General features: G+C 43.9%; 2 protein-coding genes and 1 long non-coding RNA gene across 4 annotated transcripts in view; 2 read left to right on the top strand and 1 right to left on the bottom strand.

Annotated features, from left to right (window-relative positions):
- LOC121340593 (exocyst complex component 4-like) overlaps positions 1 to 41,769 on the bottom strand; it is a gene marked incomplete at its 3' end in the record, with an annotated part of 62,273 nt that extends 20,504 nt beyond the window's left edge. Inside the window, exons 1-5 of the mRNA XM_041413453.1 lie at positions 41,674 to 41,769; positions 22,975 to 23,164; positions 18,234 to 18,428; positions 2,216 to 2,400; positions 447 to 556 (exon numbers count right to left, since the gene is read on the bottom strand). Of these exons, the coding sequence (XP_041269387.1) occupies positions 447 to 556; positions 2,216 to 2,400; positions 18,234 to 18,428; positions 22,975 to 23,164; positions 41,674 to 41,759 (766 nt within the window). The remainder of the gene's footprint in view (positions 1 to 446; positions 557 to 2,215; positions 2,401 to 18,233; positions 18,429 to 22,974; positions 23,165 to 41,673) is intronic.
- A 50,176-nt stretch (positions 41,770 to 91,945) lies between these two features.
- CHCHD3 (coiled-coil-helix-coiled-coil-helix domain containing 3) lies at positions 91,946 to 213,213 on the top strand. 2 transcript variants are annotated; one of them, XM_041413430.1, is made up of 8 exons: positions 91,946 to 92,167; positions 93,610 to 93,679; positions 113,369 to 113,453; positions 127,414 to 127,558; positions 166,039 to 166,122; positions 187,828 to 187,898; positions 207,025 to 207,160; positions 212,513 to 213,213. In XM_041413430.1, exons 1-8 carry the CDS (start codon positions 92,087 to 92,089, stop codon positions 212,537 to 212,539), a joined length of 699 nt encoding a protein of 232 aa, XP_041269364.1. In that variant the 5' UTR covers positions 91,946 to 92,086; the 3' UTR covers positions 212,540 to 213,213. The 2 variants fall into 2 exon arrangements, with proteins under 2 accessions (XP_041269364.1, XP_041269363.1); XM_041413429.1 differs by having other exon boundaries at positions 93,610 to 93,685.
- A 4,085-nt stretch (positions 213,214 to 217,298) lies between these two features.
- Positions 217,299 to 219,661, top strand: LOC121340587. Its single transcript, XR_005953331.1, has 3 exons — positions 217,299 to 217,410; positions 219,330 to 219,408; positions 219,525 to 219,661. It is a non-coding gene; the product is annotated as an uncharacterized LOC121340587 (long non-coding RNA).
- The last annotated feature ends 68,697 nt before the right edge of the window (positions 219,662 to 288,358 follow it).

Raw genomic sequence — 288,358 nt, 5'->3', positions numbered from 1 at the left:
AGTCAAAGTTACAAAGCTCCCACAAGGAACAGATTTGACCTTTTGGCTCCCAGACAATAAAAAACTTCAGTAATATCTACACAAACCTGGCAGCCTGCAGTAAATAATGCTGAGGAAACCACACAGAATGAACCCACTGCAAATCTCTGCTGCTCAAGATATCAAGAACACCATCAAGGTGAGAACAGGCACAGGAAACTGAGTGTATTTAAGAAGCTGGTGAGGGTTAGGAGAGGGAAAAGATGATTTTCCATGAGGAAAAAAAGCCAAGTTCTGCCCCTGGACACAGCACCCACTCATTTTGTGACCCTGCAAAATCACCTCCCAGGTTTTTGTCTCCCCTGAGCCATGAGGGGATGATTTGCCTCTTCCTGCTCCAGCAAAATCAGCTGAAGATCTACAAATTTATATATATATATATTTATCTATCTGGCTTAAATACTCACTGCTGGAGCTTCCAGGAGTACTGAACTGGGAAGTCTCAAGGAATTTCCGAGGTGTAGATAAATTAGTGACATCCATCAGAGGCACAGGAGAGGAGTCTTTCACAAGAGACCTGTGGGAGGGGAAAGAAGTAAAGCAAACAGTTGATTATTATTTACAATATTTGTTCACAACAAATAATCCACTTGTTCCTTACATTTTAAGCCTATGAAACGGATTAAGCCTAATAGATGTTCCCATTTCCATGCCTGCTGTCAACTTCTAATCCTCCAAACTTCTTTGTTCCCTCTAGACACCTCCACCCTTTTCTCCTGCCCTTCACATTCCTGTTTTGAGCCCACCCATGCACATCACTTCCCAAATGAACCTCCTAACTCAAAAATTAAAACATTTAAAAAATTCACATCGTATTAGTTGCCAAAAATGTGTCACACTGCCCCAGCTGCTGGACATGGCAGGGGGACACAAGCAAGAAATCATTTTTTAGGAGAAAGAAATGTGGAAGGCTCCTACAATGGAGCTCAGGATGTTTGCTTAGAGGTCAAAATTCTCATGGAAATGTGAAAAAACAAGGGTTAGGCTTGGTATCCTGCAGAAGAACCAGCCAAAGCAACAAGGCAGCCTTGCTGCAAGAGCTCCTGTTATCAAATATCCACAATGTGCATCAGGGAAAGTGAAAAAAGAGAATCCAGAGTGAGAGGAAGGTCCCTGCAGCAGCCACAAAACTGCAATTAATTAACAGTTCCCCAGTCTGGGTACACCAAAGCTTTGTGGCTGTTTTTAATTAAGAGGATGAGTAAGGAAGAGACTGATGACTTGCTAGCAACCCTTCTTCCTAGAAATCTCAATTTCAACCAATCCTTTCTTCCATAAATTCATTTAATGCAACTGGATATCTTGCCTTGCATTTTTGGCAAGCGGATTTTTATTTATTCTCACAATAAAATGCTCATTTATCTGTTCTCTGCATCTCTATTAAGTGCTGGCTCCCCTTTTGCTCCCCACCTCTCCTACTCTGCAAAAATTCCCCACCTCTCCTACTCTGCAAAAATTATCTCCCAACACTGCCTCTCTCTTTTCCAGCCACTTTCTTCCTCAGAATTTGGAAAATCAGGAAAAAATAGCCTATATTAACTGAATTTCCACTGACCACAGGCAACAACCAGGTAAGAAGTTTCAACACCTTTAAAACCCCTTGGGAACACATCACAACCAACACATTTCAGCTCAGACACTGAAGTATTGTGGCCTCCATCTCGTCACCTTGTGGTTGGGCAGGAGGCTTTTAAAACTTGGATATTTCCTAGAAAATGAACAGCTTTTCTATGACCTGAGCCTCATGACCATGACATTTGTAGGAGAGGGATAAGATCAGGGAAGGGAGAGAATGCACAAAGGAGCTGTGGGAAGCAGCAAAACCCCAAGAGAAAAGAAAGAGAGCTGAGAAAAGCAAAAGAATGTGAATGGGCTTGGAGGTGCAGAAAATCTGAATTTTCTGCTCTCCAGAGCCACAATGCTGAGGGACTGGCACGTGTCTTGGCTTGGAAATGGGGGTGTGTGTTCTACTTGTTATTCCCATTCCCATATCTTTGCCTGAGAGCCCCTTAATTTCAAAACTACAATAATTCGCAAAGTGGAGGTTTGCATTCTCCATCTCAAGGGAGCCTCCTGCCTTCCTCAGCAGACACCAGGCTTTCCAAACCAAGACAGCATGCCAGAAATGCAGTTTGGGTGGCAGTTTGGTGGCTGTGGCTGGGGCAGGCTGTCCCACCCGAGGCGGGCTCTGTCCCTGCCGCGCTGCCCCACGCGGTTGGTGGATCTGATGTAGAGGTGCCGGTGCAGCTCGTCGATCAGCACCAGGTGCAGGTTCATCTTCTTGCTGTGCAGCTCCAGCCTCAGGTCGCTCAGCCCCTCCACCTGCAGGAGGGGACCCTCCAGGGAATCCACTGCTGACACCTGGGGGGGAAAACAAGGGACAGTTTTTACACATCCATTCGTTCGGCTCTCGCCGTCAATTCATTCAGTTTTGCAATTTTCTGTGGCAGTCATATTTTCTGGAAAAATCCCTTTGCCCAGGATTCTTGTCCTGGGAAGCTGAGAAGCCTCAGAGAAAAAGGAAAACAATTTTATCTCATTTGCTTCTCCTGTGTTTTGCTGCTTTGGAATGTGGTTGGAGATTGTTTACCCACAGGTGATTGCTTCATTGGTTTCATGTGAATTGTTTTGACTCTTTGGCCAATCAGTGCCAAGCTGTGTCAGGACTCTCTCCAGAGTCACAAGTTTTTAATTAGTATCTTTTTAGTCTTCTGTAAGTATCCTTTCTGTATTCTTTAGTATACTTTAGCATTCTTTAATACAATATAATATCATAAAATAATAAATTAGCCTTCTGAGAACACGGAGTCAGATTAATCATTCCTCCCTTCATCTGAGAACCCCACAAATACAGTAATTTTCCTCTTGGATTAGGGAAGTGTCTGAATCCCAGGATGATTCTAGTCTTAAAACCCTTCTAAAGCAGAAAATATTGAAGTAACATTTCTTTATTTCTATTTCCAAATAAATTATATAGAAGGGTCCAACATCCAAATTATTCAGATTTAATGGGCAGCCTTCAAATATTAAGTGTATGTATAAAACAAGTTAGTGAAAACACAGTTCTTAAATAAAAATCAAAGCACGGTTTATCCCCAAATAAGAGGATTATTAAGCAGAAAAGTGTTAGAAGAAGATAGTGACAATAGTGTTTGATGGTTGCTATTCTTTCCATTACAGAAACACCAAAAAGAACCATTATTCTAAATTCTGCAAATGGGGAGAAAATGGCTTAAATTTAACTTGTTTAAACTCATGACTGAAAAAGCTTAGGAGGCCTCATCTTTTAGGCTGCACAAGGGCTATGTCCTATGTCCTATGGCTACACCATTTGAATATCTGAAATAATGACCAGCTGACATCCCACGTGCACAGAAATTCCCTAATTTTCTTTTCTATCCTAAAAATAAACGTGGACAAAACCCAAACACAGACAAAACCCACCAGGAATGACAGATCAGTGCCTAAAAGCAATGCTCTCACCGTGCATCCCTCCCAGTTGGTTTTCTACTTAACAGAGATTTCCAGTCACTAATAAATAAATAAATGATGGCATCCCTCTGCAGCTTCCAAACTCTCAGTGCTGATGTTGTAAGAAACTGGAAAGAGCATGTTTGGCATGCAGAGGTTTAAAATAAAATTTAAAAACCCATTCCCTGCTAACTGAGGATGCTGTCAGTGAAATAAGACATTTGCTTGCACTTCAGGATCTCGCTTCAGAACAAACCTGTCAGCCAAACATTAAAAATTAAAAGCAAAGATACAGTGAGCAGCCAGCCCAGCCAAGGGTTGCTCCCTCAGTACCAGTAAATATTAACTCTGCTGAAAGAACATCCATCACCAGTGTGCTCCTTTGCTGGCCTCCAAGCCCAGGAAGAACTTGATATATCCATGGGACAGCCAAGCTTTTTATATTAATTTTTAAATCTCCTCACTTGGACTACACTGTCCATCCTCCTCTTTTTTTTTCCCTTATCCATCTGTGGGAACATCACACATCATGAAATCACCCCAAAAATGATGGGAAAACCCAAATTCCTTCTCGCCAGAGGAGGTGGCAGAGCTCACATGAGTGGAGGAGCTCAGCAGAGACCACGTGGGAAACTCAGGCAGAAGGGGAAATGTTAATTCCTCTCCTCTTCCTTTGGCAGGTGGAGTTTTTTCCTCAAATTTCCCCATTCCAAAGGCACTTGAATCCCCTCCAGCTTCTTCAGGGGAGCTGCAACTACCCTGGGAGCTGGGCCAAAAATCCCACCAGAACAAAGAGCAGGAGCAATATTTGAGAAACTGAGAGACAAAAAAAGCAGCCAGAAAAGAAGAGAAATCCAGAGCAAAGTGACACTAAAAAAGATTCCAACACATCCAGGAAAAGTTTTCTCTGAAACACAAAGAATTGGAATTTAAATTTTCCACCCAGCTCTGTTTTTGTCTTGCCAGTTCCTAAAGAGTTCACTGCTCACCAAAAGTATTAAGGCCAAAATACAGCTCTCAAGGACATATTTTAAAGAAAAAAAAATGGAATATTCAACCATTTATTGTACTCATGTTTATGGAAGTCAAAGGAAGGTCTCCAGTTGGTTTAGATGGCAATAGAAATATTATGCTAAAAACCAAACCGAACATTTTTCCTTTCTGCACTTTTGCTTACAGAAAGATGATTTAGGTCCTGGCAACAAAGCAGCACCCAAGATTATATTCCAGAATAAAAAATATGAGATTAAAACCTTTGTGTCCTGGGTAAGCCAGCCCAGAACAGCATAAGCAACCAAAAGGAAGCAAAAACATTAATAAAAAAATGCACAAAATTAAATATACACTAAAGGCACATCAACAGTGGAACTTTAGAAGGAACTTTTTTGACTTTATGGCCCCACTCAGCCCAGAACACACCAAAACTTGGATAATGCAAGAGATGCCAACCAGCTGTCCCTGGTTTTTAACAATCCCATCAGCTGCTGGCTGCATCCAAAAGCACTAAAAGGTGTGGAATTGGATAGAGAGAGGCAGAGTTATCCTGCAAGACTCCAGTTAATACTGATAAGGGAAAAGCAGCCCAAGAAAACCTGGAAATGAGATGAACAGAAGGATTACAAGTGGTTCCAGGCTCCAGAAAAAGCAGCTGATGATCCTTCTTGGCTCTTTTTTCTACACACAGAGCTCAGTTAAACAGAAATAAAGTGATTTTTGTTTGTTTTTCTGCAGGGGGATCATGGCATTGTGTTAGACTAGCTGGGCACAAAGGATAATTACAGGTAAAAGAGCTCCCCCACATTAATCTTTTGGCAGGGGTTGGGGTGCAGAGAGGAGCCACAGCAACACAGAGCAGCTGGAAAAGGAATCAACAATAAACAAGTCATTATTCTCGTGGAAAAAAAATGCTTTACAATGAGCAAATTGTACCAAAAGAATGGGCAGTGCCCACCAGTACCTCCTTTAATTCTGGAATTCAGCTCTCACTCCCATTGAAAGCTGCTCATGAACACCCAATAAGTGTAATTTAGTCAAAACACTAATTAAAATATTGGCTTGGATTAGCAGAGAATTTGGCTTAGATGATCTGATAGCAATTCCTGATGTTCAAATCTTCTTATCTCTCTCTACTTATTAGTACCTACAAAGAGCAAAGACCCTTTAGGAAACAGAGATGAAATAAGCCTGAAAAAAGAGCTGTGCTTTGTATAAGCTAAAAATTGCAAGTTTATAGAAAATAACCGTGGCACCAGCACCATTAGGCAGCTTGTTTAAAGGTCACAGGCAGTTTATAGCAGGGCTTAATTGCCTTAAAAAGAAAACACTGCTAAACACTTGCTTAGTGTAAGAGGGAATTTGGAAGTGTTTAATTCAGCATTTTACAACAAACGAGAACCTAAGTGCTAACAAGGTATTTGTCAAAATTCTTTCTTTACTGACTTCAGCCAAAGTTTCCCAATCTGCTTACACTGAAATCTATTTATTCCCTCAAGGGTTTTGCTGAACCCCACAGGCCTGGAAGTGAGCAGAGATAAAGAGAAAAGTCTCAAATATTTTTTTTCAGGGAGGGGGAAAAAAACCAAATAATGATAGAATCATAAAATCATGGAATGGTTTGGGTTGGAAGGGACATTAAAGATCACCCAGTCCCCATGGGCAGGGACACCTTCCATTATCCCAGGTTGCTCCAAGCCCTGTCCAACCTGGCCTTGGACACTTCAAGGGATCAGGAATCCACAGCTTCTCTAGGTGAGCTGTGCCAGGGCCTCACAACCCTCACAGGGAAGAATTCCTTCCTCAATTATTAATTATTTTACTAGAAAAATCAAATCCTTTCGAGGTGGGAAACCAGTCAGTTCTGAATTTGCACAACAGATATGAAAACATGAACACACAACTGAGAAAGGTTTAGAGGAAACAATGTAGTAGGTCATCATTCCAGATTTAAAAAAGTTATACACAAACACAATCTGACAAAAGGGAAAAAGCTGAGGCCTGAGAATAAAAGAGTAAATAAATAAGCAACAACCCAGAAGGTTCCAGCTGCCTCGCTGGTGAATACAACAATGCTGACATTTAAAAGGAGAATTGATCTGCTGCTTTTACAAGGGACTCACTTTCACAAGGTACAGGAAAGGAAAATGACTAAAAACCAGCTTAAATAAGTGTAGGCAGATCTAAACAAGCAGGTCACTGAATTCCATTTGCACCTGACGTGCAGGAGATAAGGATTGCTATGGAACAGGGAAGTCCTCACACTGCAGCTTTTGGGACTTGGCAGTGGGCAGAGACACAACACCCACAAATGCTGACCTCTCTTTTCCCTAGAACAGAATTCCCAGAACAGCCCCTGGGTCCCTGGAAAGTCCAAGGCCAGGCTGGACACTGGGGCTGGAGCAGCCTGGCACAGTGGGAGGTGTCCCTGCCATGGCAGGGTGGCACTGGGTGGGATTTAAGGTCCCTTCCAACCCAAAACTGTGAACCAAAGTGCTGTGATGTTGGATTAAGCCCTTTTGTGACCCAGAGATGGGGCAACTGAAATAACTTATTAAATAAACTGAGTTTAATGTTATAGTGACAATATTAGTGATAGTGCCTTGTGTGCTTCACTGTACACAACAATTGATAAACAAAGACATCAAGGAAGTTTTTTTCTATTCAGGAGAGAGGGGGAAATGTGGGAAGTGGATTTGTAGAGAATTCCCAAAGCCTGACAGATTTCTCACATCTGTATGCACACTTTGAGATGAGAAATGCTGACTTAGGAATGCCCTGGAACAGCACAGACATTGCTGAGAGAGAAATGGAACTGGAAACAAGTTTCAAAGGGTGGCCTTGCAAATAAGACTGGATGCTTTGGAGAAACAGAACTGTGAAAGAGGCATTGGAGTGGCACCCACGAGGGGTAATTTTAGGTGATTGGCTTTAAGGCATTTACAGCATGGTGTGGCTAGAGCTGACAGAGCAATAAACACTTATAATGTCCTGTAATTAGGAAATAGCTGGCTTCTGGTTATGATGGGGTGAATTCTAACATCTGTATTGTCTCACCCTTCAAATGAGACTAAAAATGGAATAAAAGCTTTTAAAACACCTCTCAGCTGCCCCATCTCTGGGTCAGAAAAGGGCTCAATCCAACACTCAAAGGGCTCGAGCAAGAAACACTCCCAGGTGCCACCCAATTTCTGTGCCACCCAATCCCTGTGCCACCCCATCCCCGTGGCACCCACTGCCTCGGCACAGGAGCTGTGACAGACTGAGCAAAAGTCATGGGAAAAGCAACTTGAGAAAAGGGAGGGGAATAAATAAAGCTGTTTGACATGAGTTGTACCTGGAGAGCAGAGGGAAAACGTTACTGCAGCAGGGTTTGGTTTGTGTTCTCTATTTTTACCCACCTCAAAATGACTCCTGAGTTTATTAGCAATAAAATAAGCAAGGAGCTCCTGAATTTAAGGCTGCAAAATTCCCACATTTTTGATGCACAGTGCAGGGAATCAGAGGATGGTTGGAATCGCAGAATTCCAAAAACCAAAAGCTTGTGAAGCACTTGCAGCCTCCACTGCTGGCAACACTTAACAAGTACCTGATTAAACCTGCTTTAAACTTCATTTATATATTTTAATTCCAACCTTGACACGTTTTATCAAGGCTGTGTTTTTAATTCCAGTATCTTTTCGATATAATGGTTTTTAATTCCAGTATCTTTTGGATGTATCTTTTGGATTTAATATATTTTAATTCCAACCTTGACACAAGTTTTATCAAGGCTATCAAGTTTTATCAAGGCTGTGTTTCATCTGTAGATTTGTTGCAGTATTTTGGTTGCAAGGTGAATCAGGATGAAGCTGAAAAGTGATGGCCTTTGAGGATGGGCCAGCCAAATAGTGGGGAAACAAGGAAAACTTAAGAAATAAGAAATCCAAGGGTTGGGAATTGTCTGCTACCAAATTGCCACAGCACAGTGTGAGGTGGCATCAAAACAAATCAGAATTATTAAGATCATCCTGAACTTAAAAACCACCCTGGTGATCCTAAAGCAGAGAGTCTTCAGGTAAAATCATGGAAAACAGGAAAAGCACAGAGATCAGTGATGATATTCCTGAAAATTCCTGATATTCCTAAAAGCAGGAAAAGGAACAAAGGAACCCAGGAGATGAGGATTAATGAGGAGATGAGGATTAATGAGTGCTAACATGATGGATATGCAGGTGAGGGAAGAAATTGCTCCCAATTTTGTTCACCTTTCAAAATCTTGTAAGATTCAACAAGCAAAAATCAAAGAAAGAGTTGTAAATTACGATTATGGTTCCTTTGCAGTATTTTGGGAAGAGCTGAACTGACTCCCCTTCATGGCATGAAAGGATTTGTGAGCAAATGATGCACAAAAAGGGGGGACTGACACACATGACTGAAGCTGAGAGGGTTGGAAAACCACTTTGAAAGATTCTGAGCTACACACACAAAAAAAAAGTGCTCAGTTTGCAGGAAAACAGCTCATCCTAGGACAAGCAAACTGGTCTGAGGGAGGAAGGAGAGTAAAAAATGTACAAACAAAAGTAAAAGGGTTATTTTGGACAAACCTGGTCTGAAACACCTTAACACAAAGGACAAACAGCTTTTCTTTTTCTGAAGTGTTCCAATGGCAATGACCAAACACTGTTTTCCCTCTGCCAACTTTTAAATATTTATAAAATTATGTTCCTCACTTGCTGTCCTTTCCTCCAGCTACAGAAATTTAATTATTTTGCATTTGCCTCAGTCACCCATCAATCATTCTCCTTCCTCCTCCACTCGCAGTAATTCATCAATGTCTTTCTAGCAACAAAGTGCTGGAACCAAAAGTGGTGCTCAAAGAAGAGAGGGGCTATAAACAAGAGGTTTATCCAACTGCTCACTTGGAGCTGAAGAGAAATTCTGCAATTTCTCCACCAGCATGGACAAATGACTTCCCTGAAATGGCAGAATTATCTACTGGCATGACAGAATTACCCAGGACTTTTTCCTTTCACTTCTCATTTCCATCTTCATCCCAAATGTTTCACATGCTTTAGTGAAAACCGAATTTATTACACCTTTCTGCCAGCTTTAAAGCTGCATTTTCAAAGGATTCAATCAGATTTATACCTGATTTATTTATCCAGATTTATTCAATTTGGATTATTTTATAGTGTTCCATAACCCTTCAATGATTTTTTCATGGTGTTGCTGCAATGTTTTACTGGGGATAAAATTCTCTCTTACACCCCAGAGTTTAAAAAAGAATTCCTGGACAGCCCAATGATTGCTGGAAAAGCACCCTCTCTATTCCAACTCTGCTCCACCTCCATCACAGCCTGATTTCTTATTTAATAAGCTTTTACCAGCTGAAATGAAGGGTTGTTATTAGCAGAGCCAAGAGCCCCCTGATGATGCTCTGGAGAGGCCCTGAGGAGAGCTGGGGTCAGGATGTGGCCATGTAAATGAGCTTTAGGTACTACAGCTTCATGCAAGAGACTGCCCTGATAATGCAAATTACAGCAGGAAAAGAGTGAGAGCAAGTCATTGATAACTATGTCCAGGGGAAATAAAAATGTTTCCAAGGGACAAAAATTCCTCATTCTAATGTGTTTAAAACTAGCCTTAAGTTTATTTTTAAAAACACCAAAGCAGTATTTAAATAAAAAATTAAATTAAAAAAATTAATTTCTTAAATATTAAAAAAAAAGTTATTACATTTAAGAAATTTAAGGAAAAAATAGGAAAAAATTACAGAAGAGAGGTGAAAAGTGATCTAAAAAGAAACACCCCCCCAAACCTTCTTCATAAAAAACTTATCAGTATTCTATCAAACTCAACCTGGACAAACCAAATACCCTTAGATCCTGCTTGTGTGGCCCCAGACCTTTCAGACACACAAAGCCCATGGTTCCCATGGTTTTTAGAACCACCAGAACATATCCCAAGTACACATGGAATTAATAAAATTAACAAAAAACAAGAGGCCTCTTCCTCACCATCAGAAATCAGATTTGCCAAACATTAACAATTAATAGAAACTTCACATGACAGATCTCACCTCTCAAAAGAGAATTTCAAGCAGAGCCAAAATTTTAATTTACCTATAAAAACATTTGTACAGAATCCCAAACAAAGCCAGCTCTCTTATTTCCACTTCCTTAATTCCAAAATATAAAACTCTTCCACGGCAGCACCTGAATCCCAGCGCTGCACTCACTAAGGAATGCAGAAACAAAATGAAAGTGTTTTTATTGATTTTCCTTGTTCCAGCTGAAAGGCAGGCAGTAAATAAAATGCAGGCTGAGAACTGCACTGTTATTTTTATTTATTTCATTATTTCAGGCTACTTAAGGTGTAAGAACTCTGCTCACAACAAGGCAATTTAATTGAAAGGCTTTCCTTGTGCCATCCTGAGGACAGCCACAGGTGGCAGCTGCAGTCAGGTAATAAAAATGATATTTTTACATCTCAGCCATGCCCAGGGCTACAAACAGCCAGTTTTCCATGGAGGTGTTGGCACTCCAAAGGCTTTTCCAGAGGATTAAGGTAGAGTGCACAGAAAAGTGAGGAGCACAGGAGGTTGTTGAGGAGGACACAGAATCAGAATTTGGGTTGAAGGAATCTTAAAGCCGATCCAGTGCCACCCCTGACACCTCCCACTGTCCCAGGCTGCTCCAGCCCCAGTGTCCAGCCTGGCCTTGGCCAGGCATCAGGGGCAGCCCCAGCTGCTCTGGAATGAGATGCTCATTATGGGATGAGTAAATATTTTGCACACAGAGCAAAAACCACCCTCAGCTCCTGAGAAAACATTTCAGTATTTTAAAGGCCTTGTCTGACTCCCTCTTCCCACAGCAAGTGAGGTTCATTGTCCTCACTGCTCTCCAGGATGTCACTGCCCTGCTTAATTTCTCCTCTATCTTCTTCTTCTGTGCCATCTTCAATTGTTTCCCAGAGCAGCTGGGGCTGCCCCTGGATCCCTGGAATGCCCAAGACCAGGCTGGACACTGGGGCTGGAGCAGCCTGGGACAGTGGGAGGTGTCCCTGCCATGGCAGGGGTGGCACTGGATGGGATTTAAGGCTCCTTCCAACCCAAACCATTCTGAAATTCCATGATTTCTGCACAGCATTTCCACTTATTATCAGCCCTTCCTCTTCTGCCCCTGCTGTCACCCAGTCACTCAGGTGTGTTGTAAAGTCCTGCCTTTAAAAAAAACAAACCCACTTTTTTTATAAAATGCCAAATGTGCAGTGAAAAAGTGATCAGCTCCAAAAAATCCTCCTGCTGTTACTCACATCATATTATTATTTTCCTGACATTAAAAACCTGAAGTTTAAGTCTTTAACACTGGGAAAGAAAGAAAAGCAGGTGTTGGAGCATTCCCTGCTTCTGGAGAAACAAAATACTGACAGCTTTATATTTCCTGGGAAAAATCCATAGGAGAATGATGTGCCCATGAGGAAAACACCAATTCCTCACTCTGCAACACAAGGGTAGGGGAGGTGAAGTGAAGAATAATCAAAGGGCTCCATCTTCCTTCTTCCCACCTTCATTCCCAGTCCTTCTTGTCTTCCTAATTAAAAAACAAAAAACAGGTGGAAATAGCATCTATACCATGGATAGATTTCTGCAGTCTCAATGTTTATTACCTGCCACATGGGCAAATCCAGACAGAAAACAATCTTCCTTCTTCCCACCTTCATTCCCAGTCCTTCCTGTCTAATAAAAAAAACAAAAAACAAAACAACAGGTGGAAATAGCATCTATCCCATGGATAGATTTCTGCAGTTTCAATGTTTATTACCTGCCACAAGGGCAAATCCAGACACAAAACCAAAGTAGCCTAAAGAGTCTTTATTTAATTATATGACATGACCTTAAATTACTGTATTCAACAATATTCCTTCACTGTTTTCAGCATTTCAGCTTTTAAATTATAGAAACAAATGGCAAATATGAATATTTCCCTATGGGGACCTCATGGGTCAACAGTGGAATCAGAATTAAAGTAACAGCACAGATCTCCATGATTTTCAGCTAATTAATTTATTAATGACTATGCAGAGTATAATCAGTGCACAGGCTTCACTGTTTTCAGCATTTCAGCTTTTAAATTATAGAAACAAATGGCAAATATGAATATTTCCCTATGGGGACCTCATGGGTCAACAGTGGAATCAGAATTAAAGTAACAGCACAGATCTCCATGATTTTCAGCTAATTAATTTATTAATTAATTACTATGCAGAGAATAATCAGTGCACAGCAAGGGTGAATCTCCAGTCCTGGCCACTGCTGCCTGTGCTGCTGCTGATCTCTGCTCTGGCTTCTGGTGCTGTGGAGCACTCCCAGAACCTCTCCTCTGGAAAAACTTGGATTCCTCATTCCAGCAGCCAAGCTCAGGCTTCCAGGGAAGTGACATCAGTGTCCTTGCTGTGACAGTGTCCCTGGGTCCTGCTCAGCTCCCCTCTCTGGACACTGTCCTTAGGAAGCTCCTTCTGGGTCAGAATTTTTCCTAATTAGCAGATCACAGAATTACGGAATTGTTTAGGTTGGAAAAGAGCTCTCAGATCATCCAGTCCAATCATTCCCAGCACATGTCCCCAGAACAGAATTACGGAATTGTTTAGGTTGGAAAAGAGCTCTCAGATCATCCAGTCCAATCATTCCCAGCACTGCCAAGGTCACCATTGGCCCATGTCCCCAAGTGCCACATGCATATGGCTTTAAATCCCTCCAGGGATGGGGACTCCACCAGCACAGCCCTTTCCAAGAAGAAATTCTCCCCAATATCCAACCTGAGGCTCCCCTGGCCCAGCCTAAGGCTGTTCCCTCTCCTCCTGTCCCTGTTCCCTCCTGTCCCATCCTGTCAGGGACTTGTGCAAAGCCAGGAGGTCCCCCTGAACCCTTTTCTTGTTTTACATTAAACAAAAACCAGCCACAAATGTCTGCCTGTGCACTCAAGTGCCCCATAGAAGTGAATATTGCTGTCAGTAATTCGGTGTGTGAAAAACCAGCTCCATTTCAGGCAAATGTACAAACTCACTCTATCAAAAAGGCACATAAAGAAATGGAAAATAACTAAAATGCATTCCAGCTCAAACAGGCATTTTATCTGTTCCAGACATTCCCAAATTCTCCAAAGCTTCACAATTCAAAGGATGCTGGGAATGGGTTCTTTTAGACACCCTGTAATGTGCAATTATAGGACAGCAAACCTGATCCTACTGCCTGTGCTCCTGGAATTATCAAGATGCTGGAGGAACACACAACAGGAACACCTGATATTTGTGTGCTGCTCTGGCTGGATACAGAATCAGAAAGAAAAAAAAGCTGTCACTTAAAAAAAAAAATTTAACTTCATACAAATGTAAGCTGTCACAAAGTACCTCTGCATTGTGTTTATCCAACTGGGAAAAGCTGCCAGTCTTTTATTAACAATCCTTGCCTGCATTACTCAGTCACTGCACATTAGAACCAGCAGCTGGAGAGTTTGGAGTGATAATGAAACCTGTAACAAGCCATCCTCAGCCGTCTTTTCCAAACAATAAGGGAATTAAAATTTCAATTTAAATGCAGAGGTTTGAAACACGCTTCAGTGGCAAAATTACTTCAATTAATGTGAGTGGAATACAAAGAGCAGGCTGCAGGGATGGGATGCAGCAGGCTGGAATGATGCCTTTGGAGGGGTTGCAAAGGGCTGCAAAGGTCTGATTCTGACTGTATGGATCACAGGGCTACAGGAACAGCATCAATCAGGGCTGCAAGTGCAGGGTGAGGGGACAAACTCCTTGTCAAAGCACTTTGGGGCTTCTCCTGAGCCACCAGCAGCTGTTTACCTTGAGGAATGAAACCAAAGGACAGGCAGATCTATGGACACTGTGCCTCCCTGACAGATCAGTAATGATTTTACATAATGTTCCTATCATATCAAAGGAGAAGGGAATTATCCCCAGCCAGTGAGTGATTACAACATCACAGCCTCGCAGAGCTGTGTTAACACAAGATGGCAAAAGCCAATGAGCCTGCAGTGATTTTTGGCCAGGGAAAAGCTCCAAATGCAGGTGAATTACTGTTTCTTTATACAGGCACATTTGTCTTCAAATGAGAATTGCAAGTGTCAATGAGTGGCTGAAATTGAGTGTTCAATTTCCACTTGAGGTTTCTCTGCATTCCTTGATATATATTCAAAAAAGCCCATGAACTAACAGCTGCTTTTTATATCATTACTATTTGATTTATTAGAAAATATTTGCTATGCTGAAAACAAAAAAACAACCAAACAGAGCAGCAGCAGAAATGCTGCGGAAGTCTATAAATCAGAGAGATCTAATGCTGTCTCTCCCTCATAGCCACAGGCAGCTTTACACATATTTAAATACACATAAGTGTTTATATTTAAAATAACCGTACACAAAATATTGCAAACCAGTAAATATCAAATACACAGGTTGAAAACCATTTCTAAAGCACAATGTATGAGAAATCTTAAGCAAGGTTATTTTTCTTCTTGCACTTCTTAACGCGGATTTCAAATAGGGAACAGATTACTTGTCTGGCATTTTGAAAAGAATTTTTTTTTAATTAAAAAGGAACCCACAAAAAACAAAACAAAACAAAAAACCCCAAAACAACAAACCAAAAAACAACTAAACCAAGCAAACTGGTGAAAAAAACACCAACGTTTCAACTCCTACTGATGGCAACTGTGAGTATCATATTTTGGTACCTACACTGGACATCCTTAATTTCCACCTCCTTTTTCACATCTGACAATTGAAAATATCAGGCAAACACCACACTTGGATTCTCCCATTTCTGGAGCTGTCCAAGGCCAGGCTGGAGCAGCTTGGGACAGTGGGAGGTGTCCCTGCCATGGCAGGGGTGGCACTGGGTGGGATTTCATGTCCCTTCTAACCCAAACCCTTCCATGATCCTTTCAATGCAGCAGGGCTGGCACAGGAGAGGAGGAGGAACAGAAAAACAAGAGGAAGGTGATGGCAGGGTGAAACCAGACACGAGGATGTGACAGCAACACCAAAAACCAGGTGGGTTCCACAGGCCATGGGAGGGTGGGATGGGAGTGGCATCCAGCTGGGGGAAATCCAGCACAGAGAACAAGGTAAGTTTTACAAAGTTATGTTTAAGGTGAAATAAGATAAAGCAAAAAGGAGGAAATTAAAGCTCAGGGTGAATTTCCAAACCTTTCTCCTGTTGGGTAATGACTTATTAAAAAGAAGTGAAGAGGCACAGCTAAGAGAAACAACAAAGGGCAGTGAAAGGGAAAAAACCAACAAAATAAGGCAATGAAAAGATGGCCTTAAAGGCACTGTCTATCCAAGAGGAGCAAGAAACAGAGGCAGCACTTTTGCCTCTGCTTTTTGTGGTTCAGGATGGAAAGGACCTGTGGAGAACATCAAATCCACCTCTCTGCCCAAGTACAGGCATCTAGAGCCATGTCCAGTCTGGATTTGGAAATTTTCCACAGAGGGAGACTCCAAAACCTCTCTGGATCTATAGAGCTTGAACTTAAATCCACCTCTCTGCCCAAGTACAGGCATCTAGAGCCATGTCCAGTCTGGATTTGGAAATTTTCCACAGAGGGAGACTCCAAAACCTCTCTGGGTCTATAGAGCTTGAACTTCAAGTGTTCAACCATCCCTACAGTAAAAAGGGGCTGGTTTATTGAACTTCTTCAAGTGTTCAACCATCCCTACAGTAAAAAAGGGCTGGTTTAGGATCAAACTATTCCCTGTGTTTCAGACTGTGCCCATTCCTCTTCCCCCATCCCTGGGCACCATAAAGGAGAGTCTGGCTCTGTTTCCTTTGCACCCTCCCATGAAACAATAATAACCATCAAGAACATCTCCCTGGGGATCCTCTCAGCCTCTCTCCATGTGTGAGATGCTCCTTAACCATCCCTGTAATCCCCCACTGGCCTGGACCCAGTAACTCCATCTGTCTCTACTGGAGAGCCCAGGACTGGACTGAGCACTCCACATGTCAGGACTGAGAGGAGAAAAATCACCTCTCTTGTTTTTAATTCCTAAAGACAGTTCCAGGAAAGGAAGGACTGGAGCCTGGTCAGGAAATGTGCTTGTTAAGTTTACAAAAAGAAAGATTGTTATTAGAGAAGTCCAGGAAACTCCTGGACTGTGGCATACACATTCTCTGAACAGAGACATAATTCTCTCTCTCAAAGTGTTTTTTTTTTTTTTTTTCCTGGAGAAGCACAGAGAGAAGAAGAGAAAAACAATTCTTATCTCTAGTCTCTGCTCCTGTTGTTTTGCAGATGTGGAACGTGTTAGGAAGATTGTTCATCTGAAGTGATTTGTCAATTAGAGTCTGCTGAGAATTGTTTTGTTTCCTTGGCCAATTGGAAAAAGCTGTGTCCTGAATGTTGGGAGACAGTATTCTTTAGTATTCTTTGTATATATTTCTTTAGTATTCTTTGTAGTAAAGCATTTCTTTAATATAGTGTAGTATAATGTAATATAATATAGTTTAATAAAGCAATTGTTTAATAAATCAATGGAGTCAGATGCCAATCATTCCTTCGTCAGGGGCATCCTGATTTTACTGTGCTGGACAAGACTGGAACTGTAAGGCAAGCTAATAAAAGAAATGGAACTGAAGACAAAAAACACTTGAAGGAATGGAGAAAAAGAGATTAACCAGGAGCTGGAAGTAAGAAGAAAGAATCAAGAACCCTGAGAAAAGAATCACAGAGTCACAAAACCAATTAAGTTGGAAAAGATGTCTGAGATGATCAAGTCCAACCTACCACATCCAGGAATTCCATGGACACCTCCAGGAGTGGGAACTCCAAACCCTTCATAGCAGTTCATTGCCACGTCTGACCACCTTTTCTGTGAAGAGAATCCTCCTAATAACCAACTTAAACCTTAAGCCTTTGTTCTCTCATGCAGACAAAGAGGCAAAGCCACCTAAATAGTGCAAGAAACTCCCCTGTGAATAATGGCCAAAGTTGTGAGTGCATTCTGGGCATGAAAGAGGAGGGACACAGGACAGTTCCTTCTATTATAAAAAAGGGTTTGAAATAATAGGTAAGATTTTAAGAAATGATGATCCAGGCAGGTGTCTGGAAAATTAATTTTGGAATAAAGCATGAGACTGCAAAAGGAGGAGATGGGAGGGAAAGGGGACAGAAGGGGGCAAAAAGGGGATGGAAAGGGGACAAAAAAGGGGGACAAAAAAAGGGGAGACAAAAAAGGAGGAACAAAAAGGGGGCCAGAAAAAAGAGGCCAGAAAAAAGGGGTGTGGTTGTGTTTGAGGGTCCCTGGATGAGGGAAGAGATGAAAATCTTGACTCCATGTTTCAGAAGGCTGATTTATTATATTATGATATTATACTATATTAAAATGCTATACTAAAACTATACTAAAAAGAATAGAGAGAAAGGATCTATTAGAAAGCTAGAAAGGAATAGAAAGGAATGAATAACAAAAGCTCATGATTCTCAGAGTCCAACACAGCTGGATCTTTCATTGGTTATTAAGCAGAAACAACTGACATGGACCAACCAAAGATGCACCTGCTGGTAAACAATGTCCAGACCACATTCCACAGCCATCAGATAGTTAATTTTCTGCATTTCTTCTCTGAGGCTTCTCAGCTCCTCGGGAGAAAATCCTAGCAGAGGGATTTTCATAAAATATCACGGTGACAGCTAAAGGGGGCACAAAAAGGGGGCACAAAAAGGGGGTACCAGCATGTCGGTGGCGTTGAGGTAGCGCTTGCTGGCCATGCACTGCTCCAGCTTCTGAGGGACCTGCTTGATGTTCTCGATCTCGTCCAGGAGGTTCAGGACGTGCTTGTGCTCGATGCCCTCGATCCACAGCTTGCGCAGCTCGTCCCGTTTGCAGTGCAGCAGCATCTTGCAGGACAGCAGGTTCTCCTTCACCTGCAGCAGCACAGCAAGGGTTAATGACATCTGCAGCTGAGAGCAGCCCTTCCCCACGTTTGCTTTATTAGGGATTCCAAAAATATCATCGGGGTAAAAGCAAGTTTGATTTCCTTTGTGCTGCCTTGGCTGAGGAGAACTTTACAGACCTTAAAAACTGAACTTTTCTCGTAGTGAAATGTTCTTTAATGCAAGTTTTATACCACTAGTGAAAATGTAACTGAAGTAGCACAGTGCAAGGAAACCCAGATCCTGTTAACCACAACCAAAGCCATTTCCCAAGAACCAATTCAGTATTTTGGCAAACAGCAAGAATTTAATTTTCTGTGGAAGCAAATAAGCCACCACTAATTTTCCTGCTGCAAACATTTTCCATCTGCCTATTAAATCTTTTGGCAGTCTCCTCCTTTCTTCAGGTTTGGTGCTTTTTCTCTGAAACCAGTCCAGACCACAGTAAAACTATTTTCCCAATAACTTGAGCAATACCATTTTTTTTAAGAGAAGATTTATGAGTTCAAATGAGCATTTCCATTATTTATCAAGCCATTACAAACTAAGAGTAAAACTATTTTCCCAATAACTTGAGCAATACCATTTTTTTTTTAAGAGAAGATTTAATCAGAACATTTATGAGTTCAAATGAGCATTTTCATTATTTATCAAGCCATTACAAGCCCTTTAGTGGTACCATGCAGTTTGGTTCTGAGCCTGATGCCATCATCCAAGTGGCAAAATCTCTAATTTTTCCCCATTTAGGCAAGTGGCAAAATCTCTAATTTTTCTCCATTTAGGCAACACAAGAGTTTTCCTTCTCCACTCTCTCCACTCACAGCATTCCCTGCTTTCAGATTCTCCCTGGTAAGGTCAGAGTAACCTAGCTTTCCCTGCTTAATGCAAATCAACAATCCATACTAAAATGTGGAAGCAATTAGCAGCACAGCTTCACACATTGCCTTCACACCACTCTTGTTTTGTGATAAGTTATGAATACTTGGGGCCCAACCTTTTCTCAGGCTGAACTCTCACTGAATTACACATGAAGAGAGACACTCAGAAGGAGCCCTTCAATTTATTTTTAAATAATGAGCCTTTAAAGCACTCCACAAATCCCACTTCAGCTGCACTTTCTCCTACCTTGTTCACCTGAAGGCAGTTAAAAAAAAATGTGAGAAACACATCAGTGGACCAATACTGGACACTTGTAAATAAAAACAGCTCCATAAGACAGCCTCTGTCCAGAGGCAGGAGAGTTTGAGATTTCAAAAGTGCACTCCAAAATGTCCTTCTGAAAAGAGAAGCATGGAAAAATCCTCAGCCAACAAAAAAAACCTCATCTGAGGGTGTCCTAAAAAGCAGAGGCAAACTAAAGCACACGCAGAGATCATTTCACATCTAATCCCTGTTCAATACATTAATTGGAAATGTTTCACTGGCCTGGCACAGCTTCATCAGTGGACTGCAGCTACAGAGAGCCAAATTAGGTCAGCAAAACAATCATGGGGCCAGGAGGAATCTCACCAGACATTCCTGCTCCTGTCCTTGCAAGAAAGATCATCAACTCCATCCACATCTGGGAGCAGGGCAAGGAATGAACAGCAGATCTTAAAACAAAAAACCTCCCTTTGGGAGCTCAAATTGATTCTGCTTCCTAATTCAGTTTTACAGAGGCAACACCTCTGTAGCTAAACCCAAAACTAAACCATTCCCACCAGGAATCCACACAAGAATTGACTACAAAAGGCAGATCCACAGAAGGCTCTGGAATATCTGTCACCTGTACAACTCCCACCTTGCACAGAGGGGAACACGAAGAGCAAGCCTGGGACTGTAACACAGATTGATGACAAAGCAGACCTGGGGCCTCCTGTGAGATTAGGTCAAAACCACTTCAATACATATTGACCAAAACCAATAAGCAAACTTAAATACCAAAAGGTCCCTCACTCTTACAGTCATTCTTCTAGGTGGGACCCAAAGGTCACACCACTCTCTGCTTGTGTTGACCTCTGCAAAGCTTTGCACACTGTGTGAAACCAGGCCACTGCCTACAGTTGATTTCAAATTTAGTGGAATTGATCTCTGCTTTCAGAGTGCTGAGCTTTGTCCATAAATCCTGGAATGAACTCTTACCCTTGGAAAGCAGCAGAATGCTCTCATTTTCTTTGAAAATGTTAAATGAATTTTCAAAGCCAGAAGGGTCAGTATGTAACGAACCAAGGGTAAAAATTTGCTGCTCCTAAAGCACTCCTGGGAAAGGTTTTAAGCTGAGAGCCAGGAAACAAACTTAAGTGAGAAAAATTTGGTGCCTGTTTTGCAAAGTTTAGACACAGCAAACTGTACAGGAAGTGCAAGATAGGAGCCCAAAAAACTCATGTGCTGCTGCAGGGACAGAGCAGCTCAAACAAGTCCCCTGCCACGAGTGCCAGAGTTATTTACTGGCACTATACCCTCAAGTGTGAGCACTCAAAATGCAGAAAGATTTGGGGGCACAGAGTTCATGGGCGTTCACACAACACAGCTGAGCTTGGAAATAGCATCAAAATTCATATTCTGTGAGCAAAAAGCGAGATGATGCATCACCCAGACTATTCAGGAGGTGGTTGAAGGCCAAGATAGCAAAACATGAAAGGATGAGATGGAAAGGTGTGAGCTCAGCAGCCCTGGAGACTTCAAAAACCTGAGAGCAGCATGCCCAGACAATAAATGAACAGGGGCACTGCAGAGCTTTGTGCTTCACATCCACCTCTCAGTTTGACTTTTAACAACTTCTCTCCTCAGGGAGATCCTACAGAAAATGCTGTCAGTAAGACACAGCTTGGGACAGTGGTGGGACTGGAGGGTCCTGTAGGGACAGAGTCACTGGTATTCAGGCCTAGCTTAGAATTAGAGTCATGCCAAGATGTGAGGTTGAAGGGAACTTAAAAATCATCTTTAAACCCCTGCCATGGCAGGGACACTCCCACTGTGCCAGGCTGCTCCAGCCCCAGTGTCCAGCCTGGCCTTGGACACTGCAGGGATGCAGGGGCAGCCCCAGCTGCTCTGGCAATTCCAGCCCAGCCAGGAATTCCTCATGGCCAAGATCCCATCCATGGCTGCCCTCTGGCACTGGGAGCCATTCCCTGTGTCCTGTCCCTGCAGGCCTTGTCCCCAGTCCCTCTGCAGCTCTCCTGGAGCCCCTTCAGGCCCTGGAATGTGCTGGAAGCTCTCCCTGGAGCATTCTCTTCTCCAGGTGAGCACCCCCAGCTCTCCCAGCCTGGCTCCAGAGTACAGGAGACTCCAGCCCTGTGTTCCAACAGTGTTGGAATTAGTACTCCAGGTGGGAATTCAGCAGGAATTTAGTGGTAATAGCACTTTCTCCACTCAATTTTTATTCAATTCAAAATGAAGTTGAGAAGCTGGAAAAACAGAGAGAGAAACAAAAGCTTAAAACAGGACTTTAGAGCTTCCATCACTGGTGGTTACTGGTAGCAAAACCACGAATAAAACAACAGGAGCCAGGAAAAAAGGAGATTTGCAGCTAGAGCACAGCCTGTGGAGCTGACACATGTTGGATTATGCTCTTTTGTGACCCACAGATGGGGCAGCTGAGAGGTGTTTTATCCAACTTTGATTCCATTTTCAGTCTCATGTGAAGGGTGAGACAATATAGATGTTAGAATTCACCCCATCATAACCAGAAGCCAGCTATTTCCTAATTACAAGACATTATAAGTGTTTATTGCTCTGTCAGCTCTAGCCACACCATGCTGTAAATGCCCTAAAGCCAATCACCTAAAATTACCCCTCGTGGGTGCCACTCCAATGCCTCTTTCACAGTTCTATTTCTCCAAAGCATCCAGTCTTTTTAGCAAGGCCACCCTTTGAAACTTGTTTCCAGTTCCATTTCTCTCTCAGCAATGTCTGTGCTGTTCCAGGGCATTCCTAAGTCAGCATTTCTCATCTCAAAGTGTGCATACAGATGTGAGAAATCTGTCAGGCTTTGGGAATTCTCTACAAATCCACCATTCCTACCTGGATACAATCTGAGCCCGGAACAGCACAGCAGCCTTTGCCCACTGCATTCCCAGAGGAGCAGCTTTCTCCTGCCCTGCATTCCCAGAGGGAGAGCAGGCCCATCTCCAGCAGCCCTGGAGCTCCAGAGGAAAACTGCAGCCTTGTGCAGGATCCCTGCTCCAGCAGAAGCACAGCTGGCCCTGCAGGAGGGCTGAGCCCCCATGGGATGGGACTGTGCCACCACCCTGACCCACACAGTGTCAGGGCAGATTCTGACTCTGCCTGTGGTTTTTTTGTTGTTTGTACTATTGCATTTGTATTTTTAATTTCCCTAGTAAGGAACCGTTATTCCTATTCCCATATCTTTGCCTGAGAGCCCCTTAATTTCAAAATTATAACATTTGCAGGGAGAGGGTTTACATTTTCCATTTCAGGGGAGCCTCCTGCCTTCCCTAGCAAACACCCATCTGTTCAACCCAAGCCACAATGTATACGAACTCCACAAATCCAGGTCCCCATTCACGAAGTCAGAGCCCTGAGGGCGGGGTGGCACCTGCTTGATCTTGTTGCGGGAGTTGGTGATGCGCTCGGTGATGCTCTGGTAGGTGCGGATGGCCGTGGTCAGCTCCGTGTAGTGCTGCACGATCAGCTCGTCCAGGTCGCGGTCGCACTTCTCGTACGCCTCCTCCAGCCGCCCCTTCTCGTTCTCCCGGTCCTCCACGTCATCGCTGGTGGATAAAGTCCTGAGGATACCACGATGGCAAAAGTTATTTGGAGGTTTTTTTTTTTGGTAGAGATCAATGTACTCCGAGAAAATCAAACCCATCAATACTGTGGTTTATTACTCCGCCAGGTTTCAAACCCTCCATATTATTATCGTTGCCACTTGTAATGAAGGGATGGTATTACTGCACAGGCAACCCCCGATGAAGGGGAGAGAATGATGCATCTGACTCCATCATCAGAAGGCTAAATAATTACTTTATTATTCTAAATTATATACACGATATCTAAACTGCCTTGCACTCTTGCTCACAACTGCACTCATCTCGATTCTCTCTCATGACTCTCCCGTGACAGTCCAACACACACACAACTCTTGGCCCTGATACGCCAAGAGAACAAGACATCCTCACTTTGGGTAAACAATCTCCATTTTGCATTCCACCTTAGCACAGCAAACGAGATAAGGATTATGTTTTCCTTCTTCTCTGCTTGTGTCACAGCTTCTCTCTGTTCAGAGGGCATGTGAATACCACAGGATGGGACTATTTTCGGGCTGAGAACGATTTATTGCTCAGATAAACACCTGTCTCAGAGGCTGTGAGATTTTAAAGGAGCAAGCAGTCGGCCATAGCTTAAGAGCAGTCACAAGTTTCTTTGTTACAAGGCAATACAGAACTTTCTAAACCAATGTACAGTTGCTACAGGGTTTATTTTGCTTTTCTAACCTATCACCTGTGACCACTTTTCTCTTCACAGAGAAAAGCAAGGCACAACTTCCCAAGGATATTTTCTGGGAATCGCAGCGAGGAACCTTGGAGAAAGAAAAACCAATTTTTATCTCAATTACTGCTCCTCTTGTTGTGCCAAAGTAGAATGCAATATGGAGATTGTCTACCCAAAGTGATGGTGTTTTGTTTCCTTAGCCTATCAGGGCCAAGCACATGTCCAGACTGTCAGTCAGCAGACAACCACAAGATTTTGTGCAGCTGAGTGCTTGTGCAGTTTCAGTTTGGATGTGGTGTAGGATAGTGTAATACAGTACAGAACAATGTGGTATAATAAAGTAATTGATTTGCCTTCTGATGTCAGTGGAGTCCTCCTCGTCATTTCTCCCTGCCATGGGGGTCGCTCTGAATCCTATAATCACCTTTACTAACTTCTGCTGTACTGCAGATACTTTTGTCCAATAGGCTTCTGTCTCACATGCACATATATGCTTCTATTACAACTTCTAAACTCTCAGCTTATTCTGTACAACCACACCCCTGCATTATAAACCCTTCACTGCCTTATCAATACAGTTTCTCACTTGTTTAAGGCATATTCTTTCTTACAACGACAGAAACATAAGTTTATGGTTTTTCTGCTTAATGTCTGTGCATTGTATTTTTACATCAACTCAAGCTTGTCCCAAGGCTGCAAATCAAACCCTTCTGTGTCTATGGAAGTTTCTATTTTTCTGATTCCCACACCTTCAGAGCTTTTCTTTTCCCTTTTCAGGGAAAGTTCTCTCCTGGTTATCACATTGCCAGACAGTCATTAATACAGGCACAACATAATATCTGAAATATTTCCTGATTTATTATTTATGAAGAGGTATAAGGAAAAAAAATCCTAACTTTAATAATGGAAATTAGTTCAACTTGTGCAGCGTTGTAGTTCCTGTAACTTACCTGCCAAAGGTAAGGGATGTCACAGGGACACAGAGAAATCCATCACAAATCTATCCAGGTCTTCCACCAGTCAGTGTTCAAAGATATACCAATAAAACAAGAAAAGGCCCTATGACCCTATTTCCCCCCTCAATTATTTTAACCTCTAACATCATGTAGTAAGATTCTTTTTACTGAAATCAATTTAGTTTGAGATTGCAACAAAACTGCTGAAAACTTTGTGAAACTGAACGTAGCTCAACGCTTCTTGATGTCACTCCAGATTTCTATTCAAGAATCAATGCAATCTTCTCCCTTTGAGAGGATAAAAATCCCAGAAAGAGCAGCAAAAACCTCTTCCTGATATCCAACCTCAACCTCCCCTGACACAGCCGTAGATAACTCCACAGTACCTGCACATAAGTGAAATAAAGTCCCACAGGACCTGTCCCTGTCACAGAGAGCCGAGATCGGAGCTGCCCCTCCTGAAGAAACTGCAGCCCCCCACAAGTCTCCCCTCAAAGCAGCTTCTTTCAAAGCATAAAACTGATTGCATTTCTTGTTCCATGCTGCATGGTAGCTACAGAAACAGGAATCATTTCTCATGCTATTACATTAATATTCTACTCCCAAAGCTTTTGTGTCTTAAATCGGCTTTTTAAAAAAAATTAAATTATATTTTAGCCAAAGCTCTTCAAAAAGGCTCTGAGAAGTAGGAACACTAGACAAGGTTGCTCAGGGCCCAGAAAATATAAATTTTAGTGAAAGGCTCCCTGCCCATGACCATCTTCAAGTCCCTTCCAATCCAAACCATTCCACGACTCTAAAATGAAAATCACGTGCAAGGCTGGCAGAAAGTCATCCTCTGTTAAGAGCCCTTGCAGATAAATCCATTCTCTTCGTGAAGAACTGCTTATTTCTGCTGGAAGACTGTTCTTCAGCATGGCTACACGGGACACAAGGAATATCCAACTCAGGAATTGACATTTTGTTTGAGTTTGGAGCTGCCTGTCCCAGCAGTTAATGAAAACATCCATCCTCTGTGACCCGCGGCACAGACCGCAGGAGAATCCTGCATGGAGACAGACAAGGGAGCAGCAGAACCAAACTGGCCCAGAGCACAGACTAGGAAAGTTGGTAGTTTTAATCAAACCAAATTCAATTTCACAATTCTGGATTTGCCACAGAATCCATCTGCAGTGTCAGCAGTTGGTTACAAAGGCTGAAGATCTCTCTCCAAAGCTAAGATTACATTGCTCATGTCAGAGGATGCCATGAGGATTCCACTGCTCCAGAAAATTCCCATCCAACCCAGGCTTCCTAACAAATCCCAGCCATAGTTTGGAAGCAGATTTATATTGTGTTGCCCAGTCTTTTTGTCCTTGCATTTGAATTTAGCTTGTCCTCTCTATAGGAAAAATACATTTTGCTAAAAACATCTGCCCAGCAAAGCAGAGCTGTTGGTGAAGCCTGAGAGGTCCCAGCAGTTCCTATCTCAGAAACCCCAAAAGTTTTTGTACTATTGCATTTGTATTTTTAATTTTCCTAGTAAAGAACTGTTATTTCTATTCCCATATCTTTGCCTGAGAGCCCCTTAATTTCAGAAAGACAAAGCCAGGACAGCTTGAAAGCAGAAACCTTGGAGATCCCACCTGATTATTCCTACTGAGATCATAAATGAGCATGCACAGTTCTGGTCTCCTCTCACCCTCAAAAGGGCAGCTAAACCAAGATGAACCAAAGTTTCAGGCTCAGTCAATTGTCACAATCCAGGATTTCCATCTGCCCTTGTTGGATGCAGAATAAGCACCTGTATTGAGAACATCCTGCTTTTGTTTTAATTCTTATTACTCTTTATTTTAGTTCCTATTAATAAATTTTTCTTTATACCTTTTTAAAATGTAAAAAATCCTATCTCAAAACAAAAATGAAAACATTACTAATTAACCAACACCAAACCCAGCACACTAACTAGCACATGAACTAAGAAATGTAAAAAGTAATGAAATCTCAAATTAACAAACCAAAACCACTACACATAATTACCTGGTTTAGGAATATACTGCGGGAACAACCACCACTAAAAATATCACATTCATACTTTGACCAGAAAGCTTGTATTTATTTACAGTCCTTTAATCTGTTCTATTTCAAACCATCACAGAATTATTAAGGTTGGAAAAGACCTCTAAGATCATGGAGTCCAACCATTAACCGAGCAATGCCAAGGTCACTAAATAACGGTCCCAGGCACCACATCCTACATCAAAAAGAATAAAAAATTCCACACAACAACAAATTTTCCTCAACAGGTTTTTTCTTAGCCCTCCACTCACTTGAATTTCCTTTAAACACCTGTAGATTATTTCCTGTATGGGTAAGAATTTAAACCAAAACCCAAGACCCAAACGGAAAAAAGTAACAGAGGTTTTTTTTCCCCTTCATTTTACTGAAAAACACGGTGAGTTTTAGAAATGTAAGGTTTTGGGGTTTAGGATCTGGTTATTTCCAGTGATAATTAGTCTGGATTAATAATTTGGAATTTGAAACTCCATACACCTGAATTTCCCATTTAAGTCTCATGGTACAGGAACCATTTCTTCTTCTTGCTCTCCACAAAAACAGAAGAGAAAAGCAAGGAATACTTAATATTCTTGAGATTATCCATGCTCCTGCTAACACTGCAGAAAAGTAAGCCAAGGGCATCTCTGCTTATTTTAGTCCTATTAAAATGTGTTGCAAGGAAGAAGAAAAGTCAACACAGTGTTTGTCAAACAGAAAGGATCCAAATTGTTTGGGAAAGGAACTTTGCAGGAAGAACTTTGAAGGGGGAATCACAAAACAGGACAGGATTATGAAACAATGATAAATATACATCAGCATTTCAGAACTCCCTGAAAAATATTCCAAACAGAGGACAAACAGAAGGAAAATCAGTTTAGATCCCAAGTAGCAGATGATGAACTCAGTGGGGGTTTCCAGGAGGAATTCCTGAGCAGTTCACTCTTTTTTTTTATTTTGATTTTTTCCAAGTAAGAATCCTCCTCCTCTGTAAGCTACCTGGAATTTGTACTTGGCAGCTGGATGGCTGCAGATGTCTGTCTCATTAGCAAGAGCTCACCAGGATTACAATAATTCCAACTGGCTGTGAGTCTGCTGAGAGACATTTTTATGCTACGGTGAAACAGAAATTCATTGAGCCAAATCTCCCAGACTTCTGATTTTACATAGTTAAAAATACAGATGACACAAAAGCAAAATGTTTCATTCACTGGAGTCACTCCCACAGATGGAAGACAGGATAGAGGAGAAGATGATCAGACACAATCCTGAAATGTTTTTATCATGGGGTGTACAGCACTTTCCTCAGGAGAAAATAAATGAACCTTGTTATTTCCCTGAGGTCACTGAATTTACACTGGAATTAGATTAATAAAAAAAGTCCTTTGGGACTATTCATTTCAGTAGAAGTTGATCTGTAGGTCACAAGCATTTTTCATCTCCTATTCCCAGTATCCAACCCAATGAGCAAAGGGAGGAGATGGAAAGATTTTTTCAGGAGTCCTGAAGCCTTGTCATTGTGCAAACACCCAAAGCCTTCAACTGCTTCCTCCAACAGCTCACATGAAAGCCAGGAATAGCTCATTTCCAACTGTAAATACACAGGAAAAAGTGCTCACATTCATATATATTTTTATATATAACTCCCAGCCATACCACTTCTGCACAAGACTACACCTCTCTAAAAAACTGAATCAACTCCAAACTCACCAAGAATCTTCCTGCCTCAGCAGCTCAGGTGAAGGGACAGAGTGGCACAACCCAGAAGAAGTTAGAATTTACTCTGACCTGTCCTCTTGAAGCAGCTGCACAGACTGTAGTCATCAAAAGCTAAAGGATAATTCACTTATTAGTGAAGAGAAAGGCAAGATTTTTGATTTACATACTTATTATAAACGCTCAACTAAGTACTCAGAAGCAGTTGAAAAACCCAGTTGTGGTATTAAAGCTTCCCCCCCTACCTCAGAGTCTCAGAATTTTCTTCTGAGGAGCAAAACGAAATGGTTCTCTCAGTAAAATTCTCCGTTTTGAGAAGACAGGCTGGCAGAGCTGGGAATGTTCCCCTGGAGAAGGGAAGGATCCAGGGAGAGCTTCCAGCACATTCCAGGGCCCAAAGGGGCTCCAGGAGAGCTGCAGAGGGACTGGGGACAAGGGATGGACAGGACCCAGGGAATGGCTCCCACTGCCAGAGGGCAGCCATGGATGGGATCTTGGCCATGAGGAATTCCTGGCTGGGCTGGAATTGCCAGAGCAGCTGGGGCTGCCCCTGCATCCCTGCAGTGTCCAAGGCCAGGCTGGACACTGGGGCTGGAGCAGCCTGGGACAGTGGCAGGTGTCCCTGCCCATTGAACTGGATGGGTTTTAAGGTCCCTTTCAATCCCAGCTGTTCTGTGCCTCTTGAAGGAAGTCACACCGTGTCTCATTTTTATAAGGTATAAAATTGTGGTGTGGATTTACCACAGAAATACAGAGAGAGCTTCAAAAATGCCATACTTTCTGCAGGGATAAAAGAAATTTTTCTCTACAAACCAGTGTAATTTATCTGGTCCCAGCAACATCTAACACCAGCACACTCCATACACTCTGCAGGAAGTTATTTCACACTACAGGTAGTGTTGGATATCTCTTTGTGCTTTGACAAATCAATGCTCTCCACAGATCTGGCCCAGATGTGCATGTGCCCAATGAACAAGTACCACCCAGTCTCATCTTCTGTCCAAAATGACTCCCACGCTGTGATACACTAATTTGGAAAGGAAAGGAAGAAAAAGGAACCTCTCCAGCATTCAAACAACACAAGAGAACAACAGGCAGATGCTGTAAAAGGACAGAAAATAAGTTATCATATCTCCACAAGCTAATACACTTCTGTTATTGTTGGGAGCTGAGAGAACACGATGTTTACTGAGCTAGTCAGCAGCAAAAGAAAACAAACACCATTGTACCACTCATCATGTGGCACAACAGATAACTCCAGGGGCACAGCAATGCTAGAGGGATGATCAGCTGCAGAACTACGAAACCACTCACCTCCCTCTGTAAAAATGCTATTTTCCAGCTCCAAAAGCATCCCAGCCTCAAACCAGCATTTAACACTGTCAATCCCACCACAGAACACACATCACGCACAGGTTAATCTTTATTCTGTGTATCACTCCTTTTCCCACAAATGTGGGCAGCTTATCTGCACCAAACTCCTACAAAAAGAGCTTTGATGTGGATGAAATGCACACCAGATTTGTCTGCTCGGTCCCCAGACCAAGAAGCTCAGCACAAACTGAGAATAACCACAGGAAACGGAAAGAAAGGCTGAGGGCTTGGGCTGGGCTGGACTCCATGGGCTGCAAGGTCTCTCCCAACCCAGCCATTCTGGGAATTCTCTGAAATGCTTTTCCTGGCACCATGGCAGGTCCTACAGGCAGTCACAGGCCCAAAGAGCTCAGCTGGCGTTGCCAAACCACAAAGCTTCCAGAGGATGGAGTATTTTGTTCACATACATGTCCAGAGCAAATGTGGGAAAAAACAGGTTTCTAAACAAACCTGAAGTTTCCTCCACCTCTATTTGCAAGTCTGTTTGATGGGGAACATTCAGTTTTAGCACACAGCACCCTGTGAATGTACCTCAGATTGAAGCACTGGAGAAACAGCTCTCCATGGAATCAGAATTTGGGTCGGAAGGGACTTTAAAGCCCATCCAGTGCCACCCCATCCATGGCAGGGACACCTCCCACTGTCCCAGGCTGCTCCAACTCCAATGTCAAACCTGACCTTGGCCACTGCCAGGGATCCAGGAGAAGCCCCAGCTGCTCTGGGAATTCCATTCCATCCCCTCCCCACCCTCTCAGCCAAGAATTTCTTCTTTAATTCTCATATAAATCCAACCTCCTTTACTGTAAAGCCATTCCCCTTTGTCCCATTTTCCCCTCTCTTTCATTCTACAAGGGTCAACAACAAAAATAGCTCAGGTAGAGGCAAATCCATGAATTTTCAAGCCCCAAATGCCCACAACCCATCCCCATTTAGGTTGGGAAGGTGCTGATACCTTTGGAGCACACACAAACTCAGTGCTGTGAACCTGAGTTTGCGGTGCCATCCACACCCCCCCTACTTCATCTCATCCCCTGTCACTGCATTCCCTTCACAGGAGTATTTTTTCCACCAAATCCTGCATTTTGCTGCCCCCCACCCCCTTATATTTTGCACTGTGGCAAAAAAAATTCAGCTATAACCTTTAAGATGATCCATTTACAGGCATCAACTTCACAATTACACTTTGAACAGGAATCAGATTTGAGATTCAGCAAGAATTTCTCTTTACACTGAGGAATAATTTTCCCCCACACAGTTTGTATTACATTTTTTCTGTTTTCTAGTGCAGATGAGCAATTCCTTTTGCCAGCCCGCTGTCAGCTTTCTACCTGCCCAATAAAACACCAAGAAAATTAGATTATGTCAATTTTTAAGAGAAAACTGTTAACATTAATGAATAATAAATGTTTCATTTCTGTAAATTTGCTTTTCCTGATGCCTCCAGCCAGGATGGGTGGATAACTGCCTGCCTATTTTCCCTGCCCTAGGGCCAGCCCTGTTAAGTGTGATTACTGCTAAGCTAGGGATGGCAAACTGAGGCTTAATTATCCATTTCCTGACTAGAAAATTTGTTTCACAGGAAGAACATTGCAGTAACAGTATGTGGGCATTATGCTTCTGCAGTTTCTTTTTTATCAAGAAAAACTGAAGGAACAGATAATGCAAATACAAGTTTTAGGATATTAATGCTCAGTTAGGACCAGATAATTCTTACAGGAAAGGAGGGTTGAAGACTCTGCTGGTTTTGACCACAGCTGTGGGTGTTCAGCATCTTTGTGTCCCTCTAAAAGCCTTTTTCCTTCTGCTCCCCAACATCACAGCAGACTTATGTAAATATTTGTGGTTAAAGGCAGAAAAGTGTAATACAGGATGCACAGGTGCAGCTTGGAAATCCAGGAATAATCCTCTTTTCCTTCTAGATCAGGTTTCTTTGAGCAATTCACTTTTCTTCACTCAGCATCGCTCATTCAAATGAAAATACTCATTAAAGACAGTGGGAAACACCACAAAAAAAAAAAAAAAAAAAAAAAAAAAGGCAAGTTGATAACATTTAAATAGTTCTCATCTGATCAGGAAAAAGAACATTTTAGTGAAGTGAAATTGAACCAAGTTCTGAATCACTGGGGGGGGAACCAAAGAATCAAACAAAGCTCCCATTTTCACAGGAATCCACAGTAAACTTCCCACCACCTGTTCCAAGTGCTCTGTGCTGTATCACACACCTTGTTGAGGCTCCCAGTTCCTCACTTTAGAACACCTTTGAAGCTCCAAACACACAGTTTGTGGTACCAGCTGCTCAAAGCAGCATGGCTGAAAGCTTGTCCTGCTCAAAGCTCCAGCTGCATTTCATGTATGGCCAAGGCAGGACTCACTGATGTACTGACCTGTTCCTCCAGCAAAAACACCAAAAATCTGTTTTAACAGCAGCAGACCCGGGCAAAATCCAGAATTTCTGAGATACACAAGATCTGTTCCTCCCAAAGAAACTGGGTGAGGTTTTCACTGTTTTATGGTTTGGGTGAGAGTTAAAGGATAACTCTTTTACTGCTCACTCAGAAATCTGCAGATAAAAAATGCTGGGTACCACACAGAAGTATTGTAAAAACTCTGCTGAATATGTTTCACAATTTATCACATTAAGGCTGGAAAAGACCCATAAATTAATCAATTCATCAGTGCTGTTCCTCCAGCACTGCCAAGGCCACCACTGACCCACATCACCAAGTGCCACAACCATATGGTTATTTAATCCCTCCAGAAACTGAGGGATTTAATGTCCTCCTGGTCAGCCCTTCATAGGAGGAATTTTTGTGTTATCAAAATCTAAAATCCCCTGGCCCAGGCTGAGGCTGTTCCCTCTCCTCCTGTCCCTGTTCCCTGGAGCACAGCCCGACCCCCCCGGCTGTCCCCTCCTGGCAGGGACTTGTGCAGAGCCACAAGGGCCCTCCTGAGCCTCCTTTGCTCCAGGCTCAGCTCCTTCCCAGCTCCCTCAGCCCCTCCTGGGGCTCCAGACCCTTCCCAGCTCCCTCAGCCCCTCCTGGGGCTCCAGACCCTTCCCAGCTCCCTCAGCCCCTCCTGGGGCTCCAGACCCTTCCCAGCTCCCTCAGCCCTCCTGCTTCTCCAGACCCTTCCCAGCTCCCTCAGCCCCTCCTGCTTCTCCAGACCCTTCCCAGCTCCCTTCTGGATCCTCTCCAGCCCCTCAATGTCCTCCTTATCATGGAGGGCCCAAAACTGCCCTCAGGATTTGAGATGGGACCTCAGCAGTGCCCAGCACAGGGGGATTCATGTTATAAGTATCACATAATTATCATTCATGTTTGCACCAGTCCAGATAATAAATACACAGTACAGTATTAAAACTATCAAAATCACCCCTCAGGAAAGAAAATTAAGGGGATTATTTTGTCTTGTTATTCTCAGTGTTACACCACACCAAAGGACCTAAAATACAAACCAGAGTACAACAAGGTACAGAATAGTACAGCCTTCGCCAAAAGACAATTGTGAACAACAAAGGATTTGTGCAGTTAAACAAAGGAAGCAGTTGCTAGAAGCAACAAATAATAATTTCAGCAGAGTATTGTGGATGTCTAGAAAGCTCAGTCTCCTCTCTGCAGGAAACAGCTGCAATGTGACAAGGAAACTTCAGCATTAAAAAGTAAGAGGGAAAAAAAAAGCAGAGTAAAAAGAAACATATTAGAGTGCAGTTACTCCTATTGCTGATGGCCGTGGCCACCCAGCAATTCCAGCATTTGCTTTCGAGCCCTTGCGAGTAAAAAGAAACATATTAGAGTGCAGTTTCTCCTATTGCTGATGGCCGTGGCCACCCAGCAATTCTAGCATTTGCTTTCTCATTTGGGTTCGAGCCATTGAGATCGCTGTAGCATTTGTGGTGCTCCGACAGCCGAGGCCGAGCACAGCCACAGGAGAGAGCGGCACCGAGCCCGAGGGCAGCGGCTCCGCCAGGCGGGAACGCCGAGAGCCGGGAACAGCACCGGGGAAGGGAGGGGAGGTCAGCGTGTGAGGGGGGGAACAGGGTATCCGAGAAGGAGGAGAGGTCAGCCTGTGGGGGATTAAGGTACCCGAGAAGGGAACAAGGTGAGGGAGGGGAACAAGGTACCCGAGAAGAGAGGTCAGCCTCTGAGGAGGGAGAAACAAGGTACCCCGAGAAGGCAGGAAAGGTCAGTATGTGAGGGGAACAAGGTACCCGAGAAGGGAGGTCAGTGTATGTGGGGGGAACAAAATACCCGAGATGCGAGGGATCATCTCCCACATTCACTGGCCAGGGAACAAGGTACCCGAGAAGGGAGGTCAGTGTATGTGGGGGGGGAACAAAATACCCGAGATGTGAGGGATCATCTCCCACGTTCACTGGCCAGCACACGCTGTCGTGAGCCGAGAGCTCCTCAGGCACTGTCAAGCTGAAAATGATCCCAGGAATTGCTGCAGTGAGGGAGTTTGAAGTGCGAGTTGTTGGGAGGATCGAGTGTTGACTTCCCAGAGGTGTGGAAGATGCGTTTAAGTGCTCTGCAAGCTATAACCCATGACAAATGCAGTCATTTGTTACTGCCTTCCCCCCTCAAAGCTGGAAACACAACATCACACGGTGGCTTTGACACTGATCATTTCAAGGACTGGGCCTTGCCGTGAGAATGTCAAGCAACACCTGAGATCAAAGACACATTTTGAACACGTTTACTGTATTAGTATTTAAGTCCCTGTGTTAATCAAGATAAAATCGGATCCTTTCTGAAATTCAGGGCTTTACTCATATTTCCCCCCTGCTTCCAACCTCACTTTTATGGGTGTAAAAACATCCTCTCTGGGGAAAAGAGCCTGTCCAGAGCAGTTCAGCACAAATTCCTCCTCCTCACTTACACCCCACGAGACATCACAAGCAGCTCCATTTCAAGAGATTGCATTGAAAATGTTTTATAAAGCTCCCTGGGACAAGAACAACTCTACTTCAACCCACTGTGTCTCCACTGAGCTACAAATTTCCACAGGTTCATTAAACTAAATGGACTTATTTGAATTTTATAATTGAAAACTGTTGTCTTAAAGACAAGTCCCAAATGGGGTGATCTACAGCTTCCAGCACTATTTAACCTCAAAGTGTATAATCTGATAATTCATGTTTTGAAACCTCTCCAGAGACTCATGGAAACCACTGTAAAAGTTGGGTCCTTATAAAACAAAGCAAGACAGAAGGAAAAAAAAAATAAGACTCCAAAAGGTATTCACAATTTAACTTGGCAGCAACATATTGAATGTTTTCTCATTATTTTAATAGGTTAATGGATTGTTCCTGTGAAATTCTGCATTTGAGGAAATGAATTAAAGCATTCAGGAAAGATATTTCTTCACAGAGACCATGGGGTGCTGGAAAGCAGGTAAGCAAAAATTGTAGTGTCCAAGTCAATGGGCACGGGAAATGAGGTATTCTGAGAAGTGATTGAACAATTATAAATAATAAATTAAAAAGTAAGTGAAATCCTGAGGCCAGAACCTTCCACCCTCACCAAGGGGAACAAAGGTACTGCAGGGAACTCCCTCTCCCTTGTGCAAAGAAATAACTCACCACAAAAACCAGCAGCACCAAGTCTGTTCACAATCCTGTTAAGCACCCAGAGCAAACAGAGCATTTTAAAACATTTTCCTCCTCTACTTACATTCCATTAATCTTTCATGCTGTTTACACAGTTGGTTAGAGCATTTTCAACAGAAGCTGGTGATCTTTTTATCATTGAGGACTTGCAGATGGGTACAGGAGAGATGCAGCAAAAAGGCTGAGCAGCCTCCAGCCTAAATAAATACCAGCAGGGAATTCTTTACTTTGCTAAATTAACCAACCTTTAATCAAATTTCCTCACCCCAATACAAATGATGCCAGGGGAGTGAGTGATCAGCTGGTTTCCGAAACAAAGACTGGACTGCAGTGGCTTCAACAGAATTCCCCTCCTTCAGATGGCTCCAACAGCAGCACAGGAAGAGTTTCAATCCCACACACAGGAAAACCCCAGGGACACCAAGCAGCTGCACATTTTCCAGGTAGGAACAGGGATGGAGGCAGCAAACAGCCCCAGGAGATGCCACTTACACCTCCAGGCACAAGCAGAGGGACTCAGCTGCCACTCCACTGGGTGAGACCCTGTCCAGGACTGTCTCCAGGAAACCACAGGGACCAACTCTTCCTTTAGCAATTAATTTTAGATCCAAAGCTTAAATCAGCCATTCCATGTATTACCATGTTCCCAGGAGAAAGTCAAAGCCCTAAGGATCAGTATTTCCAGATCTGCATGAGCAGAGGCTGGACAGTGCTACTCAGACCTGTCACCTGGATCATTAAAGCATAAAGAATATTTTGGGAGCCACTCTCCACGCTGCACCATGAACCCATCCTTGGTATCACACCTGCAGCAGGAGGCTTGGAGAATTTCATCATTTCATCTTCAACCTGAAGGTTTCAAAACACCAGAACCAAGAAGTGCTGTTGACAGCAACACCTCTGAAAGAGTTAAAAGCACAATCATTTCCTAACAAAACCCAGTATTTCCATTTCCTAGTTTTGCCAGGGTGGGTTAAACTCCAGCTCTGCACGGGCTAAAGCTAAAATAAGAGCTGGAAAATAAAGTACTTTGAGCTTTTAACTTGGCACAGTCACACCTCTTGTCCTTTTCTATGTGGCTGTGTATTCACATGTGCTCCTTTACTCATTTTTAAATACAACTAAGGGTCTGTATCAATCCACAGCCCAACATCTGCAAAATACCTAAACATTTTATACAAGTGTCTGGAGATCATTTCAAAAATTTATAGTTTACAACCACATTCTGCCATATACAATTTATTTTCAGGGAATTTCTGAAGTACTTTTCTCGTGGAAGAACTGCTACCTTTATAACACTGGAAAACACCATTTGCAATAAAAGTGGTTTTAAGAGACCATTACAGATCAGAATAACTCGAGTTTATTCCTTGTAGCAGCTATTTCTCAAATGCTTCAGCTCCACATTGCTGTTCCTCATTCTCCTTCACAAACTGGCATCTCAGCTCTACTGTTTTAGACACAGAGAAGACCAAATGCCAGGTCATTAGCAAAAATCCATTCAGCAAGTTCACTTATAATGAAAAAAAATGGCCACAAGCATTAAAGAAAAAGAACCCTACTTGTGAAAAATAAAGTATGGTCCAGGTTTTTTGTCTGCAATCTCAACTTCTGTAGAGATCTGTTGGGTGCGTCTGCTTCTGTGAAAACTCAGCACAAAAATTTCACTGAGGTCTTGTGGAGTCACTGCTGAAGTTTGTTTTCCCCCAATTAAAGAAGCTATTAAAGGCCAGTTTTAAAAAATAGCAACCTTTAATTGGGAAGAAAAACGCCCAACAATAAATAAAAAGCAGACACATTCACCAATTAAAAATCTGACAAGATCTCTCTGTCTTAAGAAGAAAGCATTTGCTAAATGCCAGGTTGCTTGTTTCAGAATACAAAAGCTGCTTCAACCAGCTACCAACAAAACAAAAGGTTAAGAAAAATCAATATACAAACACGTGTTTGTCCTCTGAGTCATAAAAGAAAATATTCCCTGACTTGTCCTCCAGCAGGTGAGCCAAATTTGCTCTGTTATCTGCATGGTTTTTAAAAAGACATTGCCAAAGCCCCTGGGACCAGCAGGAGATTTCTGTGACAGCATATTGACCTTACAAAGTATCTTTTATTTAAGGAACTAGAGGGATCTTTCTCATCCTTGAAGGAACGAGCAGGTTTTGGAGGTGGGTGTGCTGAGGAATGAGCACAAGTGCAGCAGCACAGGGATAGAAGCTGTACAGCCCTGACATCCAACATCCACTCTGGAAGTCACAATCCCAGGAATTGTTTTCCTGGAGCAAGTAATGCTCATTTCTTCTCAGCACTCTGAGGACAAGAGCAAATTGAAGACACTTCCAATAGCTGTAAAGGCACAGGGAAAAGAAGGAAAGCTCCCTGGAGCTGCAGCCAAAGTGGGAATTTAAGGGCAGAGTTTGCAAACATTGATTAAGCTTCCCAGACACTATTTCCTAAAGATTTATTGTTGGGGACAATCCCTTTATTTCTCCTTTGGGAGAATCAAGAGGGGAACTGGCCAAGAACTCAGTGTGATCCTGCTGGGGGTGGAACTACACCTTCCTAAATTTGGGAATTCCTAGGGAGCTCCTGGCTCTTTTGGGATGGATCAGTCCTGTGCTGGGACAGCTGCACATCCCTCACTCCTGACAGCTCCAAATGAATCCATCCTTGAGGCTGCCTTTAGTTTCTGTTCTTGGCAACAACCAGAAAACCAAGGTGAATTCCATGAGTGCAGGGATCCTCCTACAGGAACCAACTGTCAAATAACAAATATGTTCCCTGACACAACAGGAAAAAGTGACACTTCAGAGTGACAGGAAGGGAATCACAAGCGGGACTCTCTTTCCTGTTGGGCTTTCCTTCATCTCAGAGCTTTCTGTATTCAGAGCTGCTGAAAAGCAGCGCCACAGAGAGCAGGGATAACTTAAAATTCCCAAACTAGACCCCATAAAATTCCATTTTTGACTGGATTATAGTGCTGCTAGGCAAGTTAAACTTGGTCACGGATTCCGTCCCAAACGCTCTCCCTGGAAGTGACACACACTCTCCTGGGAAGTCTAGTTACAAAACTACAAGAATCTCTAAATCTGGGATCACAGAAAAGGGAATTATTCAGTCTCTTGTGAGTGAGAGCTCCTGAGCTCGAGTAAATATCAGAAATTATCCCTTCATTAATAAAGTAATTTCTATTTACAAAAGGCCTTTCAGCTTCACACTTCAAAGCATTTCATAGACAATACAAAGAGATTTTGAAGACCTAAACAATGTTTCTTTTTGGAAAACAGCCCTGTCTTTGCTATAACCAAGTAAAACATCAATACTTGAAGCAGCTCCTCTGGTTTTGTTTGTTTATAGCAGAAAATGCAGTCAGTTTTGCTGGTTTTTATCCACTGTTGCCTTTATGGACCTTTCACACAGCAACAAGGGAGAAATAAACAGCCTACATAAACAAGGACATGCAAGTGGAAAACCACAAGGATTGGCAGAAGCCTCTATTATGCATAAATGTTTTGGAAATAAAGCCATCAACAAAAGGAAACTCGGCCACATTTCAAACCAACAGCTCGCTGTTAAGATTTGTAATATTTTTCTGAAGCTCAGTAAAATTACATTTAAGCCACACAAGTTTAAATTTGTCTGCAGTGGTATTTTATGACTGTACAAACCACTAAAAAATTCACCTGTTGCTTGGCAAGTGCATCCTCACCTGAGCTCCTACATAAAAACAACGTCTGGAGCAAAGTGATTTAAATTCCTTTTCACACCATTTGCTTTCTGCACTTGACTAAGCCTAAGAAACATCAATATTATTACCACAACACTTTTTCCTTCCTCTGCAATCAGTTCTACCCTCAGGTTTTCATGGTCTGGCTCAACCTGAGACATCAAGCTGTGCAGAGAATCTCTACATCCAAACCAAGTTCTAATTAAATTCTGGAAGTTTAGTTATCAAGCTGTTCTATTGAATAACTTTATGAAATTAAAGTCAATAACTCAATGTTGTGTCTAAAAAACAGGCCTAAACTAGCCAAGGTATCAGTGCCTGGAAGCCAAAGATTCTGAGACAAACATTTCATTTGGAGAACAGAACTCTGTGAGCTCACTCTTCTGGTTTTAAGTAAATTTAATAAGCCTGGATTTATTAAAATACAGGTACAAAAGGAAGACCTTAAAATACTCTTGGAAATTACAGGAATCATGGAAAAAAGATGATTGCAACAGGAAATGCTGCACAACCAGTGCATGTTTATTATTCTTCCACAGATAGTGGCACCAGCTACTTTTTTTTTAACAGAACTAACATCTCCTTCAAGTTCTGCAAGATTTCAAATACCAGAGCAATGAAAAAGAATGGAATTTTGTCCTAAACATTATCCTTCCCAGAGGATATTTAAATCATAGCCTTTCCTAGATACAGAACTAGTGCCACAATAACTTCTCCAAAACCAGAATGACTACAGTTTCTGTCCAAGACACTGGAGCAGGATCCAAAGTTTGGGAGCTCATTACAACTGCCAGCATCCTGCTGGTGTGACTGCAGCTGCCCACACCCACTGTGTGAGAACATGAAAAACATGTAAGAACATTCAAAACATGTAAGAACATGAAAAACCTTCAGTGTGGGCAATCAGCTGCCAATCCACTGCTTATAAGCAGCACAGAGAAGATTTACAAGGAGCTAAAGAAAGTACTGGGTGGGAACAGTGAATTCACACCCAAGTCTCTCACAGAACCATCCTCCAGCAGAGCCAAGCTCAGGAATGTGGGCAGACAAAAAACCAATGGCTAAACATGACTGGACACAACTCTTTATTTTTAATGCCAACAAGAAGACTTGGAAGCAGCAGCACTTTGCCCACTCTGGCAGTCCCACGCAGGATGGAGTCCACCCACTGGACTTCATGGTTCTCCAGATTTCCAGCCAGATGAATTTTACTCAGTTTGAAGGTGGGGGTCACTTATGGACCCCACAGCAACAACATGACAGTGCCTTGGCCTTCATGAATGGCATTAAGCTGGTACTACCTGCAGAGTTTACTCACAGCATCAGTGAATTTAGAAAAGATCTCCAAGACCATTGAGATCTGTGACAGAATCCCACCTTGTCACCCACACCAGAGCACCGAGTGTCACATCCTGTGTTTCCAAGACCATTGAGATCTGTGACAGAACCCCACCTTGTCACCCACACCAGAGCACTGAGTGTCACATCCTGTGTTGTCTTCAAAACCTCCAGGGATGAGGGTCCACCACTGCCCCTGGACTGATGGAGTCCCCACAGTGTTTGAAGACCTTTCTTATGTAGAAATTCTTCCTAAAATCCCCCCTGAGCTCCCCTGGCCCAGGCTGAGGCCGTTCCCTCTCCTCCTGTCCCTGTTCCCTGGAGCACAGCCCGACCCCCCCGGCTGTCCCCTCCTGGCAGGGACTTGTGCAGAGCCACAAGGTCCTCCCTGAGCCTCCTTTGCTCCAGCTGCCTCAACTGCTCCTGGTTCTCCAGACCCTTCCCAGCTCCATTCCCTGGACCTTCTCCAGCCCCTCAATGTCCTCGGAGTTGAGGAGCCCAGAACAGGACACAGCACCTGAGGTGCGACCGCATCAGTGCCCAGAACAAGGGAAAATAACTTCTCTGGTCCTGTGGCCACACTATTTTAGACACAGACCAGGTGCCATCGCTCTTCTTGTCCACCAGGGCAAGCAGCACCCCCAGGTCCTGTCCTGTGCACAAACTCCCAGCCCCTCGGCCCCGGGCTGGAGCAGTACCCGAGGTTATTGTGGCCAAAACACAGGACCCGGCACTTGGCCCTGCTGAACCTCACCCCGCTGGTCTCAGCCCCTCTGACCCCAGGATGAGGCAAAGCACTGGGAGCAGGAGGAAGAGCGCCGGGCAGGGCGGCAGGACAGCGGGACAGCCCTCAGGACAAGGCTTTCTCCAGCACTGCAGCCTCCCCAGCGCTCCAAGGCCAGCAGCGAACCAAGCCTGGGGTCATCCCATGCCCAGGACGGACCCCACATCCCGGAAGCCCGAGCCGGGCAGGCCTCCCCAGCACAGCATGGCCCGCACCCGGCCTGGAGCACCCTCAGAGGCCCGGAGGATGCGGAGCGGGGCCGCCCCTACCTGATAACCGAGATGAGCAGCCCCGAGGGGTCCTTGCTCCTGCCCACAGTGCTGCGGTACCTCCCAACAGCGTCGCCCGCCGCCATCTTGCGCCCCCCCAAACACGGCGCATACACACGTGCTGGCGCGCCGCAGCCAATCATAGGCGAGGAGGGTGGGATGCCACCCAATAGAAGACGGGAAGGGCGGGGCACGCGACATCAAGGCGGGGTGCTGCGCCGCGGGGCCTTCTGGGAGTTGTAGTTTTTGTGGCAGCGACGATAGATTCCCATGCGAACCTTCGACAGGTGGTTAAAAATGAGTGAAAGGTTAAAAAATTATCGACCTGGCAAATATACCTGCAAAGACAGCTGTGCCCAATAGCTCTCATTCACTCTGGGAGCGGCAGGAAACAGTGGAGGTATGAGGGACCAAAGCATCCCCTCAGAGCACTCACGGATCAGGGTTGTTTGAACAGTAAGGGATTTCATTGTTTATAGAGTTAAAAGTGGGTAAAGTGTGTTAAGTATTTAAATTAACGTGTGTATTAATTAGTAATGATAAATACTTACCATTTGTCACAGCCTGAATGAGTCTGATCACAAATACACCCACAAGAGTTGCTGACGCTTCCCTTAATTTAATGTCTTTAAGCTACAATGTTATTAAGAATAATTTCCCCCAGTCTTGCATGGAAAGGCAGTGAGGTGACCAAAGACAAGCCAGCCCAGGTGGTCCTTGAAGTGAGCTCTGGAAGCAAACTGGAGAGTTTGGCACAGGAATTGTGCTTTTGGAGCAGATGGAGGTGATGGATTGGAATCTTCACAATCTCAAAAATGCTGCAACACCCAACCCTCGCTGTGTGGGTCTCTTCCAACGCTGGATATTCCATGTTTCTACAATGCTGGGATTCCATGAGACTGAACACCAACCTCCTTGCTTTCCCATGGACACACTCCATCCTTTGCAGCAGAATCACCTTTGGAAAAAAGAAAGGTGGATGTCACCCTGTCCAGGGCTGGAAATCAAAAGTTTGTTTTTCACCAAACACCAAACAAACCTCTCCCAAGCGCTGCCTCACTTTCCCTGTTTCTAGGTGAGGGATAAGGACACTTTTTCAGTCACATCCTTCAAGAGCTTGTGTTAAAAGACACCATGCAAACCCCAGCACTGTTGTTGCAGGGGCAGAATTCCTTTGGAAAGGCAGGAACAACCCTCATTTGCCTCACTTGGAGCTGCTGGGTGTTTTCTAACCCACGCTCACTCCATCATGTCAAACACGCTGCTCTTCCAGAAGTGTTTTTACTGCCCAAAGCTGCACCTTAACGATTTAATTGCATGGAAATTGCTGAAATCTGTAGGTGAGTCAAGAGTACCCATTTATATGAGCTGTATTTGAAACACGAGGTAATTGGAAGCATGATAATTCCTTATTTACAAGGATAAGAATTCCACTGTAGCTGTTGTGGGAGAGCCTCTATTTATTACAATCAACAGCTGTATCTCTGATCATTAGCAGAAGGGCAGAGTAAGAGCACAGGCACTTTAATTCTGAAATAAAAGATACTTTATTCCTGAATAAGCAATGTGTTTTCACAACAGAAGAATTACTGCAAAGGAAAGTGATTTTTATCTCCAGGTAGGGTGTGCACTTCAGTGTGCTCCCGTGTAGCTGTTCTGCTACATTTCCCCTGTGCAGATGAGCTCTAAGCTCCACAATTTCCTATGCAGAGATGCCAAAATAAAAATCTCATTTTCCCTGTTTTTCTGAGCAGGTTTGCCAATGCTTTTGCCCAAGGACGGTGATTTGAATGGCAAGAGATTTGTGCACTGGCTGATTCCTCAAAGTGCCGACTTGCCAATATTGTTTTTGTTAATTGGCAATTCCCACTGACTGCTCTGGACCAGCAGGGCCTGGAGCCTGCAGAGGGGGTGAAATCGATGGGTCCCACCTTTTCATTCCTGACAGCTGCAATAATCACCTCATTAAGGAGGAACTTCATCAGGACAAACAGCAGCAAATCTGCCCCAGAACTGTTGCCTGGCTGCCTTTCAATCCTGGGCTCTAATTGCTAAACCACTGCCTGGTTTCATTGACCAGCTCTTTCCCTTCACTCCTCACCCAAGCAAAGCCACAGGTGGGAATTTATGTTTTCTTCACATGAAAGGGGAGAAATCCACAGAGGCCTGGCTGATGCAGCACGTGAAGGCTGAGATCTCTCTTGATTAATAATATATGATAAAATTAGGCTGAAGGGTCTTGAGAACATCATTTTTCCTTACACAATTTACAATGAAAGGTCTCAATCTGAAAAATTATGGAAAGGAGAACAGGGGAAAGATTTTTTTTTTTTCACATTTCTTTCACATAGTATTTTAGTGCTCTGAGGTGTATCTGGTAAAATGGGTGGTTCCTGAATTACTCAAACCAAAGAAAGTCCTAACTGACAAAAAAAAATTTCTCATGATGATGAATGAATCCTTGTCACAACTTGTCAATAGAGGTCAGGTTGGCTCACTAAAGGGTCCACGATTCAGAAGGGACTGGGAATCACAGATGGTTTCACTCATCTTTCCTACCCATCCTCCCTTCAATAGTAAAAAAGGAAAGGAGGGGTGAGCTTGTACTGAGCTATTCTTCATCAACTGGGCCAGTTTCCACATAGTGCAGAGTTCTGCCAAGGAGAATTCTGAAGAGGCACAGGCAGAGCGGTTCTTTGGGAAATATGGTTTATTCCTTTGGGGGATGCCTTGTGAAGGCTGAGCTAGGACAGAGGCTTGGCAGAGTTCCAGAATAAAGCAGGGATGGATTGAAAGGATCTCCTCCATGGATGCACCTGGGGCAGCACAAGAGCCCAGCCAGGGCTGCCCCCAAGATGAACCCAAACGGTCCCAAAATGCACGAGCGCTCCCGGGGTCTCTCCCTGGGATCAGCTCTGCTCCATGTGCACATTGCAGTTCAGTGTCCAATTCCAGCTCAGCCCCTGCACTCCCATCCTGCTTGTTTTTCTCTCTCCAGCCCACGGGGTTTGTGCTCCTGGCCTGAGATTTGGATCATTTGTCCTTGGTGCCCAGCTGGAGCAGGAATTGTTTTGTCTCCCTGCTCTGTGCACAGAGCTCACCCTCCCCTCATATGAAGCTCAGAACTGCACACCAAAGCAGCACAGAAGGTGAAAAAGAAAAGCTAAAGAAAAAGAAAAGCTAAAACCTGAGGCATCAAGGGAAGTGTTTTGCAAATTCCACTGGCCAGAATTCCGTTCCCCATGTGACTTGTGTGACACTAAGGGATTGCTTCCCTCCTCTCCTGAGGTAATTTTACCTGCAATCCCTTTCTACGTTTTATCCCCTGATATTTTCTAAGTGTTTCCTGGGAATTCTTGGGAATTCCTAAACCTAAGAGATGTAGGGCTGATATACTCATGGGATCTCTCCACCACAGCATTAACATTTGAAAAAAATACCACAAGTACTTCATTATTTCGTTTCAAACATTAGTGAAAATGTCAGACCAAATGGTTCAGCCCACACCACCTTCTTACAGGTGTAATTGCCTTGTGTGTAATGCCTTCATATTGGTTATAAAGAAATCCCTTTTGACTTCCAGCAGTGTAGATGGGAGCAGAGTGAAGGCCAGAATTTCCATCTGAGCTGTAGGAGCAGTTCTGCCTGTAGAAAGTGAGCCTAATCCTGTTGGCATCTCTCAGTCAGTTTAATAAAATCTATTTTACCCTTCTTACAGAGCTGGTCACCCCCACATCAGCTGAAATTGGTGCATGGGCAAATGAATCAGGTTCCAGCCACTCTCTTCTTCCAAATAATTCTGGTTTTCTTATGAAGCTTTACCAAGCTTTGCCAAACTGCCTGAGTAAAGAATTGAGTACAAGTGTGCTGAAACATCAGGATTTGGCTCTGGGATTATTCACACATCTGGGTGACCTTGTTATTCCTATTTACCATTAAATAAGTGTTAACTAAAGCTGGATTATGTTGTTTTTTGGATTTTCTGCACAGCAACGATCTCTCCAGCACATAACTGCCATCAATTCCTTTTGTTTCTATGAATAAGAAGAAACTCCTGGGGCGTTAACTAAAGCTGGATTATGTTGTTTTTTGGATTTTCTGCACAGCAATGAACTCTCTTTCCAGCACATAGCTGCCATCAATTCTTTTTGTTTCTGTGAATAAGAAGAAACTCCTGGGGTATGAGAAGAAGTTGCCTGGCTCAATGCTGGGAATCAAGGCAGAGATATGATTCAAATGTCTCCTTATTGTTTTTTGCCTCCTGACATTTCCCACGTTGCACTGTGTTCTGCTGCTGCAGAAAAATAATAGCTAAAATTAAGTTAAGTGGAAAAATACTGCTGCTTTTCCAGTGTCAAAGCCACAGAACCTCTGGTAATTCAGTCCCTGAAGGAAAGCAGAGCAGGTGTGAGGCGTTGCTCTTCACAGGCAGGTAAAATGCTCTAAGAGAGGATGTTCTCCTTCTCTTAACCATTAAAAAAAAAATCCAGTTTTTTGGCTTATTTTTCCCCCTTTATTTTACTTATCCTCACTAAGGGAATGCTGTTTTTACAATTATCCAGGGACATTTTCCAAGTCCTCAGGTGAATGGGTACATGCTGCTTGTTGGCTTGTTGAAAATCCTTAAGTCTTAATCTTCCTTTGGAACCATGGAAAACTTTGGGTATATGAGAGACCTAAAAAACAACACTCCCATTCCAACTCTCCCCTGTTTAATTGTGGTTTTTTCACCATTTCTATAAAGAAGTTTTTAGTTCCCACCTACAAACTTCTCTTAACCCAGCTCCATTAAGTTCCTCATGTTTTGACTTGAGGATTTGTTGGGCATCAGCTCTTGCCTCGAGTGATATCCAAGCCTAAATTGCTACAGTTTGGGGGAAAACAGGTGGCTGGATAGAAAAGAAAGTCCCAGAATTCCTGCTGGCACTGAGAGGGAGTTGGAACCACTTGGATCATCTATCCCAGCAAATCCATTTGGGAGGAAGAGTTAATGGATGCCTCAATCCCAGGAAAAACCCTCAGATCACAGGCAGCTGAGCACGACAAATGCTGGAGATAAGACTTCAGAAATTCCAGTGCTCACAGAAACATTTCATGCAGCTTTGGATATTTTCTGGTTTGTGTAAGTAGAAGCTCCAGGCAAGAGAAACAACACGAACTTGAACTGAAGTGAGTAAAACTCCCGGTACCAGCAAGGAGCTCTTGTATTTCCAAGGGAAGCAGCGCCGGTATCAATCCTCCTGAAATGAGACATCAGCCAGCCAATTTCAAGGCTTGTCTTGCAGAAAATGGGGCACAAGATTCAGCTGCTGAACAGTCCTGCTGGCCTCAAATTTAATTTGCTCCGAGGTGATATAAGAGCAGGATAATACGATGGCTGTTGTACTTCTAGAGAGCTTTTGACAAAGTAAATCTATCACTGACAGGCACCACAACCCCCGTTCCACAGGAGGAACTGTGGCCCACAGATGCTAAAATCAAGCACACAACAACAGTCCCCACTTACCTGACAATCTCAAGGATTTGCTGCCAAGAGGGGAAGAAACTGGAGTGATCTGTTCTCGGTCTGCAGCTCAACACAGAAACTTTGAAGGATATTCAAAGGAGACCAACTGCCCGGTCAGGCTCTGCTCCCAGGGAACAAGTGATGGGATGGGATGAAACAGCCTCAAGCTGCACCAGGGAACGTTCAGTTTGGACATCAGGAGGAATTTTTTCATGGAAAGGGTTGTCAAGCATTGGAATGAGTGCTCAGGGAGGTGGTGGAGTCCGCACCCCTGGAGGTGTCCAAGGAAGGCCAGGAGGTGGCACTCAGTGCTCTCAGTGAGGGACAAGGTGGGGTTCAGTCACAGGTTGAACTTGATGGTCTTAGAGGTCTTTCCCAACCCAAAAGATTCTGTGATTTTACAGAGAATGAGAGGTGCCTTTGAAAGGGCTTCCCACACTGCTGTTAGAAATCTGAGCCACTGTTTGACCAGCACCTTCTTGTCCTTCACTTTCACTAAAAAATAAAAATCAGGCAGAAAAAGGGTTTGTTTTGGAGAGTTTCTTTAAGAAAAAGCCCTTCAGACCTTCTGTACTGTAATATCCTACTCTGAGCTTCAATGATCCTGTGTCTGTCACATGTGGCTGATGGTTTTTGGCTCTGTTGCCTTTGATGGTGCCAGATAAATTCACCCTGACCGCTGCTGTGATCCCTTCCCCTGCCCATGCCTGGGACAGCATGAGGTCAGGACAAGAAGAAACAGCCTCAGGCTGTGCCAGGGGATGTTTATATTGGATATTAGGATTTTTTTTTTCCATGGGAAAAGTTGTAAAGAATTACAGCAGGCTGCCCAGGGCAGTTATGGAGTGACCATCCCTGGGAGTGTTCAAAAAATGTGAGGATGGGGCACTTGAGGGCACGGTTTAATGGGGAACATGGTGGTGCTGGGTTGACAGTTGGACTTGATGATCTTAAAGGTCTTTTCCAGCCTTAACAATTCCATGATTTTATGTGCCCAGACTCAGCTCTGCAGCTTAGGTGATGGAGAAGGGTTTGACTTTCCCCTTGCCCAAAAACTTTACAATGCATCGCGTTTGAATTATTCCAGTTTGGTGGGGAAGATGAACCCTGAAGTCACTGCCCTGACTCTCAGGCTGGGCAAATCTAAAATTTCTGGACAAACCCATCAGGAATCCTCAGAGTTCCAACCTGGAACCCGTTGAGCAGCAACCAACCTGCAAGAGGCCAGTGATGGCAATTCCCAAATATTTGGTGGTGTGAAGGGTTTGTGGGCAGAGTGAGGATGCTCAGAGAGCTGCAGGCTTTGAAAGCCTTGTGATAAAGGGCCAAGTGAAGCACCAAATCTACAGGAACAGACTTAAATCAACTTTATTGCACAGCAGTGTTCTGTGGGCACTGAATAAGGCTGAAGACTGATGTCTTCAATTTTTTCTGTCAGCAAGAAGGACAAAATCAGCAAGACAGATCTTTGCAGATGAACCTCACGACTCCTTCACCGCTGCAGGGTTGGAGACACAGCAGGGTGGGAGATTTTGGGCTGTTTCACCCATAATCTTTCAGTCACCAAAAGATCTGACAGCACTTTAAAAGATGTCAGTGGAGCAGAGGTGACCTTTGAGGTCCACATGACCTTTGGAACATAAGAAAGATGAGTCTCTTGTGAGATTCACTTGGAATTGCAGGAATTTAAGCTGTCAGTGCACCTGAAAAGTTCCTAGAGGTGGTGGTGTATCCAAATGATTCAGCAGAGGTTTTGTGATTCCCATTGAAAGTCTGGTCAGGCAATAGTAAATGCTCAGCAAGAAAATGAAGTGTTACCTGCTGTACATCTATAAAATGAAATGTAATGTGATAAAATGAACTAAAAGGTCTCCTCATCTCTGCGTTAAAAACGGCATTGGTGTGACTGCTGTTGCTGCGTAACAATTCCCCTTCAGGAAAGGCAACTCCTACAATGTAATATCATTTTTTTCTCATGATCTTTATGCGTTTGGAGAAGAAAAACATTTCAAGGAGCACCCAGCTCCAGGGGTCTGGTGAAAAATTAGATCAGCACAAGTAACAGGTATTTCCCACAAACTAAGAGGTGTCTGTCAGAGCAGGGGTTGGAGATGACCGGGCACTGAAGGCCATTCAGCTGCTCCTTTTGCTGTCTCTCATCACCCTTTCACTGCCACCCTCCATTCCCCATCCTTCCCCAAATCATCTCCTGCTTCCCACTCTGTCCCCTCTTCCTTCACCTTCTCATTTTCCTAATGTCATCACTAAACAGCATTGATATTTTTAAAATTGTAGTGACACAAATTTACAAATCATTGTGCTGCTGGTTCCTGTGTTAGATCTTTCTCCATGTACCTCATCTATTTGAATTATAAACTCATCAGGGCAGAGGCCACATTTTAACCGTAGCATAGTGGAGATTTATGTAGCATAATTAAGCAGGATAATAAAATACACCTCAGTGAAGGCTGAAATGGAAATTGTGGAACCCACAATTTGGTTTCATTGCTCTTAAAGTGAGCATGTGGTGACTTTTTCTTATTTCTTTCATAATTTAGATGAGGGGACTTGATGCAGTGAAATTGTCACTGAGAAAGATCTGCTGATGGGCTGCTCACAAATCATACCCTGTCCCAACAGAAATTCTTCTTCTGGCTGAAACTGTGTACCATGTGTCCTGTTTTACCTTCCTCAGGCCTTCAGCCATTTCCTGGGCCTGCAAGAGAACTGCAGAGGGACTTTGGACAGAGGTATGGAGTGTTAGAACAAGGGGGAATGGATTTACTCTGCCCAAGGGAAGGGATGGATGGGATATTGGGAGGGAATTCCTGGCTGGGCTGGAATTGCCAGAGCAGCTGTGGCTGCCCCTGGATCCCTGGCAGTGCCCAAGGCCAGGCTGGATGGGGCTTGGAGCAGCCTGGGATGGTGGAAGGGGTCCCTGCCCATGGCAGGGGCTGGCACTGGATGGGCTTTAAGGACCCTTCCCACCCAAACCATTCCATGATGCTGTGATTTGGTGCCACTGTGGTAGAAAATCTCCAGACCTCTCCACCTTCTTCTTGTGACACCCTCATCAAACTGAAGTCAACATCTTTCTTGTGTTGGGGGCTACAGAGCTTGCATATGTGATTACAACAAATATCCATGCTAGGTTTGTGCTCTCCTGAAATTCTCTGTATTGTTAGCAAGATTCCCTCATGGATCACTGTCCCAGGGAGCAGAGTGGCCCCACCCAACTGTGCACATGGCATTAAACAGGGCAGCCATGGATTCAGGCAGACAAGAAGAGTTGAAAAGTGCAGAACAGTGCACAGCCTTTGCTGTGTGCTTTTCACACCGAGGTAGAAAGGAACCAGAGGACATAAACACAGCCTCACTTTCATTTTTCCAAGGGAAGAAGCAATAAGTTTGTAGCCTTGGGTTATGAACCTCTCGGTCTCTCAATCACAGTATTGGCAACCAGCTGTGGTCATTATGAGTTCAGTAAATTTTGGAACCTTTGCAAAATGCTGTGGCCTCTTTAGCAAGAAGCTGTTTGTCTGAAGTGGGTTTAGTTCAGTGAGTACAGAAGTTGGAGAAAAAGCCATGGGGGTAGAGATATTCCTCAATGTATTTCTTCAAAGTTAATGTTCTCCTGCTTCCATGGAATAAGAAGGGGCTGGAATATCTATGAGAACTTTATTCCCACCATGGCTGGAAATATAAATCAACATGCTGCAGAAGGAAAACAAAATCCAGAGATTATTTTCCCTTGTTTGGGTTCCTTCTTTCCACGGTGTCCCCACGTGCTCAGTTCTCCCTGAGCTGGGAGAGATCAGGGAATTCAGAGAGGAGCCTGGAGCCTCCAAGGATCCCACCAAATGGAGCAGCTGGGCTGGCACACACCTGGAACCTCTGGGTCCAGCTCTCTCCTCTGGAAAGTGTTCATGATAATGGGTCTTGGGAATGCAGCAAAATTCTTTTTCTTAAATCCCTGCAGGCTCTCTAAATGCCAACATTTTCACCATTAACCATCCCTTGAGACAGAAAGTTTTCATTCTGCAGCTAGAGAAGCCTCTTTACCCCAGCAGAGCTGCTCACTGCCCTTATTCTCAGCCAGAATGAGGCAAATCCTGCCTCCCACTTAAAAAAATCTGGTGTTGTCACCCTTTTCCCATCCAGTACACACTGAGATGAACACAGCTCACTGTCTGAACCCCTGTCACAGGAAGGAATGGCCTCCTGTGGTGGTAGCACAGGGTTTGGAGCACTCATCCAACCTTGAGCAGTTCTTCTCACCCCTCCCCTCCTGGGACCCACACAACCCCACACTGAAATCAGTAAGGCTCCTTCAATCCCAGGCTGAAGTTCTTTGAATTGCAAAACCCACCCAAAAGGTGAAAAGAGAAAGAGAAATTTGAGATCTGGCATTAAGCCAGGTAAAATTGAAGTGTTCCAAACTCATGCAGGTATCAAAGGAAAGGGAGACAATTCAGGCTGAGAATGAGTGGTGCAGAAAGCCCTGATTAGGAGAGTGGCACTGTGGGCCTGATGAAGGAATGAGAGGGGACAGCTTGGAGTTAAACATCAAAGTACAGACAGGTGAGATTATAACTGAATGAAACCCAAGCATGGACTAATGTTGTGCTGGGAATTTCCTGTGCTACAAGGAGTGAATTTCCCATTGTCTCTGCTTGAAAATCCTCTGTGCAAAGAAGACCTTTGGCAACTCGGATCTGGATTTGGCATTGCAAAACAGCATTAATCCTCAGCAATTACAAAGTGTTTTCAGGCTGACCTTCTCCTGCCACATGGAAGCTGGACAGGAGGAAGAGCCAGAGGTTTGGAATGTGTCTCTGAGGCTTGGATCATAATGAAAACATTCATGCTGCAATCAGAGAGTGGCTGCAGACCATGTGGATGTGCCTGGGAGAGCTTTAAAAGCTGTTTGGGGAGGCAGAGAGAGGGGCAGCATCCACAATGTGATGCTCAGAGCCAGCTGCAAGCCCTGCCTGAGACACAGCAGAAATGAGTGTTTAGCTCAGCATCCCTCTAATTAGTGCTGCTGGTAATTGGCTCTGTGGGTTAAAACTAGAGCCTGCCAGCTGGGGTTCTTTGAAGGTCATGACCCAGGTGAACCCAAAAATCAGCTGGCAGCAAAAAGTGGGGACCTTATCTGGAGGTATCCATGTGTGGTTGCACTTCCCAGGACACACTGGCCCATGTGGGAACTTAGAGTTGCCTTAAGTGGCCCGTGGTGTGGGAGCCTTTGGAGAAGAGATGGATCCACAAAGACACTGGGATCAGGAAGTTCAGACAAGTGCTTGGCTGATTTTGTAAGGAAGAAGGGAGATTGTGATGGGAGGGAAAGACTCAGCCTGGATTCTGGAGGTGCTCCATGGATCGTTCCCTGCTGTGTTGAGGGAAAGAGCCAGCAGCCATTCCAGGAGACCCAACCCTCCTCTTTCAGGCCTTGGCTTAGCCTTCCTCCCAGTGCCAAATACCATTGGGAATGGGAATGGGGCTCTGTGGGGCAGGAGGCCACGCGGCGGAGTGAGATTTCTTAGGGCAGTTTGAGTTATTAAGGAGTATCTCCAACAAGTGGCTGTGTTCCTCTCCCACCTTCCTTCTACTACTTCCAGATCATTCCCTGTCAGTTCAAGAAATTCCTGTGTTTTCCTCATTGTCAGCACTGGGTGCTCAATCAGGAGATGTGCAGCTGCTAAAGTTTTCTGTGGCATTTGCCCAGCTATTCACAGTACTCAGGCCCCAAAATTATTTGGGCCAACAGAGGGAATTCAGGATTTTAATGAGCTGTCAGATCCTGAGGTTGTAGTAGAACTACACCAGCAGCAAATCCTATTTGCTGTCCCATTCCATGATCCCTGCTCAAGGGTGACACACTGCTCACTTCTGCTGGAGGAGAAAAGTCTTTTCGTGCTGAGAATAATGAATGGCTTGAGCCAAAGTGTGGCCAGATGGTCCCAATCAGCAGTTGTTTATAGCCAGACCTGGGAGAACAGGTCAGGCAAACCCCCTGACCTTAATGCTGTCTGTAGAAAAATAATCAATTTACAAGGCCAGGCAGAGTGACCTGTGAGCCCTGTTTGTTGATCCAAGACATAACGGCTCAATAGCTTTAATTATTAAAGCCAGAACAGACAACCATTGATCCTCCCACTTAGTGCCATCTCTGCAGCCTCAGGGCCAGGGATTTAGAGCAGAGGAATCTGCAGGGAAAGAGAAAGAACCAACTTTGAAAGGCTGATCCACTGGATCACCAAAATTTTGGACCCTGATTTTGAAATCTGGCTCCTACCTGTCCATCCATTCCAGCACCTCAGAGCAACCAAGTGATGACCCTTCCCTGAGACACAAGTTCCTACTTTTCAGCTTAACAAGGCATTGAAAAAGTCATTTATAGAGTTGACCCAGATCATCTTTTCTCTCCAACAGTTCACAAAGCAATCGGTGTAAAGGACATTAATCAAGTTGGCGCCAAGAGGTAATTGAAGACAGTAATTACTCAGTTTTTATAGAGCTGGAAATGTAATAAGGATTTTAAGAAAGTAATAAGTGAAGCTTTCTGCTGAGAGATCCCCTGGTGCACACAGTTTAGCCAAGGGCCCATCTTTTTGAAAATACATTTTCGTGTAGTTATTACATCACTGTCTTGCTGGGACATCTCTCCTGAGCTTTTGTAAATGTAATGGGCTTTGCTGAATTTGAATCCACCATCTCTGCATCCCGAATTTCCGTGGCAGATTGACACCTCTAATGCAGCAATAATGCAGGAAGCAGCAAACACACATTTTTGTGCTTTACCTTCTCCCAGCTCCTGCCTCCCCTGCTCCAACCTGGTAGATTTCTGTCAGGCGCCCAATTTTTCATTCTGCTTCAGAAGCCATGACAAAAAGGATCTGATTAAATTTCCTAAAGGCACATTCAGCTCATGCAGCAGCTCTGAGGCTTTTTGTGGTCAGAAGTAGAGGCAAATTTTCCTGGCAGGCTCCAAGGCCATTTCCAGTCATTCCCTGATTCCTTGGTCATTTTTGGGATCCATCCCACTCCTGAGTCCTCTCCTTACCTGGTACTAGTTCTTTACAGGCTTGGAAGCACAAACCTAAATTGCTCCATGCCTTTGTTTCTCCACCTTTGCTTACTTTCCTCTGAATCATCTCCTTAATTCTTTGAAAATGGAATTCCTGCTTGCTGGGCACCTTTTCTGTCCAGACTCTTCAAGGCAAGCAGCAAATACGCTTTAATTTGCATATTTGCAAATTGGTTTGCACGGCGTGGTGGCACAAGCAGGTGCTGCTGGAATAGGAAGCCTCAGTCTTGGCTGAATGGGTTAATTAGGGGGAGGTGACAAAAAGCTGGGGCAATGTCCCAGGCCCACACAGTCAACTTCAGAATTTCTACCACATTTGGTACTAAGGCTTGACATGACCCTGGTTCTTTTAAAATTATTTTAACATAAGTTCCAGCTACATCTGCATTCCGACATTCTGGGCTGGGAGCACACATTCCATCATTCCAGCAGGTAGCTGCAAGAGGAAGCTCAAGCTGAAGAATTATTTGGGATATGTCTGGGTTCTGGCTCTCCTCCAAGGGCAGACAGCTCATAACTAGCAAAGCACTTCTGTCCTACAGGGTTTTGTGTCTTTCTGGCTCTGATCTTTGATGAAATTTCATTTCATGACAGGTCTATTCACAATATCTCCTCCCTAACAAGGACCACTCCCTCTGGTGGGAGAAAACTTCCATGATGTTGCTGGGATGGGATCCACCTGGCTCTGCTTCAACCTCTTCCCTGCCTTGCAGCCAGAAAAGTCCTCTGAAACTCCAGGAAGAGAAAATTTGGGTTGAATTAATCACCTGTGGTTCTAGATACATTTGCTGCATCGCACAACTCATCTCTGCGTTCTCTTGTTGGTCTCATGAGGTTTGATTAAAATTTGGTAGGGGATTCTAGGACCTTCCAGTGACCCATTGTGGTGTATGCTGGAAATTTATTCAGGTGAATTAGACATCTGCCACGTTCAGCCTCAAAGGCCATGACATATGTTTGCTCAACAGGGTATGGCAACAAGGAGAAATTGAATTTGCATGCTGAGCAAGGTGCCACGAAGGTGTATCAATATCGGTTTTTAATGAGATCTGCTGGCTTTCACAAGTAGGAAAAAGTGTAAATTTATGCTAAAGTGTCGACAAATGCCAGTCAAAGGAATCTCTGTGTGGTGCCTGAATGCAAAAGGCACAGAGGGATAGGAGAAGCCATTTGGATCAACTTGTGGACTCCAAGAATTGAATCAACTTGCATTTATTGGGCTGCACTTGCCCAAGGTAAAATCCCCTTCCAGCTGAGGCACCTCAAACCCTGGGGACTGTTTTGGGCCCCTCCTGACAAGAAAGCCACTGAGGGGCTGAAGCATGTCAGGGAAAGGAATAGAGCTGGGAAGGGTGTGGAGAACCAGGAAAAGCTGAGGGAGCTGGGAAGGGGCTGAGCCTGGAGCAAAGGAGGCTCAGGGGGGCCCTTGTGGCTCTGCACAAGTCCCTGCCAGGAGGGGACAGCCGGGGGGGTCGGGCTGTGCTCCAGGGAACAGGGACAGGAGCAGAGGGAACGGCCTCAGCCTGGGCCAGGGGAGGTTTAGATTGGATATTGGGAAAGATTTCATCCCTGAAAGGGTTTGTCCATCCCTGGCACAGCTGCCCGGGGCAGTGGTGGAGTCCCCATCCCTGGAAGTGTTTAAAAAAACTGTATAAGTGGCACTTTGTGATATGGTTTAGTGGGCATTCAGTTGAAGGTTGGACTTCATGATCTTGAAGGTCTTTTCCAGCCTTACTAATTCTATGGTTCTGAAAAAGACCTTCATGATCTTGAAGGTCTTTTCCAGCCTTACTAATTCTATGGTTCTGACTTTCCCAAGCCAAGGGTGATTGCAGAGCCAGGAAGAGAATCCAGAATTCCTGAGTGTCCGATGACACCAGACCAGCAGGGACCCTCCCATTCACTGCCAAGTAAAAAGTGAGTGCAAACATAGACACAGCCTGTAGCCAGGCGTGTTCAAGTGTAAAAATATATCTTGCATTAATGCAGCTCCCTCAAAAACACATGGCTGGTTCACTCAAAGAATCCCAGAATATTTCAGGGTGAAAGGAACCTTGAATATAATCTCATTCCAACCCCATGTCGTGGGCAGGGACACCTTCCACCAGATCAGGTTGCTCAAATACTGAAATTTGGGCACTCAGGATACTGAGCAGTGGCCACGGATTGATTTGAATATTTCCTTTATTTCTAATTTCTTTGGTCCAAAAAGTAAATTCTTCACCAGTTTAGCTGAGTTCCCTGCCAGTTGTCCCAAATGGAGAGTATTGTACACATTTTCTATAATTAGCTAATTTAACCAGCTAATTTAACATCAGTAGCAAATTTGTGAGTTGAACACCAGCAAATGAACTCATTAAGGAGAAAAGGACTAGTGCTTTCTCCTCTCTTTTTCTTTTCTTTTTTTTTTTTTTTTGTTCCCTCTAGTTTTGCACTTTTAGCCAGATGCTCTGGGGAAATCAGGATTTCAGGAAAATTTGGATGATCAAATAAAGAGGAGTTTATTGATGAATTAAAAAGGATGCATCAGAATGTCAAAAAGCTTTTCCAGGAAGATGCCAGCATTGTCTGTCCTGTTTAGGAGGGACCCAAGGCTAGAGGACCCACATGGGCTTCATTTAATTTATTCTTCTCAGTCTCCTCAAGTGCTGTGCCCCCAGAGTAACCTCCCCAGCCCCAGGGCTTGCTGGGAACACTGATTATTTCAGAGATAGATCTGAGGACTTTAGAATTTATCATTGTGAGACACATTAGTGTGGCCCAGGACACAGGCATTTAATTTCTGCTCACCCAAACGCTTCCACTAATCCTTCACTACTCCAGACACTGCATTTGAACCAGGTGACATCCAGAGGTCTCTTCCCACCTCAATCATTCTGTTTCCTTCTTTTTTACTGGTGTCTGTGAAATTTTGGTGCCAATACAAGACATGAGTGTACGCAGGTGAAATACTACAACACTCAAGTAGCCCAGCCACAGAGTGTGAAAGTTCTGTTATCCCCAAACAGCTGTGGATACCTCTGTGTTATCTCCAGGCACCAGCTCTGCTCCTGGTCTGTGCCTGGACAGACTCTGCAGCTGTGCTCAGGTGCAGGTGTGTTTCTTCTGAGGGTGTGAGGCACACCAGAAAGTGCCTTGGGTGAGGAAATATGTGGGAGGTTTATGGATCAGGAGAAATTTAGGATGGATATTGGAAAATTTCTTCACCAGAGGGTGATCAAGCATGGAACTGGCTGTGGTGGAGTCACCAGAGAATCAGAATCATGGGATGGTTTGGGTTCTAAGGTGCCTTAAAGCTCATCTCATTCCAATCTCCTGCCATGGGCAGGGACACCTTCCACCATTCCAGGCTGCTCCAAGCCCCATCCGACCTGACCTTGGACACTTCCAGGGATCCAGGGGCAGCCTCAGCTTCTCTGAGTACTCTCTGCCAGGGTCTCACCACCTTCATACACAGGAATTTTTTCCTAATGTCCAATCTAAACCTACTCTCTTTCTATTTGAAGCCATTCCCCCTTGTCCTGTCTCTCCAGGCCTTGTCAACAGTCCTTCTCCATCTTGTTGCCTCCTTCAGGTCTTGGAAAAGTCACCCCAAAGCTTCTCTTCTCCAGGCTGAACAATCCCAGCTCTTCAAGCCTTTCCTGCCAGCCTTTCCTCCATCCCTCTGCTCATCCTCCTCTAGACTCTCTCCAACATCTCGAGGTCCTGCCTGTGCTGGGAGCAGAGCTGGGGGCAGCTCTGCAGGTGAGGCCTCACCTGAGTGAGCAGAGGGATCCCACTGGAAGGGTTTAAAAGCCTTGTGGATGTGGCACTTGGGGACACAGATTAGGGGTGGGCATGGCAGTGCTGGGGTGAAGGTTGGATTCTATGACCTTAGAGGGTTTTTTCCAACCTCAATGATTCCATGATTCCATGATGTGACGTTGGGCAGGAGGGTTGGCAGGAGAGGGCAGCTTCTTCTCACCCTGTCACAGGGTTAACAAAACACAGCCACACCCACAGCTTCCAGAAAAACAGTTCAGGGAATTGCTCCAGGAACAAATGGACGTGATCTGGTGTGGCTGACTAGGTGGGGATCAAAGGTTGGACTCGATCTTGGAGGCCTTTGCTACCCTCAGTGATCCTGTGATTCATCCAGCCGGATGCAGCACCTGGAAGTGATGTCAGCCCTGCTCCTCTCAAAAGCTGACCCAACTCCCACGCTGTTCCTTCTGGAGCTGGAGATTCCACTCTTGGCTTGGACAGATTGGAACATCCTTGCACAACTTTGAAGCCCCATTAATCCTCCCTCCAGTGTGTGTGTGTATGAATAATAGATTTTCCATGCTAAAACTATCAAAGCTCCTGCAGCAGCTGCTCGGCTCCCTTGGGCAAATATCCTGGAAAGGAGCTGCTGCAGCAGAGCAGATTTGCATGTTTGATGCATTGCTGTGTCTCAGTTTCAAAGCAGACAATCTGTTGGCTCTCAGCTCCTTGCACACTTGTTGAAGCCAAGGTGCTGGACTGCAGCACAGTAGAAAGTATGGAATTTTTTTTTTTTTTTTTTGAGACACTGAGAAGTTTCTCCCTCCCAGGAGTGCAATTTATATCTTGATTAATCTAAAAGTTTGGGGCTTTTATGCTGAGGGGTACAAGGGGATTTTTTAAGGAGTGTGGATAAGAGTGAAGAGGAAAGGAAGGCGTGTGTGGAGTCGCTTTCATCCTGGAAAATCAGCTATGCTGGAGGCAAATGCTGTGCCTCAGTGGAGCAGAGACAATTTCAGGTAATTAATGTTCTTCCTTTACCAGCACTGGGAAAATCAGGGATTTTAGTGGGAGATTTATACAACTTTATGTCAAAGCTTAGAACAGCTGTGGAGAGGAGCTGATTCATAAGGGAAGGTTCAGAATCTGCACACAGGAGCTCAGCCCTGAGTCAAGGATACTGGGTTGGAGCTGAGGAGGTTTAAGCCACTTTCTTCCATAGCTAGTGAGTTTTTCCAGCCATTTTTCTTATCCTGACTCAGGCATTCCCCTAAAAAACCCACGTAAATCCATCACACCCCCAAATAGTAGGGAAGGAAACCCCCACAAACACAAGCTGTCAGCAGTGCAAAAAGAGATTTTTAGCAGCTCTGTGGACAGCTTGACCAGCCAAGAACGTTTCATTGTGGAGTTTAGAAAGTAAGAACTGCCAAAAATTGAGCTGACATAAAACCACTCATGGACATGAACCCTAATATCAAAAAGTCCTTATGAAGAGGCCTTGCTGTGGCATAAGGATGAGGATTTAGATTAAAGATTAGCAAGATTTTGATCACAAAATCCTCTTTCAACCAGCCTGGCCCACCACAGCTCACTGTGGGAATTTGCATCTGATTTCATTTCAGAACAGCCCACTGAGACACAGTTGCCAGTCCATGGTGAGGATCTGGCTCTGCTCAAGTATGGGATGGAGTCACCCTTGAACTCTTCTCCACTGTGCAAAGTCTTTGGCCTTACAAAGTCCTTGAACCTACAAAGAATCCTCCAGAAATGTCCTGCTAGAAGTAAAGAAAAAGGCAGAAAAAAATTAACATTGTGGTTTCTAAACCTTCCCTGGTACTAATACAAACAATTTAATACCCAGACTTTAATATAAAGAATTTAATTCCTGTCTTCCACCTTCTAATGTGCTATCTGTCCTACATTTGATTATGTGGGATTAGAGTGAGAAGATATTATCTTTATCCTTAACAAGAGGAGAAAAGGAAAATATTTACTTTTGTGGCTCATGTATCATTAGCTGGAAGACCTGTGAAGGTGCCTATTAATATTCACAGGTGACTCCTACTCTTAAAGCAACCCTGAAAGTGAGAAACCTCTTCCTCCAGGTTGCAGCTCCACTCCCAAGTTGCCTGACCTTTGGATTTGCATTTCTGTGAGTTCAGTCAGCATCACAGGGGAGTTGTGAGGGTGTCCTGACAGGAGCACAGAGACCTTTCACTCCTGGTTTTCATGCCTGAAGATGATGTCTCAGGTTTTAGCTTTTCTATTTTTCACATTCTGTGCTGCTGTACTGTGTGGGTCTGGGCTTCATATTATGGGATGGTGAGCTCTCTGCAAGGAGCAGGAGACAAAACAATTCCTGCTCCAGCTGGGCACCAAGGACAAATGATCCAAATCTCAGCCCAGGAGCACAAACCCCGTGGGCTGCAGAGAGAAAAACAAGCAGGATGGGAGTGCAGGGGCTGAGCTGGAATTGGACACTGAACTGCAATGTGCACATGGAGCAGAGCTGATCCCAGGGAGAGACCCCGGGAGCACTCGTGCATTTTGGGACCATTTGGGTTCATCTTGGGGGCAGCCCTGGCTGGGCTCTTGTGCTGCCCCAGGTGCATCCATGGAGGAGATCCTTTGAATAAATCCCTGCTTTATTCTTGAGCTCCATCTCTTTAAGGCCTCTCTTCTAGGTCAGCCTTCTCAAGGCATCAGAGATCTCAGTGCTCCCCTAAAAAGCAATTTACACTCCCTTCCCCTGTAACATCTCAGAGCAGCAGGGAGGATTTGGCTCTCCAGGGGCACAGGAGGTGGTTTTGTACAGGGTGAAATCCTTCAGGCAGCGGAAGGGTGAACCAAAACATGAGGCAGAGACTTCTTCTCCCCTTTACCACCTGCAATTTGCAAAGCCATTTCTGGGGGCAGCCAACAAAGCCCAAACAAATCCCAAGTGCCTCCTAAACAAAAGGCTAATTTAATTTCAAATTGATTTGCGCTCTCGGTACAAGACACTTGATTTTGTACCTCTCAGCAGTAGCACAAAAATAAAAAGAGCATCTAACACTGATTAACATCTGAGTCATGGCTTGCTGGGTATGTCACACCAGCTGAATTCGACTGCTCCACTGGCACAGGAACTTCCCGACAACATTAAACTTTCCTGGCAGAATTCAGCAGCCCTCCTTCATTTGTGCATATGCTGAGCACATGGTCCCCGAGCTCACAGGCTGGGTTTGCCATCTATAAAAGGCACGCTGACTTTCCATCAATAAGATGCACGTTGCTGTTTGACAAGAACAATGTGCTCAAAGAACGGGCTCACAATAGCTCCTATCAATCAAGCGCTCTGTGGAAAATCAAAGATGACAATGAAACCCACAGCATTAAATAACCCATGGTGCTGGAAATTAATCAGGAATCCTGGGTGCTTGAAAAACAAATGTGTTTTTAATAAATTGGATTTGAGCATCACTTAGAAGCCCTGGATTACCAGCTGAGTGGAGACTGGTTTGATTTGCACTGATAAACTCCAGGGGAGCTGGTGCCTCTCTATATCCAAGCCATTGATGTCACCCTCAGCCTGCTGGGCTTGGTGACATTTAAGCAATGTGGACACAATTCTTTTTAATATATACAGAATAGATTTTATCAAAAAAAAAAAAAACAACCCAGGACTCTGATCCTGCTCTCAACAATCCCCAAACAACCCAGGAGTTAATAAGAACCTCTGAGCAGAATTTCAGTAACAGTTCACCCCTTGATGAAAGAGAATGAAGAACCTGTGACATAAATTGGAGAGGGACTGGGGACAAGGCCTGCAGGGACAGGACACAGGGAATGGGCAGAGGGCAGCGATGGATGGAATCTTGGCAATGAGGAATTCCTGGCTGGGATGGAATTGCCAGAGCAGCTGGGGCTGCCCCTGCATCCCTGCAGTGTCCAAGGCCAGGCTGGACACTGGGGCTGGAGCAGCCTGGCACAGTGGGAGGTGTCCCTGCCATGGCAGGGGTGGCACTGGGGGATTTTGAAGGTCCCTTCCAACCCAAACCATTCCATGGTTCCCTGATTCTATAAATGAGTGGTGTCACTGTCTGAATGATTTACCTCTTTTTCCATTGCTTTTCCTTCCTGCCTCAAAATTTCCAAAGTCCAAAAAGGAGAAAATGTCTTTCCATTGTTTTCCAACAGACTCTTTCACTCCTCCACTCCTGTCCTCCTCCCTTTCATTCCAAGAAAACCAGAGTATTTCAGAGAGTCCCTTGCTAACCAGACTATGGACTGAATCTCCTCTCCCATATTCTTGGTCAAATAAAACTCTCTCCAAGTTCAGGGAAGCACTGAATGTAATTCCTGGATTTGGTTTTTGAAATTAACAGCTGAAAGGAGATTTTTATCTACCAACGACTAGTTTTTAATACCACAAAACATAGGAATTTAGCTTGGAATTTGGGGAAGACTTGAGTTCCTTATCTATTTCACCAAGTGATGTCTCCTCTTAGGTGATTGAAAATACAGAAGACAACTGTACCTCAGAATTTTAATTATTTAATTGACAGAAATATGCAGGAAAACACGAAATGTATGAAGAGCACAGTGAGACTTCCCGTTCTGTTCTATCCTGGGAACAGTTAAACAAAGCTGAGAGGAGACAAATTCAAAGTTAATGTAAAAAGGTATTTTATCAAAGATTGATTAATTAATCTGCAAATCTTACTGTCCTAAAATAGCACTGAGGCTTGGAGACTTGAAGGACAGAAAGCAAAGGCGTGGATGCTATTTTGTCACATTCAAACCGGCAGCTGAAACAAATTCAAAAAGAAGAATTTCAAAAGAGCTCAGAGCAGACAAAATACTGCCAAGCTTCAAGGTATAAACCACACCTGGACTGTCAGAGGCTGGGGACAAATTCCACCCAAGACACAGAGCAGGGAAGAGCTGAGCCAGCTGGGAGTCAAATGGCACTGGTTGTCCTCAAAAGCGGCACCAGGAGTTACCCAGCCCCTGCTCTGGTCATCCATGGACATCCCCACGTGCCTATCAAAGCCTTCTGATCTGAATAGGAAGCTCCTTCTTTGCCAGGACCTCCAGCATTATTAGATGCAAAAATGGGAACATTATCTGAGTGGGTCTCATCTGTAACCAAATTCCCGTTGATTTCAGTGGGAACTATCACTCTAATCCACACAGGATTAGCAGACTTCAAAAAAGATTTGAAAGCATAAAGCTTGAGTGTTTAAATCCCACTGATCTCAGCTGGTGCTGAGAGCAGATCCAAGGAGAAAGCACTGAACCCCTCACTTGTGTGGCTTCTTGTCCAGCCCAGCCAATCTCATCCATCTTGGACTCTTCCCTGCAATTAAGCTGATAATTAAGAAATAATAGCATAATATAAATGGAGAGTTGCTGGCTAGCACGGTTAACATCAGGGATAAATTGAGCAGTAATCTGCAAAGGATGTTATTGCCATTATAAAAATAAAGATCTGTCTCCCCAGCCAATCAATTCAGCAGATATATACCAACAATCAAATTGTTAAAAATGACTTCTATAAATTACCCAGTGCTCCATCTAATGGAGCCAGAAACATCTGTGAGACAATTTAGAGCTGACATAACCATACGTCGGGAGCGCTTTTTCATCCTGCTGCCTTTCTGTTCTCTTCAGAGCTGCTGTGCTGCAGCAGGCAGCTTTTGTTTAATGCACCCGGGTGAAAACAGCCTGGATTTCACACCACAGTCAGTTGGGCTTGGAGAAACCTCCACAATATATGCATTTAATATGGGTGGAATAATTCAATTTCCTCAGTATTATTTCAGCTATGCAGTTACAATCTCCTTAATTCTTCATTGAACCCTCTGGGCTTTGGGGATGTTGCTGGGTTTTTATGATCTGCCATAGTTCTTTCGAATGAGTGTGGAAAGACACACAGAGGAGCAGTTCTGATCATGTATTTTTTAATCAGATATAGTGGTGATTTCAGAGAAATCCAAGGGATTTAGAACCTTGCTTTGGCCAGGGGAGCCCTAGATGGGGCCCAAGTAGGGGCTCTAAGAACCTGGTCTAGTGGAAGGTGTCCCTGCCCATGGCAGGGGCTTGGAATGAGGTGATTTTTAAGGTCCCATCCAACCCAAACCATCCTGTGATTCTATGCTTCTATGGCTGCTGCCATGTGGGCTTAATCCCAAAAAGGATAAAGGGATTTAAAGGTAGAATGTTCTTCCAATTGCAGCTTCATCCTGGCCATGCCCCAGCCCAGCCCTCTCCAGCTGGAAGCCACCAAGTGGCACCACTGGAAGCCACCAAATGGCACCTCTGTGCCTGCAGGCTCCTACCAGGGTGTGAGTTTTGGGAAGGGACAGGATGAAATGAGTGATGTCCATGCTGGCTCCTGGACTGAGCCATTACTGAAATAAATTAGGAAAATCCTGGCTGGGAAGAGTAGAGATCTCATTGTTTTCCATGTGGGGCCATTTCACAGTCAGGACTCACACCTATGAGTTGCAGGAGAGGAGCTGGTGGATTTTCCCAGTCCATGGAAAGTTTGGACTTTCTGTTTGTCCAAGAATCCCTCAGTAACCTTTGCTCTGCATCAGGAATGAAATCCCTGCCTGGCTTCCCAAGGCCCTGCTTCTCCACAGCTGTCAAACGAGTGCTGGTTTTTAATGCAGACAGCAGAGGAGAGCTCATTTCTCTGTCTGGGCACTATGTGTGATAATCCAGGCTCTGTAAATTAAATTTGGGCTGCAATTTAAGTACGCAGGGATTTGGCAGGACCCAGAGCTGCCAGCAAGCAGACGTTGCCATGATCAGCTCAGTGCAGAGCGGACATGGAATGGGAATAAAGCTGGGAACAGTTGGGTCTAAAATCTCATCTGTGTGCAAATGTGGCTGTTCCTAATTTTTCAAATAGGACGTGCACAAGTGGGACCTGCTCCTTCTGAAGCTTTGCAGCTCTCGTGTTGGTTTAAATTAATTTTGTATGAAACTCACTTTCAAATCTTAAAATTAGCTTCAACTTCCCTGGCTCCCTCTCGTCTGCTCTATGGACATTTTCTTCTCCCTTTCATACTTTAATTCCCCTTTCAAAAACACTCTCCCCTGCACAAAACACACTCTTCTAGATTTTTCTGTGATTCCAGTTATTGTCCCATCTCTTTTCGCTTCTTTTGTCCACGTATCTCTCTTACATTCATTTTTTCCCCTCTCCATTCACCTGCTTCCACCCAGCATCATCTGTCTCCATGGAAACCCCTTCGGAATGATTCCTACCTGAACAAGTGGCCAAACCTTGCTTTATTTTTATCCCCCATCGTGATCTTTCCCTTTGAGTTCTTCCTTTCTCCTGACTCTCATGGTTTAGTGGCGCTGTCATCTCTGTGGATATTCCCTGACTATTTCTCTCTGCAGCCCTATCCCCTTCTTCCTCCCATTTTCCCCTATATTTTGGAATCCTGTGGGGTTTTGTTCCCATCGAGTGGTAGTTTCAATCTAAGGCAGTTTTGAAACCCTCCTGGCTTGCAGGGATCTGCCTTCTATTCTCCAGTCCATCTCTTCTGATTTGCATCTTCCCCCACCTTCCCGAGGTCTCAATTTGCATATTCTTTCATCTGGGGAGCACAAATTAGGTGACATTAATCTGCTTTTGCCTGACCTCACTTGATATTCAGGATCTTGTTTATCCCATCATTCATTTTCACCTTCCACTCATCTGCAGTTGTTTACATCTTTATCAGAATTTCCACTGGGGCTCTCCAGGAGCTGCAGAGTTCAGCTCCAGCTTCCCAAAGGAGTCACTTCCCTCTAAACTCCCTCTATTACCTCTGTTAACTAAACACACTTAATAACACCATTCTTCTTCTTGCCTTCTGGCTGATGAAACCCAAGATCGTGTTTGACTTCTCTTTTCTCCCCTTTCCTACCAAATACTGTGAAAATCCACCCCTCCCTTATTTGTCCTGACAGCTAAATTGCCTTCCCACCTTTCCTAAATCAATATGCCACTGTCTATCTCTGCTTCATCAATCCCTAAAATCTTGTTCCTGTGGCACTGATGACAAGGCACTGCTTCTTCTGGAGCCAAGTATCTTGAGATACACAACTGATGCTCAGTGACTCCTGAGCCCTGGTTTTCTTGGAAAACCTCTTGGCATAGGTTTTCCAGGCAAGCTCTGGCTGCTGTGGATCCTTGGAAGTGTCAAAGGTTGGGTTGGATGTGCCTTGGAGCACCCTGGGGTATTGGGAGGTGTCCCCCATGGCAGGGGTGGCACTGGATGATCTTTAAGGTACCTTCCAACCCAAACCATTGTGAGATTCTGTGATTTATAACTGATAAACATCCCAATCTCTGTTCCATTTTTCCCAGACTCTCTAGACATGCTGAGATGCCTCACTTGCTTTTCGTGCCTCCTGAGGAGGGCAAAGTTCACAGAGCAGGTTAATAAATGCTTAATTTTCTTCTTAATTGCTGGTATCCTCAGCCAGGGAAAACCCATCCTGTAGTGGACTGATTTCATGGCAAGATGCATCTGTTTTGGGCACACTCTGTACCTCTGTGCCTCGTTTTCTGACAGGGAGAGTGACAAATAGCAGCAATAATAATCCCAAATGTCAGCAGGCAGAGAGACCTCGCTCCTCCACACCCTCAGTCCCACACAGTCACTTATCCCTGAGCACAGGAGGTGTTCCCATCCTTTTCTGTGCCGTTCCCAGCATGGAATTTGCTGCTTCCACCATGATGATGTAACAACAGCAATCTGCCTTGGATCATTTGTGTGGAAGGGCTCGCAGCTGGTCTGTGAGTCAGAAAGAGTTATTTGGAGAAGAGAAGCTGAAAGGAGTCACCTCTGCCCCTGAAGGGAGTTCTACCAAGGCCATCAGCTTGGAAATGGGGGAGAAGAAGAGATAAATGAGGGGCCTGCAGTTAGATTTTGGTGGAAAACTGTGGTGGAGACCGCCCTGCACCAATGAACATTATGCTGATTTATTGTGGCCAGTCAATAGGTGTAAACTTTGTGAGGGGATATAAAAAGACAGCATGCTGCTAAAATGAAAAAAAAAGAGAGAAATTCTTAAATACAGAGTGTTCTTCTGTGTACAACAATCTCAAGGACACATTTGAACTTGAAATTCTAACTTTTCCCACACATCTGCCCACCCGAGCCGTCCTTCTGGGAACAGCTGGAGTGGATCCAGGGGATCAGGGGGATCCTGCACAGCACAGCAGGGCTGTCCTGCATGGACATGCTTGGGATACCCAGAGAAGCAGCAGGGGCACCGTGCTTGAACTTTGCATTTCTGCAGCAGCACAGCAGCTCAGACACCCAGAATAATGACAGTGGGATAATGAACTGGATGGGATGAGGAGAGGGAAGGGGAAGACCCACAGCATTGCTGCTTCTTGCATCGGTACTGAGCCATGGGAATGCTGGTTTAGCATCATGTTTGATAATGCTGCATGTCCAAATAATGCAAAGCCCATTGATGTGAGTGTTTACACACTATTCCACTATGGAGACAGCCTGGGAGAGCTGGGGGTGTTCACCTGGAGAAGGGAAGGGTCTGGGGAGACCTTACAGCCCCTTCCAATGCCTAAAAGGGGCTTCCAAAAAGGAGGCAGAGGGACATTTTATACAGGCAGATAGTGCCAGGACAAAGGGAGTGGTTTTAAACTGACAGAGAGCAGGGCTAGATTAGATATTAGGAATAAATTCTTTATTCAGAGTGTGGTCAAGCACTCGAACAGGGTGCCCAGGGAAGCTGTGGCTGCCCCTGGAAGTGCCCAAGGACAGGCTGGACAGGGCTTGGAGCAACCTGGGATAGTGGAAGGTGACCCTGCCCATAGCAGGAGGTTGGAATGGGATGAGCTTTAAGGTCCCTTCCCATTGAATGTTTTTTGGTGGTTCTCTGGTTTGCATTGGCTGATTTGTCTCTGCAGGCAATGGAGAGAGACTGGAGCTGCTCCAAGGGCATTGCTGAGCAGAAGGTTAAGACAGGCAAAACAAGGAACATCTCCTGCCCAGGAGAAACCAAAGATTAACTCCCCAGCTTGTCTGGTTTAATGTGGAGATGCAGATCCCTCACAAGGAATCTCTGTTGATCCCACAACCATCCTGAGTCTGGTCTGGCTGGAGATGTGTCTGTGTGCCAGGCTGAGCACTCCAGGGTGGGATGAAGCACTTTCTGTCATAACCTGTCATGTTAAACACCTGTGGGAGCCAGGCTGATGTGATCCAGCCCAGCAGACTGTGTTACCCTCGTGTTACATGCTGGCAACACGTGCAATATGTCAGAGCACTTAGTCAGGCAAGGCACTGATATAAATAAAATAAAACTCAGCTGTTCTCTTAGCATCTATTTCATTTTTCCATCTGCAGTCACAATTGGGGAATAACTAATTCAAATCAGAACATCCCCAGCATGGATTTGGCACTGCTGCTAAATTCCATGTCATGCTACCACCCCTTTCAAACCCCAGAATGAAAACACCAAGTGAAATCACCTTTGGGAGGAAAAGACAAATGAAGCATTTCCTAGACAGAGGAACACATCACATCAAGAACCCGAGGTCTGCATCGAATGCACCACGACAATTCCCCTTCAGAAAACATCCCAGTGGTTCTGTTTCTCCAATTTATGCTGTGAATTGTGGATTTGCTTCCAGATGAAATGGAGTTGCCAGGTCTCTGTTTAAAGCAGCCACAGAAAAAAGGGAAAAAAAAGGTCAGGCAGGCCTCCTGGCCTCTTCTTTAATTTAAGGATCTGAATTTTACGAATTCATAGACAAGAATGTAAGCAAAAATATCCCAGCCTACCCCAAAGGTGTATTCTGTTCAATGTCCTGCTCAAACACCCAAACAGACTTGCTTGGTGTGCTCTCCCAGCCTCTAGAAATTTGTAGATAATGAATTTTGTATGTCTTAATTGCCATCTTAGTGTTTAATAACTTTTGGGGGCTTTATCCACTCATGTTTCTCTGATCTGCTTGGGACATTTCAGCACCCACCTCTCCCTCTGTGCTCTGAACCAATCACCTCCTCATTTCACTGATGTTCTCTTCATTCTTGGCTTCAAAAGTCAGTGAACAACTGTTTCAAATTCACTTTCTCCAAGACCTTCATCTTTTTGTAGATTTCTAACAGAATTTTCCCTTTCCCCTTGTTTTTCCCCCATTTTCCCTGTGACCATTCATGCTGTGGGAGCCACCCCACTGATCCCCAACCTTCCCATACAACCTTTTCCTTCCCATGTAAACTTTTCCCTCCCATATATCCTTTTCCTTCCCATATAACCTTTTCCTTCCCATATATCCTTTTCCTTCCCATACAACCTTTTCCTTCCCATATAACCTTTTCCAGCTCTTTATCCTCCCCAAGACCAGGAATCCAGTGTTACACACAGTGCTCATGGCACACACAAAACCCAAGGAAATATTGGCAAAATTAGAGCTGTGCTGACCTTCTGTGGCTGCCCAAAGAAATGAAGGAGAGGGAATGCTAATAAATTGATCAGGAAAAAAAAAAAGTTGGAAAACACAGACAAGGGCTGAGGGCCCCCCAGCTTCTCTAAAGATCATGAAAAATCATAAAGAAGCAGCAAAGCATCCCAAAATTTGTCTCCTAGGAAGGAATCAGTTGTCCTGATTAAGGACATTGCCTTGCCAGGCCCCATACAGACATTTGGTGGAAATTAGGATGTCTCTGGTGATATTGCAGAAGGCAGGAAAACCTTCAGCACCTGGTCATTCATTTGCCAAATGTTCAGGGATTTTCAGAGGTTAAACAGACTCCATAAATGTCAGATGTCGACAGCACCACTTTCAGCAATAATAAACTTGAAGTAGAAGAAAGTTCCCTTAAAATATCAACCTTTCACCCAGCAGGGCTCCTTCCAGGCTTTAAAAGATGCTGCACATTACTGGCCCATAAATAATGGTGATGAAAAGGTCAAGCAACCTGTTAGGAAAATCTCACTGCTCGGTGAATGAGCTTGGAAAATCACAGCTGGTGTGAAAATCCAGTGTTACAGCCCTGGTTCTTTTGTGTCCAGCCTGTCCTAATTCACAGAGCTAAACCCTGTCCTTGCTCTGAAATGATCTTGAAGTTGCAATGACTGCACCATGTGTCAGAGTTTGCTCAAACAGAACTTTTAACCCTTTTTCCTGATGAGCTTAGCAATGTCTTTCAGAAGAAAGTTTTGCTATTTAAAATATCTTTTTTCTTTCACCAAAAAAAATATTAAACAAATATTTTATCTGGAGGCAAAAGAAAACAACCAAAAAACCAAAAAAACAGCCAAGAAAGGATAAAAGAAAAGAAATGTAGTAAGGAGGATGCAGCACATGCAAGGTCAGGCTCTGCTCCTGGGGAACAGGAATAGGAGGAGAGGGAATAGCCTCAGGTTGGGCCAGGGGAAGCTCAGGGTGGATTTTGGGAAAATTCCTTATCAAAGGGGCTGTCCAGCCCTGGCACAGCTGCCCAGGGCAGTGGTGGAATCCCCTCCCTGAAAATGTCAAAAAAATTTGTGGATGTGGCACTTGAGGACATGATTTAATGGTGACCACGGTGTTGGGTTGACAGTTGGGCTCAATGATTTTTTCCAACCTTAAGAGTTCTATGATTTTATAAATAAAAACATATTACTCAATACAGATCACCCAATATCTGCCAGAAAGCAGCATCTCTTTTTTTTTTTCCCCTCCCCTTTTTTTCCCTGTTGTTTCCAAACACTGAACATCCCTGGGAAAACAAGCAGCGACTCAGAATTTACAGCAGGCTTTTTATTTCCCCCCGTTAGATTGCAATAAAGATTAGGTAGGTCAGCGCCGTGCTGCTCAAAACTTTATTTACTTCCCATTGTGATTTCTCCTTGAAAGAGTAAGGGCAGAGTAACCTTTGGATCTTCAAAAGCTCTGTCACTGCTGTGATTACTCCAAGAGAAATTTGTGTATTGTTGGGTTGGCAGCGAGCGCTCGATGCCGCCAGAGATTCCCGTTAACAGCTCAGGTGAGCCGAGAGGAGCCACGGCTCCTTGGATGTTTCTATCCTGCATCTCATTAATTAATCTACTCCAGCCAGCTCTTCCTGATCCATTGTACATTCCCTGCTTATGCAGCCTTATCGACCCGACCCTGGGGAAAATCAATTCTTGTAATCTATCTTATTACATTTAAATATATGTACAGAGCTTGATATGGTACAACAGCAGCGGGGCTTGGGAGAGGCAGGGGAAAAAAAAGTCTGGGAAGGAGGAGGAAAAACCCTGCAGATCTGCCCCAATTTAGAGTTTTTCCAAGTTTAGGCCAATACAAACTAAGAACAAGGACTTAGGGAAAGGGGTAATTTCCATCTCAGGTGAGGGCAGGAACAACCTGGAATACAAATTCCCAGAAATCCATGGTGGTGTTCCCAAGGCTGCCAGAGTTCCAGGAATAGTTGCACAATGATCGAGGGGACAGGGTGGGATTGTTGGGGTGCCTGTGCAGGGCCAGGAGCTGGATCCTTGTTGATCCCTTCTGCCTCAGTGTATTCCATGATTCCATAAAAAGCCCTCGGAGTTCATGCTTTTAACTCTGCATTTCCCTGCTATTTTAATCAAAATACAATGTCTTTAAAAGCAAAGTCCAATAAAAACTGCATCATTATCCTTCTTTTGTCATTATTAAATCTGTTTTCATATTTAAGTAGAATTTGATAGGTAAGGTGACCTGAATTTCTTCAGAGGTTGTTGTCCACAGAAGCTGGGGCTGCCCCTGGATCCCTGGAAGTGTCCAAGGCCAGGCTGGAGCAACCTGGGGTGGTGGGACGTGGCCCTGCCATGGCCGGGGGTGGCACTGGATGATCTTTCAGGCCCCTTCCCACCCAAACCATTCCATGATTCTGTGATTAAACTGACAAAAAATATAAAATGCCAACCAAAAATGATCTGGGGACGTAAAGGACTCACTTTGATCCCTGGGAAAACCATGGTGGGATTCTTGGAACATATCCTTGGGGACCAGAAGCAGATTAAGCAACCAGGAAGGGTTAGCATGTATTTGCCAAGCATAAATCATTCCTGACCAGTTTAACCATGCTCTTCATGGTGATGTTTTGTGGGAGTGATGCCTCAGGTTTTAGCTTTTATATTTTTCACATTTTGTGCTGCTTTAGTGTGTGGGTCTGAACTTCATATTAGGGGGGTGGTGAGCTCTGTTGCCCAGCCTCTGTCCTAGGTCAGCCTTCACAAGGCATCAGGAGGATTTGGAGAGGGTGGACACTGAAGCAGGAGAGGCTCAGACTGGAAACAAGGACAAATTTTGATATGAGACTGGTCAGGCATTGGCAGAAGTTTCCCAGCGAGGCTTTGGTCACTGCTGTCCAGGACAAAAGGACAGTGTGTGGATAACTGAAAGTAGGAATTACATCCAGAATGGAAATAATTTATTCTATTTTTTTTATTTTGACTTCCAGTGACAATCAGAACAGACATATCAAGGAATCAGAAGTTGATGTGCAGACACCAGAAAACCCCTTCTAAGACAGAGGGTGGGTACATTGAGGCTGATTTGTAGAACAGATGGAGCTGTTGATGTTGAGCTGATTTTTTGTTAAAAAGAAGTGAATGCCTTAAAATTGGCCAATAAAAGCCCTGGGGATTTTCCACCTAAGGAAAGGCAGCAGAGAGTGCTGTGTCTGGTATTGTTCCATTTTTCCTATGTGCTCATTTGAGACTGAAAATGGGTGAGTTTGCTGAATCCAGAAAAGCCTTCCTGTGACCCAGAACTGTTGAGCTGTATTTTCTTTTTATTCTAGGGCTGGGATTAAATGTGTGAGATCTTGTTTGGATTTAGATGTTTATTAGTTCTTATTTATATTACAGTTTTACAAACTGTCAGTTTTACAGTACTTCACTCCAATAAGTTAAAAATGGACCCATATCTTTCTCTCTACAAGGTCTTTTAAGGATAAACCATCTAATTTAGAAATTATACTTGAATTATTTTTACTTTTAACTTAATAACTAACTACTCGTGGTTTGCAATGTGGACTTTTTTGTTTAATTACACAATGCTACTTAAACTTATGAAGAAGAAGGTGAAGGAGAAGGATTAGTTACTGCTCTAAAACTTCTATTTTGTTATTCATATATTACTATATCTTAAAACCTTAAACTCAAAGTTTGCTGCTATGTGATATTGCACACTTCTATTCAAGCTACACACTTGTAATCTTAGTTCTGTTATTCAATTTTGGAAGCCTTCTGTACAGCCTCAGGTCAGTGCAGAGTTCTCTTGGGGGTCCGTGTTAGTACAGAAAGTCTGAAATTCTCAGTAACCAGGGTTCTAACACAGAACCATCCAGGAATGGACAGAAATGGGCGCAAGTGCACCAAAAATAACGTGAAAACACCATTTTCTAATAGGACTCTGCAGGGCCTTCTCCTTTTTTGCCCCTCTCCTTTGTTTTTTCTTCCTAAGCCGACTTGAGAGAGAAGGGACGGGAGGATGTAAAGCCTTGCTCTGGCTGCCTTCCCTCTGACAACAGAGGCAATGACAAACCCGAGATGCTGCCAGCCCTCCTTCAAGGGCTGGATTGATGTCCCTGCCTCGTGCTCAGACCCAGCTGGGAGAAGGGGAATTAGGCCTTGTCTTTCAATTACTGCTGTTTTGCTCAGGGCCGCGCATTGAAGCCTCCCAGCGGACAAGTCCCTCTTACCGCTTATAATCTCCGGATTGTATTTGAAAATAAAGCTTTTAATTAAAACTGGCATTTCTCAGCTTCCCACTGGCAGCCAACATCTGCCTGAGAAGGAATATCTTTTGTGACACTGCTGGTGCAGAAGCCCAGTGTTAAAGAGAGTAAATAATTCGCCCCTCTCCTGCCAGCAGAGGAGACGAGCTCCTCCGCACTTCGGGCCATGAAAGACCCCTCAGCATTTCCCAGCAGCCAGGGGGTTAATCCAGTGACCTGGCTGGATTCCAGCTCGAGTGATCTCTGTCTCAAATCCCCCACCCCGCAGTTCCATAGTGATATAATCCCCTGTTCTGTCATTACAGAATCAGAGGATCGCGGAATATCCAGAGTTGGAAGGGACCACGAGGTTCATGCAGTCCAGCTCCTGCACAGACACCCCAACAATCCCACCCTGTGCATCCCTGGGAGTGGTGTCAGAACGCTCCTGGAGCAGCCTTGGGAATGTGGCCATCTTTCCCCTCTGGGGGAAGAACCTTTCCCTAAAATCCAGCCTGGCACAGTTCCACAGGAGCCGTTGATGCTCAGAGTTAAGGCTGGCTCATGCACAGCAGCCTTTCCTAGGTGGGCTCTTCCCCAAAATCATGCCAAGGCATCTTTTCCCAACTCCCAAGATGCTGCTCCTGCTCTGAAGGCAAGCCTTGTGAAAAATGTCACCCCCAAAGCAATATTTTGGCAGAGTTTTCAGCAGCTGACAGGGACCATTCCAAATGCTGCGACCTCAGTAATGCCACAACACTGCCTGCATTATCTCACTTAATTAACACCCAAGGATGAAGAGAGTCTTAATTTTGGCAAAGTTCTTTAAGGGCTTGAACTGCACAGTGACACAATAGAATAATTTTCTGACATCTTTTGTATGTGATGTGAATCTTTTTTGTGTTCAAAGTGAGGATCTAGACATGTAAGTTAATTTTATTATGCCTCTCCTGAGGGCAAGGGTTTTTCCTCTGCTCACAGCTGCATATTCTGATGTAGGGCAATTGTCTCTCATCCCCTTCCCTGCACTTCAGGCACTTTCTGTACCAAATCTGTCATATTCAGAATAATCCTGGTGAAGGAGAATGGAGAGAGGGCAGATGGGAATGACTTCTAGACAATATCTCTGATACTCACATTAGAGGTCTGTGCTCTGACTTTTACAAGTTTCACGATATTCTAGAATTCCACCAACCAAAAGGAAAAAAAGAAAGAAAAAAACCCCCAAATCCAGGTGGGAAATGGTGATGACAAAACACCAGACAATAAAAAACAACATCAATTATCCTCCAGCACTGGCAAACCTGGAGTCATGAAAGTCAAGGAAAAACAAATGTGGCCTCAGGTGTTTGTTTATAAATTTCCATGGCAATAGCTCTGCATGTTCCCAAACCTGGAATAGTCTCAACTCAGATATTAGAGCTCAGAATCACCTCTGCTAATGCACCATTTCTGTCTGACACAACTGACATAACCCTGTAAATGCTTTATGCTTTTTTCCCCTCACATCACTGAATATTTACCAGTTCTGATTTAACACTGGGTTGTTTTGGCTGAACTGTTCATGGGCTGAACTGTGCAGGTGAGAGGAAATGATCAGTCACACATTGAGGAAGGACATTTTGTGTTTCCTTCTCCAATCCCTGTTATCCCACAACCTCTTCTATCAAGGCTGTGGCTGCCCCTGGATCCCTGGAATGTCCAAGGCCAGGCTGGACAGGGCTTGGAGCAGCCTGGGATGGTGGAAGGTGTCCCTGCCATGGCAGGGGTGGCACTGGATGGGATTTAAGGGCACTGGATGGGATTTAAGGTCCCTTCAACCCAAACCATTCCATGAATCTGTAACTTAGCTTTTCCATCTCTTCTGCTGACCGGATACATTTGCAAAAGAGAAAATGTTCCTCCAAATTCAACCATAGCAAAACATGGCCTGTGGCTTATTTTGGGATAATCCTGACAAAAAAAAAAAATAAAAATAGAAGTGTCTGGTTTGGACACTTCCCAAAAGGAATCGAAAGAAAAAGAATTGCATTCTCCACAGGGTCTTTTGAAAAACCTCACCCTTAAAGCATTTTAGGCCCTGGAACAACAAATGTGACAGAAGTGGACATTTCCCTGTGGATGTGAGGCCTCAGGCCTTGGCTGTCTTTCAGTGAGGGTCATTTAATTAATCCAGCCCCGTCGTGCTGCCTCCAGAGCAGGGCCCTGCGTGCATGTGCTGGACAGCCATTAAAAGATAAGAACTGCAATCCAAATTTGTATAAAGATCTCAATAGACAGGGCCCAAGTTGCATGAAAGAAAGAAAAGCACAATCAGCAGTTGTGCTACTGAAGGGAAAAAAAAAAAAAAAAGAAAAAGCAGGCACGGGGTCTGAATCTTTGCACAGGCTCGGTCATCTGTGGATGTGGCATTTCTGAAAGTTCCCTGATTGACTGGCAGTGAAAATCAGAGCTGAGGACTGGCCTGAACCTGCTTTGTGAGGTGGAAAATGGATGTTGGAGTAAAACTTGTCAAATGCTTTGGTTACAAGGGAGTAGGAACAAATCACTCTTACATTTCTTCCTGTTTATAAGTAGAAAATCTCTGCAAAACTCCCTGTAGGAAAGATGTCCTTACGAGACTAGACTGGAAAATGAACAGAGACCTGAAACAGATCTTGGATCTTCATGAAAATTTACATTTTATATTTTAAAATTGAACCTCCAGATGCAAACCTGCCAGTGGTTTAGAGGCTGGGCTGAAACTGCAGCCTGGCAAAGGGGGTTTTGGCCATCACTTGCAGATGTCTGTGGACTGATCCAGCACCAAAAGGTCTCAGGTCTCAGGACACCTCTGGGCTTGCTCAGCTGGGTTTCCCTGTGACCACAAATGTCCCCTGAACAAGGGCCTTGTGCCTGAGCTCATCTCTGGGGACATCCCCCATGGCCACTGCCCTGTAAAAACCAGCCCTGGGTGGGGACAGGAGGATGGACACATCCCTGGGGACACCCAGGAATGGGGAGAAGAAACCCCCTGTGGACAGCACACCCCTGATGGGGAAGAAGAGCTCAGGGTGGTGGCAACCCCCCAAAACCAGAGTTTGGAAGGAGAACGAGGTGTTCTGCATTGCTGTTATCTTAGAGCTGAGATCTCAGGGAGCTCTGTCCCTTTTCCCTTGGAGAATAATTCCCAGCTCTGATTTGGATTTGGATTTTGCCAGGTACAGATCAAGGGTATCTCAGAGCATCTGTCCTCAGCTCGGCTGAATCAGAAATATCAGACCCTCATCTTGCTGAGCAGAATTTTCTATTATAGGCAGGAGTGTTATTAAGAAAATGTTCACCTCGTGATATTCCCAAGGGAATTAACCACCTCTCTCACATCTCAGCAGCCCTGCAGGCTGAATAGATGCAGGAATTTTACTGCCCTTGGGAACAATCTTTCCCTGAGAACAAAACCCAACAAACTGTAATTTGGCAGCCAATGTCATCTCCAGCATAATCAAGTATTGACTTAATTAGAAACCCTTTAAAGTGATGCATTGGGAGAAAAACACTTTTTTTTTTTTTCAAAGTATTCCTCATTTGTAATTATTATTTCACTTGTGAATCTTCCACACTCCATTGAAAATGCCATATGGAAAACAAATTCGTTTGCTACAGTGACTAATGTTTATTGCCTCTGCTACTCTGAAGTTTTGGGCCAAGTTTTTAAATCACCAGTGCTTTCTCTGGCAAAAATACCCCAGAAATTGGTGTGGATGAGCAAAGTGTGGACAGGAGTAGGAGCAAGAAGACTCCAGGGAACAGCAGCATGTCCCACCTGGGCACTGGGAGAAATCCAGGAATTTCAGAGCAGGCAGTCCTTTATTTCAGCAGCTGCCTGAAAACGTTGGATGTGCTAAGGAGAGAACTGAAATGCTGCTGCTTTCTCTGAGAGAGAGAGATGATATTCCTGGGATGCTGCTTTTGGGAAGGTTATTCTGAGCTGCATGGCTGTGCAAGGCCTTTGCACATTTTGTTAGATGAGTCTCTCTACCTGGAATAATATAATAAATATAATATAATATAATATAATATAATATAATATAATATAATATAATATAATATAATATAATATAATATAATATAACATAACATAATGCATTTTGCTGGTACTGCACCTGCCATTCCAGGCTCGAGTATCTCTGTTTCACTTGGCTCTCCCCTGATCCTTCAGGATAACACTGAGTGCTTTTTTCCCTCACATTATTCTTCCCCTTCATTTAAGTGCAGGCATTGCTTTTACAGCACAGTGGCTTCCAGGCTTATCCTGCTCCCCTTTTTTGAAGCCTGGCCACAGGCTGGACTCTCTCCCACCTTCTGCTGCGTTTTCCATGTGCTCTGTCCTGCTTCCAAACAGGAACACGAGAAGCTCCTTTGTTGGGAATGTTTGGCTTTGCACTCACACACTCAGGTAAAAGTCCTGGCTCTCCTTCCAGCCATGTCCAGGTTATTGTAACAAGCATAAAAAATGGGATTTCACTTTTCCTTCCAAATCCTTCCCCTGGAGCTGGAAGGACCATCTGGATCCGAGCGCTCAAAGCCGGCGAGAGATTTTTGACTCCCGTGCTGTGGGAATTTAATGGAAGCTCAGATCAAAGTTTCCATGGCAGAGTCCTGCATGAGCAAGCTCTGTTCCTGACAGCCACATGGAATTCCCACAGGAGAGGTGGCATCTGGAGGATGCCCATAGGATGTGTGTTAATAAAAATGAGGATTGGGAATGCGGATCGAGAGGAACAACTTTGGCATCCAAAGGCAGGAGCACAAAGTCTTGGAGAGCGTGGGAGCTGCTCAGGACTAAGGACTCCAGGGTTTGGACTGTTTGTATCATCATTAGATATTATTTATTACTAATAATATATTAATCACTGCTTGGAGGACAGGACAGTTGGCAGCAGTGACTCTATTAGCCAAAATTATGAGTGTTTCAAAACACCATCTGTTGCTGGTTACCTCGAAGCCACGAAAATAGAAACTCAATTTACATGCTGGACTCTGCTGAGGACACACTGCTGGGCACAGGCTCCGTGATTGAGAAGGAAATTGCCTCTTGCTGTTCCCATTCGTGTCTGCCTGGACCTCCTGCCTCCCTCTTCCAATGGATTCTGATGCTCTTGTCATATTCTGCATCTCTGCAGTGTGGAATCATTTATTTACTAAACCCTAGATAGAATTACAGGACAAAAATCTTCCCAGTTATCACAGGCCACCACATCATCTGGAGGGAAAAGCGCTCTGCTGCTGTTACCTCAGCAATCTTTGGAATAAAAGGGCATGTACACATTTAAGCTTTCCATTCAGGACTCAAATCCTGCATTAAAAACATACAGGACACAACACACGTCCTTTAACAGGAAACCCTGTTAATGTGGCAAAGTAAAGCACTTGAAAATTAGGGAATGCCAGATTGATTGTTGCCATGGAGAAGTCCTTGAGAGCATTAATCACTGCCTGGAGAACTGGGATGGAAGAGTGTGCAGAAAATAAAAGTGGGGGGCCACACAGGGCTCCAGGGTGTGGAAACAAACCCTCCCATGGCTGCTGATCAGACCCACCCCGTTATCCCAGCACGGAAGGGAATTGTCCTGCAGGAGAAATCCCTTGGACTGGGAGTTTGACAGCACAGACACTGCCAGGGATCAGCAAACGATCCCCTGCAGGGTCACAGACCTCATGGAGCACAGTATGGAGCTGGAAATAAACGTGGGGCAGGGATGGCATTGGGATGGCAGAGGTACAGGATGATCCACAGTGTAGATCCTGGTATATTAAATACATATTATATAGATTTATATATGTATATTTATATATGTATTATATATGTTTATATGTAATGGATCCAGAGTATAAACCCTGAGGAACTCTCAAATCTGCCAGGGGTTGTGTGATCCTGAGCCAGACATTCTCCTCATGTCTACCTGTAAAATAGGTAAAACTGCTTCACTTGCCAAATGCCTTTGTGAGCAAAAATGTTTTCAATATAAATTTTCAACTTATACATTATATCTTAAATATTATCTATTACATGTTCTTTACAATATACTATATATTCTTTATATTATGTAATATATAATATATAATATACAATACAATACATAATATATAATATATAATGCATAATATATATTATATATTATATAGTGCATATATTATACAGTATAAATTACATATAATGTATAATGTATATTATACATTACATATTATACATTATATGTTATATACTATATATTATTATAATTATATATTATATTATATAATACATAGAATATATTATATAGAATATATTACAGGGGTGCATTTCTCAATGTAAATTAAAGCTTTTTGAAACTATAACCATAGAAACACAGAATAGTTTGGAATAGGTTGGAAGGAAATTTAAAGCACTTTTCATTCCAATCCCATCCAGTGCCATGGGCAGGGACACCTCCCACTGTCCCAGGCTGCTCCAAGCCCTGTCCAGCCTGGCCTTGGACATTCCAGGGATCCAGGGGCAGCCACAGCCTTGATAGAAGAGGTTGTGGGATAACAGGGATTGGAGATGGAAACACAAAATGTCCTTCCTCAGTGTGTGACTGATCATTTCCTCTCACCTGCACATTTCAGCCCATGAACAGCTCAGCCAAAGCGACCCAGTGTTAAATCAGAACTGGTAAATATTCAGTGATGTGAGGGGAAAAAAGCATAAAGCATTTACAGGGTTATGTCAGTTGTGTCAGACAGAAATGGTGCATTAGCAGAGGTGATTCTGAGCCCCAGACCTGGACACAGCACCCCAGGTGGGGTCACAAAACTGCATTTTGGGTGCCTTTCTTTGTTTCCTCTCCCTGCTTTGTTACTTCTTCCTCATTGCAGCTGATTAAAAAAGATCTGTCTCTTTCACTGCCCTTTGATGTGAGCACTGGCTGCCCTTTACTCACCACTCAGCTTTAATATTCCCAAATTTTATTAACCAGTTATTTACAAACTGCCAAATCAAACAGATTAGCGAGCAAGACCGAAAACAAGACAAAAGATCCTGTGTTAGTGTCTGGCTGAGTAAATAATCTGCCTGGGTCATGCATAATTAATCAGTTTGCTGTTTCACCATTCCTGATCATCCTGGCAAATAACACACAACTCTGGGTTTTGCTTGGATTGCCTCGGTTGCACACACAGGCAGTTGGCTGCATGATTTCTTCCAAAAAGGAAAAGAGCAAATTTCACAGAACAAACCTCTGGAGAAGCTGGCGACCTCCCCACACAAACCTGAGAGCTCTGGGCTGTGGGAGTGCAACATTAGAGATAAAAACCTTCCCCAGTACGGGATCAAACATCTGCAGAAACGTGGCATGACCCAGCTTTCCTCAGTATGTGGCCACAACAGCTGCCACAGACAGAAATATTCACATTAGGTGGTTTATTGTATCTTAATAAGAATCTGATTTAGAAAATAATGTAGGAATATATTTAGTTTTAATCTGTTAGATCTGCTGAGGTACCAGCAAAGGCAGGAGGTCCTTGTCAAGGCTGTGCCAAAGGAAAGGACAACCAAGGTTCTTTTCCACTTTGATTCCCACAATCCTTTTTTATGCTGTTTTCCCATTTCAAGCTCATCATGGAAGGGCTCTGCTCTCTCCCTGCTAGGGTGAGGCAAACTCAGCCATGGAGCAGAGATTTCATCCAGCTCACACTGAAAGCCCTGGCCTCGCTGAGAGGAATTGTATTGAGCAAGAATTGGAGTGGCAGGCTGGCTCAGTGAGGCTCAGCCAGCTCCCATTGCTGGGGATCACAGAATCCCAGGATGGTTTGGGTTGAAGGCACCTCAAAGCCCATCCAGTGCCATAGGTGGGGACACCTTCCACCATCCCAGTGTGCTCCAAACCCTGCCAGCCTGGCCTGGGACACTGCCAGGGATCCAGGGGCAGCCACAGCTGCTCTGGGCACCCTGTGCCAGTGTCACTGCCTTCACAGTAAAGGATTTCTTCCTAAAATCACATCTTCAGCAGACTGAGGTGTCTGACCCCAGCATGAAGACAGGACAGTCCCCCAAACTCCCCCTGCTGTCCCCAACCCAATCTGAGCAGACACTTGAGTTTTCAGAGCAGTGCAAGAGTCTGTTCCTCACCTTGATCTTCCACGTGCCCACAACAGCAGATTCATTGATGATTTTGAAATCCTTGGCAGCTCCAGGGACAGGATTTTTAACACCACTTAATCCACTTTGCCCTCCTGCCACGTTTCCTTCCCTTGCCAACACTCCTGAAGGAGAACCTGCTCCAGGCACCCAGGGTGGACACAGGGGATTTACTTTTCCTTCAGGTTTCTCCCAAATCCTTGCAGATCTGTCTCATAAAATGTTTCTCCTCCTTTAATACCCAGCCTCTGTTAGAATTCCTCCTGAGAGGTTGAAAAGCTCCAATATTTGCTCCTTGTGGAAGCGTTTCAGCTCTGTAATCAAATAATCCATCAGTCATCTTTCAGTCAAGGCACAAACACTGAACTCCCTGACTCACTGTCCGGCTTTATTTCCACCACTGAGCTGTTTCCTGGCCTTGCATCCACAGTTAAAACCTCTGGAATACATTTTTGGGGCAGAATGTCATCACTGGTGTCCCTCGTGCTGTATTCAGAGGGAAATGCACCTCTTTCAATTAGTCACTGTTCTCCTGAATTGTTTAATCTCCTCTTTAATTATTATGGCACTTTAACAACGGAGCTGTCAGCCTGTTGGAAAATTTACTATTGGAAAAGCAAACAGTGCCAGTGGAGTAACCTGGATGGCAAATAAAGGACTTTTCCCTGCTGATTCCCACAGACTGGGTCTTGTTTAAAGCTCCTATAATGAGCAGAAGGAAATACAGGCACATTTCAATTAAAGAACCACGATCTCCCTGGGGAAAGCTCTCCGAGAAAATTGTGTAAAGAAACAATCCGTCTGCTCTCCATTTTGGGTTTGGATACACAGAATTAAGGTCTCTTGAAGAATAAAATATTTTATTAGGCAGTGTGGAGCAAAGTGATGTTGATCCATTTTCCTCTAATAAACTTTAGGCCACTGGATTGAACCAAGGGTTTCACTTTTCCCCAGAGATCAACCCTAAGACTGAGGCTTGAATTTCCCTGTAGAAATGGAGGAGTTTCAATGAATGAATATCCAGGACTGCTAAGAATTGCTTTTTCTTTTGAGCAGTAAACTACCAAAAACGCTGAAGGATTTTACATGAATCCTACTCCATTTTAAGCTGTATCCTACACAAGTTTTAAGTTGCCCCCTTCACCATTTTTAAGTTTCTTATTTCGTTTGAGCTGCTGTTTCAAATGATGTTGGATATAGGGTAAGCTCTATTACAGAAAAAAAGTGTATTTTAGTGACAGTGGAGGTGATGTCCCAACGTGGGATGAGTCCTCTCATGTCTGCTGGTAGGACTGGAATGGGATTCAGGACAAGGGCAGTGTGGAAGTAGAAGGATCCTACCCATAAGTAAAGAGACAAGGCGCAGAAAATTTAATTACAGGAGGGTGAAGACTGTTGTATTTGTATCCAAGCAAGTGTTTGTGTCCTGATTTTTTCAGACCCCCTTTTCAGTGTTACTGGGGGACAGAAAAGTCTTCCCCATCCTCTGTGACTTGGGAGCTTTTCCCCAGGTGCTCCTCAAGGAGATCCCACCTGGCGCATTGGAAAATTAATTTCTCTTCTAATTTTTCCTTTCTCTTCTTCCCCTCTTGAGCCTTTTTCCTGGTGGCCAGACCACCCCCAGGCTGAGGCTGAGCTCCTCAGCAATCTCCACGTCCCCATGGACACCCAGTGACTCTTCCATGTTTCCATGGAGCTCACCACGACCACGCTGCTCTTTCCTCTGGGCTCCCTGTGCACACCAGGCCTGGCCTTCCTCCTGGAAGAGGTTTTAAAGCAACTTCTGTGAGCCAGAGAGAAGTCTGAGAAGAGGATCCATGTTTGAGAAGAGGATCCATGTTTGGGAAGAGGATCCATGTTTGAGAAGAGGATCCATGTTTGATACGAGGATCCAGGTTTGATACGAGGATCCATGTTTGATAGAGGATCCATGTTTGAGAAGAGGATCAATGTTTGAGAAGAGGATCCATGTTTGACAGGAGGATCCATGTTTGATAGAGGATCCATGTTTGGGAAGAGGATCCATGTTTGATACGAGGATCCATGTTTGATAAGAGGATCCATGTTTGAGAAGCGGATCCATGTTTGACGAGAGGATCCATGTTTACCCCTGAAAGAATTTCCTACCAAGGTCAATGACACAGAAAGCAAGACAGAAAGAAGGATAAATAAGAGAAACTGCAGCTGCCTGTTCCAATGAGCACCGTGTTTGTCTCTCATGACCAAAGTGTAAATTTATGAGTTTTGTAAGAATGTATAAAAAGCATGCAGGCTGGAATAAAACTGTTTGAAACCTTCTGAAAATGGAGTGTGCTGCTTTGTATTGTCTCTGTCTCAACCACGACACTTCCTGCCTGCTGAGGAAGCACAAAAAACAAACAGAGATATCACATAATATTTTTCCAGAGAGGAATTCTGCAGTTCAGCCCCCACAAAAATAAAAAAAAACGAGGGAGGGAGAGAGGGAGGGAGGTGTTTAACAATGTGATGAAAGAAGTGAATATTAACAGAGAGAACTCTGTGTTCAGACAGAGCAGAAAGGACAGAGAATGATCAAAGCCCTGATGGTGAAAGCTCAGCTCCCAGGCCTCGTGACTCAACACCAGCAGCTCTCTCCATGCAAGTCCCAGCCCTTGATGCTCCCTGCAGGAGGCTCTGGATGTGTCCTGGATGATGCTCCAGCCCAGCCAAGTGCTCTGATGAAAAACTCCACGGGGGCAGAGCCTGGTGAAGGTCAGGGAACGTTGGGGCTGACATTGATGTTAGACATGAAATCCTCCTGCTTTTGTGCCCGAGCAGCTGGAGCTCAGCTCTGTGCTCAGCCCTGCCCTCCTGGATTTAGCCAGGCACAGGAGACCACCCCTGACAGGCAATCCCTGTCCTCAGGGATCACCTGGACCCGTGGAGCTCCTTGTGGCATCCAGTCCATCCACTCTGCTGGAAACAGCCACTTAAAAATTCATTTTTGAAGTCCTTTACTCGTTTCTGTCTGTTAACAAGACAAAAACCCCAATACACAACGTGCTCTACGTGACCACAACCATCTTAATTTATATTTTATTTGTACTGAGGAATGGATGAGAAGTCATCCCTGAAGTTTAGGTTTTGGGTGCTGGAATGAAGCTTAATTTAAGATTAGAGGAGCTTTATCTATACTTGGGAATGTCAGGATTATTCACACAGTGATTGCTTGGAATGGATCAAATCTGGTCCTGCTGGAATGAAGCTTAATTTAAGATTAGAGGAGCTTGGAATGGATCAAATCAGGTCCTTTTTTTTTTTTTTTTTTTTTTTTGGTCACTCATTCAGTAATTAGGCCTGAGTTCATCAGCTGAAGAGAAAACACAGATAAAAAATGTTTGGGAAATAATTTTTATTGCTCCACAGATTTAATATTCAAACATTATAGACTTGAGTAAATTCTAATTGTGTTTCTAACTCCACATTTAATAAATGGAGCATGGAAAAGGAAAGAACAAAAAAAGGTCTGTGAGCAGTGGGAGGAAAAAACAGGAAATGAGACCATGAATCAAATGTGGACTTAGAGATGACAGTCGGGCTGGCTACAAATCCCACAGCTCACTTGCTGCTGATGGGAACCACACCAGTCAGATAAAAGCATATCAACATAAATTATCACAGATTAATGTGACACTGTTAATTCATCACACTTTGAAGTCCACAGGTAAATCCGAGGGTCCTGCATGTAACACATCAAGCACTGAACTCAGCTTTTCCTATTTTTTTAAAATTTTTTTGTTCAGAAAAAGAAAAATTGATAGTTGATCAGAGTGTGAACCTGACAGGAAGTGAAACTTGTGCCAACAGCTCCAACAGCAGCAGGGTTTGGCACAGCAGGGGTGGGTGCCAAGGGTCAGGGCAACCCAAGCACAAATCCAGGCTGGGGGGACAATGGGTGGAGAGCCCTGGCAGAAGGACCTGGGGGCATTGGTGGGTGAGAGCTGGACATGCCCCGGTGGGCACTGAGAGCCAGAAAACCCCGAGGGCAGCCGGGGAGGGAGAGGGAATTCTGTCCCTCCGAGGTGAGACCTCATTGCAGAGCTGCCCCAGCCCTGGGGACACCAGAGCAGCACCTGGAGAGAGCCCAGAGGAACCCATGGAGCTGCTCCAGGGCTGGAGCCAGGCTGGGAGAGCTGGGAATGTTCCCTGGAGAAGGGAAGGATCCAGGGAAAGCTTCCAGCACGTTCCAGGGCCTGCAGGGGCTCCAGGAGAGCTGCAGAAGGACTGGGGACAAGGGACAGAGGGACAGGACACAGGGAATGGCTCCCACTGCCAGAGGGCAGCCATGGATGGGATCTTGGCCATGAGGAATTCCTGGCTGGGCTGGAATTGCCAGAGCAGCTGGGGCTGCCCCTGCATCCCTGGAATGTCCAAGGCCAGGCTGGACACTGGGGCTGGAGCAGCCTGGGACAGTGGGAGGTGTCCCTGCCATGGATGAGGTTGGACAGGCTGGGCTTTAAGGTCCCTTCCAACCCAAATCATTCCTGAGTGTCTGCATGTCCTGAAAATACATTTCATTATTTACTCATGTTGATGCCTTAAGTTTTAGCTTCCATCTTTTCCAGATTCTGCACTGCATTGGTGTGTGACTCTGAACTCCATATAAAGTGTCAGCAAGGTCTCCACACAGCTCAGTCAGACAAAGCAATCCTTTTCCAGCCCCTTGGTTTTTGGGCAGCTTCAGGCCCAAAAAGTGCAAACAACAACGAACTGAGGAGAGCAGTCTGGGAGAATGGGATTTGATAACCTGGAGCTGTAATTGGACAATGAACCCCAGTATGGAAATGGACCAAAACTTATAAAAATGTGAAAACTTGTGACCAGGCCTTCATCTTGGGTTCATCTTGGGTTGAGCCACAGCTGACTCTTGCACTGCCTAAGGTGTATCCTTTGAAGGCCTTTAATAAATATCTTTATTCCTTTAACTGTTCTAGCCTCTGTTCCAGGCAGCCTCTCCAGGCATCAATGGGATCCCATTTCCAGCAGAAGGCTCCGTGTTCCGTGGCACAGGAAAGAGCCCTTTCCATGCTCTGAGACCTTGCAGACGTTGCTGTGACATTCAGCGGCTGCTGAGGAGGAGCTGAGGAACAATCCCAGCCCTTCCACGCTGAACACTTCCATGGAGCACACAGGAGCACCAGGGGACTCCTGGAAAGTCACTCAGTGTGACAGTGACTGAGCAGGACGATGCTCCACAGAGCAGAACCTGACAGCAGGAGTGCAATGAGCCGTCAGCACCTCGCCCATCCAGGGTTTCCATGGCATTTAAAAACTCCTGACACAAGTTATTTGTTCCTGGGCTCATTAGGGTTTATTTGGGAATGCCTGGCAAGGCTGTCCTTCAGTGCTGGTTGAGTATATCAGAAAAAATTGAGTATTGAGGGGTGGAAGAAATGTTTCTGCCACAATGGAATATGTTCAGACAAGGACAAACAGGATTGCACAAGAGCGTTGTGTTTTAACAAAGAATCAGGCATTTATAACCTGGCCATAAAAATAGAAAATGTGGAAAAGCGCATGGCAGCACAAAGAGTGAAAGCTTTTAACCTGAAAATAAAAGAAAAAAAAAATAAAAGAAAAAAAATTATAATAGCTTAAGCATTGTTCTGGGCACTGCTGAGGCCCCACCTTGATTCCTGTGTTCAGTTTTGGGACCCTCATGACAAGAAGGACATTGAGGGGCTGCAGGGTGTCCAGGGAAGGGGGGAGCTCAGGGGGGATTTTGGGAAAAAATTCCTTCCCCAAAGGGTTTGTCCAGTCTCGGGGTTTGTGTTGCTGAAATGGCTCCTGAGGTATTAAAGTCTCTTTTTCCCAGCCCTGCGACTGAAGAAGAAGCCGAGATGCGTCGGTTCTGCTTTTCAAGGTTGTTTATTTTTCCTTATTTATACCATTTTTCCCCTGACCAGCTGAGGTCTGTCCAGCAGCTCTGGCTGTGGCACACTGCCCGCCCTTGGGGTGGTGTTAATATTTCATACTAAGAAATACATGTACATTATTTACAATAATTTTCCAATACCTATCACCTATGTTAGACAGTCTGTCTCTACTCTAAACCAATCCAAAAGTGCCACCATCACAGCAGAGGATTGAGGACAAGAAGAAAGAGGAGGAAGGACAGGGAGCACCCAAATCCCTCCATCTTGCCTCCTGAACCCCCATTGTAAAACCCCAAAATTCTCCTTTTCTCCCTGTGACAAATTAAGTATCATTCTACATAAACTCTCGTGGCTTGTGCATCCTCACACAGAGCTGGGAATTTTCTCCACGGGTTAAAATCGAAGGCACAGGTGTCTTTGGCTCTGTGCCAGGGTCTCTGAGCCCCCTGCCAGGGTCTCGAGTCACCCAGTGCACCCAGAGGAACATCCTGGGTTCCAACAGTCCAGCCCTGGGCAGTTTTCCCCAGGGCAGTGGGGAAAACCCATCCCTGGAGGGATTTCAGAGCCCTGTGGATGTGGCACTTGGGGAGCTGGGAGTGGTCAGACTTTATCTTAAAGGGCTTTTCCAAACTTTTCTGTGACTCTCTGATTTGAAGTTCCTGCTTGTTTCCCAGATTCTCAGTGAAATACCTGGAGTTTACCAGTTTGAGGTGGATTTTCTGCTCACACCCCTCTGAAGGCTCAGATCAATCACCATCAGAAGCAATTAATAGACGTGCATTGATTGCTACACTTTTATTTACTATTCTGCTTTTTTGTTGTCTTTTTCCCTGGTAGAAATACACTCTCTACTAACCACTGAAGGGAACTCCTACAATCCCATGCACCACAATTACACTACTCTTAAAACGAGCCCATTATTTATGTGAACATATAAAATGTTGTACTTTTACACAGCCCAACTTCCCTTTCTGTTTGCAGATTCCCCCTGAGAGTTGTGAGCTGAACATGAGTTTATTTGCCAGTAGTTAACAAATGATTTTTGCACTGCAAATTTGTTGTAGCTTTTTTCCAACATTAATTTCTAACAGTATTTTATTTTATTTTATTTTTCCATCCAGCAGTACCCTCCAAAGAGCTCTCCAACAGGCCTGACAGTCCACAGAGAGAAGCTGCTGACATATAGACAGCCCTGGCCTGCAGCACAGAGTCTTTCATTTCCACCTATTAGAGGGGAGCCATAAATTCTGGGGTACCTCAGTCCTGCTCTTTCCACTGCCACTGAACTTCCCAGACACAGCAAAATGACCCAAAGCCATTTTGAGATTTAATTCTGCCCATTTGTCCCTTTTTTTTTCACCCCCTCTTGCTGAAATCTCTGCATATGTTCTGTAATTTCCAGCCATAGAAAACAATCATAAAAAGCTCCTGGTAGGAAAGAGCTGTTGTTAAAACCTTAATTCCTAAATATAAATCTTTCTGTTCAGTGAAGCAAGGGTTGTGTCTGAACCCTGTCAAATATATTGGGAAGAGCTGCTTCTGATTTGGAGCTGAGCATTTCCACAAGTGCCATCACTCACTGAATAAACACAATTTGACCCTTTAAAAACATTCCCAGAGGAGAAAAATAAAGAAAACTCATCGCTATCAGTTTGTTGCTGCTCGGAATGAGGACAGAGAGATCCACATTTATTCCCTGAAAAAAAAACCCCCACAGTTCCAGGGATGAATTCTTAACATTGCCCCCTCATAGGAAGTGGTTTAACATCTATAAAAACAGCCCATAAACATCACATCACACCCCTCAGGAGAACAGCTTCGTGTCCTTGAAATATTCCCCAGCCATTTTTATTTGGTAGCAAAGTGGCCATCAGCCAAGGCTCCAGCAATACCTTCCCCCCAAGGAAGGCAGCCAGCCTTTATATCCAAATAAAAATGGGCTGGGAAGGCATCAGGGAGGCAGGAGCAGCTCTGCTGGTGCTGCTGCTGGTGTGGGGACAGAGAAGTGAGACGTGGCAGCTCACACAGGCTGCAGGAAGCTGCTGGTTTTAGGTTATAACATAATGTTAAAATAGGAACTATGGTATGGAGGATAATTTTTTTTTTAAAAAGAAAGGACTTGCACTGAGACAGCAGCCACAGGACACCTAAATATTTCAGAGAAAGAGAATTTATTTCTCCATTATCAGAACAAACTAATTTCTTCCTGCCTGGCTCAGCCCTGAAGAGGAAGAAGTTGACACTGACCAGACAGAATCCTGTGTTTGAATGGAATTTATGCACCAGGGATGAGGTGTATGAATATGCAACAGGCTGTTGCTTTTAAGGGCTAATCCTCTGTTAATGGGTGTCCTTTTTCTGGGCTTGTGTTGCCCAGAAAAAGGTACCTGGACTGTCCTTAACTCTTTGGTTTTTTTTTTGTCTCATATTGTCCTAATCCCAACTGTTCAAATTTTATTACTTTAATTATATTACTATCGTTATAACCGTTTTATCATCCAAATAAAAATGGGCTGGGAAGGCATCAGGGAGGCAGGAGCAGCTCTGCTGGTGCTGCTGCTGGTGTGGGGACAGAGAAGTGAGACGTGGCAGCTCACACAGGCTGCAGGAAGCTGCTGGCTTTAGGTTATAACATAATGTTAAAATAGGAACTATGCTATGGAGGATAATTTTTTTTTAAAAGAAAGGACTTGCACTGAGACAGCAGCCACAGGACACCTAAATATTTCAGAGAAAGAGAATTTATTTCTCCATTATCAGAACAAACTAATTTCTTCCTGCCTGGCTCAGCCCTGAAGAGGAAGAAGTTGACACTGACCAGACAGAATCCTGTGTTTGAATGGAATTTATGCATCAGGGATGAGGTGTATGAATATGCAACAGGCTGTTGCTTTTAAGGGTTGATCCTCTGTTAATGGGTGTCATTTTTTTGGGCTTGTGTTGCCCAGAAAAAGATACCTGGACTGTCCTTAACTCTTTTTTTTTTTGTCTCATATTGTCCTAATCCCAACTGTTCAAATTTTATTACTTTAATTATATTACTATCGTTATAACCGTTTTATCACGATTAAACTTTTAAAAATGTTAAAAACAAGTGATTGGTGCTTTTCACATTGTGCAAAAACCACCTTGGGACAAAGGGGAGGGGAAGGTTTTGGGATCACTTTGGTGCAGATAAGGCTTCCCTCCTTCAGCCAAGCAATGAAGGACTTGGAAGGGGAAAAGAAGCAAAGAGAAAGTTTCCCAAATATCATGGTTGTTGCTGTTTGTTGACATTTGACCCAGCAGAACTTCAGGAGGAAACTTCAGGAGGAAGTTGTTGGCATTTGACCCAGGACACTTCAGGAAGAAAACAAGGAGGCTCCCAGAACGGCCAGATCCAGATGCAGTTCATCTTGCAGGCTGAAAGGACAATTCATTAATAACGTTATTAATTTATTGGAAAGGAAATTGCATGCCCAAAGGGGCCGTGTTAATGGGAATTTCGTGTGGAAAAGGGGATGAGGCACCAGCCCAGGCCCAGGGCTGCAGCAAGGCCCTGGGGCTCTCACCCCACAGCACACAGGGAATTGTGGAATGGTTTAGGATGGAAAAACCTCCCCGGGGCATCGAGTGCGACCATTCCCAGCCCTGCCCAGGCCACCACTGCCCCTGTCCCCAAGTGCCACATCCACAGGGTTTTAAATCCCTCAGGGATGGGGACTCCAGCCCTGCCCTGGGCAGCCCATTCCAATGCTTTCCAGCCCTTTCCAGGAAGGAATTTTCCCAAAATCCCCCCTGAACTCCCCTGTCCCAGGCTGAGGTCGTTCCCTCTCCTCCTGTCCCTGTTCCCTGGAGCACAGCCCGACCCCCCCGGCTGTCCCCTCCTGGCAGGGACTTGTGCAGAGCCACAAGGGCCCCCCTGAGCCTCCTTTGCTCCAGGCTCAGCCCCTTCCCAGCTCCCTCAGCCACTCCTCAGAGGATTTTCAGCACCCCCTCAGGGGCTCGGTTACGACACAGATCCAGGGACGGACATGACTACACTACCCAGCGCGCACCGCGCGCAAGGATACGCCCATCCCGCTTCCTCCCTGCGCGGAGCATCACGGGACTTGTAGTCCTCTTGCCATCCGTGAAGTTCGCCCCGATAAAGTTCCCTCACCTTTCCGGCTACCTGTCTCTCCCCGGCAGGGGCGGGCTGCGCCGTTTCCATGGCGACGCGCCGGCTCAGCCAATAGGGAGCGGCGTTCTACGGGCGGGGCCGCCCGGCGGGCCAATGGGGAGCGGCGTTGCTGCGGGGCGCGCTGGCAGCGTGCTCGCCGAGTCTCCTTGGGGCCGTCCGTGTGTCCGCGGGCCGAGATGGGCGGCGGCGGCAGCACCCGGCGCGTCACCTTCGAGGCGGACGAGAATGAGAATATCACCGTGGTCAAGGGCGTGCGGGTGAGCGCGGGGCCGGCCCGGCGCTCGGCCTCGGCCTGGCCGCGGCTCCCCTTCCCCCGCGTCCCCGTGGCTGCCCCCGCTGGCGTCCCGCTTCCCTCCCTGTCCCGCTGGGATTTCCCCTCTCTGCGGGGACAAGGAGCGTGCTGAGCCGTCCTAGGGGCACTGTGTGGCTGCGGGAGCGGCGTTTGTCTTTCCCTGACCTCCAGAGCGGAGCTGCTGCTCCTCCCTTTGCCGTGCCCCGCTGCCCTGCACGCTCGGGATCCGCCTTGTGTGCGCCCTGTGCCTCTGTGTGTCACCCCTCACTGCCTGCCGCGGCTTGGAGCGACATTAAACATCCCCCAGGGCCACCCCTGCCGTGGCAGGGACACCTCTCACTGCCCCAGTGTCCAGCCTGGCCTTGGACATTGCAGGGATCCGGGGGCAGCCACGTCCCGTTCCAGGGCGGGTGGCAGGAATGCCAGCCCTGCTGGCTGTAATGTCCCAGCGAGAGCTTGTGACACGAGCAGCTTCACTTAGAAGTGGCTTCCATGTCAGGCACCTACCAGGAGTGACAATAATTTATCATTTATTGCTGTTTTTAGGGAGGAGAGGTGCAGGAGGAGCCCTGAGAGTTCGTTCTGTTTCAGCAAACTGATATTTTTTCCCATTTCTGGTCGTTTAATGCTCTCGAGTAAATAGGTGACAGTGGCATAAGTGTAATACATTTTATATATTCCATACAGAGTGCAGTTCATGTGCTCTCAAATTTGGCACAGCCTGCCCAGAGCAGCCCCTGAATCCTTGGAAGTGTCCAAGGACAGGGCTTGGAGCACCCTGGGACAGTGGAATGTGTCCCTGTCACGGCAGGGGGTGGAATTAAAACTCTTTAAGGTCCCTTCCAACTTAAATAATTCTGAGATTTAATGACAGAGGTTAGAATCCAGAAGTCCTTAAGCTAGTAATTCTTTCCCTTTTGTTAATTTTATCCATGGGCTTCCATTGGTAGTGGAGGCTGCTCTTAGCCTGATGGATTCTGCACAATTTGAGTATTTTTCTGTGCTTGTGTCAACATCAGAATGAACTTTGTGTTCCACTGTGACCACCTGTGTTGCACATGTCCTTTCATGGCTTTCCCAGGATGAAATTCTTCCTGGGTCCAGTGCTGTGTACCTCAGAAAGGCAAATTAAATCAGTGAGAAAGGCAAAATTACTGATTAATAACCAGCAACACACCCAAAGGTGTTCTTTCCTTTACTCTGTATCCTCTGTGAGAGCCAAAATCATTTTATTCTGCCTTTTTGTGAGGTGAACAATTAGGGGCACTGCTCTGTGTTGGGGGTTGAATTCTAGCAGCTGCCACGTGTTGCAGAGAAGCCCCAGCTGCGTTTTTATGAAGTTTTCTTGCATTTGGAGGGGAAATGGGGCCGAGGAGGAGCTGACTTGGCCTCGGTTGTGTTTTGCAGCTCTCCGACAGCGTCATCGACCGCATGAAGGAGCCTTCCTCGCCCCGTGGCAGGCAGCACCGAGGAGCAGGTGCAGGTTTGCTGCTGATTTTCTGCTTTTCATGTGGGAAAACAAATCAGATGTGCCCTTCAGAGCGTCAGAATGAACTCATTGGCCTTTCACAGAGATGATTTTTTTTGACATTAGCTTCTCGGCTTGTAGGCTGTAAGAGGAGTTTGTTCCTCGTGGGTTTTTTTTTCTGGATGACGTTCAAGTGTAAAACACAAATTAGAGTTGGTTTTCCACACTGTTATCCAGTGTTAAAATCCAAAATTGTTATCCAGAACGCCCCAGAGCATGCAAATACCCAAATATGTCTTAAGTTCTGAAGGGAAAATTCTTGGCCCTTTAATCAAAACTAATTTTTAGTTTGGGAATTGTTGGAATCCGGGATGTTGAGAATTTTAAACTTTCTGAGCTTAAAGGCACAAGAGAACACTGCATTAGACCTAAGGCCATAAAACAAACTTCCAAAATTAATTAATAGTACTAAAATTACAAGTGTGTAGTTAGTTAAAAGTGTGTACTATCACAAAAGTTTTAAAATATGAAACAAGATAGAAGTTTTAAAGTAAAAACAAATTATTCTTTTTTACCTTCTTTTTCATAAGTTTAAGTAATGGTTTGTAATTAAACAAAAAAGTCCACATTACCAACTTAAAAAAAATCAGTTAAGTTAAAAAAGAAAATAATCTAAGTGTCCTTTCTTAATTAGATTGTTTAGCCTTAAAAGACCTTACACCAAAAAATAATTAACCATTTTGTACCTTACTAATAAAAAACTACCAAACTCATAAAGAATAATAAACACCTAAATCCAAACATAAACTACCATCTCAAGTACCTTTAATCCAGACCTCAGAAAACCAATAGGGAAGTTTTTGCTGAAAGACATTTCAGCAAAGACTAAAAGGAGAATGTGCTCTTTTTTTACCCTGGATAGCTGGGAATAAGTGATGTACAGCTCACCTAGATCAATGGTTTTCTTAAATCCTTACATTTCATTACTGAGGGCTCCTGAGACATTCCAGTTTTAAATTCTGTTTTTCATGCAGGATCCAGCTATCCAGAATTACTAATATCATCAGGACATGCTGCAACTCTTTAAGAACATTAAAAAAATTAAGAATCCTGGTTTGGCTGAGTGCTGGAATGTGCAGGAATAGCATGTCCTTAAGGATCTCCCACCCTCCCCAAATGTGTCCCTGAAAGCTTTCTCCTGTGTGACCCCACACCCAAAAGCTGAAGTTTCTTCTCCTGAAGTTCAGGGAAATCCTGCCTTGGTCTCCAATTAGAACCCAACCCTTGAAATCCTCCTTCCTGAACATCCCAATAACAGCTTTACAGGGCTCTCACTGACACAAGGTATCCTGAGCCACTGAAACTCCACCCAAACCCAGACAGCAACACGAAAAAAGACACCAAAGCACAAAAATCAATCCATGAAAACAAGCAAGGTGTCACCCAGCTCCTGAGGAGGGCTCGTTTTATTGCACCCCTACACAATACTTTGGGACAGGGGGCCTTGTCTGATTTAATAAATAACAAATAAAATTAACAATAATAATAAATTAATTAAATAAATAAATCTAATAAATACAGTGGGGAAAAAAAAGGAGAAAAACTCTGTGTCCTTAATAGAAGCTGTTTCTGCAAAGGGACAAAAATCCTTCAGCACAGAGAGCAGGGCACAGCTGCTGCAGGAGTGAGGAGCAGTGGCAGAGATTGGAGCAGGTGATTTTTGGTCTCCCTGAAACCTGGGAAGTTCAAGCAAGGCTCTTCTCAGTGCTCCAGAAATGTTCACGAGAGCAGAATTCCCCCAAGGACCTTCTGCCTGACAGGAAATCCCAACAAACTCAGCCCTGATTAAACACCAGTCCTGTGGCAGCCTTGCAGCAAGACTTGAGTAAACAGAATTCAGCATCTTTGTGTTTTCTGGAGCATAAATTTGGTTTCCTGTTAATTGGAAGGGTCTATCCCAGAATCCCAGAATGGTTTGGTTGGATCTTAAAAGATCTCTTCATTCCAGCCCCCTGCAATGGACAGGGAACTATGGACTAAAATTTTTTTTTTTTTTAATAGTAGATTTTTCATTGTGTCCCTGGATTTCATTATGGTGAAGAAATTATTCCAGAGAAAGGATTTTTATGGAATAACACTTGCATGTCTTACCTGTTTCCTCTGCTGTTTGCTGTTCATGCTTAAATGTGAAATATACCTATCAAAAGTCCTGGGAGCAGGCTCCTGGGATTTTGGGATGTGGGAGGGCTGTAAGGCCCCAGGAATTCTCTGCTAATTCACACTGTTGCACGTCTTGAGCTTTCATTTTTGTTTCTCTTTTTATGTGGGAAATAATGCTTTTAACATTTTTTGGTTGGTTAGTTTTTTGTTTGTTTTGGGTTTTTTTTTTTTAGTTGAAAGACTTGGAGTGAATCCAGAGTTCATCGGGGGGATGGAGCAGCTCTGCTATGAGGAAAGGCTGGGAAAAATGGGATTCTTCAGCCTGGAGAAGAGAAGTTTGGGGTGACCTCATTGTGCCTCAAAGAAAGATGGAGAGGACTGGGGACAACCCAAACCATTCCAGGATTCCATGAATTGCTGGACTTTCTCAAGCTTGGAGAACGTTAAATGTATTTTTCTGTGAAGAACTTGTGATTTTGGGGAAGTGCTTCTGTATCCCAGACAAATAACACTTTACAAAAATAAGAAAAGATGTCTACAGGGAGAAACATTAGAGCTCTTAAACCCAGCCCTTTGTTCCAGGCAAGCCTCTGGTAGCTTTTGGTGGAGGAATAATGGATTAAGTTACATGGAAGAATGTGTGTCTTGTTGCTTGCCAATAATGATGAATTTATTGACTTCAGTTTGGGGTCAGAAATGAAATTACATCCACTTACACTGAAAGCTGACATCTAAAGACAATGTCTGAAAGCATCTCAGCTTGCTTGGCACGGGTGCTGGCTTCTGAGTAATATTAAATGCACTAAAATATTTAACAAGTGTAAAATCTTTTAAGTCTGTCTGTAATTCCTAAAGCAATATTGATGGAAAGTAATTTAGTCAGGCAACAAGGTTTATTTTTTTTTCCTGGGTGTGTATTCTACCTAAAGCTTCAGACAGAGGGAATGGTTTAATTCATTTTAGGGTAGTACATATTGCAAAAACTAATAGTTTATTAAGGGAAAAAAAGAAGAATGAATGCTTAAATTATCAAGAGTGTCAGTAGCTCAGTAATTTTTTTTTCTCCTTTGCAGAAAGAGATTCTATTTAGGGCACAGAGAGTTTTTCTCCTTTTTTCCCACTGTATTTATTATTATGTCCTCATTAAATAAATCAGCCAAGGCCCCTTGTCCCAAAATATTGTGCAGGGGTGCAGTAAAACGCGCCCTGCTGGTGCCTCCTCAGGAGCTGGGTGACACCTTGCTTGTTTTCATGGATTGATTTTTGTGCTTTGGTGTCTTTTTTTGTGTTGTTTCAGTGGCTCAGGATACCTTGTGTCAGTGAGAGCCCTGTAAAGCTGTTATTGGGATGTTCAGGAAGGAGGATTTCAAGGGTTGGGTTCTAATTGGAGACCAAGGCAGGATTTCCCTGAACTTCAGGAGAAGAAACTTCAGCTTTTGGGTGTGGGGTCACACAGGAGAAAGCTTTCAGGGACACATTTGGGGAGGGTGGGAGATCCTTAAGGACATGCTATTCCTGCACATTCCAGCACTCAGCCAAACCAGGATTCTTAATTTTTTTAATGTTCTTAAAGAGTTGCAGCATGTCCTGATGATATTAGTAATTCTGGATAGCTGGATCCTGCATGAAAAACAGAATTTAAAACTGGAATGTCTCAGGAGAAGTGAGAGGGAGGCTCTGCAGTACTGTTTATGAGAATTATTTTGTGATTTCAGTTTTTGGAACACCTGGAAATTTAGAGAGTTGGGCTGAATTTCTGCCAGTTAAGCAAGAATCATCTACGAATAAACCCTGGCAGTTCTTTGCCCTTTCATGTATTAATTGCTTCCATCCACCTTTTTGTTCCAACAGCACTTTTTGTCTGCATGAACTGAAAGATGAAATAAACTGACATTTGTGATGGCCCTTTCTAGAATTCCTGTTATTTTTAGAACAGGAAAAAACCCCAGAAGTTTGGCCGTGCCTGGGTTGATTCCCTTTGCTCTGAGACACCTGGAAAACTCAGGAAGTTCCTGATGTGGATTTTCCACTTTTCTTCCTGTGCCAGGAGCCAGGAGAGCTTGGGTTTTGCTTTTGTGTTTATTTGCCCTTCTCTATTTACAGCTCTGGGAATTCTTTCTAAAAAGAGTTTTAAACTTGTACTGGAAACCTGAAATAAATGGAGTAGAAGCCTCAGGCAACACTGAGATTGTTGTGGATCACTGATAGCCTGAAAGGCCATGGTTTTCTTGACATAAATTAATATTACTGTTATTAATAACAATTTTCATGACAATAATATATAATAATAAAATTAATACTAGTATATATGTCAATATTTGCATATCATTACATATTAATATTGTTTTTATATGACATTATATTTATATAATGTCAATATATAATACTACATTCTATATTATTATTACATGATATAGAATTAAATATTTATATATAACAATATATATTGTATATTTATATTATGTTTTGTAATAATAATTAATAATACTATTAATTTTCAGTGAGGTGCCTTGATATCCTTTGGATTAAAGGTATTGATGGAAGTGTTTTACCATCCAAAGGTGAAACGTTTTGTAACTCACCAGGTTACCAAAGGTGCCAAAGTTGTAGTGCTGGCAGTGGAACAGCAGATTTTTAGTGGAGCTTGGCTTTCCTATTATTGGATGGCAGGAGAATAGGGAAGATGGAATTCTGCATTGGAGTTGGAGGAGGTGCTGCAGAAATTAAAAAGTTTTTGCTGTCTAGGTGACGTGCAGGGTGCTCTGTGGGTGCTTTCAGGTGGCTGGGTAAGCCCTTGTCAAACAGTGCTGAAATTCCAGGGAAAAACTGGCAAATCAGGGGAGTTGAATATGGAAAATATCCATAATTGTGTAAAAGGAATGTGCCCCTGGATCCCTGGAATTCTCAGGGCCAGGCTGGGCACTGGGGCTGGAGCAGCCTGGGACAGTGGGAGGTGTCCCTGCCATGGCAGGGGTGGCACTGGATGGCATTTAAGGGCCCTTCCCACCCAAACCATTCCATGAACATCTAGAACCTGCTGAATTTTCATCTTGCAAGGCATGAATGAAAAAGCTCCTCCTGTGTTCCCAACATTTGTCTCATTCCCAAGCAGCATTTTGAATATCCCCTGAAGCTTTTGGGACTTCAGCAGCCCTGCACCTCTGGGCTGCCTGGTTTTAGTGCTTTCTGAGTGCTGAGACATGCCCTGGAATGAGGGATTTTACACTCAAGGCAAGCAGGAATAAAAGGCAAAAGGTGTTGGAACATCTCCTGCAAATGTGATGTTTTTAACCTCTAATTGATGTTACAATGAACCTCATCTGCTCATTATCCTAACGTGGTGTGCAGTGATTTAAACCACCAGAAACTCCCCACCAGAACAGCTTAAAGATATAATTAAATAGATTTAAACATGCTCCAAGAAATGCCACTTGTGTTAACATGAACCTAGAGTTTGACATGATACAAATTTGGGTTGGAGGAAGTTTTTTCCAGTGAAGGTGAGGAGGCCCTGGCAGAGGTTGCCCAGGGAAGCTGTGCCTGGCTCTGGGTTCCCTGGAAGTGCCCAAGGCCAGGCTGGAGCACCCTGGGATGGTGGGACTTGTCCCTGGCAGCTGAAAACACCAAATTCCATCCCAACCCATTCTGAAATTCGGTGTTTGTGGCCCTGTGAAGTTTGGCCAGGCCAAACGTAGCAGGGGTTTCTCTGTGTCTCCCTTCCTCTTTCTGTTTCTTTCCTTGGAATTCAATCATCCTGCTCAACTCTGTATGGGAAAAGTGGCCCCTGTGTGGGAGGCACTGGAGGCTGGAATTGCAGTGAGTGATTCCCAGCCCTCCTTCTGCTCCCACTGTTGCTGTATTGGTTGTTATTCAGTGTTGGAAAGGGAGCTAAAGAAACAAATCCTGAGGTTCCAAGGGTTCTGCAAATGGAGGAATATTGTAAATGCCAACAATCCCCATGGCAGGGAGGAATGAGGCATTTGACTCCATCTCATCAGAAGGCTCATTTATTACTTAATTATACTAAAGAATACTAAACTATACTATACTAAAGAATACAGAAAGGATACAGACAGAAGGCTAAAAGATAATAATAAAAACTCATTGCTCTCTCCAGACACCCAACACAGCTTGGCACTGCTTGGCCAAAGAGTGAAAACAACTCACAGAACCCAATGAAAGAATCACTGTGGGTAAACAATCTCCATATTCCACATGAGCACAACACAGGGGAAGCAAATGAGATAAGAATTGTTTTCCTTTTCTCTGAGGCCTCTCAGCTTCCCAGGAGGAAAATCCTGGGCGAAGGGATTTTTTTGGAGAACGTGAATGCCACAGAGGAATTCAGTGTTTCAGTCTGTGGGGTTGAGCTGTGGTTTTGTTTTCTTTCCCTGAAAGAGGGCCAGGGCAAAAGCCAATTTATCCCATGACTACTGTCAGATATCAGGGGGACATTTAATTGATTTAATGGTTTCTTATTTTACAACTGATGGAAAACTTGGGCTGTTCCAGATGAAATTTCAAGGAAGAGCCCTGAATGTGCCAGGTCCTGTCCTCATATGTGGAAGTAAATAGGTCTCAGGCACACTCATTGCAGTCACAGCCACTTTCTTCTAGAGTTTTTGCCTTTTACAAATGATTTTCTGTGTGTGGCTTCTTGCAGAGAGGCAGAATTTATTTTTCAGGGAGCCTTCATTTAGAAATGTCGCTTTTTGTTTCCATCTATTCTTAGGAACAGGTAATTTTTATGTACTGCCTTCCATGTGCTTTTTGGGTCTCTGGTGGATTTGGGGAAATTAAATTTCATGCTATTCTGCTTTAGGCTGCCTGTGCTCTATTAGGGTTTGCTGAGTGCAGACGTTGCCTCTCCAAATCTTGTGTAGCACATAAATAAAGGGATTTTTGTCGTAGCTGCTGTTTAACAAGCACATCCAAAGTATTTGCTTAGCAATGGCTTGTGAGTTAAAAGTTAAAACCTTCTGCTTTTTCATGTGGGAGCACAAGATTTGTGCTTGTTAAAGCCTCATCTTCCAGTGCTTAGCAGGAAAATCATTTTGGAAAACAGCTGTTGGTGGCTGCTGTGTGATTTTTGTATTAATTTCTACTAAGCTCAGTTCAGGAGGAAGAGTTAAGTTCATGGAGCCCTTTGGAAAACATCAGGAAATAATGAGTTTTAAGGACTGGATCTTTATGCATTTATGCATGGAAGTGGTGCCATTCCTTTTACTAGTTCTGAGTAAATTGTTTTGTAGTTAAATCTTGGCAAAGCTTTAGGACTTTGAGCCCAGCCTTAGGCTGAGCTTGCTGTAAATGCAGCCAGAGTTTATCCACTGTTTACAAGCCAGACTTACGTGGTAGGATTTTTGAGTTTGGGGGTTTTTATGTATGTTAAAATTAATTAAAAAACTATAACAACATGTTTTGGTTTTTTTTTTCCTTTAATCTTTTCTTCGTTTTGGTTACTTTATGCATTGAAAATCAGAAAATGCCTGTTTGGGACCCATTTGTCGTGGTCTTTGTTAGAAATGTCCCATGTGTGTTCTTGCAGAATTGTCTCTTTTCTGTCCTATTCCTCCTTTGTCCTTCAGAGACCTTCCTGGGATTATAGGTCAGAAAGCTCAGATAGTTGGCTCAGATAAAGAGCTTTGTAATTTAAGGGATTGTTGGAATAGAAGTCATTTGGAGCAGTTTGAATGATTTTTTTTTTAATCTTGAAGAACAAAATAAAAAACATTGACCATTTTAAGGAGATAAACTCAGTGAGTAAATTAGAGCTGTTTGATTTCACCAACACGACTCTTGATAGCACCAAGCAAGGAAATTGTCATTCTGCTGTGTAGAATCCTCTCTGGTTTTATAGTACAACAGATATTCGTATTCAAATTTATCTCTGCACTGACTGGAGGAGCAGAGGAGTTTAAGTGCATTTGTTTCCTCTGTATTATTGAAAAGTAGCACTTGTTAGATATAACACCACTTCAGCAGCACGACGAGGCCTCCACGTAATAAAACCTTTAGGTTTTAATAGTAAATTGCTACTTTTCTTCCCAGCCCAATTTATTTACAGCCAGAAACTCCTCAGTGTGGTAGAAAAAACCACTTTAAATGGACGATTTAATCGCATTAAGATGAAAAGAAAAGCTTTGTTTTATTCTTTCATCTTCAGGCTGCAGCAAAATGTTCCTAAAGCTCTTCATCACTTGTCAGCTGAGGCAGGTTAAGTGTTTTGTTGGTGCTGCTGCTTGAAAGCTTTGTGCAGTTGTTTTTTAGTTAAACAGGAGGTACCACTTAGAGATCCTTTTCCTCAGCCTTGGGGGAATGGGAAAAACTTTTATTGCCACAATTTTTTCCCCCATCCTGCTTTGCTTTGTGTTGTGAACTCCTTGACTTTCAATGATGTCATATTAAAGATGTGGACAACACCAGGCTGAAAACTGGGCTTCAGATATTCCTGCCTGTTGGATGAAATTGAAATTTAAGGAGTAAGGAAAGGACATTTCTTCCTTTTTTTTTTTTGCAAGGTTTATTGTGTGCCTCTGGCAATGCTTCACAGAGGCAATTTATCAGATTCTCATTTTTAGCTTCATTAACCACGTTTGATTTCACCTCATGTTAATCACATAAAAACAAGCATTTAATCTCAGCTGCTTTTTTGGGGTTGGAGATGGTGGTTCTTTCCAGAAAGGTTCTGCTTCTCCTTTTATCTCTGGAACTTTTTTATTGAAGGAGTTGAATGGTTTGTCCAAGATGCTTCACTTTTGGTTTCCTTCTTTGCTTTTCCTCCTTTCTTTTTCCTCCTCTTCCTCCTTTCCTTTCATTTTGTTCCCTTCCTTTCCTTTTCCTCCTTCCTTTCCCCTTCTCCTTTCCTTTTTCTCCTTTTCCTTTCTTTCCTTTTCCCCCTCCTTTCCCTCTCTCCTTTTCCCCCTTCCATGAGAGGGAGGCAGTTTATCCTTGACAAATATCTCCATTATCCCCAATCCTACTGATATTTCTCAACACAGGGAGATGGCACCCATTTAGGAAATTTAAGGAGGAAAAAAGGAATACCAGGAGAAATGCATAGGAAGAATTGAAAGGCAGTGGTTATTCAGAAGAGTGGTTTTGGTGTTAATCAGAAACCTAAGGAAGCTGGAATTTTTGGAGGAGCACCACTGATACCAGATCACGTTGGTCAAAACTCGGTGGTTTTGTGTTTCAGTGTTGAACACATTTATTTTTGTTTTTGTTCTTCTCTGTTGGCAGAAGAAAATAGAATGTTCTGGTCAAATTGAACCTCAGGAATTACTGAATTATCTGGGAGCATCTTTGTGATAATCAAACTATTCTTTCTCCTTAAAGAATTTAATTTTCCTATTTCACCTCTTCAGCTTTTTTTCCCCCCAGTAGTACCTTGGTTTTATTCCTGCTTACAATTTGTAACACTAAAAAACCATCATTTCTAGTAAGTATTGCATCAGCTGAGACCAGTCATTGGCACAAGTGATTTTGATGAGCAGATCTCATTGCAGATCATTAAAAATGCAGGTGTTGGATTAATGATGTGAGAATTCCAGGCATTTCAGCATTATCTTTTATTTTTATACAATTTCTGAATAATGAAAATAACCATAAACATCATAATTACATATTGTTTACAGCCTGTTTTCAGTTATTATTAAAAGCAGCAATGCAGGCCTGAATATTGGGCTGAAAACACACATTTCAAAGTTGACAATACTGTGGCTCTGTGCTGATAATTCAGTAAAAAAAGCTGGTTTAGCTGGAGTTGGAGAAAAAGCATCACAAAGTGTGTAAATCACCTCCAGTTTCCTTGAGAGAAATAAATCCTTTCTAGGAGTTACTTGAGGGTGCAGATATTTGACATGTGAATATTGGCTATTTCTAAGCTGACTTCTTGGCTCCTGCTGTTAATATTACATGAAATAAATCTTTTCCCACTTGGTCACTGAATTCACTTCCAGATTATTCTCCAAAATAAACAAGCTGCTGTATGGCCTGTTGGACTATGGAAATCTTATGTTCAAGGCAAAAAATTCTTGGAAATTCTCCTTTTTAAAACTGATTCTCATGTCCAGGATGTTGTACAAATATTTAAATTCTTTCCCTCATCCCTTTCTCCAGTCAGCAATTCCAAACCTGAACGTGCTGGAGTTTCCATCAGAGCTGAATAAACAAATTGTACAATTATGGTTTTCTCTGCTCTGCTGGATCCTTTGTAGCAGCCTCGTGTTATCACCTGACTGAATGAACAGGAGATGAGATTTGAGCACACCACAACAGCTGCTAAAGATCCACTTATTTCTCACTGCTGCTTTCTTTGTCCCCAGTTTGAGATGGAGTGATTGCTTTCAGAATCTGTGCTGCCTTTTGGTGCCCCTGTCATCGATAAATGAAATTAGGACTTGATATGGAGATAGTCACCTTTTTTTACTTTGCTCAATATTCAGCTTCTTCTGGGAAAAATTTTTAAATCCCTTTAAAATGTAGTGCTCAGGTGTTAAATGGCTTTAAATGTACAATGTGGAAGTTTGATATCCTGATTTATCTTCCCATGCAACCATAACCACTGAGAAGTCTGTTTAATTGGATCAGCAGAGCTATTGATGAGTGTTATCTTCTTTTTTCTTTCATTAACCTTTACCTGTAAGGACACTTCACTGCTTGTTTTTTTTTTCACAAAAAAAAAAAAAAAGGATTATGGACTCTTATGTTTTTCTCTCCCTGAACAGCTGTTAAAGTTATTAACCAGTTTTATCCACAGAGGTAGATTCCTCAAGGATAATTAATTTATTGACATGTTTTTTTAAATCTTGTGGATGGGTTGGTGTCAGTGGCACAGTTGCAGAGTTTTGTGGCATTCATAAAAGCTTCCTCAGAGGGGTGTGCTCAGGACAGATGGGAAAAATTCATACTGGATGTGGATCTGCTGCAGAATGGTTACAAAATCTCTCTTAAAGCACTTTTTCCACCATTGTTGTCCATTTTCTTTTTCCATCATTTTGTCTTTTCCTGATTTAATTGTAGATTTGCTTCTCTGAGTCTCACCTCTTCTCCTTCCACCTGACCAATGCTTTCAAAATTCTGCATTATTCTTCCCATCCTCCTTCTTGCTGAATTTCCTCACTCATTTAGGTTGGAAAAAACCCTTAAAATAATAGAATTATGGGCTGCTTTCCTTGGAAGGACCTTAAAGATCATCTTGTGCCTTGGGCAGGGACACTTTTCACCATCCCAGGGTGCTCCAAGCCCCATCCAGCCTGGCCTTGGGCACTTCCAGGGATCCAGGGGCAGCCACAGCTTCTCTGGCAGCCTGTGCCAGGGCCTCACCACCCTCATGGGGAAGATTTTTTTTTTTCTGATAAAAGCACCAGAGCTTTGAATCCTCCTACGACTTAAAATGGGTTTTTAAATCTCTTTATCTCCTGGATTTTTGTTGGTTTTGAAGCTTGAGTGGAATTGCCCATTCTGGAGTGGGTGGTTCCCTATGATGGTTTGGGATGGCAGCCTCATAATTTAAATTCTATTCCAAGGTCCATCAGGTGAAGTCATAGAAGGCCATCATGTGCCTGTTGAGTCCATCTGTAAAGGGGCTCATTTTGGTCATTATTCCAATTTAACTGACCTGAGAGGTGTGAACTTGGATGCATTAATTGAAAAATTTTGGAATGGACCACCTAGCACTGGGAAAAGGGAACCTTCCTCTCCAGCTGGCCCTGAGTACCTCTCCAGCTGAATGACAATAATAATAATAATAATAATATGGGGAGTGGAGGCTCCATGGGGTGATCCTTGTGGTCAGCTCCTTTGGGGACATGGCCTGGGTGAATCCACATTCTTCTGCAAAGGGCAGGGCTGGGCTTTGGGATCCACTTGAGTTATTCCAGGCCTCAAAGGTTATTTCTGAACCTGATAAATTTGGTGGAGCTGGGAGGCGGCTCCTGGGAGGATCTGGGCTGGCTGCGGCAGGAGGGAAGGGTGGGTACCCTGTGCCAATGTCCCCACCTTAAAAAAAGAATTTATGTCACACATATTTGATCTATGACATCAAGGAACAGCTTAATGAATGGCTTTAATTAATATGAGTCAAAATTAATGCTGGGTGCAGGTTTGGGGTGTGCTGATCTCTAAAAGCCACTTGTCCCACAAAGAGTTGGAATGTGAGCATTTGACAGTAAAATTCCGTGCCTGGAGCCTGTGTTCCTGCCCATGGGAAGGTATAAAAATACCCTCCCTGGAGGCCTCTGTGAGTGAGTGATGAGCAGCTTTGCGATCTCCTTATTCTGCCCAGAGTGGCTCCAGTGCAGAGCTGAAATTGGGGAAGGATGACTTTTCAGTGCCACTGATAGTGCACAATCACAGCTGGAGATTCCTCCTTGGAGGTGATGGTGGCAGATGAGCTGAACATCAAAATTTCCTATTTTTGTAGCCCTGGCAGTGCAGGGAGGCCCATTTGGGGCTGTTGGACTGAGCAGGAGTTGTTGGCAACTTTTTGCCATTAGTGGTGACTTCTAAGAGATGTTTCAGTTAAAAAACCCTTTTTACTTATCTGCTACGTGTAAAAATCCATAATTATTTCCCTGCCCTCTGCAGTGGTAGAAGGAGTTTGTTGAAATACATATGAAAGAATTTAAAACAGATTTTTTTCCAAGAAGATGAAAAGAACACCAGTAAATTTCCCTTCACTGTCAGATAAAAAACAGCTTTACAATAAACTTCTGAACCATAGAGATCAGGAACTGGACAACTTAAATGTCCTGAAAGGACAGCACATGCTTAATCCTCTTGAAAGCAGAATCATCAAATCCTTCTTATCGTTGCTTACAATATGATTATTATTTTTTTAATGTTGAATTACAGAATGCTGATGCTTTCATCCATTGTGTTCCACAGAAAAGCCTTCCACTGTGTGTGGAGCAGGGATTACTAAAACAGCTGAAATGGGAATTTTCTCCATTGCTGTATTCAGCTGAAGGCAGGGATGGTATTTTATAGGTGTTTGATACTTCTGTTTCATTATTTTTATTAATTATTTTAAATTAACAGGAGGGCAAAATGATTTATGGCTAAACAGCTGCTGAAATAAGTTATTATCTCTATATTTGATTACAGAGTTGGGGAGTAGGATAGGTTATGAAGAAGGTTTGGTTGAAATAATTCCCTCTCTTCCAGGGGCATCGAGAACACTTGAAAAAGTGACATTAAAACTCCACAGAGTCATTTATCCACACAGCAGGAGTTCCTGCAGAAACTAAAATTTAGGGGAATTTTTATTAACTAGCTTTTTTAACTCACTGCACTCATTGGTGGGAAATACCTGATTTTATGGGCTCTCACATATTTTGAGTTGTATTGAACATTTTTCGTGTTTCTTCTCTTGCACAGCATCTCTGTGTCTGTCACCTGTTTATCAAATTAAAGTCTTCCAAGACAGGATATTTCAAAATATAAAAAATATGTCAAACCCACATATTTTTGGTAGTGTGATTCTCAGAAATGAATTATTTTTGTAAAACAGAGCTGTTAGCAGAGGCAGGTAAAATCTAATCCAAAGAATCATGGGGGAAAACCTCCTCATCCTGTTTTTTCCAACCCCCTCAGAAATCCAATGTGATTTGCTTTATCCCATTATTAACGGGATATTGAAAGGAGAATATTCCAAATATAATAGGAACTGACTTTTTGTTATTTCTAAACCATGCACTGTCTTGTTTCTAATTGAAATTAGTACAAATTGATTGATACCCACATTTACATTGGAAAATAGGGAATGTAATCTATGCAAGAGCGCCTTTGGAAAGTAAAATATTAAATATTTTAAAATTATGCAGACTTAATTGCATTGTTTTTGTATTTCATTAGCCTATGAGCTCGTCTGAAATATTCCTGCACATTACCAATATTTAACAGTTAATAAAAATTTCTGTCCTTGGAGGGGAGCTTTGTTTGTACTGAACTCCTGATTGGAAAAAATGCCTGGAATTGGGAATTTCAGTGGAAAAGTTGCTGGATGTGTTGGTAGTTAAAACTGTATGAACCTGAAAGTAGAGTTTATTTTTGAGAATGCTCTTTAAAAATAATAATATTTAAGGAAACCCACAGCAGTTTAAATGCTGGGTTTAAAAGCACAGAAATTACTTTTTTTAGTGGTTTTAGGGTTTTCTTTCTGCTGGTGCACTGAAGGAATGGTTCATTATTGTTTCATTGAGTGCAGGGCTAATTTGGGTTATTTATAAGGTTAAAGATCAGGTACAGCAGTATTTGAAACCCACTACATTTTAAAATAATTCCCTATTTTCTCTCCTGTGCCGCTCACTGCAAATCCAGGGCTCTTTGAGAACTAAAAATTAAAGGAAAGCAGGGGAGATTTCATGGTGTTGCTGATTTAAACACACCAAATACCTTTCCTAGAGCTTTAATTGACATTTTAATCACCTCTTCTACTATCCCAGGGTGCTCCAAGCTGCATCCAGCTCAACCTTGGACACTTCCAGGGATGAGGCAGCCACAGCTTCCCTGGGCAGTGTCTGAGGGAACAATTTCTTCTGTTCTTACTGAAGATTTTTGGGTGACCTGTGGAAATTAGATATGGACCAAAGCAGAGCTCTTACTAGGCAGAAAGAATAAATCAAGGCTATTTGCATATTATAACATTTGCATTTTACACATCTGGAGTTGAAATGGGGGTGGGAAATAGTTTTAATTGTGGAAGAACCCTGATGTGTGTGAGCTGGGAAGGCACCAGGCACGTGGGCTTCCTGATCCAATATTTATGAGCCTTAATGCACAATCAGGAATTTTCCTGGTGACATCTTCATTAATTCCCTCAAAGCTGCCACTGCCCTGTGCCAGCAGCTGAGGCAGATGATGGAGCTGAAGACCCAAAGGATCTGGTTATATTCCCATTCCCTGATATTGCTACTTAAATGGATGGGAGAACTTCCCCTTGGATGGATCCATGGTTTAACTGCCCTGAAGTTGATTTTCAGTGCCAGATGCCAGAGGTGAAAGCCAGAAACTGCAGGAATTCACTGGGATTTGGTTTTTCCAGCACAAAAAAGAGTCTTCTCATGGTTGGGAGGTACCTTGGAGCTGTGTTCTCTGTTTGGGGAGTGTTTCAAAGGAATTGTTGTGTGAAGTCCATGAATTTTGGTGGAAGTGAAAGAGATTTTAGCGAAGTTTATCCTGGCTTGAAGTGTGGTTGATTGAGCACAGTGCTGGAGGAGGTGTGGAGGTGCCTCGTTTTTGACTAATATTTCATATTCTTTAATTCTTTACATCCTCTCTTTTCCTTCAGCCTTCCTTCTCATGTTGCATAAGTCCAGAGGAGGCCACAAATTTAATAAAGGGACTGGAACACCTACAGAGAGAGGCTGAGAAAGTTAGGGCTGTTCAACCTGGAGAAGAAAAAAGGTTATGTGGAGATCTTGGAACAACCTCCCAGTATCTGTGCACTGGACAGCATTTTTCTTTTAAATAGCTGAGCTTAACTAGAAGGAAAAACTAGAACTTGGGCATTTTATGTGTGGTGCTTTTTTGTTTTAATTCATTATCTGAACATTACCTAGCTAAGTATTTTCTAAAAGGCATTTGATTGTATCAAACCTGAGTGTCTCTTCATTAATAACTTAATGCACCTGCCCTTTCCAGAGAATTTAGTGAAGGTGCCTGCTATTAAATGGTGTTTGCATTAATGGGTTTTTTTTTTTTCCAAATGCAGGGCTAATGGGCAGATTCCCAGCTCTGCAGGCTGGAAGTTATTTGAATAATTTGTCCATCTCACATTCCTAATTTCTCAGGCTAACATTTCTGAGGCTGCAGGTGTCTGCTTTCCCTGAGGTTTGTTGTTTACTGCTCAGGGTGTAATCCTGACATCCTGCTGATTGTTTCTTTTCCGTGTAGCAACTGCTTTAGAGAGAGAGGAAAAATGTATGGATTTGGATCTTGTGATGAACAGAGGCTGAGGAATTGGAGTCAAATACTTCAAGAGTTGTAAAAATCTTTCTGTGCCAAGCTGTTGTAGACATGGAGGTTAAAATTGCTGATGGTTCCTCAAGAACTGGCATCACGTGAAGCTTTGCTCCCATCCTGCTCATGGGTGGCCTTTGGAGTTCCAAGGCAGAGCACATTTTATGCATCTGAAACAGCTGATGGGAAGTGAGAAGTCCTTCAGTCCCTTTTGCTCCTCTGTCCTTATCAGTTGTCCCTGAAACTACCCAAAACCTTTTGGATCTGGGAAATATCGTGTCTTTCTGGTTCTTTATTTGTCTGAATTTGAAGCACAAGTGAGCTTCAGATTAATAAAAATAAAATGTTGAATAAATATTCAATAAATATTTCTAAAAATAAATACATAGGGTTAAGGAAATGGCTTTGTACACTCTTTATAAACATATTTTTGATAGAAATCAGGGTTTGTGCCATTTTTAAAAGGTGGTGGGATAAGCCCTGCTCAGGTTTGCCAAAGGATGTTGGATGGAATCTTGGGCTCTGGAGAAGACTGAATGGAGAAATGTTGAAATCTGCTTTTTCACAAGGGTACAGGGCAAGGGGGAATGGCCTTAAGCTGGAGGAGGGTCGGTTTTGATTAGACTTTAGGAAGAAACTGTCTTTCAGACTTTTCCAGAAGAATTAGTGGACAAATAAGAAAAGTCAGGATGCTGTTTCCAGAGGCCACCAAAATGACAAACCCTCCTTGTGCCTGGACAGTCCCTGCTTGGTCTGCCCAGATCCTGGCAGGAGCTTGCTGGATTTTATCACTGTTCACCCTGTCTGGATCCCAGACTCCCACCAAAGCTTCTTCCTCAGTGCCCTCCACATCTGGACAGGGGAGAGAAAACAGATTTAATAGAATATCCGTGGAATCTCTTGGGAATGGGAGCTCTGGAGCAGCTCCTGGGTTTCTGCAGGGCTATTCTTCTGATATTCTCACTCCACTCTGCTCTGTCCAGCACAAAACTTTTTTTTTTCTTCTTCTTAAATCTGTTATCCCAGAGGCATCACCTCCATTCCTGGCTGGCCCAGCCTGGTGGGTCCATCCTGGAGCTGGCTGGAATTGTTCTGGATGTGGAGGAAGCTCCCAGAAACCACCCCACAGCCCCTGGTCCCAAACCCTGCCCACACAAACCCAGCACAACCATTCTGTGTCTGGGCTGTTCATGGAGCAGTTTGGTGCCTCTCAGCATTGTGCTGATGCTGGAACTCTGCCCAGCCTCTGCTCTAGCTCAGCCTTCTCAAGGCATCAGTGCAGCCTCTTTGGGGGTGCCCATCCCCATTATCCCGGTGCTTTTCCATTCCTGTTATCCCAGGAGAACTCTCCCAGTCAAACACCCATCCCTTGGTGTGCTGAGGGGCCAGAGCAGCTGTTCCTGGGGTTTGGAGTGTGTTCCCTTCACTGTCCACCTCACCAATGGGTTGTGATGGGAGCTGTGCACTCTCACACTCACTCCTCTCTTCGGTTTGTGCTCATGGAGGAGCAGGGGAAGCTCTGGGATGCAGGTGTGACCTGCCTAAATGTGTCTGAAAGTCTTCCCACTTTGCTCTGGGATGAAGCTGACACTGATTTCAGCACCCTGAGGAACTTCTGGTATTAAAGGGGGTGGTGGTGGGAATGGCTATGCAATAATAATTTAATGTTTAATAGAATTTTATTAATATATTAATATTTTAGCAGTCTTGCACCCCCCAGGTTTAACATTCTCTAGTATTTCAGTGGTCAGCTGTGTGTTTTTAATGCCCTGTAGTGTGAGCAGAGATGGCCATCAAAAATGTTGCTTAACATTTAAGTTAAAAGTCTTTTCCTGATCCTCTCTCAAATAAATTATCTTTTCTCTTTTTAAATGCTTTTTCCCCTAGAACAAATCCCTCCTCCTTGTAGAACTGCAATTTTTAATTTTTTTTTAAAACTGAAACATCATAAAACTCCCATTTGGGAGCTACCCAATTACATCTTACAATAATTCCATTGAGTGATCTATAGCTCCACTTTTATTCCCTATTAGTATTTGCCTGATCAATGGGCAGCCTAATTGATTGTTGAGGTCAAATATCTTTATTGGCTGCTGCCTGAATCTTTCCTCATTATGACACAAACCATCCTCTGCTCTCTTGGAATTCTTGTACTCATTTTTATGCACCAGAACCATAAATTTCATTCTGTAGATGCTGGACAAGATAATTAATGTTGTTATGTCAGTCAAGATAATCCTAATAAAATGGGGGTTTCCTTTTTCACCCAGCTTTTTGCTAGAGATCTGTTGAATGGTTCGTATTTCCCTCTGAATTTTCATTTTAAAATAATTTTAGGCTGGGGTCTCACTGATAATTCAGAAGTTTCCCCCCACTTTTCCCTCTGTTTCTGTGATCTCAGCATTTCCTGGGCCTGGCACGATGGATATCGATTCCTGCTGCTTTTCCAAAGATGTTTCTAACTGGATTAGTTGGCCAAAACTCCCATAAAAGTGATGAAGCTGCTTCATTCATTCATAAAACCCTTTTGTGAGGCTGCTTTAGCATGAGCACCATTGCAGGGAGGCTGAACTATCACAGAAAATGTGGAATAATGATTTTGGATAATCTTTGCCGATAAATCCAGCTCCTGCTCATGAGGTCACAGAGACCCTGCAGTGCCTGAAAATGAATTTCCCTGGGCTTGACCTCCCTGTGCAGGGTTTTTGTGGCCCTTTTTGGGGTTCAGCAGCTCTTTTTTCTTGGGTTTTTTGGGGTGGGATCACATCCTGGAGCTCTGGGCTTCCATGGAGGGGGAGCTGAGCCGGGAGTGAGGGAATTCCCTGGAAATCCAGAGCCTGGCACAGCTTCAGCTCGGTGTAGGTCGGGCTTTATTCCAGGCAGGATTAGGATTAAGCTGGATTTTGGTGGTTTTGGAGATACCTTTCAGCCTTGTAGGATTGGTGGCTCTCCAGCTTTTCTCCCTCTGTTCATATTCTGGCAGCAGTTGCTTCCCTGGTTTTTTTGTTCTTTACCAGAGTTTCCTTGATTCATCTGACAGAATCTAAGTGAAGGAAATATTCTTTCCATATCTTGATTAAACAAAATCAGAAAAATTTGGGGCAAAATCTTTGTCTAAGATCTAGAAATATGAATATTTAGGGTGTTGTAAGAGCTTTGTTGTGTAAAATGCATCTGAAAACACTTGATTCATTACACAAAGATATTTCTTTTGGTTCTATATGAATAAAACCCAGCATTTTATGACTTTACTGTTTATGTCTCTGTCTCATCCCCATGGTTTTACTTCACAAAGACGTATTTCTGAAGAAAAATATTTAATTTAATGTATAGTCCATGTTGTTTAATTTTCGAAAGATTGCACTAATTGAAAAGCTGTTTAATAAGAAAAATTTTTGGAGGCTCATTGGTGTGCTAAAATTTCAAGATGGTTAAACCACAAGAAAGCAACTCCAGCTGCTGTGAGGAAAAAAGCAGATAAACAATCGAGGGCACTGTATTATGCAGTTGTTCCTGTAATTGGGGATAAGTTGTGTTCTGTTAACATTTCATTGAATTTTCTTTTAATTGCAGTTAGTGATGAAGAGCTGAAGAAAAGAATAGCTGAGGAACTGGCACTGGAACGAGCCAGGAGAGACTCTGAAGCTCAGAAGAGAAGGTTGGTTCATTAATAATAACAATATTTCAAACAAACTTGGACTTAATGCTTTTATTTTATTTATCTGCTTACTGGAAATAACTGACTTTTGTGCACAGACTGGCTGTGAGAGCTCTGCGGGCTGCAGCAGGTTTGGATATAAATCCATGTTCAACAACAAATGAGCTGGAATTTCCTTGTAAGAGCTGATCCAAACTGTTGCTCTAAATCCCTTTTGACCTCTTGAGCTTGGCTTTTTTGCTGCCTTTCTAAGCTCAAGCTTTGCTGATTTCTCTGGAGCCCAAATAATCCCTTTGTGCTGCACAGACACAGCAGGGGTGGGGTCCCTGTGACTCCAGGGGCTGAGCAAAAGTACCTTGGAACAGCAGCAGAAATGGGAATTCTGGAGTTTTCTGGGAATTCTGGAATTCCCAGGATATTTTCAGGTATTTTGAGTATGTAAAATGCTGTATTAAACCAGTTCACACCAGTAAAACCCTTTTGATTCCTTTCTGTATGTTAAAATATTATTTTCTTAGATTTTTTTGTTTCAGAGATTGCAGTGACTCTGAAAGCCTGATCAGAGCCATTATTAGCAATTAAAAATTCCTCTTTAAATTTAGAAATTTTGGTATCTGCTGAACTTCTGTGTTTGTTTCTCCTTTCAGTGACTGTTGTAAATAGATAACACAACACACCAACTATAAATACAAATATTCCACACTGTCCTCCACTGAGAATGGGGAGAAAGGCTCATTATGATAGATTAAAAAAAATTAGGCTGTAATTAGTACTACTTCAACTGTCTGCATAGATCTCAGTTGTTTCCTACCCAGCATTCTGTTATTTAATTGAGTTAGGTTGATGGAGTATATAATTAGATAGGACTATATTAATGTCCCAGGGAAAAAAAATCTGGCTTTTCCTTTTTTTTCTGCATCAGCAATAAAGGAAATCAATAAGTTCCAGTGAAATCCCCCCTCTCCTCAACTCAGCTTTGACAGGAAAACTTGGGTTATTTTTGAGCCTCTTGAGTGCTCAAGAGTTCAGCTAAATGGGATTAAAATCTGGAAATATTTGGTTTGCAACTTCAGTGTTTCCTCATGTGACACCTTCAGTACCTTCCAGAATTCACCTTGCAGGGGTTGTGCCTTGGTCTGTGAAAGGGAGGGAGCAGATGGGGTAAAATATCAAAGTAAATTAATGATGATGGTGATAAAGAAAGGAAAAATATTAATATTTTTTAACAGCTGCACTTCTTTGAATTATTTCAAAATTAGCTGCATTAGTTTTGAATAATTTAATTATTTTTTTGCCACAGCAATGGTTGTTTTATTATCATTTTTACACAGTATTTGCAGTTATAAAAATCTGGTTTTAACAGAGCATAGAGGATTTTTTGTCTTGTATGGAACAACTGTAAATGATGCAGATCTTTTTCCATAAGTAAAACTTAAGGTCTTTATGGGCTGAATTCTGGTGGAGGTTTGTGTTTTAAAAACATTATTCAGGTAAATTATTTTGTCTTTCATATGCAGAATGTTCCAGCTAATAGAAACATGGAATATAAGCTGTAGCAATTTGTGATATAAATTGATGCTGTTGGAAAACAGAACAAACCCTGAGCTCTACATTTAAGCTTCCTGACCGTGCACTTGTGATTTATTAACAATTTCATTTCATAACCTACTAATTTTAAGACAAATCCTGTTGGGATATGACATAAAAATTAAAGTTTTTACCTCCACTTTCATGTTATGGATTGTTCTACCACGGATGGTGTATTTAACATGTTTGTATTCTCACTTCTTTCTCTAAACCAGGGTTTTTCCCCAATATTTCAATGAAATAACATTTCAACATAAAAATACCTGAAACTTTGGACTGTTTGTTGTCTGATTCCAACTGCCTAATAGCTGATTTTGGTGCTTTCTGTGAGCAGTGTATGAGCACATTTGGGTTTGATTGCAAAATTTCTACTCAGTTCAGACTGTGAAGGGAAGAAATCTTAATTTGAACTTCTAGATAAATTATTTATTCACACATCCATACACAGTACAGATGGGCTGCTCTATCTAAAGTAAAAATCTGTGCTTATTTTGGAGATTAGAGCTGAAGAATGACTCTTAAATTGTATTTTAATGCCATCAACTCTCTAACAATATATGAATTACAGCTTCTATGTAACAGGACTTGGAATAATTAATAAAATAGTGATTTAGACCCACCTTAGAATATATTTCCAAAATTCTGCATTGATTCCACGTTACTCTTCCTTTTACTCAACCCAACTGTTGTTCCTCACTTTGGTTTTTGAACATTTTGAAATGTTCCATCTGAAAAGCATTTTGATTTTGGAAAGTTCCTTTAGAAAATTGATGATCATTGATTGACAACAGAATTTGTAGAGTTTGCAATAGTAACTGGGAGCAGTTAATGGGACAGAGCTGCAGTCTTAGGGTGATACTCAAGGGAACATAAAAATGAGAGGGTGGACACAAAAACTTGAGCTTGACAGTGGTGACAGGTAATAAATGATAATTAAGAGAAGGTCTTAATAATAAATAAGAGAAATCCACACAACTCAATGGACCAGTGGGTGATAATTTCAATTTTACCTTTTCTCTTCTTATTCTAGACAAGCTCAGCAATGTTTAGCATTTTTTTCTAATTTCCCAAGAAAATGAGGAAATTTTTAATGTCATGGCTTTGAGAACAGGCACTGGGGAAATAAGTAAATTTTCTTCTCCCATCAGAGAGCAGAGTGGAATTTATCCACTCCATCCATTAACTTTGTCCTTGGATACAAAGCTGTTCATTTGTTGGGCTCCACGGTACTGATGGTGCTCAGTAAATCTGTTTTTCAAGTTTGCTTTAAATGAAAAGTGCAGGCAGAGTAAAAAGTATTTTGAGACAGCAAAAAAGAACAACTTCTACCATCAGCATAATGATAAAATTTTAGATACTGCCAAGCTCATCAGAGTGCTGGATTCCTCCACTAAAATATACAAACCACTGCTTTGGAGGCAAGTGATGGATGTGATTTCCCATGGAAATTGAACGTTCCTGAATGATGACTTGCCTTTTTTCCCCCTGAAAATCAGAGAAATATCAGTCTTTTTATTTTGCTAATCATTTAGCTCAGGCTAATTATATTTGGGCGGGGTTCAGTTTCTTGCTTGGTGAGTGTTTCCCAGCTTCCACTTTTTAAATATGATTTGGCAAGGGGCAAATATTAATTTTATGTAGAATGAGGTGTTTTTGCAAGCTGCTGTGCATGGCAGTGCCTTCAGTAGTGCAGGAAGTAGATTTTGTTCAAGTCTTCAATATATTCATTCCTGGAATTGTCTGTCCCTGCAGTTTGACTGGAACTGTCCTGTGACATGCTGTGATTCCAGGGCTTGTGTCTTAGAGGAAAACTTCTGCTGGAAGGCTTTTTAAGCTTTTTAATTTTAATTGAATTTTAAGGCTGGAAAAGGCTTAAAAATAGACTTTGGTTTGTTTTGGTGGCCCTACAGCAATTCTGCTGACAGCTCTTCTCTAGAAGTGTTTCAGGTGTCACAGAGGAGGGGAAGAAACTGAACTGTGAACAGAGAGAGCTGCCCCAGCTCTGACAGGTGGCAAATAGAGCACGCACCTCCACTAACATCTTCCAACCTGAGACAGATTCCCTGGGAATGAATTGTTGGATTCTGTTCTCTGGGCTCCAGAGGATGTGACATTTTATCTGTGATCAGCTGGACAACTGATTGCAGCTTCTATTTGTGCCATCCTCATCTGTTTGGAGGAATCTTTCTAAACTGTAAAGGAGCTTTGACTCCACTCTGGTGCACAGAGTTGCTCTGTGATGGGTTATTAAAGTTGTAACCATTAGATTTTTTATTTGTTGTTCTGTTGTGCTTCAAGGAGGGTCTGGAGATAACTGATCATCACTCTGGGGTTTCACTGATGCTCTGAGAACTTCCCCCCAACCTTTTTTTTTTTTTTTTGTCGTGTCTCAGCAGTACATTGCATAAATGATGAGCTCTTAGTAAACCTGGAGTAAAGAGCTGGTGCAGAACAAATTCACCAGTGAAATGTAAAGTGAGAGAAGAATGAAGAAGAGTATTGGACAAGAAGCCTTTGGGAAACTGCAAACCAAAATTGTTATATTAAAATCAATACTGGGGCTTGACCTTTCTGTGCTAGTGGATACTCTAAAACTTCCTATTGATTTCTGTTGTAATGACATGTTTATTCCAGTTTCCTGGCACAGGTGTGGAGAACAAGAGGGAAAATAAAATTATGGATTTCTTTACAATATTCATTTTATATTTCAGTGAGTTAAAGATATGAGGAGCATCTTAATGTACCTTTAGTTTATATGGAGAGCTAATTACTTGTGGTGAAAATTTCTTCAAAGCATTGTTTCCCTCCTAAATGATTTTTTTTTTCCCAAGTAATCAGCTACGTTGAATTGGGAAACCTGCTTTTTCTTGTAGGATTGTCCTCAAGGGGAACAAAAAGCTTCTTTTTAGGAAATAGTTGTTATTTTGCCTTCTGCCACAGGGAACTGTTGGTGTTGTTAGGATTAATTGGGAAAAGAGTCTGGAAAACCCAACATCTAATGAATCATGAGGATAATAATATTTATTATTATTATTATTATTATTAATAGCATTATATAATACTATTGTGTTATATCATTATATATTGTATATTCTTATATTATTGTAATACTGATAATGATGATAATAATAATAGTAATAATAATATAGTTAGAAGGAACATAACTATAATAACTTTAAGACTTAAAAAAAACCCCCACCTTGGAGTGCCAAAGGGCCCCTTCAGCCTCAGGGCTGTGGAGATTTTGGCCTCACATCCCACCCTGAGTTCCTCCTGTTTTTGCTTGCCAGCCGTTCCATCTCTCCAACATCTTCCCCCTCTCTCAGCAGACACTTCCCTTGTCTGATCTCACTCTCAGCAAAGGTTTAGCAGTGGATTTATTCCTCAGCAGCTGTAATATTCCAGGGGTGTGTAGGATTAGGGGATAATTCTGCTGTGTGGTGGGAAAAAAGGGAACCAGGAGGCTCAGGCTGGGGTAGGGCTGTCACTCTGAGGGTAAAGTGAGAAGGAATTTGGGATTCCAACAGAGGTTAAATCTGAAATAAGTACAGGGAGCAGGTGAGCTGTTGGAGCTGGTGCCTGTTGATTTTTTGGGTGTTTTTTTTAAGGTTGGGGTTAAATTGTGAGACGGTTTCTTGTTTGGGTTCAGATGTTTATTAGTTCTTATTTATGTTATGGTCTTTATAAGGTGTGTGTCCTGTAGCATTTAACTCTAATAAATTAGAAATGGAGATGTATTTCTTTTTATATAAGGATTTTTAAGAATAAACTATCTAATTAAGAAATGATACTTAAATTATTTCTACTTTTAACTTAATAATTAAGTACTTGTGTCTTTTAATTGGACTTTTTATTTCATTATACAATATCATTTAAAACTCATGAAGAAGAAGGTGAAGAAAGTAAAGAAGAAGGACTAGTTTCTGTTTTAAAACTTCTATCTTATTTTATATATATTATTATATTCTAAAACTTTAAACTCTTAAGTTTTTTTTAGGTGATATTACACACTTTTGTTTAAACTATACGTTCATAATTTTAGCTTTATCATTCAATTTTGCAAGTTTTTTTACAGCTTTAGGTTAAATGCAGTGTTCTCTTGGGGGTCATTGTCTGTCAGTATAGAAAGTCTAAAATTTTCAGCAGTCAGGGTTCCAACAGGTGCCTTTTTGGGCAGCAAAGCAGGGAAGTTGAGTGTGTGATTTTTACCTGCAAAATGCCAAGGAAGCATAAAAATGTTTAGGAAGTTGGGAAGTATCAAACTGCCTTAGAAGCCTGTTCAAGTTGTATTGTTTTCAGTGAAAAAAGGTATTGTTTTCAGAAGAAAAAAGGTATTTGGCAGTGGCAGAGTTACTCTCCAAGGTTTCCTGCTCTGATTCTCCATTAATACCATTATGTCTGGCTCTCAGGATATGGAGAGATGAATCTTGGAGATGGGAGGTGGAAATTGGAGAAAGCAGAGCTATAATTCACTCCTGCCTTTATAAACCCCAATTTTCAAGGGCTTATTTTTCACATGGATTTTAAAACCTGCCATCTCAGCTGACAACTTGGATATCGAGCTTCATCTTGATCAGTTTATTTCTAGGAGAGATGGGAAAATGACTTGGAGCTAGTGAGAGAGCATCCACAAAAATAATCCTGCTTCATAGTTTCAGATTCAGGTAAGAAAGAAGAAAACTATTCCCCCCCTGGCAATTTTAAACAAACCTTTGCTTTCAAACTGCTGAGCTCTTTCATTTTGAAAAGCAGCAAATGAGCAGCAGAGAAACACTTAAAAATAGTAATAATAATAATAATGATACTAATAAAAATTTTTCTAACTGTCACTTCAATTTATGGATAATTAGTGTTGTCATAATTCCAGGACTGTTATTGCAGATCCCAAGGGGAAGGATATTAAGTTGGAAAGTAATTTCAAGTGGAGTTATATGGCTAGCTAAACATACACAAATTATGTAAAGCAGTTTTACAATTCTAACTCAGGTTCTCCATGTCCCTCTGGCATAAAAGTGGGAATTTACTCATCTATTTTGTCTCTATATAATACTGATCTAAATGCACATATTTTAAAAGCAGTGGCTTTATGAAGTGTAATTAAAAATCCCCTCAAACAACCCGCCCCCCTTTCTACTCACCCCTCCTCCTTCCAACACCAAACACTGCCCCAAAAACACTCCCACAACTCAGGAATCTCCAAGAAAACTCACCCACTGACAAGAGTCACTGTCCTTGTTGCTCTGAGTGTTCACAAGCTGTCCATGGAAATGCTGTTGATAAATTGAATTAATTGGAGTAAGTTGAGTAGATAACTGAGATTTGAAACGAGTGTCTTGGATCTTCTGATCAAGGAGTGGCACATAAAATCACGTGGCCATTAGCAGGGATTTTTCCTTTGACAGATGTTAGGCTGGGGTTGGAAGGCAGCTGGGAAATGGAGAGGGATAATGAGGGTGTTCTGCTGAGTGGTGTGGCTTGGACTGAGTATTTGGGTGATGTGACAAGTCTGGTGTTTGAAACAGGGTGACCGAGGCAGTGATGGTTTTGTGGGACGAGGTGGAGAGTACTCTTAAAATGATATTTTCAGTGTTTGCTTGAGTTCGAGAACAGACATCATGGAATCATGGAATCATGGGATGGTTTGGGTGGGAAGGGACCTTCAAGATCATCTCATTCCTTAGGGAGAGGGGCACCTTCCACTATCCCAGGTTGCCCCAAGCCCCATCCTGGCCTTGAATGCTGACAGGGATGCAGGGGCAGCCCCAGCTGCTCTGGCAATTCCAGCCCAGCCAGGAATTCCTCATGGCCAAGATCCCATCCATGGCTGCCCTCTGGCAGTGGGAGCCATTCCCTGTGTCCTGTCCATTCCTTGCCCCCAGTCCCTCTGCAGCTCTCCTGGAGCCCCTTTTTGGCCCTGGAATGTGCTGGAAGCTCTCCCTGCATCCTTCCCTTCTCCAGGGGAGCATTCCCAGCTCTCCCAGCCTGGATCCCTGGGAACTGAGGGGCTCCAGCCCTGGAGCAGCTCCATGGATTCCTGGATTTGCTCCAGGTGCTGCTGCTGTTGAGGTCCTAGAGCTGGACACAGAACTCCAGGTAGGAGTTCAGTCTAAGGAAAGATGAGAATCCCCTGATCCCTTACCCTCCTTGTTGCTGCTGTGGAACACGTCCCAAACTTGAGTGGGAGTTGTGTGACAGTGACCAAAGATGAGGGAGGAGTTACTGGGATGGGAAAAGGTCAGTGCCAGCTCAGGGATCAGTGCTGGAATCACTTCACTGTTCTCAGTACCGTGTTTAATGAATCAAGGGCTAATTTATATTCATGTATGGCAAATGTTAAGGAGGAGCAGTCACCCTGAGGAAGAAGTGGATGTGGAATAAAGCGATGGAGTTCTCATTAAATTTAATCATGTGAAGTTCAAGCATAACTGCTCAGAAGTGTGATCCCTTCCCTCTCCTGCCTGCACTGCAGTCACAAGAGCTCTTGGTCACTTGTGATGGATTTGTCAGAGGGTTTTAATGGTGCTGGGTCTGGTGGGTAAAGTGGGGCCAGTTTGGGTCCCTGTCGTCACATTTGACTGGTTTTCCACTAAGGCCTGTTGAAATTATGATAAATCTGGGTTTGATGAGCTGCGTGATCCTTTTTGAGTTCATATATTCCCATGATTGTAAAGCTTCAGCATTTTGGGTTTGGATTTGGAATCTTGAAATCATGGAATCTTTGAGGTTGGAGATTCCTTTAAGATGGAGTACAACCATTAATCCAGCACTGCCAAGCCATCACTAAACCACGTCCCCAAGTGCCACATCTTCAAGTTGTTTAAATCCCTCCAGGGATGGCGACTCCAGCACCCCTTGGGCCGATGTGCCAGGCTGGACAAACCTTTCCATGAAGAAATTTTCCCAGTATCCAAGCTAAACCTCCTCTGGCACAGCTTGAGGCCATTCCCTCTCCTCCTGTCCCTTTTCCCTGGGGTTAGATCCCAAATCCTCCCTGGCTGTCCCCTCCTGGCAGGGACTTGTGCAGAGCCACAAGGTCCCCCCTGAGCTTCCTTTTCTCCAGACTGAGCAATAGGAAAACCAAAAATTTGAAGGCAAAATGTTCTTTTGACACCATGGCTTTCAGGTGCAGAAAAATTATATTTTCTGTTAATATTTGCATGATATGAAAGGTTTAAAAGCAAAATTTTAGAACATCTGTTAAGAATGTGGTTGCTACTATTGTTAGAAACTGCTCCTGTCACTTGTGCTGTGCAAAGTCTTATGTGAGTGGAGAATAATGTTTTTAATGAGTGAACAGTGGTAGAAGCTTCAGGTTTGAAGAACTTTTTTGTGTTTTCTGTGCCTTGACCTTTCAGATAATTTGTATCCCTATCTCTGTCCTTCGTTAGGTGTTTGTAAAATCAGATGAGCTTGAGGTAATTTCCCCCACTTTGCAGACAGGTGAGACGGAGTCAGAGAAATCTCCATTTCACACCTCTCAGAGCTCAGCTCAGCTTGGACATGTTTTCCTGACATCTCTCACATCCTCTCAAATCCCTCGTCAGCTCCGCCGATTTCCAGCCGCGGCTTTCTGTGGCACATCCCGCGTTCCGCTCATGAAATATTGAAACTCAGCGCTCACAGACATCATTCACTCATTAATATTGCAACGTGCCCTAAACACATTGCTCAAAACATTTTGGGATCTTCTGTGAGTCCGTCAGGAGGAATTAAGGAGCTTGTTGAGGTCCAAGAAAGCGGAAAACCTCATGAATCCTCATGAATCCTCTTCATGTTGTATCATCTCCAGTTGGAGTGAGTTTTTAGATTCCATATTCAATGATACCTCATTAAATTTTTCCCTGATTCATAGAAGACAGGATGATTTTCCTGACAGTGGACTTTGGAACGGGGAGTATTTTGATTTTTGCTTGCTTGGTAATGACAAATGACACGGTTCACGCTTTAGGCTTGAGTGAGTTTATGGTGGAACGTCACAGATCCATCAGATTGTGTAGCTTGGAGACTGTAATAAAGATAAAACAACTGGCAAGTAATCACTGCCCGGAAAAAATAGCAAAAAGGAAATGCTTAGGCTTTGATAGTGTAATAAATTTCCAATATCTGAAAATAAGGGCTGGAAATGACAAATCACTGTATTTCTCTAAGAGTATTGTTTGCCAGTTTTGGATTTCTGTGGATTCTTGATTAATGGAGAATAAACCGTGAAGTGGCCATCAAACCACAAAACTAATATTTTTCAGCTTTTCTCAGTGTGTTGCTGTTGTCTCTGAATTAAAAGGTGCTTTTTCCTTAATTAACATCTGCAGGTGTTTTTCAAGAACAACAGAAATGGATATTTTGAAGTAAACAAAAGAGGGAGTTCTTGTGGATTTAGAATTAAATTACTCATCTTGTTATTGTGGATAACGGAGGTCATGCTGGGCATGAGGAGAGTCCTGGGCCATGAATCCATATGGCAAAATTAACAATTTGCTTTTCTTGAATTTAATTAAAAACTAGATGTGAAAAGGATGGAAACTACTTGGAGTGCAGCAAAGTTTTATCAATCTTTTTTTTTAGAGTATATTTTTGTTTTTCTTATGATACAGAAAACTTCTTGGCTCTCAGAGATGATTTCTTGTTTGTGTCTTAAATTTCAATTTCTGTGTTTCAAATTCTAATTTCTAACTGGAAAGTGGAGCCAGTTCTAGATTTGGCTTCTCTTATCCTGTTGGACTTGATACGAAGGTTGTCAGTTATTAATTTTAAGTCTTGACTTAATTGAGAATTTTTTTCCTCTTGTTTTGCTTTATGTTATTGTTATTATTGCTTGATTTTAAGAGATGTGGGTTAAGTGTTTCAGTCTGTTTTAGATCATGCACTGAAATATTTGATAAATTCACAGGTAAATTCTCTTGTGCTTAACCTTGCATGTAAGACATCCATAGTTCAAAAACTGTACAATAACAAATGCCACTAAAATCCCACATTCCCTGCTCTTCCAGATAGAAAAGAGAGGAATAAAAGGATAGAAAGCAGAAATGTTATTTTGGTGGAGTATTTTTCCTTTGGTCTGAATTTCTGCTGGAGGGGAGGTTGGAATGGGTGGTTTGATCATATGGATTTGATTTCTCTACCTCCTGCCCACATCCAGAAAAACAAAATTAACACAAACTGGCTTTTTTATTTATTTCTAATTTAAATATATTTGCATTTTTTATATCTATATACTTTTTATATCTGGGAATGTCTTCCAGAATTCTTTTTGCTTCTTGTTGTGTGATTGCTCCTTGAGGTGATGTTGTGGCTTTTGTGTTCAACGTGAGCCAAATCTGATTTAGAAGTGGAACATACTGCAAACATTATTTTGATTAAAGTGACTTCAGGACTAAAACAGTCCAAAATTTGTCTTACAGTGGAGCCTGAATATGACAATGTGATAACAAAAATACTCAAATTCTTGTAATGCCCTTCTGACAGGAATAAATCTTCTGAGATCCCTAAATCCTGGGTGATTGGTTTGTCAGGATTTACCCATCCTCTTACAAAAAAATACAGATATATAAATTTTCTTCATAGCATTAAGTTAAGAGCGTTGAAGTTCTCAATGACAGTGCTGGGGAAAGGCAGGAATTGTTGCTTTTTTTGTGTTGGTTGTGTGCTATAAAACAGTTGAGAAATGAAATATTGTGAAGCGTTAACGCAGACTTTAACTGGAGCTGCTTCTTAATGCTTGATATGTGTTTTCCAATAGCACCATGAGAAGTGATTGCCTTGCATGCCACACTTCATTAAATCAGCCACTCCACACTTCTTAAAGCAGTATTTCATAATTATTTAGAAGGATTTTATTCAAAAAGATATCAATTGTGTGGGGAAAATGTATAGCCAGCAGCCTTTTCTGCTGCTTCAGCAGCTTTTTGAACATCCTTTCTGTATAAATGATCAGCTCTCTGTTGTCTGAAGTTCTGTGCTCAAACACAAGAACCATTAACTTGAGCCTTTATTTCTGCTGTAATTAAAAACGTCACTTGAAAAATTCCTGTGGAATTCCTGGAGTAGTGACATCTTTATATATATAGATATATATTTAATTATTTTTTTTACTTTTGCTTAGCTGATATAATTTATAGGTAATAATATAATTTTTTACTGTAGATCCAGCTGATGTTTGCCTTTATTTGGTACATGCTGAATGCCAGGAAAATGAATTTGTAATGCCAAGGAAAAAACCCTACTGCAGGTTGATGCAGGCGAATGTTTGCGACCAGCGGGATCTGCAGAGTGTTTGTTTCATTAAGCTCCTACAAGCCACCCAATTATGGAACTCAAATAAATGAAAATGACTTCAAAATCCCGCTTATTTTGTTAAAAACTCTGCTGAATTTCAATCAGTTGAGATGGCAGTTTAGGAATATTGTTTTGGCAGTAAAAACTGCCCTAAATAAAAGTTTTTTGAGGAATTTAAGTCGTTGTGTTGTGTGATCCTGGTCGCACAAATGAGGGTGAGAGTTGATAAAAAAGAGTTGAAATTTTTGCTTGAAGGTGCTGCCAGGAGCAGTCTTGGATGTAAAAAAAGTCCCTTTTTGGCCTAAATTCTATGAAATTTGAGAATGAAATAGGGTAATTTTCTTTTATGGTAGAATACTCTGCAAAGAAAGGGAAGAAAAAAACAAACAGTAAAATGCATTTTCTTTGAGGTGACCTGATTATCTTGATCTAGTTTTAAATGAGAGATTAGGAAGAAGATCTAATTTGATGTAAAGAATGAAATGTAAATATCTGAGTGTTGGGGGGGTTGCTTTGTTTTGGGGTTTTTTTTTTTGAGTGTTTTTTGTTCCTGAAGGTTTTTTTGGTTGTTTTTTTTTTTTTTTTTTCAATTTTTTAAATTTCTCAGACTTTATAATGTGGAAACTTTTGGCTGGATTTTTCAGCTATTTTATATGTAAAATATATTTCATATCTTTCAATTACTCTGCTATGTACAACAGCATAAAAAAGAGACATTTTTAATAGAAAACCACTTTTAGGAGGTCAAATCCAAGAAGGATGAGCAAGGATCTTCCTTCAGTCTCAGGAAGCATTAAATGCACTTTGTTGCTCACCAGAAAAAGGTGCTGAGACTACTATTTTGACACTTTTTTCCCTTTTTAGGCAAAACATGATTTCTCCAATCCAAAAGACAACCAGCATGTTTTGACTGTGCTGTATGAAGGATTGTTATGATTGTATGAAGGATTTGTTATATCAATCCTGCTGGAGTAATTTGGAGGACCTTGGGAAATCACTTAATGGAATTTGGTCCATGTCTGCATAATCTGACTTTTTTTTTTTTTTTTAAGCTGGAGTAATTGAAGATGCAGCTTAATAAACTTTTATAAAGATTCCCAGTTGGTTGCTGCTTTTCAGAGGGTTTGGAGCTGAGCACTGAAGTAATACATCTTGTAATTGTCTTTTTTCTTCCCTGCCTCACTTAAATGTATTCCCTGGGGAAGAATCTAATGTACTCTAATGCTGGTACCTTTTACAAAGTGACCCGACTCATTAGGATTTGTTCTCCAGAGCTCCCTTGACAACAGATAAATGCACTGAGAATATTGAAGCTTCCTCTCCATCACTCTTTCAGGAAAAAAAAAAAATCTATTTGAAACCCAGTGTTTCATAGCTCCATTACTGCTCTGAGTTCCGTGCTCAGTGTCACAACACACGAGTTTTATTCACTGAGTGTTTCCATGAAAATGAGACACGGTGTTCTTGTCTCAAGTACTCCACTGAAGGTTTCAAATCTATTTATGGCTTGTGACATAGAAATATTGAGAATTTTCTGCGCCTGAAGTTCCCTTTATTAACTCTGTTGCAACAAGTTCAATAACTTATTTTCTCTGCTCCTCTCAGAGCGCTGGGAAAGGTTGATGATGGTTCTTCGATCTTCGTGGAGCTTGGGAAATGGATGAAATCCTTGGGTTTATGGTGTGTTTAGAGGGAGGAAAGCACTTTGCCAGTGCAGGAAAGCTTTTAGGTGGAAATTGAGTGTCTGCTGGCTGCTGGGAAGAGGATTTTCCCAGAAAAATGGATCCATAAAACCAGACTAACCATCAGAGTTCTCTGCATCTTACTTAAAAATGCATGTAATTGAATCAGTTTTAATATATATGATTTAATGAATAGTGATGTCAAAACTTGTAACTTTTGTATATTCAGATTTTGATATTTCAATTAGAAATAGACTTCTGGATTCTTTTAGTGAATATTTGTATTTAAGTGTCTTAAGAAGCCAAGAGTAAAAAGTGTTTCTGTGACAGCTTTTAAAGCGACTTCTCTATTTGAAACTACACTTGGCAAGTAGATTTTGAATTTTCTCTGAGCCTAAATCTCCCTACACCTCCTGTAGGTTGAAACAAGAACAAATGTACGTTCGGGATGAGTTTGGCAAGCTCCTGGAACGGGAGAGGATCTCCTCAAACGAGCACCTGACTCGAGCCATCCTTCGGGAGAGAGCGGCCACGGAGGAGGAGCGGCAGAAGGCTCAGCGCTTTGTGAGTCCTCACGTCTTGGGAAGGATGGAAGTTGGGCAAGGGGCTTTCACAGATATGTGTGCTTGGCAGAAAGGTCTCTGAATGGGGAATTTGAGAGTGAAATAGAGGTGGAAGCAAGTTTTGATATAGAACAATGATAGAGGTGTAAATTGAGTTTGCTGAGCCAGTCTTACTGGACAAAAAAGCAAAGGTTACGTGGAGTTGGAAAGAGGTTTTATGACTTAGAGCAAAGGGTAAGCTGACCACAAACAAAAAGATGTTTATACCAAGCAGAAACATACCACAGGCAAACAAGACGTGTTGATGTGGCAAGTAGAAAAAAGTTCAGTTATCTGGCTGGTTAATTTTCACTTGCTTCAGAATATCAGAGTTAGCAGTTGTGTCATCTCGGTTTTGATCAATCTTCCTGGTTCCATCTGGGAAATTTGGAAATATCTGGTGGCTCCTGGGTGCTGGTTGGTTATCACCTAACAGATATTTTCCATTTCCACTGTAGCTTGTTCATTCTTTGAAGGGTGTACTCTGAGATTACAAAGTAGAATTTTAAGAATTTTCCACCGCAAGAAAACTGAAAAAGAACTCGAAGCTGAAACTGTAACATACTAAGTCATGTGATTGGATAGCATTGACCATAATATGGTCATGATAGTAGTTATGATAGCCTATAGGTAATAGTGAAGGTATAGATTGGTTCTTATGTATTAGATGCTCAAAAAGACAAGTATAATTCAATGTAAGCAAAACTAAGGGTCTTCAGGCTTGCCTGCAGCTGGAGCTGACAGCTGTAGGTGTCCCTCTGTCACCCATGACCCTGGATGTTGTAACATCTTGGATGCAATAAACTGCATTTTGAAGAGCCCCCTGAAGGCTCTTACTCTGAAATATTTACAGAAATCACAGATACTCCAAGCAACTTTCTCCTCAGGCCTATTGGTAGAAGAAGAGAGCAGATCTCTTCTTTTTTTTTTTTTTCCCATGCCCAGGTAGCAGCATTTCATTTTATTTCGGTTAAATATCTCTCTTTTAAGGGGTTTTGCTGCTTGTTTCCAACTTTGGAACCAGCTCAATGAAAAATTCTGTGTGAAAGATTCATCTCTCGTTAGAGCTGATGTATTAAACCTTCCTGACAAGGAAATTGGAACATATGGTTGGCTGTTTTCCTCAGAAAACTGACATTATACAGTTCAGTCCATTGCAAATGTCTGACAGATTTATAACTTCCTCTATAGAGTGTTTGCTTGCTGTAGTGAGTCTCTATTGACTCTTCTTTCTAACAATAATCATTACTGTCTGAGGTGGGAATATGCTTTAAAAATATAAATATACTTGAGTGTGAATACTAAAGAAATCATTATTTTCAAGGCAAAAAGTTGAAAATACTTAATGTGAGCATTGCTGTGAAAATAAATGGGAATTACTTATGTCAGCAGCAACATAAATATTTGTTGGGCTCTCTAAATCTGGAGTAAAATCCAGAGTTTTTAAGGTTTATGGGTTGGTATCTTAGTAATCAATCACTTCAATAAGCAATAACTTTGTCTGTGCTGTGGGATTTAAAATCTGATGTTCATGTTATTTTTCCAAATCCCAATTTAAAACCAAACCAATTCCACCTCGGTGTTGGTATCTTTTCCAGCCATTTCTGGATTCTTTTACACCTCTCTTGTAATGTTATTGTTGAAGAATAATTTCAGTGTTGTAAACAAATTTATAATATTTTGTCATTGTAAAACATGGGAGCAAAGAAGAATGGAAAGGAATTATGACCAAGGTACAGCCTTAAATCCTTGGATTCTCAATGTTGTGTGGGAGAGATAAGGTTTTGTGGCCTGGAGCTAATGAGGAGCTGAAGATTTATAATGGGGACAATTATTTGCATAATTACTGGGGGTTTGCATCTCTTTCTCCCTGTTGTGGTAATTTTGGGAAGTACAAGCTGGATTTCTCCTCAGCCAAATGCTTGAGAAATTCCTTATTATAGATATGAAACTGCTTTATTTTGTTATTTGGCTGGTTAGTTATCACTTGCTTCAGAATATCAAAGTTAGCAGTTGTGTCATCTCGGTTTTGATCAATCTTCCTGGTTCCATCTGGGAAATTTGGAAATACCTGGTGGTTCTTGGTGCAGGTTTGTTATCCCCACTGCAGATCTGCCATTTCCACTGTGGCTTGTTCATTCTTTGAAGGGTGTACTCTAAGATTACAAACTAGCAAGAAGGCTTTATCTGTTTGTTTCCTTAAAAATGAAAATACTGAGTAGTTCTCACCTTCCTGTAGGTCAGCTCCTTTATTTTCCTTTAATTGGTCAGATTTTATTTATTTGGCTTCACTGCTTACCCTGCCTGTGCATTTATTTCCTGTATCAAAGCTGAATTCAAAATCTGTACCACAGGGAAATGCATTTCTGTGTATCCTTTGCCAGGTACTGTGAAAAATTCTGTATTTTAGTAAGCTGCTACAGCAGGTTTGTATTTTATGGAGCCCAGATTTATTTGTCAAACTTTTCTTGGAGAAAAACAAAAGTGTTCCTGAAGTGTTAGTAGCAAAATAAATTCCTTTGCTGCTGCTGAATTGTTCAAATAGTGCAAAGGAAAAGAAATCATGGTGAGAAAGGAAGAATTTGAGTTTTCCTTTGTAAAGGGGCTAATTCAGGTTTTAATAAATAGATGTAAAATGAAGTCACATTTCCCATTCTTGAAGAATTGAACCAGCTGCTGCTTATAATCTCAGAAGGAGGAAATTTATAGTGTTATCCCAAAAGCTAGAATTAGCTTTTTATACAAAAGAGGGGGGAAAAAAAGGATGAAATCACGTGTTAATACCTGAAATACTTTTGTGCTGTGACATGTCCCAGGAAGTGCCCTCAGTTCAGGGGGGCTGGCAGGTGGCTGGTGGGATGTCAGCTCCTGCAAAAACACATTTTGGGGTGATCCAAAGGCTTGCAAAGCAGTAATTCTGACATTTGTGCCAGCAAAAGTAGAAATTATTGTTCAGAGTGTCATTTCCAAACCCTGGAAATCCCTTGTGGGGTCAGTGTGGGGATTTAATCAACTCTTGGTGCTTAACTCAGCAGAAATTAAAGCGGCTGCTGTCGAGTCCTGTAGCAATCCTTGAAGTGCCACTGACTGGGAGTATTTTGGGCACAGCCTGCCTTTCCTTATCCCACAGATCTGGGATTTCCTTATCCCACATATTTGGGATTTTCTTATCCCACAGATTTGGGGTTGTGTCTTGGAAAATGCTGCTCTCCAGGTGCTGGGGAGGTCTTGGATCTCTTCTGGCTTCTCCCTCGTCTCTGGCTGGGGGATATTTGATCCTGGAATGAGCTGAACCTGGGAAGAATGAGGGTGGGGAGGCCATGGCAGAGTTTTCCCAGAGAAACTGTGGCTGCTCCATCCCTGAAGTGTCCAAGGATGGGACTTGGAGCAGCCTGGGACAGTGGGAGGTGTCCCTGCCCATGGCAGGGGGTGCAATGAGATGATTTTTCAGATCTCTTCCAACCCAAACCATTCTGTAATTCTGAAATTATCCTTTTTTTGTTTTCCCTCTCCTTTACCCAGTTTTCAGGGCTGTTTCCTGGCTGTTTTCAGGGCTCCCAGTACATCAGGGTTGGGTGCTTTGATGGTGAAGAATTTCTTTATTTTCTTCTCTGCATGTCAGTGCAGATACGAGCTGAGGCAAATACTTCACAAAGCCATCCTGGAGCCCTTTCCAAATGCAGCCAATCTGCTTTATAACAACTCCAAAAGCAGCTCCATTGAGGAAATTGCAGAGTCTGTCTGGAGGGCAATTGTCAGGGGGGCAAAATGAGAACTGCTTGAACTGGCCTTGCCACCAAACGAGGTGGTTTTGTGCCTTTAGCTTTACTCACTTTGGAACTGTGACATTTGCAAAGCATCTCAGTGTGATTTCACCAAAGGACAAAGTGCAGCGTGTGCTTGAAGTCAAGAACTGCAGCTGGTTAAAAATACTTACTTCTTTTTTTCCACACACTCTTAGCGTGGATATGATGGTCTTTTCTGCCCATTCCTCTTGAAAAAGGGCTTCAAAATAAATCTAATCTTTCATTCCAGTCCAGCCATAAAGAATTTTGAGGGTGGTGTGGTTCTCTGCAGCAAAGGGTGAAGCTGAAAGTCCTTATGATGGCTCCAAGAACACTTTAATTATATTTCATCACTTAGACCTGTTCTGTGCCATATTTATTATCAGAGATTTTTGCTGCAAATCTAAAAGTTGGGCCTGGTTGAGTTGGGCAGAGTCTTGTAGAGTGGCTTTGACTGTGGTGGCTTTGCCATAAATAGTTTATTGATGTTCCATCGCTTGAGTCATTATGAAAGTCGGGGTGAGATGAGGAGAATATGGAGTAGAAAATCAATAGTTATCCAAAGTGCAGAGGACCTGTTGTATTTCCATCTCCTGATAATGACCTGGAGTACACTGTGAACACATTTGCTCCTCTGTCTGGACTAAAACGAGTTGTCATTAGAAGCCTTTATGTTAGAAAATGGTTTTATTGAGCTGCCAATGACATTAAAGTCCCATTTCCCTTTGAAGAGGCACAGAAATATTGTTCTGTTCATGTGCTGTAACCAGAACATTAAAATTTGATTATTGCTATCATTAGAAGTCTGTATCCATACTAATGCAATTACATCTATTTGTCCATGTGTTGTTCCAGGCTTTCATTGAAGCACCTGGTTGACAGTGAAATCTGGTAGTGCTGAGGAATCTCATTGTTTTGTAAATTACTTTCTGCACAAGAAGTTCTATCAAAAATTCCTCGCTCAAAAAAAAAAAATCAATTTGGTAGAAGTATCTTTATATTAAAAAGCACTTTTTTTTTTTTTTTTTTGCACTTTAGGTCACTGTGATAATCAGATTATTGGAGATTTTTTTTCCCTGGGAAAATCCTATTTGAGATGTGAAGTTCTTTTACTTGCCTGAGCCCTGAAATCAATAGACAAAACACATTCCTGACCATATCAGAGCTGAAGTGTGTTGAGTTATGTGAGGAGGAAATCTGACCTGTTGTCATAATTGAATACAGGTTATTAAAATAGTGTTTTCTGCTCCTCTGTGCCTGAACTGGTTTGGTGTTTTCCCCATCACCCTGGGGTGACTGGTCCCAGTCAGTGCTGGGCAATGACCTTCCCCTTAGGGTGCATTTATTTTTCCTGTCCTCAATTCATTAACTCTGTCATAAGGACGTTTTCTATTTTCCATAAACAGATTAAATCCTGACCCTTCCTGCTCTTTCCAACTAGGCCTGGACAAACCATATTTTAAGGATGACTTCACTAGGAAATACCAGGGGGAAGAATTAAATGAGTTAAGGCATTAGTTCTCAGGAGAAGAGTCTGTTTACAAACCTGCAGTATTTATTACATACCTCATTTAGCTCATTCATCATTTTAATAGAAAAATGAATCTTTTTAGATGATTCTGAAATAATTTGAGGTAAACTACACAGCCTGAGGCAAAACAGGATTGCTTGGTGCAGGGAGGGCTTTTGGAGAAGTAAGCACGAGCAGAGACTGTAATTCACAATTTATGGCAGTAAAAATACTAAAGGCTCATATTTGAACATGAGATTTACGGTTTGGGAAGCATATGGTGCAAAATTAAATCTAATGACAGTTGTTTTGTCTCTTGTTCCTCAGTTTTGTAATTTACAAAGTAGAGATTTTTCATGAAACCTCATTGAAAGTGGAGATTGGGGGAGTTTCACTCATAAAATCTTACTTAGTCCTACGCACATGGTATTTTTGTGATGTTTTTATGGCAAAGTAGCAGTTTTGTTGTAGCAAAAACTCTTTTTCCTATGGGCAAACCTGGATTTGGTTCTTCCTGTCATGGAAGACAGGAAGAAGAAGGTATTTTGGAATATTGAAGATGGGATCTGTCATTTTTGGGGTGTTTCCTTTTGGGGGAAAGAAGTTTCGTTGGTTTTTAGAGAAGGAAGTGGGCTACAATGAGCAGGACATTTATATTTGGAATATACACAATTCTACTGCAATGACTGCACTCATATTCCTTGGAATAAACAGAATATTGCTCCTTTGGTTTATGTCTCTCCTGGCTCTCATTCCTTCTTCCTCTCCCTCTTTTTTGGCATTTCTACTGCAGCGCTAAAAGGTTTGGGATAGAAATTCAGGTTTTGGGGTAGGTTTTTAGGGGGTCTTAAACAAGTGATGTGAAACTACTGTGTGAGCAAGAAGCTCTTGCTAAGCAAATAAAGTTGATAATTTTCTCCCCAGTAAGAAAAGGGGTTGCCTGTCACATATTTGCAAGTTGTGAGTGATTTTCTAATCTTGCCTTAAAGAAGTGAAGACCCATTTGATTAAAATTAATAATAAAATAATTAATAAGTGAACAGTTTTCCCTCCACCTTGCTAGAGGAAAACAGTAAATATAATTTTAAATAGCCTGTGAGTGGTGCTGGAGTTGGGATCCCAGTATGATTTGTCACATAAACTGGTAAATAAATGTTTTATTTCCTCTCTGAAATTGCCATGGGGGGCCTGGGAACCACAAGTTGCTTTTTCTTGGGTCTCTGTTCTGTCCCTTTACAACATCCATGCTGACATTCAAAATATTTGTTTCGGTGGAACAATAGAAATAATTTTCTCCTTCCTTCAGCATTTCACTTGGCAACATGTTATAGATGTATTTTTTATAATTTTTCTGTGTAACACTTAATGGCTTTTTTTTTTCCTCCGTGTCAAAGTTTGACAGACAGGAAAACCACGGTAAAATGAGAATTTTGAAGGCAAGCAAAGTACAGAGAAAGAGCATTTATTCTCTTTAAGCTTTCTTTTTGAATGGTGAATGTGTTTTGATAGTCAAGCAGCATTTAAAGCATGTTATTTTTTAATTCTTATATAGCAAACCCCAAGATATTTGACTGAAGCAAAATTAATCACTGTGTTATTTCAGCATTCAGATGAAGATCTAGTGCTTTACAAAGCCTGCTGCTCCATCAATTTGTTCTTTGGGTTGAATTCAAATTGAGTTCATTTTTATAGATTCACTGCATAATACTCTGCTCTCTCCTCCCTCATTCATTAACCAATTTGTTCGTGCTACTCCCTTTTTATTGAACGGTAACAAAATTGCCCTGCTATCTCCCCAAATGAATATCATCATTCCTTGTCATGCATGGGCAAAAAGTAAGGCTAATAATCCCTTTTTCCACACACCTTCCCTCTTCCAGGGACAAGTCTTCCTTCTGCCCTGGAGCTAGCACGAGAAGAACGTTTCAAATCCCGTTCTTTGGCTATAAATATTCCAAGCCAGGTTCCTTTTGATTACTCGTGGGCCTTTGGAGCGTGTACACCCCGCCAGTTGTGTGACACAACAAAAACCACATCAAAGCCTTGTCAGGGCTTGTCCTTGTACATGACACGCTACAAATCCATGGGAAGGATTAAAACGTGTTTGTTTGACGCCGCGCTCGAAGCGCGACGCGGGCGAGGCTCCTCCACTCAACAGAGCAGCCTGAGAGGCCTGGGCCTCTCTTCCTCTGACTTTTATTCAATATTTGTTTGCTCTCACATTAAGCTGGTTTTTTTGGGTAGGGATATATTCACTTTAGTATTGTATTTGTGGGGTTCCCAGACGAAGGGAGGAATGATGAATCTGACTCTGTTCTCAGAAGGCTAATTTATTATTTTATGATACTATATTGTATTAAAGAATACTAAACTATACTAAAGAATACACTTTATTAACACTTTAACAGAATGTTAAAAAGATAGTAATAAAAACTCATTACTCTTTCCAGAGTCTGACACAGCTTGGCACTGATTGGCCATTGAGTCAAAATAATTCACATGAAACCAATGAAACAATCTCCAACCACATTCCAAATCAGCAAAACACAGGAGAAGCAATCAGATAATATTGTTTTCCTTTTTCTCTGAGGCTTCTCAGCTTCCCAGGAGAGAAATCTTGGGCAAAGGGATTTTTCCAGAAAATATGACTGCCACGCTTTAGTGTGCTCTGGTTGTCCTCATTTTGGGTTGAATTATCAGATTTAGGTGTTTTGAGGGATGGAGGTATGGAAGTCATCAGGTAGTTTGTTTCAGGGCTGTTTTCAGGAGTGGCTGAGGTCACTTGGTATTGAGTTTTTATCTTCTTTTTGCCAGGGTTGGGATTAAATGCCTGAGATGGTATTTCTTGTTGGGACTCAGATGTTTATTAGTTTTTATCTATGTCACAGTCTCACAAACTGAGTTCTACAGCACTTCAATAACAAACTAAAAACGGAGCCTCATCTAGAATAAAGCAGGGATTGATTCAAGGATCTCCTCCATGGATGCACCTTGGGCAGCACAAGAGCCCAGCCAGGGCTGCACCCAGGATGAACCCAAATGGTCCCAAAATGCACGAGCGCTCCCGGGGTCTCTCCCTGGGATCAGCTCTGCTCCATGTGCACATTGCAGTTCAGTGTCCAATTCCAGCTCAGCCCCTGCACTCCCATCCTGCTTGTTTTTCTCTCTGCAGCCCACGGGGTTTGTGCTCCTGGGCTGAGATTTGGATCATTTGTCCTTGGTGCCCAGCTGGAGCAGGAATTGTTTTGTCTCCCTGCTCTGTACACAGAGCTCACCATCCCATAATATGAAGCTCAGACCCACACACTAAAGCAGCTCAGAATGTGAAAATAGAATAGCTAAACCTGAGGCATCACTTCCACTTCACACAAGACCTGATTTCAACAAGCAGCCAACAAAACTTTAATTTTGAAAGCAGAAATTGGTTTCAGCTGTCAGTGCTGTAAAAAGTTTCACACAGGAGTGATTAGGGAGAAGTTTGTCAACATAAATTTGGGGTGGCTGAACCAAAAGCAGATGATAATATTTCTTGTCTCATTACTTTCAGTAATTTAGTTGAGTTTGGAAAATCCAGCCCTCTGATAACATAATAAGATACTGCAGTGTCTTTTTTTTTAGAGATATTTGAATTCAAATCACACTTCTAAATAAATAAATAAACCCCATTACTTCTCATTTTCCTAATTATCATGCAGATAAACAGTGGGAATCGTGACATTAGGATAAGTAAGTGGCTTATGATTTTGCTTCAGAGGAAGAAATTCTTGGCTGTTCCCCCTTTTCCCCCCTTGGGCCACGCAGGAGTAATAAATGAGCAAATCCAGAGCAGTTTCTCATAGATGCTTAATGGGGCTGTGCTGGAGCCAAGGGCTGCTTTCTGCAGCAGCTGTCACCATTCCGAGTCATTAACACACCTTGAATGCTTGCATTCCAAAATCAGGGCATTTCAAAGCCATGAAGGCACAAAGCCATGACTTTGGGAAAGAAGTTCGGGCTGCAGGCTGAGGGAAGTGTTGGACTTGTGGAGCGTGAGGAGTGTGAGTGTGAATTAAAACAATTAATGTCATTTAGAGGTCACAGGTTGACTTTCAAAGTTTATTTATGTCTTTAAGCCTGTGAAGAGCCCAGTGAGGGAATTTTACACCCTTTTTGGTGGTTCCTGCCTTTGGAGCCAGAAAGCTGCTTGGAAATCTTCTGGGAGGGAAGAGAATTATTGTGTGCAGCAATAACGAGTCATTTCCAGTGTGTAAAACAACTGAAATATTCAAATATCCCAAATATTCAAGTCATGCCAGCAGACTCACAGCAATGGCTTTGTGTACATAATATTTTGGAGTGAGGAACTACTTCTGTGGAATAACTATCAGGTTTTCTTGTAATGCTCTGGAAAGAAGGATAATTAGTGGGGGTTGTTTCTGCCTTCATAAAGGGACATCTAAGAAGTGCTCAGATAAAGAGGTCAGCTGGATCTTTGTTTTACATCGTAGTAACTCATGTCATATTTTAATTTTCCTGCTCTCTTTTATCTGCCTGTTTGAAGCAGGAGAAAAACCCCCAATCGCTCGTAGTTATTCCTTTTCAAAGAAATGATGTGGGAAGGAGATACTGAACTTGAGCAAATCATTCTTTGAACCAACTACCTGCCAGTGAGGGAAAGCACAGCACAAAAATAGCAACCTTTGATAGGTCTGGAAAGTGAAATTTAAATTTTTCTATGAACCAACTTGACCTTGAGGAAAATGTAGGGATTTTGACCCTCAGCACATCTGCAGGTGACACCAAGCTGAAAGAGAATAGGTTTGGATTGGAAATTAAGGAAAATTTTTTCCTTATGAGGGTGAATTGCGTGTGGAATATCATGGAAAAAGCTGTGTGTAATTATCTGTTCAGAGTGTTGACAATCTGGTGCCTGAGAAGGGGTAAAGGTGATAAATAAATGAGAATTAAAGATTACAGAATTACGAAGTTCAGAACTGAAGTTCACCACAGAAGAAATATCACATCAAATAACTCCTGAAATAATGATTTTTCTGTGTTTTGTTGTTTTGGTGTCAGTTGCTTTACAGTAATATTTTTCTGGTTTAAAAAATAAATTTTCCTTCATCTTCACAATGTCCAGAGAAGTTCATATCATATTTTAGATGTTGGGCAGAGTGATAAAACTCTTATTCCATGGGAACTGCTGGACAAACCCAGGACATTCTTTAAACTTTCCAGGTTGTCCTGAAAACAAAAATAGTTTTTACAGTTGGAATTGCCACTCAGTGATGGTCTTGTATAGGCTCATATCTGAGTTTTAATTCTTAAGTGTGGTATTTCTTTTGTAAATTCTGCTCTTAAATTGTTTTTTTGAACATGTTTCTATCTAAGTTTTTCCCAATACCCTACTTCTTTCTCAAATCCGTTTTTTTCCATCTCTGCCAGCTCCTGGAGGTTCCTCCTGCCCTTTGCCATCCAGGTCCTTCATTTTTGCTTTATTTTTCTCCACCTCTCTCCCTTTTTTCCTCTCCTTATGGAAGAACCACAACATCCTTTTGTCCCTATCTTCAGGACAAACTTCTGCCTCTTTTCTCTGCTGCCTGGAAGTTTTTAATTCTTTAATTTAGTTTTGTCCTCTTGACTTCTGTTGTCTGATGCTGCAATGTTCCAGAGTTGGTGAAAGGAATAATTGCCAGCAGAATTCCCAATAATCCCTGCATTCCTGAGAGGACTTTTTTGTGTTCTACAAAACTCTGGGCTCCCTTTTTCTATTTTATTTTATTTTTCCCCAGGGTCTTATGGACGTAGTTAAGTTAAATTTGACTTTATTGGAGGTAAAAGGAGGAAATGGCCTGAAACTGTCATGGTGGGCACCTCTCTGCTGGCTCTAACCAGATTCCTTGCAAACTCCATGAATGCTGAAATTTCTCAGCAGAAGAAAATGAAATTCTGTTTATTATTAGTGAAGGGTTTTCTCTCTTTTTGACATGGATGAAATGAATTTGGCTTAGGCCCTCAGAAAAGGTGGAGCTGAAGCGTGGAGCATCTTTAACTCTCTCTCGTGCTTCTGGAACTGTAGCTCGAGGGGGCTGTGGAGTGGAAAATGAATGGAAAGTAATTTTATTTTATGGAGAGGGTGACACAAGGTTTTTGTGCTGGTGGAACAGTAAGGAGACAACTTTTCTTTTCCCAGTAGTTTTCAGTGCAATTCTGATCATAATTTGGAAGGAAAAGAGCGGGTTTTAAAATCAGTTTTACTGTTCACATTTGGTTATAAGGGTGTGATGGTTAATTATGCAGAGGAACAAAACTAATTTCGGGAATCTCCAGTTTATGCTGCCTTAAAAGTTTAGTATTTAGATTTTTTTTTTTTTAAGCTATGAAGTTTTTAACCAAAATATCCATGCACAGTCATTGGCAAAGAGAGGAACATTTTCCCTGCCTGCATTTCAGGTGGTTACAGATGTCATCAGTTCTGCCAGAATTTTTCACCCTCAGATCTCTTTAAAATTAAAGAAAAACAGGTGCTTTCAGAGTGCAGTCTGAGCTGGTTCAGGTGTCAGCTTTCTGATAAAGTGCATTTTCCTGAAGGAGTGTCCATGTCTCTGTAAATGCCTCTCTGCCTTGAGGGCTTCTGGTTGTCTTTCTGTTATATAATTATGGTGATTAAATTTACATAATTAATTAACGTGTTACACTTACATAATTCAGGTGCTTTTTTTTTTTTTACACAAAAGGTGTAAATATTGTCATGGCCCTCACATCCATAGCACACAAAAGCTGCTGATTATAAATCAGAAACATCCATGTGACAGGACAAGGAACAGTGGTTTGAAACTGATAGAGGATTTAGATTGGATAGAAGGAAGAGATTTTGTGTGATGAGGGTGGGAGGCCCTGGAATACAATTCCCAGAGAAGCTGTGGCTGCCCCTGGATCCATGGAAGTGCCCAAGGCCAGGCTGGACAGGGCTTGGAGCAACCTGGGATAGTGGAAGTTGTCCCTGCCCATGGCAAGTGGTTGGAATTCAGTGATCCCAAAGGTCCCTTCCAACCCAACCATTGCAGGATTCCCTATCAGCACATTTTTTTTCTTAAAAATTTGTGAAGAACTGGGGAGAGTCAGGGGTTTTACACTGGGCTCCCTCTTCCTTTGGGATTTACTGTACACTCTGTAGTTCTGTTAATTTAAAGTTTTAACTCTGTGGCCTTAAAATCCCAAATTTCTATTCATTCCTGCATTCCTTGGGATTGGGGCATGTCCTGCAGGATGAATTATGGATGTTAATAATAATAATATTAATTATGGCCACAGGGAAGTGGAAGTGGATTAGAGCCCCTTCCTACAGAAGGGTTTTGGTGTTGTGCTGCATGTTCTCATGCAAGGGCTTCCCTAAATTTCTGGAGGAGCTGCCTGTGCTTTCCTGGGATTTCCTGCTGTGTTCTTGGCAGGGTGCTGTGATAGCACTTTAAGAGAGTAATAAATGGCTTGTGTAAGTTGTTCCTTTAAGTTAGAGTTTCTATAGAACAATTTTACAAATTGTTGCATGTCACAGCTGTAAATGGGTCGAGCACATCGCCGAGTGTGGAGCTGACAACAAAAAAAAAAAATCAGGGCTTGTACTGCTCGTGAGAAGAAAAAAAAGCTATTTTATACTCCATTAAACTGTTACACATCATAAATAATTTATGCTCAGCCTGCTCTGTTCTGTAGCAAAGATGATAAACTCGACATTTTTGGAGCATTTTAATGGATATCATCATTTTCATGAATTTCTCTGTAACAGAAACCTCGTTCCTGCAGTATTCCCCTGGTCATTATATGGATGGAAGTGGGTTAAATGATTAGAGTACATTCCAAAGTGAGTCCTTGAGTCTTGCTCTGAGTTCCACAAGCATCTAGGAATGGATTTTAAATATATTATAAAATGTATTTGAGTTGGAAGGGACCCTAAAGATGATTTAATTCCAACCCCTCTGTTTTAGGCAGGGATGTCACCCACTCGAGCAGGGTATATATGTAGTGTCTAGATATAATTTTGTTCACTTCAATTAATAATCTAATTTTATTGCTTATTTCTATCATTTCCAGAAGTGCCTGAACACCTAATGTAATATTATGAGGGTGTCTCTGTTTCCAGACCAGAATATTGATGATTTTTCTACTTCATACTGAACTTTCAGAAAATTCATACATTTTTTCAAGCACACAGGAAGGTTTTTAGACTGTTTTGTGTTCTTAAATATGCCCTTAGCTTTGCCAGTGAAAATGTCTTAATTTTTTCTTAGTGAAAAACTCTCCAAACAAAATAGCATTGTAAAAAAACCAATATGCCTGGAGATTAAAAAGAATCCACAACAAAACTGAAGTCTTTTGGACAGCAGCATTTTTTAAAATGTGGAATTTAAAAGCTGACTGAAATTTTCAAAGTTGTAGATAAATGTCTGAATGGAGAACTAGTTCTGCTTATTTATACAGGATTTTGGTGCTTCCAAGTGTGTTACTGCTGTGTTTTCCTGAGGTGTGGTGCCTGATCTGAACATCTGAAGAGATAAAATGGGGCTTCACTTAGAGCTGCCTGATTTCCTTCTGCTGATGAAAGTATAAAATGTGATATTCCTGAAAGGGAGCTGCTTAATCCAGTGAGTGATGCAGAGAAAGTGTCCAGAATTGATATTTGACTTGGGGTAACAGTGCTGGATTTAAGGGTGGATTCAGATAATAATAGAAATTACAGTTCAGGTTCCAGTGTTGGTGGTGGGAGTTCACCCTTAATTAGAAATGAGATAACATCAACTTTTTATTTCCCTGTGAGGACTGCAAATATTCCCCAAAGGAATCTTCTTTTTGACAAATCAGTTTTCATGTTTATACTCCTGCACAAAGTACAATCAGTGCGGTTGGAAAAGTTCTTGAGATCCTCTGGTCCAACCATCCCTCAGCACTTCCAAGGCCACCACTGACCATGTCCCCCAAGTGCCACCTCCACATCTTAAATCCCTCCAGGGATGGGGACTCTACCCCTGTCCTGGACACCCTGTCTCAATGCTCGTTATTTCACTGATAGTACTGATAAAACACTTGATATTCGTGTTTGATACCATTGTAATGGTGAATTTCAAATGATGGCAGAGATTTTTTGGGTTTTGTCTGTGTTCTTCAAAGTATTTTTGTGCAGATTTATAACAGAAATGTCACCTTAAACTTGTTTTGTATTAAGGGAATAATCAAGTAGTTTCGGTCTCTGTGAGAGATTGGGTTTGTAATTACATTTTGAATTTCTCTTTGTTGTTACCTGCTCCTTTAAAACTGCTTAAACCTGGGCAGAATATTGCAGCAAATATTTTCTAGATAATGAAATTCATGGTCCTGTGCCAGGAGATGACTTTGACTGGGGAACTGTCCTCGGACAAATTAGTGATGGTTCCCTTTGTGTAGAACATTGCAGAAACAGCAACAGCCATATTAAATCTTAATCAATAACAATGTTTCACTAATTACAGGAGCGAGTTTGTATATTGGATAAATTGCTGTTTGTAAACGTTGTATTATATTAACTAAACCAGCTAATTACCAGAGCAGAATAAACATAAGGTTTGCTAAAAGCTCCCATCCGTAGCTGGGAGCACTGGCTGCTGTCTAATATTTCAGTCAATGTGGAAAATAAGGTAATGACATTATAAATACATTTATAACACAGGACGATTTCTTCTAAAATGCATGTAAGTATTATTGCTTTACTATGAAATATGATTTATTTAATGCATTTCAGCCCCCATAATATTAAGATATAATTGAGATGGGGGGAAAAAATTGCATGCAGTCAGAGTCTGCCTGAAAGTGAATCACAGTCTAAATTGCTTGTAATTTTAAAGGCACTTAGGGGAATCGTGAAATTTAGCTAATGCAGCCTTTGGTGTAAAAAATGGGAAGAAAACAATTGGCCAGTCTTTCAAGTTTTATTTCACTTCACATAGTGGTGATTTTTTTTTTTTTTTTTTGTATCCTGGTGACTGCCAGTCTGGGAATGAATAAACAGAGCTGCTAAAATTTATCCCCATCTGGTGATGAGAAATGTGGGGAGGGATGGGCATTTGGGGTGAACTGGCAGTGAATGATAGCACAGACAGAGCTGATGATCTGAGATGGGAATTATCCTCTGCTGCTGGGAATTCTGATGGTTATTGCTTTCAAAAGGCTGAAGATTTTTGGCCTTTATGAGCAGTTGTTGGTGATTTCACTAAATCACAGAGCTCCCACACGGGCACCACCAGCTGAGCTGTGCCAGAGCAATCCCACTTTTCCTGCTAATGGACACCAGCCTGGGCTTAGTTTAACATGAGCTGTCAGCTGGAGAGAACCTGGCACTGCTCGTTGTCCTCAAGCTGGATTTGGCTCCAAAGATGGAATAAACAAGTCAGAGTAACCCTCTTGGGATGGGCCATGATCACTTGATCTCAGTAGGAGATAAAAATGGGTGCTTGTAAAATCAAGCTCTTAGTGGTTTTTATGATAAGTGACTTCTGTTGAAGAGATGACTTCCTGCTTTTAAGATGTTTGTCATTTATTGTGTAAAGTGTATTAATGATGCTATAAAATATAAATCCTGGAATCACAGAGTGGTTTGGGTTGGGAGGGATTTTTGAAGCTCATCCCATTCCATCCCCCTGATCACAGAGGATAAGAATGTTCAGATAGAGAATCCTGGAATGGTTTGGGTGGGAAGGGAACTTAAAGCCCCTCCAGTGCCACCCCTGCCATGGCAGGGACACCTGCCACTGTCCCAGGCCGCTCCAGCCCCAATGTCCAGCCTGGCCTTGGGCACTGCAGGGATGCAGGGGCAACCCCAGCTGCTCTGGCAATTCCAGCCCAGCCAGGAATTCCTCATGGCCAAGATCCCATCCATGGCTGCCCTCTGGCAGTGGGAGCCATTCCCTGTGTCCTGTCCCTGCAGGCCTTGTCCCCAGTCCCTCTGCAGCTCTCCTGGAGCCCCTTCAGGCCCTGCCACGAGCTCTGATGTTTCTCTGGAACCTTCTCTCCTCCAGGCTGGACACCCCCATCTGTCCCAGGAAATCATCTCCCATGGCCCATAATTTCAGGATTATTGGCAAGCAGAGCATCATGGGGTAGGAGCTGAAACGAGGAATCATGGATGGCTCATCCCCCTCATCTCCTGTCTGGATAGACCCTGGAATTCCATCCAGGAATAGAGTGGAGGAAATGGAGGCCTCCAGCAGCTCCTCCTGTTTCCCTTGCAGGAGCTGTGTCCCTCACGGTGCAGCCATTCATGCAAAAGCTTCCCTGATTTGCTTTGAGCATTATCCCTGTGCTGGAAAAGTTGGAATGAATGGTTTGAGCTAATCCCATTCCCTCGCTGCTGGATTGACACAGAACCGTGGCAGTGGGATCAGGAATCTTTGCAGAGGGAGCAGCTGCACCTGCAAGATGATGTTGAATCTCATTTGACCCAAATTAATTTAAATCTCCTGCAATGATTAGTTACTTTGTGAGTAGTACAGACTGGAAAATTCTCTAAGCCTTTCTAATATTAACTCCAGATTACTGGATGTAATCACTTTTTTAATAAAGGAGAACTTGGAGGCTGGCAAACCGCATTTTATTTTGTGTGATTAATTAAAAAGCATAGTAAGGATGAATAATAAACATAAAGAATTGGTAGCTCCACTGAAGCACCACGGCTCCCTTGCCTCTGTGTACTTCTGCAGGCCGTTGCCAAGAGATTTTGTGAGGATTGATTAAAATAGTTTGAAATAAGGCACTGTCTATAGAAGTTCAAAGTAATTGGTATAAGTACTTTTATTAATAAAGAGAGCTTCCATAGAATGAATTCTATCTCCAGGGCTCTCAAAGGGTTTTTGCAAGTTAAATATATAATTAAGTACATTATCTCACACTATTCACTGAAATGTTTTTTTTCCTGGGATAGAACACAGTAGCAATTTATGGTGTGAAGATCTGTGTGAAATTTTGCTGATAAATGTGAAAAACACAGTCCTTGTATTGTAGAAATCCAGTGTACCACGACGACTGAGTGTTAGAACAGAGAGAGGAAGACCGGTACAAGCTCAGCCTAAAATTAATCAGCAGCATGAGCTTAGGGAAGGCTTGCATTGCCTTCAGAGCAGAGGATGTGGAATTAACATCTGTCATGGTCTGCAGCTTTGTGTGGAGCTTTAATGACTCCCAGGCAAGTACTAAGCTCTGACTAAAGTGGGAATTGTGAGCCTGTTGCTTTTTACCATGAGGCTGCTCGGGGGAGTTGTAGCATGTTGCTCATGTTGTATTTTGGGGTTAGGTCTGCTCTGGTGCAGCAGCCAGAGTTTATTTGGGACCAGCTTTGTGATACTGATTGGTGGAGCCACCAAATTCCTATTTTGGAGTTGGTGGATGTGAGTGGAGCAGTGCCTGAGTGAATCTGAAGTGGGGCCTGGGGCTGCTCCTCCTCCTGCACTGGGGTCCCACCAACCCCATGGAGCTCCACAGGCTGGGGCAGAGGGGCTGGAAATGTCCCTGGGGTGCTGGTGACAGCAGCTGGACGTCCCCAGGTGTGCCCAGCTGGGCCAGAGGCCGATGGCACCTGGGTTTTAGCAGGAATGGAGTGGCCAGCAGGACTAGGGAAGGGACTGACCCCTGAGCTGGCACTGCTGAGGGACCCCCTGGAATCTTGGGGGCACTTCTGGGCTCCTCAGCTCAGGAAGGAGCTGGAGGGGCTGGAGAGGGTCCAGGGAATGGAGCTGGGAAGGGTCTGGAGGGGCTGAGGGAGCTGGGAAGGGGCTGAGCCTGGAGCAAAGGAGGCTCAGGGGGGACCTTGTGGCTCTGCACAAGTCCCTGCCAGGAGGGGACAGCCGGGGGGGTCGGGCTGTGCTCCAGGGAACAGGGACAGGAGCAGAGGGAACGGCCTCAGCCTGGGCCAGGGGAGCTTTAGATTGGATATTGGGAAAGATTTCATCCCTGAAAGGGTTTGTCCAGCCCTGGCACAGCTGCCCTGGCAGTGGTGGAGTCGCCATCCCTGGAAGTGTTCAAAAGCCCTGTGCATGTGGCACTTGGGGACGTGGGCACTGATGGGAATGGTTGGACTGGATGGCAGGGCTGGGAATGGTTGGACTGGATGATCTTAGAAGGTTTTTCCAACCTAAATGATTCAATGATTCTGTAATTGAATTATTCCGAGGCTTTGATTTAAAATCCTTTTTAAAACACCACTTAGAGTAGTGCAGTTTGTATCAAGTACTGGCCTCAGAAAGACCTCCTTCCAAATTGGTAATAAAGTAAAATAAACATGCATTGATATATAATGATGAAAAAATGGGATTTTTATCCATGTCTTCTATCACTTCCTTTGGGCAGTAAATGTTTTTAAACATGGCCTTTTCATGTATTTTTCTCTTTGAGAGCAGCTGCCACCTGCGTGCTGAGCTCTGCTGAAGTCTGAGGGATGTTAAAGGCAATACAAAAAGTACAAATTAATGCCCAAATTTTTGGTACCAATCTCAGTTCCAGCAAAAACCTCTTCCTCCTTCCCGCCCCACATCCGCAGCAGTGAAGGGAAACCAAATTTAATTTTCTCAAGGAATGAAATATGGTTTGGTTGAGACCTCAGACTTACTCCTAGTGAATAAGTGTGAATTCTTGAAATAATAGTGAAAATATTAATAATGAAATAGAGATTTGACACGTGTGCTAATGCCCATGCATCTGTTTCTGTGTGGGGATGCATTTACAGATGGATAATTCAATTTTAAGTTGGCATCTCTGCAAAATAGAAAAGATTCAAATACAAAAATCAATATAATTATGGAATTTTTATCATTTTGTACTGCTAGAAGCAATTTATCTGTATAGCTCTGTCTTCAGAAGAGGAGAAAAAAGAGGATATTTTTCTATAGCTGTTTAGTGAACAACACATTTCCATGTTTATATACATCTGCTTGGATTTGTCCTTTTTAAAATGGAAACTCTGAATTTTCCATCTTTTCCATGGCATCTTCTCATGGCTTTTCCCCCCGGCTTCCTTTTAAGTCCATTCACTTTGGGATCCCCCATGTGGCAAATCCCTGCAGTGCAGCAACATCCCAGCTCGAATTTCCAGAATTCTTCATTCATGTCTTTAGTCAGAGGAGGCTTTGAGGGGCTGCAGACTGACAAGTTTTGAAAAAAAAATAGTTCAGAAAGCAAATAGGTTTTTTTTCCCTTATTAGTTGTGTTTTATTTCTTTTTCTGCTTATGGGGGAATTTATTTTCAAGCTGGAGAGTGTAAAAATAAGCAGAATACAACCAATATTGAGTTAAATATTTACAAATGGAGATATTTTAGCAATTCTTTATTGTTGAAAATATTTTTTTTTCCTTTGGAAATCAAATTGAGTATAATAAAAAGAGAATGAACATGATTTAGACCAATAATATGTTGTACTTGAAAAGAAAAGGGTAGTTTTAAAGATGTAATTTTAAAAAAATATATAATTTTGGCTGGTTTCATGGACAGCTAAAATCTGTGGATGACAGTTTACCAATTCCAGCCCTGCACTAATCACTCCATGGAACCCCTTTTTCCCCAGCACAGGTATTTTATTTTTGGATTATTTTTTAATAAAATGCCCATGAAGAACTCTACACCTACAGGAATGCATTTTGTGTGTCTGGAAGATTCCTTTATCTTAATACTTCTTGCCAGTCCTTAAAAATGCACAGAATTACCTGAAATTGCATTTTGTTCAGGCTCTTTAACTCAGTGCTTGGGAAAGACCTTTTGTACACAGAATTTCTTCCTTCATTTTATTTTCCAGCATGACCTGTAGTGGCACTTTAATTTCAAAACATGACTCTGTCTCAATCATCTTGTTTTTACCTCAGCAAAGTTAATATTAAGAGCTGCAGTTAATAATAAAAATTTCTTGGAGGAAACCAGGCTGGAACTGGGCCTGGTGAGTGCTGATGGGGGCTGAGATAAGGAATAATTTCAGAGAATGAGCTTCACCAAATTGAGCCTTCTGTCCATAATCATTGTTCCTGTCTTTAATTTCCTTTTACATGACCTTCCCTGGTCGTTTGGGTGTCATCCCTGTAACAGTTGTCCACAGAAAAGATGATAATTAAACACAATTGGAGTGAAAAGAGAGAAATTGCCACGTTTTGGGTGTGCTGGACTTGGCTCTGCAATATTTCATGGCCACAAAGGATGGGTGTAGGTGAGAGGAAGGAATTTTTCATCAAAACTGGTCTTCATTTCCTAGAATAATGGAATGGTTTGGGTTTGAAGGACCTTAGAGATCATCCAGTGCCACCCCTGCTAAACCTGGCTCAGCTAAAAGGGGTTGGTTTTCCTCAAAATCTGATTTTAGCAGTCAGAATCCCAGGATGGGTTGGGTTGGAAGGGATCTTTGGAATCATCTCCTTCCACCCCTTCCTCTATCCCAGATTGCTTCAAGCCCCATCCAGCCTGGCCTTGGGCTCTTCCAGAGATGGGAGTGAAAAAAGCTGAATTCTGAGGAAAAAAAACAACCAATAAAACCCAAACCTACCCCAAACCAAACCCAACCAAAACAAAAACGTCTCCCCAAATCAGTCTTTTGAATTATGATTTTTTTGTTCTCTTTTGGTGGAGATCTTCACATGATCATCACTAAGAAACTGCTTGGAGCACAGAAAATTTAAAAATTAAGTATTTACATAAAAAGTAATGTATTTTTAATTAATGATTTTTTTTTTGTTGGCTTTTGGTGGAGATCTTCACATGATCATCCCTAAGAAACTGTCTGGAGCACAGAAAATATATCAAAAATCGTTTTGAAGACACCAACTCAAAGTTACCCTGAGGTTGAATTACCACAAGATTTTAATTTTAATGTATTTAATACTTTACCTGGGTTGTTTGTAAGAGTGAGCATTGATTGCTTTGCATTCCCAGCATCAGTGCTGATCAAATATTCTATAAAATTATCACTGCCAGTTTTTCTTTCTGGAAATAGAGACTGAAATACAGAGGAATGGATTTAATTAACCCTGCTGTAATAACAGGTGGGAAAATGAAACTCCTGCCCTCTCATTTTTAATTTTAGAACAGAAAAGTTCCTGCTTCTCTTTCTGGATTGATTGAATTCTTAGTCACAGCTGCATTGGAGTTGGGGCAGAATGACATCAGGTACAGCTGATATTTTACTGTGCATTCCTCCTTCCACCATGGTTTTCATGGATGTAGTGATTAAAAAGAATTTTAGGCCAAAATTTAGGAGAAATAAGGATCTGACGTGGTGGGAGAGCAATGTAGAAAATTTGTATTTTTATTTATTTTCACCCTCTGACTCTCCTTTTCAGAGTTCTCTGCTCTGTTTTCACTTATAAGGAATGGTTTTAATTTGAAAGCTTTTTCTGTCACAATGCAGATCACAGTGACACAGGTTCCCCGCAAATGTTCAGCAGCTCTTTCCAGTCCTGGACCTTCAAATAATAAGATTAAATTAATTTGTTCCTGCCTTAGATCTCTCTGTGGGCATGTGGAGCTTGCATGGCTGGATTTTGTTGCATGCTGAGTGCTTGCCTTTTATTTTTTTAAATATTTTTAATATTTCTACATAAAAATAGACTCCATAGTTCTAAGAAAACAAACAAACAAAAACCTCTGTAGTTTATTTAAGGCAGGAAGAAATTGTGCTAACAAGAAGCCATTAAATAAGGAGGGTTTGTAACTTGATTATTTGGTATAATTTTTGTTCCTTGTGAAGCTTTTAAGGAATTTTTGAAAAGGAGATCCCTTTATTTTGCTCTTAAGCCAGAAGTGATGTTTGAGACCTGTCCCAAATGTGGCACTGGTGTAAAATGTAAATAATTTTTCCTATATTAATAGATCAGTGTTTTGGGGAGAAGGGAGTAGGGCAGAGTGGAGCCAGGTTTTATGATAATGATTTTTATTGATGGAATTCCATAGTGCTTCCATCAGTGGGAATGAATCCACAATAAATGGGGATCCAGCCTCCCTCTGCGCTGTGCTGAGATGGTTCTGATCTGATATTTTTCATAAGCAGATCATTAATTTTTAAAAAATTTAATATTCAGGCAAATGGTTAAGTTTATAGATGTAATTTTTCCTTTAAATCTAAATTTCCTTGCCATTATGGGTTTATGGCTGTCTAAACCTCAGTGATAAGATAATACAAATTATTAACCTACTCCATTTAACTTGTTCTCTTAGATGTTTTTATTCCTTTTTATCCAGAGGGGTTTTTTTTAATCTTTGAGTTGCTTACAAGAGTAATTATGAATTTCTGAGCATTACACACCTTTTTTTTTGTACCTCTGGAAATACTAGAAATCATTTTACTGCAGACATCGTGAGGAAAAGAGCAGCAGGACTGAATCTCCCATTCCTCCTGCTGTGAGTGCATCTTAATTTTAAAAAAAATCCATCAATAGCTTTAAAAAAAGAAAAAAAAATCCACTAGGAAAGAAGAAAATTCTCTTCATCCAGTTGCAATTCCCAATGTTTTTTGGTAAACCCCATTCTCAAGCCGTAATTTGGGATTTTGTCACCTTTGCCAGATCCATCATTTTTTTACCTCATTTTATTTTAGTTTTTCCATAATTCTTGCATTTCTGTGTCTTGATTTATCAGTCTTGCTCTGAGAACATCTCAGAAGCAAGAGATGAGCTGTGGTTGGGGTTTTACCATCTCTGCTACTCAACTTTTAAGAAATATTTTAGTTTTTTTACATGTAAATACATCTGCAAGCAGAGAGGGCAGTAAAATCCTTGGCACAATTATTCCTTCCTTAAATAATAGACAAAAAAACTAAATTATGCTCAGGGAACAGGAGGATAAAAGTGATTTCTCTCATGGAGCTCAAAGCATGCTGAGTGTGCTTGCAGCATTAGCAGTTATTTTATACAATTTTATACCTCCAAAAGTTGAATCTTTGTCTTCAGATTTTCTTTTCTGTTCTGCACAAAAATGCATTTAAAATATTGTTGTCACTTTTGAGCAGTTTGGGAATGTTGGTGTTAAAGCTTTGGGGTTTTTTGAGGAGCTAAGCAAAAAGGAAATCAAATATTCAGGGTTTTAATACTCCCTTATATTAACAAAAACAAGAAAAACCCTGTAAAAGTATCAATGTCTGGTTTGGTGCCACAGAATTCAGGGGAAGATTTGTAGTTAGGTAGTAAATTAAGTATACACATAAATAAAAATAACTCTATTTATAAATTACTTTAAAAATTATATAAATATAAATAAATACATAAAATAAATAATAAATCCATTTATAAATAATAGAAATATATTTATATCTAGTTAAACACACAGATGGTCAAAATTTTATACTCAGAGTGAGGAAAAAAATCCACCTGTGTGCCTAAAGCATGCCAAAAAATTCACCTGTGTTCTTTTTCCAGATTAATCTTGGTGGAATTAAGAATTCTAAATCCCTAACTGCATTTTTTTTTATGTCACTTGACCACAGCTCCATTATTGGCTCTCATTTAATCTGGGTATCCTGAACATTAAATATTTCCATTGAAAATCGACTTGTTTGCAGCTAGAATATGGATTTAGGAATAAAAATGTGTTGTCTGGACTATTTATTTGATTTTCAGAGTAATGTAGACTTTGGCAGAAGTAAAAGCACTGAAAGGTGAGACCTCCACAACTCCCTGAAAAAATCAAACATAATAAAAATAAAACGTCTGGTTTGAATAGGCAGATTCCACTCTGAGGATTGCTCATTGATTTTATCTCAGTTTTTGGGGTTATTTTGGGTTGTTTTTAAGTCTTCATTGATGCAGCAGGTCTGTTTATGTGGAGCACAGACCACGTGCATTTTGGACTTTTTGGTACATATTTAGAGAAATGAAAATTCATGTTTCTCTTAAGATTTTGAACCCTCACAGCTTAAATTTCAAGAAAAACTGCTGTGTCTGTTTTTTTCTTAATCAACTCAAGTTTCAGGAGATGTGAGGTTTTTCCCCATCATTAAATAAGATTATTGCTCACTCTGTGTTACAGATTAAGCTTTCACAGGAGCAAACAAGACTATTGAATTTTAGTTTACAGCAGCTGAATTTCTGCACCTGGAGAGAGATTCCACATACCAGAGATTTCCAATTCCAGATTTCCTCTGGAATTTCTGGGAGCTGTAAATCACTGGAAGTAATGACAATTCTGCTCCTAGCAGAGTTTCCTGGTCAGGATCTCAGTGCCCAAACACAATTTAACTTGGGCATGGAAAATGCAGCCCTGTACACCTAGAAATGGGATGGAAGGGAGGAAATGCCTGCTAGAGCTCCATGGAATAAAGAGGGGAGTGAAAAATTGTCACTGCCAGGAACTGGCTGGCTTTGGAAAGGTAAAATACAGATTTTGTCTGGAGTCCCTCTGCCATGGAGAAAGGGAAGGATCCATGGAGAGCTTCCAGCACATTCCAGGGCCTGCAGGGGCTCCAGGAGAGCTGCAGAGGGACTGGGGACAAGGGATGGACAGGACACAGGGAATGGCTCCCAGTGCCAGAGGGCAGCCATGGATGGGATCTTGGCAATGAGGAATTCCTGGCTGGGCTGGAATTGCCAGAGCAGCTGGGGCTGCCCCTGCATCCCTGGCAGTGTCCAAGGCCAGGCTGGACACTGGGGCTGGAGCAGCCTGGGACAGTGGCAGGTGTCCCTGCCATGGCAGGGGTGGAATGAGACGAGTTTTCAGGTCCCTTCCAACCCAAACCCTTCTATGATTCCATAATTCCAAATGCACCAGAAGATCCCTGTGAGTATTTTCCTTCATATCAATAATTTATATATCATTTTGGTTGGTCAGAGATTGCTAAAGGATAAGAAACGAGAAATTATTAATAAAAATAATAAGAAAATTATTATGAGAAAATTATTATGAGAAAGTGGTTTTCTCTAGGAAAACCAGGCTTTTTAGCCCTTCCATCCACGGGTGTCTATGTTAAATAAAGGCAGAGTGTCAAGTGAACTTGAATATCTGAGTTACCACGCAGATAGATGGGATAACTTGCTGATAGTAGCAAGGCAATTAAATGCAATTATAGCTATATATAAAACATGTCATATAATTTCTTGTTTCCTGCACTGCAAAGATGTATTTTCCCCCCTTTTTGAACTTTCTTTTTGAAATATCTTAACCTCCGTTGTATTTGTTACTCTTCTAGCCCTAAAATTTTTTAATAGGAGAATTTCTTTACATTGGGGTAGAAGGGAACTTGAAGATCATCCACAGAATTCCCAGAATGGCCGGGTTGGGAGAGACCTTGCAGCCCATGGAGTCCAGCCCAGCCCAGCCCAAGCCCTCAGCCAGAGCCTGGCACCCAGTGCCACATCCAGGCTTGTTCAACACCCCCAGGGATGGTGACTGCAGCACCTCCCCGGGCAGCCATGGCAGAGCTTTATCCCCTTGCTGGAAAAGCTTTTTCCTGACACCCAGCCTGAATTTCCCTTGGCACAGCTCAGGACTGTGTGCTGTGGCTGTGTCAGTGCTGCTGGAGACAGAGCCCAGCCCCAGCTGAGCACAGGCACCTTTCAGAGCTGTGCAGAGTGCTGAGGGCAGCCCTGAGTCTCCTTTTCTGCAGGTGAGCACCCCCAGCTCCCTCAGGGCTTCCTCTCAGGGTTGGTGTTCCCAGCCCCTCTCCAGCCTCACCATCCAGTGAGGCAGGGACACTTTCCACCTTTATTCATGGAACTACAGGATGATTTGGGTTGGAAGGGACCTTAAAGCCCATCCTGTCCATCCCCCTGCCATGGCAGGGACACCTCCCACTGTCCCAGGCTGCTCCAGCCCCAGTGTCCAGCCTGGCCTTGAGCATTCCAGGGATGCAGGGGCAGCCCCAGCTGCTCTGGGAATTCCGTCCCATCCCCTCCCCACCCTCCCAGGGAAGAATTCCTTCAATCCCTACCCAGATGTTTTTCCTGTTTCATTGCAGAGCCACATCTTGTTGAATAGCCTGAATCTCAGCAGGGTGTCGTGTACTCTGTTCTAAAGGCTGAATAAACATTTTATGAGCTCCTTTTCTCTATTTATGATCAGTCATGTTTTGTTCTGCACATTTTCTCTCTTCCTCTTAAAGGACAGAGCAAAGTTGTAACTCTTCTATCATTTCCAAATTAATCCAATTTGAGCAATTCTTTGCCATTCTCAATTTCATGCAAATACCAGTGCCATTACTTGTGCAAATAGTTGGTGTGTCTCTCCACGTTTAGAAAATTAAGCATTAATTCTCACTGTGGGCTAGGACAGGCTGTATTGCATGACAAATAGATTGGAGGCATGCAGGAAAAAAATTACACTTCACAAATCCAGCAGAGAGCTTTGCTTTCGAGCACTCACAGCGTTGGGCAGAAAAAAAGATTGTATAAAAATTGACATGTTTTAGCAACTCCCAAAAGAGGGTGGTGGGGGTTTTTTTTCCCCATTATTATAGAGGTACTTGGCAGTTTCTATTTTCTGAAGCATCCTATTGACTGGGATGAAACCTCTTTTTTAGAAAGCACTTTTAAGTGTTTGCTTTCCCTCCCAGATGCTCTCACCCACAACAGAAAAAACGTTAGTTTTAAAATAATGGTGTTCCTTTGGAAAATACAGGGATTGTGGAGCCTCCAAACTCTGCACAGACTGCACTCAGACTGCTGGCAGGCATCCCTGGGAGCCTGGAAATGGAAAGGAAAAGGGGATGGAAAAGGGCATGGGGAGGGGAAGGGAAGGGAAGGGAAGGGAAGGAAAAAGGAAAGGAAAGGAAAATCTTTCTTGAGGCTACACGAGGAGTTGACCCGAGGGCACAGCAGTCCTCCTGCATGGGGTACTTCCTCATTTTTGGGGTCATGCAGGAAGGGCACCATGGGTAACCTGGTTGGGGACACCTCCCACTGTCCCAGGCTGCTCCAGCCCCAGTGTCCAGCCTGGCCTTGGACATTCCAGGGATGCAGGGGCAGCCCCAGCTGCTCTGGCAATTCCAGCCCAGCCAGGAATTCCTCATGGCCAAGATCCCATCCATGGCTGCCCTCTGGCACTGGGAGCCATTCCCTGTGTCCTGTCCATCCCTTGTCCCCAGTCCCTCTGCAGCTCTCCTGGAGCCCCTCCAGGCTCTGAGGTTTCCCTGGCTCCTTCTCCTGTCCCTGAAGTGGGAAGGGAGAAACATGAGGAGCCAGCAGTGGTGGTTTCCTTTGGTGAACCTGGGCCATGGAATCCCTGTCCCTGCCTTCCATGTGCTCCTCAGCACTTCAGTGTTTTTTTCAGGCTGGGAATTGCTCTTTGTGCTGCCTGGATTTCTCAGTGTTCAGGATGATGAGGCTGATTTTGGGAAATTCACTGAGCAGAGACTTGCTCAAGCCATTGGATCCAGTCAGGGTTTGTGGCTCAGCAGTTTTAAATTCCTCATTAACTCTTATTTTCCCAGCTGATGACATTCTGTAGTTTTATACCTTGAGTTCCATCTAACAGCAGTTCCTCACCCCCCTTAGCTGCTGCCCCAAACAAGGAGAAGCAGCTCTGCACAAAGCTCTGGGTGTGGATCTGTCATCCCCATATAAATCCTCAGCTTGAGTCTGGTAAAAAAAGCTGGCAAGGTCGATTTTGAACTTACTTTGTTTTTCTGGCTGGGTAAATACAGCATCACAGCAGCTGAAAGGGGCTGAAATTTAGGACTCAAACCCGGTTTTTTGTCAAGCACCACTGCAAATAAAATAGTTCCGTGGAGTTTTCTTCTGCTTCTGATCTCAAATAATTGACACATGACAGATTTCAGTGTTGTTAATTGTTTTACAATAATATTATATTGTTAAAGGAGGGTTAATGCTCCAAGGAATCCAGAGTCTGAGGCAGTTTAAAGGTAAAACTGGGTGTTTTCAGAGGTAATACAAACATCTCAACTTCCCAGGTTTTGCTGAGCGATCGGCTTCGCTGATATCTTGTGGCAATGAGTTCTGCAGGTTAATTATGCATTTAATTGGTTTCAAATTTGTTGCTTTTCAATTTCACTGTTCACTGAATATTTCCTCGGTCTTGTATTATGAGAGGGAGTAAATAGAAGAGCCTGGCTCACCTTCTCTGAACATTTAATTATTTTGTGTACCTCTCTCCTGTACACAGAGCTCTTCTCAGGGGTTTGGTCTTTATGTATCTCCAGCTTTTTCTTTTCCTAAACTTTTCTCTGCAGTGACCAGAATATAAATATACAGTGAGTGACCAGATTTCTGGGAGGATGTGGATTTTATTTATATAAAATACTGTGATCTCAGTGTGGTGCTGTCTTCTCCTTCCCCTTTTCTTCCTAAATCTCCCTTTGTTTTTATTCTGTTGTTTTAACACATGGGACAAGTTTGCCTCGGTTTTTCCTGCAGGAAAATCAAGTTTTTCTCTTTGTAGTCAGGATAAAAAGCTTTACTTGGCTGGTGCTGACTTTTGCTTCCAAGATATTTTCAACTCATCCTCATTGGATCCATCCCTGGAAATGTCCCAGGCCAGGTTTGACAGAGCTTGGAGCACCCTGGGATAGTGGGAGGTGTCCCTGCCATGGCAGGGGTGGCACAGTAAGGTCCCTTCCAACCCAAACCCTTCTGGGATTTTACCTGCCATGATCTTCTCTGGTTTGGTCTTTTTGGCCATTTCAATCCAGTAATTTCCATGAAACTCTTGAGGATTTCATTGAAGTTCATTATTACTTGCTTTACATTTTTCTGTGCATAAAATGCTATTGAATTATTTTTGAATATCCTGTTGGACAGCTGGTTTATTCTTTCCAAGTGTGACAAACATCTACACTAAACTGTATAAACATTTTAGTAGGACCATACAGTACCATGTTTTTGGAACAATCCCTGCAGTGTTAAACCCTTTAAATGTTGTGTCAGTAAATGTTCATGACAGGGATGTCAGAGCATGGAATAGAAATGTCAGCATCAGTCCCTCTCTTCCATGTATTTCCTGTCTCCAATTACTTAATTATGTTCATAAGTTTGAGGGTTTGTTTAGTTGCCCAGTCCCAGATTCCTGGCACACTCAGACATTCACCATCTGAACAGGGCAAGGGCTTTTAAAAAAAAAAAAAAATCATTTATTTTTCTATTATGGTCTTCACAAAACTCAAGTCTTTGTTTCCCTTCCTGTCTTGCAGTAAATCAGCTTTATCCATGCAGTTTGAATATTTTCAGTGCTTAGAGTATTATTTATTTCTGTTAGAATAACACAAACACCAGCAGAGCTTGAAGTATAATTATGTTAAACACTGCACAGATGTGTAGTGAGTTCCAGGCTCTGCCCTGGAGACTCTGCAGGCAAATGAGAAGAGAAATCAAAGTGCAGTGAGTGGAAGTTGGACACAGGAATTCAATGACACGTGTTATAGGATTATATAAAAGGAAAATGCTCACCAATAATCGATGCATAAATCAATGCCAGCCCCTTTCAGAGCTGCTCTACTCAAGGTAATAATTCTCTGGTGTTTTTATTTCAGAATAAGTTGTTCAGTCTTTAAAGAAAACCCTGAAAGACCAGCGTTGTAATTTAGTAATTAAAATACAAAGAGCATTAAATCCTGCTGTGTTCTCCCACTTTCCCAGGGCTTTGCTGGATCTTTGTTTGTAGGTAGTAATTTAGAGAGTTATGGTAACTATGTGGTATTAACTTAGGATTTTCACACTTTGTTAAATATTTTATGGATATGAAGAACTGCAAATTGTCCTGTTAATTGTTTGAATTGAGTTTTCAGAGTGCTGGAAAAAAATGAAACAGAGCTAAAACCTGACTTATTAATTGGGATAAAAGTTTAGCTTGATATATGTACACATTACTAGTGTAAATATTTCCTTTACCACATTAATTTTTTGTGTGTCTCAATGCCAAAAGGTCTTTGAGGAAAGTTGGACATTCCAAAATTATCTTCCCTTGGCAATGGTGAGGTGAATACCTGAATTTCACTGTTAAGTCAAATATTCTGTTTAAAGATGAATTTGTTTTTGAGTTACATCTGCAGTCTGAAATGATCTGCTAGCTACAGTTCTTTTATTCTCCAGCTGAATAGGAGAATCTCTGGGAAATAAAATGGCTGCATAATTCGAGACTGAATCAATGAGTTTTGATGGCTTGTTTATTACTAAATAGAAGAATTCATTTTAACAAGATCAAAATTCCAAAAACCATAGATAAAATACCTTTAAGACAACAGATATCTGTATTTTTAGTGCCTTTTTGAACACCCAAAGATGAAGGTTTTGCTTGTGTTGTATCTTTCAAACTGCGAAACACAAACTGATGTAATTACAAGTGACTCAGTTCTTTGTCTTGAGCAGAAATCAATCCCTTGAATAGCAGAGCAGCAATAAATGTCCTTTTATTTGCTATTCCAAAGTGGATTTCCCTCCTTGGGCATTGTCACTTTTTGCCTTCAGTGGGAATTGGTGCTCAGGATCACAGATTGAGCAATGAGGCACCTTGTGCTGGGAGGGAGTGATATCAATTTATGCAGAGTTTGGACCACTTGATAGAAGAAGTGGGATATTCACAGATGGAAAATAACTCTGGAGAACGGCCCCTGATGCTGAGAGGCCTCTAATAAACACAAAATACAGGAGGTTTTCAATGGGATTCCAAATGAGATTGGCTTTGAAGTGGCTTCAATGAGGTGGTGAATTTTTATTGCTTTTATTAATGCAGCATCCCTAAGAATTATTTCAGTCTTTCTGTGTGCAGTCCATTGAATCTTCAGTTTACAAAGCACGAGAACTGGGGCTTTTAAAATGATGATAATACAGCATTGTTGATAAATGGTGCTGGGTTTTGGACAGAAGAATGAAGAGTCCTAGGTGGAAAGATCAAATTTCAGAATTTTCTTAGAATATTTGGGTATGAGGCAACTGAGGTGCAAATTTCTTCTCTCTTGGTTTTAGATTTCAGGGGTGAATTTTTGGAAGGGCCAAAGCTTCCTTATGTTTTGCTTTGTTTTAGATCATGTTAGGTTTAAAAACGCATCAAGTATTGGCTGACTGTGCTTAGCAATAGCTTTTATTTACCCTTCTGTTGTTTAATCCAGGAATTGAAAAGTATTCCTGCAAAATCATCATTAATATCAATTCTGAACATGGTAAAAAAATGGCAAAAATATTTACGATCTGCTACAACAGTGGTGCAAGAACAAAGATGGAAGTAGAACACAGTCCTAAATCAGTTTGCTGACAGTTTTTTCCCGGAATTTTACAGGATAACGGTCCTCTTGCTCTGTTTCATCCACTTTGGCTCATGTGGAGCAATCTGCTTCTTTCAGTTTAGTGAAAAACTACATATTTGACATATGACTGAAACATCAGAAGCTGTCAGCCACGGTTAGAGACAATATTTGAATTGCTACAAATACCTGGCAGCAGTACAGATAGTCTTTAAAATGTTTGATCTCCTTGGACTGTGTTGGCTGAGTGAAAAGCATGGATAGAGTTTCAGGAATAAGTCATGCCTCTCTTTCATTCCCAGTGACACACAGAGATGTAATTCAGATTTTTTTCAGTGTTTCTTTTTCCTTTGAACCACGGTTGGATGGAAACACGAGGCTTTTCTGCCTGTTGCTAATCACTAGAATAGTCATGAGTGTATTTTAATTTTTATTTGCAAGGAAATAAAGTCTTCAGAGTCTGTTGTTTTGAAGCTGAGCTAACCAGATGGTTCATTCGGCGTTTGGTGAGAAGTGGCAGCTTTTCTTTAGTGCTGATATTGTACAAGGGTGGGTTGGACAGGGCTGGTGGAAGGGGCTGGAATGAGATGATCTTGGAAGTCTCTTCCACCCCAAACTAGGATGGAATTCTGTAATTGCTCATTTCTGGTCACTTGGTAGAAATGTGTGATTTTTTCTGCCCTTGTTTTGGGGTAAGGATCATAAAATAAATCAGGCTGGAAGAGCCTGGGGTCCTCTCAAGTGAGTGAGTGGTGACTCAGAACTTCCCTTCTGTTGCTTCTCCTCCATGGGCCCTGTCCCTTGCAGATGGCGAAGGCTCAGCAGAACATCTCTGTCTCCAGGCTGGGAAGTTCTCAAATTCCAACTGGATACAGCCCTGGGGTGCCAACTGTGGCCTCTTCCTTGGCCTTGTTTGAGCAGAAACCTCCTGGATCTCTCTGGGTGTGCCTGCTCTCCCTAAATCATCCACCTCCTCCTCCAGTGTCCCACATCCTGGCAGGGCTGCCCAGGGAGGTTTGGAGTGCCCATCCCTGGAGGTCTCCAAGTAATTCCTGGGTGTGGCACTCAGAGCTCGGGCTGGGGACAAGGTGGAGATGGGGCACAACTTTGATGATCTTGGAGGGCTTTTCCAGCCTGAGGGATTCTGAGATTTTCCTTGCTCAGATTTTTATTCTGGCATAGTAGAAGCTCTTGTTGGGGTGATGCCTCAGGTTTAGCTTTTATATTTTTCACATTCTGAGCTGCTTTAGTGTGCAGTTCAGAGCTTCATGTTAGGGGACAGTGAATAGCTCCATTTAATCTCTGCTCTAGCTCAGCCTTCACAAGGCAGCAGGGGCAACAACCTCAATGAATTTCTGCCTTGGTGGAGAGACGTTCCTGTGGGTTTTCCTGTGCATATTCCCATGACTCACATTAGGATTGGAATCTGTAACTCTTTCTTGGCACTTTTACATTTGTGTTTTTCTCCTTTGGTCTATAACGAGATTCAGTAAATGAAGCTTCTTGTCACATCTTCTGTTCTTACACTAGATCTTTACTTGTTCATAAATTCAATTTTTTAATTTTCTCCATTAGCCTCCTCCTCTCAGTGTGATCTTTTTTATCTGCTCAACTCACTCTTTTAGGACTTCATTATTTTTAGAAAATGTACTGTAGCACATTTAGTGGTAATTACAAAGGCTTGTTTTAATTACACTTGTCAGAGAGTCTGTTTTATGATGCATTATTGGTGCTGCCATTTCCAATTCCTAACAATTCTTCACCTTCACAAGTGGAAATGAACATCCCTCTTTTCAAGTGATGTGTCCACATTTTTTTTTTTTTTTGTGCTTAGGGATGATTTTGTGCGTAATGGTAATTTAAAAGGAACACTTGGAGGGGGAAGAGAGCAGCATCTGTTCCCAAGAATATCCTTAAGTTCCTGGTGTTGCCTGTTCAGTATGATGGGTGTATTTATATGCTGAAATAGAAGGTTAAAAATTAAAACTGGGGCAGTTCAACATCCATGAAATGTGGAAATTGGGAATTATTTTTCTTGGACACTCAGTGCAGTCGAAGAGGAGAGTAGTTTTGCTGATCATAATAATTTGTGCAAATAATGAAACTTTCTCTGATTTTATCAATGTGCAAACGTGGAGGCACAGGGCTATACCTGAGTGAGTGGGAGAGGAATTCAGTGGATGTCAGATCCCTGGAATCATCCAAGGTCAGGCTGCACAGGGCTCTGAGCAGCCTGATGGAGGTGAAGATGTCACTGCTTATGCAGAGGTTTGGGAGATGATCCTTAAGGTCCCTTCCAGCCCAAACCATGATTTATGAAATGCCCAAAAACTGTTTTACAATGTGACACTCACAGCCTGGACCTGAATTCCCAGCTCTGGAATTCACACCTAGCTCTAACCCATGGATATGCTCATCCAGTGAACCTCAGGTTGGAAAAGACATGGAAAACCTCCAACAATGTGGTAGAGGAAGATCATGTTTTGAGAAGACCATGTTTTGAGAGGATGGTGTCTTGAGAGGATGATGTTTTTAGAAGATCATGTTTTGAGAAAATCATCTTTTGAGAAGATGATGTTTTGGGAGGATGATGTTTTGAGAAGATCATGTTTTGAGAAGATGATGTTTGGAGAGGATCATGTTTTGAGAAGATGATGTTTGGAGAGGATGATGTTTGGAGAAGATGATGTTTTGAGAGGATGATGTTTGGAGAAGATCATGTTTTGAGAGGATGATGTTTGGAGAAGATCATGTTTTGAGAAGATGATGTTTGGAGAAGATGATGTTTTGAGAGGATGATGTTTTGAGAGGATGATGTTTGGAGAAGATCATGTTTTGAGAAGAGCATGTCTTGATAAGATCATTACTTTGAGAAGATGATGAAGATGGTGTTTTGAGATCTCTCTTGTTCTGGTGCATCCCACCCATCCTGAGCGGCCAGTAGATTCCTGTGGGATGGTTCTTAGAGAGCTGCCACCACTTCCTTTTAACCTTTAATCCATTAGTTTTTCCTTCAGGCTCATCCCAAGACCTGCAGATATTCCATGTGGGCTTTCCTAGGAGAGGAGCCCTCATTGCTGTTGTCAGCATTTCCTTTGGAAAATCTTCACTCACAAACCTGAAGTGACAGGAGCTTTCCATCCCCCAGCTCCAGTGCCAGGTCTGGAATCCTTGGATGTGCCTTGGGAGGTCAGCAGTCCTTTGATGCCCACCTGCCCCATCCCCTGATGTTTGGTGACCCTGAGGCAAGACCTTCCAGGGACTTTCACCTGGCTGGTGTTAATTTGTAAATTCAAACTGGGCTCTTATTTTGAAGCAGATCATTCTTTTCTCAGAAAAACCCAAACTGGAGCCATCTCAGCAGTTCCACTGTAAATTTTTGGGATGTTAATGAACATGGAGCTTGGACTCTGTGCTGAGGGGCAGCTCCAAACCTGGGACTTCCAAAAGCTTCAGGAGCTGAGTCTGAAATCTGCCCACAAACCTACATTCAACCACCTGATAATAATTTTTTTTTTATCCTCACCTTAAATAATAGCTATTTATGACCACACACACTTGGAATCTTGCTGCATCCAGCAATAGATGCCTTTTTTTTAATTTTTAAAATTGAATTATCAAACATAGATTTTCAACCAGCTGCTTATATGCTCTGTTGTGCCCCACAGAGGACAAAATAAATGTGTTTTTGTTGTATCCAGTGTGAGCAGGGCTCAGTTTTGTCACAGGATGGCTCTGCAGGTGTCCCTGCAGTCAGGTACAAGGTGATTCCTGGAATTTTTTATTGGGAAGAAATCCCTTTTTTCCAGTGATGGCAACTCCTGCCAGTGCTGTCTAAATCCAGGTGCTACCTTTGAAACCAAAACCCAGGCTGGCCTTTACATCTTGGTCCAATTTCCCTGTGATTGTGAAGAACCTGTATTTAATATTAGTTATTTGTTTTGGGCGTTAAATTTGGGTGGTTTTTCTTTAGAAAACACCTAAGCAAAGGTTTTGTCTGTCAGAGGTTTTCATGAAGATACAACCAACCTGTTCCAGTACCTCATTTACACCTGAAGTGCAGCATTCAGCTAATTGGAAACATGGCTATTCTTAATTATTTTCTTGCAGCTCATTGACATTCACAAGGATCTTGTTGCTGCAGCCCCATAAATATAATATTACTTTACAGGTTTTTATTTTGGCGCTCAGTTCTCCTCTGTTGGCATATTTATAGTCTCCTGTATAAATGAATAATTTTATTTATTATTAATTCATTTGAACTTTGCTGTGTCTGCATTACTGTACAAGTGTTAGGGGTGGAAAAAAACTCTTTTTGCTGATTTTCTTACTTACCAACCAAGTCTTTCAGTTAGTTTCACAACACAGGGAAGCAAACCTTTGGATAAACAGATTATTTAGTATTTTATACATAGTTCTCCTTTATCAGTGCAATGAGCAGTGTCACTGCAGAGCAGTAAAATCCAGCTGGTTTTATGATTAATTTTTTTGGGGGAGTGACAGCGAACCAAGCCCAAAAAAACAACCCAAAAAACGAACCAACATCCCAAGTAAATCAAATTCCCAGGGCAAAATCTTCCATTCAGAGGGATAGCCTTGGAATAAATGTTACTGTGTGCCCTGATCACAGCAAGGCAGAGGAAAAGGATTAAGCTCAGCTTAAATCCTGGAGGATGAGGATGGGTTTTTGTCTCTTCTGTCATTGCTGTACCCTTGACCTGTTGTACTTTACACCCTGCAAAGCTGTGCCCTCATGGATCATCTGAAACGGGGTGAGTGAATTCAGTCAGGAGGTTCTTCCCTGGGTTTTATTCCATCCCATTGCCTTTCCAAAGTCAATTTTAGTTCCAGCTCATGGATAGAATTGTGGGGAGCATGATTGGATTGTAAGAACTAAACCTTAACCGAGTTCTCCTGAGCTTTATGGAATATTAAATACGTATTTTCTTTGTCACTGGCCTATTTTGCACAACAGGAATGTTCTGGAGATCTTTGTTTTGGGGATCATGGGATGGTTACAGATGGAGTATTTGCATTGGGTACCCATGAAGATGCCTTGCAGATCTGGAATATGAGATCTGGAATATGAGAAATGGAATGTTAGATATGGAATATGAGATGTAGACTGTTAGATCTGGAATATGAGAGATGGAATATTAGATCTGGAATATGAGATATTGAATGTTAGTTCGGGAATATGAGATGTGGAATATGAGATGTGGAATGTCAGATCTGGAATATGAGAAATGGAATGTTAGATATGGAATATGAGATGTGGAACATGAGATATGGAATATCAGATCTGGAATATCAGATCTTTAATGTTAGATCTGTAATATGAGGTATGGAATATGAGATATGGAATGTTAGATCTGGAAGATGAGATATGGAATGTGAGTTATGGTATATGAGATATGGAATATTAGATCTGGAATATCAGATGTGGAATATGAGATATGGAATGTTAGATCTGGAATCTGAGAATGGAATATGAGATCTGGAATGTGAGGTGTTCTGGCACAAGTTTCCAGAGCAGCTGTGGCTGCCCCTGGATCCATGGCAGTGTCCAAGGCCAGGCTGGACAGGATTGGAGCAGCCTGGGACAGTGGAAGGTGTTGGGGTTGGAATGAGGTGATTTTTTGGATCCCTTCCAACCCAAACCATTCCATGAATCCATATTTGGGAGAGGATGGTTTGGGGTGGACACAAAACCTGCAGTGAATTTTTTGGGGTTCTGTAAGCACCAAGTCTGGGATGTCATCAGGGATTATCTACAAGGAGAAACAAACCATGACCAATACAAAACATGGGAATTTGGCTGTGGAGTATTTCATGGAATGAGCTCTGGAAAAGCTGTAATTAATAAGGCAGGGCTGATTTAAATGCTGGGGGACAGGGCATGGAATTATGAGGGAGAGGCTGGCAAAGGACAGAGTTTAATTCATCCAAAATATGTTTTTTTAGGGTATTCTTGAAGAAGTTGCACAAAAAAACCCAACAATTTCCAAGTAGTTTCCTGCATAGATAGACCTGACATGCATGTGGGTTTTTGGTTTTGTTTGCATTCTTTCTGTTCAGCATTATATAATAAATTTAATTTGAATTTTAACATTTTTTACATGCTTCAGGACATAGAAACAAAGGTAAGCAGTTGAATAAGGAAACAAGGGAAAATCCAAACTTTTTAATGTATTCCAAAAATTGATCTTGACAAAGGGAATCAAATCTTGTATCTGTACAACATGTGGTGTAATTGTTGTAATGACCTTTACTAGATAAATATTAGTCACTCAAGATATTTTATTTAAAAATGCTGAACCTGGAAAGTATTGATAATTGATAATTTAGGTGTTAAATCCTTCATAGCTTGTTAAAAATCACTTGTGTGCTATTTACACAGCAGGACTTAGAGCTTTATATATTTTTAATAAATTCCTCTGTGCATGTGTGCTTTTTAAATGTATTTTCTGTTTTTTAATGAGTCTTCTTAATCCTTGCAAATGGGAAGTACTGCAGATGAAAAGCCAAAAACATCAATTTGCTGGGAGCAGTATCTCTTAAAAGAACACTGAGGTCATATTGGGATTGAAAAGATAAATATTTTAAATTATTCTGTATTATTTTAGATTTTTGGACATGGGAATATCTCGTGGTCAAGTTTTTCAGCTTCAACCAATCTGGGAGTTTCCAGAGGAGTGATTCCTAATTAAACAGAACAGGAGAGTTTTAGATGCACTTTTTAGCAGATATATAAACGGATTTTGGTCTTCCCAAATATCCACCTGTTTAGAATTAGGTTTTCCTAAGTTCAGAAGTAATTTGCCAAGTTAATTCAAATTAAAAACAAAAATAAATCCCAGCCTGATGCATTCTGGTGATGGTTCCAAATCCATTTGGGCAAACTCAGGCAGAGCTGTTGAGGAGGGGAGGAAAAAGCCCAGAATTATGGATAATATCCTTGATTCAGTATTTTTTTTATTCTGTTCCTTTTTTTTAGGCCAGGCAGCTGGAAGAGAAGGACAGGGAGCTGAAGAAACATGATGCCTACTACAAAGAGCAGCTGGCTCGGCTGGAAGAGAGGGTAAAACCTTTTTTTTCACTTCTAATGAACATTTTTTCCCCTTTTTTTCCATTTCTGTTCATTTCTGCTCCTGGTTATATTTACAAGATGACTTTTTTAAGGAGATAAAGATTAAAATTCTGGCCAGAGGGGTTATTTTTGTATTGCTGCTGCTGCTTCTGGCTCAGTATTGACAAGGTGGAAGGTTTGATGGGAGAATATTTGTTTTCTTTGCTAACAAAGTTCTCACATTCGCTGTGGGATTTCATCTGTCACGGTAATTACAGACAGAAAAATGAAATAATGAGGTTATTTTATACCAACGCTGATGAAGAGCCAGTGGAAATGAAGAAGTGTCACCAAGTAAAATAATTTAAATTAAAATAACAACAACAAAAAAAAGCGAAGTGTGAAGGGACATAGCGAATTTCTGCTTTCAGTGGGTGGAATTAGTGATTCCTCCATCAGTACATGAAGAGTTTAATTTTAATTCCAAGTTTATACCATGTTTAAAAGGCACTTCTGTGTCTTTATCTCATCACAGCCTTGAAATTAAACTGTAGAGAGCAGCTTGGGAAGCTGTGGGACTTGCTTACAGTGGCTTAACATATTGCTGTTAACATTCCTATTCTTTACAGGGTATTATTTTATAGGATGTTAATTTCAAATAATTACTGCTGCCATCATTTCCTGGCTCCCAGGTTGGTTGTAACCTCCAGCCTGAATACATTTGCCTCCTTTACCCCTCTGCCTTCTTCCTGAGCTTATATATTGGTGATTAATTCAGATTTTTTTTGTGTTAGTTGGTTGTGAAAATTATTAACAAGATACATATTCATTGATGCAGCTTAGCAGGCCAGAAGAAAACCCCTTGTTTTTCTGGATTAGAAGGAAGAACATGCTGCATAAATTATCAGTGTGTGTAATTGGTCTTAATGAATATTTTAAAGCCAGGGTACATCCGATACCGTGTCGGTGTTTTGTCCTCCCTTTGTGAAGATGACATTAATGAAGTCCCATGTTCTTGGCAATGAAAAAGAGCTTGAAAAGATGAGGGGAAATCAGTTTAATGATTCTAAATCGGTGCATTATTTAAACATATATTAAAATTATTTCATATATTTTAATTAAAAATTAAGATCCTTCACCAAAAAAAACTCCACAGAACACTTTACTTTTTCTCCAGTAACTGGCTTGGTGTTAGAGGAAAAAGCTTCAGTGGGATTTTATCCAGCCTGGATTTTTCTGGGGTGGTTGTAGCTGTGCTCTTAGTGTGGAGTAATTCATGGGAAAGGGTGTCTGATAAACCATGGGTCTTGGACAGCTTTTTCTTTCACCTTTTTTTACCCTTTACATCTTTTTAGATGTTTTTCTTGGTCATTTTTCATATTCATGTAGGTCACTGGCACAGTGGCTTCACTTGCTCCTGTTAGTGAAGCCTCCAATGTGTGTAAATACATTTTTGTGCTGTGCAAGGGAGATAATGAACTTTAAATAACTTCATTTGAGTTCTGCTGGAGTGCCACCCCCAGGGGATGTGAAATAGGAAATTCTGCCATCTCTTGGTTTCTCTGCTTGGTTTAGAAATCCGCAGGATTACAGCAAGGAGTTCTGAGTGGAGTTTCTGTGGTACCAAGCCTTGTTTTTTCATTCTGACTCCTATTTCTGAAGTAAAATCCTCTGCTTTTCCAAGTTGTCATCCACTTTATCATCAAGGTAAATTTTCATCTCTCCTACACAAAAAAGTGCTGTTCCAGCTCTGAGAGGAGCGAACTCTGTGTTCCAAATCTGACTTGGAATTTCTTCAGAGAGGTGGAAATTTCAGAGTGAAAACCTGGACAAGCAGAGGGGTCACAGCTCCTGCAATCCCACCTTCCCTCATGGGGTCACCTGGGAGCTTCTGTGCTGGGAATTTTGAAAATTGGGATGGAAATAGCTCTGGAAATGACAGAGCATGGAAAGAGGCTGGTTTGTTGTTGCTGAACTTGTCCTGATTTCAGTGGAAGGTGCACAGAGACAGAGCTTGGGCTGCGCAGCAGAGGGAATTTCGGAACAGGAGGTGGGCTGGGAGCAAGTGGAGCTCGGAGAATTGATGTCAGGATGAAGAAATGTTCAATCTGAGTCTGTCACCTGTGACAAAGAATGCTAATTACAATCTCAGATCATTCCCACATCAAATAAGCACACTTTAAAAACACTTCAGTTATGCCTGTGTGGTGTTTCTGGCTGTTGCATCATGGAGTGTCAGAGCTCATCTCAATGATTAATTGGCTTTTTGATTATTTAGCCTTTTCAATTAGAAGCTTCATATTTGTGTTCTTCAGTGCTGCTGAAAAAACAATGCAGACGTTGATAATAAAGGGAGATGACAACAGAACAGATTAGTGTCAGCACAGTGTGCTCCTTATGGAGAAAATTATCCATATTCAGTGCCAGATGAAGCCTGTCAATTATAAAATATTTCACTGACTGAGGGAAGATGCTCAACCTTTCCAGGGTATTAATACAGGACAAAATAACTGTGCACAAGTGACAGCTGTGATAGTAAAACATCAACAATTCTATTCTCAGGGGGAATAACTGTTCATAAATTTGGTTTATGTGCTAAAAACCTTTTGATACTTCCCCAAAACCCAGCAATTCCCCGACCAGCTGCCAGTGTTTCTAGGTCAAAGATAGCACATGAGCTATTAGTTATTACATGCTCCACAGCAGCAGAGCAATAGCAGAGAGTTTAACAAAGCACTTGAAGAACAGCCTTGCCCTGCTCTGCATCTGACTGGGTTGTGCAGCTGTGATTTAGGTGGTCACACGTGGAGCTTGGAAGGGAATTTGTCACTGTTTTCATTGTCCACTCATGGGAGGAAGGTGCTTCTTGACTGCAGTAAAACCCAGAGATAAAACAGTGCTGAAGTCACTGAGTTTTTGTGCAAATAATTTGGTGTTAATTATTTACTTAAAAGTGCAACGTGCTGCACAAGGGTCAGGGCAGCCCAAGCACAAACCCAGGCTGAGGGAGAAAAGGATGGAGAGCAGCCCTGGGGGAAGGACATGGGGATTTTGGTGAAGGAGAAGTTGGACATGCCCTGGCCATGGGTATTGGGACCCAGAACCCCCTGTGGGCAGCACGGGAGGGGTGGATTCTGTCCCTGTGCCCCACTCAGGTGAGACCCCACGTGCAGAGCTGCCCCAGCCCTGGGGACAAAAGAGCAGCACCTGGAGCTGATGGAGAGACCCCAGAGGAATCCATGGAGCTGCTCCAGGGCTGGAGCCAGGCTGGGAGAGCTGGGGATGTGTGGGGATGTTCCCTGGAGAAGGGAAGGATCCAGGGAGAGCTTCCAGCACATTCCAGGGCCTGGAGGGGCCCCAGGAGAGCTGCAGAGGGACTGGGGACAAGGGACAGAGGGACAGGACACAGGGAATGGCTCCCAGTGCCAGAGGGCAGCCATGGATGGGATCTTGGCAATGAGGAATTCCTGGCTGGGCTGGAATTGCCAGAGCAGCTGGGGCTGCCCCTGCATCCCTGCAGTGCCCAAGGCCAGGCTGGACACTGGGGCTGGAGCAGCCTGGCACAGTGGGAGGTATCCCATGGCACTGGGTGATTCTGAAGGTCTTTTCTAACCCAGACCATTCTATGACTCCCTAAGGAGAAAATAAATTTGTTTTAGAATAAAGAAGAGTCCCAGTGTTAAAGCAGAGCCCTTTTTCCAGGAATGCCATTCCTGCCGTGTGTGCCACATGCTCAGGATCTCTGTCTGTCCTTACTCTTGCAATTTCCTGTAACTAAAGCTGTTCCATTTCTGGTGTTTCTAGGGAACATTGTTGATATCTTCACTCTCTTGTCCATCTAATTCCAGTGGAGAGATGCAGTATTTTTGCCTGGTTTCAGTGCCAGTCCCAAGCCCCAGTGTCCACAGACTTTACTCATAACCAGCTCTGCATCTCCAGTGTCCCTTTGCTGTGCAGCTTCCATTCCCCATCCACCCTTGCACACAATTCCCATGCAGAGCAGCTGCCATCCCAGTTTGCCTTCACCCCTTTGCTTTTTACTTTACAACATTTTTTACGAAGGGCACATGACCCTCTCCTGCTTCTCGCTGTAGTTTTGGCATCACACAGACTCTCAGTGAGCTGGGTCTGCTCCTGCTCTCTCTCTGAGACTGATGGGACTCCCCAATTCCAATTTCCTCCAGCAAACCCAGCTATTTTCATGTTGCACAGCTTCCTAATGCTAATATGCATCATTAGGAGAATCCTGCCCCAAGTCATGGGAGCAGAAGGAAATTAATTTTAATACCCTGCTGTATGACACAACTACTTAGTTTATCAGTGTGAATGAGCAAGATATGGATCCCCATATTAATCATAATATTTTCCACTGGAGCCAAGTTTCTGTGCTCGTGAGTTTCCTAGGAATACTTCTAAGTGTTGAGCAGTTTGGTGTGAAGGTGGCTGTGGGGTGAGGTAATAGGATTATCCTGGAGCAGGAATCTGAGGGGTGGCTCAGGAGGCTGGGAAGGGGCTGAGCCTGGAGCAAAGGAGGCTCAGGGGGGCCCTTGTGGCTCTGCACACGTCCCTGCCAGGAGGGGACAGCCGGGGGGGTCGGGCTGTGCTCCAGGGAACAGGGACAGGAGGAGAGGGAACGGCCTCAGCCTGGGCCAGGGGAGATTTGGAAATTGGGAAAATTCCTTTTCTAAAAGGGCTCTTCAGCTCTGGCACAGGTGGAGTCCCCATTCCTGGAGGGATTTAAACAGCTTGAAGATGTGGCACTTGGGGACATGGCTCACTGGTGGCCTTGATGATTTCAGAGGGCTTTCCCAACCTAAGCAGTTCCATGATTCTGCCATTCTGTGGGAATTTGGAGGTTTCAGTGTTACCCTGGATTCAGCACACATTTAACAGCCCAGGATTCACTGCTCTGTCAGTTCTTGGCCCACTCCACAGCCCCCACACAGCCTTGAGGTGGGGCTCTGGTGGCCTTGGTGTGGGGACACTGCTGTTCCACAGAGGGCTCAGTGCACATCCCAGCCTGGGAATGCACACATTCAGTTCAGGAAATGTTGATCCACTTCTCTGCACCCGTTTTTCCCCTGCCTTAAATGTTGAGGAAGGATTTGCAAATCCCAAGCTCGGCACTTAATTTGGGGATTCTGCTTTCTATGGAGGCTGTCAAGGAGCATTAACCTTAAGGTAAGATGAGCACACAGAGCACAAAGCTCTGAGCTGATGGCACATTCTATCCCAGGTGTTAAATGGTATTATCCATCCTGCTTGCTACAGTAAATAGGATTTTGCTATTATGATGTGTCAGGATTTTCAGAGAAATCAAATTTACTAGACACTAAACTGCCATCCTCACTGCTGAGCAGCTTTATTCTGGGATCTTGTATTCATCCTAATCCTGTTGGTAGGAAATGCTTATACCAATTGTGTGGGGAAATTATAACTTAATGATCTCTTCCTTTTTCTATTCAAGGCTTAGGATGGCCCAACATGCTCTGCAGTGATAGCCCCAGTGCTGAGCTGAGGAGCTGATCTGCAGCTTCCCAGCGAGGAATTGGCTTTTTTGGCAGTTTCTCATCAGCACAAGTGCTCAGGTGCTAGCAATGCCAGCCCCACATTTGTTCAGATGCTTCAGAGCCTTGTTTACCTTTTCAGATCTCAACAACTCAGTAATCAGAAGCTGTTTGCTGGGCTTTTTGTAAAGTGGAGTTTGCAAGATGTAGATAACAGAGTGGGGACTGGTACAAAGTAGGATAATAACCACAAACATTTTCGTTCCCTACAAGGTAATTTAGTAATTTAAAGGGCTTTTTTTGTTTCTATTTGTGTTCAGTTATCAGTGTGTTTACTCTTTGTGGTCTCACGTGGCTGTAGCAGCGAGAATTCCATAAGCAGAGGATGATTCTGCTCTCACCTCTCAGAGTGTTTAGAAGTCTGTATTTGCCAGAGCAAACATGTTTACTCTCCCTACATTTGTGTGCATTCCTTCACACGTTCCAAAGCCAACTAGCAGGGATGTAGGTGCATGTTTGGAGACTTGAGACTGGATCCAGCCAAGTAGGAAATTATTTTGGCTGATGAGCATTTCGGGAAGAGGCAGGGACAGCTCAACAAACCTGGTGTTCTTGTTCTCATGAAGGCATGGAATTACTCCAGTATTCCCTAAATATCCGTGGTTTGAAAGGAAATAGTTCCATCATTCCCACTCTGCTCCTATTTTTGAGATTCTCTTGGTATTTGTGTCCTGTTTCTATTTGCCTGGCTCTATTTCTCTTTCTGTATCAAATAAATAAATGTATATATGCACCCACACACACAGAGTCAATACTTTAACTCTATTTCCAAGCACTCTTCCAATAGAAGCAATAAAATACATTACAGCTTCCCTGTGATGAATTCCACTGACTGCCATATCATCTCATTGTTAATGAATCGTGTTATTTCTGTGAAGTTAGTGGAGCCTTTTCCTTTTTAAATGGATATTCAGCTGCCACAGCGACTTCTCGCAGCTCTCCCAAATCGCTGCAGTGGGAGACCTGAAGAGAAAATCAAGATACATTCATTTCTCATTTTGTACTTGGGCCAAGAGACTTTTCTATGTCTCAGCTCATGTGCTGCACCAGGGAGATAAAAGTAGGAGTTCATCAGACTTTCCCAGTGCTTTGTATTTCCACATTGCTCCTGAAAAACCACCCTTTTTAGCACTGACCAGAGCGTAATGTTTTTGTCAGTTTAGCATAATAAAGCTGTCAACCCACCCAGTGATCTTGCCAACATTAGAAAATTCCTCTTTTCAGATTTCATTCTGTTTGGGGGACAGAGCTTTTGTTGAATTGCTTCTTGCCTGGCAGGTTGAGATTAGGAAACTTGCTACCAATTACAATATCTGAAACCTCCACCTGATTGACAGCCCGGGCTGGAGTGTTGCATTTAATGCTCTGCCTCCATATCTTGCCCAGCCACAATCATTACTCTGAACAATTGGGTCTCAGCCTTGATTTCATTTTTTTCCTCCTCATAATCTTCTATTTACCCTTTCTGACTAAGTAGCTAAGATGTTTATTATTAAACACACACCTCAGCCATGCATTTTCCCCCCAAGTGCAGAGTTTCCCAAAAATGCAGAGTTTCATGTTTGCCATGAAAAATACCTGCTGCAGTCTCATCTTTCACTATCACATATCCAATCAATAGCAAGGCTGAAATGCTGCTTAATAACAAAATGAGGAGTTGTTCCACACTGAATAGCAGCTATTGATGTTTCTCTAAATGTTTGTATATAGATTATTTTGCATTATGTATGTGTGTCTTTATAGAGAACAAAAAACCAGTGATAATCAATACTCCAGGATTTTTCCTGCTGTGCACTAAGACACCCGATCATTTTAACGTGGAACCACAGTTTCACACAGGTTGTTGCAGTTTTTATTTCTCCAGCATGTGCAAAAAAAAAAAAATTGTAGTTATTGTTCAAGCTAAAATGTTACTTAATTCCCCTTCCAGGGCCTGAAGGGGCTCCAGGAGAGCTGCAGAGGGACTGGGGACAAGGGATGGACAGGACACAGGGAATGGCTCCCAGTGCCAGAGGGCAGCCATGGATGGGATCTTGGCCATGAGGAATTCCTGGCTGGGCTGGAATTGCCAGAGCAGCTGGGGCTGCCCCTGCATCCCTGCAGTGCCCAAGGCCAGGCTGGACATTGGGGCTGGGAGCAGCATGGGATAATGAAATCCCAGTGATGCCAAGTTCATCCAGCACCTGTCACTTTTTTAGTCAATATTCCAGCATTTCCTCAGCCCCCCTGGTGATTGTGGGGGTTTTTTTGAGTGTAGCTTCATCTGAGCTTTTCCCCTTCTCCTTCTTACAGAGCAAAAAAAAAGCTGTCACGAGAGGGAAACATTTTAATAGGCAAAAAAAGGAACAAACTGAAGGAATTTTTTGAATGTTAAAAGCTGTGTTTATCACTTTACATAGGATATGGCAAAATGTTTTAACATATGGGGAGTTAATGAATAAGCAGCTTTCGCTTCACCCAGGTCTGTTCCCTCCTCCCACCATCTTCCCATCACAAGCTGAAGTTTGGGAACAAATACTGTGCTAAGTTAATGTTGGATTAAAGCAACCCTCAGGGAGGATTTCTCAGTTGAGGTAACACAATTAGAAATGATTAGAACTCTAAACTGAAGTGACCATTCCCCTGTGCTGGCCCTGCTGAGGGACCTCAGATCAGAGGGGCTGGAGAGGGTCCAGGGAAGGGAATGGAGCTGGGAAGGGTTGGAGAGCCAGGAGGGGCTGAGGGAGCTGGGAAGGGGCTGAGCCTGGAGCAAAGGAGGCTCAGGGGGGCCCTTGTGGCTCTGCACAAGTCCCTGCCAGGAGGGGACAGCCGGGGGGGTCGGGCTGTGCTCCAGGGAACAGGGACAGGAGGAGAGGGAACGGCCTCAGCCTGGGCCAGGGGGGGATTTTGGGGAAATTCCTTTCTGGAAAAGGCTGCCCACCCTGGCAGAGATGGAGTTCCCATCCCTGGAGGGATTTCAAAGCCCTGTGGATGTGGCACTTGGGCACATGGAGTAGTGGTGGCCTTGGCAGGGCTGGGAGTGGTTGGACTGGATGACCTCAGAGGGGTTTTCCAACCTTAATCATTTTATGATTAGAGGAAAACAATCCCTTATTGCCTAAGCATTAGCTAGTAATTATTCTCATTAGAAAGCAATAATGTTTTTGAGAAATTATGCTTTTTATTTAATTGTAAATAATCCTGCAAGCCCAGTGGCTGAAATCATGGAATCCTAGGAACACTCTTCCTGTATTACAGGAAGACTCACTGTCTTCATTTTCACTGCTGTCACTCTGAGTGATATTTTAATTTTTCCTGCCCCTAAAAATAGTCCAGTCCCGTAACTGATAGATAAATTAGAGAATCCCCAGGAAATGCTGCTCAGTGTTTCTGTCTGCCAGCACAATAAATGCAGAAGGCAATAAATGTCCTCTTACATCAAGAGGAGGCGGGTAATGAGTAAATGATGGGAAAAGGGATTTTGAAAATAAATGATCAGTCCAATCTAAGTTGAAAAACAATTTATTAATAGCTTGGTCTTCAGTGGGAGAGAGGGATCTGTGCAGGCAGAGGAGCTGGAGATGGACCACTGACATCTGGCAGTGATGGATTTTTGGGAAGTTCATTTAGTTTTATGAACAATAAGCTGTGACTTAGACCCAGCTTTTTCCATATGAATTTTGCTGGTTCACCATTGTGTTACAGAAAAAAAAAATTATTTTGTTTCTTTAATGTAAGCACAGAGGATGCTGGGTTTGGGGAAAGCTTTGTGTAAAGGATGCAGCTTTTAAAATGTCTGAGGAAATCTGGGCTCTGCACCATGTCCTGCTCTGGGTTTATCATTTTTCCACCTCATTTTGTTGTGCTTTTCATGTGCAGGAGTCAAACCCTGCCCAGGATTGGCTGTGTCCAGTGGCAACCTCCTTAAAATCAGGGAGAGTCTGGCCACAGTGAGAGCTGAACCAAAGTCCTGGGATTTTGGTTCACATTATTTGTAAATACATTATTTGTGACACAGATCCCACCTTTGGCCAGGCTTGGCCACAGGAATGAAAGTTTTAAGTAAAGGTTTTTCTTCTTGAGAATTCCCTACAAAAAGTCAAATTCTGTATTCCTCTGTGTTCTGTGAAACTCCCTCGAAACTGAAACAATGAATTTAAAACTGGGAGAAGGAGCTCTCATTAAAGATGATCAGAGGGAGTTATAGGAAGAAAATGGCAGAAAATAGGAGAGGAGAGATAAAATCAGAGTAATGGACTTGGTGACAAGCCTAGTGACAGCTTCTTTGCAGCCAAATTTTTGCTTTAAAAAGCAAAACCAGTTGGTCTTGGGCAAATTTCCTTTAAAATCTCTGACCCCCCCAATCCTTCAGAGATGGCATCAAGTTTCTTTATTCGTGAGATCCTCCTGGAAAAATAACCTGCCATTTTTACACCAATCCTTGCAAGGTGGAAGTTTCTTCTCTTTTTTTATTCTGATTGAACTTTTTTTCCACCCTCTTTGTGGTTTCTGTCTCTGCCACCAGCTCGGTGTGAAATAGGCCCAGCTCTGCTCGTTGTTGTTCTTGGTTTTAATTGGGAATTTGACACAGCAGAAGTGGCTGAACCCTCAGAGCCGGGGCTGGGGACAGAAATGACCCTTTTAAATTCAGAAATGCTGGTGATGTGTTCACCCCTTCAGTGTGTCGGGGAGAAATGAAAGTTCTCAGCTCTCACTCCTTTGGAACCAAAAAGCATTTTCATACCTGAGAGCTGGGACTCTCCAATGCACATCCATTCACAGGCACATTGCTGGGCCTCCAAAGGCCTTGTCTTTGGAAACAGAGGAGGATAATCTTGTGTTTGAAATCAGGAGATGCTCTCCTGGCACTTTAGAAATCTTGATTTTTTTTTTTTGTCCTCCATATCAGGGAGTTTAACCCTTTGCAGGCCAGGATCCCTCAGGGAAACAGCAAAGCAGAGCTGTGGTAATTGGGAAGCAAATCCAAATGAACCGCAGCAGAGGAGTTCAAACATTTGTCTGATTCTCAGAAGAGAGTTATGCTTGTTTTCAATGTCTTGACATTTTCATACCTGGTGCCACTTGAATCCATTTCAGAGCTCTTTTTCTGCAACAAAAATTGTCTATTTATTTATCAACTTAAATCCCAAAGAAGATATTCCCTGTTTCCCACAGATTGAGACAATAATGCAGAATATTTGCTGTTGTTTGCTACCATATGTGTTTTTAAAACCATTGCAGATCATTTTTGTTCCATGCCAGCTCTGATATCTGTTCATGCCAAGCTTCCTATGGATTTCAGGAGTTCAAAGAATTGTAGAATCAGAATGGTTTGGGGTTGAAAAGACCTTAAAGCTCATCCAGGTCCAAACCCAGGGACCCTCCCACCATCCCATGTTGCTCCAAGCCCTGTCCAGCCTGGCCTTGGACACTTCCAGGATCCAGGAGCAGCCACAGCTTTTCTGGGAATTCCATCCCAGGGCCTCACTGGAGCTGCTTGTGTTTCATCCCTTGGGAAATTCACCATTTTTTCACTGCCTCACTTTCAGCAGGCAAGAGAAGAGCAGTGGAACCATCCAGATATTGAGTGAATTCTGTGATAAATTCTGTACAAGGAGGCAGCACACAATTCATTATCCAGAGGCAGGAGTTAAAATGTGCAATCTCTTCCTGTAACCATTTTATTCAGCAACTTGTGAGGGCGTGATTTTGAATGGTTATTTACTCATTTCTGGCACTCCTTGTCTGACATGTGTGCTTCCCTTTTTGGATCACATTCCAGCTTTTAAGATGAGGAATTGTTGTTTTTCAGATGGGGCAGCTCCTGTTTCACGTGGATTTGCTGTGCAGCGCAGTGAAACAGCAAAATGCAGCTTACAAAACTGAATATTAGGGACTGTTTTGGGTTATACTGAAATAACTCATGCATCACTTTTCAGCAAACCCTACTCTGGTATTTGCAGCAGTGTTTGGGTGGATGTGTGTGTGGCTTTTTGGGATTACAACAATAATAGGAAGATTTTCCCTTTTTTTTCTCATTCCCATCTCCTGCTGGTTTTCGGTTTCTAGAGCTTTGCATTCAGCAGGTAAAGCTGGAAGAGGACACAAAAAATAAACAAAAAACCACTTTTTGGAAGCTCTGGATTGCTTTGTAAAAGGAAGGGAGGAGGGAATTCTGTCCCTGTGCCCCACTCAGGTGAGACCCCCACCTGCAGAGCCCTGGGGACACAGCAGCAGCCCCTGGAGCTGCTGGAGAGCCCAGAGGAATCCATGGAGCTGCTCCAGGGCTGGAGCCAGGCTGGGAGAGCTGGGAATGTTCCCCTGGAGAAGGGAAGGATCCAGGGAGAGCTTCCAGCACATTCCAGGGCCTGCAGGGGCTCCAGGAGAGCTGCAGAGGGACTGGGGACAAGGGATGGACAGGACACAGGGAATGGCTCCCAGTGCCAGAGGGCAGCCATGGATGGGATCTTGGCCATGAGGAATTCCTGGCTGGGCTGGAATTGCCAGAGCAGCTGGGGCTGCCCCTGCATCCCTGCAGTGTCCAAGGAATGATTGGAGCAGCCTGGGATAGGGGAGGTGTCCCTGGAATGAGCTTTGAGGTCCCTTCCCACCCAAACTGCTCTGGGATTCGGGACACTCAGAATACATCCCAATGGAGGTGTGGAATGGGATGAGCTTTAATGTCCCTTCCAACCCAACTCATCCTGTGATTCTTTAAAAAGAAAAATCAAAGTTGTTTTGGAATAAAAGAAGAGCCCCAGTGTGAAATCAGAGCCTTTTTTTCAGGGAATGCCATTCCCTGAGTGCCAGAGCTCAGGAGCTCAGTGTGTCCTTACTCTGTGCAGTTCCCTGTAGCTGAAACTGTTCCATTTGCTGTCTTTAAATGATAACTATTGATATCTCTTCTCCCATCTCCCTCCAATTCCACTGAATAGGTGCAGTATTTTTGATTTTACACTTCCAAATAATGCCTTGGCAGCTGAACACGCCTCGTGAAACAAATCCAACCCAGCCTGTATTCATTGCACCTCTCAAACAGCTTCCATGAGCCTCCTTCTTCAGAAACTGAAGAGTTTCTGCTGCTCCTGTCACTGAAATTTTTAGAAACTTTCTTTAATTATATGTTTAAAATAATGTGCAGAATGCTGATGGTTTGAGAATCTCTTGTGGCTGAGCAGGCAGGAGTTTTTCAGTGGGATCTCAAGTGAGCAAAACAAAATAATTCTGTGTATAGGTGAGATGAGTTATTGGATAATAATAGAGGTTGGGCTTCCTTTTGTTAGAAAATGTGCAGAAATTGGGGTTTTTTAAAGGCCTTTTAAAAAGCAGTAAATGACCCTTTTAAATTCAGAAAACATCAGTGAATTTTTTCTTTGAATTGTTGCCATGAACTGACAGGAGATTATTTCAGGTACTTGTAAAATTGAAAGAACTTCATGAAAAACTAAAAAATCCTTACAAGACCTGTGCTTTTATATTGGAAAATCAAGTGTAAAGTGCTCTGTGTGTTTGTACCATGCAGCATGTGGGATATTTTTGAAGTGGGAGTTTTACCAGTAGTTGATAGAACAAGGATTTAGTGCCAGTGTTTGAGGGGACATTTGATGTCTTTTTACTGCAGTAGTTGATGCAATTAAAAGTTTGCAGACATGTGAACCTCTTTTTACGTGACTGAGTTTACTGGCAGTGTTTTACTCCTCTACTTGCCCATGCTTAAAGAATTTGAAGACAAAATTAATTGAAAATTTCAGGGTGCAGGTGCCATAAATACAATTCCTGCTGGCAGGAATTCCTGGCCCTGCACAGGACAACCCCAAAAATCCCACTCTGTGCCTGAGAGAGTTGTCCGTATGAGGTAATTCCAGTTTTTATAGTAGCAAAAGGGATGTTTCTCCTGTAGCTGCCCAGATTAAAGATGTGGGAGCTTTTGAGAGTCACTTTTGTACTTGGAGGGAGAAAAAATATTGATTATATCAAGTTCATCCTCAATGCTCTCATGCTTTATAAAGTAAAATACAAAAATCCAAATTTACAAGTATTTCCATATGTTACTAGACAGCTGGGGAATCAATACAGAGATGGAATTTATCCAGCTGGACCTGTTGCTGTGAGGAGTGAAGGAGAATTGCAAATGAAATGATTATGTTTGTGGCTTTTTGAAAGCTACAGTGTGGAATTCTTCTCTCAGTTGTGAGGTGTTATTTGGGCATGACACAAGTCTGTAACAGAGCATTTGTGGGTCTAAATTGTGGTGTCTTTGTAAATCTCAGAGTGGTTTGGGTTGGGAGGGACCTTAAAGCCCATTTCCGTGGCAGGGACAACTTCCACCATCCCCGGGTGCTCCAAGCCCCATCCAGCCTGGCCTTGGGCACTCCCAGGGGTGAGTCCCATCCTAAAAAACAAATTCCAGGCTGGGTACAGGGATTGGCAGACCTTTTGTAACCCTACACAGGGAAATGTTGAATTCACAGATTTTACTACAAGAAATGGCTCTGGTAGGAGGACTGTGTGTGTGACAGAAAGTACTTTCACAAAAACAACTGAAAAGTCTGTTCAGGCCAAGCAAGGTGGAATGTCTGGAGAAATGCAGGTGTGCAGCACAGTGGAAAATTTGGATTGGGAAGGAAAAATAAAAGTTACAGTGGAAAAGAATCCATCTGTAGGAAGAACATCCCACAAATACCAGGGTGCTCCAAGCCCCATCCAGCCTGGCCTTGGTCACTCCCAGGGGTGAGTCCCATCCTAAAAAAACAAATTCCAGGGTGGGTACAGGGTTGGCAAACCTTTTATAACCCTACACAGGGAAATGTTGAATTCACAGATTTTACTACAAGAAATGCCAATGGCAGAGGGACTGTGTGTGTGACAGAAAGTACCGTCACAAAAACAACTGAAAAGTCTGTTCAGGCCAAGCAAGGTGGAATGTCTGGAGAAATGCAGGTGTGCAGCACAATGGAACACTTGGAAAGGGAAGGAAAAATAAAAGTTGCAGTGAAAAAGAATCCCCCATATAACTGTGGGTTGGCTGAACAGCAGAATAACAGCTCTGGCTTCAACGATGCCCTGCAGGAGGGAGATGGAAATGACCAGTGGGAATAAACAAAACCCAGGAAGAATGCAGGAAAAAATAGCCCAGGTCGTGGCTGCTGTAGACCTGGGAATAAACAGAACCCAGGAAGAATGCAGGAAAAAGGAGCCTAGGAAATGGTGGGAATCATCTTCAGAGGTCACAAAACCCAGTTACAAATTTGTAAGGTTTGTAGGAGTCTGTGTTTGAATCATTTGGCCTCGTGTGTCATCCAGCTGTAGGAATTTGGTGGATTTTACCTTATGGGGAGCAATGCTGTGACTTTTTAAACTTCCAGATCAATGTATTCAGTGCTGATAATTCCACTGTGTCATGCTTTCATTTTCCTAGGTCCTGGATTTATTCTGAGCAGGTTTTTAGGAGAGCCCACCTGCCTTAGTTGTGGCTGCTTTTCCTTCAGGAGGCAGTTCCTGAGCTCCTGGGTCTGCTGGGATCCCCTCTTGGAAAAGCACTGCAAAATTCTGCCATTCCTTTGATTCAAACGTGCTCAGATCTTGTTTCCTCTCTTGCTTCACTAAATTAAATTTGAGCAGAGTTCTCCACCTGATCTGAGTGTAAAATACACTTTTCTTGGATTCAGATGCTTATCACTCTGCTTTTCCTTCAGGAGGCAGTTCCTGAGCTCCTGGGTCTGCTGGGATCCCCTCTTGGAAAAGCACTGCAAAATTCTGGAAGGGCTGCCCTGGACTCAGCACTGTCTCTGCTGAAGTTTTGCTAAAAGAGCTTCAGGGATGAGCTCAAATTGTCTTCCTTTGAGTCCCCAGCACCTCAGGACTCTGTGGGAGTGATCCATGCAGGATGAGCTGAGCTGTGCAGGGATGGAGTGGAAGAGTTTAACTGAGCTTTGTGCTGCTGTAGCAAAGCTGAGTGTTTGGGAATGATCCATGCAGAATGGACATCTCTGTACCTTGAATAAAATAAAACACTGGGATTTCTCTGGAAGTCACAGCCATTCCTGGATGGGACCCTGGGCAGCCTGAGCTAGCAGGAGGTGTCCCTGCCCCTGGCAAGGGGTTGGAACTAGATCATCTTGAAGGTCCCTTCCATCCCAGACCATTCCAGGATTTAGGATTCGTGCTGATCCTGCTCTGCTTTGAGCTGATGTGATTCCCTGTGGTGTGGTTTTTGCTTTGCATAAGTGGCCCACTGGACTAGGATTTTAAGAATTAATTCCATAAAAGCAACCAGCACCAGAAATTTAAAATCCTCATTCCTGTGCTGCTGTCTGCACCCGATGCCACCAACAGAAGGGAATTCCCAGCTTAGATTTCTTGGGCATCACCCCTGGCAGCAGCAATTCCCATTCCTGTGTGCCTCAAAGATGTATCACACTCATTCTGGGGGGCAAAACCTGGTTTAGGTGGTGGAGAAATAACCCCATTGGGAAAACCCATGGAATAGTGACAGGGCTGAGCTGAGAGGGGAAATTTTAAATGGGAATGATGGAAATGAGGCTTCTCATCATCAGGAGGGGCCATAAATACAGTTGTGCATTTTCAGGTGCATCTCTGAGCCTGAGCACGTTTGTATTAACACCACTACTACAATTACATGCAGATTAGCTGCTTGGCTGAATAGCTGTAAGAACTTGGAATAGATTTGTCCTTTTCACCAAGGTTTTCATTTTCTTTGGCAGCTCTGAGTGTTAACAAATTAGAGATCGATGTTCTAGCAGGGCAGAAAAGTGAAGTGAGGCATGGCTGGGGAGAAACTTCAGAGCCATTAATAGTTGCAGTTAAAGGCATTAGTTAGTGGTGCCTGAAAAACAGAGCTGGAAATTCAAAAGAAAAGGTCAAAAATTGTTCTCTTTTTCCCCATTTTCTGCTGATAACTGAGTTAAGTATTTTACCCTGCTTGCTGCGCTCTGAATATCTTTGACATCTTTGAATATCACTGAAATCTTTGACAAACACCCATTGTGGAATGCAGCAAACACTGATGGGAAGTGAATTTCCATTCTCCAGGTTGCTCCTTTGTTTTGTGGAATCACAGGTTGGTTTGGGATGTTAAACTTCACCTCATTCCACGGGCAGGGACACCTCCCAGGTTTTTGTTTGGGTGGATCTCTGGCATTTTCAACACCTTTGGAAAATTCTTGAGTTTTATCTCTCTGTAGGAGAGATATCTCTGGGTGGTTTTGGGTGTCCCAAATCCTCCCTTGAGTCTGTGACAGTTCAGGCATCTCTTCTGTCACAGGCACTGCCTGGTCCTGACCCAGCCTCTTCCAGGACACAGCAGACAGAGGGAGTTTTTTAAAGGCAGAAGAGAGGGAATCGCGCTTGAATTTGAAATAGGCAGCTCTAGGCAAGCACCACCAAAACCCTGATAATTGCCTTAATCTCAATTTCCTTATCTGGGTGTCCTGTGTAGGCTCAGTCCAGGATCCCAGCTTGCTTCCTTTGCTTCTTTTTTTTTTTTCTCTGTGGGGTTTCTCTTTCAGTTTGAATTCCCTCTCCCTGCCTTGCAGCCACTTCTCCCACTTGTTGCACATCTGCTGTAAAAGCTCATCCTCTGCTCTGTCCCTTCATCTTTAATCCCTGAGCTGTCCTGAATTGTGGTGGGAGGGATCTGGGGATTTGTTGGGTCCTTCTCCAAAGGCACCTTTGGTGCTGTAGTTCAGGACTGGAAAACTGGTTTGCTTTGGGCAGTGACCATTTTTTGGTGGAAAGATGCTCCATTTGGATAGATTGCATAAAAACCTGATTTTCAGCCCTGTGGCAGATCCACAGAACTTTCCCCCAGTGAGGGCAGTCAGTCCCCTCATTAAAAAGGAGCTCATAATAGGGTTTACAAACAAGAGTAGAAGTCTTTAAGTGTTATGTAGGATCTCTGAATGTGGATTTGGACATCCTTAGTTTCATCTCTGGAATAAAAACTGCACCAATTGACTGACTAGAGCAGCTGGATCAAATGAGAGCAGTCAGAACTTGTATAAAGAATAACTTATCTAAAAATTCAAGCACAGGCCTGATGTGCTGACATTTCAGAAGAAATTCCCTCATCCATAGATCATTTGGAGGCAGAATGAAGATGCAGTGTTACTCGGGAAGCTGTCTGATGTTAAATGCTTGGTTTTCCATAGCTTATTAAAATCAATTCAGGGACAAATAGAGGCTTTAAACTCAAATGAAAATGCCATTGGAATGGTCATATTTATAAAGCTGTAATTTAATGTAATTTGGAACTGGGGTGGAGGCACAGAACAGCTGATGGTTTTATTCTTTTTTTGATCTTTTTTCGGTCTTTTTTCTTCCCTAATTCCTTCTCTCCTCGCTCACTTGGTGACAGTTCCAAAGATTGAAACATGACTGGAAGTTTTCAAGTTTATTTCTTCTAATTTTGCCTTTTTCACTGCAGTCTAGAGGAATCCATGGAGCTGCTCCAGGGCTGGAGCCAGGCTGAGAGAGCTGGGGGTGCTCACCCGGAGGGGAGGATCCAGGGAGAGCTTCCAGCACATTCCAGGGCCTGCAGGGGCTCCAGGAGAGCTGCAGAGGGACTGGGGACAAGGGATGGACAGGACACAGGGAATGGCTCCCAGTGCCAGAGGGCAGCCATGGATGGGATCTTGGCCATGAGGAATTCCTGGCTGGGCTGGAATTGCCAGAGCAGCTGGGGCTGCCCCTGCATCCCTGCAGTGTCCAAGGCCAGGCTGGACCCTGGGGCTGGAGCAGCCTGGGACAGTCTTGAGTTTGGACTAAAAATAAGTAAAACAATTTCCTTGTGGCTTTGGAAATCTCTTTAAAGGCAGTTCAGATATCAGGCTCTGTGTCAACAGGATGATTAAAACAAAATGCTCCCTGTTATCCACAAATGGCTTTGTTAAAGATCCTGAGATGAAATGGCCACAAGTACAATTAAGGGGGAAAAGAAGCTTAACTGCAGCAGAAATGGATTAAAAAGAGGCACAGAAAACTTCCCAATTTGCCATTCAGGGAACAGGATAATCTTTGCCTGCCAATGCTTTGAGTCTTTTAGTGGGGGAGGATGAGAAGGAAAGAGAAGTCTTTAAATTAAAAATTCTCCCCTGATTCTCAAAGGTGCCAAACAGCCCAAGCCCTTGGTTCCTTTGGTGGGTGGAGCAGGTGCTGAGCTGAGCTGGAGTCAAGCTGGGCTCATTTTTGTCTTTCCCAGCACTGACTTGAGGCAAAGGGCAGATTTGTCCCTTTTGTATGCAAGTCAAAAGTCTTTCTTTCTTTGTCAAATCAACAGTTAACTGCATAACTATTAAATTTAATTTAAAAAAAATTAAATAGATTGGATGAATGTTACTCTCCTAATGAATCTCTTCAGGGCTTTAAGGGCTTAAAAGCAAGAATTCAATGCCAAAATCAGTCGTGGTCTGTCTGCAGTAAAAACAGTTTCACCACATTTTTAATAAAATAGTGCATACAGGTGAAGCATCTCTGGTGAAATTAAATGAGGGATCTCAAGTTCTCCTGGTTCTTTTGATAATCTTTTATCAGCTTGGATGACACAGGATTTCTCAGAACTTTCCCTGCTTGCAAATCTGAAGATTTTCAGCCCAGAGTGAAACGTGTACTCGTGCTTTGAGTTCCTCCATGCAGACAAAACAGTGACCTTCTGAGGGGCTCCAGGAATTTATTTTCTGACACAGATCTTTGAAATCAGAGCTCTCCAGAGAAATAATTCTCCTCTTATTCCTCCAGCTTTAAGAAGCTTCTGCTTCCACTTTTGCTCAGGGAAAAATATTTCAGTGGCAAACGTGGTGAAAACACTTTCACCCGTGGCCAGTTCTTATTTTTCTCTTCCTGACTTCTGGCATTAGTTATATTTTCTATGGCTCTGTGTATGTATCAGGGCAAATTGGATGGATTTAGGAGTAAAATTGAAGTTCTCTTTAACTTCTCGTTCAGCCTCTGTTTCTCTCAGTTCACTTTGAGGGTGGCTCTGGAAAAGGCACCACTTGTTACTCAATTTTACTGCAATATCTTCATTATCTTTGGGCCAAAACGGCTGGATTTGGGTTTGAAGGGGACTTTAAACTCACCCAGTGCCACCCCTGCCATGGCAGGGACATCTCCCACCATCCCAGGGTGATCCAAGCCCTGTCCAAGCTGGCCTTGGACATTCCAGGGATGAGGATAATAAATGTCTGCCTTTATCTGGAGATGAGGAAATGATGCTACAGCACCATTTTTAATCCGTATTTAGGGAAATGACCACTGCACTTTTATCTGGGGGATTAGGGAGTACCTGGAAAACGAAACTTCATCTCTGGGTTACGGAGAGTTTATCTCTAAAAGAGAATCTGAGTGAGTTTCAGTAGCAGACCTGAGCCAACAAACAGCACACTTCAGCTGAGATAACAAATGATTTCTTGATAGCTTGTAGGATTAAAACTTCTGGGCATAGAGAGCAGCTCAGTTGATCACTTGAACTGCAATTAAAAAGCAGAACAAGTACACCCCAAATATTGTTTTTATGTCAGAAATGCTCCTTCATGCTTGAAAATGAGAAAAAATTGCAATCGATCCTTACAACTGTTGTGTTCATCTTTATTGACTGGCCCAAAGAAAGATAAATGGCAGCCTAAATAAGATTCCAGTCTGTGCTGGCCTGGGAGGGGCCAGGGGGTGATGGAGAACCATTCATCATCTCAGCCCTGCCCCGGCCACGCTCGGCCCGCGATGGGCTCATCCTGCTGCCTTGGGAAGGCTGAGCTAGAACAGAGATTAGATGGAGCTAAAGAATAAAGCAGGGATGGATTGAAAGGTCCCACCTCCCTCAGCCTGACACAAATTAAATATTTGGAAGATGCCAAATCAATATTGAGGCATCAATGACTCCAAAGCACAGGATAAAGTGCAGGTTGTTAAAATAAGGACTCGGATGGTTTTGATGTAATCACACAGTGTGGGATTGTCAGGATTTTGTTGCCATGTTAACATCACTCCCTGGGATGCCCATGACTCAAAGCTACACCAGAGTTCTTGCAAGTGCCAGCACAACATTTTTGCCTCTCCACGCCCTGTTACCAACAGCACTCCCAGGAAAATGATTTCAGAGAAGTTTGGAGCTGCTCAAACTTTGCTTTCTCCCTCCAGCTGGGCAGCCAGGTGCCTTGGTTATTACAGCTGAGGTCCAGCTGTGCCCAGGCTATAAAAACCTCCTGAATAATGCCACCTCTGTGTTATTGAGACATGGAGCAAAACAACATTCCAGTGATTTGTCTCAGCCTGGAGGATCACAGAATTCTTCAGGCTGGAAAAGGCCTTTAAGGTCTTCGAGTCCAACCATTCCCAGCACTGCCAAGGCCACCTCTGAGCTGTGTCCCCAAGTGCCACCTCCACAGGGTGGAGGAAATCCCTTCAGGAATGGGAACTCCACCCCTGCAGCTGTTCCAAAGCCTGACCAGCCTTTCCATGAAGGAATTTTCCCAATATCAAAGCTGAGCCTTCCCTGACACAGCATTTTCACACCTAGAAATCTGAGCATCTCTCACCTGTACTTTGGAGATGAATGATTTTGTAGAACTGAGTCAAAGCCATCCCTGAGTTTAGGGGAGATGAAAATCTGTTCTGAAGCTGCCTGGCTTTAAAAATTGAAATTAGCAACTGATGGAAGCAACCTGGGAGTTTGGAATATTCCAGTAAATCCTCAGAGAGGCGTTTTCAAGGCGAAGAGCAAAAGGGAAATTGCAGCCATCGTTAATTTATTGTGGGATTTTGAAGCTTGGCTCGAGTGCCACCTGTGAGGCAGGGGGGGAGATGTGTGTGAGGAACACAAACAGGGCACTGCAGAGAAGTCAAGGATCAGTGTTTGGAGTTTAATTTCTAATGAAGAACTTGCAAAGACTCCAGGAGCACCTTGTGCTAAAGATGGGATTCTTGCCTCATGTCCTTTTAGAGTTTCTTCCCCAAGAGCCATTCCTTTTGCATAATCAAGACACACTTATGTTAAAAAAAAACACCCCAAAAAAGTGATTTCTGAAACTCTGTCATTTTATGACAGTTTTTTGAAACAGCTGAAGTCCAAAATCAGCTTTATTGACTAGATATTAGCATGCTTGTAAATGATGCTAACTGAAATCTGTATTTATTCTGGTTTTTTTTTTTTTTCCAGAGTGCCCAGTTCTACAAAGTCACCACTGAGCAATACCAAAAAGCTGCTGATGAAGTCTCAGCTCGGTTCAAGTGAGTCCCTCCTGATTTTTCCTGGCAGCTGGTTGAGTTTTTACCACATTAAAATGCACAATCATTCTCCTTTCCTCCCTCACAGATCCTATCAGTCCCCCTGGCTGTTGAAAGGAGGGAATTTGGGAGAATTTAGAGGCCAATGTATAGGAACCATAAGCTGCAGAGAATTGGGATGCACACTTTGTGTACATTTATTAATTTATAGTTGATAAGAAGCATGAGTTATTCTAAAAATAGATCTGATGGAGGAACCAAAAATGAGATTCCAACTTTGCATCACAATCGCACCACGGGAAGGATTTAAATGAGGAATTTCACTCTGCCCTCAACAGTGAAGGTCAGATTAAATAATTTTTATTAGTGCTGAAGAAAGTGAAGTGAAGATCTGGTAATTGATGGATCAAAGTGACAGTGACCCTTAGCCTTGGACCTTCCCTTTGGGCTGCTTCATCCCTCAGGCTCGAGGGTCCATTTATCATTTTAGTGAGGACGCAGAACTTTTTACAACCTCAATTCTCTCCTCTAACCAAGGAATGCTGCAGAAAATGAATTATTCTGCCACGATTTTTGTAGATTTGTGGAGGGATTTTCTTCTGGTTTGTGTTTTCTTTTGGTTTTTGATGAGCAGGAAGAGAAAAATCCTTTCTGAGCTGCTGATAATGATACAACTAAAATTTTAAAGTATAAGAAAAATTCATTTTATCTCTTAACAGCAGGAATTGTTGAATATTCTTGGGTGTATATGTAAAAATTTTGTAGTGTTTAATGGTCAGAGTATATTGAGCACTAAATGAATTTGTCCCTTAAACAAGAGGGACAGGATGACCATTGATCAAGGTCTGATTTAAACATAATTTAGAGGGTTTTCCATCATGTCTGCAAATCCAGGAAGGTTGGGATGAAATTCCCACCTGGGTGTCTCCTTCCTCTGTTACAGGGGGATATTTTCAGCTTTCTGAATCTAATGATTGCCTCATTTCACATGCATTATTCCAAAAGAAGCTTTTGGTGGGATGTGAAGTTTTGCTGAAGGGCTCTGGGTGGGTTTAGTGGGCAGAGGTGAGTTTGGGATTGGGTTTTTCCTCCTGATACATGAAGGATTTCCTAAGTAAATCAAATTCTTTGGGTTGTTTTTGTGCACAAATAGAGCTGATTGATGGAGCAGGGGCCATCAAAGAAATTTAAGAAAACCATTTTACAGGGTGCAGAAATCAAGGAGTATTTACTGAGGAGGATTTGGACAGGGAATCACATTGTCTTAATTTTCTAGAAACTAAAGGTATAAATTGAAATCATCCATTTGACTGGTCTCTAATAGCAGTGCTGCAGTTGCACTTGAAACCAAATTTCCTAAAAAATATTGGGAATTTTTACATCAGTGGATCCAGTATTGGTCCATTGCCTTCCAAGAACACAAAAGGAAAAAAAATCAGGAAAGAAAAAGGTGCCTGAAATATGCACATAAATCGTGGCAGGTTTGATGAAGTGCCTGAAATACCAAAATTACTTTACAATTTAAAGGTTTTTCCTTACATAAAATCCTTTTAAACACCGTGTCTTTTTATTGAAGGTTTCAATGCAGGAGATGTTATTTTATCACTGCCTCTTTTATGGAACTTGATGGATAAATGAGGAATGATTTAGTGAGACCTGAAGATGCTCTTTTGGCACTTCTCATGTGCAGTTTAATTGCACGTGAGGATTGAGAGGACAGAGGCTCCAGTGGTGTTTAAAGAGTTGTTTAATTGGCTGTAAAAGAAGAATTAAATAAGGTTGAGCTGCTAAATTTTGTTAATGCATAAAGCCATGTGCTGCCTGTGATTGCAGGTTCCAAGTGCAAGATTAATGGATCTAATTGTGGTGTTACTAGCAAATAGCCTGACTTTATTTTAGGCATGTCTACAATTAGGTACCCAGTTTTTGTGCTATAACTTGAATTTTTTCCACTTTTTAAGCTGCATCACTTCCCAGAGCAAGAATTGGATGGTGTTGTTATATGTTAAATATTTCCTGGATTTTCCTTCCTCCGTTTAATCCCTGAAATTACATCAACTGTAGCTTCATCAGTCTTTAGGGATAATTAAACCCTATTAAAAGGGGGAAAATACAAATATCCCACATGGGTTTGGATCAGAGACCTGGCAAGTCTTGTGTCTGCAGTTCCTATTGCTGCCTGCATTAAACTGATATTCCAAATATCCATGAGGAATGTTTTATCTCCACCAAGGCCCTGATTCACATTGATCAAATTGGGAATTATCAAATGCTTCATCTCTTTACCAGCCTAATTCCCATTGATCAAATCCTAAATGAGCAGGTTCAGGCAGTTCCTGCAGTCCCCAAATCACATTAAAACAACATTACAGGGCCATGCTGCCCCTCCTAAAGCTGGAATTATCTTCCCACAGTTACATTATAACCCCAATTATTCCATTATGAAGATGGCTCTGTTATAATGAGGAGTTTACACAAGAAGAGAAGAATGCAACGTTACAGGAAGAGCTGGGCTTTGGGCAAGGATTTGAACTTTTCCTAATCAAATTCTCCCTTTGTTTTGTGGGTTTTTTCCCTTAATTTGGAGGGCTGGGAGCGGGAAATTCGGCAGCTGCAGCGGTGACATTTTATTCCCCCGTGGTGTCTCGAGCCAAGTGACATCTTCATTATTCATTTAAGAAGCAGAGAGGGCAAAGGCAGCCTAAAATAAATGTTTTTATCTTGGTGGGTTTTGATTTCTGGTGGTGTATTTAGAATTCATAGCTGTGCAGCAGTGCTTTTTCCTAAATATCCTGCCATTCGTCTCCATGGAATTGCTTCTTGCTGCTGGGGTATAGCTGTGCAGCAGTGCTTTTTCCTAAATATCCTGCCATTCCTCTTCATGGAGTTGCTTCCTGCTGCTGGGGTTTTTGGGAAAAACTTAATTCCCAGCCATCCAGACTGATGGAAACTCCAAGTCCTCCTGGGGGATTGACTGATCAGTTTGGGGTGAGGTTTTCCCCAGTAATGGAATTAATTCCCCAAAGTTTGCTTGGACAGTGACAGTTGTAATGCAAAGGATACAGCTGGAAGTTTTGGGTGTTTATTCTGAATCACAGGTTTTGGGGGATCTATTCTTTATTATGAATCTTTTTCACATGAGTCTCTTCGTCAGTTCCCATGGAATGAATGGGAATAAATGACAAATCATCAATATGATATCTTCCTTTAATTAGGATTTCTCTATCACAAAGCTGGGGTGGTTAATGTTTACTGAAAGTAAAATTGAAGGCATTGTTATGATCAGAAAATCACTGAGTGGTTTGGGCTGGGAAGGACCTTGAGGATCATCCAGTTCCACCCCCTGCCATGGACACCTCCCTCATGAAGTTCTGTTTGATGCTCAGCTGTGAATATTTGAAATATTTCCAGTATTTCCTGGGTGTTCTGACTGATGCTGTTGTGAAGCTGAGAAGGAGCATAATGAAACCACAGTAAATTAATAACAGCAACACTTGGATATTCAGATATAATTGTCTCACAAAGCTGTGGTGGCAATTCTCTGGACACTGAGGGGAAAAAAAAAAAACAGGGTAGAGAGAAAATCAGCTTTTTATTGATGACTTTGGACCTAGTCCAGGGAAGTGTGGCTTTATTTCCCTGTCCTCGTTACCCTTCTGATGTTGGGGCACATATGGTGACTTTTGAAGGGCTCTTGCACTGCCTGTAAATTAGAAATATTGATAGTTTCTTAATGCAAATATCTTCAGTCGCCATCATGCTGCACTCACATACCTCTGTAACATAGAAATCTGTGGTGCAGAGAGCCAGGCAAAGAATTTGTGCTTTATTTCTCCTTGTGCAGAGCCAGACTTCCAGTTTGTACCTTAAATAACATCATTGATTCCCAAAATGGTTTGGGTTGAAGGGACCTTAAAGCTCATCCCATTCCACCCCCTGCCATGGGCAGGGACACTTTCCTTAGACCAAATTGCTCCAGCCTAGCCCTGAATTAAAAGCAGCTGCTTTTAAAACCTAAAGTTAAAACTACAAATTACCAGTTATTTATAAAATACCACATACTGTTTTGTCAATAACAGAAAATAGGAAACTACAAAAAAATCCTGCAGGCTTTGTGCCTTTAGTTCAGCTCTTTTTGCTCAGCCAAGGGCAGTGAGCTCTGCACAGAAACCTGGATTAATGTTTTCTTTTACAAATACAGCAAACAGAGGTGTTGCTTTGTCAGGAGACAATCACTGCAGGGTTGTTTGTCCTGATGATGCTGTTGCTGGTGGTATCCTTGATTTTTTTGTCACGTGTTCTGTCTGGGGATGATGGTCCCAAGTTCCTCCTGACATCCCTTAGGGAGGTCTGAGCTGTTTGTAAATGATGCTGGGAATTCAAGAATTAAATCCCATAGCTCAGCTCAGCCACTCAGCCTTTCTTAGCAACAGAGGTACCCAAAGGTCTCCTTCCTCTTTCTGCTCTTGCACCTCTTCACACTCAGCTGTGCTGCCACCAGGAGAGGTTTCTGAAGTGCTTCAAGCAGAGGTGTGTGATCTCAAACCCATTTCACTCCACAAGCCAAGTGCAGGTGTTGTTTTCCAGCATGGAAGTGATGCTGTCACCCCTCTTAGCTTGAAACCAGCCCGGATTCTGAGTGCACAGAGCTGCTTCAGCTGGGAATAGACACTGTTGAAGAGACTTCAGTAAATCTTTTCAGCCTCTTGTTTATCCTGCACATCCCAAACCCTGTTCCTTTTGAATAAACTCTTTTCTTTGCTCAGTTCTTTCAGTCAGGGCTTGGATTCACCTGAGGGCTGCAGGAGCAGAGCTCACTCAAGAATTCTCTTGGACTTTCTGCTGCTTTGTACAAGAGATTGTGCTTTGACCCAGGACCTGAAAAATCACCCAGTTCCAGTTTAAAGAGGGACTTTGGTGGGCAGCAGCTTCCCTGCCTCAGTTGCTCTGCACCTATAAACAAATAAGAAAATCCTTTGGCCCTTCTCCAGTAATCCCTTGGAATCTCAGAATTCCCTAAAGGCATTTTTCAGTGCTTTTACCTGTGATTGTCACTTCAGCCATGACAGCTCTGGGTTTCCCTGCAGCCACTCAGGTATTTAACTTTGTTTCTTTGATCACTGCAGTCCATTAGGAGCGAGAGCTGGATAAAACATGAATTGTGCATTTGGAGCTGGATGCAGATCCCTTCAGAGCAAACTGGGAGCCTGGTGGAGTATCTGTGTGTTTGTCTTTCACAGAGAAAGAATCTGGGCATGGGGATGTATTTTCATTGAAATTTCTGAGCTCTGATGTGAAATTTAAACGTGCTTGTTTGGTCAGGAGGCAGGGTTGAAGCTCTGACAGTGTTTTTTGAGAGTTCCATTAACTTTTAAAATCCATTATTCAAAATTTAGATAGCACATTAATAAAGAGGGCAAGTCACTTCTTTCCATCTTTGGCATAGTCTTTTTTTTCCCTCCCTTTCTAGAAATCATGGATACATTCATTAAATCTCCCCTCAGGCTATCCCCAGCTTTTCCCACAGTGATTTCCTTTACTCTCTGTAATGGAGAAAGCAATCTTAAAATTCATGTCTGTAAAGCACCAAGTCAGGAGTAAGATTTCTTTTTTTCCTATGAATTAATGTGTAAAATAATAGATTTTTTGGGAGTGGGGGGACAGGTAGAACAGGATAATTATTGTAGGATATTGTTTTGGAGGGATAACTGTGTAGGATAAAATGGGATAACTGTGTAGGATGGAATGGGGTAACTGAGTAGGATATTGTGGGATAACTGTGTAGGATAGAGTTGGATAACTGAGTGGGATGTTGTGGGATAACTCTGTGGGAAAATTTGCCTGTGGAAGGGAGCTGGAACTGGATGAACCTGATGATCTTTAAGCCTTTTCCAAGCTGAACCACTCTGTGATTTTATGGTCTGCAGGTCCTTTCCCTGTTCAGGAGATCCTTTTCCTCTTCAGGGTGGATGTGTTGGAAAGAGAAATGTGTTCAGCCACTGCTGCTTTTCTCAATTTTCTCCATTTTCTCCATTTTTTGCATTTTCTGCATCTCCATTTTCAGGCATTTTCTTCTTGCAGAGAAACAGAAAGTCATTTGAAAGACTTCCCTGTGAAAGAAGTGGGTGAAACTCTGCCCTCACACCTTGGTGGCCCACAGTGGGATTAGTTCTGATTCTCCTTTGGGGTTTTATAAATAGTTTATTTATCCTGGATGGCCTCACTGGGACAATCCCTGCTCTGGCTGTGGGTTGGGAGCCACTCCTGAGGAATGAGCAGCTCCTCCTGGTGTGTTTGGCATTCCAGGGCACATCTGGCTGCTTCCTCCCTCTCCAGGTTTATTCCAAGCAAGGAATAAAGCCTCTTGTTTTAATGCTTATCCTTTGTTGGGATTTCCTCTGAACACAAGTCACAGATTTCCCAATTACAGCATTAAAGCTGGGAGGTTAAACCCCACAGCAGCTCCTTTTTGTTATTAATTTGTTCTGTATTTCCTAATCTTTTGTGGCTGAGATTTACAAATACCTTTTCTAAGGATGTTTTTAATGAGGCCAAGCCATCTGTAGGATCAAATCCTACAAATCTCACTTGTGAGCCTCCAGCACAGACCTCCCTTTGGAGAAGGGAGAATGTTTTCCAGAGCTGCTGGTGGGATTTTTTTAAAGAGAATTCACCTGTTCCTGGGCACGGGGTGAAGAATAAATTACCAGTTATCTCTGTTACCACTTGACGTGTGGTTCCCCTGGTTTTTTTTTTAATCTCCTTTCCAGTAGTGTTGGAAAATCAGGAAAAAAAATACACCACAGCCATTCTGCTTGGACTGCACCTGAGGGAAATCACAGTTTAAAGGAAAAGTAGGCAGTAAATATTTGGGGAAATAATCTGAAATCATGGGGTTTGTTGCAAAGGGCTGTCAGACTTGGAAAATAAGGTTTGTAAAATGAGTATTCAGGTTTCTTTAAAGTGGTTAAATCACAGGATCACAGAATGGTTTGGGTGGGAAGCGTCCTTAAAGGACATCCAGTGCCACCCTGCCATGGCAGGGACACTCCCACTGTCCCAGGCTGCTCCAGCCCCAGTGTCCAGCCTTGCCTTGGACACTGCAGGGATGCAGGGGCAGCCCCAGCTGCTCTGGCAATTCCAGCCCAGCCAGGAATTCCTCATGGCCAAGATCCCATCCATGGCTGCCCTCTGGCACTGGGAGCCATTCCCTGTGTCCTGTCCATCCCTTGTCCCCAGTCCCTCTGCAGCTCTCCTGGAGCCCCTGCAGGCCCTGCAAAATACAAATTAATACAGACCAGGTCCCCCTTCCCCTCCTTCAGAGGATGTGGGTACCACTGTGATAAGTTTATTAATTCTGTCAGATTTTCAATTCAGTGCCCGAATATAAAAACCCTCAGTCCCACAGATCAGTGCTAAAAGAAATGCCTGAAATCCTGATAATTTCCCCTTCTAACTGCAGTTCCTTAAACACGATCCACGTTTTCCTGGGGTCTCTATTTTGTGTGTTGTAGCACAATACACATTTTTCAAGCTAGAAGGGGAATAATTCCATTCTATATTGAAAGAAATGAGAAAAGCAGTTATTCCTTTCAAACTTCCCTTGCCACTTAGCGTGGCTCCCACTTCCAAGCCATTTAGGAGCTCCATTAAGCCCCTGGGTTTGCTCCTGTGCATGCATTAGGAGCAGAGCTGGGGTAATATGGAACAGATTTGCTGTATCATGGACACATTTATGAAGATTGATAACAGCCAGGGCTCGGTGTTAACTTTTATTTTCAAACAGGCTGCAGGAGAAACTGCCTGGTATTGCTTTGAGGCTTTGATTTATGAAAAGGTTTGCTGCATGAAAAAGACATCCCATAAAGCAGCTCTGCTGGCAGGAGCATTATAAAGTAGGGTTGTGAGTAGAGCAAACAATAACTAACTGTAATTATGTTCATTATTGTCTCTATGAACTCCCTGTACCTTTTGGGGGGGTTTTTGCACTTATTCCCTCCTCAGCTTTTAAGTGGACTCACCTTTTCCACTGAGTGGGATGAAAGTGAGAAAATCCTGCTGGTTTCTAGCGGCAGCACCCCCAAAAGAGCCCTTTTTTATTTGTATGGAATGAAAGAGGTCACTGAGATTATACCTGCTTGCACAAATGATGCCAAGAGGAGGAGGAGTAGGAAAGGTCTGTGGTAAAAAATGCTGTTTCTCTTACAATTCCCAGCACTGATTCATTTTCCCCTAAATTATGACTGCTCTGTGAGGGTTATTTCAGACTGTTGCATTTAAGCCCCTTCAAAACAAACCCAAAAATCCCAACACGATGGCAAAGATCACCAGGTTTCAGAACTATTTTCCTTCTCTTAAACCATCCTTTGTAACAAGGTGAGCCTCAGGAGCAGCAAGATAAATTCTTCACTCAGCAGCAATTAGCAGAAAACTTTAGTGAGAACCTATTGAAATCAAGGGGCACGACCTAAGTGGGAAAAATGTGAGTGGTTAATCTGAAGTTTGTCAAACTTGAGCTGCTTTAACTTAAAAGCATCCCTTTAGCAAACTACCTGAAGACCTTGCAAAAAGAAATAGGAGCTTGAAAATCGTCTGTGCTGAGGTTATGAAACACAAGAATGACTTTCTTGGGGCAGAGAGAAGTTCTGTTAAGTAAACCAGTGTCTAATTAATGCTGCCAGCACAGGGAGGGGGTGAGGAGAGACCTTTGAGAGGTTTTTGTGAGCTGGCACCGAGGTTTCCATCAGGACCCTCTGGGTTCTGCCTCAGACTGCTCCCCTGGTGCCCTCACAGATCCAGGGAATGGTTTGGGTGGGAAGAGACATTCCAGACCATCCAGTGCCATGGCAGGGACACCTCCCACTGTCCAGGCTGCTCCAAGCCCCAATGTCCAACCTGGCCTTGGACATTCCAGGGATCCAGGGGCAGCCCCAGCTTTTGTGAGGGTGAGGGGCTGGGAACACCAACCCTGAGAGGCAGCCCTGAGGGAGCTGGGGGTGCTCACCTGCAGAAAAGGAGACTCAGGGCTGCCCTCAGCACTCTGCACAGCTCTGAAAGGTGCCTGTGCTCAGCTGGGGCTGGGCTCTGTCTGCAGCAGCACTGACACAGCCACAGCACACCGTCCCGAGCTGTGCCAAGGGAAATTCAGGCTGGGTGTCAGGAAAAAGCTTTTCCAGCAAGGGGGAAAAACCTTTCCCTGGGCGCCCGGGGAGGTGCTGCAGTCACCATCCCTGGGGGTGTTGAACAAGCCTGGATGTGGCACTGGGTGCCAGGCTCTGGCTGAGGGCTTGGGCTGGGCTGGACGCCGTGGGCTGCAAGGTCTCTCCCAGCCCGGTCATTCTCTGGCAATTCCAGCCCAGCCAGGAATTCCTCATTGCCAAGATCCCATCCATGGCTGCCCTCTGGCAGTGGGAGCCATTCCTGTGTCCTGTCCCTGCAGGCCTTGTCCCCAGTCCCTCTGCAGCTCTCCTGGAGCCCCTTTGGACCCTGGAATGTGCTGGAAGCTCTCCCTGGATCCTTCCCTTCTCCGGGTGAGCACCCCCAGCTCTGCCAGGGGCTCCAGCCCTGGGAGCATCTTTGTTGTCATGTCTTACAGCATCCACCAACAGGCGCTGAAAATTACTTGAAAACTTGATAAATAATGTAAATCATGAGAATAATGAAAAAAAGTGAGTGTTGGCATTTACAGCTCACCCCTCCAGCTCCAGTTCCTGACCTGGTCCTGGTATGGGGAACATTTTTCTTCCTCAAGTGCCATAAAGGATGTTGAGGGCATTCTGTCTTAATGTTTCCGCAACACATTGTATACTTTTATTAAAATATTATTCTTTTGTTATTTTTATTTAAAATTAATTTTATTATTTTGTTATCAAAATAATTTTTATTAAAATTATTGTTATTAAAAATAAAGATTAACTATGAGCTATCATACCTTAAATAAAATAACTCCACCATTAAACACTACTCTACCAAACAGTACTGTACCAAACAGTACTATTTTATTTTTATTATTAAAAGTAAATGTATTATTTAAATTATTATTATTTAAACTATGAACTATCATACCTTAAATAAAATAATTCCACATTAAACACTACTGTACCAAACATGTTTAAACTCCAATACAAACTAGAATCCAGAACAACAAAATAATGTACCCCATTAACATTACCAATACATTTTTCTCCGTTCCTTTAACAAAATACAAACCTCACTTTACTTTCACCTAAAAAAACATACAGTGCACCTAAAACCAACTACCCCAAAAATAAAAACACAACCCCACCATCTACCATAAACCAATCCAAACCACACTAAAAAAAAGTAAAACTCCAAAACATCTACAATACATCAATAAAGTCATTGTGTAGAAAAACACAATAACAAATGTATTTAAAAAAAGAGAAAAAATCCTCTAGATTTCTTAAGGCTAAGATATATCAGAGCAAGGTGCAGTGGCCACTGGTTCTCAGCACCCTCTCAGTGGGATTATTGCTCTTTGTTGGAGTTGATGACATTTGATTGTTGTTGCAGCCCAGCTGATTCTATTTTATGAAAAGACTGGCTCGGCCTTATCCCAGTCCAAGATTTGTAGGATCACACGTGGCCTTTGTGGCTTAGCAGAGTGAATCCAAGCCTGTTTTCTTCAATAACTTCACGGCCAAATGAAAAATTGGCATTTATTTTGCTTTCTCTTAAGATTACAACCTTCAGTTCCCTCGAGTAATCGTCACCCACGCGAGCGGCGAGGCTTGAAGTGTTTAACTGGTGATTGCTTTTTCTGGACGCTGCTTCTGCCCATAATATCTTTTATTTTTGTGGTCACTTAACAGGGGTTTGGGGCCTTTTATAGCTGAAGAGAATAGTTAAATATATATTGCTCTGGAGAGTAATATTTGGATAATAATGTGCCACGAGTTAGTGTCTTGTGGTGCTTTGTGTTGAGTGCTGTAGTTGACCTTTGCTAGAGAGGAAAAAAGTGCCTGCTTGTTAGAACATATTATTTAGCACCTTTAGAAAGGCAAAACTAGTTGGTTTTGGGTGTTTTTTTTTAGTGTGAGGCTCAGTGAAGATTTTATCACCAGGGTTTGGGGATGATGGGGTGATGTGCAGTGAGTTGTAGCTCTTAGAAAATAAGTGGCAGTAATAAATCCACAATGTGCTTTGCTGTCCTGGGTTTGGTTTATGCTGCTCATTTGGATCTGTCTGTATTTTTTTGTGTGTGTCTGTGTGCTTTACACACACAGTGATGTAAAGTTAGTGTGGAAAATTGAATGCAGGGACAGGGATAGCATTAAAATAGATAATATAAGTGGATGAAACTGTCTTTTGGGCCACCTTCATATAGAAGCAGGTTTCAAACTGCTGCAGAATTATTTCTTCCTTTAAAAATTAGAAATAGCGATGTTTAATCTATCAGGCAGTGGTTGTTAATATATGCAAGTAATCCTGCAACTGGCATCAGCCACTTCTATGAGAAATATCAGCAAAGTATCAATTCAGTCTCCCAGAGCCTGGATCTGCCTTTCCACGAGCTGGAACTGGAGCTGAGGAGAGCTCTGGTTCCTTTGCTTCCCTAAACCTTCAGAAACCACCTCCAAATTCCTTATTAGGAGTAAATAGTAAGGAATTCTAGCACATGGTGTTGTTTGCAGTGATGATCCTTGACTGGTGTTCTCCTGAACAGCCAAGTGGAATCTTGCCAGTCTTCATTAAATAATTTCTTTTTCGGGTGAGTAAGGCTGAGCTCAAGTGATACCACATTCAAGCTCTAAAAATAGTCTGTGATCTGGGTTGACATGATGAGGTTTGGATGCAAATGTTGGTTTGCTGATCATGTAATCCTGGAATTGGAGGGGTTGGCTCCATCCACCCTGAGCTGACGGGACTCTGGAGCTGGGAAGAGTTTGGAGTTTGTCCTCAACAGTGGTGGGACAGGCTTGGCTACATCTGGCATCATTCTTTGGCTCTGAACTTCTCAAGATTAGGAGCTGGGTTTGATCTGTGCAAGGCCAAGAAGTATTTCTCTATATATTTCTATATATAATATTTAGGTACTACAAAATATTCCGCAGAGATAAAACTGCTCCTCCTTGAGTTCCTTCTAATTAAAGCCTGCAGTTGCTAAATTCTCTTGCCTACTTTGTAGCAGCATCCATGCCCCTGTTAGAAGGAATTTGTATCATTGCCATGCATGTGATTGTTTATTTTAGTATCCTGCTATTCACTAAAAACTGTCCCTTAAGCTAAAAAGAAAAGTGCATCCTAAATTTGGGTAATTCCAACACACTGCTCCCTTTGCAGCTGCAGGAACCAGCTGTGGGAGAGGTACATTTGTGCATAAATGGTGGCGTGCTTTGGATTTGAAGAGGGTTTTTCTTCTATTTTTGGAGGGGAGGGGAATTTCATAAACAAATAGTGGTTTGGGATCACGCAAATCGGTTCATATCAGGTTAAATAAAAGTATTCAAACTCATTTTGTCTGTCAGGGTGGATGGGAATCCTGTCTTTATTTGATAGCTTGCTTCTTGAGATATTTGGAATTTAGGCAACCACAGCAGGTCAGATCAGAGTCTCCTGAGCTGGGAGTGGATTTTTAGGGAATGCTGTAAAAATGAGGGAATTGCTCAGTGATACCATTTTGCCTTCAAACAGGTGGTGGTGTGGGGCTTTCCTGAGGCAAATCTTGCTTGTAATCTCTTGCTGGGCACCTCACACCTTCCTGTAAAATTTTTTTTGGACCTAAATGTGCTTTTGATAACCCCAGTGTGCTCTGACAGTGAGTCCCAGCTTTTCTTTGGGAAGGGATTGGATTATTTTTTTGCGTTGTAAACTCACTGCTAGGAAACCTGTCTGGCTGCCTCTGTCCTGTAATCCAGTGATGATTTCATCCTGTAATTCATTGATAATTGAGATCCAGCTCTTGCAGTTGTCCTTCTCTGGGCTGAAGAAATATGGTCCTCATGTGGTGGCCTGAAGATTGTCCTTGGCAACCAGTTCATCCAACAAATTAGGATTCACAACCAGGATATTTTTCCTAATCCTCATCCTGTTGTCTTCCTCCTCAGTCCTTGCTCAAGAAAGGCTTTAAGGATGTGCATAACTTTCCATGTGCAAATGTGGAATTGCTCAAGCCTGGGGTGGTTTGGGTTGGTAGGGACTTTAAAGCCCATCCAGTTCCCTTCCCTTCCCTTCCCTTCCCTTCCCTTCCCTTTCCAATTCCAAATGTCAGAATGTTTGAAATGGATCTTTATTTGCTTTTGAGAAGGCTGGATAAGAGATGAAATAAATGAGAGGATGACAAACATTTGCCTGGGATTTTGGGGGTGCTGGGGTTTTTGGAGAAAGGATATAAAAATAAAACAGGGAAGATTAACACTGGACTTGACTGTGAGTAGCACAAAAGGTGGAGTAAGCTGTATTCCAGTCTTTAAGTCATTTATTTAGTATTCCTCTGTAGATTTTACATTCTCAGTTGCAGAGCAGAAACCAGTATGGTTCCCTTCCAGCATTTCAGCAGAGATTCATTAGGAAAATTCTTTCTTTTACACCTTTTGGAGAAGTCACACTCCGCATCCGAGTGTAAATAAAAGCAAGAATCAACTCTGCAGTACTTGATCTTTTGCTGGCAGCACTTCCCACGCAGTGATTGTGAGGGCTGTGTGTGGGCACAGCTTGATTAGGGACCAGCATTTGTAGATATTCAGCAATCAGTTCTGTGTTATTCCTTCCAAAGCACTGGGAGAAGAACGGAACCATTTGGTTTGTGCCTCACACATTCCGTAACGCGCCTTCGAGTCATCACCTACTGCATGTGCGAAAACAATCTTTAAAAATAGTTTAATATAAAGAGTAGATTAATGGGAAAACTAAAAATAATGGTGCAGCAATGAGGACCTTCATTACCATATGCCCTTTTGTCTTTTTTTTCCCCTGGGTTTTGTTTTACAATTATTTTCTGTGCTACAAACCCGTCCTGTGGATTCGCTCGGCAGCGATGCTGCTGGGAGAGGCTTTTTGGGTGAGGTAATGTCAAAAAAAGAAGAATCCTCTCACCAGCACCTTTTTGGGTGGTGGTGGAGGGCACAAGTGCCTTCCTGCTGTTTCAGAGGTGTCCTCCACGCTTCAGCTTTGAGCTGCCCTTCCCTCAGGGTCTCCTGAGCTGGGCTCACGTTTCTCTTGCTGCCTCCATAAGTAGAATCCCTCCACTGTGGCCTTTCCTGTCCATCTGCTCAGCTAAATCCATCTCTGCTCAGGCTACCAACCTTTATTTTACTTTATTTTCCTCCTGTCCAAAATAAGTAGAATCTTGCCCTGACTGTGTGTGGTGAAAGTAGATTTTCCTACCCCAAATTCACATCATCCCCTTTCATCCTGCTGCTGGCTTCCTCACCAGTGTTTTCCAGGAAAATGACACATCTTCACTTTCCCAGCCCTGCCCGTCCCATTTCTGCTTCCCTGCTATTTTCAGTTCCCTACTGGCTTCTCTCTGAAGCACTTGTGACTTTACCCCTCACTCATCCCCTTTCCAAACTGCCCAGAGCAGCTGTGGCTGCCCCTGGATCCCTGGAAATGTCCAAGGCCAGGCTGGACAGGGCTTGGAGCAGCCTGGGATGGTGGAAGGTGTCCCTGCCCATGGCAGGAGTGGATGAGCTTTAAGGTCCCTTCCAACCCAAACCATTCCATGATTCCATGAAACACGTTTTGCTCTTTCTCAGAAGGAATTCCTGCTGGATGCAGACAGTGTTAATTAATTAAATTCCCACAAATCCTTCTGAAACCCCTCTTGGCTCTTCATAAAGCACCTGAAAACAATTCAGCTGTTACACCCTCGAGGGTGTGTATTGCCTGAGTTTCCTTTTGTTTCACCATTTGTTCACATCATTTGTTCTTCCTTATCCTTGTGTTTATTCTGAGAACACTGAGAAAAGAAACACTTTGCTTTTTTTTTTTTGTTGTTTATTTTGCATTCTGCCAGGTCTTGCTCCTCTCCTCCATCAGTAGGACTAAATAAAACAGGTCAGAACATCCTCTCCAACACCCTCCTGTGCTGCTGCTCTGGGGCTCAGTGGGATCACGTTCATTTGTAGGGTTTTGTTTTCAACTGAAGACTTCCCTGGACTTCCCCAGCACTGCCCCATGCTGGGAACCACCCCCAGTTTGTGGTTTGGATGTGCTGAGCTGCTCTGGGGAGGAGGCACAGCAAGATTTGATCTTAAAGAGCTGCGGGTTGGACGCAGAGGATCACTCTGGTCTGTTTAATTCAGTACTTCACAAGTAGCCAAGGGTTACACAAATAAAATCAGCTGCCTTTGATAGGTGTCAGCACTTTAATGAGGAATTAAATTAAGCCCTGGCTACTCCTGCCCATCTCGTGGCACTATTTTTATCTCACGCTCTGCTTTTTTGTTGCTATTTTTTTTTCCCCCCCATATTTTATGACAATTGCTTGAAGTCCTGATCTGGGGGGGATTATGCCAGATACCTGCACAGCTGGAAACTCATCAGCCATTCAGATTCCTTCAGTGAGAGTGTCAGTTTTAGCACGAAACTCGCAAAGCTCACCGTGGTGATTTCAAATTTCCTCTTTAGTAGACATTTTGTTTGAATGCCATGAAGGGGCTCCTCTCCCCAAGCCCCCAGGAGCGCAATAAGCTATGCTCTTTGAGAGAGCCCAGATGAGTACAAAGTTCCCTTCATTAAATTTTCTTTTCATGCTTTAGCATAGAATATTTCTTTTTAAGACTGTCTCTCTCTCGTTTCCTTTTGTGTTTTCATCCTATTACCTTTATGAGGTTGTGATGCATCAGCTCTCTGGAAAAGGTGGGTGCACGGCTCCCTCAGAGGTTTATTCCAGCACTGAAAGATTATTCTGGCATGGGAGGTGCTTCAGGAGCAGCTGGAGAAGGGAAAGCAGATCAAGGAATTGCAAACTTAATAAAACCACTCTGTTCCTCACATGCCATGTGGCTGCTGCTCATATTGACTTGTGCTGAGAAAAGCACAAGATTGGAGATTTTGGGTGTGTTGGTTCTGTTAAGGAGCTCTGGAGCTGCACTGAGTGGAGCTGGAGATCTGTCAGCATTCTCTGGCATTTCTGCTGCACTCTCATGGTTTGTGGTTTTCCTTCAGTTGTGAAATGCCTGAGCAGTTAATTAATTAATTAATTAATTATGGTGTGGGACACAATCTTGCTTATTTTACAGGGACAGATCTTGAGAGGACAAGGGGCAAGAGATTGAAACTGAAAGAGAGGAGATTTAGATGGGATATTGGGAAGGAATTCCTGGCTGGGAGGGTGGGAGGCCTTGGGATGGATTTCCCAGGGCAGCTGTGGCTGCCCCTGGATCCCTGGAAGTTTCCAGGCTTGGACACTGGGGCTTGGAGCAGCCTGGGACAGTGGGAGGTGTCCCTGTCCAAGGCAGGGGTGGCACTGGATGGGTTTTCAGGTCCCTTCCAACCCAAACCATTCCATGGTACTCTGGTGACACTTTTCCTTCTGCATGTCCCAAAATACACATCTCCCTCAGGACATGGGATAGTTCAGGACCTCCTGCTCTGAGGATCTCCTGGCCCTGCCTGGGGCCAGACAAGGTTGCTTTATCCACTCAGGCATTTAAAACCTCCACATTTTCCCAACAGATTACACGTAATTACTGGGTTTGCACTATTTACCTTTTCTCACGAGCTTTTCCCTCAAACAAACCCTTAAATACTTTTGTAAAATGACCTTTATTCTTGGAACCATTGAATGATTTGGGTTGGAAGGGACCTTAAAGCCCATGCAGATCCACCCCCTGCCGTGGCAGAGACACCCTCCAGTACCCCAGGGTGCTCCAAGCCCTGTCCAACCTGTCCTTGGGCACTTCCAGGGATCCAGGAGCAGCCACAGCTGCTCTGGGAATTGTATTCCAGTCCCTCCCCACCTTCCCAGCCAGGAATTCCTTCCCAATATCCCATTTAAATATTAATTGATGTAATGATAGCAGCTTCAGGAGGTTCTCTGTTAGGGAGATATTTCATTCCCCTTTGGAGGAGTTTCCTTGCTGCTGTTTCTGACCATCCATCTGTGAGTCCAGAAATCAATGGGAAACCCTTCAGAGGGGTTCCCATAATGCACAATGGAACCTCCTTTCCCAACAGGAGATCCTGCAGCCTGTGGTTTATGGCCCTCTAATTCCAGGCAGTAATTTCATTTAGTGCTTTCCCAAAAGTGCCAACAGAGCATTAGGGGAGTGGAACAAGCACAGCTGATCAATACAGAGACAGTGCTCACCTTCAGATTAATCCAAGAAATGGACTTGGTTGGCTTCAAGGAAGTGGCTGTGTTCTCTCGAGGACAGAGTTGAGAGCAGGTTTTCAAAAAACCCTCTGAATGGGGGGGAAAAAGAGTGTGAAAACAAGTCACTGAGGGGCAGATGATGTGTTTCACTGGGCTCCCATGTGGTTGGTAATGTGCAGAATCCTTTGGAACATTCAAATAAGAAATAATACCTGGATTTTGGTCACTGATGGCATGACTCTGGGGAAAAATACACAATTCAAGAGCTCTTTATCATGGGTTAGAGAGTTCCCCCATTGAAATAGCTTTAAATACATTGACAGAATTTATGCAGTGATGCTAGAGCAGCCCATTCCTTTCTCTCTTCACCTGTATATAAGAGTTCACTTTAAAATCACTTGTGAATAAAGGCACAGCAAGGTTTACTGTGGGTTTTTTTTTAGTTAATTCAAGCTCTCTTGTATTGATTTATCAATTCACACCAGGAATTGGGGCATTTTTATCGAGCTCTGGTTTAGCTGGACCTAAATCATCACTGCTGGGAGTAGTCTACAGAGAACATCCCTGCTGTTTCTGTGTTCCCTGTCCCAATCCAGACCTTGCCATCCACCCTCCATGTGCAGCAGTTTGTGGTTGCACATTTTGATGCCTGACATGCATTTGAAGCACGTGCTGATCTCAGCAGAGGGGGGATTAAGGGAAAATCCTCCTCCGTAAGAGTCTGCAGAAGTTTGAACTTGGAGATCATAAAGTGTGGAAGCACCTGGGAATGCATTTAAATTCTGGTTTAGATTTCACAGATTCAGATAATGAATGAAAGGAGGAAGAGATGTTTTATATAGGTACAAGCTGTAAAATCAAGGTGACTTAACAGTCTCTTTATTTTAGCACCACGTCTTCAGTGATTGTCAAGAAATCAATTCCTTGGAGGAGCAGCGTCTGTGCTTTGTGTTTCATTTCCCTGATGGAGGAAATCTGCCTTGGCCAATCAGCAAAATGAGAATCAGAATCACAGATTGGGTTGGGTTGGGAGGGATCTTGAGGATCACCCAATTCCAACCCCATTTCCATGGGCAGGGACACCTTCCACTATCCCAGGGTGCTCCAAGCCCCGTCCAGCCCAGCCTTGGACACTGCCAGGGATGGGGGTGATGCCTTGAGAAGACTGAACTTGGACAGAGGCTGGGCAGAGTTACAAAATAAAGCAGGGATTGATTGAAAGGATCTCCTCCATGGATGCCCCTTGGGCAGCACCAGAGCCCAGCCAGGGCTGCCCCCAAGATGAACCCAAATGGTCCCAAAATGCACGAGCGCTCCCGGGGTCTCTCCCTGGGATCAGCTCTGCTCCATGTGCACATTGCAGTTCAGTGTCCAATTCCAGCTCAGCCCCTGCACTCCCATCCTGCTTGTTTTTCTCTCTGCAGCCCACGGGGTTTGTGCTCCTGGCCTGAGATTTGGATCATTTGTCCTTGGTGCCCAGCTGGAGCAGGAATTGTTTTGTCTCCCTGCTCTGTGCACAGAGCTCACCATCGCAGAGAATGTGAAAAATATAAAAGCTAAACCTGAGGCATCAAGAGCAGCCCTGAGCAATCAGTGCCAGGACCTCACCACCCTCACAGGGAAGAATTCTTTCAAGGCCAGGTTGGACAGGGCTTGGAACACCCTGGAAAGTGTCCCTGGTCCGGGCAGGGGGCGGAACTGGATGTGCTTTGTCCCTTCCAACCCAAACTGATTCAATAATAATAATAATAATAATAGTAATAATAATAATAATATAATACAAGTTTTTTTTGTCTTTCCTGAGATGTCTTTAGAAGGAAACCCTGAAGCTGTTCTCTGTTCCCACAGGAGATACGAGTCCCACCCCATCTGTGGGGAGCTGCAGGAGAAAATCCTCCAGTGCTACCGGGAACACGCCCAGGAAACCCTGAGCTGCTCTGCCCTGGCCAGCCAGTACCTGCACTGTGTCAATCATGCCAAACAGGTGAGCTGCACACCTATTCTTACTGAAAAATGATGGAATGATGAGCAAAGGAGTTTCCAATTAGTCTTTCCTCCATACCTAAGCATTTCCCAGTGCTTGTGTTCCTGAGTTCTGTGGAGACATCTCAGAGTTGATTTAAATGCTCAGGTTTCCATCTATTCCCTCGGGAAGCTGTTGTTTAGTACAGCAGCTCTTGCTGTTGGCAGATGTTTCCTGTTACCTACAGTTTTAGCACTAAAACAAGGGGATTAAAATACCTGGTAGTCTTTGCCATAAATATGAGAAACTCATGGATGTCTCAAACTACGTTGGTGACCACTTGGAATTCTTGATTTCTTCTGTCTTGTGTTATGCAAGGCTCTAAAATTGCCCTTTACCTGCTCTTGCCATCCTCTCTTCCAGTTTTACAAGGTATGGATGCCACTCCCAATTAAAATCTTTATGCTTATTAGTGCAGCATGAAGGAAAATTACAGTAATAGGTAAATCATTAAATTAAAAGAAGCCACAATTTCTCAGTTTTACTCTTTTTCATCAGCTTGCATCTTTCAAATGCAGAAATGCATATATTGACCCCAATTGTGTTCTTAAACAAACCAGGAAATGTGCTCACAGCCCACGTGCAGGATGTGTAAAAAGTGCTTAAATCAGTCTGTTGATCTTTATTTCTGCCCAAATCTGTGAGTTAATATTTGAGCACGTGAGGACATCCATCTTTATGTGATAGTGGAGACCTGGCGAGCACGGCTGGTGTTTGATCATGGTAATCACCTTCCCTGGGCTTAACTCTGCCTGGGCAGAAAATCCCTGAGACTTTGCCTCTGATCCTTTTCCGTGACCTTTTGCTGTAAAATGCTGCAGCCTCGAGCTGGTATTCCCAAAGATCTGCTGGAATTAACGCTGCTCGTCGTTCCTCAGTCACTGAGAGCTCCCTGTCCCTTCCAATTCAATTCCTTTATTATATCCTTTATTGGTATTTGTTCCTCCAGCCCTGGAAGTGTCCAAGGCCAGCTTGGAGCACCCTGGGATGGTGGAAGGTGTCCCTGCCCATGGGACTGGATGGGCTTTAAGGTCCCTTCCAGCCCAAATCATTCCATGATTCCATGAAACACGTTTTGCTCTTTATCAGCAGGAATTTCTGCTGGACACAGACAATGTTAATTGATTAAATTCCCACAAATCCTTCTGAAACCCCTCTTGGCTCTTCATAAAGCACCTGAAAACAATTCAGCTGTTACACACTTCATGGGCTGCCCCCCTCGAGGGTGTGGATTGCCTGAGTTTCCTTTTGTTTCACCATTTCGTTCTTCCTTATCCAAACCCTTCTGTGAATTCCATGATTTCTCCTCCTGTCCATTTTGGCATGCACCAATCTCCTTTTTTTAGGGAAAGTGCAGTGAATAACATGAGAATCACAGAATCATTAAGATTCTTAAGCCCATCCAGCCCAGTGGTTCCTCAACTCTGCCAAGGCCACCACTGACCCTGTCCCCAAGTGCCACATCCACATGGCTTTGAAATCCCCCCAGGAATGGGGACTCCAGCCCTGCCCTGGATAAACAAGCTCTTGAGTGAAGAAACCTTCCACAATATCCAACCTCAACCTCCCCTGGTGCAACTTGAGGCTGTTTCTTCTTGTTCTGTTACTTGCAGCCCTGTTTTTGTTTGTTCTTTAATGGATTTCCCCATGGCCCTGCAGCATCTGCAGCACTAATTTACTGCGTGTTAATTTTTTTTTATTATTTTTTAAAGTAACCACAAAAAAATGGATTAATTACTTAAACATGTTTAAGCTCTAACTCGAGCTTGTATCTGATAGGGATTTCTTCAGAAGACTCTGATGGGGATGAATTAATTCATGTTCAGAAGGTGCAGGAAAAGCAAATTGCATAAATATGAGCATTAGGTTTTTGAACCCTTTTAAACACCTTTTTTTTTTTTTTTTGGTTGAAGATCTTCATCCAAGCCTGTCAAGTAGTTAAAAGTGTTTCCTAAATGTTTCTTATTCTGTTTCACACATGCTTCAAGATGAGAATTCAGAGAGGCTTCTCTCATGATAACAGAGAAGGAGAAGCCTTTTATGATGGAAATATTTGCAAGCAGGAGCAATTGTTTTTCATAATGAACTCCAGCCCATCCTCCTCATGCTGCAGCTGTAATTGTAATTATTTTTACTCACTGTTTGCCCACATGTCCAGACAGTTCCTTTGAAATAATTCCTAAATGCTGCTATAAAATCACTTCAAAATTACCTTCTCTGTGCGCTTGGTTGGGAGCCAGAGGAGGGGGATAAATGGCAGATTCAGAAATGAAAAAGTTAACTGACACTAGCTACAAGAAACAAAGGAAGAGGAAAATTTGCTAGAGGGAATAGAGCAAGATATTGAAAAGCAAATAAGTGAACTAATCCGATTTCCTGGCGGTGAGTCTGGGCACTTGTGCTCGGGCTGAGCACACTCTGTGCTTTTCATAAATTGAATTTATTGACTCCTCTTTCTTTCCTATCTTGCTTATAATTATCTCCCCCTCTCTTCTGTGTGCTCCTTATTTCTCATGCTGTCTGTAATCTCATGTCTCTATCTGTCCTTTTCTCCCCTCTTTAGAAAAGCCCAGAGAGTTGTTAATTCAGAGGGGTTTGACACGTTGTTGTATCTTCCCTTGAAATCTCTTCCCAAAGTCATGAGAAGCTGGGGAGATAAATTAAACTCTGTTATTAATGTTTGCATGTTATTATAATGATAATGCCAGTAATGGAGAGGAAAACTTAACCTAATGGAGCCATTAAGGGGAAGATATTTGGATTGTGTCTGGCATTTATTTATGCTGAAGTAACTCCAGCCAGACCATCCATGGCTTTTTAATCCTTTTTCCTGGTTTTCCAGCCATGGATATGGACTATAACTGTTAAAATACACATTTTGGGGATGTTTTTCTCAGTTTTTCCCCCTCCTGGGCTACAAGAAGTTCTGATCCTTACACGAAAACACAACTAGTCCATGGTTTAACAAATCTGTGCAATCATTTCCTGTTAAAGCATTGAATTCCAGAAGGATTCAGGTCTCTGCAGGCAGGTGAGGTTTAAGAGTACTTAAAATAACAATATCAGCAGCTGCTGGTGCCTGGCAGCCTGGCTACAAAATGTTATCCTTTAGCCTTGGATAAAGTGCAAATAAATAGTGTAACCACTATTTTAATTCGTTGGATCAAGTGGGTCCTTAATTATGCATCCTAAATAAAATAAAACCAGGATTTTAGCCTCATCATCCAGTATTTTTATTTGATGATGAGGCTAAAATTTACTTGATACTTGATACCAATTTCTAGTGTAAGAGAAAAATACATGGAATTTGGAAACACTGAATGGAAATGCAACAAAAAGACCTTATCATTTAACACTGCCCTCACTGAAGGAAGTTTGTTATGGACCAGCTTCCCTCCATGGGGTTGTATAAAAAAAAAAATAAATAAAAAAATTTAAATGCATTAATTTTAAAAGGCAAGGAAAAAATGCATTAATTTAAAAAGGGACCAGCTTCCCTCTGTGGAGTTAGGTTAAAAAAAAAATTTAAAAAAACGGGAAATATTTTAAATGCATTAATTTAAAAAGGCAAGAAAAAACACTAAAAACACCCCAAAATGTAGATAAAACCAAAGTAAGGCTTGGAACACCCCCGTTCATCTGAAGGTGAAATTTTGTGAAATTCTGAAGGGCAGAAATATGGATATGATGAACAAATATCTGCAATTTCTTTCTTTAGGACAGTAAACAAAAGCAGCCCATTTTTTCTCAGATCCCTTGGGAATTTCCTCTGTTAACTTGTGCAGTGTTAAATCAACATAAAGTTAATTTTCAGCCTAGAGATAGCTTGGAGTGAGTCTGTAAATCTTGTGCAAAAAGGAATTTTCCAGGTAGAGGAGCCTTCTGAGCTTTCCAGAAATGTCCATGGATTGGAGGTTTTGGTAACAGATGAAATTTCCCCAGATTTTTGTTTGTAAATGCACCCAAAGAGCACAAAACTGGCTCCTTTTATCCCATCAGCATCTTCTTCTCCTCTGTGGATGCTGGAGGATTTTGTGGGCACGAGGACAGGCACCACCTGTTTGTGTGGATGCCTTGGGGAATTTTAAAGCCAGAATTGTCATGGTTGGAAAATACCTCCAGGATCATGGAATCCAAGCATTCCCAGCACTGCCAAGGCCACCAGTGACCATGTCCCCAAGTGCCACATCCACACTTTAAAGGGCTTTAAATCCCTCCAGGAAGGGGGACTCCACCCCTGTCCCCTGGGCAGCTGTGCCAGCCTGGACAATCCTTTTGGGAAAGACATTTTTCCTAAAATCCAGTCTAAGTGCAGCTCTTAAGCCTTGCAGGAACTGGGTGGAATATCAGAGTTTACTGGGTTATTTTTAGGAATAATTTGAGAATTTGGTTGAAGCCAAACCTGACATGGTTTTAATTCCCTTTATTGTTAATTTTCCCTAATTTCCAATGCAGTGCAGACTTCCAAGCTGTGTAGTGTTGCTCAGACACCTGAGTCAGCTGTTTGGAGCATTTCAAGGTTTAAATTTGGGGTTGTTCCTGACATAAAGCTCAGAATTATCAAATCCTTTCCTACCATTTCTTTCAAGGAGACTCATAATTAGTCCTTACAAGTTTGATGGGTTTTGTAGGCAAGAAGAAAGGTTTGGATTGGAAGGGGCCTTAAAGATCATCTGATTTCAAACCCTGCCGTGGGCAGGGACACCTCCCACTATCCCAGGCTGCTCCAAGCCCTGTTCAACCTGGAACATTTCCAGGGACAGGAAACCTGGTCCAGTGAAAAGAATTGAATTATTTTTAAGGTCCTTTCCAAGCCAAACCGTTCCATGATCTGTGGTTCTGTAATGAAGCCCAAGATGAGTGCAACATGTTCAGACTGTTGGGGTTTTGACTCAGCACCCAGGAAGAAGCCAGGCAAGGGATACTCAGTGCTGGATGGTTCCAGGATATTTTTCCTCAAGAGTTTAATTGCTGGGAATTGTATTTTTCTTACTGTAAGGTCGGGTGTTTTGATTTCCTTTAATAACCACAGCACTAAAGCCATGATAGCACGAGGGGAGGTGAAAATGGATCATTAGTGAGACTCTTCAGGCCTCCAAACCTCTGCCTTGTTGAGTCCTCAAACTGTTTCATTCTGCTTCTCTGACTTGTCTCTGGCATGATGTGTTTATCAACAACATTTTTGCTCTGCGTTTTTATTTTAAAAAATTGCACATCCTGGAAAGGAATTGAAGCCAAACTTCAGAATAACTTGGAGTTACTGAAATATGTGTTTCTCCCTGTCTCTTCCCTCCCCTCTGATGGTTTTTGCAGCAGAGAATGCTTGGGAGAGGAGCATAAAGGCATTGTCCCAATCAAGCACAAGACCATCAACTAATTTCAGCAGAAGAGCTTCTTTTTTTCTCCCCAAGAACGACCCAGCAGCCCATTTGCAGGGCAGCCCAATAAAGAGAAGAAGTGGAAGAGCCATTTGAAGGGCAGCATCCTCAGGGCTCAATCAGTGGGAGCACTGGGAAAGCCAGACCTGGATCTTGTTCCATCAGAGCTCTCCCGTCCGAGGCCGCTGCTCCGCCGCATCAAAGCCCACTTACTGGTGATTGAAGGAAGGGAAAGAAAAGAGCCTTTCTCTGACCTCAGAGAGGGGAAATATCCTTCAAATGCTGCTGTTTCACTGTAGGATCTCCTCAGAAACGTCTCTCTTTCAGGAGCAGGGTGTGTAACCCTTGCTGCTCCGGGATGCGGCCGTTCCTCCGGAGCAGCCCCCGCTCCCGGTGTCAGAGTTCTCCTCTCAGTGTAGAATTGTAAATTGTGCTTTAACTTATTTCCCAAATGGCCTGGCTCGATGAAGTCTCTCTCTGCAGGCCTTCTGCTGGAATGATGTTTGTGACCCAAGGCTTAGGGTGCTCCATGGCCTTTGTTTCCATGGGATGGTTCTGTTGTGCTCCTCGCTCGTGTCAAGTCCTGACGAAAATGCCTCACTCTGTACCAACAATAAATCTATTTTATGCACAAGATTGATGCTGCAGTCTGTCTCCCTTCCCACTCCTCGGGGGTGGATGGTGTTCCCTCTGCTGTGTCAATCACGCTTTGCCAGCAGATGTTGTTGCTGAAGCTTTCAAGCACAGACTTTCATGCACAACCAGCCCTGGTGTCAGGAACGGGGCTCGGATTGAGCTGTTTTCCATCACAGCCACCTAAAAGGATCCCACGTGATGGGAGTGTTGTGATTTATCCACCATCATTTCCCTCCTTGGGAAATGCTTGTGAATGGAGCAGCAAAAGCTCTTGCTGCCTGGAGAGGGTGTGGGTTCCCCATCCCTGGGAGTGTCCCAGGCCAGGCTGGATGGGGCTTGGAGCAACCTGAGGTAGTGGAAGGTGTCCCTGCCCATGGCAGGGGCTTGGGATGACAGTGTCTTAAGGTCCCTTCCCACCCAAACCATTCTGGGATTCTGTGAAAGGGCAGAAAATCTCCAAACCAGCTTTGTGCAAGCACCCAGTTTCCTTTAATTCTTTTTCTTCAGGTAAAACAGCCACACTCATTGTCCCAAGCAATCTTGGAAAGGACTTTTTACACAATAGTGAAAGTAATGATGTCAAATGAGCAGCGAGTCTGGAGCCTTCTGCTGCTTATTTACCTGTTCTCCCTCTCTAATTGGCTGTGTTTGAACCTCATCCTGCTGAACAACTGCGGGTGCACCTGTGGATCTCACTTATTATTCATGCAAAATATTACCAGTGACTTTCCTAATTATCAAGATGCTTTGTGAGCACTGTTTAATTAAGGATTTTTTTTTTTTTAATGCTACCCAGAGAAGCTGGGATTTTATTTTTTTTTAACATGCCAAGCAACTGTAATGTTGGTGGGAGGGGAGGATCCTGGAGTTCAACATCAGGTGCCAGGTAAACTGCTCAGGAGAAACAACGGGGACATAAGCACCGTGTTTACACGGTGACTTGCTGTAGTGTTTACAAATCAGCTAACTCACAAATCCTTCTCTCTAATGTTCTCTTTTGTAACAGAGAGCCAAGAAGTTGGCAGAGCCAGCCTTGCCAGACTCAGAATTGGCAGCAAAACACAGCACAGAGGAAAAGCAGACGTTTTTCAGGCCAGATGATGCTGTAAAATCAGGGGAAGAGCTGTGTCGGGAAGGAAGGTCTCTGTTACTGCCAAATGTTTATTGGTTTCTCATCCTGACAGCCTTGAGCAATGAGAGTCAGCCTTGCCTGCTTTGTTCCAACTGTGTTTGAGGTGTTGAGTACTTTAAACATCTTCTGTGGCATCAGGGGTGGCATCTGCAGCCTGTGGGGCTTGGGCTTGGGTGAGGCTGCTGGCAGCAGCAGGGTGAGGGCTTTGAAAATGGCCCTGGTGGTGGTGTGGGCTTCAGAACTGTCCATGGTGTGAACTTTAGAACTGTCCTTGGTGTGGGCTTCAGAACTGTCCATGGTGTGAACTTTAGAACTGTCCTTGGTGTGGGCTTTAGAGCTGGCCACGGTGTAAACTTTAGAACTGCCCTTGGTGTAAACTTTAGAACTGTCCTTGGTGTGGACTTTAAAACTGTCCTTAGTGTGGACTGCAGAACTGTCCATGGTGTGGGGTTTAGAACTGTCCTTGGTGTGGACTTTAGAACTGTCCTTAGTGTGGGCTTCAGAACTGTCCATGGTGACATTTTTAGAACTGTCCATGGTGTGGACTGCAGAACTGTCCATGGTGTGGGCTTTAGTACTATCCATGGTGTAAACTTTAGAGCTGTCCATGTTGTGGACTGCAGAGCTGTCCATGGTGTGGACTGCAGAACTGTCCGTGCTGTGGGCTTTAGCACTACCCATGGTGTAAACTTTAGAGCTGTCAATGTTGTGGACTGCAGAGCTGTCCATGGTGTGGCTTTTAGAACTGTCCTTGGTGTGCATTTTAGAACTGTCCTTGATGTGGACTTCTGAACTGTCCTTGGTGTGGTTTTCAGAGCTGTCCATGGTGTGAATAACCTTTGTCTTTAAAGCAGAGCAGTAATTCTGGATATTTCTGGCGTTTCACCACCACTTCTGCTTTTGCCACCTACACCTTCTCCTTTTGTGTACCTACATCCCTGTCCTGCTGTGGGTGTTTGAGTTTTTTCCTCTCCCCACTTGCTGCTGTGGGTGCTGAAATATTAAAATCTTGGAAGTTTCCTTTTTGGTATGGAAAACTATGGAAAGGTTTCCCTCCTGTTGATGATTTTAGGATTCTGTGACCTTTTTCAGCACCTGCAGGTCCCAAACCAACACCAGCTGTTGGTGACAGCAGGAGCTGCTGGGACAGAGCAAGGCAGCCTCCTTCACCAGCAGCAGGGGCAGAGAGACTGGAGGAGTGCCAGGATTTTTGTCCAGCGTGTCAAATGTGATTAGCAGGACCCACAAGTCATGGTTTGTCCTATGCCAGGTGACAACAGGCTGTGGCTCCCTGCTCGTGGTCAGTCCTGTTCCATCAGGAGCTGGGTGCTGCAGGCAAAAGCAGACAAGGATTTAGATTTGGGCACAAACAGCTGCAGATGTGGATTTTATGAGCTGGTCAGCCCACAATTTGCGGTGATTTGTGCTGAGCTGACACTCTGGGAGTGGCTGGAGACACAAGAGGGGATGTGGGAGGAGAGAGCAGAAGAGGGCGAGGTCCTGCAGCCCAGAGGGTCCTTTCTGTGCTCAGCCTCTCTTCCCACAAAACCCTCTGGGGCCATGGCCAGCACTGGTGACACCACTCACGTTCCTGTTCCAGCACTGACTCCTGAGGAGCTGGGGGCTGTTCCCAGTGTCACACAGAGCTCAGGACAGCAGTGAGTGACCCCCAGGGCAGGATTCACCTGCAGGTGAGGCACAGGGGCAGGGGTGCTGCTGGTGAACACCCTGCTGCTTTCACTCTGTGTTGGCTCTGTCACCTCCCTGGCTGCTCTCACAAGTGTCAGACCTGGCAGCAAGGGCATCTCTGGTTTGATCATCAGTGTTCTGGAGCAGCATCTGCCCCTCCCTGGGGAAGAGGGACAGGACCTGAGCTCGGCCATGGTGTGAGGGGGACCTGGCTCCTCAAGGCCTTGAGAGAGGCAGCAAAATTCCAGGAGAACGTGGGGCACTGAGCCAGGGCTCCTCTGCAAGAATGTCAGCTCCATGTGAACAAAGACACTGGGTAATTAGAGAAGTAATTAGTTTGGTAATTACTAAGGTAATTAGTTTGATTCTCTCTCAAGCCAGTAACTGCTGGGAAGTGCTGGAGGGAGCACCTTGAGTTTCAGGCTGCAGCACCCCCCGGGTTAACCCTTCACCCCCTGCATGGCAAGCTGCAGCTGGCCTTGGTGGAAATGAAGTGGGAAATTTTGGAGGGAAAATAACCCTAAACTCCCAGCTTGTCAGAGGTGTCGTGCCCAAAAACTTCTGAGCCACATTCTGATGGCACCCAGAAGAGCTTGTGCCATGGTCAGGGCAGGATTTGAGGCAGCTCACCCAGCAGTGGTGTGTTTATTGCAAGGTTTTATATTTCCTTAAGAATGCTGGGGACACCTTTTGGGTGGGGACACCTCCTGGGGAGCTGCATGGCAGTGTCCCAGTGTCACTGCTGAGGCTGATCCCTCCTCCTTGTGTTGGATCCTTCCCATCCTTTCACCCTGGGGCTGCTTTGCTGCTTCAGCTGAGGCATTCCATGGAATCCCAGACTGGTTTAGGTGGGAAGGGACCTTCCAGATGATCTCATCCCAGATGATCATGGGCAGGGACACCTTCCACTAGGCCAGGCTGCTCCAAGCCCCATCCAGCCTGGCCTTGGAGCCATTTCCAGCTTGGAGTGCAGCTCAGCACCTGGCGGTGAGTTTTTCTGCCTGTGTCCTATGAAACCAGGCATTTTCTGCTCAGGAAAACCATCCCTCCTTCCTCACCAAGTCCTGTGGGTGGGCAGGGCAGTGCAGCTGTCCCAGTGATCCCAAAATGAAGATCAAGCTGCCAGTGCTCATTTGGGAGGCTGGAGCTGCAGGAAGTGGATTAATTCCCCAGCAAACTGCAAACGAAGCAGATTCTTCCTCGTGTTCATCTGTTGCTGATACAGAAATAGCAGGGCTGGGAGGGACTTGGCACATGCTGGAGTCCACTATTCCCTAAAAACTGATAGAAGAAATTCACAGGTTCCTTCAGCTCCTTGCCACGTTGTTCACAAGTTTGATCGTGGTGGAGGGATCAGATCTGCAAAAGGTTCATGGGTGAGTGTAGTGGAGACAAGGAGATGAAAGTCCATTAATAGATGAAATGTTTTTGTCAGACATGAGAGTTCACTGGATCTCTCTCCTGTTTCCTATGTCAGGGAGTGAGAATTTTTTCTCCCCCCCTTCTCAGTTTTAATATTATTAACACTTGGCCTGCTTTGAAAAGGTCAAAGTCAGCTTGAATGTCTTCTAATCTGACTCTTGGTGAAAAGCAGGCAAACAAGAAATCTGTATCCCAGAGCTGCTTTTAAACAGCAGAGCCTGATAAAGGAGTTTGCAGCATTGAGTGGGGTCTGGCTGATAGCCAGGGGGTGTTTGAGGGCAGGGAAAGAGCTCTGAGCTGTGTTTTTGCTGAAAGTCCCACTCCTGGAATTGGGCAGACAAATTAAACCTCTGCTTTTGCCTGAAAAAATTATCTTTGCCATGAGAAGTCTGTGACCAGGATCCAGCTGCAGGAGCAGAGGAAAGGAGCAGAGCAGGAGAGATTTGTGCTTTTACACTTTGGAAGTTGATCCTATTTGGGGAATAATGTGAAATGCTGGGAATGAGGCACTGAGTGAGGCTGGAGCAGGTAGGTGGAACTGATTTAGGAAGAAAACCACTTTTTTTCAGCATCAAACAGAAGGGAAATCTGCCAGCTCCTGTGCCTTGGTCCCAGTTTGATCTCAGAGGAGCAGCAAGGGATGTTGTGGCAAACGAGTGCCTGAGTTCTTTGTTCCTGCAGGTCTGGGGGGAAATTGCTGGAGAGAGGAGGTGCGAGAGACACAGCAAGGATATTAAATATCCTCCAGTAAAACCAGAGCTGGCTGTGATCCACTCCAGGCCCTCTGGAGTGGGTATTTTCCCGGGAAGCACCGTGAGGTGGGGATGTGCCTGTGATCAGGATCATTCTCTCCAGCAGTGAACTCCGTGTGCTCCTTGCATGCCAAGTGCACCCTCAGGGAGTGTCACAGTGAGTCACCAGCGAGCCTGGCCTTGCTGTGGGGTTTATTTTTCTTCAAATGGAAGGATTTTAGTCTGACGTGGCAGCACTTTGGGGGGTTTGAGCAAAGCTGTTACCAAGGAGCCGGAGAGAGAATCAAACCCGTGTGTGACATCAAAGCTCGGTGACTCAGGGCTCCCACAGAGCCCCTGCCCTTCTCTGGGCTGCTCCTCCCAATGCCTCTGGGATCTGCTGGCCTTCCAGGTCCTTCCCTTCTGCTGCCCAGCGAGGTTGGAGCTTCCTGCAGGTCCCAGGGGACCTCATGTTCAAGGTGAGGTCATGGAATTGTTAAGGTTGGATCTTAAGCGTCATCAGATCCAACCGTCAGCCCACAGCCACCACCACAGCACGTCCTCAAGTGCCACCTCCAGGGGTTTTTTGAACATTCCAGGTGGTGGGACTCGAGACAAGGGGGTGTCACCTCCCTTCTTTCCCAGCTGAACCAACCGGAATTTGAATTTTGGTCCACGCAAGAAATGCCAAGTGCTCCATGGGAGTCACCCAGGTTGGGCATCGGGAGGAATTTCTCCATGGAAAGGGGGTCAGACCTTCAAAGGGGCTGCCCAGGGAGGTTTGGAGTGCCCATCCCTGGAGGTGTTCAAGGAATTCCTGGGTGTGGCACTCGGAGCTCTGGGCTGGGGACAAGGAGGGCATCAAGCCCAGCTTGGGCTCAATGGTCTTAGGGATCTTCTCCATCCCCAATGATTCTGTGCTCAGGGGGATGTGGTTTGTAATTTGAGCACCACCAAATGCATCATTCAGCCTTCTCATGCCTCTGTCTCCTGGTGGAAATCACTCTGCCAGCCTGGAGGACACAGAATGTGCAATGGACCCACCAGGAGTGGGCTCTGCCTGTGTGGGTGGCTGTGTCTCTCCTGTTTCTGAGTTGTTCCTTGGACAAGCAGAATTAAGGAATGCTGTTGGATTTCTCCAGGGGCTGTGTGGCCACAGGACACCCAGGGTTTGCTGGGAAAGCTGAAATGGCTCAGCAGCTCTGCCCTTGAGCTTGGCAGGTGAGAAACAGCAGTGTCCAAACAACCACTTTGCCCAAAAAAAAACCCCAAAAATATCAGTTTGTCACTGATGTCCCTGATGTGGATCATGTGGTGTTTTTTCCCTTGGATCCCAGCCTGCAACAATCACCTGCTCAAGACCATGAGGTGCTGAGGGCAGGCAAGGGCCCCAGAAGTTGCCTGTAGGAAGTTCATGACCTTCAAGCAGAGACAACCTTTTATTAAATGTGTTTAATGTTGTTGGATGAAGGGGAAAGCTGCCCTTTTTTTCAATGATTATTTAATTTTTTGGGGGGTGGTGTACAACGTGCCACACTCTGACTTCCAACAAACCAAAGACAAATGGCAGAAACACCAAACTGCTGTTCTGGGGGTTCAGCCCTTCTCCTGGGTTTGTTGTTCAGTGGTCTCTTTCCCCTGACAGAAGTTGTTCTCCACCTGATTGAAGGGATTACAAACATTCCTTCTGCCCAGCTCCATCCCAGCTGCCCCTGGGGAGCCCAAATTCCCTCCCTGCTGCAGGAAGGAGAAGGCTCAGGATCTCTGAGTGGGCACCTTCATTTTTAAATGGAGTTTCTGCTCAGAGGTTAAATCATTTCAGCTCTGATCCTCCTTAAAAGTGGTGATTAATCCCCTCACACAGAACAGGACCATGTACAAAAAACACCAACGTGGCTCTGGGCATTTTTTCCCCCCACCCAGTAATGAGAGCAATTCATAACCCAGCATCCCTTAAACATCCCAGTTCCTATGGAGGAGACAGCATTGGTCATAAAAACAATTCTGAGATGCTCTGCCCCCCAGTTTCTGGTGGGGAAAAAGTCTGCAGAGAAAAGTAATTGTTGGCTTAAAACTTCAGCCAGCATTCAGCAGCAATCCATCACCTCCCAGAGTGTTTGGGAGCTCGGGTTACTCAGTATTCAGGCTGGGAATCCTCAGCAGGAAAAAAAGGGCCTGGGGGCACTGTGAAATATTGCCAGGGAAATTCTCTCTAACCTGCTTGCATTTCAGACCCTTCCCTTTGCTGAGCAGGGTGGGAAAAGGAACCAAACCTCAATTCTTGTTCCTGTTCCTGTCCTAGGAGAAGCAGCAGGAGTGTGGGGATGGGGAGTGCAGCTCCATCCCTGGGATGCTGCAGAGGGGCTGTGAGCACACAGCTCCTGAATACACCTGGGCTGTAGTTACAGGTGTGAAACACACCTGGGATGGGTTTTCAGGTGCTAAATACACCTGGGCTGTGGATCCAGCTGTTAAACACACCTGGGCTGGGGTTTAAGGTGTTAAACACACCTGGGCTGGTGTTGCAGGTGTTGAACACACCTGGGCTGTGGATCCAGATGTTAAATACACCTGGGCTGGTGTTGCAAGTGTTAAACACACCTGGGCTGTGGATCCACATGTTAAATACACCTGGGCTGGTGTTGCAGGTGTTGAACACACCTGAGCTGTGGTTTCAGGTGTTAAACAGACCTGGGCTGGTGCTGTAGATGTTAAACACCCCTGGGCTGGGGTTTTGGTGCTAAACACACCTGGGCTGTAGTTACAGCTGTTAAATACCCCTGGGCTGGGTTTTTAGGTGTTCAATACCCCTGGGCTGGGGTTTCAGGTGTTCAATACCCCTGGGCTGTAGTTACAGCTGTTAAATACCCCTGGGCTGTGGTTTCAGGTGTTCAGTACCCCTGGGCTGGGGTTTCAGGTGTTCAATACCCCTGGGCTGTAGTTACAGCTGTTAAATACCCCTGGGCTGTGGTTTGAGGTGTTAAACACACCTGGGCTGTGTTTTTAGGTGTTGAACACACCTGGGCTGTAGTTACAGCTGTTAAATACTCCCGGGCTGGGTTTTTAGGTGTTCAGTACCCCTGGGCTGCGGTTTCAGGTGTTAAACAGACCTGGGCTGTGTTTTTAGGTGTTGAACACACCTGGGCTGTAGTTACAGCTGTTAAATACCCCCGGGGTGGGGATTCAGGTGTTCAATACCCCTGGGCTGGGGTTTCAGGTGTTCAACACCCCTGGGCTGTAGTTACAGCTGTTAAATACCCCTGGGCTGTGTTTTTAGGTGTTAAACACACCTGGGCTGTGTTTTTAGGTGTTGAACACACCTGGGCTGTAGTTACAGCTGTTAAATACCCCTGGGCTGGGGTTTCAGACCCCCATCAGTGCAGTGGCCCTGTTCCCATGGCCAGGAAATCTCCCTTTAAGGCAAACTGGGAGAGAAGCCAAGCTGCTGAAGAAGGAAACACAAAGGATTGCTGCCACTTCACATAAATTTACATCACCAAGGCTGTTCCAGGCTCCAGGGAGGTCCCTTTGGCTGCAGCTTGATGTTAATTCTCTGTAGTTACAGCCACCTAAGGGGGTGTGAATGCCAAACTTTCCATCCCTTAAGGATAATTTTTAAAAGCTGATGTTGATCCGTGCTCAGGGAGGCTGGGGAGGTGTCACAGCACTCACGGAGTGTCAGTGGGTCTAAAACCAAATCTGGCATTTCCTAGCCAGGGTTTGGGGATAACACAGCAAACCCCACCCCATTTGGGTCTAAAACTTCACCTGAAAGTTCACAGAATCACAGAATGGCTGGGTGGGGTTGGAAGGGACCTTCGAGATCACCTCATTGCCTCAGTGGCAGACAATACTTTTTTTCTGACCCAGAGATGGGGCAGCTGAAAGGCATTTTTAAAGCTTTTATTCCATTTTCAGTCTCATGTGAAGGGTGAGACAATACAGATGTTAGAATTCACCCCATCACAATCAGAAGCCAGCTATTTCCTAATTACAATACATTAAAAGTGTTTTTTGGTCTATCAGCTTTTTGTTACATTCTGCTGTAGGTGCTTTAAAGCCAATCATCTAAAACTACTTCTTGTGGGTCTTACTACAGTGTAAGGCACTACAAATCTACAAATCCATTTCCCACACCTCAGGAGCCCCAGAGGGAATGTTCTCCTGTGGAGATGCCAATGCAGGGCTGCCTCTGCAAAAAACATCCAGATCTGCCCTTCCTGCCACCTTCTCTTCCAGCACAGACTGCTGGAAATGTAAGATGAGGATGAGCAAGGCCATTTTCCAGTCACACTCCTGCTCCATCATCCCACAGCTGGGAACTTTCCTGCTTTGAGACACGTTGAGTCTGGAGCTGTCCTGAAGACTTCTCTACCCAGGGGAAACTCTTATTTGTTGTTTGTCCTTGGTGTAGTTACTCTAAAGCTGTTTGTCTTGAGGGAAGATCACCCAGCAACCCAAAGCTGCTCCTGAGAGATGTCAGAGACACAGGGAAAGAAAACACCAGGATAATTTTATTCCAGGGTGGTACCACCCCCTCTTCATCACTTACAGCTGGAAGCCCTTGAGTCAGTGCCTCTTCTTGCTGCAGCCCCCCTCCATCCCTTCCAACACGCATTTTGAGAGGGGCTTGAATGCTCCTTTTCCATCAGTGTCATTTATCTCCACGTGGCTCAGACCCTGAGCTCAGAAAAACCCAGGTGAGGCTGCACAGAAACAGATTTCAGACTTTTTCTGCACAAAAATAACGCCCCTTTGACCTCAGTGAGGACCTGGGGTGGTTTCTCAAATGCTCCATCCCTGCAAATGTCCAAATCTAGGTTGGACAGGGCTTGGAGCAGCCTGGGACAGTGGGAGGTGTCCCTGCCATGGCAGGGGGTGGCACTGGATGGGCTTTAAGGTCCCTTCCAACCCAAACCACGGATTTCCATGAATGAGACTTGGATCACTGTTTTGTCTGTGGTCCATCCTGCAGCTGATTATCTGGATGCAGATGGAGCCAACTCTTGCCTCTCGGGTTCGATTGAAATCCCAAGCGTCTTTGGCTTCCTGCCAGGACTCCCCAGCCCCCTGCCAGGGGTCACCCAGAGGGGTGTCCTGGGTTCCTACACTTGCCCTGCTCTGGATCCTCCCTCAGCTCTCTCCTCTCTCTGCTGGGAGCTGCTGGCACTGTTGGATCCCCATCCCTGCAGCCCCCAGGAATTCCCAACACCCCCTATGGCTCTGCACACATCCCTGCTCCAGAGCAGGCTGCTCCTCTTCCCCAGCCCTGGCCTCCCATCCTGCTGCAGCCCGAGCCAGATAATTGATCAATAATCTGTGGCAGAAAGCTGGGCTGTAAACCTGAGTTATGGGGGATTGAAGGGGCCATCCCTTGGGGCATCACAGAGGTTTATGTCTGGTCATATCTTGTGGAATAAAAATAAAACCTGACACAACATGCTGAATTATCCTCTGATGGGGAAGAGGGCTCCTGGCTGGCTGCAGTTGTTGCAGGGATGTCCACATTGTTATTGTTGGCCGTAATTAATTCCCTTGCTGGCAGGCTGAGCATGGAACCTGCTTTGGATCCCTGACTCCTCTTTTGCCTCAAGCAACAGGATCAAGGCATGCAGACAGGATGTTCCCAAAACGAGCAGGGAATTATTTTTTGGGTGCTGTTGATTCAAACCCAGGATGAAACAGCGACAACAAAAGTTTTCACTCAGCCCTTTGTAAAGGGAAGGAAGGGACAAAAGGAGCCTTTCTTACACCCCCACAAGTTGTTTATTGGATTAGATTGACACTTCTGGGAACAACCTGTTTGCATACCAAGCCCTCTCTTGTTAAACATCTTCATTAATTAACTCCATCTGGCTCGCCTGCCTTTAGATAGAAAAGATCTCTTGCTTTGATCATTTGCTGTTTACATCTTTCTTGCCAAAACACACAATAAACACTGTGTGGCACAAAACAAACAAAAAAAATCCTGAAACATGCTGAAAAACTGTCAAACACCTACAAAATGTAGGTTTTCTGATCCTGATCAGATCCTGATCCAGCTCAGTTTCCCTTGAGGACAACAGAGCCTAAAACCATGTGGATGGTTCAAGGTGGGGTTTGCCACCTCCAGGTGTTTCTGTAGCACCTCCAAGAGATGATGGTGTGGCCCCAAAATTCCTTGCCTGCAGACCTGGTCTTGCAAAGACTTGGGAGCAGCTCCTGGAGGAGAGGGAGACTGTGATGGTGGGGTCTGGAAGTCCCATCCATCCTCCATCCTTCCTCACCACTTTCCTGGGAAGCAGAGCGGGATTTGCACGGCTCCCTGTGAGCACCCTGTGAGTTTTGGGGGTTTTTTTCTGTGCCCATGATGGTGTTGGCTGCAGCATGGGATGGAGAAGGGACCAGAACTCCTCAGGAGGGCACGTGATGGATGCCTGGGGACAGCTGCTGCAGGAGACAATGCTGAGCAGAGCATTTTCACGGAGTATTTTCCCTGTCCTGCTCTCCTGGTTTCATGGCAGATTCCTCATGGTGGATAACTCCAGAGGATGGGACTAAAGGGAGTTCCCTTCTGACCTTTTATCAGTTTGCAGCAGCCCCCCCAGGATGTCCTGGCAGGCTCCCCAGGGGCTGCCAGGCAGTGCCAGGGCTCAGCAGGGCTCTGTGGCATTCACGTCCTCTGAACTTGCTTCCTTCACCCAGGGTTTTTCTCCTGGGAAGCTGAAAGGCAGAGAGAGGCCTCAGAGAAAAGGAAAACAATTCTAATCTCATTTGCTTCTCCTGTGTTGTGCTCATGTGGAATGTGGTTGGAGATTGTTTACCACAGGTGATTGTTTCTTTGGTTTCATGTGAGTTGTTTTCACTCTTTGGCCAATCAGGGCCAGGCTGTGTTGGGACTCTGGAGAGAGTCACGAGTCCTCATTGTTATCTTTTTAACATTCAGTAAGTATCCTTTCTGTATTCTTTAATATAGTTTAGCATTCTTTAATACAATAAAATAATAAATTAGCCTTCTGGTAAGATGCAGTCAGCTGCATCATTGTCTGCCCTCATTGGGCTGCCTGCATTTACAACAGGGCTCAGTTTGCCACTCCCCAGGGCTGGGATGTGCAGAGTGACCCTGTCCTGCCCCTGTTCTGCTTTTCCTGCCCCTTCCCACCCCAGGTGCTCTCCCAGGGCTCCGTGTCCACCGTGAGCATCCCTGGGATGCTGGGGAAGGGGTTTCCATGGTGACAGCACACTGAAAATCTCTCAGCATGTTCTTTTCCCCGTTTTTCCCCCAGCTTGGGTGGCAGGAGGGGATGGGGCAGCCAGGCTCCCCCCAGGCTCCCCACACACCCCAAACCTGCCCCATCCAGCTCCCATCCCTGGAGATGGGAAGGGAGCTCCTCCTTCTTCCCAACCCCACAGGTAAAATGTAAAAGCATCAGGCACTGGAGTTTGGGGTGCAGGGGTTGGGGGGATTGCTTACAGCTCTCCCAAAACTCTCCTGAGGCTGAGTGAGGCTTTTCCCTCTGCCAGGAGCTGTGCAGCCAGGGCTCATCTCAGGGCAGGAGGGGGGCCATGCTGATCCCAGCTTTGGAGCTCCTGAGGAACAGCCTGGGGTCTGTTTTGTTTTCTATTTTTTTTTACAGAATTCTTTCTTCAGCTCTCTCTGCCCCTTTCTCTGTTTGAACAACTTCTACCCTCGGAGTGTGAGGAGGACTCTGCAATAAAGTGGCATTTCCAGAGCAGAGGGTGCAGAAGAGCCCAGGGCTGTTTGTCCACCACAAATAAAACAGGAAAGAGATCATTCAGCGTGGCAAAGTTGTGTTTCCATGATGAAATTTTCTCATTTTCCAGAGCAGGGTGACCAAACCCAGTCTGTGTTTTGGGAAGGCCAGGCTGGCCAGGGCTTGGAGCAGCCTGGAATAGTGGAAGGTGTATGGGAACAAGATGATCTTTAAGGTGCTTCCCACCCAAACCATCCCATGGTTCAGGGTTCTTTAGCCCAGGGAAGACCTCCCAGGCCTGCCCAGTGGCTGGGAGGATGCTCAGGGTGCTCTGAGGCTGTGGCAGAGCTGCCAGAGCTTAAAAGGACGTGTGAGATGGAGTTTGCTGTGCCCTGACCCTGTGTGGTTTGCTGGGCCTGTCTACTCCTGGGGAATGACAACAGCTGGGCATTGACCTGAGGACACATCTGGCCACATCTCCCCAGTGGTCACTCCTCGTGTGTGCTCTGATTCAAAAGGCAAATGTTCATTCTGGTCCTTTTCTGAGTGTTCCTGAGAGGTGACAGCCATTTAAAAATTAATATTTAAAATACAGACAAGAGCAGGATACTGGGGGCTTCTGTAATGGAGATAAGGAGCAAAGGAAGGCTGGGCTGGGGGGGATCAGGGGATCAGCACCCACATTCTGAGGTGGGGGAGCACGGGGTGCTCAGGGAGAGTTTTGGGGTAACTGCTGTGCACTGGTTTGATGGGCACTGGTTTGATATTCACTCGTTTGTTGGGCACTGGTTTGATGGGCACTGGTTTGATGGACAGTGTTTGTTGGGCACTGGTTTTCTGTGCTCTGGTTTTCTGTGCCCTGGTTTGCCCTGCACTGGTTTTCCTGGCTGGCCCTGTGTTGGCAGACAGGGAATATCAGCAGGTGAGCCTGGGCATGGTGGGGAGAGGCTCTGGCCCAAATGTCTCTGTGAGAATGGAAGCACAGCCCTGTTGTACAGATTTCACAGCTTCCTGCAATTTCAGATGCACAGTAAAACAAAATTGCCTTTTCTTCACACCCAGAGCTGTTGTAATTTGCAATACTGGGGGTCTGGGTGTATTTTCTGTGGGACAAAGAGACCCCTGGGCCTGGCAGGCTGGGGAGGGAGAGGTGTCAGAAGGAGATGTCAAAGGAAAGGATTTGGATGTTTGGATGAAGCCCCTGTGTTCTTCCAGACAGCTCCAGAAGATCCTTTCCCACCCTGGGGCAGGATGAACTTTACCTCACCCTTCCTGGCAGATGTTTGGCCAGTTTGCACCAGCTCTCATTTTGCCCATTAAAAGGGAATTATTTGGGACCATTGAGCATCTCTGGTCACGCCTTGGTGGCTGGTACCACACAGGCTGGCACAAAACCTGCTCCCTAAACCCAAGAGTTTACAGTGCCCTTGATGAGTCCATTTCCCAAACCTTCTGTTTTCACACCAACATTGGTTCAAAAAGTCCTGCACTCACAGCCTGGGGTGGAGAAATCCAGGAGAAGAGCTGGATTTTCCTGTTTTTTCCCTGGTTTTAGGGAAAAAGGAGGAATTTATGCCCTCTGCAGCAGGGAGCCAGTGCTCCCCATAGAGTGGCTCCTGATCCTTGTAGGGAACATAGGAATACCCAAGGGGCTTTGGGAATACCCAAGTTTTCCCCTTTGTTGGATCCCACAGGAATTTGAAGGGCTTCTGATCCAACCTTGTGAGTTGGGCAATGACCTCAAAGTGATGCAGGTTTAGAAATGAGTTTGTGGTTATAAATCTGTGTTTAACTCTGATTAAATCCTCCCAATCTCTTTGTGAGACCCATGTGAACCTTGGGAAAGCTCAGGAGAGTGTTTCTTATGGATTTCAGTGGATCTCTGTCCAAGATTCAAACCAGCTGATCTGGGAGCCTGAGGTTGGTCCTGGTGCTTTCTCTCCAAATCTGGTTAAAGGGAAGAAATTCTTCCCTGGAACAGGTTTCCCAGAGCAGCTGGGGCTGCCCCTGGATCCCTGGAATGTCCAAGGCCAGGCTGGATATTAGGGCTGGAGCAGCCTGGGACAGTGGGAGGTGTCCCTGGCACTGGGTGATCTTTAAGATTCTTTCCAACCCAAATTATTCCATGGTTCTGTGATAAATCCAAATGTGCACTTGTGCATTTTTCTGGGCAGAGTCAGGCCACAGCCATGACAAAGTAGGAGCAGGCTGGAAGGGCCCACCAGGGTGTGCAGACAGACTGAATCTCTGCAGGACGCTCTGCCAGAGCCCAGTGACTTCTGCCAGGTGGGAAAGTCTCCCTAAATGACTCCCACTATTAAGAACCTCCTCACTGAATCTGATTTTTATAAATCTGTTCGTTGTTCTTGGGTTCTTTGAAATGCTTAGAGCAGTCTGATAGCCATGATCTTAATAACCTTAAACAAAGTGGTGCAGCAGTTGTTTGTTAGGGTGGATTGTCTGGAATTTCCAGGAGGAAGAGGATGGCTCAGCCTGGGGGAAGGAGCAGGCTGGAGAACATTGTGGTGTTTCAGACATCCAGGCTGGGGAGAAGACACCTTTTCCCTGTGGTATTGCCAAAGTGCCCAGTGTCAGATCAAACTGACCAACCAAGCTCTCTGGAATCCAGCTGAAGCTTCATTTGTGTGCCCAGGAACCCCCCAAATGTTGCTGATCACTGATAGGGAAAGAGAATCAATGCTTGGCAGGGTTTAATAAACTCCAGGCTGTGCCTGCAGTCACACCTGGGCTGCAGTGAACTCCATCACCTTAAAGAAGTGGGGACACAGAGAGGGACAGGAGGACCCTGGGAGCCTCTTCCAGAGCTAGAAAAAAGGTGAGGATCTGTGGTTGTGGTCTGGCATCTTATCCCTCTCTTGAATCCTGGAATGGTTTGAGTTTTAAGGTTAAGGAACCTTAAAATTCATCTCATTCCAACCCCCTGCCATGGACACAGATAACTTCCACCATCCCAGGTTGCTCCAAGCTCTGTCCAGCCTGGCCTTGGACACTTCCAGGGATCCAGGGGCAGCTGCTCTGGGCACCCTGTGCCAGGGTCTCCCCACCCTCCCAGACAATAATTCCTCCCCAGTATCTTTCCTAACCCAAATTTATTCTTCCTCTCCAAACCTCAGCCACGGGGTAGGATTCATCCCCGCAGTGTCCCTTCCTTAAAGTGGGGCTAAATCCTTTTTTTTAAGGAAAAATTGTGTATGCCAATGATGCCACTGAAGGTGACTGGGAAGCATTTTCCTCTTAGTGAAGGAAAAGGGACCTCACATCCTTTGAATGCCCATCCCAGCCTGCATTTACCCAGCTGCTCCACTGCTCCACAGCTCTGCTCCAACTCGAGTGGATGTGTGCCAGAGTGTGATGGATGTGTTGATTTTCCCTTTCTCTCTGGAGTTCAAACACTTTGCATTGATTTGTGTTCTCGTTTGGGTGCTGGGTGAGCAGCCAGGCTGGGAAGGAGCTCTGCCTGTTGTCCATCAAACCCTCCCAGAGCTTTGTCTTCATTCCCACTCGGCTGCTCCTGCACGGAATTGGGGCTCGGTCCCTGCCAGGCTGTGCTGGGGCTGGAGCTGCTGCTGGGAACTCTTCACCACAGTCTCGTGAAACTGGGGCAGAAAAATGGCATTCAGGGTGTTAAACCCAGCCCTCTGCTCTGTGCTGAGTGCTGAGCTCAGCTCTGCATCCAGGGGCTGGGAATGCTCTTCTCTGTGGAGAGGGGTGGGTGAGATCCCTTGAGTTTCAGCTTTCCTATTTTCCAGATTCTGCATTAGTGTGTGACTCTGAACTCCATATGAAGTGTCAGCAAGTTCTCCTCACAGCTCAGTCAGACAGAACAATCCTTTCCCAGCCCCAGAATCAAGGGCAGCTTGGGTTTTGGGCAGCTTCAGGCCCAAAAAGTGCAAACAACAGCAAATTGAGGAGAGCAAACTGGGAGGGTGGGACTGCATAACCTTGAGCTGGAATTGGACAATGAACCCCAATGTGAAAATGGACCAAAACTTATAAAAGTGTGAAAACTTGTGACTCAGAGTCCATCTTGGGTCCATCCACAGCCAGGCTCTTGCACTGCCCAAGGTGTGTCCTTTAAAGGCCTTTTAAGAAATCCCTACTTTATTATTTTAACTCTGTCCCATCAAACATGGGACAGAAGCAGGGGGAGCATTGGTCTTTGTGCCTCTAAGGGAATTTTTTGGGGCAAATAGTCCCATCCTCAGGATCCTCAGGGAGCTGCTTGCCTGCTGATCCTTGCTCTTTGCTGGACACAGCAGCTTTCTTTCATGAGAACAGTTTTTAATTCATTCACAAAAAAAGCTGGACAGGGAGAACCTGGAGCCTTTGGGGCCTGTTGGATGCTGGGTTTTTCCTGTCCCAGAGCAGCCTGGCAGGAGCAGGAGGCTCAGAATTGTTTGGATTGGAAAATACCCAGAGTATCACCCTGGATCCAGCCCAGAGGGGTTTGTACAGAGGCATCCACTGCTCCCAGTGCTTGGCAGAAGAGCTAGGAGCTGAATTTCCCAGGGAATCTGCTTCTCCTTCCCCTCCTGAGGAGCACTCAGGCTCTCCCTGCTCACCCAGCTGTGCTGCTCTGGAGACAGAAAACATTTGCTGTAAAACCCTGGACACATGAAAAGTTTCTCCAAGGAGAAATAGTGCTAGGAGGCCCTGAGGTAAACTTTCCCCAGCCAGGCTGTGACATCCCTTCCTTGGTCACCAGCCAGACCAAACCCTGCTCTTAGAAGCACCTGCCAAGAGATGAGGTGGATTTATGTAGAATTTATGTAGCATTAAAACAACCAATTCCCAGGAAAATCAATTCCATGGGGTGCTGGGATGTTGGAAAACCTCAGGCTGCAGCTGGGACATCCTGGGCTCTCTGGGTGATGTGACACTGGGGACATCTGTCCACACTGGCAAGGCCATAACCAGTCAGAGCCAAAGGAAAAGTCAGATTTGTGGCCTGGGTTCACTGGAAGGAGAATCAATTCTCCCACTATAATGGTAATTTTAAGGTGTCTCTTTCCCTCCTACCACTTGGAAAGCTTCATTAGGACTATTGATTAGGTTTTATTCATTAAACAGCAGTGGTGGCAAAAGGAAAAGTTGAGGAAAAGCTCCCACAGCAAAAATCTTGCAGGCAAAACCCCCGGGGGTCTGTCCTGCCATTGGGGTGATCCTGGGAGGGTGGGAGGTGAAGGCTCCCAGTCTGGCTGTATTGTAACTTCCCCCAGTCAGGGTGTGGGTTTTATTTGCTTTGCTTGAAATGCTGTTGTTTGTTTGGATTTTTTTTTTTTACTACTTGATGGTTGGGGGGTTTTCCAGATTAAAATCTTCCCCCCCACTCCTTTTTTTTTTAAATTTATTTATTTATTTTTTTTATTTTATTTTCAAGGGATGCACTGTAAGCTTTAAAGAGGTTGGGAATTACATAACAGAGTTTGATTTTATTTTTACAGTGAGGGGCTAAGCTCTGTAAAGCTTCCATGAGCTTAAAAGTCACATCTTCCAGCATCCTTGTGTGCTATCCATGCCACCCAGCCCTGAGGTATCCCTGGATTTTATCCCAGCAGCTGCATTTGCAGCCTTGACTGTGCAGGGAAATGTCTCCTGTGGCTCCCTGTGCACACACAACCCTTTCCTCACCCCATGGATTTGGGATCTGGGCTTCTCTGAGCTCACCCATCAGGCCCACGGAGGTTAACAACACCAAATCTGTGTTTGCTAATATTTACACCCCACAGAGAGGGGGAATTTCAGTGTCCCAGTGAGTGTGGGGATGCTGCAGTCACTGCTGAGCTGCCCTGGCTGTGGGTGATGCCTTGTGAAAGCTGAGCTAGAACAGAGATTAGATGGAGCTAAAGAATAAAGCAGGGATGGATTGAAAGGATTTCCTCCATGGATGCCCCTGGGGCAGCACAAGACCCCAGCCAGGGCTGCCCCCAAGATGAACCCAAATGGTCCCAAAATGCACGAGCGCTCCCGGGGTCTCTCCCTGGGATCAGCTCTGCTCCATGTGCACATTGCAGTTCAGTGTCCAATTCCAGCTCAGCCCCTGCACTCCCATCCTGCTTGTTTTTCTCTCTGCAGCCCACGGGGTTTGTGCTCCTGGCCTGAGATTTGGATCATTTGTCCTTGGTGCCCAGCTGGAGCAGGAATTGTTTTGTCTCCTGCTCTGTGCACAGAGCTCACCATGCCCTCATGTGAAGCTCAGACCCCACACACTAAAGCAGCACAGAATGTGAAAAATATAAAAGCTAAACCTGAGGCATCATGGGTGTTCTCCTGGAAATTCTGGGGATTGCAGCCAGCAGAGCAAATTCCAGCTCTGGGGACACCCAAGCTGGCAGCCACAGGTGGGTGTGCAGGTTTCCCAGCACGTGCAGGGAAATCCCAGATTCAGCTCCCTGGGATAGCAGGGAGGGATTTTCCAGCACAAAGAGAAAAAAAAAACCAACAAACCCACAATGCAGAACCCTGAGGGGGAACAAGCTCTGACCTATTTTTATCTCATGAGCTGACTAGAGATGAAGGCTTGACTCCCCAGAGAAAAGCCACTTCTCCAGGCCTAATGTGACTTGTCACGTGAGGGAGGATGTGGTTTTCCACTTGGATATCCCTCCCTGCCTGAGTGCAGCCCTGTTTCTCTGGGTCTGGACTGAAGGCACTTGAGACAACAGTTCATGTTCAGACTCAGGTGTTTATTGTTTCTTATCAGTGAAACAGTCTCACAGCCATGAGTTCTGCAGCAAGGCACACAATGGCCAACAATCTCTTGTTACAAGGTCTGTTAAGACTAAACTATCCAATTAAGAACTGACACCTGGATTATTTTCCCTTTTAACCCAATAACTGATCCCTTGAGGCCTGCAATGAGGACTTTTCTGCCCAATTACAAAATGCCACCCAAAGCCATGAAGAAGAAGGAAGAAGAAGCATGAAGAAGAAACCCAGGACAACCCCCTGTGCCCTCCATCCTGCTTCCATCCACAACACACTAAAAATCCCAAAACCTAAATTTCTCACCAAGTGACACACCTACACTACTCTCTATAATCTATTTCACACTTTTGTGGGTTCTGGTCTATCTTGAAGTCTAGGAAACTTTCTCCATGAATGAGGGTCAAAGTCAGAGCTCCCCTGGGGGTCAGGGCACCCCAGAGCAAACAGAGAAATATTCCTGGTGCTCTGGGTTTCCACACAGCCCAGTCAGTGCTCACAGAGATGTATTTTTAGCTCTGAAATTCAAACCCAAGGCCAAACTGAGTGGATGTGTGACTGGATGGCATTGCCCAGTGTGAGGAATATCTGGGTGGGCAAGCTCAGCACACGGTGCCTGCCTGTGGAGCTGGGCACAGAGCCATCAGGTGGGGCCAGAAATTAATATAAAATGAGCTTGAATACTTTTGTAACATTACACAGCACAGGGATGGCATGGAATAAAAAGCAGGGGGTGATTTAAAAGCACGGAGCTCCTCTGGGGTAACATCAGGCTCTCATCTCATCCCAGGGCCTGGTGGGAATTGTCCCTTCAGATCTGGATTTCCAGCCCTGGTGGGTTTTTTCCCAGTTTTTTGGAGCACCATCAGCTTCTCCTTCTCCTTCTCCTTCTTCTCCTTCTCCCTCTTCTCCTCCTCTCCCACCTCCAAATCCATCCCAAACCTGCTGCCTGCCTACACATGGGACACTTTGGTGCTGCTGGGCATTTTTGGCCACAGACTTAAATTTTTGTGAGCTGTTTTATCCTCTGACCCCTAATAATTCCCTTGATGAAACAGGAGAAATGGAACAGTGATGAGCTGCTGTGCTTGGACCATCTTTGAGAGTTTTTGGAGATCCCTGAGGAGGAAGAGGCTGAGCCAGGAGGGGTTTGGGGTTCTTTAAGCAAACAAAAAGTGTCCACGTGCACCTCATGCACTGAAGTGGTCTGTGCCAGGAAATGACAAAAATATTCATTGCTAACCTGGATACCTGAGGTTTTTAAGCTCACAGAGAGTTCCTGGGCATGTAGCAAAGCAAAAATAACAGAATGGAGTGGGAAGGGCAGAGATGAAGAGGGGAGACAGGGAGGAGGGTGTGCTTGGCTTTCATCTCCTCCAGCTGGGTCTCATCAGGGTGCTTTGGTCACCCAGAAATGCCCAGAGTGGCTTGAATGGGCTCCATCCTGTAAAAAACCAGATTCCCTCTCAAGCTGATGTGACTTTTGGGAGGGTTTTCTGCCCCAGCAGATCCCTTGGCTTGGAATGACTTGGAAATTGCAGGTAAGGGCAGCACTTCTTGCTGCTGCTGCTCCTTCCAGCCTTCCTGGAGCAGGGACAGCCAGCACTGCCATGTGCCAAACAGGCTTAGGCACCTTGTCAGCATAAGGTCACTCAGCTTAAAACTCTCACCTCAAAAAAAAAAACAAAAAAAAAAAAAAAAACAAAAAAAACCAAACCCTTATTTTTTTAAATGTTTTTCACTTACCAGGAAGAAAACTATTGCACCTGTAGCATATAAAAGTAGTTTGCTAAAGGATTACAGTTGCTTTTTAAATTTGATGAAGAGAATATTTCATGATGCTTTCTCCAAATGTTGGTTGGTTTATTTGAAAATGTTATTTTTGGTACAGTTGGTCAGGTAGGGCTGTTAAATTTCCTTCTGTAGAGTGAACTTTGACCACAGCTAAACAAAAGAGTTAGTGAATAATCTTTAATTTCCACAGCACTCCTGTTGTGCATCCTCTTCCGTGTGCCTCTCACCACTTTTGGGTGGACTCAACAAAAATCTGCTCTGACTCCAGAGCAGGAGCTTGGAATAAAAGGGGCAAGGACAAAATCATGTCCAAACACTGTTCTGCAGGGGCTGCTCAGGGTGGAGGGACTACAGTTTAATTTCATCTATTTTTGGGGTGGCTGGAGCACCTGAATATTGTTTTTGTGTAAGATACAGCCCAAGGTCCAAGGACATTTCTTTAATCACTTTATCCTGTCATGGTGAGATATTTGCTGTTAATTCTTTGTCCCATTTGTGCCTCTCTGCACTCGGATGAACTCCTTGGCGGGGCATTAAGAAATTAACAATAGAACAAACAAAATTCTGGAATGGGAGGGATTTTCTGACTGGGAGCAGTTCCTGGCTGAACCCTGGAGTTGGGACAGGCAGGATTTGAATGCCAGTTATTGGCAACACTTCCTAAAGTGCATTGCAGTTTGGCAAACCCTGGGGTTTGTGATCACTGGATGTAGAAAAACTGGATGTCATAGATTATTCATGTATTTAATCTTTTTTATTCCTTTTCTTTTTCCTTCATGTACCACTTTTTCCAAGCTTCAGGTTCCCAGGAATGGAGAATAAGGTTGGAATAAGCAAAATAAACAGGTCAAGATGAGACAGCTTAGGTAGTTAGTGAAGATTGAATCTTCTGTATCTGCACCTAAAAAATGAGTGTGGATGAAAATAATTCAAACCCAACCCCAACATTTTTAATCACCTTCTTTTATTTTTCTTTTTGTTTCTGTTTTCTTTATTTTTTCTTTTTCTTTTATTGTTTCTTTTTGTTTTCCTTTTTTCCTTGTTTTTCCTTTTTTCCTTTTTTTTTTGTTTTTTCCTTTTCTCATTTTTCCTTTTTTCCTTTATTTTTTTGGGTTTTTTTTCCTTTTCTCATTTTTCCTTTTCTCATTTTTCCTTTTTTCTTTTTTTCTTTTTTTTTCAAAATAACTGGGATATCAGACTGTGACCATGGGCAAGATAAAAAGCAGAGGGTGGGAAGACAACATGGAAATTACTAATTGCCTCCAGGAAAAGCATCCATCAGGATTTTGCCCAGCAATGGATAGATGGCAATTCTTGAGTGATTTTAGCTTGGATGCTGAACACAAAGTTCCTGCTGAAAATTTCCTCCAAACCTTCCTGTGGAACCTGTTTGTTTAGAATAATTTTCACAGAAGAACAATGTCAGTGAAAAAGTCCTCCTGGAATATTTGTCATGAGTTCCCCTGAGCCTGTGCATTAATCCAGGTACCATGTTCATTTTTATCAGGTTTATTCTTCCCTAGAGGCTGAGCCAAAGAGCTTCCAATTTACCCAGGTCATTAGTGATTTATATGATAATTGGATCTAAGTTGATTTTAACTATTTGCTTTAAATCTCCTGGGATTTGTATTCTTGGACATTTTAATGCCACTGGAAATTTCACTGATTAAGCAAAGACAAATATATGTACTTAATTAGTCCTGAAACCAATTAGTCCTTTGTCAGTCAAATTAATCTCATATCTGGACTTTAAATGAGTTGTAAGAATTTTGGGGTTTGACCTTTTTGGGCTCGAGGGTGGAGTTCAGCGCATTCCCCCTGAGGGATGCTCAGCTTTGTCCTCCTTTGTTTCTGCTGCCGTGGAATGTCTGAAATGCAGCCGTGGGTGACCATCAAAATGGAAAAACGGACGTGGGAATGATGGCGGAGCTGATCTCTTGAGGGTGGAAGGCAGTAAGAACATTGGAGTGCTCTGTTGGGTCTCCCTGCCCTCGTGGCAATGACCAAGAGGGTCTTTGTAGTGCCAGGACAGACTGACAGGATCCATGGGTTGCCTGGGGTGGTCTGACTGCAGCCTCCAGGATTAGGAGGCTCATCCTAACAAGGTTAGGCTCAGTAGGAACCTAATCCTAATAAGGATTAGATTCTACAAATGAGCTATTCAAAAAATTGAAGACACATAAAGCTTTGTTCAACCTCATCTGAGGTGTTGCTTGGACCACTCCCCTCTTCTGTTGATCTAGGATGTGTTGTAGAGTGTGGTGTGACTTTTTAATAATTGTCTGACTTGTGGGGGAATAGGGAATTCTAAAAGCGTGGTGAACACTCAAATCTATTAAAAATTTGGCTAATTTTTGAACTGGGGGTGTGTTTTTTTTTTTTTTTTTTGTTTTTTTTTTTTTGGGGTACACTTAATGAAGTAAAAGTTTGTAAAAAATATTGGTACATATTATTGGTTGTTTCCCTTGTGAGTGTAGAGGTAAAAGCTGTACTTGTGTACAGGGTAGGAAATGTGGTCATCTTCCCATGCAGAGTGCAGGTCAATACCTTCTCCCAGTTTTTTTTTTTTTTCATTAGGGTTGGGATGGATATCCCAGAATCTCAGAATGGGGAAGGTTGGGAGGGACCACTGCAGGTCACCCAGTCCAACCCCCCCTGCTCCAGCACCTACTCAGGATTGTGTCCAGACAGCTTTTGAATATCTCCAGGGGAGGAGATAATGAAAAGATCCCCCTTCTCTGGGGAGATCTGTTCCCAGATCCCTCCCATCCTTGGGGAATCACCTGAGGATGGTGATGACCCACCTGAACTTCTGTTCTTGGACTGTGGGACCCACAAGGGCCCTGGAAAGGTGATCATCACACCCCCACTCATTAAACTCATTGTTTTCTTCAATTTGGCCTGATCTGGTTTTTCCCACAACAAGGTTTTGGGTGTAGGACCCAAAATCTCCAAGAATGAGGGCTGTGGACCCAGTGGCCAAGTCTGACACTTAAGAAATGTCAAAATTTTGGTTCTTTTCCAGGTTTGAGGTGTGCAGCAATAAGTGGAAGGGCATCAGTAAGACCTATGTCCCCAGAGATGGGGAGGAAGGGGCAGATGTGGGGTCTGGATTTATCCTGCCCAGAGGAGGAGGAAGCTGTGCCGGGGAGGGGTGGGATGTGGTGGTGGAAAAGGTCTGGGAGATGAAGGTGGTGTGGCAGTAAATCTGTACAATTCCTCTTGTTTCCTTGCAGTCCTTCTGAGATTCTGGAAAGGCCAGATTTGGATTTTAGGCTCAATTGCGGTAACACTTGCTCACCCAAATTTATCCTCCACCCTTTGATCCTCCTCCTGCTATGAGCACTTCCAGTGGATGCCAACTGCAGCAGGGAATGACCCCTGGGAACAGACAGAGGGGGTCATTTGGCCAAGGGTCAGGGAGGAAGTCTGAGATGGAGCCAAGAATAGACCCCTGCTCCATTCAGCTCCCTGTCCTTCTTCCCAGCAAGACAAACAGCTGGACACATCCAGCCTGCTGGGACAGGAGCTGAGCCAAAGGTCAGAGCTTGGGCACAAAGATGCTTCTGTCTGCAAGGCTCTGATCTGGGCTGAGGCTGGCAGTCAAAGCTGGCTAAGATACAGATGGGGCTGGGGGCTGGGAGGCTGAGGCAGAGCAGTGAATATCTGGGAAAAGAAGCTTGGAGAGAGAGGAGTGTGAGGGGATGAACAGGTGGAGGTCGGACAAGGTGCAGCTCTGTCCACGGGGAAGCTCATCCCAGAGCTGTGGTCACCAGCAGGAGCCATGGGTGGCTCAGTTTCCCCCCCTGACCCTGACTCTTGGTGTCATCTTGCCCCACCTGAGCACTTTGCACCTCCATAGCCTGAGCTCTCCTCCCTGCAGGTGATCCCACCATGATTCCCATCATTTTCAGGAGAGGACCTGCAGGATTTTGTCCTGCTGCAGCCTCGTGGTGAGCCCTGGGGTCCGAGTGCCCTTGCTGGGCCACACCTTCCATCCACCCTCTCATTTCTCAGTAACTGGGGCTCTTCGTCTTGGGGGAGGTGTTCAGGACTGTCCCTCTGATCAGGGAAGGATTTAGAGGGACCCCTGCAATTGGGATGATCATTTTTGGAAGGTGAAGAGCACAGCATCCTGATGTAGATCCACCAGAGTGAAAGGCAGGGAGAGCAGACAGGGGAAGGAAGCCAAAGGCACCCTGTTGGCTTTGAGGTTTCAGCCAGGCTCTCTCTCTGTAGCATCTCTTTAGTGTTTTTAACCACTGAGAGGCCTTCAAACACATGAATTAATGAATGGCCATTCTTTTCCTCTGATAACCATCCCCACTGTGCAGGACAGGACCTTGCCTTCCTGTCATTCCTGCAGCCACCCCCATTCTAATCCCAAATCCTTCAGATTCAGTTGTTGCCTCATCCTGTGAATTTATCAGAGGACAGAATTTGGTTGGTGCTGCCTGATCAGGGGTTTCTGTAACTAAACAGTGGCACCTTTCCCCTTGGGATAAACCTTTTGCAAATCCCAAATTAGGAAATCAGGAATTTAGGAAACTCCTCCTGCAAACATTACCTAGCCTCTCATCCCCTGTCCAGCTGGAGAGGAGCTGTCTGCAGGGAGCTGGGGTTTAATTCACTCTCGAGCCTGGATGGATTCTCTGCTCTCCCACTCCAGCTGGAAGCCCTTTTCTAGGATGTCTGAGAGCTGTCATTTATTACCCACAGAAACTATAAGCTGAAATCTATAGCTGCAGCTTCAGTGAAGGGTAATTCCTGCTGGAGCCGGGAGCTGATGCTGTTAAAACCAGCCTCTTCCTGCACAAAGCAACCCTTTAATGACTCTCAAATGCAGCTCAGACAACAACCACACCACTTACACCCTCTCCAAAGATCCAGGCTCTGCTAAGTGGATTAACTGCTTGGGGAACTCTCCCAGTGTGGTGGCCAAGCTCCGACCTTGTAATGGACCAATTAAAAGGTCATTGTTACTTAGGCTTGCAGGAAGATCTTCCACACTCCCCTCTCCCACCCAAGCCAATATTGACATTTTAATGTGTTAACAACGGAGCAATAAATTCATCCTTTGGATCCCTCTTTGCATCTTGGAAGGCACGAAAGAGTTAATACCAAAGCTGGGAAGCACAGGCAGCAGGAAAACCTTGCTGTCAAGGCTTTGTCGGGAAACTCTTTCCATGGGGACAGATTCCTTGTCACCTGCTCTGACACAGGCTCCTGTGGCTCAAACTGGAGCCACCCTGGCTTCACCAGCTGGAAAAGGCATTTCATGTTGTGCTGTCAGCACAAAGCCACCATCAGACCTTGCCCGTGGAGATTATTCCACCCTGGCCATGGGAAGGTTCCCAAGTCCTTGCATGTGTGGTGCCTCCCAATCCATGGCTGGATTTGATGTCCCCTGGCAGGAGAGCCCAAGGCATCCCTGTTGTGACCACACCAAGCCACCCAAATGAGTGATTCCAGGGATTCCTGTTTCCCTCCAGGCTGTTTAAGGAAACCCTGCTGAGGATGGGACACAAAACTTTCCCATCTTTGGAGGATTCTCTAACCCCTTTTTAAAAAAAATATTACTTTGGCAAGCAGGGGGATGGGTGGGTGGGTTAATGCCTAGCAGAAACACTGCAAATCCTTCTGCTGTCACCTGCCTGTCTGGTCCCTAACCTTGAATGATGCACCCTGGCATCCCCAGGGACTTCCTCTGATTGATTGATCCCTATCTGAGCTGGCAGATGAAGGAGGATATTTACTGCCCAGCCGAGAACCCTTCAGAAAGATATTTTATTGAGGCTGCTCAGAGAACAGGAGATGCAATAAAGCACTGAGAGACAAAAGAACAGAGGTAAATACAGCCTGCTACCTGTTGGAAAAGAGGAAAATACAGCCTTCTACCTGTTGGAAGAGAGGAAAATACAGCCTTCTACCTGTTGGAAAAGAGGAAAATACAGCCTGCTACCTGTTGGAAAAGAGGAAAATACAGCCTTCTACCTGTTGGAAAAAAGGAAAATACTTCCTCCTGCCTTTCAGGCCAGCCCAAGAGCTGGAAGAGCCCATCCTGCCCACTCACACAGGTCACTCTCTGGCCGTCACCTGCAGAAGGGGCTGGCTGCTGTTTGCCAGCTGATGTATTGACCCAATAAAAGGCATTATTACACTGCCTATCAGCACTGACAGCAGCAGAGTGCTTTGGAGAGAGTGATGGCTCCCTTTGGAGATGCTCAGAGCAGGAGGAGGTGGGTGTGGATGTGTGTCAGCACGGGAGATTCCTCTGTCTGGAGGGAGCAGGGCCCTCCAAAGACAGTCAACAGGAACAGCTGCTTCATTCTGGAGTGGATTTTGTAGAAAGGGGAATGCAGCTTTCTGTGTTTTAAACTGAAGTGCAGAGCATTTCAGGGGAAAGAAGCCAGACCCAACCTGCTGGCTTTGAGGTTTCACTCAGACTCTCTCTCTGTAGCATCTCTTTAGTGTTTTTAACCACTGAGAGGCCCTAAAACACATGAATTCATGATTGGCCATTCTTTCTCTCTGATAACCATCCCCGCTGTGCAGGACAGGACCTTGCCTTCCTGTCATTCCTGCAGCCACCCCATTCTAATCCCAAATCCTTTGGGTTCATCTCATCCTGTGAATTACCTGTTGGAAGAGAGGAAAATGCCCCCGCCTGCCTTGCAGGCCAGCTCAGGAGCTGGAACAGCCCATCCTGCCCCCTCACACAGGTCACACTTTGATCCCAAGGAGGGATGTTCACCTGTTGGTTTCAGCAAGGCAGCTCTGAGGCTGTTTTTGTCACCAAACTGACTCCTGCAGAAGGTGTGGGGTCAGAAATGTGCTTTTTTTGCCAACCACACGTGTGAATTTGTGCACCCTCACCCACGGGCACAGCTGTGCTCCTGCCCACCTTTCCCTGCACAGCACACCCTTCCTCATGGCACAAAAATCCACAGGGGATGTAAGAGTTTCTGGGATTTCTCCTGGGTTTTGCTGTTTGTTTGATGCAGGGGTTCCGTAATGAATTGCACAGAGCAGCTCCTCTCCTTCCCTCAGGTGCTCTGAGCACCCTCAGCAACCCCAGATTTCCTTTTCCCCTGGTCCTGCACCTCTCAAAGAGGCAGCCTGGCACCATTTATGGGCTGGGATTTCACCTTTGTCCTGGGTTAGAGCAAATGTGGGAGAAAATCTCTAAAATCTCTGCGTTCTTTAGAAAGCAGATTCAAGCGGCCTGTCCCTCAACTGGTTCAGGAAAATATTTCCTTGGAGAAAAGTGGAAAAAAATCTGTTTATTTAAAAACCTGGAAAGCATTCAAGGCTGGTCAACGGGGTCACCTCTGTGCCACATTCTTATTTTCTGAAAAATTCCTTTGCCCAGGATTCTATTCCTGGGAAGCTGAGAAGCCTCAGAGAAAAAGAAAAACAATATTATCTCATTTGCTTCTCCTGTGTTTTGCTGCTTTGGAATGTGGTTGGAGATTGTTTACCCACAGGTGATTGCTTCATTGGTTTCATGTGAGTTGTTTTCACTCTTTGGCCAATCAGTGCCAAGCTGTGTCAGGACTCTGGAGAGAGTCATGAGTTTTCATTATTATATTTTTAGCCTTCTGTAATTATCCTTTCTGTATTCTTTAGTATAGTTTAGTATAGAAGTCTTTAGTATAATATAGTATCTTAAAATAATTAATTAGTCTTCTGAGAACACGGAGTCAGATTCATCATTCCTCCCTTCCTTCATTGGTGCACCCTGCAAATACAAAACCTCTGTTCCATCATTACAAGGAGCCAAAGGTGCCACATGACTGGTGGCCCCATACCTCATTCCTGGAGCTCTTTACCAGGGATTTGGCATAAGGAGGCCCCAGTTGTAAGAACACAGACGTGTTTCTGCTCCTGACAGGATAATCCTTCCTTCCTCTCCGGCCACAGGGCCCACAGACAGCTCCGAGGCAAAGCCCAAGGGGATTATCTGGATTTTGTGGCTTTGTTCCCTGCTCTGGAGGTGCAGGGATTACACAGGGGTGGATTAGTCAGCACTGATTTTCTCATTCACAAAACCAGCTCCTTTTGGAACTTCAAACGGTGCTCCCGATGCACGGAGGAGTCTCAGGGAGACACAGAGGGATGCTAAGCAATCCAATCCACAGCTTTCGTGGCCAAATGCCCTGAAAATGCCAGAGAGTTATAGAACTTGCTGCACATTTCCAGCCTGGCAAGCACCCCTGTGCCTCTCCTTTTTGCTAGGTTTGATTTTATATATATTACATTTGGTTATATAATATATATGTTATATATAATTTTATATAATAAAATAATTATATATATTATATTGTATATATTATATTGTATATATTATATTATATTATATTATATTATATTATATTATATTACATTATATATATATATATTGCATACACATAGACACATGAAAGCTGAAAGAAGTTTTAAATTACAAATGGCTTTTCCCTGCCCATAAATCACAGAGGAAATTCACTGTCACAGCCCCGAAGAACCCTGCCCTCCCCACTCTGGCTGGAGGGAGAAGACACCCGGGGTGTGCAGCTCCCACTGCTCAGCCAGGGCTCCCTGTCAGTCACCCTGCCCCAAAAACATTTGCAGCAGAGGTCAGGGCTGGGGCAGCAGCAGCCCCAGGTCATTCCAGTTGAGCTCTGGCCGTGACCTGGAGCTGAGACAAGGAGGAGAGGGAGAGGAACTGTCAGAGAGGGAGTGCTGATGGAAGTTTCCACTTCTGGATGAAGGCTCCTGCTGGTCTTGAGTTACCTCTGACAAGTCCTCGTGCTGCTGGATGTAAAATCAAATGCCAAGGACGGGTCACAAACACGGGGGCTGTGCCTGGGGCTGGTCCCCTCCCAACACAGGGTCAGGCTGAGGGCTCTGCCCTGCTCCTTCTTCCCTTGTTTTCCACCTCATGCTGCCTCTCCAGCTCTCTCCTTTTCCCATAAGAGCTGGGAAGAGGCAGAGCAGTGAGAACACGGCTGGTCCCAGGGCTGGTCCCAGGGCTGGGAACAAGACAAGACAGAGAGGAGACATTCTCCTGTGCAGACATTTATCCTTGTCCTTATCCTTGTCCTTGTCCTCCTATTTATCATTGTCCTGATAAACAGACAACTGAGTTGGGAGCAACAGGAGGGACTTGGGAAATCGCAGGTCATCTTTGGGTTTAACCACAGCTTTCTTTTGTCCTGAAGCAAGGGATAGAGAGATGTGGATTAGAATTAATACAGAATACTCTTAGAGATTATTTTGATGCCTACATGGAGTAAAAACTGGCAGAAATCAAAGTGGAATCAGGGCTCTGTAGAATGGGATGAGCTTCTCACCAATTCCAGCCTGTCTTTCCAGCACTGGGTTTAGTGGAGGGCCCCCTCCAACATCTCCTGGCTTGGTGTACAATGAGCAATGCTGTCCACAGCTGAGAGGGGCTTGGTGAGGCCTTGGTGCTTTGAGGAAAATTAAAAATACAAATGCAGTAGTACAAACAACAAAAAAACCACAGCCAGAGTCAGAATCTGACCTGAGCCCTGTGTGGGTCAGGGTGGTGGCACAGTCCCATCCCATGGGGGCTCAGCCCTCCTGCAGGGCCAGCTGTGCTTCTGCTGGAGCAGGGATCCTGCACAAGGCTGCAGTTTTCCTCTGGAGCTCCAGGGCTGCTGGAGATGGGCCTGCTCTCCCTCTGGGAATGCAGGGCAGGAGAAAGCTGCTCCTCTGGGAATGCAGTGGGCAAAGGCTGCTGTGCTGTTCCAGGCTCAGATTGTATCCAGGTAGGAATGCTTGGCTCCTGCCCTGGGCGGAGCATCTCCCCATGGGATGCTGGAATTTGATCAGCCCTGCAGGGACACTCAGTGGCCATGGACAGCAGAGATCTCCTGGAGGGAGGATTGGCTGTGGGAGAGATAAAGAAAACTGAACTGTGAACAGAGAGCACTGCCCCAGGTCTGACAGATGGGGACAGAACACACATCCCCAGCCACATCCTGCATTTCCAACCTTAGACACCAAACCAGCCAGGGATGGCTGTGTTGGCAGCTCCCTGCACTCAGTCCACACTGAGCCAGTGCATCATCACTGTGCTGCATCTTTCTGATAGTAAGTGGGTATTAAATATCCTACTACTTTCAAAAAATACCTTGAAGGCTTCATCTTGGCTCATTTTCCAGGTTTTGGGGTTTTTTTCTTAGAGGAAACACCCCCATGTCCTCTAAAGAGCTGACATTTTCTCTGAAACTTCTGCCACACCATATCCCTGAGGAAGCCATTTCAATAATGACATAACAGTGTCCCTAAGTCCTGTAAAGTGTTTTAAAAACCAGCCCTGATTTACCTGAAGGGACCTCATGCATGCCCCAGCAGATTGGAGATTCTTGTCTTTCCCTCCTAGTTCCCCAACAATTGAACCTGGACTTTTTGTCCATCATACACAGCATAATTAAAAAGCAATTTTTGGCTTTTTTTTTTTGAGTGTCTTGATGATTTATAGACAATGAGATTTTATCAGTAGAGCACCACATTAAGAAAATGCTTGTTAATTATCTTCTGCTTAATATGATAATTTAGCAAAAAAACAACACCTATTAAGAGCTCCTCATTAGGTGAAACGCTTCTCATTTTTTAACACACAAAGTGTCCAAGTTAATGAGGTTCACCTTCGATTTGTAGCTCGCTGGGAGATTAAAAGCTCTCTCCATTTATAGCTCCTCACATGTCTCTGTTTCTAAAGGCTCCAACTCCTGGCTGGGGCTCTGCCTCTTCAAAGGCAGGGTGACCAACCCCTCTCTCCTCCCATGAAAGCCTTTCCAGCCTCTCCCACACTCTCCTGCTGCTTCTGTTTTTGTGGGGTTGGTGCTGCTGAGGTAGGAGTTTGACAGGACCAAAGCCAGCCCGTGGTGGCGGGGACAATCCAAGGTCTGTTCCATGTCACCGAGCTCCCCCTCTGATCTCTGTGACATCACTGAAACTGGTGGAGTTTGTTGCTTTTCAGGAAAATCACACTTTGGCTGCATGGGGCGGAATTCCCTCCTTTCATTCTGTGTTTAAGGAGAAGCTATTTTGGGGAGCAAATCTGGTATTTGCCTAGGGGAGTTTTACCTCAGGGTGGGGATTATTTAGAAGGAGGGGTTTTGCCTTCTGTAAAAGTGGTTCCTTCATGAGATCCTTCCTTGTGAGTGTCCTTTTTACAAATACAAACCACGTTCAGGTGTTGCTTCATCCTTTTTTCCCCTTTCTCCTGGATAAGGCCACGTGGCCATACTGATGACTTTTCCCACAGAATCACATAGTTTGCATGGAAAACTGATCTTTACATGTGAGACAGGAGGCTGCTGCTACTGTTTAGGAGAGTTTTTGTAATTCCAAGGTACATCTTACTCACTTTGTTCAGCTGGACATGCTCTAAAATCCCAGTAAATGTTCCTAAATTCTGCCTCAGTTTCTTCCTTTCTCATTGCAGGGCTGGGAGAGCCCTCATGGTTCCATTCTAATTCGACTTATTCTGTGACTTTGGAGCAGATAGCTAATTCCATCTGTGTACCAAAAGCAGGCAGCATCCATCATTTCCACTACAAATGTTTAGGGAAAATATTTGTGACCAGACAAACTCCCTCAAGTTAAGATTTCCTATTTTCCCCCCTCACCGTTTCTCCCAAACTTTGCCACCCACCATTAATATTCAGCCTGGCTTCGCACAAACCGAGGGATGAAAAGAAATTCCTCCATCCTCCCCTTTTACACCCTTCCTTTTCATCCCTCAGCCATTCAAACCTGGGCTCTATCCCAGCAGATCAGCCAGTTTAATTTCATAGCGGCCCGTGGATTAACGATGGTATCGAGCCTGTGAAATGGCTGTGATAATCAGATTGAGAGGACCCACGTTTATCTCCTTGGCGAGCAGCATCTTAGATAAGCTCCACACTGACAAGAAAGGCTCTTGCTGGTGTGGGTTTTTTTTTTTTTTTTTTTTTTTTTTTTTTTCACTCTTGCAAACTCATCCTGAAACGCGAGATGTGAGTTGGGTCCTCTCTGTTTTACAGCACGTCACGAGTAATAAAGGCTTGGCAGCCCAAATGAAGAACTTCTTGACAGCTCTGTAAAATACCCTGTCTTCAAATTATGCCTTTGGGGACCCGTCTCCCACCTCGCTGCTGTCAAGAGCCTGGTGAGCGTGGAGCTGCCTGGAAATGAGTCAACAATTTGAGCGGGCAACTGGAAGGAGTAAAACCCAGCGCGGGCTGTATTTGATTAACGCCGAGGCGATGAGAAGGAATAGTGGAAAAAAGCTTCCTTTTGTCACTGCAGTTAACAAATCTGTCTCTGAGCACAGGCAGCAGCTGCAGGAAGAGGGCACTTTATGCATTGCCCTTTTTCAGGACAGATCACTTGAAACACTTTAGTCACGCTGCTTTAATCATCTTCTGCAAAGCCCCAGTAATCACAGTCTTCTCACGCAAGCCTTGTAAGCGAGCCCCTCCAGGCTGCACGGTCATGTAAATAAATAATTACATCCCAAATTCTGCATTAAAAGGACATTAAGGCTACAAAGAGGAGCGCTCAGAAGTTGGGAAGGGGCAGGATGCTGGTGGCCTGTGCCCACGTGGGGACAGGCATTAGGAAAAGAGCTCTAATTGCACGAGGGTAAAGGATGGGAAGATGTCACCAAAGCTGCTCCTCATGAGGTGCTCCCATGGCCTGGAACATCACCTTTGTCACACCTCTGGCTGGTGACACGCTCAGCACTAATTTCTTTCATACATAGACCATACAATGGATGCAATTAAATGTGTTTTAATTATGAGGGCTGTGAAGTTCTTCAGGGAGAGCAGGGAATGTGGTTTGGGTTATCCCACCGCAAAGTAAGGCAGTTTTGGTGACAAAGTTTCCAAAGATGGGATATTTTTGGATTAGGGCAGTTATGGACACATCCCTGTTGTACAGATGGGATGTGGACAAGGCAATTTATTACTCTGGTGAATCAGGACACGTTTATAGCCAGGAACCTCCTGAGCAGAGGTGGAAGAGCCCATGGACACAAGTGTCTGTCCATGACTGAGGAGCCTTTCCAAGGGAAACCCCTGGACATGCTGCTTTTGGCTGGTGTAAAGTAAATTTTCATCATAGTAGCTGGAAGTGGGCTGGTTTGGATTTGCTAACACAGGCCTTTTAAACTCCTCACCCCACCCAGCCCTGCGTGCTCACAAGAGCTTGGGAGGAGACAGCTGACCCCAGGGACCAAGGGGACATTCCAGACCAAGAGCTTGGGAGGGGTCAGGGCCAGGACAGCTGACCCCAGTGACCAAGGGGACATTCCAGACCATATGGTCAGCATAAAAAGCTGGGAGGAGGACAGGGACGTGGGGCTGGTCGGGGTGATGGCGAGCATAAAAAGCTGGGAGGAGGACAGGGACGTGGGGCTGGTCGGGGTGATGGCGTTTTGTTCCCAAGTCACCATTCCATGTGATGGAGCCCTGGGACTGGCTGTGGTGGAATTGGAGAGTCAGTTCCCTGTCTTGCTTTGCTCCTGAGTGGCTTTTGCTTTCCCTATCAAAATATCTTCATGCCAGCCCATGAGTTTTTTCACTGTTACCCTTCCTGCTGTCTCCCCGTGCCATGGACATGTGGAGCTGTTTCCAGCTGGGATTAAACCACGACTCTGGATTGTTTCTCTGCTGAACCCACAGCCCAAGGAGACGACCTTGAGCAGCCTCATCTGAATTCAGAGCTGATCTAACTTTGCAGCTGGCCCTGCTTTGAGTGAGGAACTGGGCCAGACACTCTTGGTCCCTTCCAGCCCAAGTCAGTCTCCGATTTATTCTTTGTTTCTTGTTGACTGTGTGTCATTTTCACTTAAAACTTTGGGGTTTACCCAATCTCCAGTTTCCTTGACTTATTAAAAGAGGAAGAACTGTCATGAAGATCCAATTTTTTTTTTTTTTTTTTTTTTTTTTTTAAACAAGGGCTTTCTCCTTTACTGCAGAGGATCTGTAAAAGCTGTGGTCTGCAGCAGTGGCTTGATTCAGATCAGGAACTAAATTTTGGCCTAAACTCATTCCAGAAACACAACCTGACCACGAGTCTACTTCTTTTTGCCCTCTAATCCTTTGTAGAAGGTCTCAGATTCATTAATGTATTTCAAACATTTAAATCCTGATTAGTAATTTTGAAAATGAAATCTTGATTTTTCATTTCTCCTCCTTCAAAAGAGAATTTTTGGGTTGTGACCAGCCCTATTTCAGCCTTGGCTCTCCCACAAAAGTCCCTTCATCTTGCACACACAGAAAGTAATTTAGACTAAAATCTTCTTTGTTGACCATTCATTGAAACCAAGCAATCCACTTTGTAAAAATGTTGAATAGTTAAAATTGCAGCTAAAACCTAATGGCACCTTAGAGATCTAACAAAGAAAGCTCTAAAAACGGCTCAGCTTTGGAAAGAAATGAATTTTTGCAGCTGAAATCAAGCAGCCCTAATGGATGTATGTTTTTTATCTATGTATCAGCTCCCAGAATTTAATGTGAGGATCACACCACAGCTTCATCTCAGGAGAGTGTTTTGAAAGGAAATTCATAATCCCATGGAGAGAAGGGATGGGATCACCCCCTGAATGACAGGGAGAAACCTGGTGCCTGCCTCCATAAGAAAGTTGTGTCCTGGGAGCCAAACTCTGCAGAAAAAACCATTCAGCCATGTAATCAAGATTATAATGTAATAATATATATGAAAGGGGTTGGTTCAAGTATCCACACTGGCAATTTGGGCCTTTCCTAGGTTTGATTTTAAAACACCAATGCTCATTTTGCTCAAGGTTATAAACAACTTCTTTCTCCTTAGCTTTTCTCCTTTTTTCATAAGGAAAAAGGCTGAATTTCCATGAATTCCCCCTTCGTGCCTGCTCTGTTGGTTGTCACCAGGATTCATCTCTGAGATTCATCCTGCAGAGTTGTGCTGAGTGTGATGGGTGCTCTGTGTTGAGCCACAGGTGAGAGTAGAAAAATCTCATTTCTGTCTCCTGACAATGGAAAAATTGTGGGATGGGAGCACCAGGCTAGATCAGTGCTGACAATCATGGGCCAGGATTTGGGCTGGGAGCAGGATTCTTGGAGAGGTTTTGGTCCAAGCCCAACAGTGCCTCCCAGAATGATGCCATGTCATGGTTTGGACAATCAATGTCTGTCCTATCAAACCAGAGACTCTCAGCCAACATCTGCTTGTGTCAAGTTCTTCTCTCTCATTCCTTCTCTGTTCTTTACTCTTGCTGGTGACAGGGCTGTAAGGAACACCCTGTGATGGATGTCCAAGGACTTCGGGATTGTCTAGTCTGGAGAAAAGAAGGCTGAGGGGCTCTCTGCATTTTCCTGAGGATACAAAGCAGAAAGGGAGGTGCTGGTCTCCCTGATATCCACTGACAGGACATATGGGAATGGTTAAAAACTCTGCCAGGGGAGGTTTAAACCCGATATTAGGAAGAATTTCATCACTGAAATGCTGGAAAAGGCTTCCTAGAGAGATGGTCAATGTTCCAGACCTGTCAGTGTTGAAGAGGCATTTGGACAATGCCCTTAAAAACAGGGCTGTCCTTTTGGACAGCCCTAAACTGGTCAGGCACTTGGGCAGGATGGTGACTCTAGGGCGCTTCCAACTGAAATATTCTATTCTATTCTATTCTATTCTATTCTATTCTATTCTATTCTATTCTATTCCATTCCATTCCATTCCATTCCATTCCATTCCATTCCATCCTATCCTACTTTTTTATTCTAAATTCTATATTCCATTCCATTCCTCAGCCATTGCCTGGGAAGCCAAAAGGGGCCCTGATGAGTTTATGGAGAAGAATTTTCTTGCTCCAAATTCTTGTCCTTTCCATTCCATTCCATTCCATTCCATTCCATTCCATTTCATTCCATCCTACTTTTTTATTCTAAATTCTATATTCCATTCCATTCCTCAGCCATTGCCTGGGAAGCCAAAAGGGTCCCTGATGAGTTTATGGAAAAGAGTTTTCTTTCTCCAAATTTTTGTCCTAAATAAGAGGGGACCATCGCTGGGGTGGGCTAGCAAGGCAAATCTTCCAGGTTTATCCAGCTGCTTTCCTGGTTGGGTGAGGGGAAGGAGCATGGCCAGTGCACACAAATGACTCAGGGGATGTGGACACCATGTACCAACAAGCTTTTCTTGAATAAGTGGAAAGATGAAGTTTTGGGAGGATTTTTACCTTAGCAAACACACGGCTCCCAGGGAGTGGAAAAAGCCATTCCCCAGGTATCAGAATGACTCCACCTCTATTTTCTGATGTCAAAACCCTATTCCAAAGCATGGAAGTGCCAGCCCTGCTCCCCTAGAAAGCTGAATCAATCTTTTCTCATGGTTTGTCCCATGCATTTTGACTCAGAATGCGCCGCACTCATTCTGTACTGAAACCTGAGCTCCCTACCCTCCTCCCTCATTCCACCTCCTCTGGCAAATAACAACACAAATAACCAAATCCCCAGCCTGCAGCAGGCACTCAGCTTGGGGAGCATCAGCTGGGCCAATTAAACTTTGGCAGGGTAATGAAGATCAGGAAGCAGGGTGTGAGCAGCCCGGGTGGCCTGACAGCTTTGGGGAGCAGCTGAGGATGGCCTTGGCATCAGAAAGGGAAGCAAATGAGTCTTCCTCTAACTACCTTAGTGGTCGTTAGCTGAGCCTGCTGGTGCCCTCACCTGCTTCTCCTGCTGACCCCCTGACCCCCCAGACATTATATTACAACCCTGTGCAATGTTGAGTCCGTGGGTGAAGTCTGAATTTTACTTGTGTTGCTCGTTCAGCATCATTTAAGCTGCACTTAACTTGAGACTGCTCCCACCCCTGCGAGTCACTCCACGCTTGGTCACAGTAAAATTCATATTGTACTTCTGTGCTTCCTCATCTTCTCTGTTAAGATCAGCCTGCAAAACGGTTGTGTCCTCCCAAATGCCAGCAACTTCCCTTACTTCATTATCCCAAAAAAATTCAATGATCTCCTATGTCTGAATCAGTAGTAAAAAAAAGCATTAGAGGGTACCAGCCCCAAATTTGGTGATTTGCCTCAATTGGAGATTTAGTGCTTTTCCAGCTCTGCAAAACACAGTTTCAAACTACCTTTGTATGAGCCAAGATTTAAAAAAATAATGAAATTACGGAATCACAGAGTGGTTGGGGTTTGCAAGGACATTAAAGACCCTCTTGTTCCATCCCTTCTGCCATGGCAGGGACACCTTCCACTAGGCCAGGTTGCTCAGAACAGTCATGCCTGCATTGCTTCCTTTCTATATTTATATATTTATTTTCCTATATCTATATGGATAATGCTGCTATAAACATCCTTCCCTGGTTTGCAGAGGAATGGTCTCCTCCTCACAGGATGCAGCCATGGAGGGTGGTTGCAAACATGAATTTTCACCTAGCAATGCCACATAATTTTGGCTGCAGCCATTCATGGTGTTGGGCTGGCATCAGGTGTTATGGTTTCTGTTTATGGGTCCCAAATGAGGTCAGAGGTTTTCCTTTAATCCCTGTAAATCCAGACTGAGGGACCAGCTGCATCCCAAAGAGAGACCCTGCTGCTCCCAGCTGATTTGATGGGAAGAAGTTGTCAGGCCACTGCCTTGCTTTAAATTGACCTGACTTTACCAAGGCTTGGGCTGAGAGTGTGACATTGTGGTGCCATCCTGTCAGGTACCTGCAAGGTGTCTGCACATGGTGGTGGCACGTATTCAGGATGGGAAACACTATTTTCTGGAATGATCTCCAAATAAAAGTACTTTTCTCTTGTGCAGCTCCCTCCAAATGTCCAGTGCTGGTAATTTGGTACAGTGTAACCTGAATTACTTTCACAAACCAGAATTATTCAGGGAAGAGCAGTGAGAGGAGCAGGGAGCAGGTGTGTAATTCCACTAGGCAATGCCAGGTAGCAGCACATCCTACAACAGATCCTAAAACACTAAAGGTCTCTGGAGTCTGTAAAAACCAGAGGAGAGAAAAAATGTTGGGCAGTAAACTGGATTATGACTGGGGAGAGGAGCACTTCAGGCTAAAAATCAGAGGCATAAATTCCTGATGGCCAGGGTGCAGGACCAAGAAAAATGAGAAACACTCCAGCACCTGGAATATTTAAATGTGTCCTTAGCAGGACAGTCCCACCCTGCTGCTGTGATTCTGCCTCTGGCTGGACACCACAGGGGCATTCCCAGCCCTGAACTAATTCCCAATCCAGAGAATTTGAAAAGCCAGCTCACCTCTCTAAGTATCTTGTTCCATTCCCACATTTTTTGACTATTTGAATTTTAATCTTGACAGGGCAGAGATGATCTCCTTAAACCCTGTTGTGCCTCACATTGTGGCATTCACTTTCTCTAAACAGAGAGAGACATAATTCTCTCAGGTGATTTCCTGGAGAAGCACAGAGGGAAAGCAATTTTTATCTCTGCTTACTGTTCCTGGTGTTTTGCACACGTGGAATGTGTTGGGAAAATTGTTTACGTGAAGGAATTTAGTAATTAGATTCTAGTGGAGATTTTTTATGTTAATTAGCCTATCAGGTCCAAAGCTGTGTGGACTGTTGTCCTGCAGACAGTCACAAGTTTTTCAGTAGTAGTAAGTATGATATAGTATAGTGCAGTATATCTCTTTAATATAGTTATAATGTAACATAGTATAGTTTTAATAAAGTGAGTGTTCAACATTCTGAAGCCTTGGAGTCAGATACCAATCATCTGCTTCTTCAGAAGTCCTGATTTTACTCTGTCTCATAAAGTGGCCTTGATTTTTGGGCACTGCTGAAATAAAACCTGTGTTTTCCAAGATGCTCTGAGCAGCAGCGCTGCCACGAGGAGCCAGTCTGCCTGCGAGGAGGGTTGGTTTTATGAACACAACGCCAAGCTTGCCCTTGGGATCCTTCTGTCTGTTGTTGCTAATGATCAGTGATTTTCCTGCTCATCCGGAGTCAAAGGCAACAGGGAGAAGCCGTGAGCAGCCTGGCTGCATTATGGATGAGCTGGGATGGAGATGGGCTGCCCTGTGTCACCGAGATGTCACCCTCGCTGCTGGCCCACCCCGGGAAGTGCCATGGGTCACTAATTGGCTCGGTGGATGCGGAGCTGGCTGGAATACAGACTGTGCCAGCCCTGGGTCCTGCTCTGTGTCTCGCCGGCCGGGGGCTGTGTAGAAATCACCAACGGAATGGGACTCCTGGGGAACGTGCTTTGAGCTGTTTTATTTTCCAGCATCAGTCTCATTCCATGGTTATGACAATGAGAAGATGCCAGCAGCTCACATCCCAGGCAGCAGACCAAGAACTTTAATGTTACAACTTACTTTATAAGTTTTTTGACCAATCACACAAAGCAGAAGCATATTGACAGCAGTTCTATCCAACCACTATAAGCACAGGTACCTTTGGTTAAACAATTCTTGCTTATTTCAAATACAATACCTGCTTGTGAGCCTTAAAACACAATACACAGAGCTCCATTATTAAGCTTAGAACTTCCTAATATCTCACTATATATACTTTTGTGCAGCTTAGGGAGTTATTCTAGCCAAGCGGTGATACACAGACCATTGTTCCATTTGTCCTTACTTTTCTACTTCTTACATAATTTTTCTGCTGACCAATCTTATGGCTACTGCTTATCTCTAATCACAGTTCTGCTGTCTCTGAGGCCTGCCTTTTGCAGCTTTCCCAAACTCCTCTGATTTGATGGATTCCCACAAGGTGGGGAAGCAGGGCTGGAAGAAAGGCTGGCCAGCATCAGAAGGAGCAAAAGGAGCCTCCAGGCTTGGTTTGACTGCAGGGAAAGGTGTGTTTGTGGGGGTTTGAAGCTCTGGTATTGATCAGCACCTAAAAGGAGCCCAGAAACAAAGGCTTCCTCCTCTTTAAAGTTCACTTGCAGAAAATAGTAGGACTTGTTCCTTGGGAGTCTACTTCCCAGGGCAAGGTTGATGTGCTGCACGTTCCCACCTTGCACAGGAGGGTGGGAACAACACTTTGTAGTGTGGAGGAGGAAACACTTGAAAAAGAGAGAGATTTCTCTCTTCAGCCCCTTTCTCCACCTGAATTGAGAGGGAGGGCCAGGGGAGGTTTGGGAGGGGGAGATTATGTCTCTCTAATCAACTCCACTGAGCATCTGCCACAGAAATGCTCCACAGTGCTGAGGGATTCCCTCACAGAGACTCCCTGTGGATGAGGCACTTGGCTAACTTCCTTTTGGCCTCTTTGATGGCAAACCCCCCAGTCTTCTGCCAAGCTGCTCTCAAACCCTGCATTCCATGTAAAAGGAAGGCTGCAGATGCAAATCCTGCAGTGGGAAGAGGACACCTGGATATTCTCTATGTTCAGATACAGGTTATTGTGGGAACAGGTTGTCCAGAGAAGCAGTGGCTGCCCCTGGATCTCTGGAAGTGTCCAAGGATGGGACTTGGAGCAAGCTGGGATAGTGGAAGGTATCCCTGCCATAGCAGGGGGTTGGAATGAGATCATCTTGAAGGTCCCTTCCAACCCAAACCATTCCATGATTCTATGACTGGAAGCTAAGCCAGTGTTGGAGGTCCCAAAATTGTGACTGTTTCTGCACAAAGCATGAGCAGGGGATGGTTAGAGTTGGATAGAAGGCAAAAAAACAAAACAAAACAAAACAAAACAAAACAAAACAAACAGTGAAGAAGGCATGAAACAAAATCAAGGAGCAGGGGAGGGGCAGAAGCTGTCATCAGGCACCACATCAGGGAAAGGCTCTGTGCAAGCAGTAGGCACAGCTGAATTCCTGGTCAAGGAGCAAAAAGCTTCAGAAAAGAAGGGATATGGACTGGGGTGGGTTCAGAGCAAGGGTTCAAAGTACAGCACAGGCTCTCAAAGCTGCTGCTGGGTGTGACCCTCGTGGGTCTGCTCTGGGCTGGGTGGGCAAAGAGCAGCTCTGTGCCTGCAGAAGGACCTGTCCCCAGATTGCTGTGTGGGCTGTGATGAAGCCATATCGTCACACAGTCTGGATTCAACCTCCCAGTGGGGTTTCAGAGTGTATTTTTCAGAGCTGATTTGTTACAGTGCTGTGGCCATTTCAGTTGTAGGAGTTGTTGATAATTTTTCATAATTCATCGTGCCTCTGCTGGGCCTCTCTCCAAGAGCTCTGTGTGGTTTAAGAGAGGATTTTTCTCTGTAACAGCCCCTTGTCCCCTTCTGCCACCAATCCTGGGGTTTCCCCTCAATGGATTTAATAAAAATGCTCTCCAGGCTTTTCATCAGCTGAGAAAAATGAGCCCGCCTGCCTCGCTGCAGCTCTGCAAACTTTCCAGCTGATTTGGTGACGCTGCGGCCAATTCTGCTCCAGCTCCTCGTGCTGTCAGGAGCACAGCTTTGAATTCTCTGCTCTCTTTGCTGAGAGCAAACGGGGGCTGGAGAGGAGGGTCCTGTGCAGATCCTGGTAACTGCAGCGAGGATGCACAAATAAAATGCAAGCATGGCCCTGTGACAGAGCTGGCTGGAGCAGATGGAGTCCCCCTGCCTTGTGCTGGCCGATGAGCACTGCGTGCCCTACACTGATGACTTCTGATGGATTCTCCCTCCAGCCCAAATAACAAGCCCATCATTCTGTGTCTGAGCTCCAGCTCGAGGGAACAGCTCAGGGTGAGCTGTGGATTTGTTGGGTTTTTTTCCCCCCTAAATGGATCACATTCCAGAATTTAGCCAGGTCTCCTGACAGCTGTGTTTTCTGATTGGGCAGGTTGTTGAAGGGGGTTTGATGGTGTGGCTCTGGTGCCTAGAGAGGCTGACCTGGAACAGAGGCTAGACAGTGGCTACACCCAAGATGGACCCTAAAAGGACCCAAGATGGACTCTGAGTCATGAGGTTTCACACTTTTATAAGTTCTGGTCCATTTCCATATTGAGATTCATTGTCCAGTTCCAGCTTCGGGTTATGCAATCCCACCCTCCCAGATTACTCTCCTCAGTTTGCTGTTGTTTGCACTTTTTGGGTCTGAAGCTGCCCAAAACCCAAGCTGTCCTTGGTTGTGGGGCTGGAAAAGGATTGTTCTGTCTGATTGAGCTGTGAGGAGAACTTGCTGGCACTTCATATGGAGTTCAGAGTCACACACTAATGCAGAATCTGGAAAAGATGAAAGCTAAAACTCAAGGCATCAGCTCCACTACCTGAAGCTCAATTGATGGTTCTGCCCCAGAAATATTGCTGGAGAAGGCAGTTCCCTCATGGATCTTGTCCATTGTCTTGGGAAGGTGCTCCTCAGGTGAACAGAGGTACCCAGCTGCACAACCAGGGTGTTTTGGGTGAGGTGGCTGCCAGGAGAGGGGATGGTGCTGTGCCCACCGTGCCCCCTCTAGACTCCCACAAGATTTCAGTGTCTGTCAGTGCCCTGTAACCAAAAAAACTGGTTTTGCTGCAGCTCACACCATCAAGTCTGGTGGTCCTTGCACTGGGATCAGCACGAGGGGAAGGATTCAGGGCAGATTTGGGGAACTTCCACCCACTGAGAGCAGCATGAAAGTCTGGGGGTTGCCAGGGAGGAACACGAAGCATCCAGCGATCAGCAGGTTACACCAGGACAGGGGATGCTGGTGGAGCAATGAGCTTGGTGGAGATCCAAAGCCATTTCCCCCTGCAGGTCCCCAGTCCCCTGCTGTGACACGGGGACACTTGGGCGTGACCGTGGAATCCTCTGAGCCGAGGTAACAATCTGCTGCCAGGGAGCCAAGATGTGCCTGCTGATTTCCCAGACTTGGAGCCTCTGGCAGGCTGCCTGCTCCACATGGAGATGGGAGCAGAGTTAACTCCTTCATTGCCACCAACGAGGTGCACAAACAGGGCTTGGAAGTGCCCGTGGTGGTCCTCCTGTCTCACTCTGGTCTTGCTGAATGCCTGAGGTTTGGTCTGAAGGGTTGAGAAGGATTTTAGGGGTGTTAAATAGAGTCTGGCATGGCTGTCCCCTGTCCTTGAGGCTGAGTGGTCCCCACAACCAGGTGGTTGTATCCAACAGTGGTTGTCTCCTGTTCCAGTCAAAGAACAGCAGGAACTTTGCACCTCCTGGGTTACAGGAACAAAGTTATTTCATACTTTGTTCCACCTTCCGAGGTGACTCCAATCCCAATCCTTCCCCATCCATAATTTCTTCTCTAAATTAGTTTGAATGCCAAGAAAAGGTACTATTTATCTGAATTTCAGGCTGCGTCTGCCTGATTCTTTTCCCCTGAATTCATGGTCTCTTCTGCCTGTCCTGTGTTGCAGGTTTTCTCTTTGTACCTCCCTTCCCACTCTCTCCATGTTATGTGTCCCACCCATGACAGCTGAATTAAGACAAAGGTTTTTCCCTAAATATAATGGGGAATTTTCAGCCCTGAAAATACTGGAAGAGCCCTGAAGAGAAGTATTTGTGTATATACAGACATATATATTAAATATACTTTTGAATATTTAATATTTTTATTTCTAATGTGCTTTAATTTTTAATATATATATTTTTAATATATCCATTTGGTCTCTTCTGCTCTTTAGGGCTAAGAACAAATGTAAGAAATCTGCCTTGTGGTTTCTGGCCATATGAAGCTTTTGGCAGAAGCTTGTAAGATTTTATCTTTCCATTTCAAGAAATTGCAGACAATGTCTTTTGTACATACTTTAGCTCTTCCCTGGTCAAAAGTGAATATAGAAATCCTGATGTAAAAGTTAAGCCAAAAGTGGATCTTCTTTCATGGCTCATCCCTGACAAATCAAAGGGAAGCGTGCCTGGCACTCCCATTCTGCACAAATTTTTCCTCATTTTTCTGTCTGTTTCTAAGAAATAGTTTTTCTAAGGAAGTGTCTTATTACATAAAAGTCACTTGAGACTGGTGGCAACCCCTCCTGTGGTCTGGCTGAGCAGTTTCCAGAGGGGAGCACTGTTTCCATGTGTGTATCCACCCCAGTCTGCAGCCACCTTACAGTCCAGGATCAAACCTCCTCTTCTCTGGCAGGAGCTTCTTGCTCCTCCGAGTGACAAATTTGTCTTTTATCTTGTCTGCACTTTCAAGAACTGAGACTAATGGTGATCTTAGGCTTATAAATCTCTGTCCATACTTCAAGGCATGAAGATTTGCTGTAGGACACACTGGTTTATCCATCTAGAGGCAGGGTGTGTAGGAAATGAAGAAGCGTCCCCTTAAAGCTGCAATGTGAATTTGGGAAGTACAAGACATAATGATTTCTTGGGTAGGTGCCTGTCCAGCCCAGTATCCACAGTTTTGCCATCCCCTTCAGTGATCATAGAATCATGGAATCATTTAGGTTGGGAAAACCCTCTCAGATCATCAGGTCCAGCCATTCCCCAGCACTGCCAAGGTCACCACTGACCATGTCCCTAAGTGCCACATCCACATGGATTTAAATCCCTCCAGGGATGATGATTCTGCTACCTGGAACAGCTGTGCCAGGGCTGGACAACCCTTTCAGGGAAGAAATTTTTCCCAATATCCAGTAGAAACCACCCTTGTGCAACCTGAGGCCATTTCATCCTGTCCCTATTCCCTGGGAGCACATGTCCCCCGCTGGCCATCCCCTCCTGGCAGGAACTTGTGCAGAGCCACAAGATCCCCGCTGAGCCTCCTTTTCTCTAAGTTGAGCCCCTTCCCAGCTCCCTCAGCGGCTCCTGGTGCTCCAGACCCTTCCCAGCTCCTCTCCAGCCCCTCAGTGTCTGTCACGACCCCAGCAGCTCAGCGGCTCCTGGTGCTCCAGACCCTTCCCAGCTCCCTTCTGGACCCTCTCCAGTCCCTCAGTGTCTGTCACGACCCCAGCACTGCACACAGGGCTGAAGGATGGCCGTAGCAAATGGGTGAGGCAACCCGTGACATCACCTGGATTCTGTTCCCAGGCTGGCAGGGATTGGAGTGTCAGCAGGAGCCAGCACCTCTGGCTTCACCTGAGCCAGGTGGGCAGGGGCCAGCTCCCAGCAGCTGGTGGCTACTGGGGGGGGGCATTGCTGTGCTGGGCTGGTGTGACCCAACCATTCATGGAGTCAGGAAGGGTTTGTGCCTGTCCCGTGGGGAAGGAGGCAGTGGATCCCAGTCAGGTCTGTCTGCCTCCATCCCTGCCCTTGGAAGCTGAGCACTCCCTGTGGAAGGACAAGACAAAGAAAACAGAGGGGGATTGCTTCTTATAATGGAAGCTCTGCACCCCTCCCCTTATTTCCAGTAAGTGAGCAGGAAGGCCAGCCCCGGCCACCAGAGAGTATTTAGGAGTAATTGAATCACTGGATTAGCTAATGCAGCATCCATTAGGAGTCCATGCCATCCCCAGAGGACTGGGCAGACATAAAGGAGCTGCAGGAAGCCGTGAGCATCTCATGTATGTACATAAACCTCCTGCTTCCAGACTATAACTTTCTTCCTGGCTGACAACACCAAGGTGCTGCTGGCCCTCCTCCATCCCCCTCGGCACCAGGTCTGAGCTTGTCCAGATGGCCCTGGAAGGCAGAGAGAAGCCCAAGCAGTTGCTCAGTTGCTGGGGGTAGGGGGAATAGCAGCAGGGCTCCCAACTTGGCTCCTCTGGGCACGGAGAGGAGCAGTTGGAGCATTGGAAGCGCTCGGGCGGATCTAGGCTGGGGAAGGTTCTGCTGGAGAAGCAGCCAGGCTCCAGACTTGGCCAGGGGCACGGCGCGCCTGGCAGATGGCAGGGAGGAGTGGGTGTGCAGCGTGAGGGAAGGTTTAAACACAGAAGGCCAGCTCCTCACCCAGCCAGGGGAAATGTGCTTTCCCCAGGATCAGCTGGCAGCCGCTCGCGCGCGGTGGCCGGAGCTGGTGCTAGCCCACAGTGTTGTTTCGACTGGTTCCTGGCACCCAGGCTGGGGATTTCCTGTGTGTTTGGAGCTGGTTCTCCTCCTTAAGGAGCAGCAACACCCTCCAGATGCTGCAAAGTTAAGTGCGTGTGCTTTGAATCCTGGAGGAGGGAAAAGGAGGAGCTGGCCTGGGTGATGGAGCAGGGACTGGAGTGCTGCAGGTGGGTCTGAAGCTTCACCTCTTCCCAGCTGGGTCCGCTGGGTTCAGGGTGCATAAAATTGCTTTAAACAGTATGGATTTCATGCCAGGCTTTCCAAAGAGAGAAGCACAAGTCCCGCTACGTGAGAGGCTTAAATCTCAGCAAAACAACACATGGGGCTGCTAAGCCTAATTCACTTACACAAGCTGCTCCATCCTTTCTCCCACTTTGAAGTGTCCTTATTTAACAGGGAAAATAGCTGGAAGTTTGCACGATGGAGCCTTTCCCAAACTAGGTGTGCTCTTTCCCTGTCTGTCTCTCCCACGGTGACCAGTTCACACGTTGTTGTGGGAAGGGGAGGCCCTGTGGCAACCTAAATATAGATGAACAAAAGGAAACAAATGCCACCCCCTGTAAATTTTGCCATCAGCAGCTGGAGTGGGACACACCATTGCTTAGCAGGAGATTAGTTTTGCAGGCTCCGTGTGTCTAAAGGGAGAATCATCTATTGTTTGCCATTTAAGATTTATGGCATCTCTGTTTAGACTGAATAATTTATCCTGAATGAGCCCTGAAACCCTTTGGCAGGCTACTGGAGAAAAAAAAACACGCCCCAGGAAAAAAAAAAAAAAAAGAAAAAAAAAAATTTCACCCTAATAGGAAAAAATCAGCAGGCATTTGGAGAGAGGGGAGGGGGCGGGTGAAGGGTTGGTTGCTCTGCTGGAGACCTCGGTGGTTCTGTATCCTTTGTCATTACTTTATAATGATGAACTCCGTCGTTAGGAGCCATTCATTCCCGCCTAGCCTGTGTGATCTGAGCCTGGTTTGATGGGATCCAATTTAGCATTTCACTCTGGGCTCCATTCCATGGCCATTTGGGTTTGGAAGTGAAAGGCAGTTTGATGGTGCCTTGATGGTGTTTTAAACTGCTGTAAAAAACGCTGGCGAGGCAGTTCAGTAAGGACGACTTCACCCCGGGCCTGCTTTTTGAGGCAGCTGCTTTTCTTTGTCCTAAAACTTGGGCTGAAAGTGGCTGGGGGTGCCTTGTGCCCTGTTCTGGATTGTTTATGGGGTGAAGGGAGCAGGAAAAGGGGTGATGCTGTGCCAGCCCCTTGGGCTCACCCAGGTGAGGGAAACTTCAGAGGGAAAATTGCAGGAGAATTCTCCAGCACTGAGATCTGCACCCAGGCACAGCTCCAGTTCCATCCCAGGCTGAGGGAAGAGAACTCATCTGAATTCTCCTGGTTCTGGGGATAGAATATCAAGAGCTACCTTGGTTGTATCCCATGTTTTGTTGACTCCTGAGGTCCAGTGGTTCCCACAGCCAATCCGTTGGGGCTGGGAATACAGATTTGAACAGAGCAAGGCTTGCTCCAAACCTCATCATCAAGCAGGCTTAGGGGGTTTTCACCTTTTTTTCCTCTCAATTGTCTGACTTTGACTCTGGTTTTGGACTTCCTGGTTCTGGAATCAAATGCAGCAAACCTCTTCTGTTTCCGTTTTCCATCCATGTGGAAGTGAGGATGTGAAATATTCTCCTGTAAACTCAGAGTCAGGCATTTAAGAGAAGCTTTTCTCTAGTTAAGCCCTTGAGCCTCCTTTGGGTTACTCAGTTCAGTGTCCAGAGGTGATTGAGCTCTCTAAAAATTGTGTTCAGCCCAAGGCACTCCCTCAAACTGAATAATTTTCCCTTCTTCCAAGGACACCACATTTAATTAAGCCATTACCATCAGTCTCCTCTAGATCTTTCAGGCTGGTGTGAATCAGGAATAACTCAGGATAAAGCTTTTTGTTCTTTACTTACTTCCATCCAAACACATTATTTTCAGAGATATCCTCTGTGGATTTAGTGGCTCTTTGATGTTTGGGACTCAAAATACTCATGCAGGTGCTTGCTATTTTTCCTGTAACCGTGTCCTACATGTCCCTTTGGCTTGACCATGATTAGTAAGGGAACACCAGAGGCTTTCCCCTCCAGGTCACTGGCTCAAAGTCAATCCAGCCAAAGGATATTTCCACTGACAGGAACTGCTCTCCAGGTCACAGGGTCACTTGTCCAAGGGAAATTGGATGACGTTTCAGCCTCTTGAGCAGACATGAGCAGCAGTGACAGAGCAAACCCAGAAATGGCATCACTGAAACCATCCAGAACCTTTTCTGTCATCCCAAAGCGGGATGCCAAGCTCCCTCCAGAAGAACTAACTTCAATGGAAGTGTGAAAGACAGTTGGAAACCCCCTTTTTATTTTTATTCCATGGGGTTCCGTTGCAGTTACGGCTGGATGAAGACATTTCTATCTTTGCATTCTTACAAGTTTTCAATTCAGTGAAAATGTTTACTCGGGAAGACAAAGGCTGGGAAATAAGAAAAATTGATTCCATTGGATCATTCTCTGATGCCTAAAGAGAATTGCTTCATTTTTTTTTTCTGGATATATTTCTTGATAAGCATCTTCCTCTAGGATCTTAGAGGAAAAAGGGTGGTGGAACCTTGGTAGAGATTTCGTGTCCCTGCTTATGGCAGGGGCTTGGAACTACAGGAACTTTATCGTCACTTCCAACCCAAACCATGCTGTGATTCCATGATTTATTCCAGGCAGGAAGTCTCCCACTGTGGGAGAATAAGGGTAAAGGCAAGTGAGAAATGCTCCCACCCTAACATTTCAGGTTTGAGCCACCGAGCTGCTGGGTTTGGTGCTGAAGATGCTGCTGGAAAAACAATGTAGTTTGAGAAAAAAATTTCTGCTTTGAGAAATAATTTGTGATGGGAAAATTACATTTATTCCTAAATGCAGGGCTGAAAAAGGATTCCTCCCACAGGGTCGTGGGGCACTTCCCAGGCTCCCCAGGGAATGGGCACAGCCCCAAGGCTGCCAGAGCTCCAGGAGTGTTTGGACAACATTCTCAGGGGTGCAGGGCCAGGAGCTGGACTGGATGATGCTGGTGGATCCCTTCCAGTTGAGGATATTCCACGATTCTGTGAACTGTAAATACCATTTTAACTGTACACTGTGGATGAGCTCATGGCCAAGAGCTGCCAGCCTGCAGCCATCCCCTGTCTTCAAAACAATACCTTATCTTTATTATTTTTGTTCCCAAACATCATCTACTTTATTCCCTTTATAAATATTTGGGGATGTACAGCACCATGAACTACAGAGCTCCACCAGAGCTGAAAGCAGCTGGGTCATGAGCAATGCAAACACAAACCTGGGGGAAGGCACAGGCTCCAGCTGGGGATAACAAAGCTTGGTTGGGATGGACAGAATTATCTCTTGGAGGCCAAATTGACTCAAATTGGAGCTATTTTGGCTCAAGTTGTAATTATTTATTCTCTGTTTACCCCACCGTAATTTCTTTGAATTTCAGCTTTGCAACTGCAGAGTTCTCACATAATTTTTATCTTGGGGAAACTGGGGGCAGTTTGAAGGGCTGTGTGATGTTTGTGGACTGGCTGTCACCAGTGGAAACTGATGTTAGGGACAGAAACCAAACCCTGCAGGGCTGATGGAGAGCACTGAAGACGATTTGGAATTTTATCTAAGTGTTAATTTAACTTTCCCCTCACCCAATACTATCTCCCAGTTTCTTCTCTGAATCCCTGGGAACATCAGCACAGGTGTGAGCCAAAGCTTGGACTTTACCAAGGAGATTTTGTCTGGCAAAACACTCCTGGTCCAGCCCAGGCATAGAAATGGATGGGCAAAAATTGGGGAAGAAAAGATTCTTTTTGTTTGCCCGGCAGGGAATTTCTGTTTAATCAGCAGTTGTTTGCAAAACCAAACACTGGCTGCCATGAGCCAAGGTCCAGGAACATCAATATCTGGGCTCTCTTCCAGGGCTGTGGCTGAGCTCCAAATGGTTCATGAGTGAGGAGGAGGTGGGAAAGTGGCTCCCAGCACCCTGCAATTGGCAGGACTGGTGTTTGCTGCAGTGCAGGGACAGGGACAGGGACAGGGACAGGGACAGTGTTCATCTTGAGTGCATCCAGAGGGGACAGCGAGGCTGGAGAGGGGCTGGGAACACCAACCCTGAGAGGAAGCCCTGAGGGAGCTGGGGGTGCACCCCTGCAGAAAAGGAGACTCAGGGCTGCCCTCAGCACTCTGCACAGCTCTGAAAGGTGCCTGTGCTCAGCTGGGGCTGGGCTCTGTCTGCAGCAGCACTGACACAGCCACAGCACACAGTCCCGAGCTGTGCCAAGGGAAATTCAGGCTGGGTGTCAGGAAAAAGCTTTTCCAGCAAGGGGATAAAGCTCTGCCATGGCTGCCCGGGGAGGTGGTGCAGTCACCATCCCTGGGGGTGTTGAACAAGCCTGGATGGGGCACTGGGTGCCAGGCTCTGGCTGAGGGCTTGGGCTGGGCTGGACTCCATGGGCTGCAAGGTCTCTCCCAACCCAGCCATTCTGGGAACTCTGGGAATTCTGTGAAGAGTTCTGTGAATTCTATGAATCTTTGGCCCCAGCTTCCCAGGGCAGGGTGGAGTCACACACCTGAGGCATTTCACAGCCCTTTGGATGTGGCACTTGGGGACATGGTCAGTGGTGGCTTTGTAAGTTGGACCTGATGATCCTGAAGGCTTTTCCAAGCTACGATCCCATGATTCTGTGGTTGGTGTTGCTTTGTGAAGCACTTCAGTTGTTCCTGATGATGGAATTCCTGCATTGGCCACCCAAAACCAAGCACAGATCTCCCATCCCAAGGAGAGGACCGAGCTCTCACAGAGTTCTGACTGAGCCCCTGTAAAAAGCCAGGAATGATTTCTGATGGATGCAGAATTCCTGATAAAAATGGGGGGTCCTGCAGGTTCTTTGGGAAATCAGATCTCCTCACTTGGGTGCTTGGTCAGGAGCCTGGGGGCTTTTTCTATAGGAAGTTGTTGGATTTTTTTGCCTGATTTCTGTTGCTGATACTGTTTTTGGAAAGCAAACAAACAAGTAAAAAAAGGGAAAAAGAGAAAAGAAACAAAAGAAAAAGCAAAAAGAAAAAAGTAAAGAGAAGAAAGAAAAAGAAAAGGAAAAGGAAAAAAAAACTAGGAAGAAACCAAGAAAAAAAAAAAAGAAAAAATATATGAGAAAAAAAGAAAAAGGGAAAAGAAGAAAAAAGGTAAAAATGAAGAAAAAAGACAAAAAGAGAAAAGAAAATAGGAAGAAAGAAACAAGAAAAAACAACAAAAAGAAAAAGGGAAGAAGAAACAAGAAAAAAGAAAAGATAAAAAGAAGAAAAAGGAAAAGAAAAATGATAAAAGAAAAAAGAAGAAAAAGTAATAATGTAAAATAAAAAAGATGAAAAAAGAAAGAGAGAAAAAAGATGAAAAAGAAAAAAGGAAAAAAGAAAAATATGAAAAGAAAAAAGGAAAAGAATAAAGAAGAATAAGCAAGAAAAAAGAAAGAGGTTCTCTGAACAGGCACATTTTTCATCAGAAATAGTTTGGGTTTTTTTTTTTTTTTTTTTTAAAAAGAAAGCTCCAGTTTCCCTAAAAACTGATAAAATGCTGTTTCCAAGTGTCCATTTTTTAACAAATCCTCACCATGTGACAGAGTGACACAAACCCAGCTGTTCTGCAGCTGCCCCAGGATCTGAGTCCCCATCCCACAGCTCAGCCCGTGTCCATCATCCTCTGCCTTCCCCTCTGGGAACCCCAGGGCTCTGAGGGGCTGCAGGGTCCTGTGGCATCATTTTGGCATTCAGTTTTTACCTTTACCAAATGTGAGCTATAGAAATCCCTCCCCAGCTGAGCTGGCCAAACAGCACAAACACTGCAGCACTTAGGACCAGAGTGAGAGTTACCACAGCAGCGTGAAAATTCAACATCCACCAGGTGTTTTTTTTTATTTCTCTTTTTTTTTTATCCACTCAAAACGTGGTATGCCTTCAGCAGTTGATGCTTTAAATGTCTCTGGTATTTCAGATATTTTTTACCTTTTTTTTTTTTTTTTTTTCCTTTTTGCTGTTGTTTGTAACATCTCTGAAAGCCTTGAAAAATGCCAAATTTCCATCAGTGTGCAGAGGATGAGGTTTGATATCCAAATTCAGACTCAGACGCCATAGTGGCTAAATCCCAGGACTGCTAAAATAAAAGACTGTAAGAGTCATAAGCTGACAAATACATTTTAAATCTTATGGTATCTTTTCCATATTAATAAATAAACAACCCAAAATCATGAGAGTGACACTGATGAGAGGAGGTGGTTTAAGAATATCAAGACTGCAAATAAGTGAGGAAGAAGGTGAGGAACCACCATAGATCATGACAAGAAAGGGCCAGGTGAGTAAAAAGCTGTCTTGGAAATTATTTGTAGGGCAAATGAAGGTGGGAGAAAAAATAGGGAAGTTGTAATTATTTATTCTCTGTTTTCCCCACCATTATTTATTTGCATCCAGACTCACAGGAGATGATCAAAGCCAGAGAAATTTGTTTTGGATTGACCAACACTTTATTTAAATTAAAATAGAAAATCTGTTCTGTTTTCTCTCCAGATGAATATTAAAAGGTGACATAACTGACATTCCAGCCCACTACAACTTCACCTCCTGTTTGGAGCTAAAATGGAGCAAATTTAAGTAATTTTCTTACTGTGGGCATGAAAGGGACTGTGGGCATCTAATCGCTGCCTGTGGGTTTGACTCAGCCATCCATAAACTGCAATATCCACTTGTTTATTCCTTCTCATTCAGTTGCCTCCAAATTGCTTCCAACAGGCTGGGGAAAGAGGAATTCTGCATGATGCTCGTTAGAGGGGACAGGAGTGAGGAGGAAATGAGAATTCTGGGCTCCTTCCTTCCTTCCTTCCTTCCTTCCTTCCTTCCTTCCTCCCTCCCTCTCTCCCTCCCTCCCTCCCTCCCTCCCTCCCTGTTCCACAGTTGTGTTCAAATCCCTTTATATTTTCAGACAAAAGCCAAACCACCTTTTTTTTTTTTTTTTTTTTTTTTTTTTTTTCTTTTTGAGGAGATAGCTTTTGCATTTCAGACATTTTGGAGATTAAAAAAATCTATCACAATGTAATTTTTCTGTCTCAGAGTGATGGACAAGCCATGGGCCAGGTGCTCTGTGGTGTGGACATGGACACCACAAGGGTGGTGGGCTTTTCCCTATTGCTGGCCAGAAAAACTCAGGATTTACCCTTTTTTTTCCCCTTCCCATCCTAGGTGTGACAAGCACCGCATTACTGATGCCTTCCCTAATCCCTCTCCACACCAGCTGATGGAGAAAGAAACATCTTGAGATGTTTTCTGAGCTGCTCTGGACACAAAATCCTCAGAAACTGGGCTGCCCCACTGGACAGCTTTGCTGCTTCTCCATTCCCAGTCCTCACTTTGCTAAGAGCGGCAGAGCCAGGGTGTCAAATGCCTTCTGGAGGCTTCTGCTCCATCCCTGGGCTGAGCATGGATGCTCTGGAGACGGGAATGGTGGCAGCTTTGCAGAGCAGCTCCCTCATTTCCTCCAGCACTCTCAGGGCTCCAGTGAGCAGAGCAGCCAGAGCAGAAAATGCTGCATTGCACCAAAGGCACCGAGACAGGGAAAGAGAGAGAGAGACAGAGAGAGAAATCCCCCAGTCTGACAGGCAAGGGCTGTGCCTGTCCCACTCCTGACAGGCTGTGCTGGGCCATGGAGCACGGACAGAGAGAGCTGGGCAAAGCTCAGCTCCAGCCCTGGGAGGGTTTGTGGAGCTGCATTTCACTCTCAAAGCTTCTGTCTCAGCCCAGGCACCTTTGGCATCTGCAGAGAGGCAAGGAGACAGTTCCAGCTTGCTGCCTGGAAATGAGAGCTGCAGTGCTGGCTCAGCTGGGGAAGGGTCAGTGCAGGCAGTGACAGATGGTTTTGCACAGGCTGGGGCTCTGCTGGCCTTGCCCATTTCTGTCCCCGTTCCTGCTCCCTGTCCTTGGCACCCTGCAGTGAGCTGGGTCAGCTGTGCCCTCTCCAGCCAGCCTGCAGGGAGCCTCTGTAGATGGGGAGAGCAGGGGCTGGCCCAAACAGGGGTACACCGAGGTGGTGGCAAACACCAGAAACTGGATCTGCTCCAGACAGCCTTATCCAGCACCCTCAGACTGAAGGATAATCCCTCACATTGTCATTCCTGCTGGAACTGGGCTGAGCTCCTTCTGGCACAGCTGGGTGCTGGAGGAGGAGATGAGGTGGTGCCCATCCTGATGATCTGGATCCAGAATCCAGAGCCCAGAACTGACTTCAAAACAAAAATCCAGATCCTAGTTCTCATGCCAGGACAATAATCCAGAACCTAGAACTGATCTCAGGACAAGAATCCAGCCCCTAGAAATGGGCCCAGGACAAGAATCCAGATATTGAACTGACCTCAAGACAAGAATCCAGATCCTAGAACTGACCCCAGGACAAAAATCCAGACCCTAGAACTGAGCCCAGGACAAGAATCCAGACCCTAGAACTGACCTCAAGACAAAAATCCAGACCCTAGAACCAATCCCAAGACAAGCATCCAGACCCTAGAACTGATCCCAGGACAAGAATCCAGACCCAAGAACTGACCCCAGGACAAAAATCCAGGCCCTAGAACTGACCTCAAGACAAAAATCCAGACCCTAGAACTGACTCCAAGGCAAGAATCCAGACTCTAGAACTGACCCCAGGAAATTTGCACTGCCAGATCAGGAGTGCTTCCTAAAAAAAAAAAAAGGGGAATACTCTTTTGAAAATGCTCCTGCATAATCAGTGACCAAGCTGAGGGCTGCAGCTTATCTGTCACCTCAGAGTAAGCCATGGAGCCGTTGGATCTCCCAGCCCCATCTCCTGGCACTGTGTCCCTCCCTCAGGAAGAACAGCAGAGGTACATTGGTGTCATTGGTGCCCATGGAAATGAAGTCACAGAATTCCAGGATCACTGAGAAGGGAAAACATCTCCAAGGTCACTGAGTCTGTGCTGTGGCAAATCCCCACCTTGTCAGCAGCTCAGAGCACTGAGTTCCAGACCTTCCTTGGACACCAAACCTCCCTGAGCAGCCCCTGCCAATGTCTGGTCACACTTTCCATGAGGAAATTCCTCCTGATGTCCAAAGTCATGGATGAAGTCGTTGTGAGGTCTGTCTGTTCCCTCACTGCTAGAAGACCATCCTGGTCTTATCAAAATCAATCACCACTGTCCTGGAGACAAGTCCTGTCTCATCTTCAGGTGATTTGGTCTACAAATAGTCAAATTTGGGGTTTTTGTCCCCTTCACCCTGTGGGTTATCATGGAGAGGAGTCCCTGAGTAGCCCTTGGCTGGTGAGGTTCCATCATTGAGGTACCAAAACAGGGTACCCAGAGCAGCCCCTGACCATGAGCCCTTGTCTTGCACACCTTTAATATCCTGGCATGCTAAGGTTTGTCTCCAAAGAAGTTGGAATATCCATGTGCTCTGGAAATGGAGGCAAGAAGGGAGGCTGGAGGTGGAAAAACACAAACAAACAGGAAAAGAAAAAAAAATTAAGCTGTGAGAGGCAATAGTACCTCCTGCAGAGACAGTAAACAGAGATGAGTTGTTTCCAAGGAATACCCAGTAACAGATCCTGGAATCAGTGAAAGCTCAGAGTAAACAGGGGGAGGGAGGCAGGAGCATAAAACGTATCACATGAACAGAGAAAAATTAAATGAATCTTTTCCTTCTTGTCTTCTTGATTATCATTGTTCATCTGAACATCAAAATCACATAATATTGTGTGTCTGGGGAAAGATAAATCACATTGCCAGCGGGAAATGGGCTGGGAGGAGCACTCCAAACCCTCATTTGTCCTCAATCTGCTTCAAACCCTCAGCTGAAACACAGTGGGACAAACCTTGAAAAGAGTCAGGCACTAGACTTGATGTGACACATGGAAAAATCGGGTGCAGACTGGAGCACAGAGACTGGGAATCAATTTCTGAGGGAATTTGAGGGATTAATATTTAGGTGGCCTGTGGGAAAACCTTCAGGGGGATTTGCCAGAGCCTAATCAGAGGATTAGGCTTGGGCTTTCTGGAGCTCCATCCTCTTTGAGGGGTAGGAAATTGGCCCTGTGAAAAAGAAGCACCCAAAAATCTTGGGCTGCTTTTGATAATTGGAGGAGTCTTGTCAAGAAAAGGTTGAAGCCAGAAGTTGGGATGCATTTGAGGTGTTGGGGCTGGGTTGGACTCCACGATCTTGAAGGTCTTTTCCAACCCAGTCATTCTGTGAGTTCTGTGAATTTTATTGTCCTGTGCAGCAGAGTGATAAACTCTCACCTCTCCTCCACTTGGTTGGAGACTTCACATTGCTATCATTAAAGGGCTTGGACACTGCAGGGATGCAGGGGCAGCCCCAGCTGCTCTGGCAATTCCAGCCCAGCCAGGAATTCCTCATTCCCCAGATCCCATCCATGGCTACCCTCTGGCAGTGGGAGCCATTCCCTGTGTCCTGTCCATCCCTTGTCCCCAGTCCCTCTGCAGCTCTCCTGGAGCCCCTTCAGGCATTAAAAGGTTCCAACAAACTCTCCCTGGAGCCTCCTCCAGGCTGAACAATCATAATCCTCACAGGAGCCGTGTCCAAGGCTCAGCCTGGCTGATCTTTTTCCCATCTGTGCTTTAAGATGTGTTGCATTATCTGTGATTGCTTGTTTTGAGGAAGGACCAGGGGATCAATCTGGATTTTGATGGGACAGGAAGCCACCCTTAGCACCCATGGGTAGAACAAAAAAGGGGCTGTGCCAATGGGTGTCACCGTCATATTTTCTGGAAAAATCTCTTTGCCCAAGATTTCTCTCCTGGGAAGCTGAGAAGCCTCAGAGAAAAAGGAAAACAATATTATCTGATTGCTTCTCCTGTGTTTTGCTGCTTTGGAATGTGTTTGGAGATTGTTTACCCACAGGTGATTGTTTCATTGGTTTCTGCTGTGAATTATTTTGACTTATTGACCAATTATGGCCAAGCTGTGTTGGACTCTGGAGAGATTCACGAGTTTCATTATTATCTTTTAGCCTTCTGTCTGTATCCTTTCTGTATTCTTTAGTATAATTTAGTATTCTTTAATGTAATATAGTATAATAAAGTAATAAATTAGCCTTCTGAGAACATGGAGTCAGATTCTCAATTCCTCCCTTCCTCTGGGGACCCTGCAAGTACAAGAAACGGGGACCCCAAACCCACCCAGCTGTTGGGGAGGAACGTGCTGTGTGGGGAAATTCTCTGCTGTTCTCAGGCTTGCCCGAGGGCAGACAATGAGGATGGGCATGGAAATGCTCTCCTCTGTTCCTGCTGCTGACTGGGAATGTCTGGCTGGAGATGCAGCTTTGAACCTCTCTGTTGGTGGCTCAGCAGTGCAGCCATGCCCCCAGTCTTCCCTGGAGGTTTGTGCTCCCAGCACTGCAAGCTCCAGCTTCCAATCCCTCCATCACAAGGCACAATTATATTTGGAAGGCAGGAGTCATGTACAGATCCTCCTCACATTTCCTGCTGCCTTCCCCTACGGCCCATTAATATCTGTGCTGTGTTATCCATCTTCCACAAACTTCCCGGGGCTGGAACCTTGCTGGGATGTGTTGGTGCCTCTGGATAAATCAGCCAGAGGTGTCCAAGCTCTCCAGCCCCAGGGCTGAGCATGCTTTGTCACAAAGGCCAGGGGGTCACCAGTGATGCTGTAACTAAGCCAAGGCTCCACCAGCTGAGCTCCAGCCTGGGAATTCTGCTGGGAGAGGTGACAGGCAAAGCTACGCCTCTCCTTGTCGTGTCACAGGGCTGAGGTTTGGCTCCCCAGGACGCGTGGGGACAGTCCCTGCCCCAGACTGGGCTGCTGTGACACCTGCAGTGCCCACAGGTCAGATCATCACCATCAACAGGAAACGCTGCACGGCTCGCTCTGCTCCCAGCTCCTTCCAAACCACCTCTCCTTGCTCGCTTTTCAGAGCAGCTGAGCTGAGGGAGAGGAGTTTGGAGTCAGATGTGAGGAGGAAAAGTGCCAGCACCACCAGCACAGGTCACTGAGCATGTCTGAGCATCCCTCAGCAGCTCATCTGACAGGGGCACCCTGCACTGGGTGTTCATGAGGCCCACCCCAGGGCTCTGTAGGAAGATGTTTTGAAAACCAGAAAATGTTTTTTTTCTGTATTTTATGAGCTGCTCTGGGCTTGGCCATTGAACCTCTACATGTGGCTGGTCTCACTTCTGCTTACAACCACTCCACGGGAGCTCACCCTGCTTCCCTGCAGGAATTTGTTGCCTTGGGAGTGAGTAAAGCAAACTCAAACTGCTTTAAGGGGAGATGAATGTGAATGTGTGATGCACTCCCCACAAACCAACCTCTGAATGGCTCCCACTCAAACACACTCATTGAACTCAGCTCCTTTTCTTGTCCCCCTGCTCCCAATTCCCCACCTTCCCCAAATCCCACACCCACAGTTTACACAGAGGACAGATGTGTTTATTTGCACCATGCCAGGCTGTGGTTCCTGACTTTTTTTCTGCATTTTTTCCCTGTTTTTTGGGTTTTTTTGAAGTACTGGGCGAGTTATTTGCCTGACACCCTGTGTGTCAAGCCCTGCTCCTGTAAAACAAGCAGGGGATGATGCTGGGAAAATAAATACAGAGCTGGCTGGCTGTACATAAAAATAGCTGAGATGGTGGGGGAATTTAAGCACCAAGCTGTTTGCTAAGGACTTGCAATGAATTGTGCTTATTTCATCCAGAATTTGTGGAGCTTGGTGGGAAATCCTTGGGCTGCCATCATCCATCCTGGCCTTTGGAAATGCCTTGCTACAATTTTTACACCAGCTAAGGAAATTTTCCCCCGGTAAAACAGATTTTTCCTCTCTTTTACAGGCTACCCATGGGATAATTAAGTCTGCAAAAGACCTCGAAGATCATTAAGTGCAGTCATTAACCCAGCACTGCCAAGCCCAGCCACTAAACCACATCCCCAAGTGCCACATCTGCACGTTTTTTTAACAATTCTAGGGGTGGTGATTCCACCTTTTCCCTGGGCAGCCTGTGCCAGGGCTTGAAAACCCTTTCAGGGAAGAAATTTTCTCAAATACCCACCCTGAGCCTGGGACTGCAGGGGCTGGTCTGTGCTAAAAAAAAAAAATAAGGGAGAGCAGCTGCCTTCACCTTAGGAGGGAAGGACAGATTTTGTGCCATCACAAACTTGGTATTTTGAGTAGGGATGATTTTGAAAATCTGCTAAATAAACCTGGTTGAAATAACTCTTAAATGCATAACCCCTCACCCAAGAGAGCACCGACAAAACAACCCCCAGCAGGTTTTTTTTTTTGCCCAGATGTTTCAGGGGTGTGAGTTTTGGTGTGGTCCCACAAGCAGCCGTGCTGGGCCAATTTTTAGATGTGGAAAAAAGGGGGAGGCTGAGGTTTCCTGAGCTGATTTTGCATCAGGAAAAGAGATTTTGTGAAGGTTTTGTAAGCATGATGCAGAGACCTCCATAAATCCATGGAAGGAGCCCTGAGAGGGCAGGGCCAGACCCATCCTCTTGCAATTCCTTAGATCCTTAGATCCAATTCCTTCCTCCTGGGGCAGGTGCTATCAAGGGAAGGGGCAGGAGGTGGAAAAAGCTGCCCCATTTTTCATCAAAACCATTTCAATCCCAACAAAAACCAAGCAGCTCTTTTTCCAACTGGCTTCCAAAGCCTTACAAAAAGGGTAATGACCCTATAAAGCTCAACCTTGGGTGATTTGGGGGCAGCTCAGCTCAGGCCCCAAAATGCTGAGAGCCCCCAAAGGACAGGGGAGGAGATCCATGGATTTAGGGCGCTGATCTTGAGTACAGGAAAACCATAACCTTAAAAACTTCCATTGCAAGGAAACTCTTTGCACAAAGCACGGCTTTGCCTTGCTCTTCAGAATCATTTCCAAGTCTTGTGCACAGCCAGTATTTTTTCAATAAATAAGTAAATAAGTAAAGAACTGAGCCTGAACCCAAAGCCAGGGTTAGGAATTAGGGAATTCCTAATTCCTGGACAATAACAGAGTGAGGAGGAGGAGGAGGAGGTGGCTGGAGCTCCTGGGACAGTCCCCTTTGGGGAGCCAGGCCCATCTGTGGAGCAGCCACCATTTGGGATGGGACCATTAGAGGTCATAAATAACATGGGACATGTGGAGCTCCAGGGAAATAAGGCCTGGATCCCAGCACCATGCAAAGGGATAAATTTTCCTGTTATTTACAGCAGTGCTGTGCCTGCCTGACCCCTGCTCCCTCACACACTGGTGCATGCTCACAGTTCCAGGGCCAATTTTCTCCTCAAGCAATGGGAAATATGCACCAAGCAGCAAGAACCAATTGCTTCATTTGTTTTCTTCAGAAATCACTGACCTCCAGCCATTTCAGACCTCTTAAAATCCATGGAGAGGTGTGGGTCCATCCAGAACTGGAGGAGTAGGTGCTATATCCAAGTATCTTCTGTAAGGAAAAAAAAGAGAATAACCCTCCTGACTTGAGTATTTGCTCAAAGCAATTCCTTCAGAGAAAGCAGGCAAACTGTTTTACAGCCTACCAAAAGCTGCAGGCAGCACGGGAACAAATTCATCTCCTTTTATGCTTTTTCACAATGAAATGTAGACTTTCATTCCCAGCACTGCCAAGAGTCGTTGCAGCACCATCACTTTCTGTCTGTCTTAATCAGTGCAATCCTGTTATTTCACAGCCTTGCTCTGCTCTTTTTTTTCTTTACTACTTTTTTTTTTTTTGGTGCATTTACCATTTCATTATTGATATTTCCTCTCTGCTTTTAGGTGGGTGATGCTATAACTGGGAACTGCCACCTTAACCAAGCTTGCAGTCAATAGTCATAGATCCAGCAGGCTCTGGCTGTCAGTCTTTCTGCTGCCTGCTCTTTTTCATTTTCTGCAGTTTTCATCCCCCCAAGGAAGATTTTATCCTTCCCTTCCCTTCCCTTCCCTTCCCTTCCCTTCCCTTCCCTTCCCTTCCCCCCAAGCAGAATGGGCTTTTTTTTTTTTTTTTTTTTTTTTGGGTTCCCTTCCCTTCCCTTCCCTTCCCTTCCCCCCAAGCAGAATGGGCTTTTTTTTTTTTTTTTTTTGTTTTCAGGATTTGGACAGCTAGAAATGTTTCCATAGCTGATTCTTGGGCACAGGTGAGATCAGAAAATTGTTTAGGTTGGGAAAATCCCCTCCGATCGTGGAATCCCACTTTTAAACCAGCACTTCCAAGCCCACAACTCAACTGTGTCACCAAAAAATACAATTGTATGGATAAGCACAGCTCTTCCCTGCCATTGCCAAGCCAGTTCCCTCTTGGAAGGACAGTGTGGAAGTGGAAGAGCTGGGAAATGGAGCTGCAAAAGCCTTGCTGGGGGGTGTTCATCTCACCACGCCAGGACAGGCTGGTCGTGGCTGTCCCTCTTCTTGGGAGGGTTGGTTTGGTCAAAGCACCCACTTTGACAGCCAAATAAATGCTTTTAGACATAAAAGTGCTGAGTCCCAAGGAATTTGGAGCACAAGCATTGCCTGTATCACAAAATAAATAAAAAAGTAATTAGATAAATAAATAAATAAATAAATAAATAAATCAATCACCCTTTCCTTCTGTTTGGACCGGAGCCATTTGCAGGAAAGCAAAATGAATTCTCTTAGATGTAAAAAGGGTGGCAACCCAAGGGAACACAAAGATTGTCTCTATGACTGAATAAATAAATAAATAAAGGAATAAATAGATAAATAATAAGTAAATAAATAAATAAATAAATCACCCTTTCCTTCTATTTGGGACAGAGCTGTTTGTGAGACAGGAAAATTAAAATAACAGATGCATAAGTGCAATTCAAGTCTCATCAAGTGCAATTCCTCCAAAGGTTGCCCATCCACGCTGAACAAAGTTTGGGTCTGTCTCCACAAAGAGCAGAGTTTCATTCCAGCCTAAGTTCAGCATCTGAGACAAAACATCTCCTGGAGACATTGCTTTTGAGTTTTTATTAAAATCAACCCTGGGTTCTGAGTTAAAAATCCTCTCAGCCTTTTACTGGGAGCTCCCTGGAAAGGCTGTCTCAAAGCCATGGCTGATGCAGAGAGTCCTGTGATAACCTCCAGGGTCAGGCAATAAAATTCAGTTTGGGTATCAGCCTAACCCCCCAGCACCTTCCAAAATCCTTCCCAGAGCCCACATTCCTCAGGCTGCTGAGACACCTGGAACAGCTGGATTCAAATTCCATGTTCCTCTCGATGCACTTTTGTGCTGGTGGGGAAAAAAGCAACCTGCAGGAAAGCTTCATGAGAAGAAGTCTCAGGGCTCCTGGCTGAGAGGGGCTCTGTGCTCAGAGGGAAACACCGCCTGCAGTTTGATTACTTTTGGAATCAGCAAAGCAGGCTGAAGGAACTGTATTTCTTCAGCCAAGGAAACAGAAGCCAAGTGGAGGTGGAATAATAGTCTTCCAGGAGATACTTGAAAAAGTGATGAGAGCAATTCTGGTTTTTCTTGGAGAAAAATGAGAATGAGTTTAATTTTCAGCAAAAAAAGGTTCAGTTTGGATCCTAGGAGAGACTGGAATTCACGTTCACAATAAAATGGTTAAGTGGCTGGGCAGGGATGGCTGTGAGATTCCCTGATTAGAGCTTTTCAGCTGGGATAAACTTCTGTTGAGCATGAGCCATGTCCCTGGCTCAGCTTTGATCCAAAGGGCTCACCTGTGATTCTGTGATACATTTCTTGAGAAGAAAACTGATCACCTTCAACCCAAACTGAGTCCACAGGTAATTTCTTTCCTTAGCACGAGTCTTGGGGTTTGGCCCAAGGGTAACAGGGCAATGATTCTCTCTGCCTTAATATAACTTATCATCCAGGCTACAGGATGATGAGGTTGATTTTAGGTTGGAACCCCTCAGTCTGGGGCTATACTCAAATTCTATCTATATCTCTACAGAGAAATGGATAATTCTAATTCTTATTCTAATTCCAATTCTAATTCTAATTCTAATTCCAATTCTAATTCAAATTCTAATTCTAATTCTAATTCTAATTCTACCTCTACATGTGACTTCCTATGGGTTAATCTCTCCACTTCTCTTCATCAGATCTCTCCAGGAGGCTCTCCAAAGGCCCTGCCAGTCTCTGCTGGGAAATGCTGGCAGGTTTAGAGGGAATTCAGCCCACCTGAGTGTGCCTTTAAAAAGGTTTCCAGAGGGCACAACTGGACTAATTCTGCATGGGTTGGTTTGATGGCAAAGGGTTCTGGAGTCTGCTCCCACCCTTGCAGCTCTCACTTCCATAATCATGTATCTTTTTAATGACTTGGCTGGAGATGCTGCCTGCAAGGCAGCCTTGGGAATTCTTCCCTTTTCCAGAGGCCAGGTTAGTATGATAAAGATATTCAGTGATCAGTGCATGCTAATGCTGAGCTATCACATTACTGACAATTGTCAGGTTGCTTCCCTTTGGACTGGATGGATCTGGTGTTTTTGTACAGTGTATTATAGGCTAATTAATGCTGTTAATGATAATGGTTCTCCTGCAAGAAGCCTGCAGTATTATCTCTATTAATCTCCTTGTCACCATCCTTTTATCAACCCATTAAAGGCAGGCAGGCTGTCGAGTGGGGCTATCAGACCCCAGCAAGATAATTCACTTACACCCAGATGGAAAGCACTCCACAGATGGAGGATGGAGCCTTCCACTCATGGTGGGGCCTGGGCTCTGCTCTCCTGGCTTCCCCTGCCCTCCTTTTCCCTGCACTTTGAGGCACCACCCAACTCTGCTCGAAGCTGGAAGGTGATTTGTCATCCACAGGGCACATCTTGGCAATCTTTAATATTTGCTGGAGACACAAATGTTGGGCGTTCTTCTTAACCGCAAATCAGCAAAGATGCTTCTTCTTTTCTTCTTTATTTTTTTTATTTTTTATTATTTTTAAATTTTTTTTGCAATCCACCACAAAGAAGAAAACACAGTGTTTAGTGAGCACTGGTGTTCAGGGCACTGGCAAGAGGAGGGTAAATGGTGGTGGTTTCATCTGGGGAAACTCAATTGAGATGTTCTTTCCCAGTCAGTCCCTACCCCCAAGTGAGAGAGCAGGAAAATCTCAACATTGCCTCCATGACAAAAAAAAAAGGAAAGGGGTCTTTTGTGTTTCTGTGGTGGTGGAAAGAGCCACAGACACCTTTCCTAGGGGAGAAATGATCACAGCAACAGAAATCCATTGGACAGATAAAAGCAGGCTCTCCTTATGCTGAAAAGCAGCATAAACAGGAGCTGGGGAGGTCTGAAGCTGCAGAGAGAAACCTTTCCTGATACGTGTCTCTTCTCTGTCAAAACAGCTTAATATTTTTTTTCTCAAATGCAGGCTTGAAAGCTGCTTTTGTAAAGGAAATGTTTAAATACAAAGAGCTTGAAGAAGATGTAGGGATAATCTTCAGGGATCTGTCGTTGCAGCAAGGAACTTTGGAGAACACAGGCACGGTCCAGCCATTAATCTCACCATCACCAGTCCAGAGTGGAAAAGGAAAACAGCTCAGGGCTGGAAAAGCACTGACACCTGGGGTCCTTCTGCAGCCCTCTGGCTTCACAGCTTCACATGTGCTGGCTTTCCTCAGCCACATCCACCCAACATTTGCTGCTCCACACAAAACCCTTCCACTGGTTCAAGACACCCTGAGATGAGGCAGGGAAACCACAAACGCTGGCAGGACAACATCAGTGCCTCCCGCCAGCTCCCTGTAAACTGCCAGCCTGTTATTTGACTTTTTCCCTTTGTGCTTTCACACCTGGCGGGCTGTGATTCCTGTGGGTGTACAGGACAGAGCCAGGTCCCATCTGGGTGTGACAGAGGGGACCTGCTTCGTGTGGCAGCAGCCAGAGGCAGATGCACAGCCCTGCTCCTCGTCAGCTGAGGGCAGAGAGCCAGGAGCAGCCAAGGGCTGAGAGGTGTGAATCAACAGCATCCAACAAAACAGCTAAAAAAATCATCTAATTCAGGTTAAGACAGGCAGTGCACCAAGGCACCCTCTTAGGATGATGTTTCCCCAATTACAGAGTGAGGGGAGATCCAACCCATCCTGTGGAGGAGCTGCAAAAGTCCCAAATCTTTCCCACGGCATGGGTCAGGGTCTGCAAACTTTCAACAAATTAAGAAGATCCTTCTCCTTTGGCAGGATGAGTCCTTGACGTGCCTTTTCCCAGTGCCACCAGACTCAGCAGCGAGAAAAAGAACTTATTTTGCCCTAGGACACCAAATCCATAGGAAATTCATGGGTTTCTTTACCCCTCATCCAGCTGTCATCTTGTGCACCATGCAAAATAAAGGAATTTCCCAAAGAATCACTTCCACCTGATCAGGCAAATGATGTCCAGCCTTGTCCAAAGATGGATGGATCAAGGAGAACGTGCTAGTGGTGTATTCCTGGTGTCTCCAAAAAACCCAGCTTCTGTATGAACAAAATTCCTTGGCAACAGATTATTTTGGAAAAATTCTGAGTGGGGCATAACTGTGGGGGTGTCATCAGGTCCCAAATTATCCTTTTTTCAAGTAACAAAGCCCTGTTGAAATGTTCTACCTCACTCAGAGTGCTGCTGTAACTCAGGGCCTGAAGAAAAATATGTTAAAAAATCACATCATGAAAAGCTTGATTTGAGAAGTCAGGTTTTCCTGAGCTGGGCTTTGCCTGGTTATGGGTGAAGCCTAGCACAAATCTCCTGGGAGACACAGAGGACACAGCTGGCAGGTGACTGCAGAGGGGCTGATCCAGATTCTGTGGCTCCACCAGTCCCTCTGGATGTGCCCAGATGGAAAAGGCTGCAGTGAAAAAAAAAGAAAATCCCTACACACCCTGAGATTTGAGAAATTGTTCTTGTAAGGGACAGCTGGTGGGAACACCGAACGAAAAATCCCAAATCTGCACCAAACTTCCACCCCTGAGGCTCTGGAAGTGCCCAACAAATGGCTCAGCTCCCCCTGGATGAAGTTCTGGACAGCTGGAAATTTTCTGGAGCAGCATTTCACCCTCATTTCAGCCCCAACCCCCCTGATCCGGCCACGAGTTTTGATGGAACCTGATTGAAGTGTGCCCAGGAAAAAATATGAAACATAAACACTGGGGATGGCAGAAATCAGCTGGACATGCCTGCTCATCTATTTACCTCAGGAAGCCTCCCTGGAGATAATCAGCCTCCCTGCCTGATTTTCTTCCACAAATGAGCAATAATCAGAAAAGGAATGTTGGCCAATGGCTGCCATTTTTGCAAACACCATCCCTGGCCTCAGCATTTGTCCCCATTTATTTTGTATAAGTATTTTCTCTTTTTTTTTTTTTTTTCAGGCTCTACTAACTCTCTGCCTCTGCCTTTTTTTCTTTTTCTTTTTCTTTTTCTTTTTCTTTTTCTTTTTCTTTTTCTTTTTCTTTTTCTTTTTCTTTTTCTCTCTTGCTGGTGTCTTTCTTACAGCTCTGAAATGCAACAGGTGAAATATCCTGGTCCAAAAGATGCTGGAAACAACAGGAGCCTCTGGTGTCCAGCAGGCTGTGAGGTAGGAAAGGAATGAATTAATATCTAATTAACAATTAGATTAATAATAACAAAAAGTGCCAGGTGATGATTACAGCTCCTTGCTGGATTATTCCATATATCCAGATGTGCTCCTAGAAAATCCATGAAATCTCTCAATCCCTGCTGCTTGCTTGCCATGCTGTTCTTTCCTTCCATTATTTTCATCTTTGCTTTCCCTGCTGAGTAAATTGTGTTTTTTGGGATGCACTTCCACTGGAAGCAGGAGATATTATTGCAAAGTGTGTGGGAATACCAGAGCTGGTCTTCCACGAGTTTTGTGGATGTGGAATCCCTGTCCTAATCCTGGATTAGGAAAGGCCTGGAAAGGGTCCTGTGATCCAGTTTGTCACTCCTGTTTTTGTAATCTTTGTTTTTTAAAAATGAAAAAAAATTAAAAAAATATTAAAATAATTTAGTTTTATCCATTAAACCCTCTGCAATCTTCTTAATGTCTGGCATTCATTGTTTTGTTGATGTAAATTGGGAGCAGTTTATTCCTGGACAAGTCAGGAGGAGCCTTGATGTGCAAGCAAGTAAAAAAGAAAATTTCATAAGTGATCTTTGGCACATTCCTTGCCCACAATCCCATCCAAGGGCAGGGCATTGAATCCTTGGCTCTCTCTCATGAGGTGGATATGGATAAAAAATGTCTAAAACAGTGGTTCTGTAAAATTACTCAATAGTTGTAACCCCCCAGCCCTGCTCAAAAGGCAGGAAAATGAATAATAACAGTTTCATATTTGCCCAGTGCTCTGTAAATCCATAAAAACTCATTTTCCCTCTCAAAGATCATGAAATAAAACCCCAGAGTCTTCAGGGAGTGGGGAAATGGGGCAAATGGAGGAGCAGAGGGAGTGGCAGAGATTGCTAAGAACAAGAACAAAGAAGGAAGGATTGGAGGAGAGGTAAAGACAGAGGAAGGACAGAAAGGTGGAAAAATCCCCTTTACTAAGAACACAGAGCTGTGATTTCTAGGTATTTAAAAAAAACAAAAACAAAAACAAAAACACTTCCACATGAAACAAAACTCCTTTGATGGGTTTATTGCTCTGTTTTGATGGATCTGATCCTTGTTCCTACAGAGGTCTCATTCCATCATTGACCCTCAGCAAAGTGGTTTTATGGTGTGTTCACACTCCCTTTAAGCAACCCCAAAATGTGGTTTTTTTTTGTAGAGGAATTGAGTCAATCTTTCCAGTTTCCCCACATTTTAAATGTCACTCTCAAACCCGTCTCCCAGGTTAATTCATTGGGATAAAAGATAATAAAAATGACAGATTCAATGGGAAAAAATAAGAAAAAACCCTCTCTTAACGCAACATTAAATTATGATTTAAAGCCACAAGAGCCAGAAAATGCAGAGTTGAAGTGCCCAGACCCAACCCCACCCAAAAAGGAGCTGTGATTTATTGATTTAGGCCCGTTCTCATCCACTCAGCACAAAAATCCCAGCATGGATGTGGCACAGGTGAAGTTTTGGAGTGGCTGGGAGCCTTTTGACCCACAAGTATCTGTAAAATCAGAATTAACCTGTCTGGGCCAATCACTCCAACAGCCCTGTGGAACTGTGGCCAAGAACAAGCTTTAATTTTTATTTTTTTTTTGTTAGGGTTGGGATTAAATGTGTGAGATGGTACTTTTTTGTTTGGGTTGAGATGCTTATTAGTTTTTATTATGTTACGGTTTTATAAATTGTGAGTTTTATACACAGTATAATATTTATTAGCATAGTATTTTATGCTAATAAATGAGAAAAAAATGAGTTGTATATTTTTAGTAAGTTTTTAAAAGGATAAATTGTTTAATTAAGAAGAAATTAAGATATGACACTTAATTATTAAGTAATGATAGAAATTATACTTAAATTGTTTTTATTTTTAACTTAACAACTAATTACTTGTGGTTTGTAATGTGGACTTTTTATCTAATTATATTATAGTACTTAATTATATAATAATTATTACTTATAATAAATATTACTTATATTTATTATACAATATTACTTTTATTTAATTATATAATATTACTAAAACTTATGAAGAAGGAGGATTAGTTATTGTTTTAAAACTTTTATCTTGTTTTATATATATAATTATATTTTAAAACTTTAAATTCTAACTTTTTTACTACGTGATATCACACACTTTTATTTAAACTAAACACTCACAACCTTAGTTTTATCATTTAATTTTGGAAGCTTTTTCTACACCTTTAAGTCAAATGTAGCATTCTTTTGGGGGCTAGTGTTTGTTTGTTTATCTTAAACAGAAAGTTGAAAATTCTCTTTATTTTAATTCTGTTTATTTTAAACAGAACATTGAAAATTTTATTTTAAACAGCAAGTTGAGAATTCTCTTTATTTTAATTCTGTTTATTTTAAGCAAAAAGTAGAAAATTCTGTTTATTTTAAACAGAAAGTTGAAAATTCTCTTTATTTTAAACAGAAAGTTGAGAATTCTCTTTATTTTAATTCTGTTTATTTTAAACAGAAAGTTGAGAATTCTCTTTATTTTAATTCTGTTTATTTTAAGCAGAAAGTTTAAAATTCTCAGTAACCAGAGTTCCAACACCCAAGCCTGCTCCTGCATCCCACTGTGCTCCTCAGGAATGGCCCCACGATGGGAAAACACCCGTGCAAGGAGAGAGCTGGAATTACAGCCCCGAGGAGGCAATGATCTTCAGGAATTCATCCAGCAACACATCACACACACACATTTAGCCGTGCCCATGGAATCGGATTTCCTGGGAGCTGGGGGGATTTGCCCTGCTCAGGGATTTCGGGCTCTGCAAACAGCGCTGGTGACGGCGTGAGGCTGCTGCATTAACGCTCAGAGGAGCCTGGAGTGCTTTTTTTATTTTATTTGCAGGGTACCCCGTGGCAGGGAGGAATGCTGGATCTGACTCCATATTCTCAGAAGGCTAATTTATTATTTTATGATATTATATTATATTAAAGAATACAGAATAGATACTTACAGAGTGCTAAAAATATAATAATAAAAACATGTTTCTTTCCTGAGTCCCGACACAGCTTGGCACTGATTGGCCAAAGAGTAAAAATATTCACAGCAGAATCCAACAAAACAATCACCTGTGGGTAAACAATTTCAAACACATTCCACATGAGCACAACCCAGGAGAAGAAAATGAGATAAGAATTGTTTTCCTTTTTCTCTGAGGCCCCTCAGCTTCCCAGGGGAAAAATCCTGGGTGAAGGGATTTTCCAGAGAATGTGAATGCCACACTGCAGGAATTCAGCTCTGGGGAGTGGCACTGGCCAGGCCTGCAGCAAGGGAAAGCGTCTTGGGATAAAAGCACTGGAAAAAAAGATGTTGGAGAGAGGTTTGTACCTTCCTGATTTGTCTGGACTCAAAAATTGTGAATTTCTCACCCCTGAAAGTGTTCAGGGCTACCTGGATGGGGTTTGGAGCAACCTGGGATAGTAAAAAGTGTCCCTGCCCATGGCAGGGGGTGGCATTGGATGGGTTTTTAAGTCCCTTCCAAGCCAAACCAGTCTATGACTCTATGGTTCTATGAAAAATAACAATAACAGCTTTAGCTCACCTCTCCGCTTATTTATAACACCAAAAACTAATCTGAAAAGGTTTTTTCCAGGTTCCCCCCACCCCCTCCCACCTGATTTTTTAACCTTAGAAATAGCAAAAGCAGCAAAGACACAGGAGAGTCCCTGTGGTGCCCTGGAGGGGTTTTTTGCTCTTTATCAGAGACATTCATAAGTCCACAACAAAATTTCTTTCTCCTACCTTGTTCTCAGGCCCTGGAGCTGAAGGGGAGATAAAAATGAAACAAGTGCCAGCTGGAAGATGAATTGGAATCCCATCCCCTTCTCACTTACTCACTGTCCATCTCTTTTGACACCTTGAGCCCTTCTAGCCACAGATTTGTCAGGTGGCTTTTATTTTTTATTATTATTAAAAAAAAGCCATGGAAGTACTTCTGCTCCTGTGGTGCCATCCATCTTGCCAGCACTTTGAGGCCATTAGTTAATTGAGCTTCTAAACAGGGCTGTGAGCAGGGGGGAAGCTGCCCCAGTGTTTGTAGGAGATGTGTGGGAAGGAGGAGGCTGAATTTCCCTCCCCAAACCCCACAGGTGGGATTCAGCCAGCTCAGATAAAGCTGCCCCTGCAGGAGCTGGTGGTCAAATCCTATGACACTCTGCAGGATTTATCTTCCCTTACAGCAAATATCTGCGTTTGGCTGGTAAAAAGGGTTTGGGGAGGCGAATCCAACGTCAAGGAGTTGGGACAGGACTGAAAAATAAATTTGTTTTGGAGGCAAGAGTGATTTGCAGCAAGCTAGGAGCACAGGCACTGCGAAGTTTCGTGTTTCCTTGCAAATCTTGCTCAGTTTGTGGCTTAGAGCCAGAAATGACATCCTGGAGATGTCTGTAAAACCACAGATACCACTGAGAGATACAATAACCAGGGGGCATGCACTCTGCCAGGCAGGCAGCACTTTGTAAAAACCACGCTGAAAACAAGCACCAGTGCATCCTCCAGGTGGGGGCTGCTTCTGCTGGCTGCATCCTCACAGCAGGGATTTACACAGGGTCAAAAAGCTGTTGGACAAATTCCTGAGAGGAAAACCCCAAATTCTGAATGCTGTCTAAATATAGAGGGTCCTTTCCCAGGCATCTGTAGTGGGGCTCTTGCTGGATGGAAGCTTGTTAGGGTAATTTTGGGATTTGGGTGATGGGGAGTGCTGGGTAACATCAATGTCCATCATCCATCCTTAAATCCATCCATCCATCAATGCTTCATCCATCCATCCATCCATCCCTCATCCATCCATCCATCATCCATCCATCCATCCACCATCCATCATCCATCCCTCCATCCCTCCATCATCCATCCCTCCATCATCCATCCATCCATCCATCTATCCATCCATCATCCATCCATCCCTCCATCCATCCATCCATCCATCCATCAATCACTCCTGGTGATTTCAGATCCCACCTGAGGCGCTCCAGTGGCTCTGGGGACACCCCTGAGCTGCCACATCTCCAGCACAAAGATTCCCTGCAGCAGAACCTCTGCTGGCTGGCAGAGTGGGAAAGGATTGTTCCCACTCCTGCTCCTGCAGGGATGGGTTAACCTTGCAGTCAGACTCTGGGCACACATGGATGAGGGAAATCTGCAGAACCACATCCCAAAAAGCACCTGCTCTGTGACTGAATCAAGCTGCAGTGCCATGGCAGCATTTGCAGCCTCTCAACTTGCCTCTTATTGAGGTTTCACAGCAGAGGCAGGGCTGGGCACCAAAGCACAGAGGGTGGATTTGGGCTCAGGCCCGTCCATGCACCACTGAGTGTGACCATCCACCAAATGTGTGACTGGAAAGAGCTGCTGCGACAGCAGAGCAGGGAGAGGAGGGGGAGGCACCTCTGCCAGACAGATCCAGCCTGGGCTGATGCCTTAAATTTTAGCTTTTCTATTTTCCAGCTCCTGTACTGCATCAGTGTGTAGCTCTGAACTCCATGCAGTGTTTGTGAGCTCTCTTCACAGTTTGGGCAGACAGAACAATCCAGGCCTGAGAAGCAAGGACACCTCACAGCCTCAGCCCAGAAAGGACAAAGCAAACTGGGGGAATGTGACTTCACCACCTGAAGCTGTAATTGGACAATTAACCCCTGATATGCAAATAAACCAAACTTATATCTGCCCAAAAAACTCCTGACTGTCATGAATCTTGTGTCCATGTTGGGTGCAGTCTCTGCCAGGCTCTTGCACTGCCCAGGGTGTATCTATTTAGGCCTTTGGTAAATCCCCACTTTATTCTCTAGCTCTGTCCAGCCTCTATTCTAGGCAGCCAGCCCAAGGCATCAGGGCACCTCTGGAAAAGCCTCACTGGGACCCAGGCAGGAGCACAGCAGGAATTCCCCCTGGTGAATACAGCAGGGCTCCTCCCTTCTGCTGTCACAGGTGTTAACAAACACAAATCACACCCTGCCAAACTTCACCCAGACGCTCTCTGGATTTCTCAAAGCACAGCTTTGTGCAGTGTCAGGCACCAAATGGATTAAAGCTGCTCCAGCATCTCCCCTGCATTAACAGCTCCTCCTGTGTCCCTCATTGTCACCCCATCATCATGACTCTGACAGCTCTGGAGCTGCATTTTGCTGCATTTTGCTGTCATTCTGCAGCTCCTGCAAAGCCTCAGAGAAGCAGCCATGCAACGTGGCCCTGAGGGATGGATGTTTGCTCTGATATCTTCCCTCATCCCTTTTCTTTGCCACCTCTTGCAAGAGGGCAGCCTGGCCTGTGAGACTGAGATGGGAGGAGAGAGAAGGATGCAGTCCCAAAGAGCTCCTGGTTGGTTATTTGGGGCTTGGTTTGGTTTGGCTTGTTCATTTGTTTGGGGTTTTTTTGGAAGTGCCTCTAAAGATGCTATTCCTTGGGGAATTACTCAGCACCTTATAATTCCTATTGCAGATTCCCTTTGGTTCTTCCTGGGTACCAGAGCATTGGAGAGGACTAGAGGAGTTCAAGAACCCTCTGAATGGTGCCTTTCAGGCCTGGTTTCCATGAGAGCAAAGCCCAGATGGTTTGTTTGTTGGAGTTCACATCAGGTGGTGCCTTTTGCAGAAGGTTCTGAGCTGCAGCTCTCGTGCCAGCCCTCTTCCCTCTGACATCACCAGCCACATCCTGGGACAGAAAGAGACAGCAGGAATGCTTTGCTGTCACTGCAGCTTGTGATGACACCGGGAATGGGTTTCAGAGCAGAGCAGGATTCATCCCAGCTTCCATCTGAAACCTGGCTTTGTGGAAGGTGTCCCTTCCCATGGCAGGGCAGCTGGAACTGGGTGACCTTTAAGGTCCCTTCCAATCCATTCTGTGATTCTGTGAGACAACGTCTGGAGGGAAACTGCAGGTTTTGCAAAGCTGAAACTATCAGAGATCATTTGAACTTCTAACCTCACCCACACTTCCCTTCACACCATCCCAGAGAGCATTGCCAGGATGAGGGATGCCATTATTCCCACGGGAATGACCCTGGGGCCCTGGAGGGAAGGTTGCTTCACATGGAGCTGGTCTCTTGGCTCCACACCATGTCCAGGGGTGACCTCCAGCCCACCCCAGAAGCTTTCTGACCCCAAAGTCCATCCCTGAGCAGAGCTAGCAACGGGGCTGCAGAATTTCCTTTTTTTCCACTTGGCTCCTTGGGGCTTGGAAGGAGCACACCGAGGCTGTGCCCTGCCTGAGGAGCTAAAGCATCCCATGGAGTAATAATAATAATAATAATAATAGCAGAGCTATTCTGGTGTGGCACGTGCCCTTTTGTGTCTGATTAATGCTTCCCCAGGGCACAGAGCTCTCCCAGAGCCCGCGGCTCCCTCCGGCAGCGCTGTCCCCGTTACCATGATACTGTTGTTGTTGCCTGCTTCTCCCTTCTCCCTCCCCTTGGCTTTAGGCAGATGAGAGCAGAGAGATGATGGATGGCTGGATTAGATGCTGCACACCTACTTCAGGCTGACAAAGTGATATTTTTCTGTCCTATTTG

The sequence above is a fragment of the Onychostruthus taczanowskii genome, unplaced genomic scaffold (genome assembly GCF_017590055.1).
Source record: "Onychostruthus taczanowskii isolate IOZ18803 unplaced genomic scaffold, ASM1759005v1 scaffold41, whole genome shotgun sequence".
NCBI lineage: Eukaryota > Metazoa > Chordata > Aves > Passeriformes > Passeridae > Onychostruthus > Onychostruthus taczanowskii.
This window is presented reverse-complemented; position numbering and strand designations above follow the sequence as displayed.

Coding starts and splice junctions, on each gene's coding strand:
- CHCHD3 (XM_041413429.1), top strand. CDS start 92,087: ATGGGCGGCGGCGGCAGCACCCGGCGCGTCACCTTCGAGGCGGACGAG. Junction 127,559..166,038: donor GGCAGAAGGCTCAGCGCTTT/GTGAGTCCTCAC, acceptor CCTTTTTTTTAG/GCCAGGCAGCTGGAAGAGAA. Junction 166,123..187,827: donor TGGCTCGGCTGGAAGAGAGG/GTAAAACCTTTT, acceptor TTTTTTTTCCAG/AGTGCCCAGTTCTACAAAGT.